The sequence below is a fragment of the Rhyacophila brunnea genome, unplaced genomic scaffold (assembly GCF_057557595.1).
Source record: "Rhyacophila brunnea isolate RB1 unplaced genomic scaffold, BYU_Rbru_1.0 scaffold_16, whole genome shotgun sequence".
Classification (NCBI taxonomy): domain Eukaryota; kingdom Metazoa; phylum Arthropoda; class Insecta; order Trichoptera; family Rhyacophilidae; genus Rhyacophila; species Rhyacophila brunnea.
This window is the reverse complement of record NW_028232816.1, coordinates 39266958-39491461: the sequence shown is the minus strand read 5'-3', so window position 1 is coordinate 39491461 and position 224504 is coordinate 39266958. Positions and strand designations below refer to the sequence as shown.

At 34.5% G+C, this 224504-nt stretch overlaps 8 protein-coding genes and 1 long non-coding RNA gene across 12 annotated transcripts; 4 read left to right on the top strand and 5 right to left on the bottom strand.

The window, feature by feature from the left end:
- The first annotated feature begins 4261 nt into the window (after positions 1–4261).
- Positions 4262–37277, top strand: LOC147074715 (uncharacterized). Its single transcript, XM_085943491.1, has 18 exons — positions 4262–7359; positions 8174–8342; positions 9076–9306; positions 10384–10526; positions 10802–10966; positions 12788–12980; positions 13513–13608; positions 14601–14741; positions 15614–16266; positions 17410–18015; positions 18239–18409; positions 18920–19091; positions 19524–19645; positions 20232–20455; positions 21356–21500; positions 24883–25281; positions 27110–27615; positions 31713–37277. Exons 1-18 carry the CDS (start codon positions 4262–4264, stop codon positions 31748–31750), a joined length of 7272 nt encoding a protein of 2423 aa, XP_085799617.1. The 3' UTR covers positions 31751–37277.
- A 5614-nt stretch (positions 37278–42891) lies between these two features.
- On the bottom strand, positions 42892–58629 carry LOC147074714 (PX domain-containing protein kinase-like protein). 2 transcript variants are annotated; one of them, XM_085943489.1, is made up of 11 exons: positions 58430–58629; positions 58149–58337; positions 57001–57097; positions 55199–55305; positions 53779–53898; positions 52042–52285; positions 51148–51390; positions 50273–50502; positions 47783–47863; positions 46104–46266; positions 42892–44485 (listed from the first exon to the last, which is right to left on the bottom strand). In XM_085943489.1, exons 1-11 carry the CDS (start codon positions 58529–58531, stop codon positions 44367–44369), a joined length of 1695 nt encoding a protein of 564 aa, XP_085799615.1. In that variant the 5' UTR covers positions 58532–58629; the 3' UTR covers positions 42892–44366. The 2 variants fall into 2 exon arrangements, with proteins under 2 accessions (XP_085799615.1, XP_085799616.1); XM_085943490.1 differs by having other exon boundaries at positions 43442–44485; positions 46104–46263.
- Positions 58630–60031: 1402 nt separating this feature from the next.
- blw (ATP synthase subunit alpha blw, mitochondrial) lies at positions 60032–71055 on the top strand. The gene is made up of 10 exons (XM_085943487.1): positions 60032–60169; positions 60714–60836; positions 61523–61636; positions 62204–62468; positions 62913–63137; positions 63587–63756; positions 64731–64825; positions 67373–67592; positions 69183–69445; positions 70697–71055. Exons 1-10 carry the CDS (start codon positions 60104–60106, stop codon positions 70809–70811), a joined length of 1656 nt encoding a protein of 551 aa, XP_085799613.1. The 5' UTR covers positions 60032–60103; the 3' UTR covers positions 70812–71055.
- A 3001-nt stretch (positions 71056–74056) lies between these two features.
- Prosalpha3 (proteasome alpha3 subunit) lies at positions 74057–79947 on the bottom strand. The gene is made up of 6 exons (XM_085943488.1): positions 79844–79947; positions 79689–79731; positions 77435–77764; positions 76468–76598; positions 75431–75554; positions 74057–74282 (listed from the first exon to the last, which is right to left on the bottom strand). The coding sequence occupies exons 1-6, from the start codon at positions 79844–79846 to the stop codon at positions 74143–74145; spliced, it is 771 nt and encodes a 256-aa protein (XP_085799614.1). The 5' UTR covers positions 79847–79947; the 3' UTR covers positions 74057–74142.
- Positions 79948–81773: 1826 nt separating this feature from the next.
- LOC147074711 (uncharacterized) lies at positions 81774–90044 on the bottom strand. Its single transcript, XM_085943486.1, has 2 exons — positions 89664–90044; positions 81774–83884 (listed from the first exon to the last, which is right to left on the bottom strand). The coding sequence occupies exons 1-2, from the start codon at positions 89863–89865 to the stop codon at positions 83688–83690; spliced, it is 399 nt and encodes a 132-aa protein (XP_085799612.1). The 5' UTR covers positions 89866–90044; the 3' UTR covers positions 81774–83687.
- A 514-nt stretch (positions 90045–90558) lies between these two features.
- Positions 90559–124267, top strand: LOC147074710 (putative peptidoglycan muropeptide transporter SLC46). The gene is made up of 7 exons (XM_085943484.1): positions 90559–90951; positions 109506–109766; positions 110991–111165; positions 118839–119019; positions 119266–119644; positions 121292–121532; positions 123020–124267. The coding sequence occupies exons 1-7, from the start codon at positions 90813–90815 to the stop codon at positions 123081–123083; spliced, it is 1440 nt and encodes a 479-aa protein (XP_085799610.1). The 5' UTR covers positions 90559–90812; the 3' UTR covers positions 123084–124267.
- An 11098-nt stretch (positions 124268–135365) lies between these two features.
- LOC147074709 (uncharacterized) lies at positions 135366–136961 on the bottom strand. Its single transcript, XR_015070193.1, has 2 exons — positions 136183–136961; positions 135366–135804 (listed from the first exon to the last, which is right to left on the bottom strand). It is a non-coding gene; the product is annotated as an uncharacterized LOC147074709 (long non-coding RNA).
- Positions 136962–141068: 4107 nt separating this feature from the next.
- On the bottom strand, positions 141069–175383 carry vas (ATP-dependent RNA helicase vasa). 3 transcript variants are annotated; one of them, XM_085943482.1, is made up of 13 exons: positions 175115–175383; positions 173544–173577; positions 161581–161665; positions 159444–159500; positions 158528–158746; positions 152581–152714; positions 151788–151973; positions 151187–151411; positions 149966–150142; positions 147278–147473; positions 144473–144673; positions 143165–143424; positions 141069–142951 (listed from the first exon to the last, which is right to left on the bottom strand). In XM_085943482.1, the coding sequence occupies exons 2-13, from the start codon at positions 173571–173573 to the stop codon at positions 142895–142897; spliced, it is 1827 nt and encodes a 608-aa protein (XP_085799608.1). In that variant the 5' UTR covers positions 173574–173577; positions 175115–175383; the 3' UTR covers positions 141069–142894. The 3 variants fall into 3 exon arrangements, with proteins under 3 accessions (XP_085799608.1, XP_085799607.1, XP_085799609.1); XM_085943481.1 differs by having other exon boundaries at positions 175202–175383; XM_085943483.1 differs by lacking the exon at positions 175115–175383 and adding an exon at positions 174875–175074.
- A 328-nt stretch (positions 175384–175711) lies between these two features.
- Positions 175712–202618, top strand: hop (tyrosine-protein kinase hopscotch). Its single transcript, XM_085943421.1, has 23 exons — positions 175712–175960; positions 176807–177083; positions 177411–177562; positions 178217–178375; positions 179061–179232; positions 179987–180144; positions 181265–181357; positions 181453–181572; positions 183189–183352; positions 184190–184327; positions 184926–185053; positions 186519–186655; positions 187253–187453; positions 188175–188325; positions 189588–189735; positions 189983–190099; positions 190358–190458; positions 192577–192738; positions 193534–193674; positions 198869–199036; positions 199870–200039; positions 200129–200269; positions 201001–202618. Exons 2-23 carry the CDS (start codon positions 176850–176852, stop codon positions 201137–201139), a joined length of 3294 nt encoding a protein of 1097 aa, XP_085799547.1. The 5' UTR covers positions 175712–175960; positions 176807–176849; the 3' UTR covers positions 201140–202618.
- Positions 202619–224504: the final 21886 nt, after the last annotated feature.

The window sequence follows — 224504 nt, the reverse complement described above, 5'->3', positions numbered from 1 at the left end:
TTTTCATTCACTTATTGAGGTAGGGTATCGGCCACAGCATAGAGATATTAGAACAAAAGACAACCACACACAAAATCAACAGCGCTACTGAGGCACCAGTAAAGCCTCAATCCATACCAGCATGTTTCCATCAGCCTGGTGGATAGCAGTGTCCCCCAGGCAAGGCAAAAAGAGCGCAGGTCTCAACAACATGCTCAATGGTTTGAATTTCTCCCCACTCGTATAAAAAAGGATTTAATCACATGTATAATATTATATGTAGGTAGGTACATCGAGTATGTGTAGGTATGAGATTTGAGCCAAAAAATTATTTGCGAGGCAGTTGGGCTCTCTATCAGTCTATCACCAGGTGAGAGTTCCTTACTCCAGATGCCTGCCATTTACACCGTCAAACATTCCTTCGATGATATTGAGCTACTTCACAAGCTACAAGCCAGCGAATTTACAATCTGCTTGTAAACTCGCCCAGTGTCATCATTGAACTAGGTAACAAGCTGATTGTAAATAATCTACCGAGAAAAGTTGGAAGTCGGGCTACTTTACATGCTACACGATGACGTGTGCGCCGATATGCGTCTGCGCAGTAGAGGGATAGTGGCGACCTCCCGGTAAAAAAACGAACTAGGTACTCAATACGTCCTATCAAAATAGTACCAAAAATGACGGTTTCAACTCGCTAGCTTGTTGGCTTCTGAGCGATTGGAAAAGTTTTGTGTGTCTGACTAGCTGACTCGCCCACTTTTAAATTCGCCGACAAGCAGCTTGTAAAGTAGCTGAATGTCATCGAGCCAATATATTAGTCTATCATCGAGCCTTTAGACCAGGGGGGGGCAAACTTTTTGGATGGAGGGCCAAATTCAAGAATTCAAAATGAGTGGCGGGCCGCAAGTAAAATACCATTTTTAGATATACACTATTTATTATCACGAAAAATAAACATTACAAAAAAATTAATTAGAAGAACGAAACTGTTTCTTTTTTAACATTTTTTAAATTCAGGTGTTAATTTTGTAGTTGATATTCTCAAAACGGCTTGTAAATGGGCATCGGAGATATTTGATCGTAAAGAATTTTTATTGAGGTTCATGATCGAAAATGGTTGTTCACATATATAGGTTGATCCAAAAATAACGAACATTTTTCTTGCATAATCTTTAAGTTGGTCGAATTTGTCTGAATTAAGGGCCTTGTAAAATTTGGAGATTTCTTCACGACGATGCAATTCTCTTAAATCAGTGTCACACTGCAGATCAATAATCTTAAGTTGTAGCTCTGTCGGTACACCATGCCCTCCACATCTTGACGCGGGCCCCGAAGCCAGGGTCTTGGGCGGGCCCCCTACCTATCGCTATGGTTAAAGGCAGTCTGACGCTCTCCAGTATTGTTTTTCAAATGGTGTTCGAGGTCAAAAAAAATTCAGTGTAATTTAGCGATTTTTTAACACTGTATTTCTCAACACGTCCCAACAACTATATGTTTTAAAATGGTAATAAGTTCGAAGTAAGCTAGCGCCGCAGGCGACTTTTTTTTGCTATTAGAGCAAAATTAAGATGTGTGTTTATCTCATTTATCTGGTCGACCCGTCACGCTGGGCCCCCCCTGAGCCCGGGCCCCTAGGCTAGAGCCCTGTCAGCTCCCCCCTTGTGGGGGCCATGCGGTACACTATCAATATCTATTGAAAATGGATTGCGTACTATTGCTAAACTTGTCTCAATTTTTTGGAAGTCACCAAATCTTTGTGAAAAATCGTCATTCAGAGCTTTAATAATTTTACCATATTATTCAAATTTATATTCTGGTATATTCAGCAACTTCAAAGTTGGAAAGTGGTCCACGTTGTTATTCGATATTTGTCGAAGGATTAACTTGAGTTTTAATTGAAATCCAATCAAACTTTTTACCATATCATGGGCATATATTTTTTTTCCTTGCAACGCGGAGTTAAAAGTATTTAAATATGTCACGATGTTCAACGTCGAAAATATTGGTTACATAGTGTGAGACGAGACACAAGGAAGACGTACCTACTGAGATAACACATTTACGAAACAACAAATTCTTCAAATTTTAATTTATTGTCAATATTTCTTAAAAAATTATAAAAAAGTTATTCGTAATCAGAAGTACAATTAATGATGGCGGGCCGCAAAAAAATACCCGGCGGGCCACATGCGGCCCGCGGGCCGCAGTTTGCCCCCCCCCTGCTTTAGACTTTAGAACATTAAATAATTCGAGTTTACATTGAATGAGTTTTTATCAATTTTATTCAATGCAGCAACCATAAAGTAGACATGGAAAATATGGTAAATTCTAGATGTTTTTTAACCTATTACAATATTACAATACTCTGTGAACCATCAATATTAAATCATTTAACCCTTTATAGGACACTTTTTTTTTGAGTTTCATTTTCCAAACTTAAATAAATATCTTCTTTATAGAGATAATAAATATATTGCATTTGCAAATTTTCTAAAAAACGTATTACTTTTTCTGAAAAAAAAATAAATTTCGTGGTATGTATATATACCACTGACTGTATTAGGCCATACCAAGTCAATGTGTATTCAGTGGTATATACATATACCATATGCTTTTTTTTAAATAACTATGTTATTAACTATTTATATAAAAATAATAATCATTATATTTGTAATTCTTGTATTATTTATTTTGTTTTTGCATACACGTTTTATTACATTATCTAGCCAATTAGATTAAAAAATAAAAAACATATTTTCGATGGCGACGGTAAATCCACCTCCGTGTTGATTCCTGTGTACTGGTCAAATTTTAATATTTTATATTCGGTTGGTGTTCTAAGTTTTGAGGTGGTCCACTTTGTTAAATGTATTTGCTTGGGATTGGCTGGTAGCAGATACCTGTGTTACATTAGTCGGTAGAGGCTGGTTGCTAACAGGTGAGGTTGGTCGCCGGTCGCTGGTAGTAGATTGTTCGTTGGAGGTATTTGGTAGCTTAATATGTCGTCCGATAGCCGACTCAAGTGGATTAGTTGTCGATCGATTGTTTGAAGTAATCCCGCTTTCATCTCCAAAGGCATCATCAGCATCTGAATCACCACCAATATCAGAATTTTCAGCCTGGTCTTCCATCACTTACAGTAACTTCAACCTTCCCTCTTCATCTATTTCTTCTAAATCCTTTGCCGAGGAAGACGTTTCTAAGGTATAATAATAAATACAAATCATGTAACGCACTATTTCAGCACAAAAATCGTTATTAGTTATAACAAAATAAAATAATCAAAAAAATAGTATTTTTTTCTTCTAAAATTACTAATAACACGCCAGCGGAAATGGCCTAATGAAAAACTAAGGTTACTTAATAAATAGACTATTTATACAAGTAATTTAGCAACAATTCCCGAAGTAAAATAGTAAAATATAAGGTAGATGTACAGCATCAAACATGCATTCGCAATTTGAGGTTATGGATTTTTTCTTAGCTGTCAGTTACTAAAAGTCATGTTTTACCACTTATATTTAAAAAAATGTTATATTATATTTATGTAAATGTTAAAAGAATATTACATATTTGATATATTACTTACTTTCCATTGTTGACACAACCGCAACACAAATTAGCAGCCCATTGAAGTTGACACATGTCACATATCTATGACATGTACGCAAACTGACGAAGTGAGTTTGCGTTATCGAACAGTGGTACGTACACCTACCACCAGCGCATTTGGCAGTTATTTCTAAGCAGGGGCCAACTTCACACCGAATGGTTCACTGATCTACCAGTGTAAGGAATCGCGAATGCTCTTGTGATAAAAGGCTTATTATTAATACAATATTATAGGAAATATAGACCTTAATGCTGGTGGTATATTATTCTACCACTTTGCATGAGGTGTCCTATAAAGGGTTAAGCATCCTATCTACGTATTCGCTCCGTTTTTTTTTATACGCACGTAAGCAGTATTTTTAACCATTATTTTGAATCTCAGTTTCTAGACGTTGTAATATAATATATAATATTGTATTCGAGCAATGCAATAATCATAGACTAATATAGCAAGAATATTATAATAATCCTCAGTAAAGTAAAATTAATAATAGAAGAAGGAAACCCAAAGAGATTGAAGAAATAAAAAGCGGCACGGCCTAAAATTTTTCTCTAGGGCACGGCACCATCCAATCTCAAATTGAGAAAACCAGAGATTATACTCAAGACTAATATACTTTAGCACTGTGGCAACTCGTACAATTTTACGACATGCTCTATTTTGTCTATGGTAACTCTTGTCAGTTTTGAACCGGCGATATTTCGTTTGTATTTGTTATGTTACTTGTTTGCCGCTAAAATGGACGAAGATATAGACATCGTCGTAAATACGATATCCATCGAGAGCATTTTGACGGAAAAAGCAAACTCTGAAGCTTACCAAAAGCCGTCGGAGGTCACGGGGTCTGCGAAGAAGAAAAGAGGCAGGAAAAGGAAGGCGTCCACGGACGACGAGGATGACTTCCAAGACGATCCTCTGGAGCCCGAAAACAGCGCCGAAAGAGAAAGCGAGCGACGAAGAAGCGCGCGGAAGTCCAGACCCAACAACTTTTACAGGAACTTCGATCTCGATTCTGACAGCGACGGCGAATCTAAAAAGAAGTCTACCTACACGGAAGACGACGACTACGAACCCGGCGCTGAAATAGAAACGCCGAAAAAACTCAAGACTCCAAAAGCGGCGAAAACGCCCGATAAAAACGCCACAGGAAGTGGAAATGTCTCTGATGCGAATTCCACTGCCGCCTCGAGGTCTTCGTTGGACTCGGCGGCGTCGACGAAACCGGTGAATATGAATCAATCCCAAAATGATACGACTCCCGTCAAAGCGGATGAAAAGAAAGAGTTTGTCGAGGTGCCCGTTGTAGCGATGGAAGAGATAGCATTTGTCAAGGCGCCAGATGCACCGTTGGAGGAAATCATGTTCGTCGCTACTCCCATGAAGAATGATAACGATAATATAACATTTGTTACCACTCCGATTACCCTCGGAAGTTTACTTAACAATGTCCCCACGTCGGTAACCGTCACGAGCATTTCTACACCGAAAATCGCATCTGGCCTCGGCCTGTCACCGACTGTTCCCAGCGAATCTACCTCTGGAATCATCTCAAACGCTGCCGATTCGGGATTATTCGGTCTCGGTAACATAGCCAATGTCACTTCATTGAGTAGCACAGGAAAAAAGAATGGAACCGGCAATGTCTCCTTGCAAATTAAAAGCGTTCCTCAGACGCCTTCTAATAAAATAGCGTCTTTATCGAAGAATCAGTCTCAAGCGGCTTGCGGAATCATTAAAAATTTACTCACCAAGACAAAAGGACTCGGATTCTTGTTAAACTCTAAAGCCGAAGGGTTGATCGAAAAGAAAGTCACGACAGATTTTTTAAAAACCACTAAAAATGTCAGCTTCTGCATCGACAAAACCCTGCTCCTCGTCAAACTCGCCAAGAATAATTTGATTTCATTGGAGAACGAAATTAAAAACAGCTATTCTGATTTCACGACGAAAAACAATTTCGCCAACCATTTGAGCTCCGAGCCCGGTCGGGTATCGACTCCATCTAAAACTTCTTCCGCATCGGCGGTGGACGATGATAGTGATTGCGAAATTGTCGAAGACGCCTGCTCGGATTCTCCCAGTCTCGATGGGAAAAAATTATCTCTGCTGAAAAGAGTGGAGAAATCCGGAATAACCTGGAAACCCACCGCTGGGTCTTCCCCGAAATTGGGAAGCCAAGAGATTCAACTGCCGGGGCAGCACGCCGTCTGGATCAACAAGAACATCATGGTCAAGAAAGTCCCGCAGGCCACATCCCGGCAGCAGTCTTTTTTTTGGATGGACGGCCGAACTCTAAAACCTCCTGATGGTGAATTCGGCCGTCTGTCGTGGGACAAATCTAAACTCGTGTCCGCCGACCGATGCTTCGATTTAAACGGCACAGTAGACAGTATCAACTCGGTCGGATGGCTAAATCTCGCTCTCAACGACTACAACATCAATTCGCTTCTCTCCACCAGAAAGATGACGGCCAAAATCAAACGGGACAGCTGCAGCGATCTGGGAGAGTCGTGTTCGGACGACGACGGCTTCGATGAAGTCTTCCAGACTCCGAAATGCAACCGCAATATATATGAATCTCACAAATCAAAGTCGATTTTAAATGGTGTGAATATGTTCAAACACTTGAATTTACCAGACACCCTCAATAAAATATGTCTTCTAGAAATAAACCGACGAATGACTGCCACTCTGCATCACCATAATAATCTAGTATTAAATAAAATTAGCAACTTGAAATCTCCTCCTAAATGTAAAGATTACTATATTGATAACTCAGTGACTATTCCTGATGAAGATTTTAAATGCTCTAATAAAGAAAAACATAATAGTAATACGCGAGTCAAATCTGACGAACGAGACAGTTCTGTGGACTCGAGGGTTTCAGAGGAAACTGACCGGCAACAGCCGCTTCATTGTGAAAATATAACGGATCAACATTCTGAGATCGTCAAACTTTCTGAAGACGGCAAACGTTTACATCTTCTGAATATTGAAGACAATGTTATAGACACCATATCAGATAAAACAAGTCAAAAAGTTAATAATGTAAATACAGAAACCGTGACTTCAGAACTGGTGTCTGATCCATCTCTTGAATTGCCTACTACAAAATGTGGATTGAATGATGGAAATATGACAATTGAACTCACAAAACCGGCCGATAAGAATTTAATTTCTGACGAAACTGAGATTCGGGATTCTGGAAAAAACAATATAGAAATTTGCGCTGCCGTATTACCAGATCGAAAAGATTTCTGTGAAACACAAAATACTCTAAGAAATAGCAAAATAGATCGGTGTGACAAATTTATTCCACTATATAAAGATTACCTCGACTCCGACAGTAGTCTAGGGTCTGAAGCTGCGGAACGGACTCGCAACAAAAATAACGATTCTCCAGTTGCGGTCACTGGAAATAATGACAATTGCCCGGTTGCGATTGTTGAAAACAATCTCACGGATAGAATGAAAAACCTGTCTGCGTTGAGGACACTGTTGCAAACGACCTCAGAGAGCGATGACAGTGTCGAAAGTCAACCGAAAAAAGTATTTGTAAAACGATGCCAGAAGAGAATAGACAAGGTTGTCAATCGGGGAATCGGTGCAGCTGTGAAACCCACAAAAGTATATTTAAAATCTCTTTTAGCTTTGTCTCTAGACGCCATATCGTTGACGTTAGTCGGCACGAAAGATGAAGACAATACACAATCAGTCACACCCAAAATGACTGAAAAGGACTTATTAGAAATTGAAATTAACAGGTATGTATGCTATTTTTTATTTAATACTACATATCCGTATCTCATACTCCCTATCTATAGCCAACTTCAAGTAGGCTGTGTATCTACTCTCCAGTACCAAAACTAAAGTCTAACGCCGGATTCATACTAGACTTACGTGTTGTGTCATGATAGGCTCTGACGTTATTGCTAGCGTGCACATCTATGTGTTGTGATGCCTACTGATGTTATTTTGAATCATTACAGTCATAGCTTTCGGTGCGATAGGACAAACAAAATGTTAGATTCCGATTCAGACAGTGATTTTGAAAAAGACCTCGCATTTCTTCTGTTAACTCAACTTATGGGGGGGAAAAGAAGAAAAGAAGACATTGGGTTCATCCCATAAACAAACTAAGAGGGAATAAATGAGAATTTCACTGTCTTGTGAAAGAACTCGAGGACGATGAACAAAGATTCTTATATTTTAGAATGAACAAGGTACAGTTTGAAGAAATCCATTCTATGATTGCGAACGACATAGAAAAGATGCATACACCATTTCATCAGCGTATAGAAAAAAGAGAAAAACGGCGTTCACACTAGAGTGTCGCGTCAGAGAGGTAGCACTGATGCGATCGGAGTCTAGCAGTTTGTGTCACGACAGAGGGCGTCAGAATAGTATGCACGCCTTCATACAAAATATAGGCTTCCGATGTGCTTCTGATGCATCACGACGTGACACGTCAGTCTAGTATGTATCCGGCTTAACTCTCGCCATTGTCCATCCGTCTCGTGGAATTTACCATCCGCTGAAGTAATATTACCAATTTATGTTTATATCGAATTGTTTCAGATTAACAGATTTATCGACATTGACGATTAGTAGGAGGAATCCAATGGTGAAAAAATTAACCAAGGCACAGGAGGTTCGATTTAAGAAGATGGAAAAATTAGAGAAGGAGTTGTTGTATAGCTCGGAGAGTGTCGGCACTGACGATTCTTCCGATGAAGACTTTCCTCCGGTAATTATAAATCCACCTACCACTTACCACTTACCTATCTAGAGGATTATATCTCTGCCTACTCAAAATCAATGCCATACATTTCATTATGTTATTAGAAATAAAAAATCAATATTTAAAAAGTTGTTTTATTTCTATTAATAATTACTTCTGGAAGTATAACAATATGCAAGCTTTAAAAGCAACTTATTCCATTTTCATCAGATAAAATCGTTGATCTTCATACATACATTTTTATAGCATGTTTGGTGTGATGAGCATGGCCCCCACAAAGGGGGGGCTGACAGGGCCCTAGCCTGGGGGCCCGAAAACAGATAAGTAATACAAACACTCATCACAAATTCTCTCTAATAGTAAAAAGAGTCGGCTGCTGCGGTCAATGTTAATATTTAAAATTATGTGGTTGTACGATATAATTTTCAATTGTGTATTGATACTTGACAACTCCATAATTGAAATGGATGTATTAAAATATCTGTAGAGCGTCACACTTCCTTTATCTTTAGCGATAGGTAGGGGGGCCCGCCAGAGATCCTAGCCTGAGGGCCCACTTCAGGATGTGGGGGCCATGGCGATGAGGTATGGGTAAAGGTGCCTACATCCAACCGTTATCGAATAACACATTTGCATCAAATAGGTAGTAAAGTGGACAGATAAGTGCGGGTAAAGGGGCACGCGCTTTCGTCCAACTGTTATCAGTAACTAATAAAATATGTTATCATTTATTTTAAAGGCGACAGAAAAAACTGAGAAAGATCTCAAATTGGAACTCCAACTAAAAAGCAACTTGGCCGCCAAGCACCTACTGGCCGGATCTTCTTCAGACTCTGATTATTCTTCAAGCGACGCAGATTCGACTCCGACGTCTTTGCGTGAACACAAAGAACCATCAAAAAGGCTGGCCAAAGAGAAGACAGATGTGCCAAAAACAGCTACTATTGTTGATGAAAACAGCGATAGAGAGGTTTGTAGTATAGTTTTGTATGCAAGTATTATGCTGGAAGTAGCCCGTTGATATAAATGGGGTGGTTCATTGTGATTCATCAGGCATGTCCAACGCGTCCACACATTCAGTTGTAATATAATATAATGCAAGCGTTCCTCGACTTTCGTACAGAATTGGTTCCTAAAAATGTATACAGTTTTGAATATACAAAAGTAGAGCAATGCAAAAAAAGTGTTTTTAAATATTTTAGACAGTGAGGAAATAAATTCATTTACAGCATCTTTATCTACACTGGCAGCTTCTCCAGTCTAAGAGCCTTATCTTGAATAATTGAAAAACTCAAGAGGGACATCTTTTTGATGGTGATCATCAATCCATGATGACAAATATCTCTCCGTTTCATCTATCACTATGCTGTGTCTTTTGGAAATAATCTTTGAAGATATATATTTCTATCGTAGACACCGGCTTAAGTAATATGAACGGCCAATTATTGAAACAAAAAATTGTTTGCTGCAGTTAACTGCAGTTTCTCCGTTTCTCATATTTATAAATTTATAAGGGTGAAATATTTCGGCGAGTGGAGGAGAGGGGAGCGTTATCGACAAAAATCAAAATTTTAATGAATGTATTAAATAGCGCCCACGATGTCTGCGCGGCTTATGCGTTGACCTATAACATCGAGGGTCCCAGGTTCAAATCCTGGGTCTGGCAAATACACATATTATTTTTCAATTTATGTTTGCGTCAGAGTATTCACCTAATAGGTTGAGCAAGTGGCTAACATCCATTTCTCGTAAAAACAGAAGTCTGTTAATACAAACCTCCACTCTGTAGATGCCCATATGATCTTATTAGGATCGCACATGGTTAAAAAAAAAACTAGCGAATTATATGAAAGTAGAGCGTATGAAAGTCGAGGACCGCCTGTTTGATTTGATTTGATGATTTTGAAGAGGAAGCATTACTACCAATAGTTTATAGTAGTTCAATAGTTCCTATTTATTTCACTTTGGGGTACAGCAATTTATTTTATTAAGTTTCTAATTTTTTGGAGAACTTTAGTAATATATATAATTATTCTATAATTTTAAGGTTGCACCGACAAGAGTGAGAGACAGTTTACTGGATGAAACGCAGTCCCTGTTGAAGAAATTGGAAGACTCAAATTCAGATTCGGATGAAGCAAAATGGATACGCAAAAAGAAAAGGATGGAAGCCCATCTTTTAAAACCCAGGTATAAATAATTATCTAGGGGTAGATTTTCAATAATCTAAATTTTCCGATAGTATATTCCATCGTAACCTGCCTATGTAATCGTACGTCACAGTTTCGATTCCCGTGGCTGGGATGTTGTTTTTCAATGTGTATCACTTCACTACAAGGACGTAATGTGTCTGTCGAACGGCTAACAACCATTCCACGTTAAAAAACGTCATGTCTATCATTTCCACTGTTTCACTTTGGTTAATGTCAATGTACTTTTATTTACTTATAATGTTGAAATTTTAGAAGAAATCGTCCAAGTTCTTCAAGTAAAAATGACTCTTCGTCAGCAATATCAAACTGGGACGCCTTGGACAGCGACTCCAGTGAAGCGGAATTTACCAAAAAACTGAATGATACGGACGGCAGAAGAAAAAATCTTACATCCATCGTGGAGGAAAAATCTGATAGGTATCTTAAAAATAATATTTTACCTTTTAGCCGCTATCGGACATCGACCACATGATTTTGGCTGTCTTTCCCCCGTCTGTTGTTACGACATAATAATCGTGGGGGATACATTTTGGATATGGTCGCTGTGAATGAGGGTTACCTGTATTTCTTATCTTTTAGTGCTGTCTTTCATCGAAGGTTGGAGATCAAAATTACACTACATATTAATATTCTGGGCCAGTCGTGTCAGATGACCAACGCCTTGGACATTGAGTCACTCACAAAACTTGCATAACCAAGAAAATCTTCTACCTATGCCTCTATAGCTTTCTATTATAGAAACATACCCCTTTACTTCAAGTGGGACCATAATTTACATAGTTATTCAAAACGGGTGTCATTATGCAAAAAAGAAGCCAGTCCACACAGAATACCAACCTAGCCATAGACACTCTTGTGTTAAGTGTGATTATTTAAAACTACACTCCCACTATATAGGATATTGTCTTTTTTAATGATTTATACTATATAACAGGGTTGGCGAACCTTTTTACGTAGGCGTGCCAAAATTTCCCAAATATTATTATTCGACTGTCTGACCTACCGGGCACTTTTTATGGGGAAAAAATATTTTTTAAGAATACTAAAACTGCCTGCCAGAATTACTACTACTAGCTCCACCAATTATTTGTTTTTTTATCTGGTACAGCCTATTTTTGTAGATAGAAATGATGAAATGATTGTCATTTTATTGCTTATTTTGGTTCTTTACGCATAAATTGACATCATAAATGCTCCGATCAGATGAGGCATTCTCTTGTTACAGTGGTCTCAAGAATTGTAAATCGATCAAATCAGAGGTTCACGGCGCTGCTTCCCCCGTCGCCTGGTTAGGTTAGTGCGATGTTAAGCCTAAGAACCAACCTATGCAATTATATACCTATTTACATTAAACGTAATGCTTAATATTGAAGAGTACCCATTTGCCTGCTATTTTTATACAATGCAATCTGTCATTTATTATTATTAAAAAGTATTTTTCTCTTCAAACTAAAACATTCGCGTGCCATTGGTTCGCCACCACTGTAATATAGCATCTATGAGTGTGAATAACTTTTCAGGAGATTGGAAATTTATGTTATTTTAGTGTAGTGTGACTATTTTCTGCAAATACAGTATAACCTCGTTTTTACGTGCCCGGAATTCACGTTTTCCCGGCAATTGCGTGTAATTTTTTCAGTCCCGATGTATTGCAGTACATTTAATACCCGCATTTACGTTTTTCTTTACCGCGATTTACGTCGGAAATATTCAAAATATGCGAGTTACGTGCGGTTGACAATGATTGGGACGTGACATTCGAACGGCGTAAGGTGTTTGGAGGGAAAACTCCGTGTCTTTAGAACGGCGCACGGTGATTGGTCTTTACATAACAAAAAAACAACTAATATACATGATTTTTTAATAAAAAATAAAAAAATTTTCAACAGAATTTTTAATTGAATGTTGTTTTTTAATAAAACGTTATTTTTTTAGAAACCCCCCCAATACCCCCCTTTTACATTTTCCCTCCAATTAGGTTTTTTTTCTTCAGTCCCTTAAAAAACGTAAAATAGGGGTTATACTGTATATGTTTTTTGTATGGACATTGTGATTTATGCAGAATATAATAAAATGTCTTTGGTTATGTTTATAACGATAACTCATTTTTTCCCAGATTGTTGACTGGCCACTTTCTCCATAACCACATTGAAATTATGAATTACGATTTTTTTTTCTTAAGGCGAAACAGGCTTCATTTTATTTGTAATTGATTGAATGTATTATGTATTATTTTAGCGAGAATCCAACTGCTGGGTGCAGCAAAGAGAATGAAGGAGACATGAGTGCGGTTTGCCTTCTTATGAGTAGCAGTGATAGCAGCGATGGATGCGAGGAAACGGGCAATCGACCAATCAAACAAGAGAACATTTTGAGCCCAACTTCCTCTCTCACCGATTTATCCGGAAAAGGAAGGAAAAATATTCGGAAGGTGCAGTCCATTCTTCCGAATGTTTTAAAATTTGTATTCAATTAAAAAAACTTGAAAAATCAATGAGTCATCAATTATGCACATTCTCACGTAACGATCATTTGAATATTGATTTAAGTTGAATAATCAAGATAGCGTTAAATGAAGATTCAAAGCCTAGGTCTATAAAGACTGGCTTTCACATTTCTATATTATCAATCTGTTCTGTGGTAGGTAGCTATGATATTTAATATAGAATGGTTAATAATCGTTTCTCATAAAAAAAATCTTTTAATATAATCTCCACTCTGCAGAAGTCCGTGTTCGGAGAAGTAGGCGAAGCTAATGTGTTTATTGTATATCGTTGCTATTGCTGACTATGTTTGGGTTATTTTTGCGGTGCCTATTATATCTCATTATCTCGCTCAGGGTTCTTCCAGGTCATTTATAACTTGAAGGGAGGGTCTCTATAAACCATATGATACCAATATGTAGATATATATTTCTGTTCTACAGTTTTACTGCGCCGATAATATGAATACTCCGTTTCCAGGTATTAAACAAGGCTTTCCTGACAGAAACAACTAAAAAAGCGGCCATCGAGGAAGAGAACCGAATTCAAAGACTCTTGGAGAAGAACACGCAAATGGTAAGTAAATACTTTCCAGTATTAAAGTCATGAATTCAAATCCTTGTTGAAGGTAATTATTGTAGCATAGCATCAACAGTAGGGACATCCCCTGGTTCTATTCACTCTTCCCGGTCCCTAGTTGTTCGCCGCCATGTACACCGAATTTTATGAGTTTGTTGATCCAGCGGGTTATAGAGCGTCGTTTAGTTCCCCTTGGATACCGCTGTATGACTGCATTTGTCCATTTGCCGAGCGACATGTCCAGCCAATTGCCATGCGGCCTCTATCACACCGCATCACATACTCTTCTCTGCCTTCTTGTTCATTGGTTTCTTATAATAATATGGTCTTTCCGCGTTATTCCCGACATGCACCTTTCCATGCCACATTGCGCTACTCGTAGTTTTTGGATTTCTCTTACATTAAGGGTCCATGTTTTACATGTATACGTGACGCTGGTAGCATAAATTGTTTTAACACTTCAAGCTTTATCAATTCACTTTTGAAGATACTAATCACCCAAATGTGCTCCATGCCAGTTTGGTTCTCCCGTCAATTAACATTTGTTCTGAGATAGGCGTAGTTGTTGACCCGCTCGATTTGAGTAGTACATACTGATTAATTATTTATCTATTTAGAAAAAAGAGTATGTATTATGGCATTACAGACATTGGCCAATGTGCCATAATACATAATAAATTCAAAATATAAAAATGATTTAATTACAAATTCCAACCAATTCCAACCGAAGTTTGTTCTTGTGTAAAATGATAAATTCAATTACAAATTTAACCTATTTAACACATCCACGAATATTATATAGTTAAATAAAATCAACCATTATGGTGCCATCAAACAGGTTAATCGCACGATACACAGCATCATGAACAGCGACAGGGTATCATGAAGATCGCAGAGTTATGAGTGATATTGGTGGGAACATGAAAATTAATATAATATTGAAAATGAACTTTTCATCATTATCATACCTTTGTCATTCTTTTTGTCAGTCTGAGTTCTTGAAGAATTCTTCTCTTACGGAGACCGAGGCAGAAGAGATTCCCAGTTTGGTACTTGACTTTGATTTGGAGACGCAGAAGCCACTCATTAGTGTACATCCGGATCTCATTCCGTTACTCAAAATTCATCAGGTAAAATATTAATTATTTCTACGTTCATTCGGAATTGTTTGGCTTCAAATAATATTCTAGAAACCTACTTGATTTTTTTTGATACACTTGAAGCTTAGAAAAGCCCTTGTTTAAAAAGAGATGAAATCATTTGGGGTGACGGGAATAGTGTAATAGATTTGGGGTTGCAGTTTTCTTGGTATCATCATCAAAAAACATCAATTAATCAATCAGCACTCATCGTCAAACTATTGTATTATGTACTTCATCATGTGTAAATCATATTATGTTCTGAATTACAACTGAATGCGTGTACATGCTTTTTACATTTTTACAACTCGATTCCTGCGATTGATGTGTTGCACATGTGTGGCTGGTATATTTTAATCAAATTTAAAGTATTTTAAATAATCAATGCATTTAAATGTCACATCACTCTGCGGTTGAAGTATATTGCTTGAATTTCGTGACTTAAATTAATTTATTCTAATTTAATTATTTAAAAAGGGTTTCATTATTATCACTAATCTAGTTTATTATTACATAATATGACTTCTTAGCTATCTATTATGAAATAGAATTTCAGACATTTCATCTCAAGAGTATTTATGACCTACATTTGACATTATTTACCTTCGAGAATTCAATTATCGGACCTGGCAAGCTAACTGAAAACGCGGTGACACACGCCCGCACATTTTAAATTGTATATCAAATTTATTTTGTATAGCAATAATGTATGTGTCTTAAAACGCCACTGTGGCGTATGCGTCTCATAATTGTTACGTATTATAGGACGCCACAGGCAGGAGTGGTAGGTAGTGTCATAAATATCAAATTGACTTACTTAAATCAAGTCTTTATATAAATAGATACTTGTTTTTTATTATCAGATCGATGGCATAAAATTCATATGGGATACTTGCTTTGAATCTGTAAAGATAGCTAATTGCAAACCGGGCGGCGGCTGCATCCTAGCTCACTGTATGGGCCTCGGCAAAACTCTCCAGGTCATCGCCCTCATCCATTCCGTTCTCACTTCGGATCTTTTGCCGACGCGCACGGTTCTCATATGCTGCCCCCTCTCCACGGTCCTCAACTGGGTGGACGAATTCAGAAAATGGCTCGAAAGAATCGAGGACACCGCCGAAATAAAGCTGTTCGACCTCTCCAAGCTAAAAAGTTATTCGCATAGAGCGTTCTATCTCGAAGACTGGCAGAAAACGGGAGGCGTCATGATTATGGGCTATGAAATGTTCCGGCATCTCGTCAACATGAATGTGGAGAAGCTCGGAGTAAAGGCTAACATCAGTAGTAAGATCGCCAGCGCTCTGATCAGCCCCGGACCGGATCTGGTGGTATGCGATGAAGGCCATCTGTTGAGAAACGACAACACCATTTTGGCGAAGAGTATGAACAAAATTACCACGCGGAGACGGATTGTCCTGACCGGTACGCCACTGCAGAATAACCTCAAGGAGTATTATTGCATGGTCAATTTCGTGAAGCCCAGCTTGTTAGGAACGCAACGGGAGTACATTAACAGGTAACAGATTGTTTTCTCAGTTATGAAAAAGGACATTTGAACACATTATATGCTTACATACTGTAATCTAAACATTAGATTCTAGAAGATTTGACACATATTTTTTCGAATTTATATGTGGTGTGAATGAAAAGTCTGCCATTTTCGGTTGTATTGTGTGTCATGATACCCATCTCAGAAATCGGGAGCATCAGTTCTTATCAATCTCGTAAGGTGCAGAACTAACCTGCCATTGGTAAAACCAATTGAGAGGGCCGTTCTTCTAAATACTTTTATGTACCTACACTGAACTTCCCATTTACACGGTATATACGTTCCACGCAATACCGTGTTAAAAAAAAACGTGTGAAAAAAGTATATTAATATTATATTCCACTTGTGTGAGTTATTATTTTTAAATAGGGTCTACTTTGCTCGTTTTGTGTACTTACATGTACGTTATTTATGATGTTCCTATTTTTTAATTACCTACTCTGTTTTTTGTATAAATATTAAGACCATACTTAAGTGAAACGGCAAATAATTTTCAACTATAGGTGCGAAGAAATTTCGCACTCGTCGCCAATCAGAGAGCGATATTCGAGTTGTGAACATGTCGATTTGTTTTGTGATGGCGTCGGATGAATTAATTCTTAAATCGTGTAAAGATGACTAAAAAACGTTACCCATTTACTTGAAAAAGAAAACATGTATATCAGTCAATGTATATATTTTTATTACTAATAGAACATTAAATGACCGCATGTTGAATTTTTATGACAAATTATGTTTTGTTCTGCACGCGTCGTTTGCACAATCTTTGCGTCGCGTTGTCACGATCGCTTTGGACCGTGCCCCAGCTGAAGTATAGCCTTAATACTGTTTTTGTTTGACCAATTTGTTTTTTCCCCATATCATGCTGTGAACATCTTGAATTTTTTATTTGTAAAGTTTGTCATTTATATAAAAATAAATAAATTTGAACATTACACACTATAGACATTTTTTTACATTGATAATATTAGCATTGAAATACATCATTTTAAAGAAATGTATATCCCAAAAAATCAAATGTGAAGCAGATTAAAGATTAAGACAACGGACCCATTATTTTTAAATGAAATAGAATTACACGCCCAGTCATTAATGTTAAATTCTTTTCAGGTTCGAGAATCCCATAAAAAATGGCCAGCACAAAGATTCTAGTATTTACGATATTAAAATTATGAAGAAGCGATCGCACGTGTTACACAAAATGTTAGAAGGATGCGTACAACGCAAAGAAGTGTCCGAGCTCTATCCATATTTACCGAGAAAGCAAGAATACGTGCTGCTGACTACCTTGTCTGACTGCCAGGCGAGGCTGTATGAACATTACTTGGGAAACTACGCTAAAACAAATCAAACCAAGCAAGGTCACTCTCTGCTCAAAGATTTCCACACTCTACAAAAGATTTGGACGCACCCTCGAGTTCTAAAAGATTTCTGCGAGAAGTCGCACAAGTACAAAATGAGCAAAGACAAGCGGAGCCCGCAGACTTCCAAGACTCCATTTGTCTGTAAAGTGTCTAACGATTCTGACGATGACGTCATTTGCCTGGAGGACGAGCTCCGAGATGAACGCGTAGCAGAGGAAACTTCTGCATTCGTCGATGACAACTGGTGGAAGAAGAATGTGGATAAGGAGCTCTTTGAAACTCCCCACATTTCCAATAAGTTCTCCATCGTCTTTGACATACTGGACGAATGTGTGAAAATCGGTGATAAAATGTAAGTATTGGCCATACACCGCAGACATTATTAAATTTATACATTATTATTCCAATTCCTCAAACAATGGAAATAATATTATATACTATAATACAAACATCTTTTAATCGATCTGATGTTGTCCAGTACAGTCAGTGGTAGGTGTTGCCAATTCACTCCTCATAAAATCTAAATCTGTGTTGAGACTGATCAGTATTCATATTGGATTTATTATTTAACACAGGTTGATTTTTTGCACATCTCTCTTCACGCTGAACACTCTGGAGTATTTCTTGAAGAAGAAAAACGGCTGGGCGTTGGGAAGACAGTATTACCGGCTGGACGGTTCCGTCAAATTGGAGAACAGGCAGAAGTGGTGCCGCCAGTTCAATATGGAAAACAACAAATTAGTCAAGTAAGTTTCTGAACCATGTCTTTACACAGAGGTACCGGTATCCATATTCAGGCTGCAGACCGAAGACAGAATAGAAAGGCACTATTCACACTGGACGATGTTTGTTTTTCATTCCTGCGATAAACAGCTGTTTGTTTTTTTCAGACCTTTTATTCTCTGGTCACCAATTGTAATTCCGCCTTGCCAATGATCTAGGGCTCTGCATTATATGCTCTCCATATAATATATTACATTGAATAACTGAAGATATAAAACACATGCCTGACGGACTCCCTTCTCGGTTTGGAAACTCAGAAAATGCACTATTTACTCTTTCTTTTGTGGCTATTGTTATGTGATTGATGAGGCAGGTAAGGTGTGCCGAAACTCCCATTTCCAGAAGTACCTTCCACGTACACTGACAAATCCCTTTTGATAGTCAATGAAGCATAAATATCAGTGTTCATAAAACTCTACATGAAAGTGGGAATTTTCAATCTGCATAGTAACAATAAGAAATGTTTATTCCAGATTGTTTTTAATATCAACGCGTGCCGGTGGCTTAGGAATAAACATGGTGGCAGCGAATAGAGTTATCATACTTGATGTATCGTGGAACCCCTCACATGACGTGCAGAGCATTTTTAGAATATACCGGTTCGGGCAGAAGAAGGATTGCTTTATATATCGACTCGTCGCACTGGTAAAATACATTTGTAATATTTTTTAAATTAATTATTTTCCCTCTGATTTTGGTTTTAAGTGAAATTATTAATGTACATCATCGCTTGCACTGATGACTTTCCACAAACTTCACGGAAGAACTTATCCCGAGAAGATAAGATATCCAATCCTAGTAAATCATGTCACAGATTCCAAAATCATTCATCCAAATGAAATAATTATAGAAGATAACATGAAATAACATGCACAGAAGTAATATAATCTCTATTATAGTCTCAATACATTCCAGTGCTTTTTTATCAGTTTAGTGGGTGCCAGAAAGTCTACCGATCGGTTGAATTTCTCCGTACTCTCACAAAGGAGGAAGATTTAATCCTTGCCTCTGCAGCTATAAGCACATCGTATATGTCCGCAGTCGGTCGAGGTACACGATATATTAATAAAATTCCAGGGTACAATGGAGGAAAAAATTTACGAGCGATCGGTCACGAAGCAAGCCATCTCCTGTCGAGTTGTCGACGAACAGCAAATAGACCGTCATTACAACATGGGAGAACTGTCTGAATTATATATGTAAGATAAGATTTTCTTCTACTCTTTCATACCAACATATATATATATATATATATATATATATATATATATATACGGATATATCTCAGTAGTAAAGCTTGAAACTTGACTTTTATAAAATATTTTATACAGTGTAATATTCCCTCTTGTATTTTACAAAAAATATGCTATAAAAAATTTGATAAAACATTTGTTGATGATCTTTGATGGTCTAATAATTGCTTAAGACGCTGAATTCTGATGAGCTTGTAAAATGGCAGGCAAAGTTCAATGTCTCATCTTCACTTCAGACGGAATGGCTGTACGGTCTGCTCTCCTATCTCATCATTTCTGATGTAGTCATACCATCATACATCCAGTATCTGCTATAAGCATCTCGAAGCACGGTGTAGACCTATATAGTCTTCTTAAAATGCCATGACACACTGTCGCAAAGCAGCACCTTTAGAAAGAAAACTATGCGTCCCATACATTCCGCATGGAGTTCAACGTCGCACGCAATGTTTTATTATTTAAGAAATTTAACTATCGTAATAGAATTTGAATTCTAATTAAACTTTTTTTACAACCCTGTTGTACTGTGCAGGTTCAATTACCCGCCGGCTGGGATCCCTCCGGTGCCAAATTTCCCGTCCGATCCGGTTCTCGCTTTCGTGTTGGCCAAGCATCGCAACAGAAACCGTCCCATCCCTACCGTGTGGAGTGTCCACGAGCATGACTCGCTGCTCAAAGACCTGCACGAAGAACAACTCGATGAGGAAGAACGGAAGGCTGCCTGGGTGGAGTACGAAGCTGAGAAGACACACTTGAGTAAGGCTGATTCTCATATATAGCTTTTTAGATTTTGCACCTAATGGCATTATCGATAGGCTCGCCTGCCAAGAATCCTTCGCCAATACAAAATTGGGAGAGACTAAAATGTTTAAAGTTGCCACCTTGCTAATAATTTTTAATTAACTATTTTTTTATTCAACGACTTATTCACAAGATTTAGGACTACATTCTTCAAGTTCAAGTAAGTTACAACAAAAAATCTTAGAGTGATCCGTGACGTCGGTTAGAAGTACATAATACCTACTTTGATTTAAAATACAAAAGCTGATTGCCAATAGTAGCTCAATTTGGAAAGCACTTCAGTGATAATTAAAAGCCATTAGTTAAAATTTGTCACAATTAAGTATGACTCCTTTAGCATAGTGGTTCTATGTGCATGGGCGCGATTCCCGAGAGATGCAGGTTCGATTCCTGCGGGGTGGGGTGTCTTACTTTTTTCAAAAAGATTTTTTTCTATTGGTTATAATATATTTTCTCGGAAGTGTTTTCAAAATTATGTATTTTCTTTCTTTTTGTTGAAAATGTCTCTTGAGGCGGACGAAACCGGTCCTAATCTATTGATTAAAAGTGGAATAAGTACTACAAAAAAATTGCGTTTTATTAAATAAAAACAACAAAATTATGTATGTTCAATAATTCGAATATTACATTCTTAAATCTTGCGAATTATTCGTTGCATAAAAAAATAGTTAAACATAAGAATACACGTAGTGTAATATGTACAATATTTGAAATAAAATGTTTATAACAAAGTTTTGTGTTTCCTCTCTCGGACATAATTGCTCTGAACTCATTTTTATAACTCATTTGTCACCTACACTCTTTTAATATCCAGCATCTCAATTGTTAATGCACCTACATGATTTGTTTTTACAGTGAACTTGGCCATGAATCCTGTTCCGAGAGCTCCTTTGTCCCTCTTGGACAAACAGAGAATGCTGCAAGGCAGATATCCATTCTCCAACGCTAACCGTATGACTTTTAACGCCTTTCCCATCGGCCCTGTTATTACGAACCAAACGTAAGTGAATGAATGTATTAGATTAGTACTGAAAATGGCCCGACTTTGATTTCCAGCTTACCAGCAGGTAAAAAATGGTTATGTTTCTTCAAAAATTTAAACATTTGTAACAGCTTGGATTTAGAGCAAGCCGGTCAACGGATATCAGGTCTATTGATATTCGGTGATTTATCTGTTATCGGCACTGGATAATGACCACTGCAGGGCTATTCTAACGTATCCTTGTGTTCGATCCTAAGAAGATCATATGGACCTCAGAATGGAGGTTGTATTAACAGACTTTAGATTCTAACATATCACTAAACTCCAAAATCAATAAAAATATTAATAAATACGCTGTATCATATTCCGACAGTTAAGTAACCCGAGATGTGAACTGTCAGGTGTGAACACGGGCGCCCATGAAAGCGTTAACTGCTTTAGAGCGAGATAGAGTATAACAATTACATATTGACACTTGAGATGCGGCAATTTCGTAAGTTAATACTAATTTGTGGCACTAGTGACACGGCATCCGCCTCAACATGACACCATAAATACACATGCACAAGTTCACACATCGCGAGTGGAGAACTACAAGGTTCTAAGTGTTTGTCCTTGGAGAAACAAAAGTAACAATGAGGCAGCTTATAATACTACTTCATTGTTGGGTTTGTTTTTTCAAGGACGAACACTTAGAAGCTTGTAGTATTAGGCTCGCGACATGCGTACCAATTTACTGGGTTACCAATAATTATTGTAGATACTTTCCTTGTATACAAAATTGCCCCGTGTGAAGCCGCATTTAGACAAAGCGAGTGAATGTTCATTCTTCCCCCACTCCAGTGAATTTCTCTTGACATAGACGCTTTTTGTCGAACGAGCATTCTTTTGGATTCTACGGAGATTCGCTGCATTTAGTTAGAATGCTCTAAGAATGTTCATTCGTTTGATCTATATGCATGCTAGAGTGAGAGCAGTTGCGTTGAGCATTCTTTCGTGTTCGGTCGCGCTCGCTGGTGGAGCGGTTTCATCAAAGTTTTCTTCACTTGCTGCCAAACATAGCTATACGATTACTAAATATTACATCACTTTTGCGTATTGTTACATGTTGCACTGGAATAAAAATTGACCAGCCAAAAATGCAACTAAGTCGTGCACAAGAGAACAAACAAATTGATAGTTTAAACCAAACAAACAAAAACACAGAAAGAGAGCCAGAGCATTCGCTCGCATTGTTCTGTATTCTAGCAGGAACGTAGTGCTCTAACTCTCGCTCTATGTTCTTGTTCGTTTGGTCTAAATGCACCTTGATATGTTGGATGAAGAAAGATAAAGGAAACAGTTACCGTATTGACTAGTTAGAATAGCCCTGATGGTTGATTATTCATAATATAATGACCTTTCTAAAGGATTTGATTGAAAGACTCATTCATCTCATCCTGTTGGGAAAACTCCAATTGCTCGGCTTGTCCTAAGCTGGAAATGGAATCGGAACCGAAACCTGCGATACCGAATCTTAAGAACCCCGAACTGGAAACTCTTAAAAATTAATTTAACAGTAAATAAGACATGTGTAATACTGCTAGTATTAATTTCATCTTTGCGTAGATTTTTTAAGATTATATTCGACTAGAAAGGAAAAATGAAGTAACCCTCAGTTTTTTGAAAATAGGTTTTATTGGATAATAACATACACGATTAAATACATGTTATGTCCAAAGGATGTAATCTGCAAATGCTGATGATTTATTATCTAAATTTAGCTTAAAATTTAAAAAGGAAGTGAAGTGGGAAAAACGACTTGTCATATTTGTTGGTTTTTCTTTAATCAACTCAATAATTAATATCAGATTAGGGACATGCCCCCCATAAGGGGGGGCTGATAGGGCTCTAGCCTGGGGGCCCGGTGTAGCGACCAGCTAAAAATGATATGAACAGAAAACAAAAAAAAACTTCATAAAATATTTAACTTTATTTTGTTATGCAACTAACAATTATTCCTTTCATCATCCGACTTATTTCTGCTCTTGTGATTGACAATCTGTATCGCCATACGCACTTTTATTCCGAAATATAATACAATACATTAATAAGTAAATCAGTTGCGTTTGATTTAAAGCTCAAATTGCAAAAACAATAAAAAACGCAAAAGGCGACAAAAAGCGATTACTTTTTGGGCGGTGTTTATGAGATGACATATTTGTCGGCATTGTAGGTGTTTGTTTTGATAATTAACCGCATTTCAGATAATGAATGCTGACAAAAAAAATTAACTGAATAAAGGGTACATTATACTAATAATCTTTCTTATATCCCGTCGGTTGGGAAGTCTGACATGTCTGGCAGTGTAGCCAACTGTAGTATAATTAAAATTCTATAATTATTATAGAATATAATTTTGGTGCGCGTAGGTACAATGTCTGATATAAACATGGTATAGGACGCCCAAAATACTATACTTTGGAATATGGGATAAGTTTTTTTCTTCTCAAAGATTTCATATCCACAATAAAAAAATAATTTGGTGCGAAGTATTATAATTTCTTAATAGAGGAAAATTTGTCGAACTGAGAAAAAAAAGTTGTTAGGTTTGGAAAAACAGTCATCGAAGCGAAAGAGTTTTTCAGATTCGCTTGTAAAAAAAATATACCTCGGAATCCGTTTCTTACTTTTTTGTGACAGATAAAAAACCTATAAGTATATTTTCAACCGAAAATAATGAGTAGGTACCTGCTATTTTATTTTTGCACTAAATACTAAAATTTTTGGGACCGTGTACTATAATTTGGTCATAAAATGATAGCAACACTGGTCTGGTGCAGTGTTGCCAACTATATAATTATTATAGTATTTGTACTATAATATTGATCCGCGTACTACACTGTATAAACGCATCAAAAATTTGCTCTAATAATAAAAAAAGTCGCAAGTTTTCTTCGGGATTATTAAAAGTTAAAAATATAATATGGTTGTGCAATACAGTTTGTTGATATTAAATATTTGGAATAGATGTAGGCAGGTACCTACTCAACAATACGCTGAATACTCTTACTAATTTTACCTCGCGGAACAACAATTGGGAAACGCTGCTGTAAAGCATCACACTGCTGTTAACCTATAGATAGGGGGGCCCCACCAACGATCTTGGCCTGGGGGCCTCGCTTTAGGATGTGGGGGCCATGATTAGGGATATAAAAACCAAATCATTAATTATCATGCACCTCACGGTTGACTATTTTGTATTTTAACTTTGACCGAAAACCATAACAAAAATAGTTTTGTGCATCCTGTAAAATTTGATTTGTGTGGATTATGCCCCTTTTCCTTTCTAGAGTCAATTGAAAGTTATTAAATGAAAACAAAATATTTTTCTTAAATGTTTCCCATTATTTTCCAATAGGATGCTGTACACGCCGTTCAATTACGAACCGGCCGTCATGGAGGACTCCATACTTCCTGATTCAAACACCAACACTTTCGGCCAGTTCATGAGCCCGCAGTTCATCAGCCAGTCACTGATGAGGCCCATCAGGCCCTTGCAGCCACCGGGACCCCCCAAAATGATGGGGCCGAGGATGAACAATAATATTCTGAGAAATCCCATAAGAATCGGCCAACCCATCAGGAAGCACTACAAACCTTCACCCAAGAAGGTCTTCGGAAAAACCGGTTTCTCACCGAGGAAACCCAAATATTCAAAGCTTGGAATGAGCGATTTTCAGAACGTCGAAATAACAGAAATCCGAGGACGCTCCTGTCATATTTCACCCAGTGGGACGATTGTTAAGCGGAGTCCAGGGTGTGTACCTACCTATTTATAATTTTTTAACTAACATTTTTAGTGTGGTTGAATTGGTAGCCATAGAAAAATTAGTGTTCTGTTACTCTCGGTTATCATAGATAACTTGCTAGGCAACCAGTTGACTCGAATGATGATTAACTTTTGAATCGACTAAAAGTAGAAACACTTTTTTCAATTCAACTTTCAAATTGATCAACTTTGTTGAAATACGGTTCCCACTTATCAGTGACTTTTACTGTCATAGATCATACAAAAAAAGTTAATGTTTAGTTCCTGTTTGTGCATTTATTACGCGTGTCGTTTAGTCTGACAATTCATGATGCTGTACAAATTATTTGAAACTAACTTACAAGCACCCGCCGTGGTCGAGTAGTAAAGTCTTCGCTTGTAAAGCCGGCTTAATCCTGCGTTTGGCAAATTCACATATTGTTTGAATCCAGATTAGTAGATTAAGCCAATGGTTTAAAAAACAATCATTTTACAGCAACCCTTCATTTATAAAGATTTTTCCACGATGCATTAAAAATACTCAGATCGGATATCATGTTGTTCGACGTAGTTTTCCAAATCTTGGAATCAAACAAGTCCAACTATCCACTGACATTCATAACTAGACAAGGTGTTGCCCATTACTATTTTTAGTTTCAAGTTTTATATTAATTTGTTACATATATCCATTTACATTTCAATATTTAGCTATCTCAAACGACATGCACAGAATTTTTTCTGATGTATATGTATATGTGTACCTACACAAACATTGACAATCCATTAAGCGTCAATTATATTGGGCGTCTTTACGAGCTGTTTGTTGTGCGAATTTACAATCTGCCTGTAAAGTCGCCCAGTGTAATCATCGAACAAGCAAACAAGCAGGTTGTAAACACTTTACCGAGAAAAGTTGAAAGCCGGTCAACTTTACACGCTACACGCCGCCGTGTGGGCATACTGCGTCTGCGCAGCAGCAACCTCCCGGTAAAAAAACGAACTACGTTCTGTCAAAATAGTCGCTGGCTTGTGGCTTCTCAGCGAATGGAAAGTTTTGTGTGTAATCATCAAATCGCAATAGCTGAATCGCCCGCTTTTAAATTCGCCAACAAACAGCTCGTAAAGAAGCTCAATGTAATTGACGCTTTAGCGTCGCAGGTAAAAAATTAATTACACACAATTTGCATATACAGTCGCACTCGGTTATTACGATCACGGATATAGCGAGATCTCGGATGTAACGAGGAAACATTCATTGACATTTTAGTTTATGATTTTCTCCGTACATTTATTCATTTTTATAACGAGCTACTTGTCGGTTATACCGAGCTAAAATATCGTCAAAAATTTTCTTAAAACTGTTGTCGGTCGTTTAAAAAAATTTCAACCCTAAGCAATAAAATCCGACTGGACAGGATGGTGCCGGAATCGGATTACGTTTATGACAATAGTTAAGTGTCTAAGTACTTACCTAATTGGTGTTTTCGCCAACAATATTGAAAAAGTATACACACATATGGTTGAAATTGCATGTAAAAAATCCAAGGTTTGTGAAGTCACTAGGTACGTACCAGCGTTCATTAACAACTTCTTTTGTAGTTTATGAATGCAATGCTTGTTTCGGGGAAAAAATCTAATTGTTTATTTTTGTTTGAATTGCGACTTTTTGTATTGTACTGTGATCGAACGAGTAACGCTTATAACGAGCAAATTCGGTCGCTCTTATCTTCCTCGTAATAACCAAGTTATTATATGTGTGCCTACACAAACATTGACAATCCATTAGCGTCACAGGTAAAAAATTAAATAAACACAATTTTCATATATTTCTTTGTAGGAAACCGAAAAACCTGAAACACAAACGCACACCGAAGAAATCTGGTCTACCTGCAATCAGCGAAGAGGGCCCTAGCGCTGCCGGCGAAGCCTCCTCGTCTCTCATGGATCTCACCGATTTGCCTGACACCCCCGATAAGAAATCCCTCTCACGCAGGTCATCCTCCGACCGCAGGACCACCCCCGATGATGCGCGCAGAAAAAGAACCCCCGGTAGGAAAACACCGCGGAAGAAAACTCCCAGCAAATCAGCGTCCAAGAGGAAGTCCATCTCCAACAGAAAGACTACCCCCAGCAAGAAGTCTACACCCAGCAGCAAGACTACGCCCAGCAACAAGACTACGCCCACGAGAGCCTCCATATTCAGTTGGTACTCGAAAGAAAGGCTCGCATCGTCAGCCAAAAAATTGAATTTCACCGAAATTACTGCAGAGGCGGTTGTGATTCAGCCAATCCAACACCCCGGGACATCTTATAGTGCAGAAGAAATGAAAGAAACGGAAAACGGTATGCATTACATTTCAATTTAATCTGAACTTTCCAAATTTCAAAAATATGTCCTACGGCCGCCTATGTGAAATACTGTACCTGCCAGCAACGTGGACTTCTTACTAGGCAATTATTTAAAGCCTAATTTTATATAATATTATATCACTAACAGACTGATGTAATAATATAATATAATAGTTGTCGCTATATATCTACTTACCAGTGGCAAAAGGTGGAGATTGGGCTATTGAGATCTGACATAAATAGTGCCTACTAAACTTTGTCAGTCATATGTATTTGTATTCTTAGTTCAATAAAAACAATTAAGTATGACTGACAAAGTTTAGTGTGCACTATTTATGTCGGATCGATCTTAACAGCCTACCTCCACCCTTCGCCACTGCTACCTAGAGATGTGCTGCGTCCTATATTTTTACTACCGAAGCTGTAATAATCTATTAGTAAATTTATCGTGTTTTCGTATAGAATATCATGGCATCTACCAGCAAATTATCGTAAAAGAATTACAAAGTATTTTCTACACTGTTAAATCAAATTTACTTATAATATTTTTAAAAATTACAAATTGAACGGCCGCCCTCTTTTCTGGATCCTTTAGTGGCGACAGGTCGTAGAAACTCGTAGGTGAGCATCCGTAGTTATGCCTTGATTACACGTAACGAGTATAGTGGCGAGACAGTGTTCTTGGCCGAGTTCTCGGTTGGTATAAACATATTACCGAGCGTTTGGCCTAGTAGGATGGCGAGACAGTCACTCGGACCCTTTTCTATTTACTAGACCGAGTGCCCAACCCCCCACCCTACCGGTGCATCGCCACTTCTTCTCTTCTAAAAAGTTTAACAACACATTAAAACATTCTTCATCCATTCTCAGAAGCGCTCTAAATTTATTAGGGCCTTCTAACTCCAATTCACTAAAAAGAGTGTATGTTGCACCACGATCTGGTCTCCTTAAAACCCATTGTCTTGTCCAAAGACATTTAATAATTGAGGTGTCTAATTACAAAAAGCGACAAGTCCACAATTGAATATTTTCGGGAAACAACGTTTTTATGTTTCAAGCTTCAATTATTTGTTTTAACGTGAGATTATATTTTCCATTGTATTCTATGTCGAAATTAGAACCAAATGGCAATTTGTTTCAGCCGATAAACTCTTAAATGTAATAAATATAGGCAAAACAAAATTGGACATATCGCTATTTGTAATTCATTTTTTAATTTACTCCGCATAAGGCACATATTTCCGTGGCACTGTCATGAGTTTATCAGATGCTACAGCTTGGGAAACGCCCTTTTCAATATTAAACGTTCCCTTATTGGTTGACTTAAACACGCGCGTAATCAACCAAGCTTTAAATAATATGAAACACGGACTTGGCGCTTTTTGTAATAAATTGAGACTTAAAATATTTTTTTTCATAGGGTTATGTCGCGTTTTGGAGTTTATAGATGAATACATATTGTGTAAAATTATACAAAGAATATGTGCGTATTTTTTTCTCGATTTTGACCAAATGTGGACTTATCGCTTTTTGGAATTAGACGCCTCAATTCATTCAATTCTTCTATCAGGAGTGGTATGAGCAGCTTAGTATATTTTTTAATGTACTTTTTACGATCCATGTTTCAGTACACAAAACTAGCCTGCTTTTTGATCGAAAGTGAACTGTGAAAGTGAAATACGTATAAACACTCTCCCACACCACTCTCTCGGCCTAGTGACATCTTGCTGTCTCGCCACTGTACTCGTTACGTGTAATCAAGGCATTATAGCTACAGGCAAGCTGTTCATTGCTAGACCCAAAGTGCAGAGTATCTGTATAAGGGGGAGTGTACCCGGAGGTCAGTGGTACAGGTTAGATTTGTTAAACCCTCCCTTCTCCCATCATCACAATAGAGTGTATTATGTAATAGTGAGTATCTAATTATCTACTATGAGTTTTTATAAACACTTCAATATATTTTGTTTTCATACTTGATCCTTTGCTTAGTAGTATGTAATAAAGTTTTTACCTTTTGTTTTAATTTATTATATTATTCTTCTTTCTTTCGACTATGTCCGATCCTGATAAGATCATATGGGCCTGCACAGAGTGGGGGTTTGTTAACAGATTTTGTTTTTACAAGAAATAGATGTCATCCACTTGCTCAACCTATTAGGTCCATACTCTGAATGATACATAATTTAAAAAACAATTTGTGTACTTGTCAGTCCCACGATTCGAACCTGGAACCCTCGACGCTATATGCCGCTGCTTATGGCGCGCGCCCATTGTGGGTATATATAAGTGAGAATTTACTGTATTCGTTGTCTGTGTGCATTTACCATTTATGAGTGTGCATGGTGCCTGAAGACACCGAAAGGCGAAACCCAGGTCGCAAAAAATTACTCAAATAAAATAGTGCAAAACTTAAATTGCTTAGAAATAAAATTCAAATTCCATCAAGTATGTACCCGCGAGGATATAGGTAGAGCATCATTCAGTGCAGTATTTATACGCATGCCAGATGTAAATTTGTTTTAGTTCAGTCAAATATATAATATCATTCCAAAGTGACAGCAAGTGAAATCCGTCTTAAATTGTACCAAAACTGTCATTCCTTCAATCTATCGGCTTCTATTTTTAAATCTTTCATGTTTTTATCTTATTATATTACACTAATTAGTATATTTGGTAAATTAGCGATAATAAACGTTCCAAATTTGATTGAAATTTATCAAATGGTAGAAAAGTTAAGTGTACGTACGTTAGAAGTTATACTTCTTTGGCGTCACAAAACAAAATAATCCGTTACCTGAGTCTATTAATATTACAGTGGATTAGGTTGATGAAAACGTACGCGATCCATCTGTGTCTCATATAGCACATGATAATTGTAATTTAATTATTGTATTGGACCAAAACTCATCTTTGCCATACAGCGGTTATAATCGATTCAGAAGTGCCCATGATGAATTAATAAAAAATCAAATTTTAATATATTTTTTGAATTATTTACCAATAATAATAATATAATTTTAGTGTTACTGTGTTACTGAGTTTTTTACTGAGTTACTTAGTGTTACTGTGTTACTGTACTGTGTTAGTGTTACAAGTGTTACTGTGTTTTGAATGTGGATAAATTATCTCATATTGTACCGAAATCATTCGCCAGTGCTTTAAATATATATTAGATAGAAAATGTGCGAACGATTGCATTTAAAAATTATCAAAGGTTCAAAGGTCAACTTCCAAGGGTTCATTTAGATTCGAATACAGCAAAAAAACTTATATTAGACATTTTCACAACAATTTATATGATAAATATTTGTTTTTAACTGGCAGTTATACATTAAATAAACTTTTTTGTTGGCGATGCGTATTGTTTGGTAAAGAAAAGTATGCGTGGAATTCTACTGCCATAAGTGATTTAAATAATTTGACAAATTCAGCGGTGAAACCTATGACCAGTGTGTCGTTGTCATTAGTGTGCACCTATTCATCAGTAGTAATATCGTAAGTATTATCTTCTTATTTCCCGTAAATTACCTGACAAGTGTGCTCTTTTTCTCTGATCTCCACAGCTTACCTCTTTCCAAAAGTCACCCTTCGCCACTGCTATGCGCATGCACATGTACCCCTGAGACCGAAATGAATATAATCATAATAATAAATTGTGTTGCATTTGCGCGCGCAACATCCGTCACACGCCAAACGTGTTACATCGGCGTGCGCAACTTCGTCACACGCCAAAAATACACTCTGATCTGTTTTCCCAAACGCGCCAAAAGAAGTATAACTTAAAAAATGTGATTGAAAATTGCTGATTTTTTTATCAAACTGCTGTTTTTTTTGTACCAATTTTTTTGTAATTCTTGCGGTAGTTAGTGTTGATAGGGATTCCTCTGTTCTCCCAATCGAGCCACCGGAATAAATCTTCCAGAATAGTTCGAGTGAGACTCTGTCACCTTGCTTGACACCTCTATTAATAGGAAAGCTACAAGATGGCTATGAACTTTCCCCCTTGCTATTGCATCGCTGTATGTCACTGTATGCCCGCCCTCTTCTATTAATTTCAATTGAATTAACATTTATATTTTTGTTTGTTTCAGATCTTGCAACACCTATATATACGATAAACGTAGACTAAATCAATTGATATTCTGTTGTGGAAATAATATTAAGCATGTTTTGTAAATATGTTTATTAACTGCCTTTTTTAAATTCACATTGATCTGTAATCCCCATATCTGTTTATAGAAACAATTTAATGTTTTTCTTAAAGTGTTGTAATATAATGTTTATATCCGAGATGTTGAAGAAAACCGTTGTCTTTAAAGATGCAGCCTAAACATTAAACAAATTTACTTTGTGTATAAATGAGACTGCAAGAAAGAGATCACCGGTCTAGTAATTTCCATATAAAACCACATAAGCTCCATTTTCTATATTACGCAACATCTTCGGTTTGTACATCTAAAGAATTTCTTTCAAACATTTTTAATAATAAATTAATATCGATGACTGCCAGGAGCGAATTGATGGTCTGAGCATGCAAAATTTTCTAATCAATCGGCTCAAAATTAAATTCAATACTGTATCCAGTGGTCTCCAAACTCAATAAGGATGTGAGCTACTTATACATATTCCTTCTTTATAATTTTTTACCATCGTCCTTTATCGCACCATATATAATATTATATTATTACTTAAAAAAATTAGGACTCAGATTTCCAATAAAACATAAAATGCATATTTTCATTATTTATAAACCAAATAATAATTGAAAAATATCGTAAAATAAGTGCGAGTAAAAGTAAAAATAATTAGTGAAAAGAATGGCATTCACCTTCTTCCACAATTTCACAACTTCCATCTGAATGCAATTATCAAGATGTACATCTGTGAGTCTTGTGTTTCTATATTTACTATTAACCACGTCAAAAACGTTGATTCACACAAGTAGGTAGAACAAAACGATGCCTTCATTTTGAGCGCAATTCAAACTAAAATTGGATATTTTTCTGTTGGGACGAAAGGCCATACAGATTCTACAGTTGAGGCAACACTCTTAATCGACAAATCACATTCAAATTTAAAAATATGGTAATATATCCTACGCGAGCAACCAAAAATGCCCCTGCGAGCGACCGTTTGGCGATCACTGCTATAGAACATTGAAAAAATCTGGAAATTTGTCGAATATTGAACTCCTCAGAGGGCAATAAAAATGTAATAAACACAATGCCGGAATTTTTTTTATCAAATCTCATTCGAAAGTTTCGAATATCTGTGATATCATATGAGGGGTATAGAAGCAAAGGCACCTTTCTACCAAAACAGTGTTTTGGAGAAAAAGCTAAAAAACTAATTTAAGGCAGATAAGTTTAATGCAGAACTTTTTGTTTTTTTTTTCAATGTAGAAATAAGGTTAAAAAGATAATTGCTGGTTTTGCGTCTAACTAATTGAAAGGTTGCTGTGTTTGCTCCCAAATTGTACTGAGTGGCCATTTTTTGTGTGGGAATTATATTGAATATATTTTATATATTTTTATTTATATTTTATATATTTTCTTATAATGTGAATTTTTAAAGTGATTTTTGTATGAAAGAATGCAAGGTTTGCGCCTCAAATATTGTTTTACCATGTGCATAATGAGCAGCTCTATCTGCATTCATAGGTTATTTTGCCAATTTTTCCAAGATTGCTGCCTTTGCTTCTATACCCCTCATATTTGGAATTTATAAATTAAATTGTTCATGATTTCCGATAATAATCTGGGTTTGAAATCTGTCAGCCTACCGGGATTTCTCCCAGGCCGATTGGTGTATTACATATTATATGTATTCAATTAATGTAATGAGTTGTATCAAATATGTTATTTTTGTAATGGGATGCAGAATATTGATTTTCGAAAACAGATCATGGAAATCTTTCGTCAACATGAGAATGTTCTGTGCATCGATGGATGGAATATCTACGTTAAAACCCTTTGGATGCATACGCAACGTTGTCTTTGATAATGGCCAGAAATGCTAACAACAATCGTCATTTTGCTTTTGATGCCTTGAGTTAATTTGGGAACATACTACCGCATCAGTAGTACGTTTATCTATTCCGTAGTTTTGTGTAATATAACCCGATTGATATAATGTTTTGTGACTGGGCAGGTTTAGAACTTATAGCTATTGTATTTTTTGTCATAGCATCAGCATTTTTATAATAACATTAATTCCAAATACAATATTCAGTTTACAATATAAACGTTTTTTCAATATAAAAAATTATTTACAGTCAAATTCTTGGTGGAAGGACAATGTTTTATACATTTGAAACAATGGGAAAGTCTTTTACTCAACTCAGTGTTTCCCAAACTCATGGGTAGTAACCCCCTGCGGGACCGTAGATTCTGCGTGGGGGGGGGGGGCGATTTCGGGGGCTTTAGAGGGTGAAACCAGTCCTGCTTTATAAAATTGAAGTGGATTTTGCTATATAAAAACAGTTTGATTTATAAAAAAATAATGAAATAAAAATCATTTGCAATATTTTAAATGTTCCAATAAACAAACACCATTAAGACCTTTTTCACAAATCATGCATATTGTACGCGATCTTTTAACGAGGCCACTATGCAAACTTTTTTTTTCGGCAGGGTAATTTCCTAATTCCACTACATATTATCCCTCGTGTGGGATAACCAATTCTTGCAAGGATCGTGCGTTTCGCTCGCTCTCGCGATTGCCCGTATGATAGAGCGAGAAAAAGATATGTCAATTACTTTTAACAGTACATACAGCGCGGGATACCTAATTGCCTCATTATCTATTCAAAACCAAAAATTAATTACAAACGTGTTTTCATAATATTCCGATTTCGCAGAATCGATTAACAACAAGTGGTAAAGTGACTAAAAATAATACAATACTTTCATTTTTCGACAATTATTGGTAGCAATCCTCGCCCGGATTTTGAAAAACATTGTAGCAGCCAAAGGGTTTAACATCATTGTGAAATGAAGAAATGTCCTGATGCTTTATATTTTTTTATATGATAGGCGGGAATGCCTTTTTTTTATTATTTTATGGCCATTGGGTCGATGTGAATTGTGTCTGGAAATGACACGTTCGATATGACAAAAAGGTTATCATAAAAGATGTTTTAGATACCATTTATTATTTTCTTTATATTGATATAGTATTTTGACAATTATTACTAAAAATAAGGCCGTGAGTCCTAAATTTCTATATGTTTAATTGAAATACAAATATTTCAAAATTAAAATGTCTTTCTTATTCTTACCATAAATGCACACTCCCATCAGATTGTTTTTGATGTAACATACTAAAAACAAAATCTGTTTAAATATCTCGTTACTGTGTTGGCAAACGGTTATAACTGCTGTTTACACAAATTTACAGGAGAACAAAGCAAAGTTTTGAAATCAGTCTGACAAGGGTTGGTTTATAAGATATTTTGAAGTATTTTATATCAAAATAAGCGGATTTAGTATCCCAACGCAAACCTCAAATCATTTCTTTTAAAAGAATTCAAGTTATATTTATCTTGCATTTTAAGCAGATATTATATGAGGCGCCGAGTGCCAAAGGAGCTCAAGCGCCAACTTTACGATTTTTGACATTTGAATGTAGGTTTTTTCTATAAATCGATATGTATCATGCCACAAAGTCCTATCGCTCAAATAATTATAGAAATTTTACAAAAGAGATTTATTTTCTGTGGCATAATTGTTTTGGTCGTTATGTCGGCACGCCACAGAAGCTTATCCGCCATTATACTATGGAGAGCGCGAGACCAAAACAGCTGTCAGATTTGTCTTATTGAATATACGTTCTCAACAGTGAAAAAAACTAAAAATGAGGTCAAGAAGGATTAGAAAAATAGTTTCGATGTGTGTTAAACCTGTAAACGAGGAAAATCGCGTTAAGTTTAACAAGTTTTATCCGTTTTACTTTCACATACGTTGTTGTTTAAAATATTTTAGATTACTTTTGAAATATGGTTATTAACGTCATTATAGTAATTTTGTCCACTAAACTTTTACTTCCATGAAGAAAATAACTTCTATTTCCAATTTTCATCTTGTTTTATATCCAATTACGATTGATATACACTAAAAAAAGTATTTAAAAAATCACCCGAATCCTTGAGTAAAAAATGATGGTGTTAAATTTGAATAATGATTTTCTTATTTTGGTCAGTTTGGAGTAACGATTTGATTTATTATTATTAATAATATTGGGTATATAGACGGTTATTACAAAAAAAACAATCCAAAGGCTTTGAAATCATTGCCGTAATGGCAAAAACGTATTTAATATTATAAGGCAAATGTTATGCCAAACAAACTCATGTAACAATCATAACAAATTTGACCACTTTTTTCAGTGTTTAATTGGCATAAATTTTTTTTTTTATATCAACATGTTTTTTTATTGCTATCCAAACCCTTACATTAAAACATTTTTTTAAATAATTGATTTTTTTAAATTAATGCCATTATTTGAGTTTGAAAATGTTAATGCCACAGAAGCTTATGCAACAAAAAAAAGTATCAAGTGCCACCTTTTTTCATTTTTCTATATGCCAAAGAGGCTCAAACACCATTTTTTTTGAAATCCAATAGATATTTTTCATTAAATATTATTGCAAATAAAACTTTGATTTTTTTAAATTTGCTTTGCTTAGAAAATAATTGTCCATTTCAACATTCAAGTTTAAAATTAAAAAAATAAAATCACTGAAAACTTGTCGGCCATTTTGTAGCACTTTTGTTAAATGGTGCTTGAGCTCCTTTGGCGCTCGGCGCCTCATATCTTTTTGCCATATGAGGTGTCCTGTTCCAAAATCCGCTTAATTACATTTTGCTCTTTTTGAAAAAACAGTGAAAAACGATTTTGACTGTTTTTTATCACTGAAATAGTTATTTAAAGACTTCATTGTATAAAACAATATAGAACCTACTTAATTAAAAACAAAATTCATATGTACTCGCAACACTTTAAGCAATAAATGAATTTTAAAAATCAAAAGACGGACTTTGGAACAGTATTGGTCATATAGCGACTTTTGGAACTGTAATGTAAGAAATACAGTAAAACCTCGTTAATACGAATTCCACGGGACCGAAAATCAAAAAAAAATACGAAATATGGTATGGGGGAAAAATCGTGAATTTTTTTTTTTTTTTTTCATTAATATCGTTTGCATTGCATTAATATAGCTGCATGCGTAGGTACATTAGATACAGTGTGTTTTGTGAATACCAACAAAGCACATCGACACATTCAGCGTGTTGCAGTCGAGACGAGTTTAGATGTGCGAACCGGCTAATAGTAAAACTAGTCTAACCCATTGATATAATATGGGTGCACCCTTGCATGCAAAATCTCAATATAGTTTAGTCAACACATACTGTGCACAAAGTGATTCCGATCCAAATTCGATTTTCAGTTTGCATAGGATTACTCTAGGGTCGTTATAAAACCACTTAGACGGTGGACTTATGTTCCTGTAGTGGCGTTTTGTGTAGCATTTTTAAGTTTAGATTAAATAGACAGTTTAGAGCGGCGCCCGATCTAGCTATTAAGAAATATGTCCACATTAATAAATTGAGGTCTCTAGAAACAAAAACGCCAGTTCCTATTTTTTAAGAAAAATGTCCTATACTTATCTCTTTTATAGTTGTATTTTCTAAAAATTGTAATATAAAACATTACATATTATTAGTAGTAGTAGGTACATAAACAATATTTATAAATATTTTTTTACGAAAATAGAAACTGCCGTTTTTGTTTCTAAACCCATCAAATGCATTCAATATAATAAAAAAAACACAATGGCAATACAGGAGTAGTAGGCCATAGCTGAAAATTAAATAAGAACGAAAATATAACAGAAAAAATACTTTTAATAACAAGTACATTAGAAATAAACTAACTTTGAATGAAGCTTGATTTACTATATATATATTACCCACGTGATGTTAGTTCATTTTATATTTCCTTATAAATTAATAAAAATGAGAAAGATTTAAAAAAAAAATACTGCTTTGCACTCTTAACAATGTGATCTACCATGACCTAATACTTTTTAGGGCAGTTTCATATTATTTGGTTGACTAATTGCATTTATGAAGTGGAAAGGCCATAAAGCATGATTATTAGTGATAATTTTATTACTTATTTTAAATCACTCTCACACATTCATTAACCCTCTTATCAGAAACAGCAATCTTATAATATAATACATACAAACACTAAATACAATATTGATTCTTCGAAATTTTATAAATGAAAATCATTTAGATTAATTGTAGGTATTTTAAAAAAATCATAATAATATGTATGATGCAGGTAACATCTGTGAAGTGTTTTTCTAATCTGAAACTCTTTTGAGAAATAGAATAAATAAACCAAGATAAATTTTATTTACCTTCTGAGCATGTTATCTTCTATTTATAGAAGGTAAACCACTGCCCACTACCAGAAAATGCTAGGCTGAAGACAACTGGCCGCCACTGGTACCATCACAACCACAATTATTTTTAAATGCCCTAAACCAGCGGTGCCCAACCCGTAGCTCGTGAGCAACGTGTTGCTCGCGTACCGTTTTAATGTGGCTCGCAGTTTGCGTATTCAGATTATGTACTAAGCGCGCAGTGTATGTCAAAAATCAGCAAAATTACTACTCACTGTGGCAACACCTCGGCAATCACCACTGGCGAAAAGGCGAGAGTAAAGGGTCACCCGCATTGAGGTGCATGTCAAGGAAATTGACAATTGAACGTTTCTATCATATTCCACATGCCAACACTTTTCGTCTGTCATGTCAAACTGACATTCTTTTTTGTTTATAACAGTTGGCACTATGTATTTTCTATGAGAATGTTGTCTGTTATCTATTGTCTGCAGGTTGTTCTATTATCTATGAATGTCATGCCGCATGTATTTTAACGTACGCACACGTAGAAACTGTTAAAATTAATTGAAATTAGCTTGAATAATTCTACAAAATTCTGCAAAATGACGAAACCATAGATATTTTTATCGCCGTGAGTTCACGTGATAGTCCGCGACATGCAACCTCAATGTGGGTCGCCCTTAATAGTATATTCGTCTATGGACGAGACGAAGTGTCGAAGCGCGTTCTGACACAAGTGTCAGTTTGACAATTATATTTATCATATGGTTACCTACCCTAATAATTATCTCTGAATATCAGTCAGAGAAAAAGAAAAAACGGACATACACTTAGAATTTTAAAGAAGATTGGGAAGAGAAATATTTTTTTATTTATTTTAAGAACAAATGAATTTGTTTGATTTGCGGTTCAACAGTTGCTATTGGAAAAAAGTGCAACGTAGAACGACATTTTACAACGGTTCATAAAAAATATGGTACTGAATATCCTATTAACAGCAGTCACTCCTAGAATAGAAGCAAGTCTGAAAATATCAAATTACAGATAAAAAAGATTCAGAAAAATGCATTTTTTTAAGTTTACAATGTGATGATTCAACAGACATCTGCAATATTATTGTGTTTTCTTTTACCTATTGTGCTGACTTTTTCAAAAAAAAGGTCATCGTCCTATGTGTGGCTCGCCTAAAATTTTTAAATTCTTAATTTAACTGCCCTGTTAACTGTACTGTTTACTGTACAAATTTATAAGAAAAGTATGTCAATATAAATGGTTTGTGTTCTTCCCTCATTTGACATATTTATATACTGTCGAAAGGTTAAAAGATGCAACAAATATCTTCCGAGAGCGTACTGGCACCCGCAGGTGTCGCATTATCGATCCTTGACGTAAAGACATCAATACCGATTTGGAATAATGATCTTTGTTTTGTTCTTCAACCACATTCAATTTATCTATTTATGAAATTTGAATGTATGTACCCTGACAGAACCGGAATCCTACGGGCAGTTTACTTTATGTGAGACCTTGTATTTTTCACATTCAACTCTAACATACGAAATCATCGTATTGACTCAATCCAACCATTCTTTTGTGTTTTAAAAGATTACAGTAGTATTAAATACTTTCTTATATTCCTCGTCGCTTACTATCGTGACTCCATTCAAAGGCGCCCTGCCCCATCAGATCGTTATGCCTCTAGCGAATATCTGCACGGCTGAAGTTTTCGAGAGGCCCATTGCATCGTCCACTCGGTCGGATCACTCTCCCCGATATTTAAACAAGAAAGAATAAAAGAAAAAACACTTTTAATATACAAAGAATATATTTTTTACAATTTTGGATATAAAGTAGAAACAGATTTGAGTATTTTTAAAATTGCAAATAAAATATTTATTTGACATAACCGAATTTTCGAGCGTGCCATCCAAAGATGTTGAAGAAATTCTTATGTAAAGATGGAGCCTTAACTTTGGGAACTCATAAGTTTCATACAAACTAAAATGAAAAAAAATGTCCGCAGGTAAACCGCAAAGGACTCGATCTGAAAAAATATTCAACATCTTTGGTATCATCATTGTCACTGTCTATCCATAACTGGATGAAGGCTTCTTCTTCACTCCCACCGATCCTATACTTATGTACTCCATTTCACCGATCCAGGGCATGTTCGAGCGGCCTTGTGAATTATCAATACCTTTAGAACAGGCATGTCAGACTTCAAGTAGGCTGTGATCTTTTATCCAATATCAAAACTGACGGTGATCTACTACATTATACAATTGTCATTTTTCATTCTTTAACTTGAACAAATATTCGGCTCAGGAAAATAATTTTGTCTCAAAGAAATACTCAATTTCCCATTTGCCGTGAAAATGATAAGTTTTGGTCTTCTTTTGGGCACTCATGATCTCCGTGACGTTAAGCGGAAAACATACCTCAGTTTAAAGCGTGGGGTTCACATATTCTCTATCGCCTACTTCTATGACGGGCCGCCGTGAGTGATATGACAAAATCACGCAGGCTTCCTCATGGTTAATTTGAAAACGATTTTCAAGTAAGATGGTTAACAAAATAAAAAAGGAATGAGCAATGCTTCGTCTTTAAAAACTCAAAGCAACCGTATTATATTACAACTGAATGGACACGCTTTTTGCATTTTCACAGCTCAATTCCTATTTTGCGATCGACCAAAATCTACCTCGCAATCGACACCTCAATCGTTGGGCATGCCTGTTCTAGGATAACGTAAAAATATTACATTGTAAATAATCTACTACCGAATGTACGACAGTACGCGATTATTTATTTTGTAAATTAGAACTAATAATTAATTTACAAAAAACAGTATGAGTAACAACAAGCATTATCAAATAATAATGACTTGATCTTGATAGTATATATTACTATAATATAATATAATACATAAGTTTATTTCATAACATCAAGGTAACAGTAATGATAGAGAAATTCATAAAAATTTAAGTTTGATTTCAATGTCTTTTTTCCGGTGAAACAATAATTGCATAATGATTTTCGATCTGTTTGTTTGAGTTTATATCAAATTTAATTAAATTTATACTAATTTTTTTTAAATGAAGTGTACTTTTAGTGACTAGTTACAAATAATAAAAATACACTTTATATTTGCTTATTTTATCATTCTCTTAAATTAAAAGTTAGTTTAGATAATTCAAACTAATATTAATTCAGCAGACTTACCAACGAGTTACATAATAATATGAAAACTACGATGCAAATAACAAAATGGATTGATGAAAAATCCTCTTAACTGCAAACATTTCAACAATCAATTTATTATCCATCAGATACGAAAAAAATTTATTCAACCAAAAATTATCATAATTCATTATTTGAAATAAAAGACATAAAATAATTATACATACTCCATATTGTCCAAAAATATCTTGAAAAACGGCGTGAAAATCATATTTTTAAAATATGTAGAAATCAAAATGACAGACCAATTTATGCAACGAATTAAATGGTTTTCATTAGGTACCGACAATAAACATTTATCAGTGACAAAATAAATGCAACAATGGTGGTAAACGTTCTAACCTAGTGTCTGCCGAACTGTGTGCCGCATCACACTAGTTTGCCACCAGAAGTTCCAAGTGTGCGACGAAAGAAGTCCGTGAAATACAAGTTAACGTTTTCGGCAGTTAAACTATGTCGGATCTTAAAAAGATCATATTACAGGCTTATACAGAGAGAAACAATTTTTTTTGTTTTTTTAACGAGAAATGAATGTTAACCACTTGAAAAACAGCATGTGAATTTTTTCACCAGACCTTAGATTCGAGCCCGGGACCCAGGACATTACAGGCCGACACATTATTCACTTGGGCATCATGGATAATTTATCTTTATACATATATATATGTAAATGTTAATACAGCAATATTATATGTTCAAACTCTTTTATGATTTTAAATTTATGTTATAAGTACCTATATTAAATTTTTTGGTGTATATATATTTGATGTTTTGATGTGCCATGAAACAAATCCCGCTTCCTCAGTGTGCTGTCAGGTAAAAAAAAATCGACAGAGTACATTGTTTCAGGTATTGGTTAATTAAAAGTTAATTAAAAACCGCCACTGCTTCATCTGCTTCTGTCATCTACTGGTCAGATCATGTTTATTATTCATGGAATACAGTTGCAATAATTGTCTTGCATTGCATAATTTGATCTGACATACGTTCACTTTGTGAATTGAGCCGGTTTTCAAGTTTTTGTTTTACATGGAGTACCTTATCCTTATCCACACGATTTAAAAAGATCAAGACCAGTTTCATCCAGTTAGATGTTCACGAGTGGACGAGATAAGATTGTGATCTTTAATAAATTGTATGAATTTTTTACTTAATATTGCCTTTTATTTTAATTAATTTTATGTCAATAATACCAAAAATTTACAGTTAACATGTTAAAGTGATTGTAATTCAGTATTTTTTCCAAATAGAGTTGCAAATATTCTAAATCGCAAAGGCAAAATTAAGGCTTCAATAAATACATGATAATTTTCAACATTGGCAAAAATTCTAACAGGTTAGGTTAGGTTTCAACGGCAATGGTTGTGTAATAATTTTTCCCTTAAACGTGCACCAAAAATTCATGTATTATCAATCAATTTGATGAGTACACTCTATCTCACTGAAGTAAATACTTTTACGTTCAATAAAAATCTTATAACTTACAACACTATGGAATGAACTAATAAATTAAAAATAAATATTATGTAAAAATAGCTTTGCATAATATTTCATACTGTATGAGAAAGAGAGGGAGAGGCACCTTTTGATAATTGAATCACATTTTTTTTCCAACATGTTGAATGAAATGTAATGTGGGTTTTTTGCAAATCAAGAAATTTCTTATTTAATATTTTTACATTCCAAACTTTTGGGGCAACACTGAGCGGAGATGGTAAAATACACGTCCGTATTCGCAGGCTGACTGCCAGCGACTGATGCTCTATGTGACCCTCATTTTTTCAATAGAGGAGAACTCCCGAGGTTCATTTGTTTCCGCGGAAAAAATAATGGCCGGGTTCTTTTTAAACAGCGATGTACACATCGAAATTATAAATAATGTCATTCTCTATATCGGTGCAGGAACACCGGTCGATGATAATTCTGTAAATCTGATGGCAGGGCAACTGCGTGTGTGACTGCAACTAAAATCCGTTCCGAACCGGTCAGCGTTGCCAGAACCATACATCGAATAAAAAATCTATCGTATGGAAAACAATAGTCGAAGATAATGATATTCTAAATAACAAAGGATACTAACCCTTTTGCTTTGGTTAATTCTTAATTTATGATAAAGTATTCTTTTGATAGGATATTATTTTATAAACATATTTTTTTTTTACAATGTAACGTAATGGTACCTCTTCCAGATAAAATAAAATGACAATAATGTATCATTATTTTGTTCAGATGGCTTCAATCTTCCCTTATGACTAGTTTACATAAAGTCGCCTCCCAGCAAAAACTAAACATAGTTATCTTTGATGTTCACAATTCAAAGATTTTTACAATATGCTTTTGAGATTGTGTCATATATTATATATATTAAGAGAACATTGTGATCGACTCGATAATAAGTGATTATTTAACATTTAGCTTGACTTGCAAAAATATTTTTTTTAAATATAATAACTACATAGCAATTGCCTGAATAGCATGTATTTATTTATCATTAAATCCTTAATTTAAATAACTTAAATGTGGTGAACAGCCACATCTTAAAATACCATGCAATTATTCGGCCTGTATCCGTAACTAATATTTGTATGAAAATAGGTGATTTGCACCACACATTGGAGCAATAAGAAAGATCTATTTCTAAGCAAAGATTTTTTTAATACTGGATGTTCCTGTGATTATATCACTACTGCATTTGGTACCCTCGTAATGTGTAGTGTTTATTTTAAATTTATATAAAAACCTGGATGTTGACTGCAAAATGAACTAAATATTTTTTTTTTTTGAAAGTAAGAAACGACAGCTCTATGGAACATAACTAATTCAATTGATTGATTAAAGATTGGGAAACTGGGTGAAATGGACGACCATTAACCGGATGCTCGGCTTACGTAACTGGAGAGTACCTAGCCATTGGAGTGGAGAGATATGTTAGACGAAGCCAGGACTCAGGACACGGGTTGTCATGTTTCTTAGGATTACTGTAAATATTTTTTATGCAAAGCCAAATTTTCAGAGTGACTGGATTATGTGAGATTTTCTGGGAGGCGACGATAAAATCTACCAAATTGAATAGAAGCGGATATATTCATTTTTTAGTTTTGTTCAAATTGGACTTATCAAAGGCGCAGATGGATTGTAGAAAAGCGCCGCGACACGGCGTAGCAGGGGTCGGCATCACTGAATTTGGACATGAAGTATCATCGTCTGAAATATCAAGTCGAGAGTTAAAAATAATGTTGAATGAAAGTTTTCTACATTTTGCAATCGGTATGAATTCGTCACATTGATCTATATTGTAGGCATGTCCAACTTCATGTTCATAACCTGTAATAGTGATCTACCACACTCTCATATTAACAAATTAAACAACAATACAATTTCCCATTCACTGTGAAAATGATTAGATTGAAAAGTGAAACTATTGATTCACTCCTGTAGTAGGTCGTGAGTGATGGAATACAAATCAAGTGTACATTTCATACACACATTTCAAATTACACCAGCAGATCATCTGCCCCGATTGCCCTCTCGATTGTATATATTAGGGATGGCGAACCTATGGCACGCGAGATGATTTTGCATGGCACGCGAATGTTTTATTTTTAAGAGAAAAAACAATACCTGTAATAATTTTAAAAAATATTGTTTTACAAAAAACTTTTACAAATACAATGACATAGTTGTGCGTATTTTCGTCGGTTTTTAATATTACTTATAAAAAATATTATTTACCTATCAATGCGTAATCGGAGACGACGAAACTAATGCATAAATGACAGATCGCATTGTATAAAAAATAGCAGGCAAATACTCCTCGAGAATAAGCATTACCTTTAATGTAAATATTATATAATTGCATAGGTCGGTCCTTAGGCTTTATGCATCATGCATAATATTATCTCAGTGACCTCATCAGGCGGCGGAGGAAGCCGCGCCGCGAACCTCTTATTTTGATCACTTTACAATGGTTGAGACCACTGTAGTGAAATAATGCCTCATCCTGATCGGAGCAATTTTTGTGTCAATTGTCAAATTGTGTAAAAAACCAAGCTAAAAACTCAGTGGTGCTAGTAGTAGTAGTAATTCTGGCACACAGTGAAAATGGAAAACCGTTCTGTTATGGGGAAAATATGAAAGAAGCGTGGTTAAAATGCTTCCACGATCTCTATGAATTTTTTAAAAACAAGGAAAAAATATTCAAAGAATAAGTGATATGCCTTCGGCTAAATCTCAAGAACTAAATATTGTAATTTTTAAACTTTTTTAATAGAATTCTTAAAAACTACTTTTTCATTTTCCCCATAAAAAACTGCTCGGCACGTCAGACAGTCGAAAAATAACATTTGGGAAATTTTAGCACGCGTACTAAGAAGGTTCGCCAACCCTGGTCTATATCATAGACTCCATGCCGATGGCTCTTGATCGTGAAATATCATTTTGCATCATTTCCTAGAGTTGTGGCAAAATTGAATAATACCTATCACTCATGACTCAATGGAAGACCGGTGACAATTGGGCTGAAGATAACCGAGTGTCTTTGGTAATTGCGGACCCGACTATCATTCATCATCGATTGAGTTATGCACGAAAAATAGGAATTATTCTATTTTGGCCATGACTTTAGGAAACGATGCTAAATGACATTTCACAATCGGGGCCATCAGTGCAGACGATCGGTTTGAGAATCTCCCAGTGGAATTTTGAAGACGGTTTACTTTTCAAATCGAAAACTGCCACTGATCATTGATAGAATGATGCACATTAATGAACCCCTAACGAGTGACTGAGCGACAGCATACTAAATGATGATAGAAATACTCACAGAGTTGTGGAGGCGTGGGGCTAGAGGCAGTACTGAGTGTACTAGCAACACTTCCTGATCTTTCGCTCGGCGCACTCATACTCGAAGGCGAAAGGCCGTTTTGGACAGTTCCTGCTCCGTTCAAAGAAGAGTGACTTCGGGTTAAAGTGGTGTCTTTGTTCTTCTATAACATTTATTAACTTTCGTTAGATATAAAAACATTGAAATGGAAATATTTACAAGAAAAAAGTAAACTACACTAATACCTCAAAGAATATCGGCTAGATAGAATAAGTCTTATCCACTGTTTCTATTCGAATGATGATTTTACTCCTTTGACCATCGCATCTAAATTAAACGTTTACATTTAAATGACAGTGATTTAAGTGAGTAAATTGGATCCAGTTTCATATTATGATGTATAGGTAAGTTTCTGGGGTGTTTCCAAATTATCATTGAGGTTAACTGTTGGTTGACAAATTTGCCAAATTTTATGATGCAAGCGTTCATGACTTATTGTTTCGCACCCAGTCCAATTATTCCTATCTCTAATTGTTTATCCGCATATATACACATATATAGTACAATATTTTATAAATTTTATTAAAAGGTATTTTTTGACCATACAGTGAAACGCCAATTTTACATTTTTCAAATAGACTGAAAATAAATGTAACCAAAAAAAACAACAAATTTAAGCATTGTGTATGACACAACGTTGGTCTCAGGCACTGCATTCATATGTCTATAAATAAAATGTACACATGCACCTCGAATACATTCCAATAGCCACGTACAGACTGAGCGGCCATTTGCTTCGCGAAAATTGCTGCGCGAGGGCCAGCTCACAACAAAATTAACGTCACGCGAGGCAGCCGCACGCAACACCTTTGAACATCGATAAACCGACAACAATTGGATGGCTCGCGGCAACGTTCAGGCGAGTCGCGTACTGACTGACTGAGCATCTTGCCTTGCGAGGCGTTCACGTATACTATCTATGGCGAAGCTGCCTCGCAACCACACAAGACTGCTCGCTTAGGCATTACGCGCTAATTGATGTAGTACTTTGAATTGTAACTGTAAATTGGAATTTTATTTTTATTGAACATTTCAGACATAAATTGCGGGAGATAAAAAAGTAAAACCGGGAATTAAATGTACTAAAATGAAACGTGACTCCAGATAATACACACAAATAGTAGGAAAACGTAAATTCCAGGCATAGAAAATGAAGGTTCCACTGTGTGTTTAAAACTTTTAATGTCATGATTATCAAAGAATTGTATTACCAATAACTATTTACAATAGATTAGTGATGTAACCACTAAAATAAAGAAATTACATACACGCAAATAGTGTAAATGTGAAATCGGGATTCCACTGTATATGGAAAAAAAAATGCTCTAGGATTTAAAAAGGCTGCTACAGCAAAAAACCATATAACAAGCGGCCATATAGGGAGGTGTATCTACATTTATTGTGAATAGAAAACAGCATCTCTAAGATATATTGTATAATACGATTAATAATGAACTCTCTTCGGTTTGCCTGCAACGCACCGTCCATCTGTTGAGGGATATTTATTATAGCCGGCAGGGAGGATGACAATTAATTTGCAAAAATGGTGGTAGTAGTGGTCAGTAGAAGACGATAATTAAAAAATATTACGAAATAATCAATACATGTAAAATATTTACCACTTTTCTTTTTCTCTTCCGCATTTCTTCTTCGGAGCTCAAAATTTCTTGAATCCTTAATTGCCGACGTTCAGACCTAGCCTGAAAAGGGACAATGAATTCCGCAATTAATACAGTATAGTTGGTAGAGTTAGAAATACTCTCACCAGTTTGTATACTCAAGTTTCGGATGAAACTACCCATACTAAGTATTTGTGGCCCAATAAACTTATTTCAAAAAACTTGTGATGATATCATCGCGAGTCGCTGTTCTCTGCACTCGCCAGTTGGTAGACTTTCAACACTATTGACATTCAATGCGCACGAACGAAATAGCACTTGAATATTGGTATATTTTAATTTATTAGTCTATTGCGTTTGAATGTATGAATAATAATAGGTCATAAATTTTGTGTCGCAGCACAGTGGTGAGATGACGCACAGGCTTAGGCTTGTTATATACCGCTCAAAACATGTTTAAAATTTAAAAAAATCACTGTTATTTATTTTTGTTAACAATAATATTGTAACCTAACAGAAAAACAACTCATAAATTTAAAATTTTATAATAAATGGGACTTGTCGACAAGCGGAGCGCAGCGTATTTTTAGCGATTATATTACAGTCTGAGTTCCCTGAGCCGATACGTATTTTAAAATACTAATAATATGGAGTTGGTTTTAGTTTCAGTTAAGTATGAAACTTTTGTCGCATACGCACGCCAAACGATCTATATAGTATTCCAAATACTAGTGAGTATTTTGGAACAAGTTTATATACTAAGTATTTTTTTATACTGGTAGTAAGTATACTTAGTCTTCAAAATCGACCAGTTTTCCCATCTCTAGTATAGATAGATAAAACATTTTATTTGATCCAATACATTTGAAAAAGATAAAAGAATTATTGAACCGAAATACGCATCTATCTCATTACCCTTCGATTATCACTCAGCGATAAGAATAACTATAACTAATTTCATGAAAAATTACATGGCATTATACTTCACATTATAAAATTGATATTACAACATATGAAATCATCGCAAAACATGGATATTGTAATTTCTTCCAAATTACAAACTCCAATAGAAAGATTTTCAGAATATATTTAGTAAAACAAATGCTGTGTTAAAATTAAATGCATATTATTGTGAAGAAATGAAGCGCTCGCGATTGGCCGAGCGGTAACATGTCAGCTTATAATTTCGCTGGTCTCAGATTCGAATCCCGGATTTGGCAAATTCACACACAATGATGTTTTTTCATTATGTATTTGGATCCAGAGCATGGACCGAGTAGGTTGAGCAAGTGGCATTTCTCATAAAATAAAAATCTGTTAAGAAACCTCTTTGTGCGAAGGCCCGGATCTACATAGGATTGTAGAGTCCAGGGAACGCAAAATTAATGGGAACTGGCTTACCCTACCGGACCTCAAGTATGGATATATGGTATATATGTACTTAAACACGTAGCTAAGAATATGTTAATTTCAATAGTTGCATTTGTATCATAATATATAATATGCATTACAGTATGTCATGTAAATGAAAATTGCATTCAATATTTGAGGACAGTCAACGCGTATGTGTTCTTTGCGTTTTATGGCCTGACCATCATAAAATAATAAATATATATATTGTGAGAAAAGGTGAGGCAATATATTTTTCCAAGATTGTTTTTGAATGGATTGTTCAGTTTGAAACGCCAATTTTACCCCCATTTCTTAATTTTCAATCTTCCAGTGCAACATTTCTCTTACGGTCCCCTATGATAATACTGTGTGCGAAAGGAAACAGTTATTATGCCAAACTAACCATATTATATGCTGGCGATATATTTTAATAGAGTGTATATTTGGATATTGAGTTTGTATGGGTAGAGTGGACTGACAAACTCCGGGCATCAACCTTTACGGTTTGTTGAGCGGAGGAAATCTTACTGGACTCTTGAAGCACTTTTGGATCCCGGGTCTTTTAGTTATATGGTTACATGATTGGGTTACGTATTCACACGCGTACGGTCACCTTGTATTATTGTTGTTTATTGATTTGTAATTATTGATATCGATCTGGTGGCAATTGATTTGACACTGGTCCTAATTGTGCTCGGGAGGTATATGAATTTGGAAGGTGAGGAGAGAATAGGGATATAATAGGCGCAAACATGGCGAAAACAAAGTCAAAGCAACGCCTCTGAAAAGAAAACACCTATTAGGTACTTTAGTGTCATAAATGTAATCCGATTCCGGCGGCATCGGTCTAGTTAACTGCCCGGTTGGATTTTATTGCTTAGAGTCGAAAATGTTGTTTTTGAACGACACATTAACAGTTTTGCTCGGTATATCCGAAAAGTAGCTCGTTATAAAAGTGAATAAATGTATGGAGAAAATCATAAACTAAAATGTCAACGAATGTTTCCTCATTACATCCGAGATCTCACTATTTCCATGATCGTAATAACCAAGTTCGACTGTATTTTGAAGTAAATTGAATAGAAGGGCATATTTTACCAGTTTTTGATCATTCCTTAACCGTGTTTCTATACAGCTGGCTACTTTCTTCAATTCTTCTTTGATGTGAAGTGGAAACTTAAGATGGCACTGCGGCACGACACGATTGTTTTGGCCTCCGTTGACAACCGAAAGGGCGTTTGAGAAAAATGGGTGCGTCAGCAGAGTGTCGATATCCGGCAACCCGTGTTTACACACACCAGACGTTAGAATCATTCTCAGAACAGAAACTGAAACAAAGCACTTATTATTGCCACTGTCAAAGAGTGGATTTGTTTTCTTCCTTGTCCGTACCCGTAATCTACAGATACCGTAAGACCTGTCAACCTGGCTTTCCTTTGCTTCAAACCAATCTTATTCTGGCATCCTGAAAGGGCACTAAATATATCATCTATACGTGTATTCGGTGAAGGTATGAGATTCTGTCATGATCTTGGAAGAATATTGGCAAGCATCAGGGATACTTAAAGGTACCGTGTGCTCTCCATATGCTATACTTAGATAGTGTGCATGGACGAAGAAGATAAAAGGTCGCATTTTACTTTATATTATATTCAGTCACTACAGCCAGTCAGAGATAAACTATAAAAATCATTCAAGTAAATGAATAATTCTTGGATAATTTCGACACCTCAATATCCATTTCCATCAAGGATCTCCAGTCGATAAATAATTGATTCTGGGCACAGATACTATAATAAAGTTATTAGTAAAATAACCTGCACACGACCGTTCATTGCAAGAGGTGCCCTAATACCCCCGGTCGATTTAGTCACCATGAAAGTTTACTAAGATAACAAAACATGTTGTTTTTATTTAAATGAATCAAATAATACATTTCAATTTAAAATAATCAAAAACAAAAATATACTAACCCAGCTCGATAGATGAGTTGGACGGGAATTCATCGCATGTCGATTGTTCCAGTGGTTCTCCAAACGCCATTTCATATAGGGTGTGCCCAAAGCAATACACATCAACGGACTCCATCGTGCATATCTTTTTGTGGTCAAGAATAAATTGTCTATAATAAACGGGGACTCCGATAACGCAATTCTCTACGTCCATCAGCAGCACCTTCTGCTTCTCTATCGCTAGGTTTCCAACATGCAGATGACCTGAAGAAAATTTCAACAATATCAGTGTTAGCTGTGATTCTTGATGGAAAGACATTGTATTAAAAATATTTTTTAATCCTGACATTTTATGACCCATTAACACATCACTGGCACAGCTGTACTCCACTCAAAGGAAAAACAATAACTCACATGTTTCAGAGCTCTAGTTATTTAATTTTATTGGATTTTGATATAGTTTTACTAGAGAACCAATGCCAAACAATTGTGTTGAAAAATTGGTTTGATTCAATTGTGGTTGATTATAATACTAGCTCAATACATGGTGGTAAATCCCTACATACATTACTTGGAAACTTCAATTAATGGATTAATGACGCACAGTATTTGCACAGATTTTAATTTTGATAGAATTTTTTCGTATTAACAACATTTAACTGTATTTATTTTATTTCTGGCTCAAAAAACCTAATTATTATAACAGCTGTCAGATTTGTTTCATTCTTTGCCTATACGCTTTGTGGTGCTACCTACGCACTCTATCCATTGCGCTCTCATACATTAAACACTCCACTACTCACCCAACTAAAGACTGATTAGTATGTGTTAAGTGATATTCTATGCATCTTGGTATAAGGACTTAAAAAACTTAGTTTTGCAGTTACATAATCAAATGGCAGCATAAACACTCACCGTAAGGCAGACCTCTGTCGTGTAAATATTTTAAAGCTTGTAATATTTGGTATCCGTAATGAGCCACTTGTCCTATCGTGAACGGCTTCCGCTGTTTTGGGTTGGCATACTTGGACAGGTAGGGACTGCCGTACTGCGTGCCGTACAAATGATCTCTGACGGACCCGCACGCATGCAGACTTCTAATTGTGTAAGCACCCTTTTCTAGACTATGCAAAAAAACTATCTTATCTATATATGGATGCTGAAAACAAAAAAAAACACAAAAAAAATCATGTATTTTTACACTGCGTTACACATCACTGTGCTATGGACCCATATTGTTAAGCTAGTTTCGATATGGCATAATTAAAAAAATTTTAATTAAAAAAAAAGTGCACAAATATAAAGGTAGACTTCCAATTTTTTTAAGTCTCAGAATAACTGGATTTATCAGTTAATAATAACAGGTAGCAAGACATTTTAAATCAGAGGTTTCTATACTTAATTAAATATATTTTACTATTTTTTTTTATTAATTCACAAGATTTCAGATTGTAATATTCTTTATTGAACATACATAATTTGAAAACACCTCAGAAACATACCGATTAGAAAAAATATTGAAAAGACACCGGACAGGACTCGTACCTGTATCCATCGGATTCCGGCCAATGTGCTTTACCAATTGACCCATCTGCTTTCTAACTAATTACGATGAAATAAACTAGTAGTATACAACTGAACCGCTTCTCAAATTGCATTCAATCGACTGTTGTGGTTTCAATCAAGATACCAATAATAGGTGCCTAGTCACCTTGATTCCAAGCCGACATCAAATTTTAATCTTAATGTAAATTTAAGAAAATATTTTTTTTGTTCAAAGAATAATTCATTAAAGAGTTGAGACTGAAACATTCTTTATTGAACATACATAATTTGAAAAAATGTCCGGGGTTTCGTTACCGTGCTTAGAAAAAACACAATTTGCATACAATTACTAGACGCTCAGCCACTTGACGGCAGACATCGGCCAGACGCAAACCCCCGGATGGTACGCCGGTGCTTTACACAATTGAATGCCATGCATTGTCAATATCGACGTTAATTTTCTACAAACACGTATCTCAAAAAACACCACTTTTCAGGAGAGATAAATAACAACTTTACTCTCTCGGTTTTAAATTCAGAAATAAATTTTCTTCCATGAAATATCCATTAAGTATACACATATTTTCAAGAAAAAAATGTTTTGTATCTTCAATCTATCGCACTATACTTTCGACCGATCAGTCATATTGTCGAAGATACGAGAATGCGTTGCAACTTAACTGTGAATCATTCCACAATATTACTGCAGTAAACACGTATCTTGACTAACAAGAAAGAACTCCAGTATAATCATCTGTCGGAGTTCAGTATTCTGTGTACTTACAAACACGTAACTCAAGATAATAGAGTTTATAATATTTATAAAAGTCTTTTATTGTGAGACGATTTTTTTGCATTGCTTAAATCTAGTATGTTTTGAGATACGTGTTAGTGGAATATGTGCGTATTCAAATTCTGAATTCATTACATCAAACAAATCAAAACTGACAAAAATTGAGATATGTGTTTGTAGAAAATTAGCGACGTTAAGTATGTATAAATGTTTGTTTTATTTTATTGTTAAAAACAGAAAACCTATTCTACGCATAATTTTTTTATGAAAACTTTATAATTTTGAGTATAATATAATGGAGGTAATCAATTTACCTCTAAGCTCATTAGACTCTTAAAGACGCACTGCATATCCCTTTCTTGCAATACCTTGTCTGGTCCATAAGTCTGCCATGATAATAAATTGTTATCAGCTGACGATTGATTTCTACAAACCTGTGAAAATAATTTCAAAATTGCTAAATGTTAGATGCATCTAGATAAATGTTATTAGGCATTCTCAGGGCGGCTTCAATGAATGTCGATAAAGCCATATGATCAACCGGTGTGTACTCTCAGAGAACTCTCAAGCAGACAAAATTTATTTTGCTCAGGCTACAAAATTTATCATACAAAAAACACTCCAAAATTGCCATATACATAGTGTTAATGATCAAAACATTGTTTTGATGGATTTCAATTGGAATATTTTTGTGCACCAAATAAGCAGTGTTTATTTATAGATAGGCAAATATAAAATGCGAATATATAAAGCCATTGTGATATGGGGAAGTAATGACCTTTAAATGTATGTATTTACATGTCTGAATATTTTATCTAATATTAGAGTTTATCAGACATTGTTTAATTAAAATTGGATAACGAACTAGAAAATTCGTAAATGGAATTATTTTTAATTGTTACTTAGTAAATATTAATAAAATATATATAAAGCATCCCTCATATTATTATGTACCTATCTATAAACAACAACAAAACTTGTTGAAAGATAATTATGGAATTTAAATTAAAAATCACACATATATCTTCGGTTTTATTGTTGGTATTTCAATATCAGTGATTTATTGCTATTTGATAGATTGGAAGTTGCTTGCCGAATCTTTTCGATATCACCATATATATTTTTTCCATCACTACAGATGACTACAGCCACATCACTACAGGCCCTGAGGCCCAGTGATATCAGTGTAGTAACAGCAACATGCAAAATCACAGAAATACTCAGAATTTGAAAAAATAACATAGATGTAGTATTGTGACTTCGCTGGAAATCGAAGCCGGAAACCTCGGATGACAAGCAACTACCTTACGAATTGGACTATGTGGGCCGCCAATTACACACAAATAGGTTTGGGCATTAAGCTCTGCTTAATTACAACAGTTTCATAAAGTAGTGAGTCAGAAACGCAAAGGAATGATAACCCTGTTGAAATCTGGTGCCGGGAATGATTAGTAACTGAGTTGACGAAATCCCATTCAGTGGTACATTCAATATATGGGTCCCAGGTGTCCAACTACCCCGCAAATATACCGTAAGCGTACCCAATGTGTGTATAGCATGTGTAAGTAGGGGATAAATCTATCCACTCTTTGTGAGCATGGAGAAATCCAAACAACCGAGCAAGTCGAGACTTATATGTTTTTCCTGGGGGATTCAGTCATCCATTGGAATACCTCACACCTTTAACACTGGTTGACTAGATTCTAGCGAATCTGAAATTAACGATTCGCTTACCATAAAATAATGCTTCCTAATTCTCCAACCAATGTTAGGCATGGGAGACTTTAATTCGAACACTCCGTCACCTCTAAGAGCCATGGACAAGTTTTGTAATGCCAACTCTGTAAGAGAAAAAGAAGGATTATTAAAATTACAATTACAATATAATTAAACATCAATCTGAAACTTCGAACTGGCAATATAACAAACAGAAGGTATTGAGTTTAAATTTTATTTGGATCAATCATTTTTGTGTATTTGAAGCCAGATCACGGGTATATGAAATATCCTCTTTAGTAGTTTGGTGTCCATGTTGAAGAAGAGACCAAAATGCTTGCCTTTTGTGTAATGGGTTGTCAGTTTGGATTCCATATTGTTTCCTCAACCAATATCCAGCGCTTGAAAATAATTCATTACTGTGTACAGCTCCGACATGGAATAGAATTAGGTGTCTGACAAATATGTAGCTACTAACCAATCCTGGTAAAAATAACTACGTGTTCTTTCATATTATAGTGAAGCCCATATGCTCAGTCTAAGACAGCCCTGGGAAAACTACGGCCAGCCAAGTATTTTTGTGAGGCCCGCGAGCTTTAATCATATTTTTGAAAAAAGTTTACTTTTTTTCTGCATTTTAACGCTTGTTTAAAAATAAAATTTGAATATACATGAATTGCACCATCGAGAAGAAATCTGCAAATTTTACAACTCTTAATTCGGACAAATTTGAAGAACTTAAAGATTCTGCTAGAAAAATGTTGGTTATTTTTAGATCAAGCTAAGAAATCTGCAAATTTTACAACTCTTAATTCGGACAAATTTGAAGAACTTAAAGATTCTGCTAGAAAAATGTTGGTTATTTTTAGATCAAGCTACATATATGTGAACAAACATTTTCAATTATGAATATCAATAAAAAAAACTATTTACGGTCAAGCATCACCGATGAACACTTACAAGCAGTTTTAAGAATCTCAACTACAAAATTAACACTTGAATTTTAAAAAAATGTTCAAAAATGTAAAACAGTTTCATTCTTCTCGTTGAATTTTTGGTTATTAGAGAACCATTTATTTTTTTATATTCAAATTCCTTTTTTATGATAATAAATAATGTATGTCTAAAAATAGTAGATAGTAGGTAGTAGGCCTAGCGGCCCGCTATTCATTTTATATTCTTAATGTGGCCCTTCATCCAAAAAGTTTGCCCAGGTCTGGTCTAAGAGGACATGATCATTGTAAAGAAAATAATGACATAACTAAGATTAACACTTATGATATCATTCTTAGTTTGTCTATTGACATGTTTAATACCTCCCAAGCATCAAGTAGTACAGTTTGAGAACACCTGTATTGATGACTCAATGTGACTTTTATTTCTACATATCTACTTAGCTCTACGGTGAAGATTTTATATGTACTTAAGTTATGTTTACTTACTTTCAATATAAATGTAAAACGATGCTTATTGATGTAAATATTATATAGTACTGATACTATCGATAATTTCTTTCGATATGACTTCTTCTGTTTTCGACATTTCTACGTACCCAACAGTACCCTTTATGACATTTATAATGACCTCTGCAACAACTCCATAATGTCAAGGAAAGAATTAAACGGAAACACACAGACAGGCCAAAAAAAACAAAAGACAATGTGGTCTTCTGTTTACTGGTCACAGTGGGGGACTGATACCATGTTGTTAGATAAACAACAGGAAATCACTTGACATATGAGTCACGAACATGCCACCAAAAATTATAGGAATTGATAGTGACGCAATGTGCAAAAAATAAACAAGAAAATAATACTGACCGTTTAATATCACAGAATAATTATCAGGATCCAAAAATATTTTCACCACTAAGGACGAGGCTAATGCCATGTTTTTCAGAATAGCATCGAGATATGCCTGAAAAAAAATGTAATTACTTTGAGGGAATTTTTTTTAAATTCATTAAAAAATTACACATTTAAAAATCATACAAGGTTCGGTGAATATGTTATATGAAGTTAGTTTCATAGTAGGTAACCTCCATATTCCACCATTTTGGGATAATCGCAATAATCCGCTGCGCACATTTAGGACTACAAATAAAATATTTCCTTTTCTCAAACATATTAGTAAACAATTAGAAATAGTGAATAGGCAGCTGAATAAAATGTCCTCAACGTCATAAAAATTAATGAAAAATCATGTTTAAAGTCAGTCATATAATATAAAATGGCAGATGATGAATATAAACGACTTTGCAATCAATCTCCGATTTAATTCTATTTAACTAATAAACGGAGCTGAATTTGATATTTTATGAATATAAATACGATGGCAAGGTACTTACAAAATCAGAATCTACAACAATATTTAAGAAAAAGTAAAAATAGAGGTTACCGACTTTGGAACATTGTGAAACACACACGACTTTCAAATGGCCTTATATTAATATGTCAACGCCTTCTTTCACCTTTTCGAGAATATTTCTTTTCTCTTAAACTGAGAAAGTATTAATTCTTTTCTGAGACATTATTTGAATTAAAAAACAAACCATACAAATTACGGAAACAATAATAATGAAAATTGTCAGCAACAGATGACTGTAATATCTTAGCTGAAACGCAGAATAACAAACAATAACTACCCTAAATGTCTGAAATAAAACCAATCGGGAAGTGTAGCTTTCATTTTGAGCACTGCAAACGTTGCCATGCATTTGATTCTTAATTTCAATACGTAATTATAATTGAAATTTGAATATTTCAGACACAAATTGCAGTTAACAAAAACAGTTCTTGTTAATATTATGTCAACAGATTTGAATGTAACCGATAAGTTAATTGATAACAGGTATTATGATGATATAATATTCATGTTTAATTCTCAGTAAATAACAAAACAATGGTGCAATTATTTGAAATGCAAAATAGTGAAATTAATAATAATGAATAAAAAAAAAGTATATTACTTGAAGGGCCACCTGACGCTCGGCGATAAACCCGGGTTGCATATTTCCCATAATTTTTTTTGGTGGAAGAGGTAAAGCAACATTAGCAATTTGTAAACTTGAATTGAGTGACGTAAAATCATTGTATCGCCTCGATATGCACCAGGAATTATCCTTTGACGGACCTCTCTGTACCCTGATGCAGTATTCCTGCAAAAAAAACACGCAAATTGTAAAACGTTTACATTTAATAACAATGAATAAAAAAGTTTCGCAATGTCAGATTGTAATTAAATTCTTACAGTATGTTTATTGATATTGTGCGCATTTTCTATTACACAACTAAGTTTGTCGGTGTCATCCAGATATATCTTGTTTGTGACTTGCTTCTCAAAGATATCCATTGACTTGATGGTTTCACTATTGCGTGTGTTTTCATTTCAAATGACTAGAATTACTAGCCTATCGTTGCGGTCATTTTGTTGTACAAATTTTTGACATTGACAGCTCTCAGCTCTGGATGTTTGTGTATTTACTCCATCGACTTCATTACTGTTCATAAAGTCATACAATTATTATTCATTATTGAACATTCATAAGTATATTTTTCAAAATTATTTTATTCCCTGTTCATTTTATTTTGTGTAAATAATAATAATATGGTCATTTCATTTTGTGTTATTTTAACATTTATTTTTTATCAGCTGATGTTGCCGTTCATAGGAAACCAAAACCAGGACTTCAAACCATTTTTTTTTCGTTTCGGTTTTCGTTCCGGTTCAAGCAATGGTTCAAGTAAAAAAATATTAAATATAGGTATCGGTTCAGTTCCAGTATTCGTTCCGAAAGAAATAACGATTTTTCCGGTTCTCGGTTCAGCTTCAAGTGATTAGGTCATTTTAAAATGTTTTTATTTGTATTAAAAAAGTATTTTCTACCATAATTTAGAACAGTTTATGATACTTGTATGATAGCCCGGCGCCACGCTCTGGAGCCAATGGTTATGCTGCATCGCACGGCTGTAGCCATAAATTAAAAAAAAATACTACAACTGAAATGGGAGTATGTACCGAACTGAAAAACGGCTATTTTTTTCGGTTCGGTTCCGGTTTTCATTCCGACAAAAATAACGGTTTTCCGGTTATCGGTTCAGTTCCGGTTCGCAGCCCGGGCCATGGAATGATAGAATAAACATACCTAAATCGTAATGTTTTTCGTGATTGTACCTAGGTAGCAGATTTCGATTAAATTTTGATTCCAATAAAGTTGAAGCGTTTAACTTCAACTTAGATTTTTAAATGTGAAAACTAATAACCTACCTACTTAATTAATAAGTATCTATATTAACTTATTTACTGATAGGTACATATTATTATGTATAAAATTTATTCTTTACAACAAGCTGGCTTAATTTGGTCAACAATAGGTATACCTACCTAGTATAAAAACAAAAATTAAAATGAACTTTTTAATAAAATGCTATTCAAAATACTATTATCAATCAAACTAGGTATTTATTTCGAATAGTGACTATAATAACATAATTTTGTAATAATCAACTCTTTGATGATGTTTAAATTTTTTATATAATATGATTTTTGTCAGTAACAATTTTATTTTGAATAATTCTTATCGACATTTCATTGTTTTATTCCACTAAAATTTTTCAAATTATCCGCTCTTATTAGCCTCAAATTGATTATTTTTGCTTACTTTAAGCGGTGGTTACGAAGTTTTTCATTAAACTGGTTGAAAGAAATTACTAAATATATGTACTATTTTCATATATTAATGTTTTATTTTTCCAAAGTCATTTAACAAAAAAGTGTGTAATTTTTATCCTCGACGCTCGTCACCGGACATAAGAGATTCGCCATCTTTGATCGTCAGTACGTCAGTCCGTCACTTCCTCCAGCGGTCGACAGAGACCGACGGGTCGAGAAATTACTTTCCTTCAAAGAATCTTATAGGTGAAAATGGCTCTCTTCTCAGCACGTCTAGCCGCCTCCGTGGCGAGGCGTATGCCCAGTACCACATCCCAGGTATTATTTATCGAATTATTCTATTAATAATGTAAGAAATATCCCTGTGGTGTTTTAAAACGGCTGAATTTGTGATAACCAAATTTTCACAGAATACTACTCCCTACTTGTGAAAATTGTCAAAGTGTTTGAAAGTATATCGATTTTGGTCATAATAACCATGTTTCCGCGATGATTATCTAGTGAATAATATCAGTGTTTCATTCCAAGTCTTTACGTACACCTGTTACCTAATTTGTATGCGGCAAAATATTACATCGAATGTTATGTAACTGGAACGTCTCGATATCATATGGGTTAGTGGTCATGTGCAAAATATGTATTATCTTGCCGGCTTCAAATCTTTGAACTCTTATAAAACGACCGTAACCTACAGATAGATTCGTATCCTTGCTATTTTGGTTATTCGCTAAATTTGTGCAATTATTATAAGTTAGTTAACCTAACATCAATGACATGACAAGGTCCATATTTTTTAACTTCTCGATAACATGAATTCAATAAGTATTTTGTGTTAACTTATGTTTGTTTCATATTTATCTAGATCAGCAAAGTAGCAGCGCCTGCTCTGGCTGTGTCATCACGTAAAATTCACCTATCATGCAGTCGCCGCGCCGCAGAACTTTCATCAATTCTGGAGGAGAGAATAATGGGAGCTGCCCCCAAGGTATTTATAGTGCCTCTAAATTAAAATTCATCAATCATATTGACAGGAAAAATATGAGAAGAAAAAGATACGAAAAACATATTATGTAAGAAGTGTCATCCAATATACTGTGACTTCCCTTTAGGCTTTCCCTTTATTCCTAATTCAAATATTATTGTCTATTATAAATATAAGGCTATTGTATATTCAAATAACTAGTCGGAAAGAATTCTTTTATATAACAATTTTTATTAGTTTTGCTAATTTTAATTCAAACTTTCATGTCAAATATAATAAATACCTATCAATTTTTTTTAAATTAAAACATTCAGTATTAGGATTTGTCGGTGTCGATTTAATATGATTTTTTTAAAATTACACTTGCAAGATGAATGACACAATGTAGTGATCAGATTTATCGGCTAAATAAAATGTCACTTTGAACATTTCAAATATAAATCAGCTGATTCAGTTTACAGTTGTGACAATTTTATTACAGAGCGCAGAACTAATGATTTCTTCCTAGTGTTTGAAGTAGGCAGGCCTAATGTGTTTAGTGTCCATGTTTGCTATTGCTGACGATGCTTAGATTGCCCCTGTTAATCGTTTTTCTCAGCAGACCTCCCACTTTTTCTTGTTTTTATAAATTAATATTGTTGTAGTATGTTTATAATTTGTCTAAATTATGTTTTGTTTTTTTATTCTAGTCCGATTTGGAAGAGACCGGCCGTGTATTGAGCATCGGAGACGGTATCGCTCGTGTGTACGGTTTGAAGAACATCCAGGCTGATGAGATGGTGGAGTTTTCTTCAGGCCTCAAGGTCAGTCGACATACATAACTGAATTCATTTGCCATAAAAAGTATTTGAACGAAAGGTGCTGAAGAAAACCTTGTATGGAAATGAAACCTAAACGTATGAAAGTGATGGCATAATTGGACCACTAATTTTCATACAAACTAAGGATTATGCATACAAAAATGGCTCTCGCTTAAAACTACTATAATGCCTTCAGGGATTTTTATAGGGAAACCACAGAAGGCTCCATCTGGAAGATTTAACGCCTATATATTTCAACACTATTGTGCTTCATATAACACTTTTTGCCTGAACTCATTCTCGCTCAGATGGATTTGATTTACGAATCTCTGCTCCATAGTCAATCATGTGGAACATTTATATCATAATGTATTAAAATCTGGACACATTTTTGCAAGAATTTGCTTGGTCCCATGTCTGAGGGAACATCCCATCTAATCTTGATTGAAAATGGCAATTAAAATTTTTGTTATTTTCATCCAAAACTTTATTGCTCGAGTCGTTTAGCTTCCCCAAGTCTGAATTTTTTTAAATGACTTAAAACAAGTGCATATGCTGTTTGTTCTCCAGGGAATGGCCTTGAATTTGGAACCCGACAACGTAGGTGTAGTAGTATTCGGTAACGACAAATTGATCAAGGAAGGAGACATCGTCAAGAGGACAGGCGCCATCGTGGATGTTCCCGTGGGTGAAGAGCTGCTGGGAAGAGTAGTAGACGCTCTGGGAAATGCCATTGATGGAAAGGGAGCTATCCAATCCAAACTCCGCTTCAGGGTAGGAATCAAGGCCCCCGGTATCATTCCCCGTATCTCTGTGCGGGAGCCCATGCAGACTGGTTAGTAATCATTGTCAATTATTCTTGTCTCAGCATGCCATCGGTGAATACATTATTATATGCTACTTCATACGTACAATACTGACTGGAGATGCCAGATTTTCAAAACAGCTTATCAATATGTTTTTATTGTCAAAAAAAAGACAAAAAATAATTTTTAAAAGAAGTGAGGTAAATTAACGATATGTTTAGTTTCGTTTGTCGGAATTTGGTTATAAATATTTATCTTGCTCTTTTGTGCAACCTCACAATGTTGTGATGGCAATTTATACAGTACCTTGTTGAAAAGTATTGATAACTCTGATTAGAGATTATTGAAAAGATAAAGGAAACGGACAATTATCAATCAAAATGTTACGCTTGTAATGATTATTATTATATTCTTTTATGTTTTTGTGCAAGTCTATTTGTGATTGTTTAAAAACGAATTTTTGTTTTGATCAGGAATCAAGGCCGTAGACTCTCTGGTACCCATCGGCCGTGGCCAGCGTGAGTTGATCATCGGTGACAGGCAGACCGGAAAGACCGCCCTCGCCATCGACACAATCATCAACCAGAAGCGCTTCAACGATGCTGATGATGAGAAGAAGAAGCTCTACTGCATCTACGTTGCCATCGGCCAGAAGAGGTCCACCGTCGCCCAGATCCTGAAGAGGCTCACAGATTCCGGTACGCAATGCACTCATCTCAATAATATAATATATTTTTAAAGGTTACAATGAAATGACAAAAAAGAATTTTTCATTATTTTACTTTGAACATTATTTTAATTTAAAAAAGTCTACGTGAACTCGACTCAATCAAGTGAAATATTATAACATATAATAAATAAATATTTAGCTTGTCCATATTATATATTGCGGTGTGCCCTCGATGGCCGAGAGGTACTATAATATCTGCTTTTTTTTTCCAATGTGTTTGGTTTAGTTTGAGCAAATGGCTAACATCCATTTCTTGTTTTAAAAAAATTCTATTTAAAATCTCGGCAGCCAAAATCCACAGCGGATAGTAGAGCTAATGAAAAAAATACATATTGCCTTAAATAATCGCCGGATCATAATTATTCATGTCTATAAAATACAATGGTTTATATTAATTTGTGCTGTTTCATATCTCAGGTGCCATCGGCTACACCATCATTGTGTCAGCCACAGCTTCCGATGCCGCTCCTCTCCAATACTTGGCTCCCTATTCAGGATGCGCCATGGGAGAGTTCTTCAGGGACAACGGAAAGCACGCCCTCATCATCTATGACGATCTTTCCAAACAGGCCGTCGCCTACCGTCAGGTGAGATACTACCCATACTTTAAAAGTTCATGGATTACCAAATATATTATTGGAAATAATGCGATTTCTTGTCATGCTCAGTAATTAGACAGGGCTAATGTGATAATTGTTACGGTTGCTATTGATGACTGTACTTGCATTAACCCATTGCAGACAGATTTAATTTTTCAGGATCATTTAAAAAGGCACACTGATTACTAAAATTGATATAACTCTTGTATTATTCATTCAATTCAAATAAATCTTTGAAATATTTATAGGTTTTGAATTTTTCTATTATGTATTTACATTTTAAGTAAACTTTGTGTATAAGTGGAATGAAAAAAACATGTCAAATATAGTTTTTTGGTTTTTTTTAGCCTTTTTTTATACAAAATGACATAGATAAAAAGTCTATGATCGAAGTAAATAATAAAAGGAAGATAAACTAAAACTGGAGCTAAATATAATACTCTTCAAGATATTTAGAAGATGGAGGGCCATTTTATGTTTATTACTGTCTCAAACACCTCATACCTACTGAATTGATCATTATTTTGACAAATTTAAATAAAAATAGATTTTATAAATCAAATATTTCTTAAAAAATATATCGGACCGAATATAACTAACATCATAAAATGATAGCTACATATATTATTAAGTAATTTCAACTTTAAAAAAAATCAAAATATGATTAAAATTTTTTTATTTTAATCATGTCCTGCATCCTGTAACACCGGCGCCGATAGGGCGCGATGGGTTAAGCCTATTGCACAGCTCTTACTTTCACGGTACCGCTCCAAATATGTCTTGTTTTGTGCCAAAACTCCCCCAACCTCACGGTAATGGTATGTTTATAGAAGGGGTCTTGTACACTATTTCTGTTATAATTGAATACATTTACTGAAAGAATGAAGCTCTACAATTCTGGCTATAGAAAATGAGCGTGTATGTACGATTCTTTGACTTATATTGATAAATAATATTTTCAGATGTCTCTGCTGCTTCGCCGTCCCCCCGGTCGTGAGGCCTACCCCGGAGATGTGTTCTATCTTCACTCCCGTCTGCTTGAACGTGCCGCTAAGATGTAAGATATTATTAATTATTACCTTCTTTTTTGGTCTGTCTTCAATTGACTTCATTGGATAAGTAATTCGGTTGCTGGCATTGAAACTGCAAAAACATGCTGCCATATTTAAACTAAGAACCTTGCGAACTAACTATTATGGAACATAGTGTATCAAACTTCATAGGGTCGAGAATAAACACTAGTTACTATCAGGCTGGATCGAGAAATGTAACTTTAAATCTTTTAGCCCGATTCAACTCAACGATTGGAGCGAAAGATTGCAACTAAAACGTTTCAGATTGCCCCGCACTATCAATATCAATGCTGACAGTTTGCTTTTATAATGATATCCGCCGTACTTAATTCATTATTTAACAGAAAATAATATGTTAGTAAACACAATTAGAAATCTATTACATAGGTTACTGTCCAAATACCTATCTCCGGTAGTTTTCGATTATATTTGAAGTAAGAAAATATGAAGGGAGACTGTTAACCCTTTCTAAGCGTTACGAATCCCGACTTAGTACAACAGTGCGCGTTGTGATTTCAAGCATCAATAAATCGTAATAAATGTCAGTCAAACATACACAAATAGAGTAGTAAAAAATCGGAGTCAAGTTCAAAAATGATTATGACAGAACCTAATATTTTATGTGACTCTAAAAATAAACATTCGTCGCCTAAATCTGATAAGAAATCACGAACAAGACTTCTTCATTGAAAAAATGCCAGCTTACTCGAGCGGCGCCATGACACTTACGAAATGGTGCTGGACTAATGCGTCGATGACAGATTAACAAGTGTAAGAACAGTTCAGTATTCTTATAGTCTACCGGCTACCATTTCGACAAATATGTCATACACATAATGAATAATAATATGGTTTATGACTTTTATGAGCATTTTTGTTGAGTGTGTTGAAAAAATATCAGTCATAAATAACTCATTTTTATAGCATCCAGGACATCTCAAACTGTGTAACTTTTGTTTGAACTCGCATACACATTGCAGCACTGCAGGCCGAGTATAAATAAATCATCCTTGAGAACTACTGGCTATTTGAGAGTGATGTACTTACCACCAGTGCCTGGTTTGTACCTACCATTGACCCCGAACTGAATGGAATCGAATGACACATAGTTTATATAACAGAATGGTTTATTTTTCGAATACCTATTACAATTCGTAAAATATTAAATTTCAAACACTTTTTGCACTTCTAAATGCTTTATAGTCACCACAATTTTATTTTCAAGTTCATTTGTTTTTTTTTTATTATATTACTTCAATAACCTGGTACTAGAATAGGTAATCTCTTATTTTATTATAATGACGTGATAGTAAGTAACTCGAGTTATTTTCGACTATAAATATAAGAAGAATTCTACATAAAAAAATAGTAGTCATGAATCAAACCCTTTTGAATAGTATTACGAAAAAAATAATTCTCAAGTGTCTGTCTCACACCAGCAGACGATGATTTGCCGCGCAGTGTATAAAAATTCAGTAGCGCGGGATCTGGTGTTTGCGTAATACGACAATTTCCGCATTTATGCGGGAACGGGCGTCTGAGTGTTCGTGTCTTTTCTTTATAAATGGCTGATAACTAGGGTAAATAAATAATTTTTGTCTGTTTCACCTAATACTATAACCAGAAAATAGTATTTAAAAATGTTAATCAATGATAAACAAAGAGACATATTAAATCGCGGACTTCTAGGTATATTTAAATGACACCTGGTTCAAATTATTTTCCGAAACTATAAACTCGCGGATAATATACTGGCAGATAGGCGAATGAATGCAATCTCCAAAAGCATTCCTTTTGTAAAAATATTTTGTAAATTCACTTTGATCAATGTAACTTTCGAATATTCTATTTAACAGTTTACGCACCAAATAGTTTTTCAATCACTAAAAAACAATATAACTTATTATATCGCAAACTCGTATCGTTACAAACACGTCAGTCAAATGTCTTCGGCGCACATGCACTAAGAAGCGATAAGACACTATATACGCGGCAAATTTGAATTGGCCCGATGACTGATATATTTTTATTCAAGACACGCTCCCGAAAAATATTTATTTAAATTAGATAGAAAAAAGCTTAGGCTATCCATTGACAGATGTCAAGAGAAGGATGATTTTTGAATAAATTAAATCAATATTCGAATTATTCGCGCCTGGCGGAAAGCAGTACTAGGCAAACGAAAATCGAAATGACTTTAGTCAGCTGACGCGCGGATGACTCGCGCGTATAGGCTGACTAAAGTCAGTTGCCGCGTTAGAAAGGTTAATACAACTTTTGTTATGAACCGATCTGAATGCCATGTGACGTGTTTCTGTTTCTTGTGTCATCGACAAACTACCGACATATGAATATATACATATTAAAGTTGACGATTGCTTGCGATGATTAATGTGGGTCGATGAATTTGCTCATGTAATTAGGGCATTCAAAAGGAACATTAGAAAATACTGGCTGAGTTTACTTCATCGTGATTTACTAAAGAAATGTAAATGATGACTAATACAATATCTATAATTTTCATTTTGTAGGTCCGAAGTAATGGGTGGTGGTTCCTTGACGGCTCTGCCCGTGATTGAAACTCAAGCCGGAGATGTGTCCGCTTACATTCCCACTAACGTAATTTCCATCACTGACGGTCAGATCTTCTTGGAGACTGAGCTCTTCTACAAAGGTATCCGACCGGCTATCAACGTCGGTCTGTCTGTATCCCGTGTAGGATCCGCCGCCCAGACCAAAGCCATGAAGCAGGTATATCATTTTTCATTCCTCATGTCAGCGATATATACTGAATGACAACTTTTTCAATACTGGCAAATAAAAATTCGGACAATTTTATATTTGATACCACTTTGATATTACAGCTAGAAAACATTTTTAAAGAAAGGTTCACAAGTTGGCACGGTTGACACGTACGGGATAAGCTGGATCCACGTATATACGGCTGGTTGATGTTAGCAAGATACCCCCCAGACGAAAGCTGCCAAAATAGTCAGACCGCAGTGTTATTTGTTGCTTAACTTTGAATCCAGTAAATGGAAGATTTTTAATTGCATATTACCTTCTTTTTTTTTACTAGTAACATTTAACAATATGGTATTCAAAATATATAAGCAATAACCAGCACTACTGTACGACAACATTATTTAGGCGACAACAGGAAGTCGCCCTTGTCGCGAATAGAATATTTCACAGTGTTGTCATTTTTTGAGAAAACATATCCCGCGAAATTAGGTTTTAAGTTTATATCAATTCTATTCTCAGTAAGTTTATAAGTACATTAATTTATAAGTCTAATTATTTATTATATCAATAGAATTTTTTTTTCAAATAATTTCACCTCTTAATTATTACTATTATATTAGGTTAATTAATACAGCGTAATTATTGAATTTGGAAGGAAATGTATCATTGAACCCACATTAACTGATAATATTGCTGCAGGTATTTATTAATTAAATAACTAGAACACAAATTATGACTAAAAAAGTAGAAGTGAAAGATATAACATATTCAATATTATATTGATGACCCAATCACATGTTTTATAATTCTCAAATGATGTCTTTATATCGTATTTTTAGTAAAATTGTTGCAGAAACACATACTGTGAAAATAATTTTCTATAAATTAAATTATATCCACCTTACATAAATTTTCAAACAATATGTACCTACCTACTTATCGGTTTAAAAATACAAGGAAAATTCATTAACTAACTAATGATCATTTATACTTAATTATTATACGTCTAAAAATATTAATAAAATAGATTACGATACACATAACTTTATAATATACAAACATAATTTCCAGTATTTGGGGAAATATTTCTAGTATTACAACACTGAATTTTGACATACCTGACATGACAGGAACCCGTAAAATGGGCTTGTTGAAAGTATTGTATAGGCTAGCCTTTTAAATACGACTCTTTTTCTTCTTCGCAATAAATCAAAAGTTTACTGATAATAATTCGAACATCATTTCGTATTGTTTTAGACATCTTTTGAATATAAAAAGCTTCAAATTACGTAAATTGATAGATGCGTCCAATACGAAGTGTCAAAAATGCAATGAATAATTTGGGGGCGTTCCTAATTTGAAACCGGAAGTTCGATTAGCTGTACTGGATGGGATTGTAGTTCACAGATTTGCCACGTAGCCAAGATGAAGTTGCCGGACAATACAAACTAAATTCACAGTTTTTTTGCTGTGGCCTTGTCCTGGGCTATTTCTTGCATATGGATATAAATAGTATTTGTGTATTTTTTTTGTCTAGCATAATTTTAGTATAACTGTAGACATCATAATGATGAATCCTCCGGTTGTTCTATTAAGGTTGCCGGCTCCATGAAGCTGGAATTGGCCCAGTACCGTGAGGTAGCCGCCTTCGCCCAGTTCGGTTCAGATCTTGACGCCGCCACCCAGCAGCTGTTGAACCGTGGTGTGAGGCTGACCGAGTTGCTTAAGCAAGGACAGTACGTGCCCATGGCCATTGAGGAGCAAGTCGCCATCATCTACTGCGGAGTCAGAGGACACCTCGACAAGCTCGACCCCTCGAAGATCACCGCCTTTGAGAAGGAATTCACCCAACACATCAAGTAAATATATGTCTCAAATCTTTCGCAGATTGAAAATTATGAACATCTTTGGCACGGGATTAGGTTTCGAAGACATCTCGTGGTTGGTTCTCCTGTTACATAAATTTTATATTGACTTCACCTAGGGGTTAGGGGGGGGTTCTAACCTAAACCTGCTCATACCCAACCGATATTTTGAAATTGAGATTTCTCAGAATTTTCATTAGTACCCTTTTGCTGCATTAGTAATAAATAAAATGGAATATTGCAAAATATTACTGGTTGGTGGGTCTGGTAAATACAGTAAAACCTCATTAATATGAATTGAATGAGACCGAAAATTGAAAAAAACTCGAATTACGAAATGTATGGGAGAAAAATATTAATTTTTTTTTTTTTCATTAATTTCGTTCCGATCATAGATGTGCTTACTAAACTTCCGATACAATTCTTTCAAATTAAAATCTATGCAAATACCATTTGTCATTAATCCATGAATTGAAGTTACCAAGTAGCTAGAATTATAGAAAGATACGAAATATTTTTTATTTTTCCAATTTGTCAACACAATTGTTTCACATTGGTTCTCTAGTAAAAGTTTTTCCTTTGAGTGGAGTGCAGTTGTGCCTCTGAGGACATACCGCTGTGTGTGTCAATGGGTCATAAAATGTTAGGATTATTTTTATTACCTTCATAAAATAAGTAATTTTTGATGTTTTAAGAAAAGTTTGTCACATTTTTATATGCCAAGACACTGAAATCATTTCAAATTACGGCGAATTTTGAATTATCAGTGTTCCTACTAACGAGGTTTTACTGTACATGTATTGTTTTTCAATTTGTGTTTGAGTGATGATGGCATGCACACTATCACATCCTGCTACCGCCCACGATGGCCGAGTATCTTATGTCGTGGATCCCAGGTTCTGGCAAATATTGAAATTATTTTTCAATTTGTGTCTGGAGTGAGAGTAGCACATTCTGTTATTACAAACCTCCACTCTGTGAATTCCCATATGATCTTCTTAGGATCGGACATGGTCGGAAAAAATTGTAATACATACTATGTACCTTGAAAAAGCCATATTATAATGGTCTTTGTGAGATGTCACCATTTTATATTATTGGGATATGTCGGCAGCATTTCTATTGTTGAAAGGCAACTTTACTGTACAGCAAAAGTAAACACCCAATGCAACCTGAATTCGAAACCATACAAAAAATGCAAAACCAGTCATGTGGGGTTTTAAAGTTTTTGTTGTATCATTTTAGGACCAACGAAATTGCCCTCCTGCAGACCATCGCCAAGGAAGGATCAATTTCCCCCGAATCCGATGCCAAGTTGAAGAAGACCGTCACCGATTTCTTGGCCGCATTCACCGGTTAAGCAATAACTAACCGCAATAGGGAATAAGTGTAGAAATATCAAACGAGACCAGCATACTCAACTCGAGTTGCCGACTGCTGACTATTTTGAGTCAAGTCTGCCATCAAATTGCTGTTGTATAAAGAAAGGCTCTGCCTAAGCGAGGCAATGTGTATTACTTGCAAAACTTACATCTTATGTTATGTACCCGTTGAGTATATTGTAATTACGACTATTTAAAAAAATATATTACATTTAATTCATATTCACTTGTTTTCTTTTCCCTCATATTTCCCTTTCAAACAATACAGTAAAGCCCTGTTATTCGAAATTATCAAATACAAAATGTATGGTAACACAGTAAAACTTTTAAAAAGTTTTTTTGTTGTGATTTTGTAACATTGTTCCTGTTTTCGATACAATTCCTTTCAGATTACATAATAACAGTGGTTATGGCAACTACTACTTATGGTCCATTTATTGAATAATTAGGGATTGCAATACCGGTTCCCAGTACTTTTCGATACTGAAATACTCATATACTATAGATACATCTAGACGCCACCCGTTGCATTGCTAAATGAAGCTACGTGCCGTGCGTTTGGTTTATGGGCGAGCGAACGCATTCGCCTACAAATGTTCGAGACCATAGACCATTTTGCTAGTGCTCGCACTAGACGCTCAGAATTAAAATATAATTTTATATTTTTTTACGTTATATAGTATTTTTAAGCGGTCAAAATGCAACCATTAGGTAAAGATATCCATAATTTAAGTTATTTTAAAGAAACACTAGGTCACTGATATTAAAATAAATAATAATATACAAATTAATTGTCACGAACATGTATCAACTTACCTATAAAACGTAATACCATCTTCTTGCTTATCAGTACGGCTACCATATTTTAATATAACACGCAGAACCACCTTTCCTACTTAATTAACTAAAAATATATACCACTGACTTTATGTTTAACACAAAAAATAGCAAATTTAGCAACACGAACTCGCAGATTATCGATGCTACATGAAGCGATTCACCACGATTTGCTAGCGATACTTTTGGAAACTGACTCAAAAATATGTAGACCTTTTATCTTACTCTAGCGCGTGTCACAGAGATTATAAGGGTGCCGAATACTTTCTCACTCGCACTCATGCATCGTTTTTGTTCAGGCCTTGGAAATACTGGTTTTAAAAGTCAGACAATACCGATATATTCGGTATTGAAAGTGGATATAAAATGTATTGCAAAATTGATATAAAAAGTTTAACAAGACAAATCTTTTTAGTTTATATTTTTTTTGGTTTATTTCCTTTCAATTTTTTTTTCTTATTGACCTTCGACTTTGGTAAGCAGGACGAAACCGTAGGCTAAATTTGTTGCTGTGCCCGCATGTGACATGATCATAATGTATTCAAACCTTTACTGTAAGAGAAACCCAAAAATTACGAGGAACGTAAGTAACGTGGCATGGAAGAATGGATGTTAGGCATAAGAACATAAAAGAAACCAATGGATAAGGAAGCAGACAAGAGTATGATGTGATAGAGGTCGCTGAGCAGATGAAATGATGATGGGCTGGAATGTCGCTCTGCGAGTGGACAGCCGCTGGAAGAATGCAGTCATACAGTAGTGCCCAAAGGGCACTAAATGTCCACAAGGATGCCCTAAAACATAATGGATGGACAAACTCATGAAGTTCGGTGAATGTATGTGGCAGCGAAGAGCTAAGCACCTAAAAGAGAGGAAGGAGCTAGGGGAGGCCTTCATGCAGCAAGCAGTGACTCGACCCTGACTGATAATGATGAACCTACATATTTGTGTGACGATGGATTGAACTGATTTTTATGAACAATTCCTAACATTTGATCATTCATATATTTTTTTTTTATTACCATATCTGATCCTAAGTGGCAGCGTTCGGCGCAGCGTTGAGCGTTTTGCGCAACTCAAACGTATAAATGTTGATACCGAGAAGAATGGGTGGAGAACTCACATGTATGCTGGCAGCGTTCTTCACGAGTATCACCTTGATTGAGGGTTGTGTGGACATCAGGACATATAATTCAAGATAAAACACGTCTTTGATTTGACAATTTCCCTGCGCAGGGACGTTTAATTACATTAACTTTTCAGACATTGGTTGGATTACATTATTAATTACACTTAAAGGAGTCTTAGATTTAGCTATCGCACAGTCACTATATGGGAGCACGTGTTTGAACACATTAGCCAAACTGGCGCGAAGGCGTTTTATCGAGGACGCGATGCGTGGTTTTGAGGTGGTTATAGGGATTATTATTAACACAATAACGGGGAAAGAGATCCACTAATTTATCATATTGAGACAAGCGTGGCCAGGCCACGCCGAGCGCGTGGTCCTAGACACCTACCACTCTCCCGGGAGAATTTGCACTGCCTGCAATTATCTCCGACAGATCTATGGGTGATGAGACAGGAGGGAGGGGCAAAGGGATGAAACAAAATTACGGTAAATTTTTGTTTGTCTCTCGGCAAGTTACCATTTCCTAGTAGCTGGGCTTAGGTACTCGCCCTTTTTGCCGCTGTTGAAATGTGCCGTGGTGATGTTATTTCGTAAATCAGGGGTGGTGAACCCTAATTAGAAGGCGTTTGATTAGGTTGCGGATTTGTGATTTGAAACTGCGGGCCAGGGGTTTTTTCGTCTGGTGACAATGTATAACCAAAAAAAGACATTGTCTACGAACATTTTCACACACGGTTATACGTTTGAGTTGCGCAAAACGCTAGCACTGAGGCCTCACACTGAGGGCTCATACGCATTAGCGGCAGGCCGCCTTGCGGCTTACTGCGAGTCGCGGTTGTGTTTGCAGTTATCCGCAAGGCGGCTGACCGCGAGGACAGCACGTATGTACATATGAAGCCTTAAGATCATAATATGGGCGTACACAGTGTGGAGGTTGTATTCATTCATATACATACAATGTTATTATCTCACAATACATATCTGACTTAATTACTAAAATCAAGATATTTCAATTAGTAGAAAATTCTTGATGTTAGTTTAATGTATGTATGTATTGAGAATCAGACCAATGTTCAAGACAGTTATGAAGAATTTATAATTGCATATTTAACCAGCCCATTTACCCAACTTGGTTCCCTCTGCACTTTGATTCCGTCCTCGTCATCACAGGAATGGAGTACAATGGAAGGTGTGTATTATGTATGCATAGGCGATGGATGGAATAAATAAAAGGATATATCAATAAAGACAAGATTTTTTTTAAAAAGGATTCATTTAATATTTTAAGTTAGAAAGGAATAATCAGACAGAATTTGAAATTAAAAGGTAAGTTATAAAATCTATTGTTTTTGCTGCTTCTTGGCTGCCTCCGCAGCCGCCTCACCCTTCTCAAACTCAGTGATGAGAGCACTTACTTCCGCATTCGTTAAGATTCTTGTCTTAATTTTGCCGTTTACTCTAGTTAGTGTTGCCATCTCAACTGAAATGATAAAAATATCTTATTAGACATACAACAATAATAAAGTAATTTATGTGCTGATAACCCCAAACGCAACTCAGCACGCGCACTGCCCTATATGGCAGATTACAGAGTTTCACTGTCTTCACCTGGTTAGAATCCCATGTCATATGAGTCGCTTAGTCGCTAAACCCACTCTGGAGGTTTTTTTGAGTTTCGAGTAAATCATTGAGTATTTACGATAATGTTGATGCTAGTAGTGGTGACATTTGTATAGCGATTTAAATGTATGTTAAAAATCAAGGTTTGAACCGCAACGTCTGATTAGTCGGCTATGTAGAGCGGATTTAGTAAACTGTTATTTATCCTAGAGCGGGTTTGGCGATATTCATTTAATTTTTTTTACGAAACGGCGGAATTTAAGACTTGCACCTCGATAGGCTGATAGACCTATCGTGAAGCACATATGTACATTCAAAACTAATTTTATTGAAACATCGCCCAGGGCAGATTAAAATCTAATTGGTGTAAGAGAATAGGTAGAATAAACTAAAACAAAAGTATGTAGATCTATGTTAAACACGATATACTATTATGTACCAAACTAAATATAAATCATACATTTCAAATTAACGAAAACTAGTTTGATTAGAAGGAGCTGAAATGGTATAGTTTTTGGTTTATTGACAACGATGTAAATAAATATTCACCCTGTTTTCTAATGCGCTTGAGGTTGCAGAAACAAGAAAACCCCATTTCACATACAGTGAATATTATCTCGCGACCATTGTTTGCCAACAGAGGCGGATCCCCCATTTCACACATAGTGAGTATTATCATGTCAACATTGTTCGCCAACATATGTATTATGGAAAATGGTCGAATTGTGTGATACGTGGGTTAATAAGAAAAGTCCAAAGATGGAAATTTCAAAAGTAAAAACAGAAATACGTTCTAATAGACAAAATGAAAATATTACATAAATACCGATTTCTATAAGCTGACGTACACGTCATCACGGTTCTTTTATGAACTAGTGGAACTAAATTCCCCCCGCTTCTGCATCTTAAGACTGCATTACGTCCGCCCCCCGCCAACTCCATTGTAAACGCGACGCCATGACGCGTACGCCAGCTTATAGAAATCGGAGGAACATCAAGACAATTTACCTTTTTCAGACGTGAGTTTAGTCATATCCAGGGTTTTACTAAGAACTTTCACGGCAAGTGCTTTCGCCTGCGCTAAAGTTGTGTCATTTTCTTTATATTCTTGCTTCAGACTCGAGACGGCAGCCTTAAAAATAACAATGAATTATTAATAAAATTCAATTTCTGGATCCAGACCCACCAACCAACTAAGTTTTTAAAGCAAAATCTTCATGCTTCTTCATGAATAAGTACATATTGAGATACTCAACTAAACATGCACAATTGTCATGCAATTTCATTTGTATCCCAGATTTGAGAAGGTCCTTCCTATTCCTTTCTAGCCTTAAAGTTTTGTTTTTATATCGTACCATGTCATTAAATAGTTTGTGATTTTCTCTGAAAAAGTGTTTCCACTATAGTATGAAGATATATTTTAATTACCAATTTGGATCACTATTTAGGAGTCATTTTGCCGAAATGCTGATTACGGCTAAACGGTTAAAAACAATATGTTTTTTTGACAATGTCGAGTGTCAGTAATAAGAATTATGGGAATAACATTAAGGTCAAGTCTGATTGGACTGACCGTAAAGGGTTATGTTGTTAGGATTCACTAACTCTGAATTAACCCGCAACATAGAGGCTTACTGTACTATTAAATTAACTAACTACTGTATAAAACTCTAGGTATAGATGCAATGTGTATTAAAAATATTGAGTTGAACAGTTGAGTACACACGTCACATTACTCACTTTTCAGTAAAGCAAAAACTAATGAATTATCAATGCTATCTCAATATGAAATCATGTAATTTGTTGATTAAAATGTGAAAAAAAGGAGATTTGTTCAATGCAGCAAATGACGTGTGGTAAAAAAAACAAAAGCCGTAAGAGTTGAAAATGTCCCACTGAGGCGGACGAAACCGGTCCTAATATATTAATTAAAGTGGAATAAGTACTATAAAAAAATTGCGTTTTATTAAATAAAAACAACAATAAAAGCCGTAAGGTTTGCAGTTTTGCTATTGAGAAGTGGATGTGTAACAATGATTACTTACGGCACTGTTGTTTCCGATACAAGTGGCTTTCCAGCCACCATAATTACCGCTGGGGTCAGATTGGTAAAGTTGATAACCGTAATGCTTATCCCAGCCCATGTATAGAATCGAAACTCCAAATGGACGTTTACCTGCAAACAAAAACATATTTACTTTGATTCAAGTAAATTAATCAATTGAACAGGTGTTTTGTGAGAAGGACTCTTATTATGGTTTTGAAACAAAGTTTTTGTAAATTCTACAATAATTTCTATTACAACATAAATGATTGAGGCAATGAACTCATTTTCAGAATGAGAATACAGATAACCCGCCTTTGATTGGGAGGTACATATACATTTTAGACACGATCGCGATAAGTGAAATTTAGTGTTCAACGTGGGATTTGAAAAACATTACAATGTAAAATTTGAAAACACTTGATATTAAACTAATTATTATGATATGACGAATTCGCACTAGCCGGGGTAACGAGGGTTACCTGCAGATTAATTTGTAGCCGCCCAAAACAGTTATCCAACTCAAAAGCTGTAGGATTCACAAAAACTTAATCTTTTCAAGAAATTCAGCACTTGACTCATCATCATCAGCAACTCTCCTCCAGCTCTCTCTACTCTTCTCAGTTCCTTGTTATTTGCTGCTACATAATTTCCTTAATATTCCATCAATCCTCAGCATACCTTGGGTCAGTCTTTGGTTGTCTTTTAGCCCTCGTGGTGAGCTTTATCATAAATGGGTATAGCTCACCATATGAGCGAAACATGTCTTGTAAAACAAAATTTTATATGTGGTGAATAAAAAGCGATAACCACATTTTTACAGTGAATACATAAGTTGTTCAGTATATTATATTGCTGGAGACTTTCAGAACGGTTCATTCTTCTCCTTCCACCAACGTTGAGGAAAGAAATAAGAAGATAGAACATATGCTGACAACCCAAACACCAACATTGTTCAGTATTATTACCTCCGTACTGAGTGTACGCCTGCTTCACATCACATAACCATGAAACAAGCTGCTCGCATGGAATGGACTCTCCATACTGCAGGAGGTACCTCTGCGCCAGCAACCTCAGTTCGTTGATCAAGACGTTAGCGTCGGAAGTGATCCCCGCCACGCTACACACCATATCGTCGTTCAATTTGTAGATCTTCTCCGAGAAAAACACCTCGTCCAGCAATTTGTTGGTGTTTCGTCTCTCGGCAGCCAGTAAGATGCCATCGGTGGCCAGGATTCCTAAACTTGTTCCCGCATGACTGATGGCCTCCATGGCATACTCCACTTGGTACAGGCGACCTGTAAATAGTATATAATTATTTTTTATGCAATAATGCAACACACACTTTTTATTGAAATGATTTTGAAAAATCTGAGGTGAAAAAAATTGGATTACTCCTGGAGCCCAATTTTTGAATGAAGCACTATGACCGGTTGCGCAAGCCTACTTCTACGGAAGTATACTAAAACTCAACCGCCACTGCCGAGTACAGGTTGTCATTGAACTACATACTATACTTTGCCGCTAGAGGCGCTGGTGGTAAACGTCAGATATTGAATGTCAACATAATATTGTAGAAAGCTGTATGTCCATCTATTGTGTTTTGTCTTTTACATAACTATTACCGTTGTATGTGTTATTTTGTGTTTAAATCCTCATTTAAGTATTTATTGTGATTTTGTAATATAGAACCACACATGTTTGTTTGCAAAATACAACGGAAATGCTGTATTGTAATATTGGAAACCTACATATCTAGCTTATTTAAAGATTAATTAATTATGTACTTCAACAATGATTGGTTTAATAATGCAACGTTAACAGGTAAGTACTGATTAAATATGAAGTCATTACCCAAATGGGTAAAAAGTTATATAATTTCTATGAAATCGATGAGTTCTGCCTTGACATTATATTGTTGGCACGGTCAAAATTCTATCTTACTCTAACGCACGGGTCGTCAACCTGGTCCGTACCGCCCACTAGTGGGCGGTAAGGCTTCCGTGGTGAGCGGTGGACGATTTTTGCTTTTACCCCAAAATCTTTGAAAATTTTGCTTCACAATTTTTGTTTTTCGGTATAACTTCACCCATGGACTAAACACATTGTGATCGGATTAACTTTTTTCATTGCTGCATTTAAAAGTAACACGTGCCTAATTGATAATTCTCAGAATTTCGACCTGGGAACCGAACGCAGGCTGAAATGATTGCTTTATCTTTGCGAAAAGTGGTAAGATAATGCTCACAGATGTGCAGCTATTTTGTGCGAGGACAAATATAAGATCGCCTTGATGGTGGCCGACCTCCGCTAGGGGATGGCACAATAAGAAGAATTAGACTCTTTGCACAGTAGGAGGATAGTGTGACGATGAGTCCCAAAAGAACACCAAAACTCATCACTTGCACGACGAATGGTGGAAGAAATATGTAGTTTGAGTACAAGTTGGTTATGGGGAAACCAGGCGTGAACGGCGGAAACTTTATTGACAGCGGATTTTGAAATTCATGAATTCAAGAATGAAAACCTAACCTAACCTAACAAATAATCCAGTATATGGGCTATTTTCAAAATGTGTTTGCCGCTGGCTTTCCCATAACTAACTTGTACCATAGTTTGTAACTAAAACTATACATAGTCAGTGTCCTTAGCCAACCAAATAATATGTTAATGAATGACAATGTGGTAGATCACTGCCAGGTTTGATATAGGATAGTACATCACAGCCTACTGGAAGTTGGACATGTCATATGCGGTAGACAAAGTAAGGAATTTTGGGAGACACAAATAAACGTAAAAAGAAATGGGGGAAACTAGGTACACAGCCATTGAGATGCACCAAATAAGCACTGGCTAGTGCCTCCCTGGCAGACTGCTCAAACCAAAAATGTGTTAGTGCTACATGTAAGGCTAGTTAATATGAAGAATTGATAGGACATTCACTACATAAGACTTCATGGAGTCTATTGGTAATTATAGGACATTTACACTGCTTGCAAGATTCTGAGGATATGTATATTCTATGGAATTCTATGCTTCACTAAAGCGAGTCGTTGTAGAACCCAGTCAGCATAAAAAAAAACAACCGTTAAAAAAGGCAAGTGTTATGAAACGATATTAAGTACCTGGGTTAGCAATTATTTTAACGTATTATTATAATTAAAAATGAATATTATAATAATCGTAAAAAACTATAAAATATATATCAAGAAGTGTGCATACCTTCGGGTGAGAATATAGTTGTTCTCGTATCATACCGGCGGGCCTAAAAGTTGAAAAAATTGTTATAGCAGCATTATGAAGCAAAAATTAAATCTGAAAGTGATGATTGTGTAAATTACTTAATACTATCAGCGTATAAAACAGTTAAAACTTACCATTTTTCCTTAGTTTAGTTTGATGTTTAGCTTGTGAATAAAGTATTAAAAGTATTTCGTATTCAAACTCTACTTAACCAACACAACATAAAGCGATAGAACATGACAGCGCCGGAATTGTACTTTTTCTTAATCATCCTTTTAGAGACGCTAAATTTTGACTTTTACCGGCCGTATAAAAATATGTTCAAGTAACCCTTAATAGATAGGTAGGTAAGGTAATAAAATAAGTGAAGACTTTAGGATGAATAATATTATTGTAAATTTGTACTGAATACCACAAAACAATATTAAATATACTATAAAATATATACAATCACTATGATGCATTACTGAATATGAGGAGTAAAAAATTGCCGACAGTAGGTACCAAAAGATTGGACAGTAGGTAGGTATCTAATTTCGAAATGATTTTAAATAGATACCTACCTTAAATTTTATTGGTCATAAGTACTTACCTACCAAGATTGAAAAAAGTTTATTACTCGCAGAAAAGAGTAGATTTTTATGTAAGTACCTACCTAACGGTGTGCTGTAATATATGTATGCATACATTATAATAAAATATAAAACATAACACGAGTCCTAATATTATAATAGTAATAGAAGTGAAACAATTGCAAACACCCAGACCGAGAAAACTACATACGTCATATATTGTGACCTAATCAGGAGCCCCCAGAAGAAAGACCAGCACATTACGCGTAGGACTATGAAGACGTAGCATCATGACCCTCACATCTTAAAACGGGCCCTCCAGCCAGGATCTTTGGTGCTCCCTCTACCAATCGCTAAGTTTAATGGCATGTGTGATCCACAACAGAAACGTTTTCAAAATTACGTTACCTAAAAGGGCCTTCAGTTAATTTTTTGGCAACTTTATGTGGTTTTAATACCTACATCTACTTGAAATATGGAGTTGTCGAGTATCAACACAAAACACTCAAATTGCATCTTACAGCCTCATTTTTAAATGTTAATGTCCCTTTTAAGAAATAGCTCCACAGGCGACTTTTTTTACTATTAAGAGAAAATTTGTGATGCGTGTTTATCTCACATATCTGATCGACCAGCCACGTCGGGCCCCCCCCCCTGAGCCCGGGCCCATAGGTTATAGCCCTGTTAGCCCCCCCTTGTGAGGGCCATGTGTAGAAAGCTATCGCATACAATCTGAATAATAAAATAATCCATCTTGTGGCTCTGAACATCTTAAAAATAATTGAAATTAGCCAAATTCGTATCGGTAGTATTACCTACTTGCATCTCAGAAAAAGTTTCAACTTTTGACTAAATTAAATCACCTGTGCCGCTGACAGGTTTGCTAGGTAACGATTAGACCAACCATCAACTAATTATAGCGATTATCAATATTTTTAATTGCAATCGTCCGGAATAATCTTCTACCGACTGTATAGGGGTTGACAGATTGTGACCATATGTACCAAAACTAGATTCGGTATAAATAAAAAGGATTTGAAATTATAAGGGTACCATTTTAATTTTTTGAAAAAATCAATGGTTTTAAATTAAATAGGTAGGTACCTAGGTAGATTTTTTTTTATTCAATGAATAATTCAGAAGATTTTAGAATGTACCAGGAAACATGAGAACATTTTTTATTGAACATACATATGTAATTTGGAAATACCTCAGAAATATACATATTAGAAAAAATTGGACTGGACTCAACTTACATTCATTGGATTCCAGTCAATGTGCTTTACCAATTTAACCACTTGCATCCTATCTAATTACAATGAAAAAATAGTTTATTTTATTTAGCAAGTGCAAGTACGTTAAGACTAAAAATTTGGAGGGATCGGTGACGTCCCTCGTCTGGGGACTCTCTGATTATGTTTAGTTTCCTGTCAAAACTATTAAACCTCATGCTAATTGTAAGTACACAGTAAATAAAATTCCAATTCAATATCTGATGGTATTTATTTTGGCCATAAACGGTAAGGTAATATAATAAAAAGTTGTTGGTCTCTTTGTGACTCCAAGGAATTTTGTGGATGAATCTATACAGCTACATGTCAAAAGCCTTAATTCTCCATGAAATCTTCTTGTTTAGCGTCCTTATCTCCACACCATAGAAAAAGATTGAGAGATGATAACAGCAGGCCATAAGCAGTCTAAATCAATAGCTAAGGAGGCATCTCATTTTGAGAAAGGCAATTCTTATTTTTATTTCTTGATACAGGTCCCATTTCTCATTGACCCATGTTCTTTAATATCCATATTGGGCCATGCATTTAATTGATAACAAAACTTGTGTTTCATGTCACTATTTTTGATACTGGTAATAAAATTTCATTTTTAAATCTTACACATTTATGCCTCGTTAACCTTTCCTACTATTCAATGTACGAGGGTGGGTCAATAAGTCCTTAGAAAAGCCGACAGGTGGCGCGACTAGTACTGTAAGCGGTTTGTTTTCATGCAGCGGCACTACCGATTCAGTATGCTGCGAAGTTTCAATCAGATTGGTCGGGTTGTTGTGTGTTTCTCGTACATTTAAAAAAAAAATTTGCTTGTGGAAAATGGAAAATGGAGAAAATTGAGGTTAGAGCTGTTATTAAACATTTTAATATAAAAGGGTTAACAGCAAAGGAAATAAAAAATGAGTTGGATTTAGTTCACGGCATATCTGCTCCTTCACTTGCAACTATTTATAACTGGTTAAATGAATTTAAACGTGGTCGTACATCAACAAAGGATAAACCACGCTCAGGACGTCCTGTAGAGGTGACTACACCAGAAATGATCAATAAAATCCACGATATGGTGTTAAGTGACCGAAGATTAAAGTTGAGTGAGATAATTGAGGTTATAGGGATCTCAAAAGGTAGCGTCATTTCTATTTTACATGACAAATTGGGCATGAAAAATATTTCTGCAAGATGGGTGCCGCGTTTGCTCACAGTCGACAATAAACGCAATAGGGTGGTGGCCTCTAAAGCCCTGTTGTCGCTCATGCAACGCAATCCGGATGAATTTTTTCGTCGCTTTGTGACTGTAGATGAAACATGGATACACCACTATACTCCCGAGACGAAAGAACAGTCAAAGCAGTGGATTGCGAAGGCAAACCATGTCCAAAGAAGGCGAAAACCGTAAAATCAGCTGGTAAGGTTATGGCTACTGTATTTTGGGATGCACGTGAAATTATTTTCGTTGACTATTTGGAAAAAGGAAAAAAAATAACAGGGGATTATTATGCATCTTTATTGGACCAGCTAAAAAACGAAATTGAAGAAAAACGGCCTCATTTAAACAGGAAAAAATCCTCTTTCATCAGGACAATGCCCGTGTTCACACATGTTTACGATCAATGGCTAAAATTGAAGAATTGGAGTTCGAATTGGTCGACCACCCACCGTATTCGCCAGATTTAGCCCCCAGTGACTTTTTCCTTTTCCCAAACTTAAAAAAATGGCTAAGTGGACAACGTTTTTTTTCAAATGAAGAAGTCATCGATCGGACAAATGCTTATTTTGAGGACCTTCCGAAAACTTATTTTTCTGACGGTTTAAAAAATATTGAGAAACGTCTAACCAAGTGTATTGAGCTCCAAGGAGATTATGTTGAGAAATAAAAAAAAATACAAAAATAAAAACTGTTTTAATGCTTTTTTCTAAGGAATTATTGACCCACCCTCGTATTTAGCAATCAGCACTGTGTCATTGGCATACCGTATACTATTAATAGGTTTCCCATTAACCACAATATCTGCCGATTCATTTATTATGGCTACGTTAAAAACAGAGTGCATATGAAAGAGTAGAGGAAACAATATACACCCCTGTCGTACACCAAATCCATATTACACAACTTTGAATATTCAATTGAACATGATTTCTTCTTCTGATATTAATTCAGGTTGGTGTTTTCCATCTAAATACGAGTCCAAGTCATGAACTTCTGAATGCCACGACTTAATAGCGAGTTCATTTTCGGATATGTTAACTATCTTTCTAGCAACTATCTCAGGTAATCCTTTAGTGTTGGTTAAAAATCCAATAATCCAACAATGAGCACCTGGAAGAAAAAAGCCAACGGTTAAAGTTCACAACAGAAAGAAAATATGACGATTAATGGAATCATTCATTTTTCATTCCGACCATGTCCGATCCTAATAGGATCATATGGGCCTCCACAGAGTAGAGGTTTGTATTAACAGATTTTGTTTTTTACGAGAAATGGATGTCAGCCACTTGCTCAACCTATTAGGTCCATACCCTGACTCACATACAAATTGAAAAACAATATGTGTACTTGCCAGACCCAGGATTCGAACCTGGGACTCACGGCGTTATAGTAGTCCAACGCGTAAGCCGCGCGACCACCGTGGGCGATGGTATCAGACGGACATAAATGAAATCTCTATGGTACTATTTACCGGGACTGAGATTTAAATGGAGTTTGAACTGATCTGTGGTGTGCTCACTAACGTACAGTTATGTTATACAGTTAGTCTGTGGCAGGTTCAACCTCGCCATGTATGGCCACCTATATACCCCTACATATTAAAATGTATTGATCACAATACAGAAGTCACATTGTACAATCACTTCGCAATGTCACCCTCAAGCGCTAGATTCTGCCACTTCAGTTTTGAAGCACGTAGATCGCTCTTATATCATCACTGCAATGTAAGGGAGGGCTGATCATCTATACCTACTACTTCATTAATAAAATTTGACTATCGTGTGACCACATATTATCTGTTTCCATTTTTTCTGCTATAATTAAAAATTACTGAACCAATATTGATGAAACCTCAGGAGCTTATATTACATTATTGGAACTAATTTTATCTCAATATCTCGAAGGGTTCCAAAGTTACAATGTAAAATTTCTTAAAAATCGCACAAGGTAAAGAGGTCAAAGAGCAGTGGTGAATAGGCGAGGAGAGGTACGGGTAGAGGTATAGGTAGGTAGAGGAGTAGACGGATAAAAGTGAGTTTAGTCTATTCTCTAAAACTTTCTTAATCTTCTCTTTATGATGCTAATAAATTCCGTCCATTCCGGTGATGTCACCTTGGGTTACCGTACAAGATTGACAATATTACGGTACTTAGTCAAAAGGGAAATGCCTAATTTGGCTACAAAGTTAAGTCTAATAAGGTTTCATTGTCATTGTTTACTATTATTTTTATGATCGAAAAGGCATCAAAACTCAATAATTACATGAACATATTTCTATACATTCTTATTGCCTACAAGAAGGCTAGTCATAACACTATCTTGATCACACCGCTTACTGTCATGTCTCTTTCACAAAATTAGGTAAGCCTCTCTTTGTCATATAATAATATAATATAGTATATATTATACTTTTAGATCTATCTCTTTTATTCATAATGGAATGCAACGCTCTGTTTGCAATGTGAATTTTTACTTTATGACAGGCAAATGAAATCTGACGGATATCTATCAATGACATGTAATTCCTGGATAATACTATCGATTTTGAATGTAATACCATTTTAATTATGTGTAATATCAATAATTCCAGGAATAGCTAAAATATTAATATGACAAAGTGCATATTACTTAACTGAGATAGGCTATACCTCAGTTGAGGCACGGTCTAAAAAGATCGTGGCTAGGCGATGCGCGGATTGCGGGTCGCGGGTGCAAATGACGCATGCCGAACGAAATATAATTTGTCATATAAATCCAATATGCGTCCATTTAATGTTCTGTTTATTGTTCTATTAGTAACAATAATAATATATTCATTGACATGTTTTCTTTTTAAAGTAAATGGGTAACGTTTTTAGTCATCTTTACACGATTTAAGAATTAATACCCCCGTCGCCATCACGAAACAAATTGACATGTTCCCAGCTCGACGTTCTCTCTCCGAATGCCAGCGAGTCTAAAATTTCGTCGCGCCTATAGTTGAAAATTATTTGCCGTTTCACTGATGTATCATCTTAATAGGCTGGGTCACCCAATGTGACATTACAGTAACAGGAGCAGTGGCGGCCGGTGATAATAAAATTAGGGAGTGGGAGAAAAACATGCATTTTCCTTTTTGTGGTATTGAAAAAAATCGGCAATAGCCTTCGGAGTGGAGGTAGGCTTATGATTAAATATATAATACATCTTGGGGGGGGGGTTGAAACGAAACGACGCTCACATTCACTGACAGCATTTATTTGTTGTCAAAGTTATAAAGTCCAAGCTTCTGGATATGATAGGTATGATGCAAAGGGCATACAAACTCTTTTAGATTTTTATTGTAATACATTTCATATGTGCCAACGTAGTTTCCACGTTTGACACTCCTAAATTCCATAAATTATAACTGATGCAAGTATTTTAGACATATTATGTCATTGGGACAAAGCCGTAAAAATGACGCAATTCGGGCATATCTTATACTCCCCTTTCGGTTATTTGCATCCCACATTCCCCGCATATACCTACGCGCTGTATCATTTTTATAAATACTATGGACCGGTGATTTTTCAACGGGATATAGTTACTATCTGTTATAAAAATTGCTAATACTTTTGTACACCTCAACTCCAGAATTGCACTCCAATTAGGGCTGATTTGAACGATGTATTCAACATCAAAAATACTTCGGTAACACGAATATTGTATTTGATATAATAATTTATATTTCTTTTCTTCAATAATTGACATTGGAAAATTGCTTTGTTCATCTTAAAAAATATTGTATCCTCTTTTACGTTGAAAAATAACGCTCATACTCCACATACTCTATTGAAATACCTAATATTGTAGAAATTGTTACAATGTAATGCTTTCGTTAAATAACTACTTCTCTTAGAGTAGTATAAGTAGGTACGTAAAAAGTTGTAGTATGTACATATTATGCAAAGGTTATTAATAAGTAGTTTATCAGTTACTTACATTTACAAGTTTACTTTGCTCTAGGCATAATAAAATTATTAAATTTTTAAAGGTAAAATAATTATACAATTGGTATTTGTATGTTGAGATTTCTACACCTAACTTAATGATCACAATATCACTCTAATCAATATTTTGATTGATTCAATATTATAGGGCAAATAACAGAGCATTTACCTCATAACGTGTTAAATAACAATATAATAATTTGAAATATTACGCGGGAAAATTGTACCGACTTCAAAAGCGTTTGTGAGTTGTTATTCTTCGCGCCAATCAAACACAGTGTTGTCGTGAAATGTCGTCTGCGCACGTAAGCTCGGATCGGGAGGGACAGTGTTCCAAGTGAGGTAAATATTGCACGTTCGGAAATGAAAAAAGATCACAACTGAGCCCACATTATCGGCAGCGTGAAAAAAAAATCATCGCCAGGCGGTTCGATTTCTCTCCTGCACAATTAATACTACGAAAGACGTACCTATGCATACATGCAGGCCGCCAGAAATTACGCGCATTTTATACGTGCAGACGGGCGACAAATTAAAGATATTTTACAATAATTAATTCATACAATATGTAGTATCACTTCCCTCCATTTTGGTAAGAGAATTTCTCTCAACTGTCACTTTGTGTTTTGTTTTCTTTTTTATCGTCTGTATTTGGGATGAAGGTGGATAATTAAGGCACCGGAATTGTGATGGAAGCGGCGAGTTTATTTACGTTTATTATACTATATGGTTACATTTTTTTAATAATTTAATTCTACGGAGGGCGAAATGTACGCGTTCGCGATTTTGCTGCTTGTCGCGATCTCCGCGCCATCTTGAAAAATCATTCCCAACGGTTTTTTTTCTTGGGCGACGTTGCATATCTCCAACGGTCAAAAACAATGTTGCCGGCTCGGCTCTGTTATTATTATTTATTTTCGTAATCAGCGCTTTATTATTTGCTGGCTTCGATACCGATTCGGGCCTCTTCAGATACACAAAGACGGGGGTGTCACAAGCGCACCTCTCCGGAAAGGCCCGAATGGGGATCGGGCCAACTAAGGGCTGATTACGATAGCGTGTGTAACTGGACAGTGCGGCGGCTTGATAAGGGGTGGTTGCGTCTCTAGACGTTGAAGGATCGAAGCCCTCCCGGTACGTCGGCGGCTGGAGAGACTCGGATGCAGCACTGTAGCATAGTGGTTCGCGGTTCCCAGGCCTACCGTAAAGCTGTTGAGAGAGGAGGGCGTCGCGCCCAGCCCTCTCAACACCCTCGGACCGACGGCAACCAGAGAGTTTCGGATGCAGCACTACGCCGCTTTGTGGGCGTAGTGGTTCGCGGCTCCCCATGTCTACCGTACGGGCGGATGCTGAGAGAGGACGTCGCACCCAGCCTTCCCAACAGCGACCGTCCGAAAATAAGTCGATCCCTCACGAAAATGCATACCGGCGCATTACTCGACCCCCTTTTTTGCTCGCTTGCCCTGCCGCGGCTATCGAATTACACGCACTACACTGATATTATACTAATATAATATGCAGAAAACTTAATTTAATACTTAAATGGCTTTAAAGTTTATAAAAATAATTTTAAAAATATATCAGGGCCCGAAATGGACCGGAACGCCATTCTGCCTCATACAACCGCTCCGGGTTGTAAAATTTTCCACTTCGAGCACTGAAATAACTTATTATACATCGCTTCCAAACACAAAACACTTAAAACTAACTAATCTATGATGCTAATGGCTAAGGATGCTGCTTGGCTGCTATCCGCTGATGGAGGTTGCTTTGCTCAGCTGAAGAAGGCCGCTTTGTAGCTCTCTTCATCCTGGTGCATCTGGGCCAGGGCTGATTGCAAGGCTCACAGACACGCTGCTGTTGACGAAGAGGGCTCAAGCGGCTGATGATGCAGGGCGTTTGATGCCGTTTTCCCTCGTTGGAGCCAGGGTCTTGCCCGATACACTCGTCCGTGGGCCAAGTTCGCTGGCGGATGCAGTTGGTCGGGAGTACATCGGGAGCCATGACTTCGCAATCCGGGTGTTTCTGCTCTTTTCTTCACTGGCTTGGCTTTGGCAGCATCCTCTTTCTACTGCTTATTATTATACTTTGTTGAGCGCCACCAGAGGCAAGCCTCTGGATGTTTCTTCCTCGCCGTTTCCTATTCCGGTGTTTGGATCTCAGGGTGTGTGTCCGGGTGAAAGAAATTTCACCTGCTTCTTGATTCCAGACGATCAAAATCAAGAAGCGTAGCCCCACGTTGGGCGCCACTTATCACTCCCCTCCATTTTGCGTGTGTCAATTATCCACCTTCATCCCAAATACAGACGATAGAAAAAGAAAACAAAACACAAAGTGACAGTTGAGAAATTCACACACGCAAAATGGAGGGGAGTGATAGTAGGTATTTGAATACGTACTTATTATTACATAGTTACGTAATAATTTGGGAGATCAGTGCACCTTTGCTCCTATACAAGAGCCGTCCCTGAACAGGAGTGTTAATATTTTAAGGAATCATGTGCTCTTTACAGGACGACAATGAATAATTTAATTGGGAAATTAGAGAAAAAAATATTGTTCATTATAAAATAATGATTTCTTGGTTTTTCATCGGCGATCTGTAGGCAATTGGAAACACTAATTTTAATGTTACATGCATTGACAAACTAAAAACTAATTTGAAAAAGTGCTGTAACATTAGATATACCAAAATATGAATTTATTCGACATTTTAAAACGATGAGTAGTATGGACATATTATTTTGTGGTCATGAAATTTTACTTCTTCAATAAGAAAAGAAACGGCACTATAATGACAGTACTTATACATATTTTCTACAAAGTCTTGATCACACACAGTTACCAAAGATAACACAACACAAATTCTTTATTTCCAACCGTTATACGACAAAACAATGTGTAATATAGTTAGTGACCTTTCGATATCCAACCTCTATTTGTCGTGCTCTGAACTGAATCACATTTTGATATCTTGGCTCTCCCGGTGCCATCATTGATAATTAATATATCGGTGCCCACCGTTTGTTCAATTTTACCATTCACCCAAACGGCTGATAAAGACAATGAATGTATATTTTTTAATAAAACTTTTCTATGGCAAACGTTTGTATCACCCATATTTTTCAACAAATATGTGTGTTTCTTAGTTGATTAGTGTTTTCTAAACAAATTGTTATACTATTAGTATTTCTATTTATAAACGTTTCATCAATTTCTTTGAAGGGTTTAGGTTTAGGACAATATTTATTTCCGTTGCCCAATAATTTAGTATTTACTTTTAAGTTTCACGTTTGAACGATTTTTTTTAGTTTTGACAGCCAGTTATGCCAACCTCGTAATTATTTTTTTTGTGATTACTTGAACATATCTTTTTTAATTACATTTAGGTAGGTATGTAATATGCATTGCATTTATAAAAAATATATTCTCATACCTACATATAATAATTAAAACGATAGAATTTATTAGATATATTTTTTTATCAATTAAATACCTAGATAAAATTTTGTAATAAAAAATAAATTCTGATTTTGAAATATCTCGGTAGTAGGTAATGAATTAAAATCATTTTGAAAACTACCCACGATTTGAAAATATTGCTGTCTACATCTTGTGCACTATTATTGTAATTAGACATACCTAGTTATTTTTCGTCGCAATAATTAGGTACCCTTTGTCTCTGATTTCGTCTCATCGGAAGCAACGACATGTTGAATTTAAACGCGCAATAATTATTTTGTTTAAAATCTCAATGTCCTTCAAATGCACAATGTTATTTTTTATAATGCCATTCACCGCCGCATAAGCTCTGTTTTCATTTTGCGCGGACTGACAGCGGTTGTCACTGTCATTTTTTACAACAGTCATCTCATCACCTACAAACAATAATTATTAGTTGCAAGTTGCAAGCCTATTAATTAAGTCGTATGAAAATGTGTACGATGTTCTGAATGTTTGTATTAATTTGAATCATCTTGTCATACAATTACAAAGTTCGCGAGTGAAGTGCTATGACAAGATAAAGTTATAAATTATCTGTTTTAAACAAATAACATAATATAAAAATGGAAAATGCTGCGGAAAGTAAAGCCGATACGAGCGACAACAGCGACGAAATCCTCTCGAAACCAGAACAAAAAGCATATTGGAGGTCTATCTGCGAATTACCTTTGCTCATATTTTTTTTCGCCTATTCAATATCAGGTGAGTTTCTATTAGTAACCTATGACTAAGAAAACACAAAAAAAATAGTTTTCGTGCCTATTAAAAAAAACTGCATACTTGCATCATAATTAATTATATTGTTTATCTCGAAAGAAACCATAGAATATAGATCGTTGGTAGTGAACCTTTTCATAATAGATTATTTTTTGTTATCATAGAAATGTTCTTTGATGCAGTCGATTCGTCATAAGATTTTAAAGGGGGCCTTGAAACAGTTTTAATGACCATTTCTCACAAATTGGGTACCTACCTATACAATATTAGATAGGTAAGTGAAGCATAACAAAATTTCAGCAACTAATATAGAATGGACCTATAACATAACCACTCAAATAGATAGGAACTAACGTAGGTATATGTAAACAAAAAAAAAATGGTAATTGTGCCGCAGAGGTGGACACGAGCTTTTGTATTTTTTTTTACGAAAACAGTTTATTCCATGTAGACCAGTGGTCTCCAACCTTTATGTTACTACGCCTCCCTTTAAAAAAAATCGAGTCTTGGCGCCTCCCCCCTTTATTTCATTAAATAATACAGACACTTTTTTAACACACAAGTTTTTACTACTTACTTATATCAAATTCATTTTGTAATTAATTTTTTTTTCATGCGACGAATGAGCTTGTTTATTACCACAATCAATTTTAAAAGAAGTCAACCAAATTCATCATCGTTCATTGACAAAAATTAATGGATTCTATCATGAGCTCCACATAGTGAATAGGGCCCACAGGCCAGGATCTTTCACCCATATATTAAAAATATTTAATAGCCCTGAAACAAAGCAGCGCCGCAGGCGACTTTTTTTACTATTAATAAAATTATATGAAAAATGCATTAGCAAACTAACCAAGAACTCAGGAAATAGATTTTTGTTTGCTTCAATATATCTGGCGTAGAAATCATTTAAATGTGGAGACATGTATTATTGTTATATTATATTAAAGAAATCACGTCAAAAACAATTTAAAAAAAAAATATCACACCCTGCCTACACGCTTCAGTTGACACTTTAGCTACGAGTGACATTTAAATTTGAGGTTATTGTTTTCATGCAACCAGCGGTCGTTTTGTGCATTACCGAAACAGAGCGTTTGCAAAAGCGCCATTTTTAAATTTCTCCGCTCCAAATATTTTTTTAATAGGATTTAAATATATTTATTATATATTAAAATAAACATTCATGCACTGAATTTTTACTGTTACGTTAAGATATGAACTTTTATTTATTTGTAGATATTATGGTATAAAAAATAATTTATTCAAAAATTTTGGCGCCTCCCCTGGCAATAGATCGCGCCTCCCCTGGGAGGCGCGCCTCCCAGGTTGGAAACCGCTGATGTAGACAGTTATAATAAATCCATTTTTTCTGTCGGCACATTGGCTTTTCGATCCAATAATCGTTAATTGAAAATTTGAAATTTTCATACATTTTGATACACCATTATCGCAAACTAAGATTATATGAGGTAATATTAGGTTGGGGTAGGTTAGATTAGGTTAGGTTAGGTTTGGTTTGGTTTGATCTAAAAAGAAAGTTGTAAAATCTCATGTCCACCTCTGCGGCACATTTACCGAAATTTTCTTTGACCCAGTCGATTCGTCATAAGATTTTAAAGGGGGCCTCGAAACAGTTCAAACCAGATAGACGAATAAAAAAAATGCCCATTTCTCACAAATTGGGTACCTACCTATAAAATATAAGATAGGTAGTGTTACACCTCCGAATGGTCCCCATTTGGGGATGTCTCTGTGTATCTGGAGAGGCCCGAGTCGGTATCAAATCCAACAAATAGTGAGGGTTGATTGCGAAAATAATTAAATAATGTTAAATATCTGACCGGCAACATTGTCTGAATGCCGTTAAAAAAATACGAATGGCAACGCCGCATTTGTAAGGCTTGTAAGTGACCGTTTGTTTTAGCGGGAGAAAATTTTTGACAGCAACGCAGTAAGCAGTGTTAACCTCGCTATCCGACAAAACCATTAATTGAAAAGAATTTGTATAAAAATGTAACAATTTAGAATATATTAACGTAAATATACCTTGCCGTTTCCAAAACAATTCCGGTGTGTTATTTGTTCACCTCCAAGTCCCGAATCCAGACGAAAATCCATACAACGAAGCAAAGTGACAGCATGTTTTCACTTTCCAAAATGGAGGGAAATGACAGTAGGTACCTAAAGCATAACAAAATAATCTAACATAGAATGGTCGTATAACATAACCACTGAAAACAGATATGAACTAACTATATGAACTAGGTAGGATATGTAAACAGAAAAAATTAACCTCTAACATTATTATGTCCTGTCATGTGAAATAAAAATTATTATGTTTAGTTATAGGATGTAATTTTAGAAAAAAGATACATTGATATTTTTATTAGGTTGATGCGTTGGTAGAATTTGTGGTTTTTATTTGGTTTTCAAAATCAGTGAGAGCTTCGGGTCTCCAAGTCCCTAAATCCATCACTATTCCATTAAGTTAGCTGTAACCTAATGAGGCCTACATTAGGTGGTAATGTAATAACATTTTTAAGAATCACCTTATTGGAATATAGGTAGAGTTTATTTATACAAACACTGTGTATTTTTTCATACATCTGGTTTTGGGCTACAGACGCAATACCACTATTTTTCTTAATATGATGTATACAAATAAACAGTGTACAAATTAACCCTTATTACAATGCAAGAAGAGTTAGTTTTTCCATCACTTTCTAGTTGTGATCTGTATGAGAGGACATAGGCAGACTAAATGTATGCGTCATGGTGTCATTTTATTTCTCACGCACTTTGAGCACGCATACATCGATGAATGGAAATAATAGTCTTTTTCTGACTCATATGAACTCTTTATACTGATCAGTTTTTGAGACAGGTTTCATCTAAATCTTCAGGCTTTATATCGTCATCATCAGCTGGGGTCAATCCGAAGCTGAATGAAGACCTCTCTAGCTACTTCCACTCTTCTTAGTCAACCTCTTTGGGTCGTATAGTACTGACATAAAATTCATGTCTAATGAAACACGTTTCTTGTCGGTTTACACTTTACAGAAAGCCAGCAACAAACAAGTTTTGAGAATAGCCGATATACTGAATTATTTGTTAGGTTAGGTTGGTTTTCATTCTTGAATAATTCATGAATTTTGCAAAAATCAGCCATGAAAATTGAATTAATGTTCATATTGCATCTAATAAAATTGGAAACCGTATAGTATACGGTTATCTCTTTCCGATAAGAAAGCTCACGGTGAACTGTGCTACGGTGCAATGTTTTATGTACAGTTTACATGTAACCAAATAGACCGGCCAGATTACATGTACCTACTTTCGATTGCTCCGAACTAATTACTTGAGAAATTGTGAAAAGCTTTTGTAAAATAATTTTTCTGTATAAATAAACAATATTGTTTTGCTCAGAAATACTGGTTGTCGTTATAATTGATTGTGTTTAAGAGAAATTTCTTTCAAGTACAAATGCAAAAAAATAACCTGTTTGTATGTCCCTTTCTCATTTAACTAACTAGATCACGTCATGTTATTATTAGTGGTTATAGGTAATAAATAACCTGTAAATACGGTATTCAGTAATTTCAGAGTATAATTTTCTTGCAATATTATTACCTATGCAAGTGATTCCCAACCAGTTCCGGCGGCATCCTAGTGTGTCACAATCGATTGGGAAGTGTGCTGCGGGATTTCATTTGATTTCCTTCGAAAAATGATAAAAGCACAATTCGATAGTATGTATTTTTTTTTAGTTTTCAATTAATTTTTATCGGTAGTTTAGCACTGTTTTTGAGGAATATAACCCAAAAATTATTCAATGGTTATCCTGTGACTGCCGAAGTGTGTGCTGTGTATTCTGTTGATTGAAGAATAATCTCAAAATCAACAGTATTCAATCGAGGTGCTACATTCCTAGGGATTAAACTGACACTTGAAATGCATCTTGTAGAGAACATGAAAGGATAGCTGGGCTCATTTGAGCGGAGGTTGCTGCGTGGTATTTTCAGACCCATCAATGACGACACAGTTGGGGTGGAGACAAAGGTACAATTATTACCCATACACTTTGTACGGGGATCTGTATATCGTACAGTCTGTCAAATTGGGCCGCCTTAGATGGCTGGGCCACGTACATAAAATAGAAGAGTCATGCATGACAGAGACACTGACATTCGGGAAGCCAGAAGGCAAACAATGACCTGGTCGACGTCGTACAAGATGGAAGGATAGTGTCGATTTATATTTAAAGATATTGGGTGGCCTAAATTGGAAAAAAATCGGTTTGGAGGCAGATGCTGAAGGAAGTCAAGACCCATACAGGGTTGTAGCACCAGGAAGGAGAAAAAGAAGAAAAACGTTCTGTAATCGCCATAAAATGGTATAGAAAATTTTATAAGGTATCCTCTAGTTATAGTCCGAGCTCCTTAAAGTGTATTTTTTTTCATGTGAAGTGCTCATAACATGATAATTTATTACATAGTCCAATTGATATAAAAATATTCAGTGTGCTGTGAAAATTTTATAGTTTGAAAAGTGTAGCGTAACGTGAAAAATGTTGGGAAACACTGACTTATGTAGTTTACAAATGAAATAAAAAAAAAGATTTAAATTCACTCGCTGGGGGTATGATACCGTCCGTGCTCACAGAAAACATGATTTCTACATCCGTTCTAGGCGCTCTGCAACTCGACTATCGGTATTGGCATAGTAAAGAGTAGGGCGACAAAATTAAGTATTTATAGTAACCTGGACACAAACCATAATATTATGTACCTAGGTACCTAATTAATAAGATTTACCTATTGCGTATTATCTCAACATAAATAATAAATGTTATTTTAATTTTTTATTGGCATGACGTGTCTGATTTTATTGCTAAATAGTATTTTGACAAAATTTTAAGTATTAAAGAAATTATGTATTAATTTATTTATTATTTATAAATTATGAAAAATGATTTTTAGCAACTGTAACATTGTGGTGGCTAACTTTGAATTAATTAATTATTTATTATTGCTGATAATCAAATATTACTTATTTAATAATTAACTTCTATTCAGCAGCGCAATTATTATGATTTAATATTACTTATTCATGTGCAAAAATGACAGTTCACACATATGCTTTTAGAGTAATATACTTACATAAATACAGGAATTTTTAAGCCCACAATCACTGCTGACCTGTTAATTAATATTTAACTCATTTAGTGTAAACACCGCGACTGGCGCGTTTGGAGTACTTGGCCATTAGATATAATTAACGTGTTATTTAAATGTGTCACTAAGTCACAGTTGCGTAAAGTCACATGAACTAACGGAATGTGAGACCAAAATTTGTCATGAGTATCAGACCAGTATGATATGTGAGGAGGTGTCGATTCTGAGCTAAACGAACATGAATAGTAAATACTTGTTTTTCTGCCAGATCAATGAATTGATCATAATCATCGACCAAATCCGCCCCCCATATGGAAATCACTCTGCGCCTCCAAGAATCCTTGTCGCTGCCCAGTCTTCTTGCATTATCCCAGGTCATGCCAGCATTCTGTAACTCACCATATACACAAATACTCTTTATTATGTAAATTGTCGATATAAGAAGAAAACAATTAATCCTAAAAAATAGGATTGGTTACCAATTTATTGGCATATTACAAATGGTTAATTTGCACTTTATTTTCATTAAAGGTAACACATTTATTTTTCATGTTGTTTTTCCAGTTTTTAATTGTAATTTGGAATAGATTTTTTTGAATTATTTGATGAAATCAGCCAATACAATACAATACACTAATACGCAGTGCGTATTACACACAAATCTTGTCACTGTATACAATAATTGCAAAGTTATGTGGAGGATACTATAAAATACATGTGTGTGTCACAGTTCTTTTCATTTGGATTTGTCGATCATTCCACAGATGTTGAAGAAAATCTTAACATATTGTGAGAGTATTGAAGCAAAAAAACATCCATATCTACTAATTTTCATATGAATTCTGAAAATGGTGAAGGTATTCATTTTTTATTGCATAGAAAAATAGAAAGAAAACATCTTTGGTTCACTCAGTAACTGAGTCATTATGAAATTTGTGAAATAAAAGTTTTGTCAGATTCCGTTTTTAAAAATATTATAATTTGTATAAAGTGTGGACAACACTTGATTTAATTTTTTATCTGTTTATAAAATAATATGTCTGAATGCCATAAACATTAATTATGGCTATTAGGAAGTTGGGTCAATTGCCAAATTAAACTTTTAATATCAAATTAGTGCCACTTTAGACACTATCATTATTTATGCATTTGTTTTTAAAATAATAACTATTAAAAAATCAATTATTTTGGAGAAATGAATGACATCAGTGCAATTTAACTTCACCATTGGATACATAAATGTCCCATAAAATTTTAATTGTGTCAACAGAGATTATTCGACATTATTTCTTATCTCCCAAGCCCCTTTTTTAACATACATAATATTATTAAATTTATTATATCGTCTAAAATCGAAATGATTAATATTGACCCAATGAAGATTAAAAATGAGATTATTGGGATAAATGTATAACTGTGTCTATATAATGTTGGTACTACCGTGTCCGGAAATTTGTACATATTATGTAATTAGCTGTAACTCAATTCACCGTGAGATATTGTATCGGAAACAGATGGCCGTATAATATTAAGATCAAATTCATGTCTAAATAAACCACTTAAAAATACATACATAAAAACCAATAAGAGAAAGACAGAAGAAAATAGGTAGACAAGTAAATTAGAAATACAATCATTTATATAAAATTATTTTAGGTTCTCATATGAAGTCGTACCTATAAATTATCAGACATTTTTGATACCGATCATTATCAAATTAATGTTTTAATTGAATCTAATGAAGTTAGAATATTACTGTCTGCAATGTTCCACGAACAATGCATATTTTTAAAATCTCAATGCTATACGGTTATCTCTTTCTGGTAAGACAGCTCACGGTAAAGTCTCCTACGGCGAAATGTAATGCGTACAATTTACATGTAACCGATACTAAATTAGTGATTGTCATAAATGATGTTTTCTTCTTCTGTGACGATAACGGCTTTCCAAACTGTTCCTATGAAATGGAACATTTCAAAATATGTAAATTTATCATGTTTTTGTATAGAATATCGTAACAGGTCAGTAAATTGCAGTAAAGTTGAAGGCTTTTCATTATCAGCCTCGAAGCAAATATTAAAAAATAGCTCATTTCAAAAAAGTTTTTCAGCATTTTAGATATTTTTCTCTTAGATATCTCTGATGGTTTTTTGTTCAGAATTTATTTAAATTTTAAAAACTAGCTAACACCATCTATTTTTATTTTAATACTACATTTATATTAGTGTGCCGCAGTAAGATCATAATATTATTATCTTCTTAAGTCTCGTAAGTATAACCATCTCTGACCCATGCACTATGATCCCATAGCCTACCTAACTCCTAAAGTCAGTCTAAAAGCTACATTATTTTTCATAGTGTTTTAATGTGACGTTTATAAATGAACAAAGTTAAACTGTGTACCCCTTCCAATGTTTCGTGTTCCACAGTATTTTGGAACACTAATTCTAGTTAATACGAATAGCATATTTAATAATCTGCATAGTAACTTCTTTCATTTAATTAAAACAGTTACATATTGAAATGATATAAAATATGTTATAATTGAGGAGTATTGTGTTTATTTAATTTTTAATTGCCTTGACATTGAAAAAAAGAATGCTTCCTAATCTATTTTCCTGTCTCATATTTTTTTTATCTCTCACCTACTAATATTTTGATTTAACCCCTAGTAACATGTGAGATATAATGAAAAAATAACATTTCTGTACTGATCGGCGACTATGAAAAAAATCTACAAAACGATTATTTATTTCTCTCGACCATGTCCGATCCTAACAGGATCATATGGGCATCCACAGAGTAGAGGTTTGTATTAACAGATTTTGTTTTTACAAAAAATGGATGTCAGCCACTTACTCAACCTATCAGTGGCGAAGGGTGGAGGTAGGCTGTTAAGATTCGCTATAAATAGTGCACACTAAACTTTTTTAGTCATATGTATTTGTTTTTATTGAACTAAGACTACAATTTACAGATGGTGTTAGTTGGTTTTTAAAAATCAATTAAACCATGCCTAAACGAAAACATAATAGTTTTGGTCTAATTTGGGCAAAACGACAAAATTGTACACACTTTTTCATTCATAGTTATTTGTTTTTGTTGGATTAAAAATACATATTACCACTGGCGGCTCCATGCTTAGGTCATTCGGTCATTGACCTGCCAAAATAAATACCTTACAATCGACATAATACTATTAATAATATGTGCAATGTCATATATAATAATATTAATAATAATCGGTGAATTTGAAATTATAGGGCGCGCGATATTGTGTCAACCCTGTCTATTGGGCTTTTTTTTGTTTGGGCGATAATTCCCCGAACAAAAATATTGTGTTCGCCGGCAGTCTGAAAATTGACCCAAATTGAATATTTTTATAAAATTTTCTCTCTCGTTTCTCATACATAAGACAGAGATCGATATAACACAAAATACGAGATCGAAGCTTGTAACGGTGCGTGAATTACTGTAATATCGGCAATGCCCGAGTGTGAGACAAAAGATTTTTTCACCTAATTAAATGAAACAGAATGATAACACTGACTAGATAATTGGTCTCAAGACGCAACTGTGTATGCGGTTCGGATTCGTTGACAGGTTTTGACGAATGCTTTTGGTTATTTTAATCATATGTAAGGAGTTTTTGGTGCAGTTTTGCATATACACACAACGTTTGGTTTTTAGTGATTTATAATATTTTTGTGAAGCAGTTAGTACGCACGCAGTAGCAATTGAAGTCTGTGATACAATTATAATGGAAATGGAAGCACGATTCGCATCCAACGATCATCTCATTATATCCGATTTGTTCAATAAAGAAAATTACACTGATTTTAAAAATAATTTTCCCACACGTCAAGTAAATTTGGTAAAACTGTTAGAAGAAATAAACATAATCAAGTTAAAAAATGAATTATTGGTGTTTTATCAACGAGATGATTTGCATGGCGCTAATAGTGCAGTTTCTCTTCTACATTTTTTACTCAGCAATAATTTCAACGAAACATTTTCCGAGTCGATCAAAGTTCTCCAATTTATTTGCGTCATACCAATGACAACAGTTGAAAGTGAAAGATGTTTTTCCACTCTCAAAAGAATAAAAACCTTTCTACGCAATACGATGGGCCAGGATAGACTGACCGCTCTTGCAATGCTCAGTATTGAAAAAAAAATATGTGGGAAAAATAGACAATTTTTATAATCGTGTGATTGATGATTTTTCAAAAAGCAAATAAAGAAAAGTGGACCTAATTTACAAAAAATTATAACGCGTTGTGTGCAATTTCGGTTAACGATGGGTTGGCGTTATGAAAAACGGACATTTTTTGAAGGGTAAGTAGGTACCTACCTATAACAATTTCTAGCACTTATTCTATAATATATAAAAAGTCAATTTGCAATACGTCTTTTCAGTATACAACGAAAAGGCAAATTAAAATAATATATTCAAAATTGACCTGCTAGTTTTTTCCGGATTAAGCCGCCAATGCATATTACACATATTGTTGGTTCATTTTTTTAATTCATTAAGTCCTGCGTAAACCAAACTATAATAAATAAAAAATATTATTCTATTTATAGAATATTCAAAGTTATGTATGATTTAATTGCATAATTTTAGATATTTTATAGATAGACATGTATTTTTTGGGTTTGGGTCGAAATCCCGAAGGCCAAAATCCCGAAGGCCGAAATCCCGAATGCCGAAATCCCGAATGGCCGAAATCCCGAACGGCCGAAATCCCGAATGGCCGAAATCCCGAATGGCCGGAATCCCGAAGGCCGAAATCCCGAAAAATAAAAAAATATAAACAATAATAATTTTCAACCAGCGGTACCCAAATAGGCGGCTCTTTAACTTGCGTGTGTAATTTACCGAGATAGTAAAAATAGTTTTATAAAAACTATTATTAATTATGGAATCAACCATAAACATAATTTTCAACCAGCGGTACCCAAATATGCGGCGCTTTTTCTTGAGTGTGTAATTTACCAAAATAATAAAAATAGTTTTATAAAAACTATTATTAATTATGGTATGAAGCATAAAAATAATTTTCAACCAGCGGTACCCAAATAGGCGGCTCTTTTTCTTGCATGTGTAATTTACCATGATAATAAAAATGGTTTTATAAAAACTATTATTAATTATGGTATGAAGCATAAAAATAATTTTCAACCAGCGGTACCCAAATAGGCGGCTCTTTTTCTTGCATGTGTAATTTACCATGATAATAAAAATAGTTTTATAAAAACTATTATTAATTATGGTATGAAGCATAAAAATAATTTTCAACCAGCGGTACCCAAATAGGCGGCGCTTTTTCTTGAGTGTGTAATTTTACAAGATAATAAAAATAGTTTTATAAAAACTATTATTAATTATGGATTGAAGAATAAAAATCATTTTCAACCAGCGGTACCCAAATAGGCGGCTCTTTTTCTTGCGTGTGTAATTTACCAAGATAATAAAAATAGTTTTATAAAAACTATTATTAATTATGGATTGAAGCATAAAATAATTTTCAACCAGCGGTACCCAAATATGCGGCGCTTTTTCTTGAGTGTGTAATTTACCAAAATAATAAAAATAGTTTTATAAAAACTATTATTAATTATGGATTGAAGCATAAAAATAATTTTCAACCAGCGGTACCCAAATAGGCGGCTCTTTTTCTTGCGTGTGTAATTTACCAAGATAATAAAAATAGTTTTATAAAAACTATTATTAATTATGGATTGAAGAATAAAAATAATTTTCAACCAGCGGTACCCAAATATGCGGCGCTTTTTCTTGAGTGTGTAATTTACCAAAATAATAAAAATAGTTTTATAAAAACTGTTATTAATTATGGATTGAAGCATAAAAATAATTTTCAACCAGCGGTACCCAAATATGCGGCGCTTTTTCTTGAGTGTGTAATTTACCAAAATAATAAAAATAGTTTTATAAAAACTATTATTAATTATGGATTGAAGCATAAAAATAATTTTCAACCAGCGGTACCCAAATATGCGGCGCTTTTTCTTGAGTGTGTAATTTACCAAAATAATAAAAATAGTTTTATAAAAACTATTATTAATTATGGAATCAACCATAAACATAATTTTCAACCAGCGGTACCCAAATATGCGGCGCTTTTTCTTGAGTGTGTAATTTACCAAAATAATAAAAATAGTTTTATAAAAACTATTATTAATTATGGTATGAAGCATAAAAATAATTTTCAACCAGCGGTACCCAAATAGGCGGCTCTTTTTCTTGCATGTGTAATTTACCATGATAATAAAAATGGTTTTATAAAAACTATTATTAATTATGGTATGAAGCATAAAAATAATTTTCAACCAGCGGTACCCAAATAGGCGGCTCTTTTTCTTGCATGTGTAATTTACCATGATAATAAAAATAGTTTTATAAAAACTATTATTAATTATGGTATGAAGCATAAAAATAATTTTCAACCAGCGGTACCCAAATAGGCGGCGCTTTTTCTTGAGTGTGTAATTTTACAAGATAATAAAAATAGTTTTATAAAAACTATTATTAATTATGGATTGAAGAATAAAAATCATTTTCAACCAGCGGTACCCAAATAGGCGGCTCTTTTTCTTGCGTGTGTAATTTACCAAGATAATAAAAATAGTTTTATAAAAACTATTATTAATTATGGATTGAAGCATAAAATAATTTTCAACCAGCGGTACCCAAATATGCGGCGCTTTTTCTTGAGTGTGTAATTTACCAAAATAATAAAAATAGTTTTATAAAAACTATTATTAATTATGGATTGAAGCATAAAAATAATTTTCAACCAGCGGTACCCAAATAGGCGGCTCTTTTTCTTGCGTGTGTAATTTACCAAGATAATAAAAATAGTTTTATAAAAACTATTATTAATTATGGATTGAAGAATAAAAATAATTTTCAACCAGCGGTACCCAAATATGCGGCGCTTTTTCTTGAGTGTGTAATTTACCAAAATAATAAAAATAGTTTTATAAAAACTGTTATTAATTATGGATTGAAGCATAAAAATAATTTTCAACCAGCGGTACCCAAATATGCGGCGCTTTTTCTTGAGTGTGTAATTTACCAAAATAATAAAAATAGTTTTATAAAAACTATTATTAATTATGGATTGAAGCATAAAAATAATTTTCAACCAGCGGTACCCAAATATGCGGCGCTTTTTCTTGCATGTGTAATTTACCATGATAATAAAAATAGTTTTATAAAAACTATAATTAATTATGGTATGAAGCATAAAAACAATTTTCAACCAGCGGTACCCAAATAAGCGGCGCTTTTTCTTGAGTGTGTAATTTTACAAGATAATAAAAATAGTTTTATAAAAACTATTATTAATTATGGATTGAAGCATAAAAATAATTTTCAACCAGCGGTACCCAAATATGCGGCTCTTTTTCTTGCGTGTGTAATTTACCATGATAATAAAAATAGTTTTATAAAAACTATTAATATTTATGGATTGAAGCATAAAAATAATTTTCAACCAGCGGTACCTAAATAGGCGGCTCTTTTTCTTGCGTGTGTAATTTACCGAGATAATAAAAACAGTTTTATAAAACTATTATTAATTATGGAATGAAGCCCAAAAATAATTTTCATTTTAAATATCATTTAAAATGGGTAATAACCTAATCATAATTATCAAATGTGCTTGTAATACAAGCCTTGTATATTGATTATAGGTTTTATCGGAATTTGATTTCTGATGATGGACAGTTCAATGTGGTCTTATCTGAGAACGAAAGTGATAAAGCTGTCTTTTATTAATAATTATCAGGTATACATAACATTTTCATTAGCTTTGTTAATACGTAGTCATGTTCCAAACTCAATCTGTAAGTTTTCTTTCTTTTTTCAACCATGTCAGATCCAGGTTTATTTTTCTACGAGAAATGGATGTCAGCCACTTCCTCAACTCATTAGGTCCATACTCTGACTCATACACAAATTGAAGAGGCAATATGTGTACTTGCACATACCCAGGATTCAAACCTGGGACCCACAAAGCTATAGGCCGACGCTTAAGCCACGCGGTCATTGTGGGAATAGTCTTAGTTCAATAAAAACAAATACGTGTAACTGACAAAGTTAATATGCATCATTTATGTCAGATCATAACAGCTCACTTCCACCCTTCACCACTCTAAAACCTAGCATCCAATTAAATAACATTTTTTTGTATTTTAACTAATCAATATGTACGTTTCTTAAAACTCACAATTTAAAAAAACCGTCGTAAAATGTGCGCTCGTTCAACATCCGTCTTTGATTATTATAGGTATCAGATTTTATCGGTATTTTTATCACTAAAATGTAGTGTGATAAGTTTGTTGAATTTAATAAAAATATTTTTGAATAAATCATACTTTCTATATTTCATTTTTGAAAATCGTGAAATCTCTTTTATTTATATCAAATCTAGCTTAGTATTTAGTAAATTACACACTCAAGAAAAAGCGCCGCTTATTTGGGTACCGCTGGTTAAAAATTGTTTTTGTGCTTCATTCCATAATTAATAATAGTTTTTATAAAACTGTTTTTAAATCTCGGGAAATTACAAACGCAAGAAAAAGAGCCGCCTATTTGGGTACCGCTGGTTTAAAATTATTTTTATGCTTCAATCCATAATTAATAATAGTTTTTATAAAACTATTTTTATTATCATGGTAAATTACACACGCAAGAAAAAGAGCCGCTTATTTGGGTACCGCTGGTTTAAAATTATTTTTATGCTTCAATCCATAATTAATAATAGTTTTTATAAAACTATTTTTATTATCTTGTAAAATTACACACCCAAGAAAAAGCGCCGCCTATTTGGGTACCGCTGGTTGAAAAATATTTTTGTGCTTCATACCATAATTAATAATAGTTTTTATAAAACTATTTTTATTATCTTGGTAAATTACACACTCAAGAAAAAGCGCCGCCTATTTGGATACCGCTGGTTGAAAATTATTTTTGTGCTTCATTCCATAATTAATAATAGTTTTTATAAAACTGTTTTTATTATCTCGGTAAATTACACACGCAAGAAAAAGAGCCGCCTATTTGGGTACCGCTGGTTTAAAATTATTTTTATGCTTCAATCCATAATTAGTAATAGTTTTTATAAAACTATTTTTATTATCATGGTAAATTACACACTCAAGAAAAAGCACCGCCTATTTGGGTACCGCTGGTTGAAAATTATTTTTATGCATCATACCATAATTAATAATAGTTTTTATAAAACTATTTTTATTATCTTGGTAAATTACACATGCAAGAAAAAGAGCCGCCTATTTGGGTACCGCTGGTTGAAAATTATTTTTATGCTTCAATCCATAAATAATAATAGTTTTTATAAAACTATTTTTATTATCTTGTAAAATTACACACTCAAGAAAAAGTGCCGCCTATTTGGGTACCGCTGGTTGAAAATTATTTTTATGCTTCATACCATAATTAATAATAGTTTTTATAAAACTATTTTTATTATCTTGGTAAATTACACACTCAAGAAAAAGCGCCGCCTATTTGGATACCGCTGGTTGAAAATTATTTTTGTGCTTCATTCCATAATTAATAATAGTTTTTATAAAACTGTTTTTATTATCTCGGTAAATTACACACGCAAGAAAAAGAGCCGCCTATTTGGGTACCGCTGGTTTAAATTTATTTTTATGCTTCAATCCATAATTAATAATAGTTTTTATAAAACTATTTTTATTATCATGGTAAATTACACACTCAAGAAAAAGCGCCGCCTATTTGGGTACCGCTGGTTGAAAATTATTTTTATGCTTCATACCATAATTAATAATAGTTTTTATAAAACTATTTTTATTATCTTGGTAAATTACACATGCAAGAAAAAGAGCCGCCTATTTGGGTACCGCTGGTTGAAAATTATTTTTATGCTTCATACCATAATTAATAATAGTTTTTATAAAACTATTTTTATTATCTTGGTATATTACACATGCAAGAAAAAGAGCCGCCTATTTGGGTACCGCTGGTTGAAAAATATTTTTATGCTTCAATCGATAATTAATAATAGTTTTTATAAAACTATTTTTAATATTTTGGTAAATTACACACGCAAGAAAAAGAGCCGCCTATTTGGGTACCGCTGGTTTAAAATTATTTTTATGCTTCAATCCATAATTAATAATAGTTTTTATAAAACTATTTTTATTATCATGGTAAATTACACACGCAAGAAAAAGAGCCGCCTATTTGGGTACCGCTGGTTGAAAATTATTTTTGTGCTTCATTCCATAATTAATAATAGTTTTTATAAAACTGTTTTTATTATCTCGGTAAATTACACACGCAAGAAAAAGAGCCACCTATTTGGGTAAATAGTTTTTATAAAACTATTTTTATTATCATGGTAAATTACACACGAAAGAAAAAGAGCCGCCTATTTGGGTACCGCTGGTTTAAAATTATTTTTATGCTTCAATCCATAATTAATAATAGTTTTTATAAAACTGTTTTTATTATCATGGTAAATTACACACTCTCGAAAAAGCGCCGCCTATTTGCGTACCGCTGGTTGAAAATTATTATTCTTTATATTTTTTTATTTTTCGGGATTTCGGCCTTCGGGATTCCGGCCATTCGGGATTTCGGCCATTCGGGATTTCGGCCGTTCGGGATTTCGTCCATTCGGGATTTCGGCATTCGGGATTTCGGCCTTCGGGATTTCGGCCTTCGGGATTTCGTCCGGCACCCGTATTTTTTGACTATTATCTATTATGGCTGGGTTTCTCAGGGTTTAATTGAATTTTAAAAACTAACCAACACTATCTGTAAATTGTAGTCTTATTTCAATGAAAACAAATATGTATGTCTGAAAAAGTTTAATGTGCACTGTTTATGGCGGATCTTAACAGCCTACCTCCACCCTTCGCCACTGCAACCTATTAGGTCCATACTCTGACTAATACACAAATTGAAAAACAATATGTGTACTTGCCAGACCCAGGCTTCGAACCTGGGACCCACGAGGCTTAAGCCATGAGTGTTTGTATTTATTTAGTACTTAATAAACTATTTTTTTTTTCAACGAATAATTCACACGATTTGACAATGTAACATTCTTTCTGAGGTGTTTTCACTTGAAAATACCTAAGGGAACAAACGGGAACAGACAGTATAATTTTAATAAAATAATAATTTAAAATAATAATAAAAATAAATAATAATTTAAAAAATACCTGGCAGTAGTGAAAGGTGGAGGTAGGCTGTTAAGATCCGCCATAAATGGTGCACATGTTTGTTAGACATGCGTATTTGTTTTTATTGAATAAAGAGTACAATTTACTGATGGTGTTGGTTAGTTTTTAAAAATCAATTAAACCCTGCCCAATCCATGGTATATTTTGGGCGACATGAAAAAATTTTGCACACTTTTTCATTCATACTTATTTGTTTTCGTTGGATTAAGAATACATATTACACATATTGTTGGTTCATTTTTAAATTCATAAAGCCCTGCCTAAATCAAACCAAACTATAATAGATAAAAAAATATTATTCTATCTGTAAAATATGCAAAGTCATGTATGATTTAATTGCATAATTTTAGATATTTTATAGATAGACGAGTATTTTTTGACTATTATCTATTGGTTTTCGCAGGGTTTAATTGAATTTTAAAAACTAACCAACAACATCTGTAAATTGTAGTGTTATTTCAACGAAAACAAATACGTATGACTGACAAAGTTTAGTATGCACTATTTATGGCGGATCCAGCCTACCCCCACCTTTCACCACTGGTACCTGGTATAGGAGTATAGCTATAGAAGTATCTCTTAATATTATCCAATGCCTCATTACTGAGGATGGTGATTCCACCTAGAGCAATTCTGCACTGATCTTGTTGCTTCAGTCGCTTTCTTGATAATGTCGCTCCATTTGGAAGACGCATGCCCTCACAACCTCCTCCCTTCAATGCCACCGGAGATCAGTCTTCTCTTCAGACTGCTCAGATCTCTTACTGTGTACACGAAGAATTGGAGAATACATCTCGCAGTTGGCCGAGAGATGTTCTTTGATGTCGAGCTCTTCCGGTATAGAGACACATACGCTTGGCCATGTACGGTATGCAGAGCATCCTCCGTCAGCATCACACCAATTCTCTTCCTATCAGATTCTCTGAAAGTCCAGGTTTTGACACGGTACAGACAGATTGAAAATATCGGGTTTTTATACTCTTTTCTTATCAGTTTTTGTGATGCTGGGATTTTTCCCTATCTTGGTGATGAAAGTCCTTAATAAAATTAATACAATAGTGAAAGACATAATAATATTATCTCATTAACTTTACTAGTCTGGTAGAGTGGCTACATTATGTAAGAAAGGGATTAATAAAATAATAAATAAAGGGATAGTAGGATTTATGACATAATAAAAGAATGCAAATTATTATCATTATAATAAATACATATTATATAATATGTAATATTACAATGAACGTGTTAATAAACTTGTAGTTATCTGTGGTCTGACCTTTTAAATCTCATAAATAATAATTTAATTTATTTAAAAAAAAAATCGTAACATGCAATTTAATCTTTTATTGTATATAAGAAATATTTACATTTAGATAAGGTAGGTTTTTTTTTATATAAAAATGGTGATTGAGGAAAATGAAAAAAACCTTCTTCTATAGAGACGGAATCTAAACGTATATTGAAGTAACAAAGGACCACTACGCCTTTATTCTATTGCACCCACCAGTGTCGAAGGGTGGAGGTAGGCTGTGAAAATCCGACATAAATAGTTAGTTATACTTATTTGATTTCATTGAACTAAGAGCACAAATTGCTGATGGTTTTTAAAATTCCCTATTAAAAAGTTTTTAACTGTACCATAATAGATAAAAATATTCTTCTATCTATAAAATATCTAAACTCATGTATGATTTAATGGCATAATTTGAGATATTTTATAGATTTTATCTATTTATTATGGCTTAGTTTACGTAGGGTTTAATTGAATTTAAAAAAATAACCAACACCAGCTGCAAATTTGTATTCTTAGTTCAATGAAAACAAATAAGTATTACTGATAAAATTTAATGTCCATGATTTATGTCAGATATCCGCTGCCTAAGTCCACCCTTCGCCACTGGTGGTACCCACGAGTACGAGTAGAATTTTCTATGGCTACCAATTCAAATACAATACAAAAATTGTGTATTCGCCATCAAGTGTTGCAATACAAACAGTTCACTTAACTCCATCTGGTTTTAGTTGAAATTCTTTGTTGTCTCATACGTCCAGAAAATGCGAGAAGTAACATGTTTTTCTTTTTTCTTCTAGATACGGTCGTGAGCAACTTGATTCTGTACAGAACATGTACCGTCACCTACGGCTTCAACGAAACAATTTGTTCGTTGCTGATCTCTTCGAAGGACTCCAATGACACCCGAGAGCTGGAGGAGATCGTGCAGCCCCACGCCACCAAGGTGGTGATGGTGAAGATACTGGTTGAAGGAATATTTCCATCCATCATCAGCTTGTTTCTTGGGCCGTGGTCGGATTTGCACGGCCGGAAGCCTCTCATCGTATCCGCCATGATAGGTAGACATTATTTTCATTCATGACATTGAACTAACTTTCTGAAAGTCCTATAACAATATCAGTATATTCCCCTCTTAATTTAAAATGTCCAATTCGGACAATCACAGAACACTGATTAGTGAGTGATAGTGATTCCCAAACTTTTTCATTTGACGGAACCCTTGAATCATTTTGTACCCTTATTTGAATGACACATATTATGGTAAAGAAAGGTAAGTAGATGCCAGTGACCTACTTAGTCAATGATTAAAACAGACTCAAAATGCCACTCCATGCTATTTTTGTCTCAAATTTTAAATGAATTCAGTACTTACTACATTTTATTGTATGCAGCTATCGTAATTCAATTCTGGTCATATCAAATCAAACACATAAACCAACAATTAACCAATCAGCGCAGCAGGCAAAACTATTGATACTTGACCCGGTATCTAATGTTAAAGGTCTACTATTTGTATACTTTTCTTAATTTGCCAACCTTAACAATACATGTCTATTCTTCAGGTAAGTGCCAAATATTCTGAAATTGTACTTTTTTCTCAAGCTTCTGAGAATTCTTGCGCAACTTGGTTGGGAATCACTGAATTAGTACAAAGATGGTTTTTGAAACAAAAATAACTTTGTTTCAAAATCATTATAATGGAGTTCTACCATGTAAACGACAGTTCAACATAATATAGTACAAAGATAAAGACGAAACCTTCTTTTATAGAGGTCTATTAATCTTCATACAAACTGAGTATCGTGTTTGAGGAGTTAGGAAGGTTGGTGCATAAAAAATGGCTGATGGGGAATACACCAGAAGGCTCCATCTTTTATATACAACATCTTTGGATTAATTATTGTATATTGCAAACTAAAGATGTATAGGTTAGCTACAAGTGACTTCACATTGCAGGTTCATTTGAAGAGGACTTCACAGTTTTAATAAGACATTCCACTATAATTTCAGATTCACCCGATTAGTTAATTACATGATTCTATGTACATTATTGCCAAAGTGGGCCTTGAACACTTAAGTAAATTCATAGGATTGGATAGTGTATAATTAAATTCGACTTCAATTTAAAATTTCGTGCATCTCGCACATACGCAATGTGATTCAGTGACATCTCTTCTAAAATGTCCTCACTTTAACCTTATTACAATTATTAGCAATAAAAAAAATCTGAATATAATATTATGTACCCGAAGCATTGCATTGTCGTGAACTTCTTATTGTAGGTTACCTGTCGTACTTCGCGATACTTATTGGGTATTCTCTATGGAGTACCCTGGAGCCGTGGTGGATCATCACCTCCATCATTCCATTCTCCATGCTGGGAGGGTTCAGCTCGCTGATAACAGGAACGTTCTGCTACATCAGTGATATTACCGAGAAATCCAACCGTTCCTTCAGGTAAGCTTTCATTGGATTTAAGGGAATAAAAAAAAGTAATTAGTATAGTAATGTTTTTGTGTAAATGTGACGGTACAGTACACCCTCAGTAATCTGCCGCTCGATTATCCGACAACTACTATAATCCGCCGTTATTTTTACTAGTTGAAAGCACAAAATCAAGCTCTATAATTCACCAGTATTTGATTGTCAAATTCAGTAGTCCGCCGCGTAAAAGTATATAACGCAGATGAGACGGGTTTATTTTGGAAACTTCTCCTTCTTAAACGTACGTTCATCGCGAAGAAAGTAATGTACCAGGGAGGAAAGTGCCCAAGGACCGCATCACAATTATGCCATGCTCCAATGCAACCGGGACACACAAACTAAAGCTTTTGGTCATAAAGAAAGAAAGAAATCCTAAGCCATTCAAGAATATCTGCCTCACTGAACAACTGGTTGTGTCAAGTGATTTACCGTTTAATATTTAGTTAATAAACTTAGTTTACAAATATGTATAATTTAGTAAATACTTGATTTTGATTATAAATAAAACCGTAATTTGCTAGTACAAAATTCTCAAAAAAACTGTTTTTACGAAATACTTGTTTTAATTTTTACCATATTTTGTATGTATGCACTATAATCTGCCGCTTTCACTAGTTGGACACTTGTGACCGGTGTTGGACCGGTGGCGGATTACTGAGAGAGTACTGTAATGTTCATATAATAAAATTGGAGACCGTATAGTATACGGTCATCTCTTTCTGATACGAAAGCTCACGGCAAACCGTGCCACAGTGAAATGTTTTGCGTACAATCTACATGTAACCACATAACTGACGTCATATGATATCTGAAATATGGAAAATTTTCATTACAATTTATATCTCATTATTTATATAATGTACCTTATTAACTTCTTATAAATTACCAATAACAATTCAATGACCACTCTGGGATTGATGACATCAATTTTTAATTGCCATTTTTTATTTATACTAAGCTTTTATCTGCTTGCACACACTATGAATAATATTAATATGTTCTCAAACAAAGGTCACATTGCATTTGGAGACTGGCAGTGATTCACTGCATATAAAAAATAGTTACAACACGTGTTTGCTGACATAGTAAGCCTTATCAAGTATGTATACATTGTATCAAATCCACATGTCTATGTTTACGTAATAATAATCATGAAATAATTTTTATATGTGGTTAAAATGAAGTCATAAATTTAATTTTATAAAACTATCTTGGATTACACAACCGAAAAAATGCTGAATCTCTGTTTTTTTATATCGATACTTGTAGGGTTATGCCAGAGCCCCTACTATCCCTTTGCTACACGTGCAAAACAATCCAATGTTGCAGCTCCATTATCTCAGAAAGTAGATCAACGACACATGTTTTTTATACAAATAAATTAAAATAATTATACAATTATACTGTACAACGTAATTGGACACGACGTGTATATAGAAGTCGTATTTTGGATTAAAACACTATGTTCCCTATCTACTTGTGTCACGGTGCGAACATATTTCCATTAGATAGTGTCGTATCTTAAGACTATATTATTATATTATCACCGGCCTTCTTGCGCTCTTAGGCGGAGATGGCAGACCGTGATAATGTCATGGCCAAGAAGCGGGGGTGGGGGATAGAAACGCACGGTGTATTTTGTCAAGGCTGGTATATTTTAAGTCGTTGATGCAGGGTATTGTCGTTGGCGGTCGGTTGGTAATTGGCGCTTTGGCGAGCTGCGGACGTGGTGTCGCGGGCTTGGCTGCTGGGGCTTCGCATCCGAGGCGAGAGAGGATCGGGGCTTGCGGCTTGGCGTGCTGCCGATGTGGTCCTTTGTTTCCTGGAGATGCTTGAGAAGTCTGCCGACGCGGTCCTTTTGGCGGGAGATGTATCTTGGCTTCGCGTCCGAGGCGAGCAGAGACGATGCTGGCTGTCCGGCGGCCAATCGAAGAGAGAGATTTGGCGGTCGATGCTGTTCGTTCGGCGTCAGGGGAAAGAGAGCGAGATTTTTCGCGCGCGTCCAACTGTCAGGCGGCGTCATGTTCGTCCGTCGGTCGGGAACCTCCCTGTTTTACCGACGGATTGACTAGTGGTGGCGCGAGTGGCCGTTTTCGACAGACCGCGTCTTTTGGCGGGAGCGCTGACGAATTTGAATTTTTGAGGAGGCGGGCTCTTCTTGGCCGAGGGTTGCGAGAACCGCGAAGAGTGGATGTAGGCTGTGATGTAATGGGAAAGTTGATGGTTTGGTCCGCTCTTTGAGGCGGTCTTCTGTGGGAGACTTCCATCTGGTATCAATATCTAAATCGAAAATTTAAAAAATATTTTTTTTAATATGACGTATCATATCACTAACATGTATTAGCTAACACAGTGGTTTCCAAACTTTGAGTTACGACGCCTCCCTTTTGAAAAAATCTAATCTTGGCGCCTCCCCCCCTTTATTTCATTAAATAATACAGATACCTTTTTAAATATTCAAAAATGTACTAATACAAAAAATGAAAAAAATACTTAACTATAAAAATAAACAAAGTTTTACAATTATAATCATTTTTAAATTAATTTGTTTTTCATGCAATGGATGTGCTTTTTTATTAGCACAAAGTGCTCTTTTTCTACTAAACAGGATCGATATTATTTGAATATTATTGCTGCTAATGAAGAAAATCCCGTTGCGCATAAATATGATGTTGCGAATGGTAGCAGTACTTTACTTACAACTTTCATTGCTTTTCTTGACAAAGTATTATATTATTCTTCACTTCGATTCAACCAAAATTGAACTAGGGTTTTTGTTTCAATGAATTATCAAATGATAATTCTATCAATTTTTCTTTTTCAATAGTAGTCAATCCGAATTCATCATCGTTCATAGACGAAATGGATTCTATATCCACGCGAACTTTGTAAAATCGAGATCTAATAAATAAATATTGTGAAAAGTGCATTAGCAAGCTATCCAAGGGCTCAGTAAGTAGTTTATAACTAGTGGCCGTTTTATAAACTATGCACTTGCAAACTGCAAATCTGTGGCTACATTTGTGTTAAACTTCTCGCGCCTCCCTTTCCAACACTCCGCGCCTCCCTGTTTGGAAATCGCTGAGCTAACATGTGTTGTGTTAATATCTCGAGAAAAGAGAATCTCGTTTTTTTATTATTTCTCGAGAAAATTTGAGAAGAGAATTTCTCGATCACAACATCTAGTCCTACGTGTGTCTTGGGTGCTGCTGCTTGGTGGTATTTAACCAGCAAATCTCCATAATACAGAGTGCCATATCTGGCCAACTTGCATCACAACTAATTGCATTATTGACTCATAGATAACTTTGTTTGTGTGTTAGAATCAAGCAAACAATATTTACCGACTGTGAAATCTGTGTTACAATTACCTCTTTGTGCATCATCATTAGATGTATGACCGCAATTCGGTCTTATCTCATGTTATGATTTATATGATAGAGATATGCCCCAAAAATAGTTGTAAAATCAGGTTATCAGCAGTGTAATTGCATAGGAGTTTGTCAAGCCTTGTCAGAAGTAAGATGACATTGCAAAGTATGATAATTAAAGTATTGAGGATTGAATGAATACAAGTGAATCGGCGTTAAATTAAAGTTAAATATAATATGATTGTAAATAAAATTCTACATACTATACTGTTTTGAACATTCTGTGAATTGTTACTATTTTATGAAAAAATATGGATATATCTTTATGTTTTAGAATTTGAAGTCAAGCCAAATCATTCAAATTATTTACGGTTGCTATAAAAATGACATTATGATTATATATACCGTATTCATGGGATATACTCAAATATTGGGAATAAAATGGTTATCAAGTTTCATACAAAACAATTACATTTGAATCTTTTTTCACGCATATAGGTAATAGGTATGCTTTTAACTATTTTTGAAGTTATACTTCCTTAGGCGCGTTTGGAAAAACAGATCAGAGTGTATTTTTGGCGTGTGGCGCGTGCAAATGTAACGCATTAATTTGGCGTGGGACGGAAGTATTGCCCGGCAACATAATTTATTTTGCACAGCGACGTTCGGCTGTTCCAAATAATGTTGCAACTTTTATTATGATTATTCATTAAGATTTGAGTCTATATTTATGTATTATTTATGAGTAAAATTATATATCAATAAATAAATAAATTTTGTGAATGTTGAGTTGGTAAATAATTCAAACAATGGTATGTTGTAAATTTACAATATATACACAAAAATACATATTTTTACAGTTTAGGATAATATTTGTCGCATATCCCATGTCAATTTATTTATTAGCGGCAATGACATTATTAATGGGCAACGCACTCAATACAGTAGCTAGCAAGTAAATTCGCTCATAGTGACATTCGCACATGTATAGGTAGGCGTCACGCAATTTTCATTATGCGATATCACGCATCGGGAATTTATAGCAATATCACCTTTATTGTAATGGCGTTAGAACAGTGTTTCTAGTGTCAATGTTCATTTGAGCGAAACCGTTCGAACCGAACCATTCGGCTGACTCGACAAAAAGCATTGGGAATTTATAGCAATATCACCTTTATTGTAATGGCGTTAGAAAAGATTATGCCATTCGGCAGACCCGACAAAAAAGTCCATATTAATGTCATTGATTAGCGGTTTATAATAATTGAAGACAATAATAATTATACATATATACTTTATATATTTTTTATAAACTATATAATGTTTGTGGACGTGTTAAATATGTTAAATTTATAATTGTATATATTATCATGTTTCTTTAACATTTACATAATATACACATGCTGTCTTTTCTACTTTCTTGTTATTATTAGTATTATTATTTTTATAATTTTGTATTATGGCGCATTGGCCAATCGCTGTAATGCTGTAATACTCTTTTTTCTAAATAAATAAATAAAAAACTATCGTCAGCACTAGGGATCCCGAGCTATTTTCGATACCTATGAATCCTGGGATTGATAAACATAATCCCGGGATTTCGGGATTGATTTTTTTGTCAATTTTTATGGAAAATAAAATAAAAGCGAAAATATAACAGAAAAAATACTTTTAATAAAAAATAACTACATTAGAAATAAACTGAGTTTGAATGAAGTTTGATTTATACCCATGTGTATTGTCCGGCTACTTCATCTTGGCTACGTGGCAAAACTGTGAACTACAATCCCCTTCAGTACGGCTAATCGAACTTCCGGTTTCAAATAAGGAACGCCCCCAAATTATTCATTACATTTTTGACACTCGTATTGGACGCATCTATCAATTTACGTAATTTAAAGCTTTTTATATTCAAAAGATATCTAAAACAATACGAAGTGATGTTCGAATTATTTTTAGTATACTTTTGATTTATTGAGAAGAAGAAAAAGAGTCACATTTAAAAGGCGAGCCTGTGCAATACTTAAACAAGCCCATATCACGGGTGGCGGCCATGTCAGATGTGTCAAAATTCTGTGTTGTAATACTAGAAATATTTCCCCAAATACTGGGAATTATGTTTGTATATTATATAGTTTTGTGTATCGTAATCTGTTTTATTAATATTTTTAGACGTATGATAATTAAATATAAATGAGCATTTAAGTACACTGGCAGTGTATCTAATAATAAATTAATAGTATAATATAATAGTAACAATTAAGAGGTGAAATTATTTGAAATAATTTTCCTATTGATACTTATCGATATCGATGCCGCCTATTTGACGCTTGCATTCTGACGGTGCTGCTTTACGGTAGCAAATTATGACACCTTACAAAGGCTCAGAGCAACCGTATACTGAGCTTCGAAAACAGATGTTTGCGACGAATACTGGGTGTGCGATGGTATGACTTTAGGAGCAACGAGGAGATAAGAGAATGCACCAAGCAGCCTCTCATCACGCTGAAAGTGAAGAGGCGACGTTGGACCTGGCTTGGCCACGTGCTGCGAATGCCAGAAGAGAACTTCAACCTGGCTTGCCTGTTCTTCAAGCCGACCGGATTCCGGCGTCCTGGAAGGCCGCTAAATACAATCTACAGAGTGTATACGGCGGAGCTACGGGATGCTGGTTTGACCTGGAACGAAGCAAGAAGACTGGCGAGCGACAGGGATTCTTGGAGGCGCCGCGTGGTGTCCATATGCTCCAGTTAAGGGGCGGATATGGCAAAAGAAGAAAGAAGACTTATCGAACAATAATTAGACTTATAAATTAATTACCTACTGAGAATAGAATTGATATAAATTAAAAACCTAATTTCGCGGGATTTGTTTTCTCAAAGACTGACAACACTGAGAAATATTCTATACGCGACAAGGGCGACTTCCTGTTGTCGCCTAAATAATGTTGTCGTACAGTAGGTAGCCGATTCATTTTATTTTTTCACATAAATTATTAAAAATGAGAAAGATTGGAAATAAACAATGCTTCGCACTTTTAACAAAGTAATTCCACCATGATATCATACGTTTTCCGGCAGTTTCATATTTGGCTGACTAATTAGATTTATGAAGCGGAAAGGCCATAAGTACGCATGATTATTTGCTTTACTATTTTAAATCTCGCCAATCCATTCATTATGTCTTTACATTATTATTTATATTACAATATTATTTACTCCATTAAACTTGTGTATTTCCAAGGTTGAACGTAGGTATACAATATAAATGTCTTAAATAGAATACATTATACTAGATTTATTTTTGACCAATTTTATCAATGTTATTTATTTTGTAAATATAAAAATTTTATATTAACAATGGAAAAAAATGCCAATCCCGGGACCAGTCCCGGGATCCCGGGATTGTCAAATTGTAATCCCGAAATCCCGGGATCAGAATTTTGGCTCGGGATTGGATTCCATAGTCAGCACAACACTTTAGATGCCTAAAATAATAATTATTAATATCACTTTTTAATATTATTATATTAGCCATCATCCAATTTTGACCAATATTAAGATTCGTATACTTATATAAATATTAGAAACAAAGTTCCCAGCCATACAATGTACCTAATACCTAGTATATTTTTAATCTTAACTCTAAACCGTTTTTATATTATTTTGTAAAAATATGTCCAGCGCATCCTACGCCCCCCCTCCTTTCGGAGGTTACAACGTGTACCTAAAAAGGTTCGCCATCCCTGGCCTAGCTAATCTAATGTGACTCTTGTTACAGATCTCATACTGTCAACTTATGTATGTTAAATACCTGTTTGTACAATTGTCTAATAAATGAATCCAATAAAGTATTTTAATAAGATCAAATCGTTAATTACTAATTTTGGACTAATTATAGCAGCCTGGTCAAACCGTGCTATAACATGTACTCTAGAACATTCCTAGGTTGGTATTAAAACACCGACTAAACATTGATAGAAAGTTATTATTAACTTAGTTTTTTCGATTAATAAACTTGGATTTAAATTAAATCCACTGACTTGACAAGTATCTAAAATATAGAACATACTTAATTTGAAAACACCTCAAATATATACCTACCAGGACTGGACTCAAAACCGCATTCACTGGATTTGTGCCAATGTGGCACACCATATGGCACAAATGGTTCTTGTTGACCACATTCTTAAATCGTGTGAATCTTTCTTTTATAAGCTATTCTTTGACTAAAAGAATAGTTTATCTAAATATTGGTTTATTTTATTTAAAACAGGATGGGTTTGCTGGAGGGGGTCCTGTTGGTCGGTATACTGATTGGGTCGATGTGCAGTTCTTATGCGTTCCGGGCTCTGGGCTACACCTGGTTGTTTACCGTGTGCGCTGTTATCATCACTTTGGGCATCTTCTACAGTGCATTCTTCTTTGAGGAGTCTATCCAGCAACTGCCTCCCGTGGTATGATCTTGATATCATCATAATATAAAAAATTTCATGTCACTCCTTCTATTATACTACTGTAAGACAAAAAAAATCCCACCCCCCCTCTACTCAATTAAAATTTGAAATCTTATACTATGACTATCTCTTTTCCACATGACATAGCCCCTTTTCTACCCCCACTACACAGTATTGACAATAATTATAACATTACATTGATAAAGTTAATGAAGAAATTTAACATAAATTAATTTCATATTTCAGGCTGACCGTCGAGGCTTTTTGGACCCAACTCTGGTGACCGAAATGATGAAGACGTGCTTCAAGGAACGGCCTAACCACTGCCGAGCGATACTCTGGCTGACCATGATGGCTTCCAGCTTCGGCATCTTTGTCTTGCAGGGAGACGCTACCGTCAGTTACCTTTTCACCAGAGAAAAGCTGGAGTGGAAGCTGACCGAGTACTCAATGTACAGCGCATTTAGTATTGTCACAACGATCGTCGGGATCTTGACGGCGTCTGTGCTCCTGCAGAAATTTTTGCACTTCCGGGACTCAGTTATCTCCATGATGGCATTCTTTTCGTCGGCTGCGCGTTCGCTGATCGTTTCGTACTCTTTCAAGACGTGGCACATGTATTTGGGTATGTCTGATTAATTTTGTTAATATTCTCATTACTCAAGCAGCATCGAATACTTGAGTCTCACTGATTTACGTGAACAAACGTCAACTAGCGATTACACACAACATAACAGATTGAGATACTAATTTGATCATCTCAACGTCAATACATGCCAAAAAAACATCACAATTGTTTAGCCAGCCACCGAGATGTTGAAACTTCCATAGAGATAGAGCCTAAATGTATGAAATTGATACAAAAAAAACCTTCAGTCTACTGATTAAGTTAATTACAAGGATCATTTGAAGAGAACTTCACACTTCTACTGTGACATTTCCACTATAATTTCAGATTCACCCAATTAGTTAATTACATACCTGATTCTATTTGAAAATATTGTCAAAATAATCATTGAATACTTAAATTCATCGGAGTGTATAATTAAATTGACTTCAATTTGACATTTCACACATCTCCTATATGATCTATATTGTCATATCAAAGCAACAGACTTCAAATCAGAATGCGGCCCGCCATTTTGTTTTAAGGGTTGCCAACAGAAGTAGAAAATAATCAACTTGTTACCAAAACGGTTACATGTAAATTGTACGTAAAAGGTTTCACCGTGAGCTTTCTTATCGGAAAGAGTTGACCGTATACTATACGGTCTCCAATTTTATTAGATTCAATATGAACATTAATTTAATTTTCATAGCTGATTATGGAAAAATTCATGGATTTAAGAATGAAAACCTAACCTAACAAATAATCCAGCATATCGGCTATTTGCAAAGTTTGCTGGCAAAGAACCATATTTTATTTAGACATGAATTTTATGTCAGTACTACATATGACCCAAAGAGGTTAGACGGTCTTTAATATACGGCCATATATTTCCGATACAACATTTCACGGTGAAGTGTGATACGGCGAACTGCATTCGTACAAGTTTCTGGACATGTACAAAATCGTTTGATTCGAAAATCAAGCTGCCTTCAAAATTCCAAATACAGAATGTGTATGACTTCTTTTCTTTCATATTGTTTTAAATGAAATATCACCACAAACTATTGTAGATTGTAATTGGATAAGTGTTGCTGTGGGTCTATTCTATGCTTATCGACCGCTAAAGTGATAAAGTGAAAAATATTATCAAACTTAGGGTAGGTTTGTATCAAAATATTAGCACTTATTGTAACAATTACACGAACTTGGTTTTTATTGTTGCAATAAGTGCTATATTTTAACAGCACCTATCTTGCTGCTGTTAAAATATCGCACTTATTGCAACAATAAAAACCGGCTTCGTGTAATTGTTACAATAAGTGCTAATATTTTGATACAAACCTACCCTAAGTTTGATACTATTTATCAATTTAGTGTTCGATAAGTATAGAATAGACCCACTGATTGTATTTACTAGCCTATTAATATATAGTGTGAAAACATCTTGGCTACGTGTTAAAACTGTGAACTAACATGCTCCGCCCATTTTTAACCGCACTTCCATTATAAACTAACAAGCTCCTCCCATTTAGTAGACAATATCGTCTAGAAGCGTAGCCAAGAAGATGTTTTCGCACATTAGTTCATAGTATTACTGTCTGTTGCGTGACAGGGTATCTATTGCAAGTAAAGGCCAATTTATTAGTGAGTAACTTATTGCAGGCGCTGGAGTATCGAGCTTAAGAGCTGTGGCTGGTCCAATGAACCGCGCCATCTTGTCCAAGCTGGTTCCTCACGAAGATGTTGGCAAAGTATTGTCTCTGACCACTTCTCTGGAGACCATAGTCCCGCTGGCGTCTTCTCCCCTGTACAGCATGCTGTACCATTACACTCTCACATCATTTCCGGGAGCCTTCAATATCCTCACAGCTTGTGTTTACTTCCTTTGCTTCGTATTGATGGGGTAAGTGGTTTTTTTCTGAATTAATTTCATTAGCAGTTTGTTTTACCAATTTTTTAGGGGGAGATAACTTGAAGACTATTAAATAAAGACGTTGAAGAAAACCTTTACTACTAGAGCCTAAATATAATATAAAAGTGAAGCAGAAAAAAGTCTCATGACCCTCTGATTAAATTAGCGGCGAGTCATTTTACATCACCAGCATATGTCAGAAACTGCAAGAAATTTCTACAGAAGCCAATTTCACCTGAAGGGTGGAGGTAGGCTGTGGAGATCTGTCAAAAATAGTGCACACTTTGTCAGTCGTGCGTCATTTATTTGTTTTCATTGAACTAAGAATACAAATTGCAGATGATAAACTAACTTGGTTTTTAAAATTCAATTAAACCCTACCAAAACCAAACTATAATAGATAGAATATTATCTAAAATTGTGTATGTACCTAATTTAAGATATTTTATAGATAGAAGAATGTTTTTTATTTAGTATGGCATTGTTTAATTTAATTTTTCAAACTAACCAACACATGCAATGAAAACAAATAAGTATGATTGACAGCTAACCTTTGCCACTGCTGCTCATTCGACGGCTTGACACAACCACAAATCGCAGGAAGTAGCAGTCGAGGTAATATTTGCGAGACCATTCGGACATGAGGATATTTCGTAGGAGGTTGCGAGGGTGTCGTGTCCACGTTGTGATCAAAAGATATGGGGGTCCATGTCCGAACTGGACTCTCATTCATCTAGATCAGCGTTTCCCAACCTTTTTTGGCTCGCGTACCACTTGGTAGTACATCACGCTTAATTGTACCACTTCGTAAAAATGATTGTATTTCGAGAAATTTGTTATTCTATTTGCATTATAAATTTTATAGGGTGACTATTTCCCAGAACCCAATTTATTTAAGTTTAAAAAAAATCTCAATTTTTGTCGAAATTCAAAACCAGGACATTTAAAGAAGTTTTTTTTTTAACAACTAATTTTTTACAAATTTACAGCAACGCCGCAGGCGAAATTTTTGTTTTAAATATAATAATATTAATGAAAATGTATTTAAAAATATTTTATTATCGAAAATAATAGTTATGAAAGTGTTGCTTAAGATTATAATACATTGTTATCAAGTTATAAGTTTAATTTTTAAACAAATTTTACGAAAATATAAGCACTATAATATAAGCAAAATAAATTTAATCAGATCCTTGTGCTTGTACTGTACATATTAACAACTGTACTGTATATTATTAATTAAAATTATGAATTATAGAAAAAATACAATAGTTTAAATGTTATTTTTATGACTGTTTTTTTTTTACTTTTTATGTCCGCCATTACTGTTTATTTTTCGCGTACCACCAACTATCCACTCGCGTACCACCGGTGGTACGCGTACCGCTGATCTAGATTATACTACATTCTGCGATTTGCGATTGCGTCTCTGTACTCTAGGTTTAATATGATAAAATAATATGGTTATTTTGTTGCAGTATCGTGGACTTTTTGATAACCAGACATCCTGTAACTGATTATTCACTGATGGCGAACGAGTGAGATCGTCATATGATTTCCTGTCTCGCACTATTTATCTGAATTTCAAAAGAGAAATGAACAAAAAATATATACATACTTACTTATTTTATAGAATGATTATGGAATGGATCTCGCATATGATTATAGTTAATTTATACCTATTAGTTTAGGCATTCCACAACCTCTTAACAGTTCAAAACATATATATACATACACTTAAGAAGATCTATAATGTGTTACATAAATATATACATTTTGATAGAAGATTTACTATTTAATTATAGTTTGTACGAATAGCCACAACGCATCGACCATTTTCGGAAATGGAGGAGTCGTCGGTAATCTTCGGCTTTGGCGGGTGAATCAAAAAATGTGAGGGGAAAGTAAGAAACAGGAGATATTCGTACACAAAAATATTTCAATAAGAAAAACTATATATAAATTATATTCACCTTTATTAATTAATCAATTAGCTTCATATTTTCACAAAATGTATACATAATTGTTAATATAACATTATCAGTTGCAATGAAATAAATCAACACTGATGGTTTGCACTTACATAAACTTTATTCCATCTAACACGCGCACATAATAGTGCCTGTACACGTGCATGGATTTACTGGCAGCAATAGTGTGTATTTTAAACTAATGTGACATAACTGTTTATATGTAAAAGTGCTGACTGTCTCTCCAATTTCAAGCGAGACGTGATATTGTAATTTTTATGGTACTATTTGACAAGTCATAAAAATCGGCTGCGGTGTAGTTCGTTTTTTTGCCAGTATGTTCGCCATTATCGTTCTACTCTGCAGGCGCAGATCGAAAAAATCCCAACTGTCGCATGAAAATTCTGAAGCTTCCAAATCTTTTTGATTCAATTCAATCTTGCAACTGCTTTTGTCTTTGATTTTAATTAATATGTATAATATCTTTCTACCAAGAATCGACAGTTCAGTGATATAATATACATTCTTTTAAAATATTTTGTATCAAATATACACTTTATAGGAAGGGTGTACCCTATTGTCCCCTTCCTTGTCATGCTGACCCGCCCGCCAATGCTGAAGATTGTCGTACTTAGCCGATGCGACTCAACTAAACAATTCCGTTCTACTGAATGTAATACTATATTATTAGTTACAATTACATTGTAATAATGTCAATTGTAATTTAGTTTGTGTCATTGTTTTGGTGGTTTTGTCAAAACAAAGGAATAAAATTATTTATTGCACCAAATCGTGCCTGCTGAGCTGTGCCTGAATAAATTTTATATTGTATTGTGTACGTTTTATAATCGAATATTTAGTATTACTAAATAAATTATAATTTAATGTGTAAATTTAATTAAAAAATACTAACTATGTATATTTCTTCATTAATTAAACTAATTAACTCAGTGATTGGATTAGTCACAATCAACATACTTCAACAATCAATAAATTTATTATTAATTTAGAATAATAATGCTTCGTACTAATATGTAGGTAATGAAACTTACAAATTCTGATAGTGATATTGTAATAATAATTGTATTGTACACCGAGTCGAATATTCAATAAAATATTATTGTCTTTAATGATTATCAAAAAATTGTATTGCCATTACTAACTTATTACAATAGATTAATGTTGTAACATTATATCCGTCCGTTTTTTACACAAAATTTGTATAAATCTATAGAAATTATTTTTTAATATTATTTTTTTATCTATCTATAATTAATTGGTGACAGTGCCCACTGTTTACTTTACTTATGTAATATTCGGGACTTTATAATTTGTATTCATGTGAGATTAGGTTCATAAAGTAACAGCAAATTGGCAGACGTCGATGGCATTGCGCAAGCAATATTCTACGGTGGGCATGTCTAACTTCAAAAAGGCAGTGATCTACCCAAAGCCAAACAAAAACGAGCCATAAGTGCGAGTGAGAAAGCATTCGGCACGCTTATATCTCTGCAGTGTGCGTTAGAGTAAGATAGAATTTCTATTGCTGAATTAAATATTTTTTGTAAACGTCGCCAGTGATTGAATGATTACATTCATTTAAAAACTGCTAGCATGTGTTGCTGAAATTTATTGTTTTTGTAGTAAATTTTTAATTAAATAAAAATTAAAAATTTAATTTGGTAGAAAATGTGGTTTACTATGTTGTGTTTAAATTTGGTAGCCGTACTAAGAAGTAACATGATGGTATAACGTTTTATAGTTAAGTTAATAATAAAATTTAGGTTCTACTGTGCATTATACGCAAGAAACACGGCTTTGTTTTGCCGAACAATAGCCACTCTTTTTATATTACACCATTTCAAAGAAATACTCAACGTCCCATTTGTTGTGAAAATGTTATGTTTTGGTCATCTTTTGGGCAAACTACGCCTCAGTTAAGAATGTGGGAATTCACATGTTCTCTTTGTCTCTCACTTCTGCGGCAGGCTATTAATTTAAAAACGACTTCCAACGTTATCATGTCATATTACAACTGAATGTACACGACTCAATTCCTACAGTGCAATCGACGTGTTGGACATGCCTCCTGTACGGTACCGGCTGAAAATTATACCCTGTGACGATCCACCTGTTATTTTCAATATTCCTTTTTAATACAAAGATGGCGAAAAATAACTTTTTGTCGTTAAAGTGTTATGTAGTTGGAATAAGTCTACAAATATAATTTAGTGGCTGCTTTTTGATACATATCATGCATACCATCTAATTGTTTATAATAATATCTATTTAAAATCATTAACACGTCATGACATTCGAATTCAAATTTAAACTAAAAATTTAATTTTTAACCACAGAGTTTGATATTAAGCTTGATGCAATCAATATTGTTATCATTTATCAGTGACAAAATTTGTCACATTTTGACTGTCACCACCACGTTGTTATTAATTTATATTGTGGTTTATCGAAACTTGATTATTTTTGGGATTGAACTCAAGGTTATCTTCAGGTGAATCACTAAAAATAAGCAAGAACTTTGGCCCCATATTCCATAAAGTTGTGATTATATTGAGATGCATGTCGCATACTGTCACGGTGACAAATTTACTCGATGGTTTGTCATTTTGCAGAATATTTTCAACGAACACGATCTCTGTAAATTTAATGATTGAGTAACCTAGTAACGAGTCTGAAAATTCATTAATATTTTGAACGGAACCCAACTATAGATAATTGACAACATTCTTATAGAAACATAGTGCCAACCACTAAAAACAAAAAACACGATTTTGACATGATTCGAAAATGTGTAGGCATGTAGAAAATAATAAAAAACGTTCATTGAGTCATGCAGGTGTCGATGCAGTGCGGTACGTGTGAGGTGACCTCATTGTTGTTCTAGTGATTTTGGCAGATGAACTGACAATGTTCGTTTAAAGGTTCAAAATGTGCTATGGGATGGGAGCATCAGTCTGATAACATTTTAAACACCAAGAAAACAACATTAAACACTTTTTCCCCGTAGAGGCAGTTTCCTGTGACGTCACGTTACGCAACGTGAATGTTAATATAAGCACAACTTAAAGCACATGGTTACCAAAGAAGTATATAGTATATTTCAAATTATAATAATGTACATTATCATTTATAAAATGTATGTATTACTTGGTATTCACCATGATATAAAATATAAGAGACATGTCAGAATGAAGTGCACATGAAATAAGAAATAAAATGTAGACTGACGGTTGGAGTAGGCTTGTGCTTCTCTACCCGGCTGTCCTATTTCTATGAATATTCATATTATACACATATGTCAGTGTTACACTCGATTGACAGTTCGAGCAAGCCCGCGTGATCGATAACTATTGGATGTAGGCATGTGTCCTTCTACGAGCATCTTGTCTCATCATTTCATTGGTAATTTTTGAAAAGTTCAATCCCAGTGGAAAATTCGAATGAGGTTCGCTTCTTAAAAAAACATATACACATACCTACCGACTAATAGGCATATTATGAACATTTTATTGCAATTTCAAAACTCAAAAACTACACTGCCAGGTGAAGCATATGGGTATCATCATTTGTATGCTATCAACCACATTAGTGATACATTACGTCGGAATGTAATGGATATATTATTTTGGAATAACAGCATCAGGGAATGATACCAAAAATAATATAGCAATGGAATCGACTTGATGTTCCGTTTCTAAAGATTCGGAATCAAGGGTTCCCACTTTCCAAAATAATTAGGCGGTTCTCGGGGTTTGGTATCATTTCTGGTGACAAATACTTATTTTTGATTTGCTTGGAAACCATGAATAGGGATACCTTACAAAAGCATAATAGCCTCATGTCATATTATAAGTACAAGCATTCACCGCCTTATAAACCTAAATTTTTGATACTAATTATATAAATTGAATTTATAAAAGAGTATGCACTGTAAGAATAATATTCTAACTTCAGTATTGTGCGGTGGGACCAAAATTTCTGTGTTTTTCATTGGTTATCTATTTATTTATTTTATGCGTTACAATGTACTGTCCACCAAGATCTTCTTGGCTACGTGTTAAAACTGTGAACTAACATGCTCCTCCCATTTTCGATTATAGCGCCTTCCAGTTAGCGATGAGTTATCCACATGTTAAAACTGTGAACTAAACAAGCTCCTCTTATTTAGTCGACGGCAACGACTTGCGGCTAAATCTTCTTGTTGGACAGTAATGAAAATTCATCAATTGAGGTGCATTGGATCAAACGAGTACAAGTGATGTATAATTATAAAAATAAATTACGAGTAGTTTTCACATCACCACATTCTCATTTACGTGTGATATGGGATTTAAACATGTAACTGCTTTGTATTAAAAGTTTTATGAATTATAGTCCTAAAATTGAAATACATTCCACAGACTCATGTCTAAAATGTTATTACTTATAATATAATTCAAATCTTTTGGCCTGACCTGTCTCCTTATAATAATACAAACATACAGGAATATGAATATTTTTTTGTGGAAATACTATAATGTGATTATTTGAGAATAAGACCGTATTTACTGAATTTTGAAAACAGTGTTGTATGTACAGAATTTACTGTTCCATTTTTAACTTGGGTCATCAGTTTAATTGTATTAGTTCAATTCTCAGTGCCTCAATTATTATGTTATAATGTATCCCAATATTTAAACGAGAATTTTCTACATTTTAAGTAAAATAAAGCTTTATATTTTATAAGAAATATATTTCTACATCAATTAATTGTTTTTTATTTAATTTAACCAAAGATGTTGAAAACCACCTCCTTCTATAGACAGAGCCTAAATGTATGAAATTTAAACAAAAAAAGGACCACTGGTCGACTATGAAGTGACTTCACACTATAGGTTCATTTGCAGAGAACTTCACACTACTGTTATGACTAGGGAGCGGATTTATATCCATATGTACTAAAACCGAAGATATATGCAGTTAAAAATTGACATTTTTTGTGGGAAAAAATTGTAAATACCCACATTACCAAATATTACTGACAAAATCGAATAACTAAGTTAATAATTTTTCAACATAATAGGATAGCAGAACAAAAAAACACAAACAATGAATATAAAGTTAACACATTTACTGCTGACCAGATAATTACTAATTAATTACCACATTTAAATATCATGTTATTATATCTAATGGCCTAATAATGCAAACGCGCCAGTCGCGTTGTCACAATTTTCAAAATAGTTTTTTCACAAGTACAAATAATTGAATAATAAATGCAATGAAAACCAAACATAACTTAAAAAACAAAAACGACACACTTAGGCCAAGAATATACGGGCAACTTCGTGTTGCTGCTGCTGGCAGCAAACGAGCAGCCGACTACAGCAACTCGTGCTGTCGTGCTTGGCAGCAAATGTGTCAGCGGGAGCTGGAGTTTACGAATGAATCTCGACTCATATCCAAAATGAATGTTGAAGGAGAAGCAGTGTTGTTTATGAAAGTGTTGTTGCTTGTGCTTTTAGTACGTAAAAGAAGACGTAGAAAAACTTTCAGATTTTGGATACATCCTATCATGTCTCAAAGGGCTGGACATGGTGAATTTCATACTCTATTTATGCAACTACGGCACATTTTACAAATAAATCACATTTTAGATTCCAAATGCACTCATAGTTTTTTTTACATCACTTATAAAAGCGTCCGTGTCAAAATTATTGTTGTCCATATTTGGCAAAAACTCGGACTGGAATGACGGTGCGCATGACTAGGCGCCAGGCAGTGAGAGAGGTGGGAGGGGCTGAGTTGCTATACCGGGCAGCCAGTGCTGCTGAGTGTATGTTTGACGCGGCGACAAATTAACTGCCGCAACTCGGCGGTTCCGGGCAGCGCGTCGGCAGCAGTGAGTTGCTGTGTGTGCGTCCATTATGAGTTTTGTATGAAAAATTGGGGATCTCCGAGTTGCCACTGCTGGCAGCAGCAAAATGAAGTTGCCCGTATATTCCCGACCTTATCTATTCCTAAATACTATTTTCTGTTTTTTGCCCAAAAAAAATTACAATATTTTTTTCAATATTATGTATGTAATATTATGAATCTGTCAGTATTTTGTTTATATGCGGAAAACGACTTCTCAATGTCCACAGAGGTGATTGGGCAAACTTTAAATAAAAGTGCCCGAGTTGACTTCACTTTATCTACCTTCCTAACTTAGTTATATTTCGATAAAATAATTTAAAAAAACTAATATAAATTCAAAAGCTCTAAAATTTGCATTTATATGCACAATAAAATTTTATTTTTGGATTTTGTCTTTCAAAACAGATTTCTGTGTAACTCTCATAGCTCTGCATACATCCTAACAAGACATGCACTAGCATATAAATCTGGGCCCTAGTTATGACATTTATCTGACAACTTGCAGGGCATATAAAAGATAATCCATCACGATGAGTAAGCAGCCAATAATAATACTACACTTCAGCATTATTTAATTGAAAAATTATGTAACATTTGCATAAAATCGTTTATAACTGGACTAAGTAACCACAATGGACATAAAAAATGGCTGCAGTTGCATGATGTAAAAAATTCGGAATGGCAACTGAGCGATCTCAATATTTGTGGAGTTTACTATCTTCATACGCTTGCAAAATCATTTCAAATGTCATAACAGAAATAACATATAAAACTCCTATTTAGTCATTCTTCAAATCGACACCTCCTACGTATAATATTGTAACTAACAAAATGACGTTTTTCACTTTTTTTCATTTTTCGTATCCATAGTATGTATTACATAATATGATGCCCTTTAACGAATTTCAAAATTCGTATTATAAGTGCGATTGTCAAGCATTGCATATTATTGTATCTCAAATTTCTTGAAATTTTTCCGATGTGAAGTATGGTAACGTATTTAGCAACACTATACGCGGGAAACGCGCGGAGATCTTGCCGCGCGGGTGTATTGTTACTGCTAATTACGATACTTCACTTCGGACGGGAGGTGACACACCGCTACCACTGTGAACTTTCGGTTATATTGTATTTTTGTATGGTTTGGTAAATATTAAATACCATAATGAAGAGATCTAGACAATGTCAATAAATATTGCGCAATATACCCGCCCCTACAGGACTTTAGTGTCAAGAATACAAAAATTTATAGAAAATCTAAGCGTGCACAAAAATGTGTGATTAGGCCAGATGGGACAATTAATAGTACAGCGTATAATATTATAGAAACGGATAATAATAGTAAAACAACAATGGACGAAATAAATTCTACCCAGGGAACCTGGTACCTGTGACTTTAGGATTCAAGGTAAGTTAATATTTTTAATCTTTTTCTCGTACGACAACAAAAAGTATCGTAAGTTATACTTACCATTGTCTACGTCGTTTCTTTGCGTGTAACTATTATTGTATGTAATATTTACCATATTTTACGTCGGAAAAAACTGAAATAAAATATTGTATCTATCACTTATAATAATTTACGTCATGCTTATTTTAATAAAATAAATTGTATGTAGTACTTATCATATTATACGGCGACATACAATTTTAGTTGCAACATTATACGCGTGATAACTTTTATAAATTCATGTTTATTTAGTTGTTTTGTTTTTTACAGAGTCATCACTGCCTCCGGGTGCTGATTAAAATAAGATAATGGAACTTTTAGACATTATTTGTGACGATGATGAGACTAAAGCCAGCGTTGCTGATACAAACAGACTACATTCTCTCGAAAAGATTAACAGTAAAAGTAATTGGATATAATTATTATAAAATATAGAGCTATTTTTGTGAAAAATCACCTCAAGAGGTACTGTTATCATAAACTATGAGATTTATAATGCTTTATAATCATTTTTTTTTTAAAAAACCTCAATTATAATGGTTAAGGTTTCGGGTGATCGAAATAAAAGTGGTAATATGTTGCTAAATTAGCGATAAATGAAAAGCAACGCAGAGTTTTTACTGAAACTCAGTCGTGGCGAAGTTTTACCATTAAATATCATCTGACGAAATATCAAAATGAAAATAACATGGAGCTGGTTAAGGTCTGCAAAAAAAGTTTCTAGCTACATTCTCTATTTGTGACCAATTCGTATTCATAGCTTTGGACAAGGTGGATAATGAAACTGCCGTTTTAACACCTGATCAACGAAGTCGACACAAAAATTATAATGTTGTATTAACTGATGATATGAATACCAGTGTTTCCGACCATGTTAAGTCCATCCAACCGGTCGAATCAGATTATGTTCGACAGCGATCAAGCAAACTTTACTTAGATGGCGACCTGGATTTTACCCATTTATTTAAACTATATAATGAATGGTATGAACCCATAATATACACACATAAAGCTCAAACAGAAAGGCAGTATCAATTATTATTTATAATCAATAAAAATTTTAAATTGTGTTGTCACTATGTCCAGTGTGACCAATGTCACATTTTCAAAAACTTACAAGTACGAGTAGCATCCACGGAGCAACTCCCAGTTTATGGCAAGAACCTTGCTCGTCAGTTAAGATTATTTGATAAACATGATGTTCAATCATTACACGGCAAAATTGTATCTGCGAATTTTGAATGCCCTTCACGGAAATTTGAGTCAGTATATTTTATTATAAACGTAAATTATCAGTTTGCAATTTCATTGTTTTTCAATTTACACAAAAGGTAGCTACATGATACATATAGCAGGAAGCTGAAGGTAAACGAGGTGCAAATGAGGACTCGAGTTGCTTACTTATTGTGGTCTATAAGCAAAAGAATTCAGGTTTTGCTCTAACAATATGGGCCAGAACAGAAATCGCATTGTTTATGACTTTAACATGACTGTATTTGGTCCATAAATACAATGTTAATGTAAAGCACACATTTTTGGAAAGGGGACATACGCAAATGAAGAGGACTGCGTTCAAGCCATGAGTGAAAGATGTTCGAAAAACAAACAAATATTTGCACCTCCAGAATGATACTGTTTAGTTGGATGGACAAAACAAGAAGGAAAACCTGAGGATGTGGTAGAGATCAATCACGTAGACATGTTTGATTTCAGAGCCCTATTAAATTATCATATATGGACTAATACAAATTAATATAAATCACAATGATCCGTTTAAGATTAATTACAAGTGCGACTTGTCGAGCACTGTCAACTCGACCATGGTCGTGAAAAGTAACACATAGCACACGCAACGAGAAACTTCATTTTCGGTAAAGGTTCTTTATTCACAGATATTGCCAATTCCAAAAGCTAAGACAGATGATTTACTGCATATGTGCAACAATGGAATCATTCCGGAGCGTTATCTTGAGTTTTTCAGTAATTTTATACCTATTAATTCCTACCACTGGAATTCCACCAGCAGTTTCTGAGGAAGATTGATTTTATTATTATTGTAAATACGAATACCTATAGCAAATTGTGTTTTTGTAGGATGAAAATAAAATCAGCTTAATAATTAATGTCAGTGTAAAAAATCTCTTTTCGGTTGTGTTTTAAATTGTGCATGCTTCTTTTTTCGCATCATATAATTGAAAATTAATTCCAAACTAAAAATATAGTTGCAGAATGATTTCTTTTTCAGTTTCACTTACATTTTAACCTGAAGTGCACCCTTCCACTTAATCACCCATTGTTATTCTCTTGTCTGATTTTCCTTTGATATATTATTTAACCAAAAACGTTGGTTTGAAGTGATTGTATTTTTTCTTTTAATTTTATTTCAATATTTACATACTTCCTTGAATTGGATTTTTGATTGAAATTATTTCTTCTCTATTTTTTTCTGTACGTTTAATTTTTATCATGTCATGAAAGTTTTAAATTTATTTAATGTTTTATTAAATGACAATAAAAGCAATTTTATATAGAGTATTTATTCCAACCTACCTATCTGACGACCCATACCATAACTTTTAATTATTGTTATTACCGAATTATGATTTTAAATACGCAAAAAATCCTAGGTGAAGGAATGTATCTAACATAATTATACAATATATTTCACCAAAACCATGACGACGTAAATTATAATAAGTATCACATACAACTAAATGCATGTAAGAGGTTCGCCGTAAACTATTGTATGTGCTTTATACAATGTTTCGAACAAATTCTTTTCCGCAGTATAATGTTGTAACTGCATTTTCTGATTAACCACAGAAAATATTAAATGTCCTTTAATGCAAAACAAATCTATTTATAATTTACAATTCACATGCCAAATTTGGTGCAAAACATTCAAAAGGTCGACTTACACCAAGCTTTTGTATCTTTAAACCGCTCTCCTGTAAAGATGCGATTTTGAAGTTACAATACTCTACGTAGGTGTCGAAATATAACCAATACTTACTTCGCTGTCATGCCCCAGTTTCAAACCATAAGGCAAGCACAGGCTTTTGCTATTTTCCTCAGTCTGACTCCGTGTAGTACCGAGTCACCCATGATGACAGAATTGGTTCTACAAAGGTGGATGAGATATTGATTACTCAAAAACTGTGACCCTTTAGCTTTGGTGATGCTACTCAACTACGAAGGATATCAAAAAAGTATTGATTCTTATCGAAATATCCATTATTTTCGACATTTTTTTCTGCAGTCTCCAGATGCAGCATATAGATATGAAGGAGAAAGTGTTTATTTTTAAATTCACTTCATATATGTTCGATCAATGAATACACCATTTTGAAGTAAACCATTTAGGTTGTTTTGAGTTGGTGTGTCAAAAACACCCAACTCCCTCCGTAGTAGTTATGACCAGTGATAATTAACTTTTTTCGAATTAAAAAAGATTATACTGTGAAATTAGAGTTTTTGTATCTAATTTTAGCATCAAATTTTGTTAAGGAATATTCGTTACTAACCGACGCCCGGCTTTCGCCAAATATTTTCATTATTCATTTGAATAAAAGAAATGGTTTATTAAAAATTGTTGGTAAGTTTACGTAGACGTTATAACGAAAAATATTTGGCGAAAGCCAGGCGTCTGTTAGTAATTAATATTCCTTGATTTAATACACAAAAATTGATAGTCAATAATAACGCAATTCGATAAGCATGTCGTGTATGACCTATAAGTTTAAATTATTTTTGTCATTAGATAGGAGGCTCGTAGCATAATTGGTTAATGCACAGATTGGCGCGACACTAATGGTTATACGGGTTCAAATCCCGTCGAGTTTCGTATTTTTTTAGTGGGCATATTATATTGAGGGGTATAGAAGCAAAAGCAGCAATCTTGGAAAAATTGGCAAAATAACCTATGAATGCAGAAATATAGAGGTGCTCATTATGCACATGGTAAAACAATATTTGAGGCGCAAACCTTGCATTCTTTCATACAAACAATTATTCATGCATTCTTCTATATTCAATATTATTCCCATACAAAATGCCCGCTCGGTACAATTTAGGAGCAAACTTTCAAATAGACGCAAACACAGCAATCGTATTTGGAAGCAAATGTATCAATATTGACTTATTTTAAAATATCTTAATAAGTGTAGCGAAATTACTGATTTTTATTATACAGTTTATCTTTATAACCTTATTTCTACATTGAAAAAAAAAACAAAAAGTTCTGCCTTAAATTAGTTTTTTAGTTTTTTCTCCAAAACACTGTTTTGGTAGAAAGCTGCCTTTGCTTCTATACCCCTCATATCTGAGGTGTTTTCAAGTCACGTATATACAAGAAATGTGCACTCACATTATATATTTTCATCCTCGCAGCAATGTGATATTACTTGATCATAGGCTGTTGGATATAGGTAATAGGATCATAGCACATTAGCATAATATGCATTATGGAATAAAAAAAACATGTAATACATAGAGTTGGATTGTATTTTTTTATGACAAAATAATATTTGGGTAAAGCTTTTTCACTAGACCTTTTAAGTAGACACTTATACAGTAATATTTTACAAAATTAATATTTCACTCCGGCTTTAAAGAAACAGAAAGAAAAAAACAATGGAAGACTTTAATTTAAAGGTCATCTGGAAATTTCGACACCAGATTAGTATTCCTACATTTATGACATCATTAAAATACATTTTAAAGATAACAGTTAAATTAATGTACTCATTTTGATCCATTAGTTTAAGGGGGAGGCTTCTACCTACCAAAGGCACCTAGCGGAAAATACGAAGCTTGCAATTTGAGACATTTTTTTGATAATTTACAATTTCAATTGTATTATTGCAAAATGCAAGCTTCGTATTTTTCCTCTAGGTGCCTCTGGTAGGTAGGTAGAAGCTTCCTGCTTAAGGTGACGCATCAGTGAAACGCCAAATAATTTTCAACTGTACGCGCGACGAAATTTTGGACTCGCTGCCATTCACTGAGAGAATGTTGACCCGGGAACACGTCACTTTGCTGCGTGATGGCGACGGGTCAATTAATTCTAAAATCGTGTAAAGATGACTAAAAACGTTACCCATTTACTTTAAAAAGAAAACATGTCAATGAATATATTATTATTGTTACTAATAGAACAATAAACAGAACATAAAATGGACGTATGTTGGATTTATATGACAATTAATATTTCGTTTGACAGGCGTCATTTTCACCCGCCACCCGCAATCCGCGCATCGCCTAGCGACGATCTTTTTAGACCGTGCCTCAACTAATGCATGGCCTTAATCGAAGATGGAATTTAAAATAAATACATCAAAATTATTATAAATTTCTATAAAACAATGCAACCTACTGCCACATAAGAAATTAACAGTCAAATACGGAAATAGCTTGTAATTATGCGTCAAAATGTCTCTATTTTGGGCTGTCCAACAATAACCTAGACCAGGGGTCGGCAAACCGCGGTATGCGGCTCTTTGGGTATTGGCGTGCGGCTTTTTGCAAATTCTCAATTCCCAATTTTTTAAAAATTCAAAATTTGTATTTTTTGCCATTGATTTGTACACTTATTATATTATATAATGACATTATCGCAAGCATAATTTTTCCTCCGTGATGGTTGATGCAAAAAGGTATGATTGTTGTGGTTTTAAATCCACCCATTGCAAAAGTTGACAAATCAAATGCCTCCAAAATTGAGGATTTGGAGAGAGAAAAATGCATTTAATTTCACAACATAAGTGGAGCGCTCTAAAACATCTACATAAGGTAGGTACTACGATTTTTTAATGCATGGAATAGCTTTCCGAACTCACATATATGTATGTGAACATCATTTTCAAACATGAACAATATAAATAGCATTTAGAGAAGCCAAAATAACCGATGAGAATCTGGAGTCGCGCCTGAAATTAAAAACTACAAGTTACATTCCTAACATACAGAAACTCTCCAAAGAAATGCAAGGAAGGTCATTGTTCACATTAGTTTTAGGGAATGCGTGAAAATTGTATGTAATTAACACTTAAAGGATAAACAATTATAAAATGTAATTAATTCATTTAAATAAATCATATTTATAAAAATATACTTATGGCTCGATTTTTTTTTAACTGTAGTGCCACTCATATTTGGCTCCTTTGTTCCAAGAGTTTGCCGATCCCTGACCTAGACAATTAAAAATGTAGTCGAGTTATATTCTTGTGTGGTTCGTGGCTATATGTAACATAACAATGTACAATTAAAATGATGTAAAGTTTAACGACAAAGATTCTCTGGGCACATTGCACTGTTTAATTATTTTATGTTATGATTGAAAGTCATAGCACCTTGTGTGAATATTGTTTGCCCGACATGGTCATGAAAATTTATGGAAGATACAAATATGTACCATTTTGTCAGAATAAAGATGTACAGTCGAACTTGGTTATTACGATCACGGAAATAGCGAGATCTCGGATGTAATGAACCGTAATAACCAAGTTCAGACTGTATTTTAACCCTATGCAGAGGTTCAATAGATTTAGAGATAATAAAATGAGTGGCAACGTGTCCGTTTATGAAGTCCCGGGTCTAGCAAATTCAGAATGTCAGCGGAGCAAGAGGCCAACATCTATTTCTCATTTAAAATAATCTTCGTAAGACGGCCAAGATCCGTATTGGATTGTAGTCATTAAAAAAATAAACCTTTACAATTCATCAATCTATTACAGGTTGCGAACAATTACCAATTATTGCTCCAGATATCTTTCTGTTTGTTTAAAGCTGTCTTATCACTTGAGATAAAAAATACTTATACCTAACTCTACTAATAAAAGGTATATTTAATATGAAAAAGATGTGTTCTATGTTTTATGAAACATTTTGTTGAATTCTCTTTGTTCATTTGCATACATATTGATAAGCTGATATCAAATAAAGTTATGATTAGCTGGAAACTAGATTTAGTAACTGTAAAAAAGACGTTGCTTGAGGATGATCACACATTCAAATCTCTACAGCTAGACCATAATCAAACCCTGTTAATCAAAACAATCCAGCACGTCTATTCTATACACAAGACTGCTTTCGCCCGCTATCTAGGGTTGGTTTGTATCGAAGTATTGGCACTTATTGTAACAATTTTAACATTAGCCGTCTAAACCAGGGGTAGTCAACCGTTTTATACCTACCATCCACTTTTGTATCTTTGTTAGTAGTAAAATTTTCTAACCGCCCACCGGTTCCACAGTAATGGTGCTTTATAAAGTAGGGAAGTAACTGTACTTTATAAAATTTATAAAGCAGAGTTACAGTAAGTTAAGGCTTGAAAAGGCGTGAACTAAACTTGTGTGAGGGTGGAGGGTGATACAAATTGTATATTTTCTGAAATTTAAATTGTCAAGGGGAATTTTACGAAAACATAATGAAAATGTTTTTAAAACCCCTACCGCCCACCATGAACATAAATTATAATTCAAAGCGTTGATACGCAGATCGAGATTCATCAGTGCTAATTAATCTGGACCCGCATACTATCTCGCTGAACTAAAAGCACTCTTTACAAGACACTTGTAAAGCCAGTGCTCACCTACGTATCAGAAACCTGGACATTAACTAACGAGCCCTGAACATTTTTGACAGAAAAATTCTCCGCCGTATATATTATGGACCGATCAGGGACGGCACCAATTGGAGGAGAAGATATAATGCTGAGCTCTACGGGCTGTACGAAGATTGCAGCGCAGTTCAATCAATTAAGATTGGGAGACTGCGATGGCTAGGTCATGTGCACCGTATAAATGACAATGAACCGGCAAAGAGAGTGATGTCCAGCAATCCAAATGGGCGTAGAAGAGGCAGGCCAAAGATTCGCTGGTTGGATGGAGCTGTCAGTGACTGCCGTATTCTGGGGGTACTGAATTGGAAAGCGGCTACACTGGATAGGGACAGGTAGAGCGAGCTGTTGGAGGATGCCAAGACCCACACCGGGTTGTCGCGGCCCTGATGATAAATTAATCTGGACTTTTATTAGACTGGATAATTGAAGTTCTACTGCATTTAGATTCAGGGCATGAACCCCAAAGCAATTTCACAACTTTTTTATATATATTTCTTAGTAGTTTTATATTTTCATCCACGGTATCAGTGGATGCGATGTTCTTTTCTCAAATTACTGTAACAAAATGGCTTAAAACCGTGTATAAGATTGGCGGCATATAATATGTATGATCCAAGATTATTGTAAAATGTTTGCAGATAATTTTTATTATGTTCATTTGATACAATTAATTAGGTATGTAGAGTTAGGTTTAAAAATTATATACAAACTAGAGTCCGTATTCTTTATGCTGGCGTTCACGTCACGTTGCTCAAGGACGGAAATTATTGTGTCATCGCGCCAAGCATAAAGAACACGGACTCTACATACATGCACCAATAATTGTTTTATATCAATCCAGAGTAATTTTTTTAATCACTTCAACTAACAATAACTCTTTGAACTCGTGAATGAAGTACATAATAACAGAAAAACTCAATTCCAAAGATAAATGCAAAATTCAATTAATGAACAATACTAAGTAAAGCAATATTATAATTAATACTAACATAATAATAAAACTAAATTTAATATGGCAACACTGCCAAAACTAAAAGAATCGTTTACAGAAAACATAAGGCTCCGTCCAGCGTAGGCGCGTTTGGCGGAGTGTTGAGCACAACTCAAACGTATAACCAAAAAGAGACATTGTCTACAAACATTTTCACACACGGTTATACGTTTGAGTTGCGCGTGCCGCTCAATCTCCCCGCCAGTTGCGCGCGCCGCCGATCGCGCGTACGCTGGACGAGCGCTAAGATCTTAATTGACTGAGTATTCTATTTCAATATACGTCTCCTTCCCATCCAAATAAATGGTATGCTGAAATGATTGTTTTATTGTGACAACAGACTTGAAATTGACAGTAAAAAATCGGTGTGTGTATTTATGTACGCGCGTTAGAAGTTATACTTTTTTGGCGTAACAAAACAAAAACTTGTGATAAACTAGATTCTTTGACTAGCTCTTAATTATCTTGTTAAATTACACACTCAAGAAAAAGGTCCGCTTATTGGAACGCCGTTGGTTTATTTCTATACACTTCAACTTATATTACTAAATTATATAATGGTTTCTAGTTGTTTTTATTTTTAAAGTACTAACCAAGTGTATAGAAATAAACCAACGGCGTTCCAATAAGCGGTCCTTTTCTTGAGTGTGTAATTTAACAAGATAATTAAGAGCTAGCCAAAGAATCTAATTTATCACAAGTTTCGTTTTTGTTACTCGAAAGAAGTATAACTTCTAACGGGCATACATAAGTACACACACCGATTTTTTTAATATGCATTCCTTGATAATGCAACACAATCACAAAAGACAATTTTATGAGGAACAAACTTTCGTCTGTGGTCAATTTTCCGTGGAGTCCTGCACAGAAACAAAATATGAATTCAATATTATTTGTAGGAATTTGACTCAACTGCTTTAAATATCTTCGACGTGTAATAATAACATTAAGCAGTTAATTAAAAACAACCATTTTCTTTTAAAGCTAATAGGAATGGGACAATTTTTTTTACAATCTTAAAAATAACATTAAGAATTTATCATATATATAACTATAAATATAAATGTCATGATACGCAAAACGGTCCAAGTATTAAAATTATGGTAATAATTTGCAATACTTGAAAGTATAATTTTAATACTAGGATTCTGATACCATTGTAAACGGTTCAAAGGCTTTTTCATATTTTAAAATCAGGGAATGGTGCTACAGACAAATCATACTACTCACTTGTTCAAAAGTGACTTTTGGAAAACAAGATTCGGCTGTATAATATTCTAACTATGAAAATAGTCAAACTGGCGTCCAGTCAAACTGGGCAGAAAGGCGCCCTTCGAGGAAGAGGAAGATTAGGACGTAGATAATTTATACAGACCTATGAATGATGGTAGGGTGTGTGCAAAATTTGTATGAAATAATCTATAACCGAATTCTGGGTCTGGCAAGTACACATTTTGTTTTTCAATTTGTGTATGAGTCAGAGTATGGACCTAATTGGTTGAGCAAGTGGCTGACATCCATTTCTCGTAAAAACAAAATCTGTTAATACAAACCTCTACTCTGTGGAGGCCCATATGATCCTATTAGGATCGGACATGGTCGAAAGTACGAAAGAAAGTTAGTGTTTATCTTAATGACAACAAAACACCAAAGTCAAAATGCATAAAATGTTGAGTTCAAAGTAACATCAATATATAATGAAAGCTACAAAACTATTAGTAGCACAATGTCACGTTTCGCAAACAAAATTATTGCCATTTTTAAAATGTCGAAATGTTGTAAAAATTGAAAAACAACATGTGTACTTGCCAGACCCAGGATTCGAACTTGGAACCCACGGCGTTATAGTCCAACGCTTAAGCCGCGCAGTAACATCTTACTTTAATTGACATTTTTATTTTTTCATTCTGATCATCCAAAGATTTAAAGCACCAACTGTTGCATTGATAAAATATTTTACATACAAGTTTAAACTTAAAATTAATTGTAACTAATAACCCGACATACACATCGTTGTTTTGTAAAAAGGGCGAATCAACCATTTTGGCGAAATCAAGATTTTAATGAAAAAACAAATGTACCTCACAAGCTTTGTTATGTAAAAACGGCGAATTTGTATCTCCACAGGAAAGTATTTAAAAATGATAATCATAAGGGCGAATATTCACTTGGTATTACGAATAAAAAGCAAATGTGACATAGTAGGCCTTTTAAAATATTATATTATAATGCCTATTATAAGGAGAGTATTCTTTCTAAGCTTTATTATAAACTTGTTGGACATTTATTATCATAAACAGCTAATTAACAAATAAATGCCAAAAGTTTTAAATCCTCCTGAAAAAAAAACATTTTGGTTAATTCGTCCTTTTTACAAAACACTGACGACATGCCGGAACTTAAAATAAACAAAGGTTTAATGAACTAGACATCTACGCAATAATGAATAAAGGCAAGTATGCGATAGAGGTAGCAAAGTAATACTGATCAAGTCACGCGCTCACTTATAAACAATAATGTTTAAAAGACATTAATCTTGTATTATTGGAGGTTTTAAGGCATATTATGAATATACTAATTCTGTTTGTTTATTGTTTGTGTATTACGAGATATTAGTTACGAGTGTATTACGAGATATCAGTTGTCCAAGCCGCCGCAGGGGCCACTGTGAACAAATAATGTTAAAACACTTAACATTTTAATCACTTTTTTAATGATTTGTAGAAGTTCTCTTGGAATAGATTTGCAGAACCAGTTATTAGCGGTAGCTCGACAGTCTTAATCTATCCTGTCACTTTACATCTTAATTTGGAGGGCTATTTTTTGGATAGTGAAATATTATACATTCCGTTTATAGATGGTTGATTTGATTCTCCCTTTCCTTTTGCATACAGATATACAAGAACTGAAGACGGATACCCGTCAGTGATAAGGTTTCTCATTTAGATTCACTCAGGTAGGTTGTTGGCTTTATGAATAATTCCGCGCTCGGCTTTAAGTTAAGATCTCAATAAGATACCGTTGGAAGAATAGAATAATAACCTAGATACGCATACATGCACTTATTCCAATTGCCAGAGTATTGGATTTTTGCAACACTAAGACGAAAGTAATATCAATTGCCATGACAAATCACATTTCAAATTGAGCAAACCCAAGTAAGACAAAAACAAACAACAGAATAATATTAATTCTTAATACAAGTCGTGTAAAACAATCAACAAACAGTTGAACACGCTAATTGATAAAATGATAATATTCAAAACAAAAATATAACAATATTCAACGAAACTAGGGTGGAGAAAAATGCGTGTTGAATAATATTACCGATCCCATATGCCCTTGCAGACAAATATCGATAACAACTATGAAATTATAGCATTGCAATTGTTAGTCATTTTTTTACCACACCTCCTCTAGGTCATTGGCCGCGTTCACCTGTGGCTGACTTTCAAAATTCTGTAAAAAAAAAAAAAACTGCGATTACTAGGTCTGTTTCATCACATCACAATAATCATCTTAAACTCCTCTGTATCTCTCCCAGGTACCTTACCTTGTAATTTGGTGATGACACCCAGAGAGAGTTTGAGTGAGGTTGTGCCTGCCAACTACAACATCAACAATGTAATAACCTGAGGAGAAAACCAAATATTAATCAGAGCCGGCGCTTACCCTAACATCCTCTCCACCGAACTTATTTCTGCCGCCTCCGCCCCCAAAGCCTCCTCCCGTGAGGAAGTCGGGGACAGGCTGATCGGCCTGCTTGAGGATGCGGGCCAGATCGGATGACACTCCAGAGTCTAGGTCCGGGTCGAAGAATGAGCTGGCCTTGCCGCTGTTGCCCACTCGCCCCGTGCGCCCGATGCGGTGCACATACTCATCGATGGACTTGGGCAGGTCGTAATTTATCACGTGGGCCACGCCCTTGATATCTGCAATTCATATAAGACATTAACTCTCAAGAAATAACTATTGTGTCGCAGGCCAGGTATGTCTAACTTCAAATTGGCCGTGATCCAGCATTAAAACTGGTAGTGATCTACCTACCACACTGCCATTGTCATTCTTCATTTGAACATACTTATTATATTTAGCTGAGGGCACTGAGGTGTTTTAATTGCAAATTAAACATTTGTCTACCATTACCACAAAGTAATACTCAATATCCCGTGCGTCATGAAAATGGGCACTCATAGTCAAACTGTACAAAGAGCCTACTGCACGACGGTAAGGGGAATCTATTCCACCCGTTTAAATTGCATGATTTCATCTTGTTCTATTTCTCTCACTCCTGCGGCAGGCCGTGAGTGAGCAATTCGAATCAAGTGATACGACGAGGTCACGCAGGTTTCCTGTTGGTTTATCCCCTTAAAAATTTTAATGTATTTTACAATTGAATTATTGATTAATTTAATAAAATGCAAATTTTTTTTGTACTTATTCCACTTTTTTGTTTAATAAATTTGGACCGGTTTCTTCTCAAAGGGACATTTTCAACTAATAGAATTTCAGAAAATGTCCATTTAAGAGGGAGGAAGCCGGTCCTAATTTATTAAATAAAAAAGTGGAATAAGTACAATTTTTTTGTGTTTTATTAAATTAATCAAAAATACAATGCAGTTCCACCATGTATTGACAGATAACACAATTCTTATGGTGCATTCGACCAAAATTCATCCCGCGATCCGACATGTTGAACATGCCTGTCATAGTGTAATATTGTATTGCTGGAAGAATTATAATAAATTGTTTGTTTCCAAAGAGCTTGAACTGTATCTAGAGGCAGCCTTGTGAACTATTTATAAGTAACAATAAATACTGATGGCACAAAGAAATTAATATTTTGTTCTTCTTTGGCACTACAGACAAGAATAGACTTCTCTGCTCAGTTCTCAGGCAATAAAGCAGATCATGCAACCACATGACCTAATTTGGCAATCGTTACGTGAACTTAAAACAATTTTGTAATCATGAACTTACCTAATCCTCGGGCAGCCACCGCGGTGGCGACGAGAATGTCAGCTTTTCCATTCTTGAAGTGTGCGAGGGCCTCTTCCCTCTCTCTCTGCATGCGATCTCCATGGATGGAGGTGGTAGGGAACTTCTTCTGTTCCGAGAGAAGGGCCGCGATGAAGTCTGCGTTCCGTTTTGTTTCCACAAACACCAGAGTGCGCTTTGTACCTGGAACAGAACCGTGTATCAACTACTATCCACTTTTGGATGACGGCCATTTCAATCATCCGTAAATTAATGTTGCAATAATTCTAAAAGCAGACTAGATGACTTTTGCCATCTCTGCTGTCGAGGTGGCCCTCGTGATCCAATGTGTGAGGCACTGGGCTCTCCCTCGGCAATTTCAGCTTTGATTCCCGGTGAGGTTACAATATATGTAGGCTTATCATAATTATGAAACTCTAAACGGGGACAAGAATGGGAGATAGGTCAAAGAAACAAATTTAACCACTAAAAAAAAGTTTTATTATTAAAAGAAGAATCCTACTTCTCGCTGGAATGAACTTTTTTTAACATCTACTCATAAAAAAAGTTGGACTTAATGCCGAAATGGCCATCGATGACCCAGTATTAAACAGTAACAACTCAAAAAACCTAGTTTTGAGATACCTAATCATATTTTACAATACACAAGACTTAACAAGTTTTAAAATTTATCTATTCTAAATTGAAACGTATGGTCAATAGCCAGTTTTAAATGGAAACAATTTGAAATGGATCTGTACAAAACTGGTTTTGTATAAAAGTTTGTAGAATTTCATATGGGTTTTTTGGCTCTCAAGAAATTTTTTTTTTTGAATTGTTTCTGTACAAAACCGACAAGAGCTCATTTTTACGAGTATTTTTATACCAATATCGCGAAATGTCAAATTTTTGACTTGTTACCGTTCAATACTGGGTCATCGAATTGAGTTACTCGAACTGTGCAGATATGACCAAAACAAGAGCTTCAATTTCAATTGGCAGACCATTCACAGCAGATTGAAGTGTATTGTGCGTAATATGTGCTCCACATCCAATGCCGACGATATTAACACCAAGTACTTGGTTTGAGTCGGCTGTCAATGTTATTTTGCCATCTTCTATGTACGCCTCCAAAATTCGTGTTACAATTGTCACTACAAAATGCTATCTTATTATCAATACATGACGACGCACTGTTCAAATTATGTTTTCAGTCAATATTTCCGATGTCTCGCCGTGAACAGCCTCAAAATCCAGCAGTTTTACGCTACTAGGCGCTAGTTAACTTCTTTTCTATTTAAAGTGTTAGTAAAATGCGTCTTCTGTCTACAGCCAATCATAATAATGTATTATTGCCAATCATTCATACGCAAATAACAACCGGGACAAAATTCCAAAGCAGCCGGAACCAATGTGTGAAACCGGGACGTATGGTAAGCCTAAATATATGTATGTTTCACTTCTACTACTGTCATTGGGCCTCGCCGCTTGATGAAATGTTATAAAAAATATATATACATTATATTGTATAATATTGCAAATATATTTTATTTTAATTTTCATTTATTTTTCCTGTAATCTATGCCAATCGGCAAGCCTTGCATCACATGGGACGATTCAGGATTGGTTCAGTCAAATTTACTTATTCTTCACAAAATGACATGGGAGGAACAGAGTAATTAGAAAAGTACATAGTAGACTCCATTAAAAAATTCACATCCACCTAAACTCACTCGCACAAGATATCAATATACGAAGCGATTTCGTTTAATACAGTTATTGCCCTCCCAATGGCATGGAAGTCCTGCACCTTAGGAAGGCAATAACTAATGCTCCTGATTTCCAAAATAGTTAGTGTCTAACTTTCTACCAGCAGCGAGTATACTACAAAACCTAGAAACAGTGGACGAGTTTATATATCTGGGATCGACTATCAGTGGAAAAGGTGGATGTGAAGTGGAGATAAGAAGGTGCACACAGATTGCGATGACACGTCTTACCACTATATGGAAAGATTGGGGAAATTGAATTGCCATGAAAATGATACTTGTACAAACATGCTTGGAGAGGCTTCCATCCAGCAGTGAATAGATTCAGGCTGATGATATTTTTGTATGGAGTTGTGGAATCTGAGAGCGGAAGGTTCTGATGCCTTTCAAATGTGGTGTTGACGTAGAAAGCTTTGTATTTCTTAGACAGAAAACAGGACAGACCAGTAAATCACCCAGAGACTACATATAAAGGAACGGCTCTAGTATACTGTATAATACCGTCGGTCCCTATTAAAAAAGTCGGATCTGCAAAATGCTATTTTTCAGTACGAGCAATCAAAGATGTTTCATCAAATATCCTTTGTGTCCTATTGCTCGCCATAATGAATAAAAATACAGGTTATAAAAACTTTTCTAAACGTTTATAAAAACATCCGTCTGTCCGGTGAACATAGCAGCAACTGTCAGATCCGACGCATCTTGCTCACCCACGCCCAGCCAACAATGTCGGTTGGTAAGAACCGATATTGTTATTTGGACACTCTCGGTAGATCCGTCATTTTTAACTTGAGTATCTCGAAATTTTTCAAACAAACAAAAAAAAACTGTGATTGTGGTATAAATGTTTTTAAATAACTTTTACGTAATAATCCGAAAATGACAAAATTTCAGATCCGACTTTTTTAATAGGGACCGATGATATCATTGTTTGAAGAAATAATGAATAAAGTCCGGCAACTACATAATTATTATTATAAAGGTAAATGTTGACATGGCAGCATTCACATGGCATGATAATATATTAGATCTGACTCACCTTCTTCCGCCAATATTTCAATGAGTTTATCCTTCTTTTGATATTTGGTTACTTGATAAACCATCTGTTCGACATCTGCGCATGCCCCTCCCACAACGCCCACCGCGATGAAGATGTACTGATGCAAAAACTTTCCAGCCAACTGCTGAATGTCTTCAGGGAAAGTGGCCGAGAACATCAAGGTTATGCGCTCGCCCTATAAACAACAAATACATGCCATTACATGATGCAATACAGTAAAACCTCGTTAATAAAAATTCCACGGGACCGAAAATGGAAAAAAAATTCGAATTACGAATTATGAAATGTATTGGGGGACAATATAAATTTAGAATTTTTTTTTTGATTTTCATTAATATTGTTTTCGATCATAGATGTGCCTACCACATTTCTGGTTCTGTGTGTTAATGGGTCATAAAATGTCAGGATTATTTTTAATACCTTCTTAAAATAAGTAATTTATGATGTTTTAAGAAGTCTCACAATATTTTCAATAACTGGCTCATGAAATAGTGTACTTTATTACGATTTATTGAATATTTTTATATGCCAGGACTCTGAAATAATTTAGAATTACAAAATTCGAATTAAAGATATGGTTTTACAGTAAAACCTCGTTAATACAAATTCCACGGGAGCGAAAATCAAAAAAAAAAATCGAATTATGAAACGTATGGGGGGAAAATATTGAAATTTAATTTTTTTTTTATTTTCATCAATATCGTTTACGATCATAGATGTGCCTACCAAATTTTCGGTTCTGTGTGTGTTAATGGGTCATAAAATGTCACGATTATTTGTATTACCTTCTTAAAATAAGTAATTTATGATGTTTTACGAGAAAAGTCTGTCACAATATTTTCAATGACTGGCTCATGAAATAGTGTACTTTATTACGATTTATTGAATATTTTTATATGCCAGGACTCTAGAAATAACTTCGAATTACGAAATTCGAATTAAAGGTATGGTTTATATGAAAATAATGTTCAAGGGACTTTTTGTTTGCGAAAATTTCGAATTATGGCGAATTTCGAATTATCCATGTTCTTATTAACGAGGTTTTACTGTACAAGCAGCCATCAGATAATCGGATTTATTATTTCTTGATCATAGTACGTACAGACAAATTGGATGTTCTTCCACAAACTAATACCACGTCCATCGAAATAGGCCAAACCAAATCGTTTATTACGCTGTTTCCGTTTACAACCATTTACTAACTACTTGAGCGTTAATAGAGCTGTGTGCGAAACTGTATACAGAAATCGCTTCATGATCCATAATGCTCCATTCAAATAACGGTGTTTGTACATACACGTCTATTTGAAACTTATATAAAAACCGAAAAATATTTTTCTCTATGGTCACTTTTTGATGTCTATGGGCGCTTAACTGTCAAATAAACGATAAATTTTCGCATTTTACCGCTAGATATCCCTAGTAGTCCCTATATGTTGAACTCGCTATTACATACTTTCATATTTCTTTTATTTTTCGATTTAATACTACATTATGGCCGGATAATTCGAATGCCGAATAAACGTTATTGAATAAATATAATATTTATTTATAGGAAATCTCTTAACGTGGAGGGTAAACAAATAAAAGTAAATGGTTATCGTATACCTACCTACCATATAATTATTATGCATAAATCAATTCCAGCGCAATCATGTGAGTTGGGTTGTTAAAAATATAATATTATATTTATTAGATTTTCATGAATCTGCGTCTGCGACTAACGAAACTCTTGAATTCAAAAGCATTGCCGCTTTTACGAAATTTGCGGCATGGTATTCTAGATTAGCTTCATCTACGAAAGCAAAGTTTAGTATAAATAAAGCAGTCATGATTTAATAAAATGAAGCACCAATTTATAGGATCAATTGTAAAATAGATAATACCATTAGACAATAATCAAAATAATTCACTAAATCATAATGAAATACGGAAGAAAACAAGTACCTATGACAATTATCAACAAACGCGAGCTGTCAGTTCCAATCTGTCAAGCATCGACTCTGCCAAATTTTGTAATCATCAATCAATTACAAAATCTCCATGAACGCAATTATACATTTCACACGCCATCTGGCGTAAAATCGCATTCGAAAATAATGGTTGGATGGGGTATAAATTCAAATTCAAATTCCATCAAGTACCATCAGTCGATAATATTAATATTAAAACAAACTTCAGTTTAAAAAAACCTGTATATCTCACAACAAATGAAGCTGAAATTCACTATTAATCCTTTCAACGCTGACTGCACACCTGTTGTGTTCTCATTAGGAGGCCGTTAGATAAAATTAGCATGTTATTTAAATGTGGTAATTAAATGCTCCGCAGTGAAGAAGTTAAAATATTGTTACCGCCCTGCGGCAAAAAAACTTGGTGACTACATATTATGACTAATAATGGCAAATGTCAACTTGCCTTCGTTTGTAGCTGCTGAGTTGGATCGGGCAATAATAAATATGCTTCAGTAGGACTTATGAGTTCAATTTGGTGTGCACATGCAATATAACTATTCATAAGAAATACATGCTTTTTATGGTTGAACACCATGTCATGTCACATGGTTTACAGATACAATAAAATGGCACAGCACCACACTACTAACGGTAGTGATGAATAACCACATTGAAGTAATATAATGTTTCTGGATAGGGAATTTATGCTTACAGTACGCGGCATGGACGGGTGATCGATCATTTTCTCAACAGCACTCATGAAGCCCATGTCCAGCATTCGATCGGCTTCGTCTAGGACGACGAATCTCACTGACTCAAAGCTGATTCGCCTCCTGTCTACAAAGTCCAGCAGTCTACCGGGCGTCGCAACCAAGATGTGACATCCACGCTGTAACAAAGATGATACAGTAAAACCTCGTTAGTAAGAACACTGATAATTCGAAATTCGCCGTAATTTGAAATTTTTCAATGCCAAAGATTGTGTTATATACATAATATTTCGTATTTTTATATAATTCTAGCTCAATTTATGGATCAATGACACATGGTATTTGCACAGATTTTAATTTGAAAGAATTGTATCAGAAATTTGGTAGGCACATCTATGATCGGAAATCAATGAAATTAAATTATATTATCATTATTTGAAAGGAAATTAATGAAAATCAAAAGAAAATTTTTATATTTTTCCCCCATACATTTCATATTTTGTAATTCGAATTTGGTCCCATGGAATTCGTATTAATGAGGTTTTACTATAATGAAATATATTGTCCAAGAAATCGGCAACAACAGGAAGTCGCATATAGAAGACTTTTCAGTGACGTACCTGTCATGGCGGCAACGAGTGCTAGAGGAGTGTTTAAATAATGTATCGGCTCTACTTTTAGACTCTTTTCCTTTGGAAGAAACCAAAATTTTACTAATAATAATGAAATTCTAACATCACTCCTGATCGTTTTGGACATATTTTTATTATAAAAAGCTTCAAATTACGTAAATTGATAGATCCGTACACCTAATACCATAATTTTGGGGGTGTTCCTCATTTGAAAATGAAAGTATGATTAGCTGTACTGGAGGGGATTGTTAGCTCACAGTTTTAACACGTGGACAAAAAGTTCTTGTTAGACAATACAGACATGTAATTTCCATTCCATCCAGGTATTTTTAAGCTTTGATTTATGTATAATTGGTAGATATATTTTAGAATAATTTGTTTAGAAGAAATACTAATAAAAAAGAAATTACATATTTATATTTGCAGTCTTTCTGCAATGATCGCATGAGTAAAATCTGTTATACTGTATTTGAGTCTGTTTTTATACTGATTTAGTTGTTGTTGCGTGTCTACGATATGGCAGTACCAGGTTGAAGAAGTTGCATTGGATATAAGCGCAACCGATAGAACTGGTAGAACTGGTTAACTCACCCCAAGTTGGCTGGCTTGGTGACTGACAGCCGTTCCACCGTAAGCGACGCACGTCTTAATAATCGATCCGTGAGCAAACTTCCTGGCTTCGTTGTAGATCTGAATGGTGAGTTCTCGGGTGGGCGAAATGATGACAGCGTGCGGCTGACAGCAGCCATTAGAATCTACCACACAATCTTTTTGATCCGCCAGTAACGCATTAATCATGGGCAACAAGAATGCGGCCTGAAAAATTTAACAATACAAAATACGTCAAGATTACAATCAGGTCGCCAACATGTGCTGGATCGGAGATCAGACATGAATCACTCTTAACCCACAAGTTCAGAAGTCAACACTACAACATGTAATTAGATTCACTTCATGCTGTATTAAAATATCTCACCATGTTCACGCAGTTAAAAGCCATCTAAATATTCCAATCATCAGTGTCCATTGCACAGTAGGTAGTGTAATTTTTTTACATAAAATACATACAGGATACATGATTCAAGAGGCTAGCCATCGGCATCACCGCATGTCATAAGATATAACAATTCACTGCACCAAAAAAGAGGTAAGAGAACAAATTTCACATAATTCCATTTAAATAAACATTTACCGTTTTCCCTGAACCAGTCTGGGCGCATGCCATGAGATCTCTTCCCTGCATGATAATCGGAAGGGCATATTTTTGAATGGGCGTCGGCACCTTGTAACTGGATTTGGTTATATTCTCCAGGACGTGCGCTCGCAACCCAGCAGATTCGAAGCTCTGAACTGGCTTAGGAGCGTTTTCACCAGAAACCTAATGTAATAAGAATATATTATAATTAATTGTCAGCATTAACCATTATATTGCAGATGAAGCCCACTGAACCACCACATCAATTATTATATACAAAAGGGCAACCAAATTAATTACATTAGAATATTTAAATGAACCACAAAATCACATGTGCAATCAAGTGCCGAATGCCAATACAGATATAAATTATAAATTTTTTCCGACCATGTCCGATCCTGATAGGATCATATGGGCCTCCACAGAGTGGAGGTTTGTATTGACAGATTTTGTTTTTTACGAGAAATGGATGTCAGCCACTTGCTATTACCTATTAGGTCCATACTCTGACACACAAATTGAAAAACAATATGTGTACTTGCCAGACCCAGGATTCGAACCTGGGACCCACGGCTTTATAGTCCAACGCTTATGCCGCGCGGCCACCGTGGGCGTCAAATTACAAATAATGCTGCCATATTTCAAATGTGTCAATTATCTGTGGCTACCACACTAAAAACGTTCCAGAGATCCCTTTAAGGACCTTAATAAGGTTTCACAAGGACATCTCTCTATGGATGAAACTGATATCCCAATAAAACTATAATAAGAATTTGTTCCAATTACGTACCTGAACAACAATGTTGTCGTACTTGGCAAAATTGATGCCGGAAGTAATATTAGCACCGAACATCTCGCCTTCATCTTCCGTCGGCTCTGGGGGAATGTAAATCTCACGAGGCTTCTCCGGGGCATCACCATTTTCTGTGGAGATTAACATGTTTGGATTTGATTGCTTCACTACGATAACACATTTGGTTATTGTCAACTCTGCAGCCGACAAGTGCCAATCTGCAAACAATTCTTTCCAAGACAAAATATAATATGGACAAAAGTGGTTGGAATGAAGTGTTAATTTGCTAATCAGTAATCGAGTGTAGTTATGCAGAAAGAAACCAGTCCACAATTCAGACAAAAATGAGTTGCTATGATGTATGTAACATGTCTTCCACATTCTGCATAAATCTATAGTGACGTATATCAACATAAATTATAACAAACGAGCTCAGACGTTAAGCACTCATCCATCACTGCTACTCATCATAATATTATATTAGATTACAATATTCAGTCAATATCAAACCTTTGAATCAAGCAGTTCAAAATTAACCTCTCAGTGTGTCTGTCCTAATATGACATAAAACTATTATGCTTAATATTATCTAAATATAATATATGTACTACGTCAAAATGTTGCATAGTGTACAAGTGCCTGGAATAAATAACCATTATAAATAGTTCCGCCTATCAATCAATTAGACATAGTTATGCAGAAAGTAGCCAGTCCACAAAAAAATAAAAAAATGAGATATGATATTAGATAAAACGTTCTGCTGAAAATAGCCAAGCCGCAAAAAAATTATTCTTGAAATAAAATAGTATTTACAATTTTATATACATTTTTAATATCATGTTGTTGCTAAAGTGCCATTATCTCAGCTCAACATTATTGTGGACTGGCTACATTCTGCATAATTATGTTCAATTTATGTATCCACATATCAAAAATTAAGCTTAGTAGTTAAACAACTACAAATCACGCTTCCTCTGTATCACAATGTTATACAAATCCATAAAGGAAGTTTCATCGATCACAAAATATACCACCTTCAATCTACAGAGAAAGCAGTCACACTTCAAAGGTAAGGCAACCTATGCCACTAGGTGGCACGCGAAAGGATTTTTGGTGGTACGCCTCGAAAATGACGATTTAATATCCGTACCTATATGGCAGAAGCATATAAGTCATTTTTTCGCATTTTACAGGAGAAGGTTTTTAAGGTTTAAAGAAGTGTCACAAATCAGGATATGAAGGAAATTGGATTGTTTAATGTTATTATTATAAAATAACTAGTATAGTTTTGAAATATATTTAATAAAATAAGAAAATCAAGTAATTCAATGAGTTATTGAGCATTTAATGACATATGAGGTTTTGGCATAAAAATATTTTCAACATTTTGACATATCATTTACAATAATAGATGTTTTATTATAGAAAACTTATAAAATTAAAACAAGATCTTGGAAATTAAATGAACACACGATAAAATGAAACTAACAGATTAATAATAGTTGGTAAAAACTAATATATTTTAAAAATATATTTATTAAAAAAAGAAAATTAAGTAATTACATGAGTTATTGAGCATTTAATGACATATGGGGTTTTGGCATAAAAATATTTTCAACATTTTGACATATCATTTACAATAATAGATGTTTTTTTATAGAAAAACTAAAACAAGGGCATGGAAATTAAATGAAAACATGATAAAATTAAACTAACAGTGATAATAATAGATAGTAAACAGTTGTTTATGAGTATTACTTATAGTATTTATATAAAAAATTAACAGGTATTTAAATTTATATAAAATGGATGATAAACCGGATCTATCAATGGCAATAAACTGATGAGATCATCTTTCTTAGATTGATTTATTGGCAGAGGACTGTTATAGCATTGCTTAATGTTAACAATGTTCCTTCTTCCTCTTGTCGTACGGCGTAAATCAAGTTGAAGAAATGGGTCATCTTCATGTAACGAATATTTATATTTTATTAAACCAAACTCCTTCTCATACCTGAACCATCTAATTTTGTTCCAAACGACATTTTCTCCAACTGTATTAATTTTTCGCTTCACCAGTTGATTAGAAAGTAGGCTTGAATAATTGTAAATCGCATCCTGAGACATCTCTTTAACAATAAAAGATTTCTTGCCCCTTACTGTTCTAACAAACTGATACCAATCATGGGGAATATTAATTTCTATGTTGGAAGTTTTCTTGGCTTTTTCAATACGTGAATGGTCAGTGTCACATTCAAGTCGCGTATGGCCTGGGAGCAAATATTTATGATCCATGACCTGAATAGTTGGTGATGTACTTACAAAGTAAGATAGAGCTGCAGTTATTATGTTATTTTTATTTTGTCCTGGACAAGAATCAGAGAATGCAATAACACTTTCAACAGTTGGAGTTAAGGTATTCAGATGACTTATCACACAAGACGCTATTTCGTTAGCTCCCCTTGCAGCGATTCCCTCGTGCCACATATAACATGAGGTTTGGTTCGATGTGCAATTTCTTACGGTCAAATTATATGTGTACAATTGCCTTTTATAGTACACAATATTTGAGTTAAGAGAAGGCGTTGGCAAACACTGCTGCAGGTCGAATGCTAAAAAAGCAATTTTACCTTGAGATTGGAGAGCTTTGGTCTTATCGTTTTTTTTTAATTCATAGCCTTCATCTGCCACTTGCTGATGGGCAATCTTGTCAATTTCCAATTTTTGTTTTATTTGTAAATCTGTAGCACATTTTAATTGAATATTATATGTATCACAAGTTTTGCATGTGTCTTTGCTAGGTACTTTAAATTTATATCCGGTGCTTCTAAAAATTGTAGCATACATACAATATGACACAGGAATCATATTTTTTTCCATTTGCATATCACAATACATTTCAAACATTTTTGATATGTTTAGCTGCCCGGACAGGTATTCTTTGGATGTGCGACGACGTGAATAATGACTTTCATGTTTAGGAAAGCTATTTATGTGTGCAGTAACTTCTTCCCTTTCATTTGTTTTTTTGTTTATGGGTTCGTGTTTTCCACGATTATCATTACCAATAAATCCTGTATCGGAAAATCGTTTTTTTGATATGATAATATTTATTTTGTTTGCAGTGATTCCAAAGACATGTTGAAACATTTTTTTGCATACTTTATATTCCAGTCCCTCTGTATTGATAATTTTATAAATTATACTGATTTGGCGGTTTTTAATCTGGCCTGAGGGGTTTCTCCTCTTTCGTTCGTTTTTTTTTCCTACAATGTGAATGCAGTTTGATAGCGATTGATCATCACGATGAGATAATTCATTAAAATCTTTCAATAATTTTATTTGAAGCTCTTCATCCACCTGTTCATGACATTTTAGCCGACAACAGTTTTGCAGGAAAAATATGTCTTTTCTAGGTTTTTTAATTCCTTGCCTTGTGGTATAATCTAGGCCTAAACTCTTACGTTTTTTCATTTCTTTTCTGTTACACGTTTTCTTTTTAGTATTTTTCTCCAGTCTTTCAGTAATATGTGGCTCAACAAAGTTTATAAGCTGGTTATCATCTGGAAGGATATCAGGTCTGCTTAAATGATTTTCAATAACACTATTTTCAACCTCAGTTTGTTCCTCGATAACACAGATCTGATCATGTCCATAAGCTTCTTCTTCCACTACTTGTATTGTAATATTATCGGTATTAATATTTTCCAACAATGCTGCATCTAAAAAATAATATTAATTAGGATACCAACAAATCAACAAATTGAATAGAATTAACTATATTGATACTATAAAGAACTAAAAATACTGATATCGATTGACCAACATTATATTGCATTACTTACCATCTGTAATTTCAGAAAAGTTGTGATAGTCAGTGACAATTATTTCTTTACCTTCAGTATGGAAATTTGGACCTTGTGTATAAGCCCCACCTTCAAATTGTACTGGGCATACTTCAGATTCTGGATTCAAATAACTATTTTCCAATACTGGTGTGCCTGAAAGTAATATCTATTAAGTATACTGAACCAAAAATATGCAGAAATTTTAAGCACATGACCCACAAAATGTATTGTCGGTTACTATTTGCAATCGGAACCATACATATATTGCCATCAACACATAATATTTTGACATAAAAGTGTTAAAATACATCAGAGATTCATTTAAAATCTTCTTAGGAGTATATTGTACACATTTTGAGGTTATAATTTTGTAACAATATGAATTAAACAAAAGATTAGTTTATTATTGCTTACCTTCAACTCCATGGATATTATTGTTTGCATTATTCAATATTCGAGCATTTTGCAAAATTAGTAAAGTTCTAGGGTTTTGATACATTGTAAAAGAGGTTATTAACACAAGCACAAAAAATCACAATTTTAACAGCTGCCAAAAATGCTGAACACCATAGATAAGTCTGCGCATGCGTAATTTTATATTATGCCAAAAGCGTATATGTCAGACATATGCTTTTGCCTTGTTAGATATTGAAATTTTATATTATGCCAAAAGCGCATATGTCAGACATATATGCTTTTGGCTTGTTAGAGCTTGAATTTATATGACATGTATTGTTTTTCCAAGTCGTTTTACGAGAAATCTATAGGTTTTAGAGATATATGCTTTTGCCATAACATAAAGTAGGCATTTTTTTACATATTGGCATTCAAATCTCAAAATCGCCAAAACACGACTTATATGCTTCTGCCATATTGGTACGGATATATTGTAATAGATTTAATTATGAAATATATTATAAACCAGTATCGAAATCGTTCAACTGAAGAAAATTCAGAAATATGTATAAAATTAAAAATAAACTATGAACCAAATATTGAGGTGTTAGCTTCCAAAATTGAACCTCAAGGGAACCAACTAATGTTTAAATATTATAATTTTTATGTAGCGTGTATTATTATACACAAATAAAATTGTCTTACAATAGATTTACTAGTTTCATTTCAGTGGCACGCTGGGTGTCCAGTACTTTGAATTACCTGTTTTGTGGCACGCAAATGCATTTGGGTTGCCTTTCTATAGAGATGGAGCACAAAAGAATAAAAATTAAGCGAAAAAAGGGACCTCTAATTCTCATACAAACTCTCAATATTACTTACTTACATACAAAAATGACACTTACGTCTAACTGAAACTTGATAATATGGTAGGTATATAAAAATTTTCTTTGAAGTCAACGGCTATTTCGGGTAGTCTTGGCAAAGGTGTTACTACCGAAATAGCATTCACACCCATAAATAATTAATATAGTATTTACAATTTAAAAAGCTGATATTGTCCTATTCTACTAATGCGTACTGTCAAATGTTTACTGTAGAAATACTTATGGTATGAACTCTACATTGCAGTAAGGGCGATTTTTACGCTGATGACTTTGACGTATTCTGTAAAACATATCCACTTTTTTGTTGATATATTATATAGGTCTCTCAGCCAGAGTTGGTGCGAACTCAGATACGAAAGATTGCGTATATTGGTGCATTCCTGAGGCAACGGGCATTGCACAATGTCTACGAGAAACAGCCGTTTGTCTTGCTTACGCCTACTTATTGCGCTTATAGCGAAAAGAGGACAACAAGCGTATACGTTGATGTTGATTTAAAACATCCTTTTTGTAAACAATGTGTGCGAGTATTGCTTTGCCTCAACTCTTGTTAATACATCTATAAAGGACGGTGGATCTTTTATATCAACAATGTATAAACTAAAATCTTCGTAAAAGCCAGCTTCCCAAATAATATATAACTAAACACATTTATGTCAATAACGAAGATAAAGTAAATCTGAGTGTCCATTCTCTTTCTTGAATCGAATAAACAAAACTTTTGTTAAAAACATTGTTCAGTTTACACATAAATTTTCATGTCAACGGTTGGTTTAGATAGAGAAAATAAATTGGATGGTAAAAATAACATACCTTTGCCATGATCACCCCTGTCGCCGCGGTCACCTCTATCGTTGCGCTCACCTCTGTCGCCACGGTCACCTCTGTCACCACGGTCTCCTCTATCACCGCCTCGATCTCCCCTGTCACCACGATCTTCCCAATTTCCACGGTCTCCGCCTCGTCCTCCCCTGTCGCCACCCCCCCGACCACCACGACCGCCCCTGCCTCTATCGCCGCCGCCTCGGCCACCTATCAGGATACAATAAAGTTGTAATTATCTGCATTATCATATTACGGTGAATGATACAAAGGAAAAATAATCTATCAATTGCATCGCAAGAAGCCACTGGTCCTTAAATATACCATTTACTTACGAAGTTTTCAATCACAGACCTTGTGTCCCATCGTCCTGTATTAATAACATATTTTAGAATATAGAATAGAACTTTATAACAATGAAAATTAAACAAAAAATAATCTGCTGGGGTCGATCCACTGCTGAATATAGGCCTCCCCCCCGTAGCTCTCGATGAGTTTGTCGATTCCATCAGGTTTTAAGGCAGCCCAGCCCAGCCCTATCTTCGGGTATCACTGGATGGCTGCATTTGTACAGTAGTTGCATACCTGCTGAACGACATCTACAGCCAATTTCATCAGATCCGTGACCTCTCACATACATAAGATAAAATTAACGCTTTGCCGACCGAAACAGGTTCCTCATCAATGGCATTCAAATCGAGCTGGTCAACAACTATGTATATCTTGTACAAAAAATGAATGTCCATTGATTCGGGTGCTTGCATCAAGTATACTACTACTGTGTAGTGTTCAACTAATGCTCGCATAATATGTATGTGAAACATGGACCCAAACGTAGAAGAAATCCATAAACCATCAGTGGGAAGATGCATGTTGTACATAATGCGGAAAGATGTAAAAATATTACCTCGTCCACCACCTCTGAATCCGCCAGGTTTCCTTTCGAAATCATCATTTGAGAAATCTGAAAAATGATAAAGAATAAAAATTATATGTAATGGGAATAAGAATTAATCCAATCAAAATTTGGTGTCCACAAAGCTGAATAAAAATGAATAAGGTAAGTCAGAGGAATATGCCTAATGGAGGAAGATGCCAAAGCCCAATTAATTTATTCGTTCATCACTACATGACAGTGTTGGTCCTGTCAAATTTTAAATTGAAAAAATACGTTTATAAAACGAGGGAATTACATACCCATTTTTTGGTGGTACAGTACAATCACAGTAATCCGCCGCTCGATTATCCGACAACTACTGTAATACTATTTACTAGTTGAAAGCACAAAATCAAGCTCTATAATTCGCCGGTATTCGATTGTCAACGCGTACAAATATATAATGCAGATGAGGCGGGTTTATTTTGGAAACTTCTCCTTCGTAATACGTATGTTCATCGCGAAGAAAGTAATGTACCAGAGAGGAAAGTGCCCAAGGACCGCATCACAATTATGCCGTGCTCCAATACAACTGGGACACACAAACTGAAGCTTTTAGTCATAGGACAAGCCAGGAATCTGGAATTCTGTCCTTGGCATCTTACCCCTACAAATGGGGGAATATGCCATTTTGAATATTTTTGGTGATTCACTATCTCAATTTTTAGTATTTTGCAAAGCCTTATATCTAATCATTATTGGATTACCATTAAAACGTATTTCTGTCATTGACAGAATAATATAAAATTTCGATATTGTAGTATTGTAGTGTAGCCTTTCTGATGTGAGTAAATCGAGTGATGAAGAAAACTATTGCGCCATTTGCAAGGGATATTACTTTGATAAAGTAGGGCTTGCAGTTGTTTGGGTTGCACATTGTGTAAGGAGCAAAAAATGGCTACATGCAACATGCACGTCCAATCCAGACATTTGCGACCTGTGTCTGAAGTCTTAATTTTTTTTTAGTTTGTGGCATCTTCCCCCAACAAAAATGGGGAAAATGGCATTTTTAGTTTTTATATTTTTTTATATTGTTCCAATTAATTTTTTAATACTACTGCTGCTAAATATTATAATAAAGTGTTTTTCTAATATAACTATGATTTTATTTTGAATAAAAACATATTATTTTACAATCAGTAATCTGTAAAAGTAAAAATTAAGCATATTCCCTCGACTTAACTTACATAGATGGAACTATACCCTATGAAAGTGAAACCGAAGACTTACAATAAAATTAAGTTAACAGCAAGTCATTATGCATAGCAGATTCATTTGTGTCAATCTTGACAAGCAGTAAATGAATGTATTAAACGTATAGCACACACACATGGCAAACATGGTAAAGCTTCTGTCTCAGAAGCCAAGTGGTGCAATACATGTTTTTATCAATGTGTGTTTGATCCTGTACAAGAACTGACTCACAACTATTCCCCGTGAAGTCTTGTGACATAACCGGCATCCTACACTCTGTATACAGTCGAACTTGGTTATTACGAGAAATATGGGACAGACTGAATTTGCTCGTTATAAGTGTTACTCATTATATAACATTTTTTGCGCCACATTCTATTTAAGCATAGAACATAAAAAATCTGTAAGCCATTGTAAAAATCCCCGAAAAAAGCATGGCATTCATAAACTACACAAGAAGTTTATTGTAATGAACGCTGGTAGGTACCTACTGACTACACAAAGCTTGGATGTTTTACATGCAATTTCAACAATATGCGTGAATACTTTTTCAATGTTGTCGGCGAAAACAACAAATAGGTACTTAGGCACTTAACTAGTGTCATAAACGTAATCCGATCCTGCATCCTATCTGGTCGGATTTTATTGCTTAGGGTCGAAAATGATGTTCTTATACGATCGACACATTAACAGTTTTGCTTGGTATACCCGAGAAATAGCTCTTATAAAAGTGAATAAATGTATGGAGAAAATCATAAACTAAAATGTCAACGAATGTTTCCTCAATACATCCGAGATCTCGCTATTTCCGTGATCGTAATAACTAAGTTCGACAGTAGTTTTTGTTAGTGATTTGTATGAAGGTTGGTTTTTGTATGTTTTTTTAACAAACAGTCTGAATGAGACTACTTACCAGAGTTGAAAGGTGTGTAGCCTCGTCCGCCCTGGAAACTTTGTCCTGAGTCCACTCCGTTTGTGCCATTTGTAGCAATGGCAGTCTGAAAACAAAACGGTTGTTTTATAAATAGTTAACTCAACATGTTTTACAATAGGTATTATTAATTCCCACGATGGTGGAGTGGCTTACGCATCGGCTTGTGGGTCCCAGGTTCGAATCCTGGGTCTGGAAAGTACACATATTGTTTTTCAATTTGTTTGGATTCTGAGTATGGACTAACGGGTTGCGCAAATGGCTAACATCCATTTCTCGTAAAAACAATCTGTAATACAAACCTTCTCTGTAATAATTTTGGTTCGCGACCCAAGATTTTTTGAATGCACGTTTTTTTCATTGTGGGTGGTTTAATATAAGCAGACAATATAATGGCAACAGAGAAACAGAGAAGAGAACGTCGTCGCGAAAGAAATTATTAGCCGGCTCTCACATCTAAACTCGCCTTGTCTGCAACGTGTCGAATACGTCGATATGACGTCATCATTATTCACAAAACAGACATTGCCAAACGGAGCTCAGTAGATTGGTTAAATGCGACTTTTTAGTTCTAGCGCTGTTATCGATAATCGCATGCTTCTCAGGCTGCGAATCGAAGACTCCAGAATGCATATGAAAACCTATGAATTGGTCATTCCTATACCGGCTCGCCGATCGTCTCATCTAAATATCTATATGTTTCGAGAGGTTACGTGCGATGACTGTCGTTAGGTAGATGTGTGCGGTCACAACACAGGATCAACATTCCGATAAGGTTTGATTTATGGCTGTGCGGCAGACGAGGTGAGTTTGGATGTGAAAGCCGGCTTAGTTTTGACCACTGTGATCGCAATATTCTTCCCAGCATGTATACTATACTATAAATGCTGGCAAGGATATTTCGCGACCCACTAAATATACCCCACAGATTAAGAAATGCTGGGCTGCCCAATAGATTGCTTCTCTGGAAAGAGGTAAACATTATTTCAAAATAGGTAATAAAGAAAATAAAATGAAAATAGAGAAATAAGTCCATACATAAATTGAAGAGTGACATTCCAAACCAGCCTTTTCAATGATCCATGAAGTAGAGCTGTCAAGTTATTTATGGCATGAAAGCAATAATAAAAAAAAAAATCTGTGGGCATATGAGTGGGACCAATATAATAAATATTTTTTTTTTTAAAAACATCAGAAATTGATCTTTTATTGCCTTTTTCTACTCTAGTAATAAAAACTTTAAGAATAAATCTCAAAGCATATTATAAGTACCTAAGTATTAATAATTAAAAGAATGTTTGAACATAAATAACAAAAAATAGTTATGAAACTTGCCAGGAAGTGAAATTCTTGTCAAATATACAAGTGAATAAAATATTTTTACAATCTCAGCTACATTTCTGCGTTTATAAAAAAAAGATTGACAGAAATATGAATTTCATTATTCTGGCCCCTTACAACACAAGTCTTACGCGCCACGGGAAGCCAGGCAGGATCAATGCTAATTTTCATGGCTGATTTTGGCAAAATTCGTGAATTCAAAAACGAAAACCTAACATAACCTAACAAATAATCCAGTATATCGGCTATTTTCAAAATTTGTTAACCGCTGGCTTGTTGTAAGGTAAACTGACAAGAACCAAAATCATTATCATAACGAAAATAAATAAATATGACTGACACAAAGTTTAATGTGCACTATTTATGGCAGATCTCTACAGCCTACCCCTACTCTTTGCCACTGGTACATAATAATACATACCATGAAGAATAATTATTGCGAGTTAAATTCTATTAGGAAGTATCAATTTTATTTGCTTACCATTAAAAAATGAAATTGACAGTTTACGATAAGTAAAATATATGTAAACTATTGATTGTACCCTAATTGTTATAAATTTAATATTTAGCCGAAAATCAGCCGTATTTACTTCTGTGCATAGAATAGTGATTCAAAGGGATTTTGAAAAAAACTTGCAAGCAAATAAAAAAATGCATAGGGGTGAACAGAGAAAGTTGTCGTTGGCGCGCAGAGCTGACAATAAGTTCGAGTAAGATGGAAGATAGATAAGGCTTAATCGTGGGTATTGCCAGGTGGCTTTCGAGACAAATATTAATTGAGCGTATATTGAGTTAAGTCCGCTGATATTAAAACAGTAAGTATCGCCATGGGCCGAGTCGGAGAAAATCGGGGGTCATTTTAAGAAGCATATGGTTCATCCAGTATTTTACATCAATGGTTCCATTAAAAGAATCGATTCAGAGGGCGACTGAAAAGTCAGAGCTAACGCAAAATATTTTAGAAGAATGTCAATCAGATTGGATAGTTTGATTATCATTTACGAATTGCGTAGTGAGATTATACAAATAGATAATGCATATGCGATTTTGATCACAAAGTACGACATTGCAGTACTAGGTGTAAAAAACAAAATTAAAAGTTTGCTGTCATATTTTTTCAAATAATCATTGCTGATCAGACATGATGTTTATTAATTTATATAAGAATACTGAATATTTATCATTTGTGTAATGAGAAGTATAGTAAGTATACTATTACGCTTTATAACTTTGCACTCCGGTTCTAGGATGAAAATGATGTAATATTATTCTAAAAATACTTTTTTAAAAATATATCATCTATTTATTTAATTATTATCTAATTTTATACAAGGCAAAGTGCAAAGTTATAAAACGTATAGGTACTCTATATTTACTTGTATTATCTATGATTTGACCATAGATTAGACCTGTAGAAATGAAGGGTTTGATGAATAGACGTAGACAGCCAAACGAATGTCTCTCCTTGACACATGCACAAAACTTCTCAGAGTAAAACCAAAATTTAAAAGTTGAAGTTAAAGTGGGTGATGAGGTGAATAGATGTGGACTTGGATTAATTTCCATTGAAACAACTTATGACAATATTATAAAAAAATTGGCAATGAAATTGGAAACCATAACTCTCTATATATCTCTACAAATAACAAAATATAATGGTACGTTTACATCTGACACTTATACCGTTATACTTATTTTATGTGTCTGACATAAAATTTCACTTACTGTTTACACCTGCATGGATCTGACATAAAATTCTCGTATACTTCTCGTTGAAATAAAGTCTGTACACTTTATTCAATGGCAACATTTGGAATAAATATATGCGGTGTTTACATATGGTATTGTAATTTATTCGAACACTTATTTCGTATACTTCTCAAAAACGTTATGTCAGTTGTCAATATGGGAATGTTAAAAAAGAAAGCAGCGAGTGTTATTATTTTAAGTCTTTTGGCAACAAAAAGGAGGAAAAAATGGTCTAGATGGGTGCGGGAATGGATTCAGCAACGAGAAGAACTAAGTGCCTCCCGTTTAATGTCAGAGTTTAAAATCGAAGATCCAACTCAATTTGTGAACTTTAGTTTGCAAGATTGGACCTTTTGCCAAAAAACAAGACACACAATTCAGAAATGCCATAAGTGTAGAAGAACGATTAACAGTAACATTGCGATATCTAGCACTTGATCGTCATTGCATATTCAATATAATATTATCGTAATACGAGTGCAGGTGTGGGCCAATATGAATTAGGTAATACCATTTGAAGGGCATTTTTTCTTCACAGAGTGCATCAGAATTAATCGTATGTGCCGAGAACAAGCGATATTTTATTTTCGAACAAAATCCATAGAACACGGCACATCCGATTTATTTCTCACTGTCTACGATTTTTGACAGATCGCTACAATACATTTATTAACGTAAACGTTGGGCATACATTCATGGTGTATGATAATTGATTGTCCGTTGTTTTAGAAATATACCTATGCAATTCACTACCTGTCAAACTACGAATAATGTGTCAGGTACTTGACATAAAAGTAGACGGTGGTCCAACTTCGGTGATATATCGCTGCAAGTTCGGAATTGTCGAATACGCGGTATTTACATTTGCGTATATAAGTAGATTGAATAAATGACAGGTGAGTGTCGACACACGCAAAATAAGTGGCTGGTACAAATATAATTACTGTTTACACTTAGTGAATATGGTGTCATACATAAATATGACAATATAAGTGTCAAATGTAAACGTACCATAAGCTCCACAAGCAATCCGCCCAATGAAATAATATTAAAAATATTCTGATATGTAACCAAGTGTGTTATACGTAGGTATTATATTATTTTATATGATATTTTCATATATCGATATATCAAACGATATAGGTACCTATTCCATAAATCGAACAATAATCAATAGCCTATGACACTGCAATTGGAAAATGACCCATTATTATTGTCTACTAACTAAATATTAATTGATACCACCAAATGGGATTTTCTGTCAATTTTTGTGTTATTTATTGATTTCTTATTTTATTTTATTTATTAGACTGATTCTGGAAAGATTAATTGGTTGCATGCACTCACTATACTCCTTCTAAATAGGAAACAGTCTACATTCATAATATGTATTGATATTACTAAAACAATATTTAGATGGAATTAAGTACCCGTCTACATTAATAATTGCCTACAAGTCAATATAAGTATTAAGTTATAGAAACGATGGGGTGAAATTATCTTCAACACGAATGCTGCACTTAACCTGATAGCTACCCGTAACGTAACGAATACATCATGGCCGGCCGCGAATCAGGCGCCCGTAACGTACGATATACGTCGTGCCGTTCTGCGCGCTTGCATGAGTCAAATATTTATTTATTCAATTTTAAAACGTGTAACTACATTTCTGATCAGACCTTGCAAGCAAAAAACATTTGTATGGCGCATACATTGCGAGAATAAGGGAATTTCCCGAGAGGCCAAATCAGGGTTAGGTCAAAGTTCCTCTGTACACTGGGATTTCTACTACTAGGTATGATTCAATACTGACGCGATCGGCGTGTAGTTGGCGCCGAGTTATCAATTAGTAAAGTCGGAATGCTAATTTTTTTATTCAGATTTGCGTTATAATTTAACTGTTTTCAATGTTTTTATATTAAAATTTGATTTCTGTTGGATGACCAAGTGTTTTTATTTATATCTCACATACAATTTGCATATAAAAAAGTGTTTTATTTAGGAGTTTTGTTTTAAATTGTACCTACTGAAGTTGAATGAAAAGAAAGATTTTCGGTGTTTTTAGATAGAAATTGATGGAAGACCAAGTGTTGTGTGTTTAATTAATTTTTTTATTTGACGATTTTGGTGAAATATATATATATAGAAACAAAATACGTTTTAAACTGCAACCTTCTCTCTGAGTCTTATGCGCTCTTAGTGTTTTTTGATGCTAATGTTGGTAACATGAACTGTGCGTTGTTCGTAGCGAAGCGAACCTATCTACATTGACATCAGCTGTCAGTTTGGTACGATACAGTCAACAATAAAGTTCGTCATTCGCCATGAGAATAATATACGTATTTAAAGTTGATTTATTATTCTGTCGGACATTTTTGTTACTTTTAACTATTATTTAATAAGTCAGACTGTAATTATTCGCAAATCTGCACGTCTCGTTTCTGATCACCAAGGACCTCAAAGGTCGGCAGAAGTAAACTAGACATCGCGAACCCGACAAAAGAATTACAGCCCTGTCAAACCTTGTATGTTAATTAATACATTTTGTTTCCAACCAGTGAGCCGATTTTTTTAAAGGAAGGATATTTTCATAATTAGGTACCTAACTATTTCTATATACATTAAATGATTCTCCTCGATTTGCCGGCCTTAGAGTAACTGCCGCCCCCAAGCGACGCTCAATCTGCCTACCCGCACGGAACGTCACTGACCATAACATTGTGTTTCTTTTTATAAATTTGAAGAAAATTAATAAAACATTATTTAATAAAAAAAATATTGAGTTTTACTTATTTTTAATGAAAATTTGTACCCATGTATATCAACTTATTACTTTAGTTATTATTCAGCCAAACACTAATTACTTAAAACTGCAGAGAGAATTCATACACATGTTAATGTCAGAAAACGTTATCACCTGTTAGTGTTACTATGTTCAAGTGAAGAACATTCATACTCAGTGTCAAAGGACACTAAGAGTAACCTTTCACATAAAACTATTTTTCATATTTTTTTAAAACCATATCTATGAATTTTAACAATTCCATAAGCAAGATAAATGTACAATACACAATAAATTATAAAATATGAACATTATGTTTTAAATAAACATCTCCTTTGTTGAGCTACAAGAAACTAAAAAAACGTTTTTTGGCTCTCCTGTAAAGTTGCACTTTTGTAGATAGTGTTGTTTGACTCTAAGACCTCGAATTGTCGTGTGAAAATTCAGAAGCCTGAGATTCATGCATGCAATCTTGCACAATATAAATGTTAACAAGTGAATTTTTTGTTATGGCCGCGATATGTACTGTTGAGCAGTAAATTCATGCAGGTAGGTGTAAACGGGGTATAAGTGGTTATTTGAAATTTGACATTTCTGTGTCCATTCTAGCAAGAAGTTTTCAGAGTTTCATTGTTTGACTCGACACGTCAATCTACTTCTCTCTGACTCTTCTGACTAAAAACAATCTATCAAAGACAGTCCTAACTATGCAAATTATATTTGTAAAATTTTAAAAAATCGAGTTGCTAAACACAGCATTCTTTGGCATTTCTAAATCGTGAGATGTTCATATTAATATTTAGGACATCTACACATTATTTTGTGTAGTGTGTGATTAAAAAAGTATTTTGACTATAATTAATAGAAGGCGTCTTATACATTAGTAAACCCCACAAACAATAACATCGCTCAGTTGCCATTCCACACGATGGCTTGATACTTGATGCCTTCCAAATGTGGTATAGGTGCTGAATGCTTTATATTTTTTGGACAGTGCACAGGACGAACCAGTATGGCAATATGTCGGAGACATTCTGCAGTTTTGTGGAAAGCAGAGGAAGATCCTCACCCATGAAGGGTCGTTCAAGAAGAATAAAGATTTAAATTTGAGAATATCTTGTCATGATACCAAACATACTCAATGGAAAGGATAGATTTTGAAAATGCATACAGTAACGCTCAGATTAAGCCTAGTACCCACGCACGTTCTTGCTCGATCGAACATGTTGACTTGGAAGCATGCTCGTCGTTGCGTTCACACGTTCGAGCAGCTCGACACAAGACGGCCAGTCAAAACGCACACGTTGAGTCATGCTCAAGCAAATTTCTGTCGAGCATCGAGCAAGAATTAAGGACCTTGTATCTTTTTTGCATCGAGCCGTTTGCTCGATATCGAACAAAAAAGCATAGAGCGAGATGGTACACACGTTGAGATATGTTCGAATGAGCGTAAAACCATTGAGCAAGAATGTGCGTGTGTACTTAGCATTATAGCCCGTTTACACGTGCATGAATTTACTGTTGACAGTAAGAAAATGTATGTGTAAACATGTATTATCCTACAGTTGGAAAGACTGCATGCATGAATAAACCAAGTTTGGAAGCTTCTGAATTTTCATGTGACAGTATGGCTTTTCCGATCAGCGCCTGCGCAGTAGAACGATAGAGGTGAACATGCCGGCAAAAAAATGAACTAGGAACAAATATTCAAGTTGATCGATTTTCACCAGCTGTCTAATAGTACGAAATAGTACCATAAAATGACAACATCGCATCTTGCTCACTCTTAAAGAATGAATTGGAGAGACAGTCAGCACTTTTACACGTAAACATTTATTGTCATGATAGTTTAAAATAAGCACTATTGCCGCCAGTAAATGCATGCACGTGTACAGGGGCTATAAGATTAACAATAAGGCTAACTGGAGAGGGAACACGCTATCATTTATGTACTAAAAAATACGAATCGGAGAAAGACAGTTGGTAATGTTGGTATTCTGGAGCTTCTTCAAGTTAGTGTGGTAAAACAACATGGCGGATATGATGTTGTTATTCTCTCGATTTATACGTATTATACGTTATTATTCGGTAAAAAAATGTTTATTAATGGAAGAATACAAATGAGTAACAGCATTTCGGAACAATATGCATACTATTAATTATTTATACATTGATAGTTTTTCCTAAAAGATCTTTTACAATAACAATTCAAAACTTTTACATCAAACGTCAAATGGTTGTTTATTGCGAGAAATCCAGGGCCGTATGCATAATATTATTTTGAACCCAAAATATACGATGTCTTTTTCAAAGTAAAAACTGTTGGTGCTAGTTAATGACATTCATTATTTACATAGATTTTATATTTCATTTCAGAGTTAAATATATTTTTAAGAATACCAAACAAAAAATTGTATTTATATGAAGTATGTAATGGAGTATATGTAGCAATTTTATAATGTTATAGGTATAAATTAAATTATTTCAGATTTCCGAAAAATGAAGTTCTTCGGAAATTGTGGATTGATGCAGTCGGGCGGGAGAGCTGGGTGCCATCTAAATATTCATTACTGTGTGGGAAGCATTTCTTGGAAAGTGACGTTAAATGAGTGTTAAAGTTAAATGAGAGTTAAAAAAGTGAGTTAAATAGATAAAATATTGTAATTAATTATATAGGGTAACTGCATTAGTCCCCGGACAGCTTCAGTATACGGACAGTTTTGTACAAATATAACGAAAATAAGCAAAGTATGAGCGTTTCATATGAAGGATGACTCACATATAGTGCCTGTATTGTTCCTTGACCAATAAAATTATATTTGTCACGCACAAAGGAATTCATTCTATAGTATTACATTAGTAGTGGTGCACATGCTGACTCAACAAAAAAAAATATTCGATTTCTTAAAAAATAATTAGTGAACGAAGGATACAAAAAGTACGTTAAAACTATGATTATTTTATTGATTCGCTTCAAAGATGTTTCATATTATTCAGTAATATGTTCTTGTATATTATTCAATGATAAAAATAATGTATTTTGTTAAATTTAGTTAAATATTTGGTGTCCGGCAACTAAAGTGCAAAATTTTATCTTTTTTTAGTTGTCGGACGCAGTGTCCGGGCACTGAATTTATAAGAGACATTGAGTATTTGTGTGTGTACAGTATCACATTGAAGCTTGCTTGGTTTTATACAAGTTAGAAAAGGACAAACATAGAATTGTAAATATTTTTAGTTTTCGGACACGATTTTATAATTTTGATCCTGCTGTCCGGCGACTAAAATTCAATATTGAATGACCGGACAAAGCTATTTTCTAATTAATTATTATGTATTTACACAATTATCTCCAATAGCTGGTACGAGTACATCAAATGCAAGCACCAGTTCATCAAGTGTGAGCAATTTAACATTAAAATCTCATCTTTTTTACCCCAAACCTACTCAATTTGGGAGTAAAAATAGAATAATAAGACACTGTCAAAGCACAAAGCGCCATTTCTTCGGAAGCGTGGAGGAAGATCATAGAAGAAAAAGTGAAGGATGACAAAAGTACAGCAATTCATAAAAGATGAAAGGTCTTCCTTAGAAAAGAGAAGACAAATAAAAAAATAAAAAAAAGGAAAGCGAAAAAGGCGATTTGCCAAAATTGTTCTGATGAATTCGAGTGCTTAAAGTCAGACAACGTTATCTACAAAAAAGTGTTGAGATAACGTTATTTTAAATTTACGGCTACATGATAGTCAAACAACGTTATGTCAATCTTTTCTAATTTCTTATTAAATCGTCAGTAAAGTTTAACGCTAACTACATAAGTTACCCTTGTTTTCATATTTTTTTAAAACTATCCCTATAAATTTTAACATCATCATAAGCAAGATAAATGTACAATACACAATAAATTATAAAATATTAACATTAGGGCTTAAATAAACATTTCCCTTGTTGAGTTACAAGAATCTAAAATAACGATTATTGGCTCTCCTGTAAAGTTACACTTTTGTAGATAGTGTTGTTTGACACTAAGCCCTCGAATTAGAAAGTGATGTTGAGGATGGTTTATTAAAGAACATTGGCTGTGATGGATGTGTTCGTTGGTTTCACCTTAAATGCAGGACAATGTCTATGTTATCTTATAGTGAAGCATCACTAAAAGATTTTGTATGTAATTTTTGTTTAAACTTAGACCTAAATTAATATGTTTATCACCCGTATAATCACTCAGACACCCGTATTACGTTGAACCCCGGTTCCGGGTTTGTAGGTGTTTAGACATTAAGTCACATATCCAGGCTATTGGGTTGGGGGTATAGCACTGAAGCATTTTTTTCTCTGTAAAATTAGACATTAAGTCACATATCCAGGCTATTTATTGGGTTGGGGGTATAGCACTGAAGCATTTTTTTCTCTGTAAAACTACTGAAGAGTTCTTGATTCAAGCATGGATTTTTTACACTTGGTTCTCTTTTATATTTATGATTGAAAATAGCACTTGAAAACATTTATTTTTCGTCAGAGAAGGGATTAGGATTAGTATTGAAATTTATTTTAGTGTGTTTGGAAATATAATTATGGTGACTGAAGTGTTGAACCTTTTTAAAATTATCAATGGCAATAATTTAGTTGCCAGCAGTTCTCAAGTATGTTTTTTTTTTTGTAAGCCTGCTTTGCATATTATAGAACACAAACAAAAGTTACACAGTTTGAGATTTTTTGGATGTAATAAAAATTAATGTCAAAATTTGGTCAACTCACTTGAGATGTTTATTAGTTTTACCATTTGATTTATGAAGTTCAGTTTTTTATTTCATTTTGCTTTGCTCAATTTGCACTCAAAATTACTTCGACAGAACTATATGAAAGAAACACATTGAATAAATAAAAATATGTTTTTTTTTCAAGTTAGCAGTTGCTTGAGTGCTCATTGTGAACTATTTCTGCTTTTATTGCATCACTGTATTAACTAAAATTGTTTAAACATGAAAAAATATTTTTTTAACACCAATACTTGTCTTATTTTCTATACGAAATAATCTGTCGGACCACTAAAAATAGTACACTAAAAAAACCAACCATTTTTCTTAAAATGAGAAATATGATAGTAATTTACCTAAATATAGATTTTTAAAATATTTATAAACCAAAAGAATATATATGTAAACATTTATAAATCATAACATATTTTGTTTTCTTCTAAAAATGGAAAAGATAATCGAAAATAAGGTGAGAAAATAGTTAACTGTCCGGATACCAGTGCATTTACCCTAATCAAATTTTCAACATACCTACCTGTATTTTGTGTCTAATAGGTAAAAAACGAACCCATGTTATATTTTTATTTCATAAAATATTTTCAAAATACACATGTGTAAATAGGTAGGTAATATAATAATTTTTTTTTGTTTGTAATTAACTGTAATTATTTGTGTTTTTTATTTAACCGTTTTATCTAAACAATAATGCTATGTTATTTTATATAGAACAATATGTAAAAACAAGACCATATTTCTTATTCCGATATTTAACCATTTGCTATTAACTGATTTGTGTATAATTTTTCGTAATATTATTGTGTTTTTTGTGTTATTAAAAATAAAATACTTACATCCATTTGCATTATTTTTTCTTACCCTGAATCCTAATAAAGTTTTTATTGCGGGAACTTTTTATAATGAAAATACGTTTATCATAAATTGGTTGTAAGCTTGTGTTGATAAAAAAAATACTCAGTGGGGCGTTTTTATGTCCAAGTATGGCCCATTTGCAGCAAAGTGTATCTAATTTCAGAGAAGTAGAACTTTCTCTCACAAAACGAGTACACACTGACATTTGTGTGCTACCTCTGGGGGAGGAGTCCAATCTCTTTGAAATATACAGACAGTGTTTCTATACAGCTAAGTAGTTTGCCATAGAATTTAAGGCCGAACCCATTGGGCTAACTATTATTTACGTTTTGTTCAAAAGGCATTCTATGACCACCATGACAATGGCATGATAAAAGTAATGGTGTTTTTAACCAGCCTATGCTCCAGAATAAATGTGATAAGGGTAAAAAGTTAAATTGACTTACTTCGCCAGATTCGTCCCAATCGTCGGACATTTTACTGCAAAAAAAGAAGAAATAAGCATTATTAGTGTCAAATTATTATTAATTATTATATAAATTATCTCGAGATCTCGAGACATGTTTACATACACAATGCAATAGTTCAAGTTTGTTATTTTGTCTTGTTTACGTTGATTCAAATAATGTATTGGCAAATAAAAACATTCTTGAATGGGTGAAAGAACAACACAATAGGTGCGTACTGACTGAGCGAGCAGCCTCGCGTGGTCGCTTCGCCGAATGCCGAGGCTGCTCGCTCTGTCAGTATGCGCCTATTGACCTAAAATACCCCAAAACATATTGTATGATTTTTAATTAAAAATATAGGTGCATATCTTTTTGAATTGTTAATGGGTACGACAGTACCCTAAATTTATGTTTTGGTACAAGTCGGTTATAGGGAAGCCAGGTGGGAACCGCGCTAATTTTCATAGCCGATTCTGACAAAATTCATGAATTCAAGAATGAAAACCTATCTTAACCTAACCTAACCCAACAAATAATCCAGTATACCTGCAATTTTCAAGATTTGTTTGTCGCTTGCTTCCCTTAAGCCGCGTCCAGACGTGCGTAATGTAATGCGAATTACATTACACACGTCTGTAAAGTGTGTAAGTATATGTTTGCAAATTGTGCCATCTCAAAATCTCAATGAATGCCAGCAGTGTTGTGTAAACATAATAATATCACCATCCCAATGTCATGTTGAGACTGACTTAAAATTGATAATCCAAACCGTAAGCATTCACAATACACACCTATTCGCCGACTAGCTAGACCAACAATATTATAAAGACAATAAATTGTCAAAAATTCAAGCAAATCTCAAAACATTATATTCTCAACTGAAAACATTGCATTAAATTTAATATATTCGTTGCCCAGGCAGGCGCGTAAATTTTATATTCAAAATACATATCATTACATATTCGAAATAATAATTTTTCATATCCGTGGTAAAGAAACAAAATAAATAATGATGGATGACCTCGAAATAAATGACTAGGTATTTTTTTTTAATTTAAGAAAGGCATGCATGAATATTTCGTATTAAATCACTGTTGGTGTGGAAATATTTATGAAAAATAGCAATATAATAATCGACCAGGATGGGTCCATTATTTTACTGTCGGAATTTCCTAGAAAAGATATAAAATAATATTACAATAGGTATGTAGATGCGCCGTATTGATTTCCGCGGAAACGGTCCAAGGAGCGTATTAACACGAATGTTTTCATTCACATGTGACAATAATATAAATAACAATATGGATATGAATCTTAATTATACATACAATTCAACAAATTCCGATTTCTTAGATTTCGGTTATATTTTGGATGCTGACAGTGTTTTGAAATGGACGGAAGAGTGACATCGACTGTGACTTTAGACAACCGCTAATTTCCGGGATACAACAAAATCTCACACATGCGTATACAAAATATCACTTGTAGAAGGCGTAGAGCATCGGATGGATCTATTATTACTCCGTGACTGTAAATAAAATCGGTGAAAAAAATAACAACAGAATCACCTAGCCTTCCTTACGACCACGCGTGGTGAATTTCGGATGCGGTCGCAGTTTGGAGATGATTTATAAAGCTGACTAAATATTATTTACCAGGGATATCGCTTCGATAAGTTTTTTATCTGTAGTATAATATTTATCGTATATCCAGAGTTTTGTTATCTTTAAGCAGACAACTTTACTGGTGGCACACAACACAAAGGAATTTCGTTCCCGCTCAAAACCACTTTTTTAGGAACAGCGCAACCTCGTGTCGGCAAGTTAGATCCAATACTGCCAACTGCAACCGATTTTTAAAGATTTTTTGGTTTCCTTTTATTCTGTTATAAAAAATATGTTCTAGTAACCCTGTAAAGAAACAATATTTACAAGAAACCTCTTTGGCTGAAATCTATTTTTAGCTTTTTTTTAATAAACGTATGAACATTTATGATTTGTAAGATATTGTGTAGATTTTTACAGTTATTTGAGTGCGTAATTTTTCATAAATTCACTAAACGAAGTATTCAAATTGACTTTAAAAAGCTTAGTTATGTGCATGAGAAGTGCCTTTATAATATTATTAATTTTGGCTTGCTTGAGAGTATCTATTGCCTAGGCCAAGATAATGTCTATGTTTTTATATGACGTCTCCCGTACTTGATTACGATAAATACAATCACAATATTAAAATGCAACCATTCCAGGTTGGAATATATTTTCTAATTATTTCAACCAAATAAATTCGAAGGAGTTGTAGGTTGAAGTTATACATTTCTGGTGGAAAATGCCTAAAAGGCGCTGTAGAAGTCTGGTAAATTTGTATTCACCTTGGTGCCTGTAAAATATACTCCTGACGATAAGCAAATAAAGGTTTGTTATCTATTATTAAATATCTCGTGTTTGTTTTTAATTTAAAAATGATTCTGCAAAATGTTTACTTGTATCTTGATTCGTATCTGTTGGAACTGTGCTTGCGTATTCGATACGAAAATTGAGATCGTATTATCCAATGTTTTGCAAAATGAATGTGAATCATAATAATAATATATTGACAAATTTGTTTTTATATTGTTATCATTTCTTGCAAATAGTTTTGCGTAACACTGTGGTTGTAAAATAATGAAACTATTTCAAAAATTTAAATACTTTTAATCGTATTGAGCTATTGAAGATGAGATATCACTGTTACATCTCCTTCCAACGTAACTATTTTGAATGATGGCTATATTGTGTTGCAATTGACTTCGACTAATTCTTTGAAGTTGTACGACAACAATGGTTGGTTACAATTAATTAATAAATCTGATTGATTTCCCGCACGGATAATCCCATAAACTAAATAATCAATGGACGTATAATAATATACAGGGAACCCACATTCATCGGGACCCTGCGAGTGCGAATTTGTTATATCGCAATAGATTTTTAAATGATTTTATTTTGTCCCGCACTTATTTTGACATGTGCCACATGCGGATGCCTGGAATCTTCATAATGAGTCTAATCACACCATATTCACATCAGATTATTTGACAGTAAGTTATAAACATTTGGTTTTTTAAATCCCCGGCCAGATAGTCAGCATTTTACTATGTATATATACAAATGTACAATGTTTAGTTAATTTTGAATTAAGAATTTATTCCCATCGAGTGTTGCCCGTCGATAAAATTATAATTCTAAATATTTGACAAAAATATTTCTCGTTTGCCACAGAAATGGATTAAACAATCAGTGCAGTGATCTCGACCAAATCAAAATGGGGGATGTTACGTTCAACATCCACATTGCGACGCACGATAAGCAGATGACGGTGACGGGCACGGCTGACATGATGGCCGAAGACTTGTGCACCATCATCTGTCGCCGGCTCATGATCGCTCCCATCGCCAAGATACTCTTTGGTCTCCGCTTGCACAACAAAAGCATATTCCTGTCGCCTAACAAGAAACTGGAGACGTATACCAATCTGGATTTCAGAATTCGTTTTCTGGTGAGTACGGAATGTTGTCAATTTAATTTATCATCCCTTTCTCTGTTTCGCGTTAAAATTCTTACCGTCACAATAATATGTAATATGCACATATAATTTAATTGACATCTATTTTTTTAGTGTGTAATGCAAATGATAGCAATACTATTTTTATATTATTTTGTATTGATCAATTGTCATCGACTTTAAAATATTGGTACATCGCAAAAAGACCCGTGCAGCTTCTTAATTTTGAAAATATAAAACGTTGATGGTTTTCGTCATTATTTTGTTTTAACATATCGTCGGCATTCAATGCATGTATTCCAAAATAGACTCGTTTCACAGGTTCCGCTTATGACTCGACTCAAATCTCTGGATGCCCAGACCCATAATTACTTCTTCCACCAAGTGAGAAATGACGTGCTGGATAACAAAATACCTGAGATCGTTTACAATAAATACAAGGATCAACTACTCGGGTTGGGCGTCGCGGACATGTAAGTACCTAAATTTAAATGTATTTTTCTATCAATAATTGTCTGTGGTATGTATAATGAGATTGCGTGCAGAACCAAACTGACATGGAGTTCATTTGGGTGCCTGAATAGTATCTTCAAAAGTGTTTTAAGTGTAAAGTGTTTATTCTCTTCCTATGTGATTTTTAGTGTGTGATTATGTGATGTCTAGGTTTCAACACCGTATAGGAATATTGAAGATATCACCCTTTTAACAAGTTTTTTTAATGGTTTTGTGATTGATGCTGCAGTTTTTCCATATCTTAGTGGGTCCGCTTATAGCATTCTGAGACATTACACAATAGACACAATTTTTCACTTATTTCCCTTCTCAAGCTACCGGAGTTATTGAGGCTTGAGCTATGGAGACACATTGCGGTGTAAAGTTAAAGCATTAAATACCATAAGTAATATCAGAAATATAGGTAATGAAGTCTCTGGATATTCACAGTGTAGAGGTATACGAAATCACTCACTCGTTCCAAATGATTTAGTCTACCAATGAGAACTAGCTTGCCAGTACAATAGACAAGCATTAAAGTCGTAGATTTGTTAATGTTAAAGACTAATTTAGGTTTTGCTGATCAATCTTGATGATACTGTTACAGAGATCGAAAATATACTTTTACTTCGCAGGTACCGAGTGATGCAAGAGCAGAACAAATCGTGTGACGAGTTGGAGAAAGACTACAAACGATATATTCCTAAAGAAGTTATGAAGAAGCACTCAATATTTACCAGAAAACCCATCCATAATACGTTAGAATTAATGACCAAATCTAAATACACAGCAGAGTAAGTTGATTATTTACATTTTAAGTTTACAACAGTTTAAGATAATTATTCAGTTCTATCTATATCCGACGATGTTAACTATGTTATTTTAAGGGTATTCTATTAAGAGTGCCAATGCATGAAATGTCACAAATAATTGTTATTAGCTATTTAGCTGTGTATTGGCTGGTTAACAAATGGAGAAAAATTTAAAAAAAACCAATTGTGCATTAGACTAGTGATGTTTGCATCCGCCTGGTAAACTAAATATCTGACGTCTCTTATTTTTTAATCAGAAATTAAATATTTTTGAATGTTGTTTACTTGTTTCCAGTAAATGAAAACCATATTGAGTATCGATTTAATACTCGATACGAAACACTGGTCAAAATTAATTTAAGCCCTTTGCTTTGCAACTGCTTTTTTACATCTATTCATGCATGAAAGTCATTTTATAAACATTCAACGGTCCAGAAGGATAACATAATGTGGGAAGATTACGACTTGGAGGCTTGATAGGCATATAAAGAGATCTGCGGTGCTGGGCATGATCGGTTGGAGAAGGAGAAGCGGCCAAGATCCACCCCGAGATGTACTGCTAGAGAAGAAGAATATTGATTTATGTACATAAAATCCCCAGTAATGTGTGGATGTATTTTAAACTATGTTGTCAAATTAATTTGGTTTCTTATACATTTATTTTCAGGTTTGTGATAGACAGATACTTGTCACAAATCAATACTATGGCGCCAAATTACTTAGCTGAGGAATACAAGGTATTCATCCAGAATAATGAGCACACCAGTGATGCCATCATTCATGTTATGCCTTTCCATGTGACGGAGCCTGGACTTAGAACATATGAGACTATTGAAGGGGTATGCAAAATAATAACAAAAAACATTCACTGACTCATGCAGTTGGTGCAGATTTTGCTAACTAACAATGTTCGTTTTTGTTTCACAAAATATGTTACGGGATGGGAGGGGAGTATCAGTCTGATAAGATTTTAAATACAAGAAAAATGACATTCCACACTTTTTCCAATACCACAAGCTTATTGTGACGTGATGGTAATGTGCTCTGACCATTATACAGTATTTATTATTATGAAATTTGTAGCCATTTATAGAACGAATGAATCATGGTTAAGTTAGCAAACTGCACAGATAATAACATTGTTAAGTTGGCATTTCTAACTTCTTAACTCAAGAAATGACTGCCATTTGCTGTTACAATGTTTACTTACTTGCCTGCAGCTAACGACGATTTTAATAGTGTCGAAGTGTTGTATTATATGCTACTTATCTACTCATCAACAGAGCTGTGGTTAATTCACAAGAAGAATATGTGTTATTTCCTTCAAATTATTATCGAGAATCGCCAACTAATTTCTTATCTAAACACCACTTTTTGATTTTTTGAATTTTGAAAGTTGACAATTTCACAGATACATAATAATATATTGTTCAAAATCTACTTTAGCTATTACCATTGATGTGTTAAAAAATGGTATTTTGGTTGGTTTATAATTATTTTGTCTCTGCTAGTATATAATGTTATTGTGTATAACATATTTTTTAATGATTGAATACATACTGAATATTATGTTTTTCTTTGTTTTTATTATAGTGGAAACACCTGTGTACCATAGACGAGCTTTGTTTTATAACTATAAGAAATGACGCGACCGTGGAAATTAGTAGAAAAAATGGAATTCCTGTGTACATCCATTTTGTCGATTTATCCGAGATGCTGTCCTTTGTTAGTATATGCGATGGTTACTATAGGTAATATGGCCACTTCCTTTTATTATCTATTCATAATACATATTATGTATACATATATAATGTACCTATTATCACCAGACATAAAAAAAAGACTATGGTGCGATGACGTTTCAAATTCCGAATCAACAATTTAACAACGAACACATCAAAACGCCCCCGGCTAAATGTTTAGCTTCCCTGATCCACGTAATAATAATTGCCAAACGCATTCTGTCGGCGGCGCAACGTGCCGACGAGGGACGAGGGGGCATATTTTTTTTACCTAGCACGGGATACAAGCGGCCGAGCGAATGTACCGTTGTTCAGTAATCTTCCCCTTTCTCCTCCCTTCAGCAGAAGAGACCCCGCCAAAAATTAAAAGATGCTGTCGAAAATAAGGGCAGTTCGAATCTGCCTACAATGAAGGGATAACGCAAAAATAACCGTCGCGCCGGCGAGCGCGCTATCGATGACGCTCCCGGCCCATTTTTAAATCAATCGTTAATAACCCAGAATCGTTGTAATACCAATCGGTGACTCGCGCGAAAATCCAATGAAAGCTAATCAATTCCCTAGTGCGAGAAAAAGTGAATCAGTGCTTAGTGCGCGGGATAATAATGATAAACTGACCCCTAATATAAAGACAGTGTGGTGACTAATTTAAGACCTCTTTAGATGTAAAAATGATGTAATATTATCAATGTTTGCTTATGCCCTAGCGTAAATAAATGTAGTTCCACGTGGGACTGTCAAATCAAAGACGTGTTTTATCTTGAATTATGTATCCTGATGTCCACACATGACCTGCAACCCGAAGTGATGCCGGATCCGCACATCTACCTAGAAGACCTGTGAGTTCATCTTTCCCCCCGGTATCACTATGTTTATTTGTTAGTTTCTTCCAATTTAAATTTGTACCTACCACAGATTAAAGCGCCGTCTAGACACTCATGCTTTACGACAACCTTACCTGCACAAACCGGTTTGTATCAGGAAGCCCGTGTGTATGGACGGGAAAACGGAAGCGCACGCAAACCGAAAAGCGCTGTAAAAGTCTATACTGCGCAACGTAAAAATAAACCCAAATGTCTAAATTAATTGGTGTTGTGTCAAAACTAACGATTGCTACCTTTTGTTTTAGATTAATGATAAAATGGACGTTCAATTTGTGCAGAGACATTACGTCACCATCTTTGCAGCAACTACACAGTATGAAATGTCACGGTCCTGTTGGGTAAATACATTTTTATTTGTGGCAATATTTATGCCCTCTTTTTGTTTATGGTCTTAATTGGGATGATATTATTAATATTGTCTATTTTCTTTCAGGGGTGAATTTTCCTACTTTAAGCTACAAGAAAAACGAGCCAATAAGCCGGGCTGTTTTGTTATAAGACAGTGCGCAGTGGAGTATGACACATATTATATCGATGCCTGTTCTAAAACCAGGTAAAATTATAATATTATTTTGTTCTTCATTCTGTGCCATACCTATTACAGTGAAACCTTGTTAATACGAATTCCACGGGACCGAAAATCGAAAAAAATTCGAATTGTGAAATGTATGGGGGAAAAATACTAAAATTTTGAAAAAAAAAATATTTTCATTAATTTTGTTTACGATCATAGTGTGCTACCAAATTTCCGATACAATTCTTTCAAATTAAAATCTGTGCTAAATACCATGCATTATTCCATTACTCGAAGTTACCAAGTATTGTAGGTAGGCATTTACCACCATGTGTGTGTTAAACTAGAATTATAAGAAAATATGAAAATTTTGTTTTGAAACAATTTATTGTTTGGCATTGGTTGTCTACTAAAACTATATGAAAATACAATAAACAATTAAATACAGCCCTGAAACAATTTTATGCCATATGAGTTATTGTTTTTCCTTTGAGTGGAGTGCACTTAAGACGATACATCAGTGAAACGGCAAATAATTTTCAACTATAGGCGCGATGAAATTTTGGACTCGCTGGCATTCGGAGAACGAACGTCGAGGTGTCAATACGTCAATTTGTTTCGTGATGGCGACGGGGGTATTAATTCTTAAATCGTGTAAAGATGACTAAAAACGTTACCCATTTACTTTAAAAAGAAAACATGTCAATGAATATATTATTATTGTTACTAATAGAACAATAAACAGAACATTATATGGACGCATGTTGGATTTATATGACAAATTATATTTCGTCGGCATGCGTAATTTTCACCCGCAATCCGCGCATCTCCTAGCAACGATCTTTTTAGACCATGCCTCAACTGAGGTATAGCCTTAATGCACAGAACATTAAATGGACGCATGTTGGATTAATATGACAAATTATATTTCTTTCGGCATGCGTCATTTGCACCCGCAATCCGCGCATCGCCTAGCCACGATCTTTTTAGACCATGCCTCAACTGAAGTATAGCCATAAGAAAATTAGCAATTTATGATGTTTTAAAAAAAAGTCTTGTCTATTTTTAATGACTGGCTCATGAAATAGTGTAGTTTATTACGATTTATTGAATATTTTTGTATGTCAGGACTCTGAAATAATTTTGTATTACGAAATTCGAATTAAAGGTATGGTTTTATATGAAAATAATGTTCAAAGGACTTTTTATTCGCGAAAATTTCGATTTACAGCAAATTTCATATTAAACGTGTTCTTATTAACGAGGTATTACTGTATGCACTGAAAGTTTATCACGTAAACATTCAATATTGATATATTTGAGGACACTTGGCGCGCTTTGTGTTTCTTGGGTTTTTTGGCCTAACCATCATAAAATAATAAATTGTATCTTGTTTCAAAGCCTTGGTCCATGGTGACTAGCTTTCACATTTATTTTTTCTTTCTTCTATAAATGATAGAGCATTTGCCTCACGAGGCTGCTCTCTCAGTCAATACGCGGCTAGTAAAATTAACAACGATTTCTCATGTTTGCCATTGTAAAGGCCATCCACAATGCCCCGCCCCGTTCAAGACAATATGTTTGTTTCAAAACTTTAATTCGATAAACAAATGAAACATTTGCTAATTAATTTATTTTTACTGACTCTTTTCCAGTAATAAACCTGAAACTTATAAGGTGGAAAAGGTGCACAGTTCCTACAGAATTATCCACGACAAAACTTCGGAAACATTCAGCAGCATGGCGCAATTGATTGCATCATACGGCAACTCCGAAAGCAAGATATTCTTGCAGGAATGTCTACCCCCTTCCGAATATGGTAATATTTCTATATAAAATTAATACTATCGGCTGAGGGTACTTGATGGATTTTGATTTTAAATTCTAATTGGTTTAATTAATTTTTTGCGACCCAGATTTCGCCATCTTCAGCACCAATAGTAAATTCACAATGACAATGAATACAGTTAATATGCCGTTTACACGTGCATGGATTTACTGTTGACAGTAAGTATTATCGCGGCCATAACAAGAAAATGTATAGGTAAACATGTATTATCCTGCATGCATGTATGAATCAAAAAAGTTTGGAAGCTTCCGAATTTTCATGCAACAGTAGGGATTTTTTTCGATCTGCGCCTGATAGTGGCGAACCTGCCAGCAAAAAACGAACTATACTCATTTTGAGGTTAACTGATTTTCACTACCTGTCAAATAGTAGATACCATAAAATGGCAACATCGCGCCTCGTTTACTCTAAATGAGATTGGAGATACAGTCAGCACTTTTATGTGTAAACAGTTGTTGTCACGATAGTTTAAAATACGCCCTATTGCTGCCAGTAAATCCGTGCACGTGTACAGGCATTTTTTCAAAACAATTTTTTTTAATAAAAAAGCGTGAAAACCCTATTAGAAGTGAAGGACCAAGTATAGCAACTAATGCTGGAAACTTGAAGTGCTATTTTACTTCTAGAATAGACCTTTTAAAATAGGATTTTTTTGAAAAATTCATTTCCTTTATTTTAATATTTTAAATTGGATGTACACTTTTCTTATAATCATACGAAACTGATCAAAAAGATATCCGAGGTTGTGTGTATGTTTCTGAGGTTTTTCAAAATCATGTATACAATTTAATTTTCATTTCGCCATAGATAAATCACAATTGCTCCTCTGTGAGCCGACCATTCACGGAGTGGCGAACCGTGTCGACCAAGATGACCTGGAGACAACCCTGGCTGCCTGCCGAGGTCCTCGCTGTATACATACCAAAGATTTACTTGTTTACAAAGGTAATCAATGTTATACTTGCGTATTTATATTTAGTGTCGAGTTGATTGTATGTAGGCATTGTGTGAGCAACCAACGTCAGATTACCTTCTACCCTCTTTATGTTGAGTAGAATGGTGACAGATTCTTTTAGCAGTGTAGGCTACTCAATTAGGTGTCGGTATCATTACTTACAAATGACAGTGACACCGTTCCAAAGTGATTTCATCATGGCCTCTCTCTACTCGCGGTTGTCTACCTAGTGATCAAGAGCTCATGGTCCTTGTTCTCTGGTCTGAATGGAAAACTAAAAATAACTACGGGCAATGTCACATCAATCACAAGTCTCAGTTTTGTCACTTTACGTAAATCGATCTTTAAAGTCAAATTATATTTTTCAGATGCATAGAATGTCGGATGTTATTGGCATTGATATCTCAACGATCTTGGATATGAAAAAACATAATGAAAGTATTAAACTGTTTATGATGATAGTGTTTAAAATAAAAAAGTCGAAGTGTGTATTTTCTTGTGGTTCATTCGTTATTCAGTTCATTCGTTGCCTCGGTTGATTTTATTAAATTCAATACTGTTAGTATTAATTAATTTTATTACTTCTAGATAACAAAGCGGAGGGCTCGGAAAAAGTGTCCATGATGTACCGAGCGCTGTGGCAAGTCGCCCCTGACAAGTCCCTCACAGTCGCCATGAAAATGTTGAAACACGACAAGTGCGAGGAGTATATGAAGGTAACACCATAACAAATACCGATAGCGCACAACACACGTGAGTGACACAAGTTTATTCAGTTTCGATTTGTTTGCATTCTAAAATGGAGATATTGGTTTACACAATGCGATCTAGGCAATCTAGAATCGGATCTAGACACGCCTCCTCTACTCGCATCTCACCTCACAACTCCACAGTTGCTTTCTGACCTTACCAAGTGCATTATTTTCGTCATGTTTTAATCTTGTAACTTTAGAACTTTTTGAAATATCGACACGAACTTTACTTATTTGGTATGTACCTACGACAAACTGCAAAAATCATCAATATTGATCCAGTAGTTTTTAAGTTATAACTGATTGAGACAGTCAGGCTTTTTCATTACACGTCTGAATTCAATTTTCTCCCCTATGCGTCGAACAAAGTATTAACTTCAAAAGTAATATTCATGAATGACAGCTGTTCCTAGAGTAACTACATTTCCGTGTATGGCTTGAATATGTTCATAAGTCTAAAAACATCTATTTATTTAACATATTACTACAATTTAAAAACATATAATCTCATTTACCACAGAAAGACTTGTCAATATATTCACGCCACTTTGCTCGCCACACCCGAACTATAACATATCTTAACACTAAATAATGAATGATGTAACTGATACACGCCGACGGCTCGTTTAAAAAATGGATCTTTATTATTATAGATGTTGAATATACCATAGTGAAGCTGTAAAAATCGATTACTAAGAAGTAGTTTATATTTTCATTGTATTTGTTTTTGGATTGTAACCATATGTTCTTCCTCCTGCTTTCCTTGACGTTTCAGGCTCGATATAGAGGTCAATCTCAAGAGAATGTATTGCAGTGTACTGTTGGATATGTGAAAGCGAAGTCCGCCGAAGGTGTATCGAAAACAGGTCTCTTTAGCTGTTCGAGAACAACTGTTCAATTGTTAATGGTTTATTATTATAGCATAATAAATTGAAATGATAATAAAATTATACCCCGTTTACACGTGCACAGATTTACTGCAGACGAGTACGTATTATCACAGCCATAACAAAAAAATGTACGTGTAAAAACGTATTCTCTTGCAAGTTGCAAGATTGCATGCATGGATCAAAAAAGTCTAGAAACTTCTGAATTTTCACGCGATAGTTGGAACTTGCATGACGTATGCGCATGCGCAGTAGAACGATAGTGGCGATCCTGCCGGGAAAAAAACTTACTACACCATGCATCATATTTTTTACATTTACCAATTTTCACAACCAGTCAAATAGCACCATAAAATGACTACATTGCGTCTAGCTTACGCTTGAAGAATGAGATCAGCGAGACAGCACTTTTACGTGTGTAACAGTTATTATTGCGATAGTTTAATTTACACACTGTTGGTGCCAGTAAATCCTTGCACGTGTACAGGCGTTATTATACTGTAAATGAATACTTGAAAAGTTTTCTTTCAATCTGTTTGCAGGATTTCATTAGCCGCGCTGGTCAGTGGGCATTTCTGCAGTCCACCTCAATCGTCAGATTATTCGGGGTGACATTGAGGTCTCCCGTGTCCATGATAATGGAATACATGCCCTACGGTCCTTTGGATGAATATTTACGGTAATTCACGTTTAAACTATCAGCATTGTTTTCTTAAAACAAGTGATCATTAATCCTATAGCGCAGTGGTTTGCAAACTTTATCGTTTCACTACCTGCCCTAAAAAATGTATTTTTCTCCATGTAAATTTATATGCGGTATTTTATTGGGTATTATTTTGCTGTTTTTCAAAATATACTACAATTAATGTGGATTTAAAAAAATTCACAATGACACTGCTAAAATAAAAGATGAATGATAACCGTAGCGACAAGGGAAAAACAATTTACATTTCATTGAATAAAACATCCACCGAAGTATACTAACATTGTAATAATTGTGGATTAGCATATTCAATTAAGATTGTCTGGAATTATCATTTTTTCTAAGAGTCAATAATGATGTTTTTAATATGCTAGATCCAGAACAAAGTCAAAATTGGTTTAGCCGATGGTTAACGATTCTTAGTAAAATAAAACTATTCACAATAATCTACAAATGTGATTTTTTTTGTAAAACCCTTGTTACTGCATTCTTGACCATTTTTGTACAAATTGATTTATATCGGGGCACATTTTTGTTAAATAAAATAATTTGGCTTTGTAAATCTATTTTCAGTGAAAACAGAAAGTCGCTAGGATCTGAGGATTTGGTGGAAGCGGCCTCCTCGCTGGCTACGGCCTTGTGGCACCTGGCCGAGAACGAGATAGTCCACGGCTACATCCGCTGCCGGAAGATCATGGTCGCATCCCATGATCGGTCTAACTTCTCTGTCAAACTCTCCGACCCGGGAATGCATTCCAACTTTAATGAGCAAGAGTAAGTAATAGTTTTATTTTGTAATTAATGCTAACAATATCGGATTGTATCCATCGAATTGAGCGAATGGTTAACAATTTCCAAAAAAGTAAAAAAACCCTGATAACCCATTGGATACAATCGGCTCCGCTGTAAATGCAGTTGCAGTAAATGGTGATAATTGACTATGTAGTGTATGGCGCCAAGTGAGAGGCCGCGAATTTCTTAGCAAAAATAAACCTTATTATTTATTTATTTTTTGAAATATATTGAAAGTTTATCATAAACACTAACCAATCATTTGCTAAATGTGTCATTATTGGACCAGTATTCTTCCGAATTTTAAATTATTCAAAACAAACGCCTGAGACTGGCATACTGTCTTCAAAGACAGGCGAATAAGTCCGCGTTTTTTTGTATGGCCGGCACTGTACGCCCGGCCATATCCGCGAACATGTTCGCTTTGGCACAGACCGGTTTAAATTTAAAAGTTGATCAATGAAATCGCCCAATCGAAGATGTAGCTATCAATTTTAGATGCCTCTAAAATAGAATGTCATATATTTGGCGAGGATTATTTAGTTAGTGAGATCAATTCATATTTTTCTTGTATTATGTAATTTTTAGCATGGTCTTATGATATACAGGTAACCCTCGTTCATCGCGACGCGAAAGTGGTTATTTACCATAATTTAAAAAAAAAAGTGGCAGAATCCATGTTTCATTTAATTTGTAATTTCAGAATTCATTGGATACCCGTTGAGTATTTTAACAACCTGGAACTTGTGCAGATGTCATCTCAGGCTGACGTTTGGGCGGCGGCTACAACGCTGTGGGAGATATTCTCATACGGCGTCTCGCCGGCTCGCATTAATCCTACTCTCACCAAAAAAGTAAGCTTGTCAAATGTTTATTTTTATTGAAAAATTTCTTTGATTCAGGGTCGCCATGGCCAAGCACACCCCACATTCTATTTTTGAAATGAAACTTCTTTAGTGTGTGGTCTGTAGTTGAAATTTGGTAGAGTAAATCCATCCTCCATGTTTTATAGAAGTACTGAAATTGCATATTGCATAATTATTTTGAATTACAGTTGTTAATTTCACTACTAACTTTTAAGAAGTTTCATTTCTATCGTGCGTGCCACACTGTAGAATTCCTTGGAATGTCTTGACCTGTCGGGGACAGGCGTTTCAAAAAGTACTTTCTACCTATATTTTGGGGGTCTAGGACGATTCGGCGCCGGGACAACTGGGCGCTACGCAACCAAATGAAATTCGAAAATAAATAAACGTTTGTGAATTATAGGTACTTTTAAAATATATATTTAATATTATTATAACATATTTTTATTTAATACTCGGTGAGAATTTAGAATTTAAATATGAACACGTAAATAATGATTAATTGTGCACATGTAGAAGTTCCAATTAGAACAGAGTTTTTTTATTTTTATATAAAATCTCAAGACACAATAATTCTCAATCCGTAAAAAATAGCATTATGTTACGAGCAAAATGAATTAAAACTACTAAGTAGTAGATAGAAACTGATTAAAATTCCTCATTCACTTATGTATAAAATCGTAACGAACGTCTATTTATTTTATTCAACAGTGCGGCGCCAAATTGTCTTGACTTCTAGTTGCTTCATTCCCTATAGTGGCACTATCCCAAAACAAACTAGAACGATGCGTTTAGCAGCCTAATAAAGTCAGCTGCAAATTACTAGAATAAGCTTAATCATCTTGTATGTAAACTAGCTTTCAAACTCATACTGATTATCTGCCAAAAGTGAGGCTGCCCGATTCCAGGAAGGTAGACTATAGATATGAGGCAGTGCTATTCTATTCCGGGATCTGCTAATACGTTCCAAAACCATTTTGTTATTTGGGTCGGGACACTTGATTTCTGATTTTCAACTTATCGATATCTACTCGGCAATAATTGTAAACTTGTACGCTATAATTGAACTTTTCTTTGAATAAACAAGACTCCGCCAGATATTGTATGATTCCTGGAACCGCCCTACACTGCTAACAATTGACTGTAAATAAACATGCCATGCTGTATCGCTTCCTCTACCAGGCGAACCCCTGCATCGCTAGAACGATTTTGCTTCCAATGATTATCCATACCGGTGTAATTGATTGCAGAGCTATTCGAGCGGTCACCGCCTCTATCTGCCGGATAAGTGTCCGTCGGAGATCTTCGCGGTGATGCAGAGGTGCTGGCTGGGTGATCCACACCAGAGGATGAGGCCTCAGGTTATGATGCGAGACATCAACCATCTGCTGTATCAAGGTTTGTGAGGTCGAATCTTAACAGCCTACATCTAACCTTCGCTACTTGTATCCATAGATCTGGCAAATTAATAAAACGTGTCAATTCGTATAATTGTGGACAGTATTGCCAACACAAAAAAATCATATGTACAAAAAACAGGGGTTAGAATATAACACTTACTTTCACAGATTTGTGATAATTAAATATTATGTATTTTCAAATTGATAATTCTATAATCTATACCATGTATATGTGTTTGTTTCAGTGTTTAATTCAAGGCGAAGTCACGCATACACTTCAATCCTGCCCAAGATGGCTAAGGCCATGAATGGATGTAGGATAGTCACCGGTTCGGCCTGTAGTCTCCTGTCAACACAGACAGGTAAATAATTACATGCAGAACTAGTGTTTATAATTTCCGAGTTGATGACGCTATAAGCCGAGACGTTACATCGTAGCGTTCGGCATTGTAGGCTTGCCAATTGCAAATTGTCCATCGAATTTTGAAGTGAATCACAAAACGCAATAGTTATATCAATACTTAAATATTATTATGATTATTGGTTTTATTTCTTAGATATTTCGATGCAAACTTATTATCACAATATTGTGCTGAAATATGGATTTTTATTTTTGACAGGAGAAAGTAATTTGCTGTCGGCGAGTGATATTGAACGGCACAGCATTCGATCTACATCCTCCAGCTTTAGCGGTGGTCATACAACAGTTGACGATTTCTCGGTAAGGATGTTTTCATCGTAACCTTTGTCTATGTCCACTCCATAGGTAGAGCATATGGACATCATTTGACGTCTTTAAAACGTTGCTCGCCAGTCTTCTTGCATCTTCTCAAGTCATACCAGCACCGCTGTATTAATCCTGTGGATGGTACTTAGCAGCATTCCAAGGTTGAAAAAAGGTCAGGCCAGTCATCCTGTGGTTGATGTGGTGTTTTGTTAATAATCTACGCCTATATCTAGCCTACGTCTGAATCACAAGGTCCCTGAAGGTTGGCTCGACAGAGTGTTTCTCGGAGATTTTACCACATTATTAAAAAACTTTTGTAAAGTATTACATCGGAATGTATAATAACATAAAGTCCTCCACAGACTGATCTGAAACATTCGCAACGCAACCGCTACCGAAAACATTGCGCTTGCATTTGATGCGAATTTCGTGTTTGGCATCATACCAATGCATCAGTATCGCAGCCATAGACTAAATAATTTTATTTCTGCGTCACATGTAAAATAAAAAATAATATGAAAAATATACATACCACTAAGCGTTTTCAGAATTAGTATAACTTTTACCCACTTCACGTAAAATGTATTATAATTCTATGAAAACGAGATGGTAGCACAGGTTGAACCATAGACTATAAATGTCAAAGTGACAGAAGACAAAGTGTTCAATGCTTAGCATAATGCGACTTTTCTACATATAATATGACTACCGACAGACCACTTTCATATATTTCTTTCCAAATTTCATCTTTTTATGAATATTTTTGTAACCCCTGTCTGATAAATCGTAAAGTATGCAATAATTACGGACCAACTCAATAAGCTTCTCAGTCATCGCCATTTATATTGGTGCTGCGAATGGCTACCTTTATTATAATGGAACAATTTTACTTTTAACATACGCAGATGTGATTTCTTCTAATGCGCATCAGTTAGGTAGGGCGAATGTGATTATTGATTTTTTTTTAAATATACAATTTTACCAAGGCTTTAACTGCAACTTGTTACCACCTGTTTCTTTTTTGAATGAAGATTTGTTGTTCAGGCCCTCTCGTAAATTCATATTAAAAAAACGTTACAATTTCACCAAACTCTTCTGTTCTACCCAATGGATCACTGTTACAGTTGTCAAGCTTGTCGTATCGCTTTCGCTCGCTCGGCACCTCTTTGGGTATGGCTTGTTTTCTGTCAAAACTATCAGCCCTCACGGTAATCCGGTCTGCTTGACGTAGTGCATTTATTATGGTGATAAGGTCTCAATGGGTCCTATTTGTTAATTTGCATGTAGCTTTTTATAATGGTAATGTCTTAGGGCTTAGGAAAGTAAATTAAATGTTTTAAATTAATACGGTTACCAAATAAGTATGTATTATTCTTGAATAAATCCAGGGTGAGGTAGATAGATCATTATGTCTCATTCTATGAATTTTGTACTTAAGCGTAGGCAAGTTGTTTATTTTTGTAGTCTTGATAATGGTGTTAGAAAACCGAAATCTACTTAATATATATTATGTATTATCATTTTGTAAAATGGAATTCTACCAAGTAAAGTTTGAATAACTGACTTACACTTACAGCACGACACCTTGAAACGGGTCCCCAGGCCAGGATCTTGGGCGGGCCCCCCTACCCATCGCTATGGTTAAAGGCAGTCTGACGCTCTACGGTGTTGTTTTTCAAATGGTGTTTGAGGTCAAATAAAATTCTGTGCAATTTTAGCGATTTTTTAACACATCGAATTATTGAGTTGTCGAGTATCATTCAATACGTCACAACAACCATATATTTTTAAATGGTAATAATTCCGAAGTAAAATAGCGCTGCAGGCGACTTTTTTTACTATTAGAGCAAATTTAAGATGTGTTTATCTGGTCAACCCATCACACCAGACCCCTAGGCTGGCGCCCTGTCAGCCCCCCCCGTGTGGGGGCCATGACCAACACCCTGTCATTTTGAAAGGGTTCTGAATCTGAAATGAAAGATTCAGAATCAAGGGTAGTAGGGTAACGAAGGGTGCGGATCCAGTTAAATTTCCAGTTCTATCCATCAATGCTATACCTATTCTGTTTGAATAATAATATTACTAAGTCTCTCTTACCCTTTTCCGTTGCAGAGTAATGACACAGACACCATAGCCTGCGACTTATCGTTCTTCCAGCTGCCCAACTTTGACTTTCCAACGCCTTCCAACTCGATGGACAATGTCGACGCGATGAATTACATCTTAGAATTGGGCGCCGACTGCAATGTGGTCCTGCAAGGTCGCATCGGACAGGTGATGAGTTTTCTTTACTCGAGGCCATATGGATGTTATTCTTGGTGTTTTATGATGTTTCTATTGTTTAATGTCCATTATATGTTAAAATAATAATAATAAACACATAGCTTGAAGAAGGGACAATCGCTGGACAAATCTAGTCGTCCAGTAAATACGCCTTGAATACTTCAATAGGATTGGATAGTGTATAAATATATTTGATTTCAATTTGACATTTCACATATCGCCATTTCAATGCTGACATTCGAATATAAATTTAATAACCGTGGAAAGATACCCCCTTGTCAATTTTATGTAAACCACCAAAAACAATACATTAACATTTTTAAAATGAAAAATCATGTAAGCATTAGACTTCAAACCGGGATGCAAGCTGCCATTTTATTGTGAACATTGATTTATTAAAAAAAACTAAATCCATGATTTTTTTTCAAAAAACGCTTCACATAATATGCTAGGTTGAATCTGGTGGGAGTAAAAAAAGTTAATATTATTTATGAATTTAATTAATTTATAATTGATTTTCGAAAGAATAAAAAAACTAATCTTGTAATGAAATAATATTCTGACCTCATTGTAAGTCTTTCTTGGTGGTCACATTTTGGTTCTTAAGTCATAATTGCACCGTACAATAATATTCACGGCATGTGGATACGTATCGTGTACATGTATACCCGAGTCAAGATACATCTGCACATACTGGTATCAGATACCTGAATCCTCAGTGTGAAACTGCTCTTAGTGCGAATGGCTAATTCAATCAAAATATAATATGATGCTATGTTTGTGTAGGGATTCTATGGAGAAGTATACAAAGGATCCCTGGAGTACAACGACAACTCTGAGCCGCGACTGGTCGCCGTGAAGAAGCTCAAAACAACTGCGCAAATATCTCAACTGCACGATTTCGAACGTGAAATTGCAATAATGAAGGTTAATTTTTTTATACTGTTAATCGTCATTCATGATGAAATGCATTGTATTAACCCGGCCGCCGCATAAGTTTCAATACAGAAGAAGCTCTCTCTGCGGTTCGTTTTTTTGAAATGTTTTTGTTTGCTTTATCGTAATAAATACGGCAGTAAAAAATGAGCGGTCTGACATTTATTGCCTTCAAACACATAAAGATTGCTGTGACACTTATAAAATAGGAATTAATTGCCCAATGCACTCAAAAATACACCAACAAATATTTCAGTAACAAATTTCTCACCCATATCATTCGTCAGCCATGCTTGCAGAACGAATTGGAGCTCTGCGACGCACTGCCCAATATGTGATATGCACGGTACAAATCAATTAATCACACACTTGAATTTTTAAACATATGCCCCTTTTGGGTGAGGATTTCACATTAATTATTTTTGATTGAAACATTTAATATTTAAAACTTAAGTTTATTTTTTACAAAACCACTTAAAAAACACACACAAAAACAGGTTTAAAAATGTTTTGTGGAGTGGTATATTTTATAGCATGGGTTCAAACATAATCCTACATTACAAGTTACGCAAACATAACGGGAAAGTGTTTGTTTTTTTTTTGTATTTCTTCGAATTGCCACATACATGACATCGATGTCGAGGCTTATCGGTATTTCTAGTCGGCGGAAGTAGCTCTGGCAAGTGTCGTGTCGCGGTTTTCGGCAATAGTCTAATTGGACTATCGCTTGTTGATGGTCTAGGTTGGGGTGTATTTGAAGGGTTCACTTTATATTTATCCACTAATTGTTTAATCACGGTAAGCTGAAACTCACCCAATGTTTGTTTATGTCCTGTTATAAATTTATACAAATAAAATGGATTTAATAAATATAAATCTATCATATGGAACGCCACTTTCTTATACCATTTGATGGACTTACGCATGCACGACAAGCTACTGAGCTATGTCGGCTTTGTCAACTGTGCCCATATTTTTGTTGTAGTCAATGACACATTTGGGTTTTGAATGAGCTCACCAATCCTAAAGTTTATTTTTCCTGTTGGCCCAAAAGATTCATCGTGAAGCGTGGTCAAATGTGAACGTCTCTTCTGTCATGCCATTTTAGAGCTAAAAGGGGACTGTTGCACTTAGCCTCAGTCTCTCCCTTTTTAAATTTTTTAAAATCTGGCATCTCTTTTCGGTTTTTCCTAACCGTTCCACATGCATTGGTTATATTAGCATGGAGAAATTTAATTAGCGCCGGACTGGAGTACCAGTTATCACACCACAGTGTATGACCTTTGCCGATATAGTCATTTAGCAGTGTCGTGACGACCGCACCAGAAATTCCCAAATTGTGTGTGTCTTCTACATCGGTCCCTTCTCCACAATAAATAATGAAGTCTATAATGTATCCAGTGAGAACATCACACAGGACGAACATTGTTATTCCAAAGCGATGGCGTTTAGATGGAATAAACTGCTTAAAAATCAATCTACCTTTAAATACTATTATGGATTCGTCGATACACAGATTCTGGTGTGGTATCATTGACTCTCTGAATATCTTTCTCATGTGTTCCAATAGTAATCTAATTTTAGCGAGTCTGTCTGGGGTGGTTGTGGTTACATTGGGATCACAAAAATGCAGCATCTGTAAAATAAGCTGGTAACGATCCCTGGGCATTATGTTACCAAAAATATCTGCGTGCAAGTACGGGTCGGTACTCCAATGCTCTTCTATTGACGCGCGCTTATTTCTCGTCATCAGCATGGATACGGCAAAAAACGTATAGAGTTCCAGCACAGTAGTATCTTCCCAATTTTGTGACCGCGATTTTGGTCCAAGGTTGGTCAGTGTTTGTTTGGTTTACAATTTTTACCATAATATCACTATTTAAAAAATGTTCATAAAAGAGACACTCGGGAGAGGTTTCATCCAAGTCATTCGATGTCACGCCAGATCGAAAATCATCGAAATCATGAATAATGGGAATATGAGGCCCCGTTCTCCAAGATCGTAAGAATTCAATAGGCTCTTCGATATCACGCTCCACATCATCTGCATCGCGGGCACTGACCTGTTGGTCCAATTCGTCTTCAGACATGTCGTAATCCGAGCACAACTCTTCAATCACGATTGCTCCTATATTTACATTTTCTTCCGCCATGATGTTTAAGCACAGTTTTTTTTTTTTAATTCGACAAAAAATTTGAATTGTTTTTAATAAGTTTTTCTACGCTGACAATAAACACGAGTTCAAACACACACAAGTAATTAAAACCAGATGTACCAGTTATCAGTTTAAAGTTTCTGTACTGTTGGACACAACAGTACAGAAACGTAATTATAATAAGCGCGGTCAACACACAACTTATATGAATGTTTTCACAATGTTTTTATCGAAAATTAATAAACATATAATTGTTTTAAAATCAGTTTTCAATTACAATGCTCGAAAATACGACACACATAAAGATGTAACGCGATCGCGACAAAGATCAACACAATATTATGATTCCTTGCACAGTCCTAGTCACGAGCGATGTAAATGGCTTACTGCGCAGGCGTCGTAAAATCGCGCGCTCCCTCAAATCGAAATGTGCCTGCCGGCGATACTCGATAAATCGTAAGGGTTTGAAACATCGATGATTATGATATTAAAACAAAATATTTTCGAAAAAGTTATATAGGTGGCAGTAGGCGGATGAATCAGGCTATTTTCTAATACAATTCTCAGTGCCCTATGAATAATATTTCCTGCCTTATCGACAGGTCAAGGTTTGCGTATCTGACCGCTATACAGTCGCCCACTTGTTATGTACTAGCTGTATCCTACTGGAATACGGTCGCCGGGAAAGGGTTAATGAAGGTTATATTTTTATCATATTATAATAATTATTATGCATCCAAGGAGCTCTCCATTTCTTTGTCCGCATACCCAGAAGGGAAAACAATAATTTGAAAGGCCGTCTGTATCAGGAATGGCTAACCCCTTTCTACTAGTGTACTAACTTTGTAATAAACTAAAAAATAACATTAATTTTGTTCTGACTTGCAAAAAAGAATTCAGTTTATCGTGATTTTTTTATACTCACACTCGTATCTGTATTATGTATGAACAATCGAGAATGATCATACGTGCGTGATTCCAATCATTATGATGATTCCTGACATGTGACACATGTCAAAATAAGTGCGGGTCAAAAAAATATCAGAAATCGATTGTGATATTACGAATTCGCACTCGCCGGTTTCATGATGAACGAAGGTTATGGCCTGAACACATGACCATCACATCTCATGCTGTCATGCCGAGATAGAGATTGAAGCGATAGTGATTCACTATCTCCATCTGAACATTTCTATCTCTATCTCAGCATCACGGCACGTTACGTAATGGTAATGTGTTTGGGCCATTAGCTGTGTTATATTTCGTCAGTCAGGTGGCAGAATTTCAATTTCAAAAATTTTGAGGAGAGCAAAAATAAGATATCATTTTTTATTTTTTTTCTTTCGACCATGACCGATCCTAATAGGATCATATGATCACAGAGTATAGGTTTGTATTAAGGCGAAGTCTTCACTGAGCCTTTTTTAAAGAGGCACCTAGCGGAAAAATACGAAGCTTGCAATTTGAGACATTTTTTTGATAATTTACAATTTCAACTGTATTAATGAATAAATATGTATCTGAAAACATTAAAAATAAAATTTTTTTTATTTTAAGTCAAAGACAAACTTATAATTGTAAAAAATGTAATAAAATGTGAATTTGTTCTATCGGTCCGCACCCTATTATTACATATATTTTATGGTCATATTTATTATTAAAATTTAGTTTATTAAGTTTTCTAAGCATCACCTAAGCGATTTTTGACAAATTCATAGTTTTAATATTTTTTATATCTATTTTAAAAAACATCGATTTTTATAAAAAATATAAATGTGTATAACTTGAAATCCTTTTTATTTATATCAAATCAATTATTTTTATAAATATAAATAAAATATTTATATTAATATAAATAAAAAGGATTTCAAGTTATACACATTTATATTTTTTATAAAAATCGATGTTTTTTAAAATAGATATAAAAAATATTAAAACTATGAATTTGTCAAAAATCGCTTAGGTGATGCTTAGAAAACTTAATAAACTAAATTTTAATAATAAATATGACCATAAAATATATGTAATAATAGGGTGCGGACCGATAGAACAAATTCACATTTTATTACATTTTTTACAATTGTAAGTTTGTCTTTGACTTAAAATAAAAAATATTTTTATTTTTAATGTTTTCAGATACATATTTATTCATTAATACAGTTGAAATTGTAAATTATCAAAAAAATGTCTCAAATTGCAAGCTTCGTATTTTTCCGCTAGGTGCCTCTTTAAAAAAGGCTCAGTGAAGACTTCGCCTTAACAGGCTTAGTTTTTACAAGAAATGGATGTCAGCCACTTGCTCAACCTATTAGGTCCATACTCTTGACTTATACATAAATTCAAAAACAATATATGTGCATGCCAGACCCAGGATTCGAACCTGGGACCCACGACGCTATAGGCCGACGCTTATCCCACGCGGCCATCGTGAGGCTTGGGAATTTCATTTTAGCATTAATTAATCTGATTTATTGAATATTATAATAAAAATGGGCTCTTTTCCCATCAAAATGTGTTTGTAATTATTGTTTAAATGACTCATTTTGTCTTGTTCCAATTGGTAATAAAAATATTAATTTTCCCATTATTGTGAGAATGAATATATAAATGAAGACATTTTTTAATGTACAGTTCTTACCAAATTGTACCAATGTCTTTTGGCTTTGCCTTTTCTATATATATGATTGACCCTATGATTTAATGCACTGACCGATGTGTCCTTTTTGCACAACCTTTTCACCGCTGACGGCACAGCTGTTGTGTATAATTAGAATGTTATTTAAATGTGGTAATTAAATAGTAATTGAAGAGGATAAAGATTAATCTATTTATATTTAAAAACTTTTGTGAAAGAAAACTTCTTTCATCTGACTACTGATTTGTATAACAAGTCAAGTATGTGAATCATATTTCACGCGTGTCATCCAATACTTACCATCTATTTACAGTTTGGCTTATTAAAACTTTTTACTATTTTATACTGTCACATGTTAATTAATTTTAGTAGATAACGTATATATTGTTTTCAGACTCTGAAACACCGCAACATCGTGGAAATCCTCGGATTCCTGGACGACCCTGAAATCCAGCTGATAATGGAGTATGTGAAGCATGGCTCGCTGCGGAGTTACCTCAAAATTTACAAACATAAGATCACCACCCGCCAGCTGATCGGCTACGCTCGGGATATCGCCACTGTAAGTAATCTTTCGAATCACATATATATATTATTTTACATCTCTCTATTTCAATGGTAGATATAGACCACCTGTTGGTGGGAGGCGAACGATTTGTAACTGTAAATAATGTTACGTGTGAGATGCCTACTCGCTTTGAAGAAACAAATCTGCTCACATAATATCTAACGTTAATTGCAATTTGGTAAGCATGAAGACCATTAATTCTTCTTCTTCTTCGGCACCGTATGAATTAGGATTGTTCGGTCATTGGCTCTGCCATCCCAGGAATTCCGAGACCTCCGTATCAAATTCATTTGTTGACTTCTGTATATGATGAAAGAGACATTTATCACAGTCTCGATACCTACAAGTAGTTTGACCCAACGGGGTTCACCTTGTGAAGGTTGAAGTGTAGTCTGTATGGGTAGGCTGAGTGACTCCAATTAAATGTAATTCACACGTATTCATCCATTGTTCATGGGTAAAAATTATAATCAAAATAATAACCCATAGATTCCATTGAACTTGTATATATGCCACCATTTTCTCGCTCGTCACTCTCTATCACTGTTTCTTTAGGAATTGGTTTCCTGCAGTTTTTATTTTGTGAACATTGTATAATTGAACTTTGGAAGAGTGATATCGAAGCATTATTTTATTTTACAAGACTAATGGTTTGTCTAATAAGATAAGTACATTAGAAAAATATCTTTAATTTAACACCCATAATTCGAATTTCAAATTAATTCAAAACACGAATTTTGACTGTAATTATTGTATTTTTTTTTGTAAATTTTTATAAAATTATCATTTCTTCGATTAATAATAATTATTTCTCTCTAAAATTTCAGGGCATGGAATACTTAAACTCGATGCACATCATACACAGAGATCTAGCGGCCAGAAACATTCTAGTCGTGAGTGAAAACCACGTGAAGATATCTGATTTCGGACTTGCCCAGTCTATGGATAAGGGGGGCTATTATATTCTGAAAACTAACCGGGACCTACCTCTCAAATGGTATGTCGTATTATTGTGCAACGGCCTCAAAATATTTTTCCGTTCATTTGTTAAGTTTCCCGCATAAAATTATGTATGCATATTTATAGGTACGCCCCGGAAAGTGTCGCCGACGGTAAATTCTCATCTCTGAGCGACGTGTGGTCGTACGGAGTGACTCTATGGGAGATGTTTTCACTCGGCGAAGAACCGCCCGCTTGGGGACCGAACTCATCGCACGATACAGTGAGGTAAGCTATAGTCATTGTGAACATCATCGGTTCGCGTGTTCGCTGCTCAAAACAATCATTAACTAACATTGCTCAAAGCAGGATGTACAGTGGAACCTCTCATAACGAGCATAATTCGTTCCAGAATCTTACTCGTAATGCAAAACACTGAGTAAGCGAAACAATTTTTCCCATATAAATTACAAGAGCATACTTCAGTGAAACGGCAAATAATTTTTAACTATAGGTGCGACCAAATTTCGGACTGGCTGGCAATCGGAGAGCGAAAGTCGAGCTGTGAATATGTCAATTTGTTTTGTGATGGCAACGGGGGAATTAATTCTTAAATCGTGTAAAGATGACTAAAAAACGTTATAGGTTACATATGTAGGTTATGTTAATGAAGCAACGGAGTTCAAACTAGAATACAAGCTGCCATTGTTTTTGGGGCTGCCAATAGAAGAAGAACATAATGAACCTGTTACAAATACAACCACACATAATTTATTCTTCGAACTGCCTTCAAAATTCCTAATACAAAATGCATATAAGACTCCTTCTATCTGGAGTCCAAATTTTTTGAAAATAGCCTTGGTTTCTCTTCCAGCTTGTTTACTTGCACAGAAGTCAGTCAGAAAATTCCATAGTGTCCATCGATAATGATAATCTGGTGTCAAGCCAAAGTAAATTTATCGCAGAACATGTTTCTCTATTATAAGCATTCAGTCAATAAGGTTTGTTCCGCTTTCCAGCCGTCTCCCCTGCCCTACTGAATGTCCAGCCGAAGTGTACTCCCGCCTCCTGCTTGTCTGTTGGGAATTCAATCCGATAAACAGGCCGTCTTTCGAACAGCTCATCGCCACCTGCCAAGACCTACTCAGCCAGTATTGAAGCGATAATTAAAGACTTTAAAGGTACCTGTGTCTTGTAAATCGGAAACGCTGACAGTTTGAACCGCTCGTATGCGTTGAAGTCAATTACTACAATATGAGACTTTGTTGTATAGCTTGATCCTTGTGATGATCACTATAACATGTTGACCGAATGTATCTTTCAATATAAACGTTGTGGACTGTTGAATTGTATATATGTGTCTTATTGTCATTCTTTATTGTTACAATGTGTGGTGTCTATTGCCTAATGTGACCTCCAGCAGTAAATTCTCATTAGAATTGAAATACGAGCAAAGGGAGGATCATTATTGCATATCGATGTCCCTGATACTAAATTGATATGGCTTAATCACAGTCCTAACAACTCGCGGACTAATTGTCTTGAGTAATTGTAAATCATATATTACTAATACACACAAAAATTCAGATCCAATTGGATTGTCATGACACTTGTGATTGACTTATAATATACATTTTTGTTACTAGTGTCCTTATTGTGCCATCCCCTAACGGAGGTCAACCACCATCAGGGCGATCTTTGCTGTATCATCTGCTATACAGAACAGTTCAGTGAAGATGCACTCGTATCGATCATGGAGGTTCTTAAGCCACGAAATGCGGCGTCCACCGCTACGTTTACCATTGATCTTTCCTTAGATAACAAGTTGGGAAATGCTTTTTGTTCTCTACATGAATGATGTGACTGTAGTTTTCTGTTTTTGATACTACATAGAACTTTTCCTTTCATTCGAGAATGTCAACATTTGTCACCCGCCATATACAATTTACAGCGACATCTCTCGGTTTGGTGTCCCTCTATATCATAGAAAGGATTGAGAGAACACAACAGCGAACCGTACACAGTCTTAGATCTAAGTTAAGGTCTCGATTGCTAAGGAGGCGTCTAATTTTGAGGAAGGCACTCCTTGCTATATCAATTTTTCTGTTTATTTCCTGAGACTGGTCCGATTTCTCATTGACCTATGTTCCTAAATATTTATGGTTGGTCACACATTTAATCGGGTCGCTGTTAATAACAAAACTTGCTTTTGGTGTCGCTATTTTTGATACCGTTATACCAGCTTGTTGTTTACCTTGATTGATCGGAAAGCAGATTGCCTCCTGATTGGTGGGACATTGAAGTACTTCAGTTTAAACATAGATATAAGAAATAATTCACATGAATTATAGACGGATCGATAACTTAGAAGTCAAAGCACTCACCCGAACAGCGAGAGACGTGAGTTCGAGACCCACTTAGTCCGACTTCTTTTCTAGAATTTTTTTTCTAATATGTATGTTTCTGAGGTTTTTCAATATTGTGTTTTTGAAGATTGTAAATCAATGTTTTTTATCAGTTTTATATAAAAAACACTAGCCATCAATTTATGTTCCGTTAGTATTTTTCAAACAGCGAATTGGTTTGCATTACGCACAAAAGAAATCTGACTGACTCAATTCTGTGTATGATTTTTGCAACAAGAACAAAAAATCTTATATTATGTAATGAACAAAATGTTGCAAGGCTGAGCTAAGAAATTTCATTCTTTGTGTTACTAGCACATGAGGGATATTTGATCACATTGTAGTAATTATTCTATATATTTCGAAAACAATTGTCATGTCTGTATATAATGTTTACTAAGTGACCTTCCCTTCGTCCCTAATCCATTCAAAATATTGGTGGAACGTTTATTAGGTCTCAAAAATAATATAGTCCTGTCTGTATTTACGCATTTATTTATATGGCCATTTTGTTTTTAATCTTTTATCATGGAAACCTTTTTGTATTAGTCTCTTTTGCTGTTTCTAAAATGTGCTTTTCTCTTCTTTTTTATATTAAAATTCGATTTATAATTTCAGATAATTTAAATATTTTAAAGAACTTTATAAAATATCTAGTCATCCATACCATCAAAGAAACATTATTTTCAATGAATATTTTTTTTAAATATAAGTGACTCAGTAGGTAAATAGAATTTGTAAATTTAACTTTAAGGGCCGGCCGCACTGAGCCGAATTACCTGTGTTTGGTGTAAGCAATGCCACACTTCTGTTTTTTTTTTCGTAAACATAATAAATATTTAGAAATTCGATCATGTATGTACGCTTCAAAATTGTAAATAGCACCGAATGACCGCAAATTTGCAGCTAGTGTGACTGCTAACCGTAAGCGGGTAAGATGCCGCCGAATTCCATTCTGCTCCGTTTGGTGTGGCCAAACCCTCAATCATGAATGCCGAAATACTATATTAAATTATAAACGATGCTATGTTATGCATAATATTATATAGTTTTAATAATATGACTTTTATTTTAGCTTGTATTAACTTTTAAGCGCAATTCAACGAATGGTAATTCACTTAAGTAAATTACAATATTATAATAATGTTAAGAATCACAGGTTCATGTTTATTGTCTAGCCACCGCTTAGTCTATGGTCTGAAAAATCTATTTAAAATAATGGTCTATTTTTTTATATAAAGGATATAAAATATAATATTATGTAGTCATGATTTCATAACATAATAATTTTCAGTGCTAAATATACACATGATTTCAAAATTAATTATTGAAAGTCCCTGTTAAAAATATTGTAAATCGATTTTTTAAGACGCGTATACTAGGTGGAGGTTATGTAGATTAGAACCGTATTCAGTCCTAAAATGGTGGCATAATATTATTTAATATGATCGTTACTATACAATCGTAATTATTTAATGTTACAAAATTATTATTTACAATAATCGATAAGATAGTTTATAATGTAATCCGGTAAAACTATTTTTATATATACGGCTTATACTAATAATAATTCAGCTGACATCGAGTCCGAGAATATATGATTAAAAAGAGTTAATATAGCACAAAATAAAATGCATGTATATCTTTCAAGTGGGCATTTGTATTTCTGTTATAATTTAGTGTAATATAACTTACGCGTGAGCGAATCGACTTATAACCTTCAAAGTTCGGTCATGATTCATACATGCGTATGTTAGATTATTACGAAATTGAACAGAAGTAACAAAAAATTGAACGAAAAATTATAGCCAGACATTCAAAATGAATTTTAGTCCATTTTACACAATACAATTCCATCCGATTTCTCCTCCGTCAACTAACCCAACACGATTACTGCTAAGTATATATTTTATTTTAAAAGACTGCTTGATATATTATAATAGTGTTTGTGGGGTATATCAATAATATATTCTTATTTTTAACTTGGTTTTATGTATTTAACAATGATATTATAATGGGGTTATTGAATTAAAATTAAAAAAACAAATATTAATATTAACGGGCAGAATTATCAAATTTATTATTAATTATATATTACTCAAATTAGTTTTTTTCTTTTTCGTAATTAAACATATTATAGTAAAATTTTTATGTATTGTTATATGTTACGTTTAAATTTGTTGGATTTTGAATGAATATAACTGCATTATTTAAATAAAAATGAACCGTTTATGGTTTTGTGCTATTTGTAAACATTATAATATTATGCAGTCAGAATATTATCTAGAACCATTTGAAACTTCAGTGCATAATGATGAGCAGTGCAATACTATGCTATTTCATATATTTCAGTATTGTATTGAAAATATTATCAAAGCCTACTGCAGGCATGTGCGACTGTATTGACTGAACGGGGCCGCATTGAGAATTTAAATATCAAGATGGGTCCAAAAATAAAAGATTTTACAGTAAACGCAAAAAAAAAAATTAATACTGACGATTCCATTTGATTCTCCGATAAAACAGGTATTTTTTGCATACTGAATTATGGGTATCGTATAATTGAGTAACCTAGAAACAAAACTCACGATTCGCAATTTAATCATTTTATAGTTAAACATTACATTACATGTTCAATATTAAGAGGTTCTTATGACATTGTGGAGATTGTATTTACAGATTTTTGTTTTTTCGAAAAATGGATGTTAGTCGCTTGCTCTGACACACATGTGAATTTACCGGATCTGGCAGCCACTATGGGTGAAAAAAAATAGTCAGTTATCAAAAATCACTTTATAATGTCAATTCTCTTCTAGCACTGATGGTTTTCTAACCGATCTGGGATCAATATTTCTCATACTATCATTTTCGATTTCAAATCTCAAAGAGAAATACAAAGCTTTATATATATATTTAAAAAATAATATTAATCGATAATGTCACTCATTAATATTTATGTCCGTTAATTATTTTTTTGTAATTACAAAAATATCACTGGTGGTTTTTTTGCGAATTTTTTAAAATATTAGTTTTGATTGTAGGCTTCTCATTTATAGATTTTTTTTAAATACCGGTATTTTTTTCATGGATAGATAAATGTATCTTGTCTACTGAATAAAAATACATTGCAGGCAATCATTTGCCCAGACTTGATCTATTGTGTTTGCCCAAATAGGGTTGCGTTGCGTAAATTAGAATGTTAATGTACGTATTCAAATACTTGATCAACAATTTTCTCAATACAACTTGTTAGAATAATGTTATATAGTATATACACTAGAAACGTAACATATTTTCAAATACATAATATTAGTATAGATCTGAATATTGTGAAAGGTTTTTTTTTTAATATAGATGTAGGAATCTTATAGTTTATAAACAAATTGGTGTGGTTTATTTGCTTTGTGAATTTTCTAATTTAATTTGTACATCTACTAAACCATAATAATATTGATAATTGAAATGTTATCAGTCCCAGAGACTTTCATCAAACGTGTTCCTTTTGTGAACAGAAGTTGACATTACATGTTTGAATAAATTGGTATGTTTAATTTCGTTGCCATATATAATAATCAACCATTAGTTTTATGCATTCCTAATAAAGAGTGAAATTACATAATGTGCCACTCAGATGCATATAATAAACATGTACTGGCATTCTAGCATCGCGCAGTTTGTCTATAGGCAAACAATATGTTCATTTGCCTGACAGTGCATCAAATGAGTGATATTCTGGCTATTTGGACTTTATCTTATAGGGACTTTACACATGCATGGATTTATTGTATTCAATACGAACTATAATTTGTATACATTGAACTAATTAAAATAAAACACAATGTATAGTACTTATTCTACATAGTTTAATAATAATCGGGACCGGTTTCGTCTGTTTTAATGGGGCGTTGTCAATTGATACAAAATATACAATATTACAGCTATTTATTAACAAATTTTAAACGAAAAGTATTTGTTGACGATAATAATCAATTAAACGTATCTAAAACCAGTCATGACTAATATTAATCTACATATTATGTGGAAAAAGAATTGAAGAAGAAAAATATGTATATATTCTTTTTAACACTGCAACAGGCCATGAGACCATAGACATAGAATACCCAGTCCCAGGCATAAATGTATTGTGACCTCACCGAGACCGAACCCGGAGCCCTGTGTTTTATTTTAATTAATACAACATCTTTCCATCAATTATTGGTAGTACATATCATTAAAGAAAAAATAGATTGAATTTTTACTACAAAAAAGGTTAGAAGGTCTATAGTCTTGTGCGCCATCACATCACGCATGGACCAACAGCCTGGCCTCATCTAGTCGTCTTTTCTATTCTCCAATCTGGAATTCTGATGGCACGTGCATCCAGTGACCTCAATTTGTGTCACCGTCCAGAGGGCGTTGTATCAAAAACATTCCAGGCTGGTTTGAACATGATCGGTCCATCTTAGTTATGCACACATGTTAAAATTGTGGCAATAGTAAATAGACTATAGTAAATTGCGCATGTGTAAAACCCCTAAAACTCTATCGATCGCACAATTTTAACACAAATATTATTGCAAGAGATAGATTTATCCAAATCCATAATTTAGAGCAGCGGTGGCCACCCTATTGCATACCATGCGCCAATTTTTTTCACAGACGAGTTCAGATGCGCCATACAATACATTTATATCAGTTATTCGTGACCTTGTTTTGTTTTTAATCAATTTCATGGATGAAAATGCTTGTTCACATCTGAATGTCGATCCAAAGCGACATATAACTTTCTTAGCTCTGGGAAATATTCACAGAGTAATGAACGCCAGAAATTAATTATGTCAGAAGCATTTTTATCTGGAAAAAGTTCATCAAATTTCATTTTGTTTTTAAATCAATCAGTTCCATTTGTATGTTACTGGGCATCTGCATTACATTTTGTTCACTAAGTGAAAATGTGTTTATAAATGCGAGCATGCAGTTTTCTTCTCTAGCATAATCATGAAAACGACTTTCAAATGACCCTTGCAATATCCTGATTTTTTCAATATATATATTTGATCCAATTGCTATTATCCGCAGCACATTCATTCTGCTCTTTCAAGTGTGGAAATTGACTCAAATTCTCATTTTCTAATGATTTTACTACACACATTTCTAGTGGTGAACAGTTTTAATTTCATTTTAAATGAACTGATGCTATTTACTAAGCTAGGAAATAATTTATTCTTGCATTGTAGTTTTAAATTTAGATCATTGAGATGGCTAGTATTGATATCAACTAAGATGCGCAATAGATGCAATTCGCCGTTTGTAATCATCCAATGCACCACGTTTGGCGCATGCGCCACGGTTTGGCCACCACTGATCTAGAGACATCATAATTGTAGTATGTAATTATTGTCTCAATGCTTCCTCTAACAAATGAATATGTATATAAAATTGTCTATTGTATATTGCCATGTGCTTCCTAATCTTGGGTTCTGCATATTTAGTATAAACTAAAAGTGAAAGGCAAATCATTTTTAATTAAGGCATTAGCTGCCATCGGTTCATATAATATTGAGCTAGTCTCGATTTTTACGATTCAATCATAAGATAAGATGTCATATCGTAAAGTATCTATTGAAAGCTTTTCAGTGTTATAGCTTTTAAGCCAAGTGTATTGTGTAATTATTTTGTCCACCGCTCAATTAAATGTATTTCCATAAACAACAATCACAACACAATATCGGGCAATGTAGCTTGTATACAGATTAAACCATAATTTATTTGATTGTCCAGATTATAAAAAAATATATGAAAACTTTCAATGCTTGTGTACTTAACGAAATTTTGATTGAAATGTGTCGTTTTCAAGTCACGCCATAATAGTGATGGTGATTTGTCAAATAATAAATTTCCTTTTATTGTGTGATTAAATTTTATATTATAAATTTTTTATCTGTATATAAACAGATCATTGATTTCTGGAGTTAAAAAAATTGGTGGTAGCCTGCGTTACTGAGGCAGGTGTATGTTTGGACATAGAATACGTTTTGGGGTTAGGGGTAAGGCGTTGATAAATGAAATACTTAACTTCAGTTACATGCAGTGACTGCATTGATTATTTTTTGCCGAAGTTACAAAGTCGGTATGATTTTGCCAAGTAGCCATTTAAACTTATTTTCGATTTTGATTGTATACACATTTCATATGTGCTGACATAGTTCCCACTTTTGACACTGCTAACGGTTGTTAATACAAAAAGTATAACCGATTTCACAAATTCAAGTGTTTTGCGCCTCACTTGAGTAGCTCTGATACATAGTATGTGCGTTTTGAGCAGTCGATGTTCATTGACTGACGCAATCTGGGCTTACTATATGCCTCCCTCCCTGCATGCTTTAGATTCTGTTGATAGCTAATTAGTTACCTACTAATTACATATCACCACATGGAATAGGTCCAGGATGACATCACATATGCATCGATTTCAAAAACGTATTCTACATCAAAGATTGTGTTCCCGATTGATTGTGTAAATATACCTACTAAATAGAAATTATAACAGTTTTCATTAATCGTCTATTCAATTCTTAACTATCCTAAACGCCAATTTTTCGAAATACGTTTTTTTACATCAATCGATTCTCTATGAAATTTCCAAATGTATAAACCTAAATGCATTGGATTATATTGAATTTAATATGCAATACAAATCTATGAAATCAATAATTTTTTATGAAATGTATCAGTTTTTGGAGTAACTATTTTCCCCATCATATAAAGTATGTTTGTAATATTGTATTATTTATACGAAGTGGTAATTCTATCTAGATATGTAATAAAATAAGACTTGGCCTGTTTGATAGTTCATAAGATATTTTTTTATATTAATAATATTATGTAAAATGTTAACTATTTTTTTTTATATCATATATATTATAAAGTTTACATATTGATTAATTTTTATTGCGTGAAGTGTGCCTTTATTACCATAGTCATTTAGAATATAAATATTATATTTATTTTTAATCTGAAATAGCAACAAGTTATATCTTATCTCTGACCATGATTTAGTATCAATTCATAATGACTTGCAAATTTATATTGTTTGTAACAACATTTATTTTCATGGTCATACCACTTTATAAATTCTCTATGGTTATTTTAATTTAGGTATGTATGAAGCCTATTTAATTAAATTTTTGAATAACGCAAGTCTTATGAATACAGACAGGGTGTGAGGTGAGAGTTTAATAATTATTTATGAATGAGATTTGTCCAAGAAATATAACTCACGGATGGGAGATCAAATTTGCTGTCATAATATAATTTGCTTCACAGAGAACCCTCAATAATGAGTAACTTGTCCTATAACATTTTTTTAAAATTTCGATTATTCCAAGATAATATTATTTTAATGTATTAAAGTATAGATTGTTGTTTTCGATTGTTTCTCGGGTTAACGAAATACAGTATAACCCCTATTTTACGTTTTTTAAGGGACTGAAGAAAAAAAACCTAATTGGAGGGAAAATGTAAAAGGGGGGTATTGAAAAAAAGAACATTTAAATTTTATGTTTCTAAAAAAATAACGTTTTATTAAAAAAAACATTCAATTAAAATTTTTATTGAAAAATCGTTCGAATGTCACGACCCAATCATTGTCAAGTGCGCATAACTCGCATATTTTGAATATTTCCGACGTAAATCGCGGGAAAGAAAAACGTAAATGCGGGTATTAAATGTACTGAAATACATCGGGACTGAAAAAAATACACACAATTGCCGGGAAAACGTGAATTCCGGGCACGTAAAAACGAGGTTATACTGTAGTTGTATTATTAAAACCCGCTACTTTCAAAACAGAATACTTAACTGCGACAGTGTGTGAATTGAGGTGCTGAGGATTAAACTAATACAAGTGCAACGTTGACTGAGTTGAGTGAATCAACTTAAAATCGACTTTCAAAGATAATTATGTGACATTCTGTAAATGAGGTCTCGTTCACAAATAATCTTTTATTGCTATTACATGAACAAAATATTAATATTTCTTTACGCTTATTAATATTTAAAATATTTGAAAGGGGATACGTCACGCCTAGGAAATCCAATGCCGAGCCTAAATTTTGATCCCGGGATTACAATTTGACGATTCCGGGATTGGCGTTTTATTCGATAGTTAATATTTTTTTTTATTTATACAAAAAGCATTGATAAAATCAGTCAAAAATGTTTAGTATAATTTATACTATTTAATGTTAATATTGTATATGTTACACCGAATGTGCGAAATTGACTGTTACATGAAATGGCCAAAATTTTGGCTAATTCATGTAACAGTCAAGCCTGTTGCCTTATTCATGAATTAGGTAAATTTTCTGCTGGGTACATGAATTCGCCAGGGTATGGAATTCTTGAACTGTCAACATGACAGAAGAAAAAGTAAATTTAATACGGATGGTTTTATTAGTTATAATTGGACATAATATAATATTATTATTATTAGGTTAGGTTAGGTTTGGTTTTGTAATTCTGAATTAAAGTATTCAACTGAATGTCCATTTTGAGGTTAGCTATCAAGTGTCAACAAACTATCACAAACATTCAATCGACCAAGCACAAATCAAATCACGAAAATACTTTTCAATAAAATTCTTCCGTTATCATATTATAGTTCTAGATTTCTTTGCGCATAGTAAATAGATATGAAAGTTAGGAAGAGATTTAGGCAAAATTTTGCCCATTTCGTGTAATATTCAATTTCGCACAATCGGCGTAACATATACATTCAATCTTGGAAATTCATGGGTTTAATGGAGTAAATAATATTGTAATATAGATAATGTGAAAGTAAAACTTTTTTTTATTTATTTAAGAAAAGATAACGCTCATAAAATGCTTGAGGCTTGCCTGGACGTCTGTGGTACTGGCGGTTAGACGCCGTTCGTGTGCCAGAACGTCAGTGGCGTCTAGCTGGTTAAATGATGTTTGTACGATTGCGTATGGCAACAAAAAATGGTTATTTATTATCCGTGAGCATCCGGCGATTCCCTCTGTGACATACACACTTCACTAACATAATTTTGTACACATACTAATTGATAAAAAATAAATCCTGAAGGTTTCGGGATTATGTTTAATAATCCCAGGATTCATAGGCATCGAAAATTGTCCGGGATCTTGGGATTGGATTTCCTAGTCACGCCAGAACATTTGTTCAAATTATATAGGTACACTTGATGTTGTAAAATATACTACATAACATGTTTGTCCTAATCCTGTTTCATACATAAATAGGTATGCGATGATATGAAAACTGCTTCTAACTCATTGTTTAATGTCACTTGTGTTTGTTTAATCCTCATCATGTCAATTATTAGTCTTATGGTTATAATTCGTTATATAAAATATGTGCTTCCTTATGGTTTGCTTGTTTCATCAATGGTTTGTAGTAGGCTACCTAAGTAAGGTAAAAATGATTGATATTTCGATGAACACTTCTAAAAGATGCTACAATTTGCTCCTAAGCATTTTGTATTATAAAAATGTTAAAATTGTTTGATTTAAGAATATCATGCGACTCGATTTGGGTAATTATTTTAATCATGCTTTCGCAAAGGCAGCTTCTGTTATACGAGAGAAATTTATTGTTTGATTGGATGGGAGATTTTCTCTCATGACTCGAGGGTGTAGAATGTAGATAGGTATTTAGGTAAGGGAATATTGTAGTGTAAAAAAATAACAGTACCTGTGAATCCAATTAAGTCATTAATGAATATAACATGGCGGACAGTTACTACTTTGAATGCCACCTACCATGTAACATTTGTATGTCTGTATTAGGGCTAGTCCAGCACATTTTTACTTGATTCTTGATAATAAATTTTGTTGTCGTCACATCTTGGATTTTTTTCTCTAACCCAATGTCATTATATAGCAGTGGCGAAGGGTGAAGGTAGTAACACCTCCGAAAGCACGAGGACGGGTTCGTGGCTTTTCTCAGTTTACAAACCTCGTCTTCTTCGGCTAGCTCAGTTATGATGTGTCCGGAGTGGTGTTAAAATTAATTGTCTTCTCGGGATAAGGAGTAGTGTAAATGATACCCCTTTGTATTGTTTTATTGAAGTTTATTTGCGTATATAGTTTTTTTTTTATTTAAAGTTACAACCGTTTTAAGATATTCTTTCGTAATTTTTTTTAACGCTTACTATTCCGAACCCTGTTGGCTCATGAAAGAACTCCCGTGATTGGCCAAATCCGATTGGATGATTTTTTGATTTAGCGAATCATGAGGACGACTTCAGCGCCGGCGCGCAACGAATTTTAGGATTACGTTACCCGCGGCAAAAATTACAATATTTGAATTTACGATAATTATACTATAATAATTATTCCTACTCTTAATAATAATTTCTTTTTTACATACATCTCTATTACGCAACACGATCACGATCCGTTCATCTCTATTACGCAACACGATCACGATCCGTTCATCTCTTACATACTTCATTAGATACTAGGTACATGTTTATAATTAATTTCCTTATTAAAACTTATACCTAAACATTTTATTTATTGCACTAATACCTATTTTATATAAAACAGATTTATGAACTTAAACTATCGATTGCATACATCGTCTTTCATTCTTTATTATTACCTTCAGACGTTTTATTGTTCATCTTCGCCCAGCATGTTACTTTCACATACCGGACGAAGGACTTTACCTAAGAATAAAACAAGCAGTTGAGCAAGGAATCAGATTAGGTGTTTTATTAAGCCGTTTCTAGAGGTCAGGGTTACGTTTCGGCTTATAATTACTAAATGATTATTTCACACCGGGAGAAGCCCGCCTGTAACAGGGATGTGTCAGTAGGCTGTTAAGATCTGACATAAAAAGTGCACATTAAACTTTGTAAACGTATTTGTTTATATTGAACTATGACTACAATTTACTATTAATTGGTTAATTTTTAAAAATTAATTAAACCCTGCCTAAATCAAACCATAATAGTTTTGGTATATTTTGGGTGATACAACAAAATTGTGCATACTTTTTCATTCATACTTATTAGTTTTTGTTGGATTAAGAATACATATTACACATATTGTTGGTTCATTTTTTAAATTCATTAAGCCCTGCCTAACCAAACTATAATAGATAAAAAAAACATTATTCTATCTATAAAATATCCAATGTTATGTATGATTTAATTGCATAATTTAGATATTTTATATATAGACGAGTATTTTTTGAATATTATGTATTAAGGCTTGGTTTTGGAGGGTTTAATTGAATTTACTAACCAACACCATCTGTAAATTGTAGTATTATTTCAATGAAAACAAATACGTATGACTGACAAAGTTTAGTGTGCACTATTTATGGCGGATCTTAACAGCCTACCTCCACCCTTCGCCACTGTTATACAGTAGATTGTAGAACCTCGATATAACGGATTAATGCGGGTGACAGGGTGTCCGTTAAAGCCGAAAGTCTGTTATGTAAAAACACAAACAAAATCAATTCATCTTCAGACGATATATCCAGACACACCTGTTGTGGAGTGATGTTAGTGTTCGATGTCGACACGCTTGCTTTCGGTAATCCTGCTTTGAAAAAAGAATCAAGTTTTGTTTGCACGAGTCTGCTGTTTTTATATTCAACTTTCTAAAATTACGAAAATACGTGTAATATAGTTGAATTTCGTTATCTGACACGTAGTCAATAAATGTAATTAGATCGTCTTGATGCGATCTTATCACAGATAACTTTGTTTTTGGACGTATTGTTTCTTCTTCCTCGCTATCTTCACTTCCATCCTCATTTTCCAAGGTCATAACCTCATCTGCAATTTCATTTTCAGTCATGATGTGATACCCAGGGTCACCTTTGTCTTCTAATCTTTCTAAACTTATTGAATGGAGTAATAAATGCATCCATTCGCTTCGAGTAAACAAATTAAACTGCTGAGCAGCTGTGTGAATTAGCAGCCAGCATTGCAAACGCTGTGTGCTACATTCAGTCTACGAGCAGGATGGCATTATGACTCGAATTCGAGTGCGAGAGGTATGGCGTGATTATCATGTGGAGAACATTGTTTACAAGCGGTGACACTTAGATTTAAACATGCATAACATTAAGAAGATGTTTTTAACAATTTTCATATTTAACAGGATATTTTATCCGTTATATCGAGGTTCTACTTTAATGTGATTAATGCTTCAAATACATTATCGTCACAGTAAGCTACCGCTATGGGAAAAAAGTGTGTACTATCGTTTTCTTGGTTTTTCAAATGTTATCAGACTGATGCTCCCATCCCATTGCACATTTTGAATCTTTAAAACCGGTTCTGTGCCAAAGCAAACATGTTCGCGGATATGGCCGGGCGTACAGTGCCGGCCATACAAAAACGTGAACTTATTCACCTGTCTTTGAAGACAGAATGCCAGTCTCAGGCGTTTGTTTTGAATAATTTAAAATTCGGAAGAATAGTGTTCCAAGACATTTAGCATATGATTGTTAAGTGTTTATGATAAACTTTCAATATTTAAAAAAAAAAAAAAGGTTCACAGTTTAAAATAGGGTCACCTCATCGTGCCACATCATGAACCGCACTACTCAGTGAACAATTCTTTCTATTTTCTGCAGGCCTACACATTTTTGACTCATGTCTAAATTGCGTGTTCGTCGTTTTTAGTGGTTTTCTATTAAATTATTATCTATGTTGGTGTTTACGACTATTATCTATGGTCTGCTGATTGGGTTATGTTCAAAATATTATCTATGGATGAAATATTAAATTTATATAGATAGTGATCATTCAAAATATTCTGCGGAATGACGGAACCATAGACTAAATTTGTCACCGTGCCAGCACGTGACGTGATCATAATGTAATCGCCGCTTAAGGTACATTAGAAGGTCCACATTTGGTCATTTATCAGATAACAAATTTGTTCATTTTGATATATTTTTGTCATTCATACTTATTTGTTTTCATTAAACTAAGAATACAAATTGCAGATGGTATTGGTTAGATTAATTAAACCCTGCCTAACCATAGTAGATAATAAATATTTTAGAATTTGTTTATATAATATCCATTATTGTTTGCTTTTTTAATTGAAAACTAATTAGCACTATCTGTATTCCCAGTTGAAAACAAATAAGTATGACTGACAAAGTTTAGTGTGCACTATTTTGTGTCGGATCTCAACAGCCTACCTCCACCCTTCGCCACTCTTACATAAATGTATATTTATCAATGGTGTGGTGTATTTTTAGATTAGGCATGCTTTTCAAAAGTATATTATTATCTATATCTATCAAAAACATTTTTAATCACGCCGGATTGTCCAATTTTAAAATACACCATTTCTACTGAATACTGGGCATCTAGTATGTCATTATATTTTTTTATGTTCACCCTTTCTATCAGAATAATTAAGGCATGCATCACATCCACAGCATCTATGGACCGTACGCCATATATATTATGAAGTATTCTTTTTAACACTACAATATGTATCACAAATCTACCCGAATCAAACCTGGATTAAAGGTCTTACGCACTGGACTACGAGGCCCGCCTGGAGGATATCCTGTTATCCCATATCATTGCTTGTTCCCGGAGGGTTCTTCTGCTCCGGTGAGATGTCGGTATTTCTTATTATCTCTTGAATAAATTTTGACTTTTTGTTACTGCCCACCAAAAATATTGAAGACGCACACTTAAAATTCAATTGCTGTCAAAAATGCAGTTCTTGCCGCCCTTTAGGAGTATTTTAATTGTACAAGGAATAATTTCACCAAAATGGGTGATGAACTGGTTGTCATTTCCGGATGTTATGGTATTAAAAATTCCTTAGTTCGAAGTAAGGTTGAGTGGGTCTATTTGGCCACCGCATCAGTGGAAGTACGGTCTTATGGCGGAGAGGGTTCAAAAGAATTTCCTGACTCCTTTGCTTGAAGTTGTATGGATACTATACAACTGACATTCTCTTAGCTATGCTGACATACTGTAGACCAAGGGGTTCACAAACTTTTTCGTCAAAGGGACAATTTTGAAATCAAAATTATTTGGCGGGCTACCCTTTCTTTTGTAAATATTTTGTTTTTAAAAAACATAAGGCATTTATAATTATAAAATTTACATTTGAATTCTTATTTATATATTTTATTTAGTCTTAATATTATCTCTTTCATCCATCATCATTTACACTTCAAAATTTATCTTAATTACACCTTCGCCCAGCATGTGATTTTCATGCACCGGACGAAGGCCTTTACCTATGAATAAAATATTTACGTAGTTGAGCAAGGAATCAGATTAGATGTTTTATGAAGCCGTTTCTAGAGGTTATGGTTACATTTCGGCTTATAATTATCAAATGATTCTTTCACACCGGGAGAAGCCCGCCTGTAACAGGGATGTGTCAGTTTCCTTGAGTGCGGAGCAATACAAACCTCTGGGAATATTGTTGAGAGCTGCGCACCGAATATAATTCTTGGAGCACATCCTGTTATTCATCAAGCGTTGTTGTTGGTTGAGTACTATTTCGTTCTTGTCATAAAATAATAATATTCCTGGTTCAACAGGAAATTGTTATAACTCGAAACAAGCCACAAATGAAGAATTATCTACTTGATTACCAGTGGCAGTTTAAGGCAAAAGGCCCACTTTAAGCCAATTAACCCGTAGTCAGTTTTATTGCTTTCAATTAATATGCATGGAAAGATTGACATGATATGGATGTATACGATTCATAATAACAATTTTGAAAGCCTCATTACTAAATTTAGCCTGGATGATGCTGGGCCATCAAAAATCATGCAGATAAAAACCCCCAGACAGGCATCGTTCGATGTCGATACAAAGTATCAATACTTTTTCTTTTGATAAATGACTATCCTAGTCATACTCATACCTGCCAGTACATACTTCAAAATTTGATATTTGGTAAAGCCTGTGATCTGAATTTTTTTTTTGGTCACCAGTTTCGTGTGATTATTATAAGAAAAAGTTAGAATTTAAAATGGTACTGTGATGGCAAACGGTTATAACTTTACTGCTGTTTTATCACTTTTTTAGTTTTCTTCCATATATGTTGATATATTAATATTTTGTAGTTGTGATCTTTGTCGTCACAACTACAAAATAAAAGAGGTTACTAAGTGGGATAGAATAAAGTAAAGTGTAAAGTTAAAAGCAAAGAGAGCATGAGACATGAGACACAAGGAAGGGGCGTGAGTTACCTGATCTTTCTCAAGCCGAACAATAATTACTTCTGCAACCTCGCAACTGACAACTGTAAAATGTAATTAGAAAACAAGGGATTACACAGCTGAAGGCACGTGCAATCTATGATTTAAGATGTACATAATAAAGTCCTGGACGCCACACGATCTTGAGACCGTGAAAGATTATAATCATTTAACAATGTGGAATAAAGTGGGAACAATAAATAAAAGAGCAATTTACATACTTGACAGAAACTATATTATAGCAAAAGCAAGAAATTAGAAATACATTAAAAGGTTATTAAGCGGCTCGATATTGAAATTTGGAAATACTAAAATAAATGCAAGCAGCCAAGTTTGAAAAGAAACATTGGTAGAGTAGTGAATCAAATAATAGTTTTAAAATACCAAACTGGAACGATCAGAGGCTTCAAACACTGCGGCTGCATCGTGCTCCGTTAAGTGACGTCTATTATAAATGTTGGGTAAAACTCAAGCGGAGCACGACTATACTAGACGACAGTCAGAATCAAAAAGTCAAGTTGCTTGTTCCACACCTCGCGACGTCCATTGCGGCTGGAAATTCCATCAGCGACATCTGTCAAATCGCGTACGCTCCATCGACGTGATCATAGATAATCGTCGGGGTTGCCAGAGGTATGAAAGTTAGTTATGTTCATTTTGAACATAACAATGTTCCAAATTGTACATTCTTTGTTTGATGTGGCAAAATATTAGAGCTGCAACTTTATTGGTCACAAAGTTATGTTAAAAGACATATGCATCTGACCAAATGTGAAAAAAAAGTTGATATGGCATAAATAAAACTTAATTTTTTTAAAAGAAATGATTTAAGGTTTGTGTTGGGATGCTAATTCCGCTTATATATATATAAAATACTTCAACATATCTTATAAATTAAGTCAGATTGATTTCGAAACATTGTTTTTGCTCTCCCGTAAAATTGTGTATAGAGTGTATACGGTAGAGCTACGGGATGCTGGTTTAACCTGGAACGAAGCAAGAAGATTGGTGAGCGACAGGGATTCTTGGAGGCGCCGTTTGGTGTCCATATGCTCCAACTGAGGGGCGGATATGGCCGAAGAAGAATAAAATTGTGTAAACAGCAGTTATATCCGTTTGCCATCACAGTACCGAAAATATATAATTTGTAAAGTGAATTCTTCAAAAATTTGCTATTAAAAGTTTATTCTCGAAGGAAAACAATGTAATATATTATTTTCTTGATTATCCCTAATACCTGTTCATATGGGACAATATTTATTTTTTAAATGAAACAATATCTGGTTTGGAAATATATTTATTTGATTATTTTGTTTACATTATCTATACTAGTAAGTTAATCCACAGGAGAACTTGAACTTTTTGAAAAGTATTTTCATTTGAATTAAGAAATTAAAATATCTTGATCACTCCTTATTTTTAATTGATACCAAGTACTCTCAATTCATATGAGATCATGAAACCTTATTGAAGACATTAAAATGGGTAAAATTTTGGACCAACAGCCAGATTTAATTTTGTAGTAAATTTTACAAGGTTTGCTAAAACAGCTACAACCTTTATATTGTATTAATTTTAATATTTATTCAAAACTTGTGTGAGTATTGAAACAATTCAATTTAAATTCATCTTTTTAAATATGTAGGGTTTCAAGAAATATGTAAATGTAAAAAATAAAACATTTGTACTAAGGACAAGAATCACTTGGTCTCCAATGGGTTAATCATGTGGTGGTGATGAAGATTGAAGGGATACAAATGCATCAACGTCTAAGTCAATAATATGATTGTAAATAATTCTACATAACTGTTTTCAACATTCTGTAAAGGAAGTTTCACTATCAAATTACTATTCGAAGAAAAATATTGATTTATAATTTAGTGCACCGCACCTACACCAACGTGAGGAATAAAATACTTTCTGCATATGTCCAGCGCATCTATTATATACACAAGGCTGCTATCGATAAGTTAACTGTTTGAACTGTCAAAAAGTGTTAAGTTTTAACAGTACCCTTTTGATTGTGTTAACTTTTAGAGCGAGACAGACACAGAGAGAGTTTGACAGCTGACTTATTGTAACAATTATAATACCTCAATACATAAATGTGATTAACTACCCTCGAAAGCAGCCTTAGAATAGATGCACTGATCCATATTTGCGCCCGATTAGTAACAGGCAACACATGCCTGGGGATGCACATTACAGGATCTCGCTATTTATGCGGGAATGGCTGTAGCAACATTCAACTCGATGTGGAGTGTCTGGGACTCACGACTGTACTCAGTTAATACCAATTGTTACTTATTCAACGCTTACATTCTGATGGTGCTGCTTTACAGTAACGAGTTATGGCACCTTACAAAGGCTCAGAGTAACTGTATACCGAAAATAGATGTTTGCGACAGATACGCAATGGGTTAACTTTAGAAGTAAGAAGATAAGAAAGCGGACTTGCAGCCTCTCATCACGCTGAGTGAAGAGGCAGCGTTAGAGCCTAACGTTGCTCAGCCCACGTGTTGCGAATGAATCAGGAAAATTTCAAAAAACCTTGCCTGTTCGAGCCAACCGGATTCAGGCAGCCTGGAAGGCCGTTGAACACCATCCACAGAGTGTATACGTTGAAGATCCTGGATGCAAGAAGTCTGATGAGCCAAAAGAATTCATGGTGATGCCGTGTGGTCTATTTGCTCTAAGGAGTGGATATGGTCAGACAAAGGGGAACTTTTCATACTTTGTACATTTGAATTCCAATCCACGGATAAATAAGTGTGGAAACTGCTTAGCTATTTTTTTTCACGTCACTTGTACTTCTTTAATCCTCACCACCTCAATTAGTAAACAGTCCGATACTTCGAATAATAAATCACAAATCATGACTATTCATTAGGCTAATTTGGTTTGAAAACTTGTGAAATCGAATTTCTATTTGTTTTTACGAACTTATTCAATTAAAAAATTTGATTTTTCCTAGAACTTCACGTATGAATGCTGATAATCAGATGACTGGCTTCCTTGTTCATGTTTTCTCACTGCTGCGTCTCGTAGGTCAATGATATCAGTAGATGCCTAAAAATACTTACTCACCTGAGAATAGTTAAAAGTGAATCAATAAAGATTACCTACCTACCTAGTGGCTGGTACAACCATTAAATATTTTTTAAAAGAATATTCATTGACTACATTCGAGTATTAATGTGAAATGGTTTGATGAAAAACATTCAATGCAGAGTTTTAGATTGAAACTCACATTGAATTATGAACTTTCCAGATCGCGGGATTCGAACCCGTGACAAAGTTTTTAACATTCTAACAGTACACCTACAGTGCCTACCTCATTCAAATACGACTATTGTAAATGCCCAAAGAGATGATTGTAATATAAATATGAAAGAAACACCTTGTTTTTATACTAGAATATTTATTTGATCCTCCCTTCTTAAACACAAAGCATAGACTAATATACTGTGGGCCATATAAATAAAAATGAGATAATTTAAGTCATAAACAAAAATTTAAATCGGTGATCCCCAACCAGATTCTGCGAGAATTCACAAAAAATCACTGACCGCTTTTTGTAATTAGAAAGATGAACAATTGAATTACTCGTGGTTAAGCCTTAATAACAAACAAAACATTTTTTGAATGTATAGTTTGGCTGGATATTTAATTTTTATCAACTTAGGCCGCCCTAGATGGCTGAACCTTGCACACAGGTTTGTGAGTCATGCTTGACAAAGAGACTGACCTTCGAGAAGCTGGATGACAAATGGAGATGTGGTCGATATCGAACAAGATGGAGGGATAGTGTCGAGTTGGATTTAAAGACCTTGAGCGTCCTGAACTGGAGGAAAGCAGCTGTAGACAGACCTGGTTGGCGGCAGTTTCAATTTTATACTTATACTGCTGGAACTAATGTGTCGTATAGGGATTCCCAGAGATGTTACAAAATATTTCAAAGGGTCCTTCAACCAATATTTTAAAGAATGATATTATTGTATGCTCTGACTATTTATTATCTATATATTAACATACATTAAACACAAAGTATGGGGAATGGGACAACTGGGCGCCAGGACAATCAGACATTCATTATGATTTTATACAGACAGTAGATGAGGAATTTTAATCAGTTTCTCTCTACTAATTGGTAGTTTTAATTCATTTTGCTCTTAACACGTCTTTTATTGCGGATTGAGAATTATCATGCCTGTGGCTTTATATAAAAATAAAAGAACTCTCTGCTCATCAGAGCTTAAAACATATGCACAATTAAATCAATATTTATGTTTGCATTAAATAATATATAAATATAAATTACCTATAATTTACGATTATGTGGCGCCCGGTTGTCTCGGTGCCGAATTGTCCTAGAACCAAAGTATGATTGTGCCTTCCAATTTAGATTTTTTACAACTGATTTAGTTAAAATTAGCATATTTTGGATTCGATTTAAAACGTCTTTTTTTGTTTGACTTTTCTACTGTCAGAATTATTTTCATTTTGACATACTGCGATGTGAATATTATTTTTGGAAACGGATAGATGTATATCGATAAACGATTAACAAATAAAATTTAAAATCTACTGGTAGTGCATCATTGCAAGGTTTAATTCCATTACTTCTTATAGTGGAGGGGTTAATAATTCTTCCATTCCATTCAACTCCAGTATTAGATAATTATTATAATCTCAATCATAAAATGTTAATATTGTCATTACTTATTTACCTATTAATTAAAAACCATAATTATTAGTAAAATATTCTTGTTAATACAAAAACAAAATTCTTCTATTTAAAGATATTCAGTGAATAATTTAATATTTAGCTCACGGAGTTTTATGAGAATTTCACATACTGCCAAATCAAATTATGATACAGTCATATAATAGATATATTGCTCAAGACTTTCAGGGTTAGTTATTAGGCTGTCACCATGAATTCACCTTCTTTCTTTCAGAATCGTTGTCGAAGCCATTCTCACGACATGATAATTATTGTAGCAAAGTGCCCGAATTTAAAATCATTGTCAGCTAAACTGTATACTTTTCAATAGATAGCAACGTTTGCATTCCTACACCTAACAGTACATTACAGCGACGAAGGGTAGAGAAGGTAGAGCGAAGCCACACGGGTGCTGCGTTATGCGCTGCGTCGCGAGACCGCTGTATTCCGACTACGAGTGGGAGTGAGTACGCAACAGCGGTGCGTTCTCACCTCCGCTCGCAGTCGGAATACAGCGATCTCGTGACGCAGCGCCCGTGTGGCTTCGCTCGTAGGCTGTTGAGATCAGACATAAATAGTGCACACTGAACTTAGTCATAATTATTTGTTTTCATTTTAAATAATAATACAAATTGCAGATAGTTTTTTTTAAATTCATGTTACCTCTGCCTAACCAAACCATAATAGATAAAAAATATTTTATATACAAATAATTTTTGACTAGGTATTATCTATTATGGCTTGGTTAACGCAGGGTTTAGTTGAATTTAAAAAACTAATCAGCACCGTCTGCAGACTGTATTCTTAATTATATATTTTATAATTATAGTCATTGTATGACACATTGTAGTGTATAGGAATTATTTTTCCAAGATGGACCATATGCACATTACAACTAGGGCTTCCAATTAACCGGGGGAAAAACATAACACGGTAGGCGGTTTTTTTACGAATAACTACTTAACCGGTTTAAACCACCAGATTTAAAAAAATGTATGTTGCATGTTTAAATATTTGGGATAGAAATAATAACATCAAAAAATATGGTTAAAAATATGTCATAATCATTATTTCACCATCCTTCGCCACCGATACATTGTCTTGAGGATAGCTTCTGCAACGAACCCAAAATTTACTCGGTAACATGGCTACAATCAAAATAGAGGGAAGCCATTTAATTCCACTTAACTGGTCTAGTTTTGATTATTTCAGAGCATTATCAATAATTACAGATGACGACAGTACAAAGCATTATGGATTTGTATTGTTTATTGACTTACTCATTGCACCTATATAATACGGAATGCAAAATGGTAGTATTTTTATACACATACAAGTCAACATTCTAAATTAATTAAGCATGATTTGTATTTTGTGTCATTGTAAAATAGTTTTTCTCATGAGGGTGGTTGTTAGCCATTCACAATTCATCGGATTGGGTTCTTGCACTGGATCCGTACACGCATATCAATTAAAATGGGATTCGAATCTGCAGTTCATCAAAGAGGAACTTGGACAACATTCTGTAACAGGGTTGGCAAACCTATGGCACGTAAACGATTTACAAATTCAATTTTTTATGCATAGTATAATATCAGGATTCTTCATTATCATTTCGTCCACCCATATATTTTTAGCTGGCTACACTGCCATTGACATTAAATGTCAATAATAACAAATTTTGTAATCATACAAGGGTATTTTTTTTTTGATCATGTCCGATCCTAATAAGATCACATGGGCTTCCACAGAGCGGAGGTTTGTATTAACAGATTTTGATTTTACGAGAAATGGATGTCAACCTATTAGGTCCATACTCTGACTCATACACAAATTGAAAAACAACATTGTGTACTTGTCAGACCCATGATTCGAACCTGGGACCCACGATGCTATAGGCCAACACTTAAGTCGCGCGGCCATTGCGGATGTTACAATAAGTAGTAGGCTAGAGACACAATGAAAGGTAGAATCTCAAGATTTCTATTGTAATTTTGAAACCTTTTCGATAGAATTCTTAAAAACTTTTCTTCATCTTTCCCCCCATGAAAAACTGCTCGACATGTCAGACAACCGAAAAATAATATTTGAGAAATTTTAGCAAAGGTTTGCCAACCCTGATCTACAATCAAT

Excerpts from the sequence above, each read along its gene's own strand:
- hop (XM_085943421.1), top strand. The coding sequence starts at position 176,850 with ATGGGGGATGTTACGTTCAACATCCACATTGCGACGCACGATAAGCAG. Across the intron at positions 188,326-189,587 it reads ATCCTACTCTCACCAAAAAA|AGCTATTCGAGCGGTCACCG; the intron begins GTAAGCTTGTCA and ends AATTGATTGCAG. Across the intron at positions 200,270-201,000 it reads TCATCGCACGATACAGTGAG|CCGTCTCCCCTGCCCTACTG; the intron begins GTAAGCTATAGT and ends TCCGCTTTCCAG.
- blw (XM_085943487.1), top strand. The coding sequence starts at position 60,104 with ATGGCTCTCTTCTCAGCACGTCTAGCCGCCTCCGTGGCGAGGCGTATG. Across the intron at positions 60,170-60,713 it reads TGCCCAGTACCACATCCCAG|ATCAGCAAAGTAGCAGCGCC; the intron begins GTATTATTTATC and ends ATATTTATCTAG. Across the intron at positions 64,826-67,372 it reads CTTGAACGTGCCGCTAAGAT|GTCCGAAGTAATGGGTGGTG; the intron begins GTAAGATATTAT and ends TTCATTTTGTAG.
- LOC147074714 (XM_085943489.1), bottom strand. The coding sequence starts at position 58,531 with ATGGATATCTTTGAGAAGCAAGTCACAAACAAGATATATCTGGATGAC. Across the intron at positions 50,503-51,147 it reads CAACTCATCTATCGAGCTGG|TTTCTGTTCTGAGAATGATT; the intron begins GTTAGTATATTT and ends GCTTTGTTTCAG. Across the intron at positions 44,486-46,103 it reads CCCCACGCCTCCACAACTCT|ACGATGATACTTCATGTCCA; the intron begins GTGAGTATTTCT and ends TTGATATTTCAG.
- vas (XM_085943482.1), bottom strand. The coding sequence starts at position 173,573 with ATGTCCGACGATTGGGACGAATCTGGCGAA. Across the intron at positions 143,425-144,472 it reads GGTGGCTGCCCGAGGATTAG|ATATCAAGGGCGTGGCCCAC; the intron begins GTAAGTTCATGA and ends TATGAATTGCAG. Across the intron at positions 142,952-143,164 it reads TCGGTGGAGAGGATGTTAGG|AATTTTGAAAGTCAGCCACA; the intron begins GTAAGCGCCGGC and ends TTTTTTTTACAG.
- Prosalpha3 (XM_085943488.1), bottom strand. Across the intron at positions 75,555-76,467 it reads GTATCGGAAACAACAGTGCC|GCTGCCGTCTCGAGTCTGAA; the intron begins GTAAGTAATCAT and ends GTTATTTTTAAG. Across the intron at positions 74,283-75,430 it reads TAAACTCACGTCTGAAAAAG|TTGAGATGGCAACACTAACT; the intron begins GTAAATTGTCTT and ends TTATCATTTCAG.
- LOC147074711 (XM_085943486.1), bottom strand. The coding sequence starts at position 89,865 with ATGGGTGATACAAACGTTTGCCATAGAAAAGTTTTATTAAAAAATATA. Across the intron at positions 83,885-89,663 it reads TAGAGGTTGGATATCGAAAG|GTGCTCATTGTTGGATTATT; the intron begins GTCACTAACTAT and ends TTTTTCTTCCAG.
- LOC147074715 (XM_085943491.1), top strand. The coding sequence starts at position 4,262 with ATGGTAACTCTTGTCAGTTTTGAACCGGCGATATTTCGTTTGTATTTG. Across the intron at positions 10,527-10,801 it reads GCCCATCTTTTAAAACCCAG|AAGAAATCGTCCAAGTTCTT; the intron begins GTATAAATAATT and ends TTGAAATTTTAG. Across the intron at positions 27,616-31,712 it reads AATGAAAGAAACGGAAAACG|ATCTTGCAACACCTATATAT; the intron begins GTATGCATTACA and ends TGTTTGTTTCAG.
- LOC147074710 (XM_085943484.1), top strand. The coding sequence starts at position 90,813 with ATGGAAAATGCTGCGGAAAGTAAAGCCGATACGAGCGACAACAGCGAC. Across the intron at positions 119,645-121,291 it reads GACGTGGCACATGTATTTGG|GCGCTGGAGTATCGAGCTTA; the intron begins GTATGTCTGATT and ends AACTTATTGCAG. Across the intron at positions 121,533-123,019 it reads CTTTGCTTCGTATTGATGGG|TATCGTGGACTTTTTGATAA; the intron begins GTAAGTGGTTTT and ends ATTTTGTTGCAG.